Genomic DNA, 288,358 nt, shown 5'->3' on the forward strand with positions numbered 1-288,358 from the left:
AATTTAACATCTGGTTGATGGAGTCAGGAGTGATGTAAAAAAGTATGCTCCCAGATGGAGACTTAACAACCCTCTGACTTGGCTCATAGTTTGCAGCACACAGGTGAATAATCTCAGGAAAAATATTGACAGAGGGGAGGAAATAATGTGGCAAATTGGACTCCCATATGCCATACATGTCAGAGTTGTTTATAAAGTTGTTTCTTAGCTGGCAGTAGGTATGCAAATGATTCATGTTCCCAACTGGGTCTTGAATAAGATAATCTGTGTCAGCCAAGGCCATTGACTCAAGCTCTTTTCTTGCTGGATTCATGGGAGTGATGCTCAGATTTGATGGAGTGGCCATTATGGAACTTTTCACTGTTTGAGCTTGGAAGGAAGGTCAATGTAGTAGCTGGCAAACAGACTTGTTTGTAAGGAGTAGCAGAGGAACCTAGGATTGAACTCAAATGTAACAATAGCTTGACTGCTTGGCACTTATGCTATGAGAGAGACAAACTTTGCAACGTTTATGGGCCAACTTCCCTTCTCTTAGTGAATTCTCTGGAGTTAAAGATTGCGAGGAGACATGCAGAAGGGGAAGAAGTTACTATGACTTCAATGGACTGATTTATACCGTGGAATGAGGTGAAATTGGGCAATGATGAGCTCTTACAAGGTTTTGTCTGGAGGCCAAGCTTTAAATGGAGTTTTTTTACGGTGAAATTGTAAACGGGTGCGGGTTTACAAGGTTTCTTTTGAAATAAGGGCTTACCAGTGGGTTTTAGTGAAGTCTCAGGCGTAGCAGAGTTGCCAATTGAGGAATTTTACAGGCTTGCAGCATGTACAATGGAGAAACATGGAAGAATAGGAGCAAAAAGGGTAGAAATTGGCAAATACCTGGTTAAACCGGCGCTGAGGGAGGACAAGATGGTGCAATGGCAAGCTATGGAGTTGTATTGCAGGCCGCAGCAGCTTGGTTGGTCGATTTCAAGCTTTGGGAATGAAAAAACGGTAAAAACAGTGAACCAGAGTTTTGCAAATGGACCAATAGAAGTGAAATAAAATGGTCGTTTGCGCGCTTTTTATGCAGAAAATGAAATTTTGGCGCTTTTGGCACTTTTTCAGATGACATCAGCGTGACGTCATCGGCGGGTCCCGGGTACGGATAAGTAACGTGGCAGCTGACGGGGCGGTGACGTGGCAATGACACGGTGGCAGGGCGCGGGCACGAAAGGGATGAGGTGGCGGCAATCACGGCAGAGCAGCGGAGGCGTGGAGGTGACGTCATGGGGGAGACGTGGCACCAATGTCACATAGGGGAGGGCAGTTTGTGGTTTCATATCACATCGCTTTTGCGCAGAAGTGGTTTCGGGGGAAGGGGCTCTGCCATAGCTGGGAAGGCGACGTGTGGCAGGAGTACGACGGGAAAACCGCCCATCTCCCGAACACTAACCCTCGGCATGTCGGGGCACAAAAAGACCCGCCCACCGTAGATCTTGGGCGCGCCAAATCTGACGGCCAACGGGACGGTTAACACAGCGGAAGGTTAGGGACGGGGCCTACAGCGTTTTATTTGTTTATTCATATGGCGGGGGGTGGAACTTTAATAAAAACGGGTTTTATTGATTATATACAAGCAGGGTTAAATATTTACAAGGGTGGAAAATGAGTTTTATAGGGTTAGGATTTAAAGGGAAAAGGTTATTAGTGTGACTAGATGTCAGACTAACTCCAGGTTAGGACAGAAGGGTTAGTAGGAGTCCCAAATGGACTACTATTTCCCGGACTAAAAAACATATGGCTATAGTGCCAAGGGGGGGGGGTTATTTAATATTTTTTGGGGATTTCATATAATTTTAGTAGTAAATGGGGATGGGGAAATAGCTAGGGAGATACATAGTACAATTAGAAGTTAATATGGCTTGGTGGAGTGTAAATGGAAAGGGAACAATGATAAGTCTATGAAGTGATGATATACATAGGAATTGCATAGAAAGTGGAAAAATGACTTTTGTACAAGAAATGTGGCTTCTTTTCATGGAGAAAGCCAAAACTTTGACTTAATGTTTCACAAAAATGAAATGAAATTAGGACTTGTTGGGCAGATCCCAAGGTCCTTTAGGGGGATATTAGTAAGAGACTTTTAGGGGGGGTGAAGGGAAGTTAAACATGCTTCCAGAATTCTGTCATCAAAACACTGCTTTGGTACCTCTGCCACTGATGAGATGAGCTTTCTTTGCCAAGGCCAAAATTGAAGATAATCTTGCTTCTGCAACCCCAGGCTACCTACCTAGCTTAATACACCTAGCATTTTTTGTTGCTTCAGGAAAGGTGCACTTAGACTTGCAAACCCTGATTGCTTTTTTCTTTTTAACTGCCCTCCTATCTAAATGTACCCTTATCTCTTCTAAGGGCCCAGATTAAGCAGTTGGGATCCTTCACTTCTCTACCTAGCTACTGATCTACCAAGCTTAAGCTGTTTGGACAGATATTTATTCTCGATTTCTAAAACAAGAAATTTAAACCTAGGGAAGCCAAGATTAAGCTGTTTGGCCTTCCTTTAATCGAGGAATCTTTCAAAAATGGAACTTTTGCGGTATGGAAAAGATGAACATTTTTGGCACTTCAACTGTCAATCATGAAATATGAAACTTGTTGCAACATGAGGCTAACACCTTCAAATCCTCTGATTATTCTTCTAGTTGCATTAATAGGACCTATATCATCTGCAAGGTAACTCCTATAGAAAACAAGCATGGAATGCAAAACAGACATGATTTCTGCTTCAGTGAAATTGTCTATATTCCATGAGTATGTATCATTTGCATACCAATCCTTATGATATTCAGACTTCATAAGGTCTCTGCGATCAGGAGCAGGATTCCAGGTTGTATCCCATCTGGATAGGGAGGAAGTACCATTGACCTGATTTTCTTCTCCATTTGTTTCAATGCCAAATTCTTCTTTGTCTTCAAGGGAGAAATTATTGATGCAAGCTTCAAGTTCCTCTAATTCAGGTTCAACATCTAATTTATGTATGCTCGTGCTAAAATCTTCTTCTTCTTCACTTTTCGAAGATGAATCTCCAAACATGAGACTTGAAAAATTTTCTTCTTTTACTGCTTTACCAGTTTCCTTTTTTTCAACAACAGGAGTAGGACTGAAAAAACTGGGATTTGCAAAAAGAGAATAGGGATGAGTTGAGTTTGGAGGTGGAAAGGTTATGGAGCTAGGAGCTTTGATAAGACTTTCCACAGATGGAGTGATAGTGTATGGAACAGAAGCCTTGGGTTCAAAAAATAGGGTTGCAAACTTGTAAGTTTCTACCCGAGGTTTCTTTTTCAAAGATTCTATTCCTTGAGATACTTACCAAACTTGTTTTTTGATGATATCGAGGGAAGTTCTTATTTTAAAAATCTCTCGTCCATGAGCTGAGGCTGCTTCATGGATCTTCTTTTCTGTGTTCAAAGACAGTTTGTCAAGGTTCTGAGCAAGAGTCTTGTCATTATCTGCCAAAGTAGACACACTGCTATTCAAACAAACTATATTATAATCTTGTTTTTGCAAGATTCTTTCAAGCATTAGTTTCATCTTTGAATTAGTAGTTTCTTGATGCTCAAATCTAGATCTGACAAATTTTTCAAGACTGGACAAAGCCAAATTGGTCCAGTTTGTGGCAGCAATAGAATCTTTTGCTACCAGAGATGGATCATCAGAATGTGATGGAAGTAGTTTATACAATTTTCCATCTTGTCCTCTTATAACAAAATTCTTCCAAGGGGGAAATTCTGTATCTGTCTCCATGATAGAACCATCAAGGAGTTCCCACTTGTGTTTATTTGGAGTCCCTGTTCTCATCATATTTACATTGAGTTGAGAACAAATATTTTTCAGTAGATTTTCTCCTTCTGTTCTAACAGCAATCAAAATCCTTGGGACATTAGGTTTTGCTATCATTTTTTGAATTTTTGAATCAAAATTTGGAGCTTTTAGAGGTGGAGGGATCACTACTGGATATTCTTGTAATTTTTCTTCTACAAATTTTTCTTGATCTTTGATTCTCTTTTTTTTAGCTTGAGTCTTAAATTGCTTCATCAAAGACTGCTCTATTATATTTGCAGAAGGATAACACCATTCATAGAATGATATCCATTGGTTTTCTGCCTTCATCCAATTTTCAACATTTTGTCTGTTGAAGGTAGGACGATCCTCTTTTGGAAGAAGCTTTTCTTCCTGAACATACAAATGTTCCTTTTCATGGGTGAACATGTCCCAATTGAACATTTTCTTTTTCCATGGATCCTCAGCATCATAAGGACCAATTCCTTTGAAAATCTTTAGGAATGCAATTATCTCTGAATCAGAAGGAATTTCTACATGCTTTGGTATCTTATCAATTAGGTTCCTTCTATATGCTGGAATGGAAAATTCACTGGTGTAACCAAGACCATATGAGGAAGAACTAGAAACAATATGTACAAGCAATTCTTCCTGAGGGTTAAAAAATGAAACACGCTTATAACTTTCATCAGATAAGTCAGAAGGAGGGACAAATCTAATCATGTTTATTCTCTGTTTTTCTGATGAATCTCCATGTGGAGTAGGAGGGTCAGAAGAGAATTGACAGAAAGTCTTTGAGCAGTGCAGATGGTCACAGACAGAACTGAAAGGTTGGGAAAGACTTGGTTGTGGCTGTGAAAATAGTCTTTTTATGGAGTCATACACTATTTGGTCGATTACAAACTGTGGAGGAGCAGAAGCTTGGAAAGGAGGTAATTAACTGATTGTAGTTGGGACATTTGAGACAGAGGGTCCACCACGCTGTACTGTGTTTACTCTGGGAAATCTAGTGGTTACCTTGCCATCTATTTCTGTGATAATTGATTGGGCAGCAGCAACAATTTTCTTGGCAAGTTTGCCCCAATTTGTTACCCAATCATCAGGAGGACACAAATCTCATCCTCAATAAAGTTGAATCTTACGTGATCCCTTCAAATATATTTTCTTATATTCATTTATTCAATGGCCTAATCCCCTTCCATATTTAAATCATTACTAGCCATCAACCTTATTCCAAAATGGTAGTAGAGGTTAGTTTGACGTTAAGTTTAAAGAGTTTTTTCTAATAATTTGAAAAGTGTAGATGGGATCCTTAGAAATAAAGATTCTTCTATCACATCCCATAATGACAACAACACCTACCTTGACTTGAGACCAATTACCAACTATATAGGTTACGAAGGATGCAATCATTGGGAAACAAAACATGAGGGATTTCCATTGATTTTATCCATTCTAGGTATTTTTCCTCTCCTTCCTAATCTAGTCAAACACTGTTACATGGGCAATGTACTTTTGAATCAAAATCCTCCTGTAGACTTTAGTAATCATGCTTCGCAAAGACTTAGTAGTATGCGAATGACTAAATAGATGAACATCATTCAATGCCCAACCTTCATGGAGGATGTAGAAATTATGGTGTAGATTTGCAACTGCTCATGAAGTTTTAATCAAAATCACAAGAGACAAACAAACTCTTGTGCTTTGTCGAAGTTAATTCACAATTTAGAACAAAAATCTCAGACATGCAATAAGAAAAACACACATGCACACCATATTTTCCTCGGGAAAGCAATCTGCTAAAAACCCTAATGTCTTCTTGCATCGATTTGATGAATAGAGATGTATTACAATTTCTTTGCTCAACTCAGAAAAACCTGCAAGTGAATAACATATCTCTTTGCTCACTCAAAAGCTCTCGCCGAGACTTAGTCAATTTTTTCCCCTGCTTGAGCCCTTATTTTCTTGCGCAATTCCTTGAGAAATTATGCCCCTATTATTCAAGAATTTATCCAAAATGGATTTTGCAATTCCCAAGGTTAATCATCTGACTACATGCAACACGTATACACTCAATACTAGTCTACAATTAATGTTACACTACCTTGGAATCTCCACCCCAATTGAGGAACTCAAATTCTCTACATGCACTAGCTATTTTGGGTTGATTGATCAATTATCTAGATGATCACTGAGTTTGACTAAAGTCCCTCTCCACAACTCACCTTCCACTAGTTCCTCCAACAATTGGAACTAGTTTAACTGTAAACAACTTGAGATAACTGACTTTGATTGCTACAAATTAGCAATCACACATGCTTAACTAAACTCTAACTGCTCCAACTCGAATTTACTGAGTAAATTGGGTGACACAAGCCATGTCACAGAAGTTAACTACATCAAAGTTGTTTGCTGATGTGGAAATCCAAATTTTCTCAATTTAATCAAGGCAAAATCAATTTGAGAGTTCTTTCTACATTTTTCGACACGGGAATAAAAGATGCAATTTTTCCCAATTTACCCTAGGGATCCCTTCGAATTCACTACTTTCCGGCTATAGAAAAATGAAACATAATTTCTTGAAATCCACCAAAATACCTTTTGGGATATGAACTAATGTATGTCAATAAAAACATGAATAACCCTTAGAATTGACTTGAATAATACTAATCAACCTCCTCTTAAAAACCACCTATTGCACCATATTGTGATACATTTTTCCACCTTTCTTGTGAGCCACATCTAGTCAACCCTCACATAGTTGTTTGATTTCAAATGGAAACCTAGAAATTTAAAGCCTATATTTATCTCAAAGGATTGAAAAGGAAGGTATATTTCAACATTTGATCCAAGTTCAATAGTGAGATTATAAACACAAAGTGCATATTTGGTATCATTAAATTTCATCCCTATAGTTTCCTTACAAATAAGAAGAATATTGGTGAATGTATTGAGTTTAAGTTCATATTTGAAACAAAAGAGCAAGATATCATCCTGAAATAGTAGATGTGTGAGAATTTCCAATCTACCAACCTTTATACCAATCATTATTTTCTTCCACTCAACAAATCATCTAGCGCTTTACTAAGGCCTTCTGCCAAAAAGAGAAATACGAAAGGGGAGAGAGAGAAACCTTGTCTCAACTGCCTACAGGCCTTGAAACAAGTTGAAGTTACCCCATTAATTGACACAACAAATGATATAGAAGTAGCACATGTCATGATCCATTTTACTCTCGGAGGAGATAAACCAATATTTAATAATAATAGTTACAGATAAAGCTAGGATACCCTTTCAAATGCCTTCAACAAATCAACCTCAATTACAATTGCATGATTTTTGGAGAGTTTGATAGAATGCATACCTTATTGGGAAAACATATGGCTTCATAAACCCGCCTTCCCGTAATAAATCCAAATTACTCCATTAAGATAAAGTTTGAGAGTGGACGCTTTGTCCTAGTAGGCAAAGTGTTTGCAACGATTTTGTAGAGGCACTTGTAACGAGAAATAAGTTAAAACCCTTTGAATGACTTAGGAAAATCCACCTTGAGAATAATAGTTATAAAAGTTGCATTGATATTGTTGGGAGCCTTCCTTGACATCTAGCCTTCTCCACCATGTGAAGAAAAGCCTCACAAAAGAACTCAAAGAAAGATTGAAAGAGTTCAACAACCTACTCATCTAGATTCAAATTCTTATTATTCTTAAAATAAGTCAAAACCTATAATAATTCTTCTTTGCAAAGATGATTTGATAGAATTACAAATTTTTCATTTTATTTATTCACACTTTTCCTATTACAAATTTCTAAACTTTTCATTATAATGCTTTAGCCATTGTCGTGAGTTTCCTTCGATGTATATGAAAAAGGACAAACTATACCTAGTGTACCCATCTAAATTAAAAGACTAGTAAATATCCATTGGAATCAAAAAACTTACCTCATGATACATCTAACATTGCCAAGATTAAAAAAAATTGCTTAATAATAGCACATGCCCCAAAAAAAACTCATATTTATATGACTTTTATATATATATATATATATATATAAATTTAATTAAAAAGAAAAAACTTACCTAATTTTAAAATATATTTCAATCTCTAATTTGTGATTGTTATTAAAAATATTCTAAAATATTATATAAAAGTTAAATTCCTAAATTCCGGATTAAAACTATAAAAACTCTTCCAAAAAATCAAACTTATCAATATAACTATAACTCACCTAAATATAAAATGTCTTATGAAATTAATTCTTCTTTTTATCTTTTTGATAAGAAAAGTGACCAAATATACCATACACAAAATATCTTTTGAAAAAATAATTATAATGATTAAAGGGATTTGATGAGCCACGTAGGAAACTACTCCGTCATTTATCAAATCGCTACAACGACATCTTGTTTTAATGGAGTTGAAAATCCTTGTTTGTTAATGGGGCTTTTATACATTTCTTAATCTCCCTGTTCATTCCATGCGTCTTGTACTTTATTCCAGTGAGACGACCACAATGGACCGTGAATGATTTACCATAAACGCAAAACCAATAAGTTGATGAGTGAACATCTATTTACAAATTCTTTTTAGGACACTGCGCATATATTAAAATATAATTTTATTTTAGGTTTCTTTACTTTTTATAAATATATGTATTTTATTATATATATATATATATATATATATTTCTTTTATTTTTATAAAATTAACTTTTTATTAAATAATATATATTTTATAAAATTAATTTTTATATTGTAAAAAAAATTATCATAATTTAGTTGTTAAATTAGCAATACTAGCAATTATTATTAGTTTTTTACATTATTTTAAGAAAAATACACTACCTAAAATTACCTTTAAGAAGATAAGCTTTCACAACTTCATGTGTGCTTAAAATAAACTATTCTTTCATCTTTTCATAAAGTTAATCTATTATAATAATAATAAATGTTTTTTTAAGCTTGATAGGAACTACATCTTCATCATGTTCAATTTTTCACAATAAGACTTCATTTCCATAATCATTGCCAACTAAACTAGCCAAACAAACAATAAATATTTTTTATTAAATCTTAATAAAATAAAATAAAAATTATTCTAAACCAAACAAATAATAAATATTTTTTATTAAATCTTAATAAAATAAAATAAAAATTATTGTAAATTTTATCTTATAATTAGAATAAAAAATACTAACTCATAAAAAAATTCTAACATATTATTGTTATCTCATTTAGATTAATAAATAAAATTTCAAAGATGAACTATTTTACCTTTCTAAATTTATATTACGATTTTAGAAATTACCTTAAATTAAAATAATATTAATACATAAATTTATAAAATAAATAATTACATAACCCAAAAATTAACCCATACAATTTCAAATTCATCCACATTGATGGGATGACACCCTCTGCCAGTTTCTTGCCTTGCTCTTCGTATGCGCCTCCGCCATTATTCTCTATCGAGATGTCATTGTACCCGCCTCCTCCATTACGAAGACAATGATATTTAACCATTAACGTCAAGGATAGAATTCTGGATGCTTCAATAAATTTTTTATATATATATATATGCACTTTTTGTTTCAAAATGGATTTCAGTGTGAGATTCTAAGTAAAGACTATGTGTGGAACCAGAAACTCGATTAGATGTCGATTTTACTTTGAGACAGAAAAATTGCCCAAAAGCTTCGAGAAAAATTTTGCTAGAAAAAATCACCATAGATCTACATGGTGGCAAGGAGCACAAAAGGAACACTACAATGTCATCAAAGAAGAATACTCTCGAAAAAACTTTGAATACAAGAAATTGGGCAAGAAATAAACAACTCTCAACACAAGAAATCCCGGACAACAAAAGAGTGAACTCGACAACCCCTCAACTTATGATTGCACAAAATAAAAAGCACATCTCATAGACCAAACTTCTTCTCGGACTATATTCAAAAGGACGAGCACAATAGATTGCGAAGCTAAGACACCAATGTCCCAAGAATCAGAAGAGGTGAAGCATATGCAAGATAAAGAAAGTTGGAAGATTGTAGAGAAAAAAAGATGACAAGGAGCGAGACAATTAGAAACTAAGAAAGAAAATTATAGGTGCTATAGACTAATTTGGTATGAGTATACATTAACCACCACCACCATCATCATCATATATATATAACCATTGAAATATCATTAAATTCAATAACCATTGAAATATCATTAAATTCAAAATAGAATGCTAGTGGTCCAGTGAAGCTAAAAGATATATATATATATATACCAACCATTAAAGTCAAAGGTGGAACGCTGAATGGTTCGGTGAACAAAACCTAAACTGAGAAATGTAAATAATGATCAGAGATGAAACAAAGAAAGAAGAATAAAGTTGATCCGAAAAGATTACAACACATCTGGAATTACAATTAATACAATTACGGTAACATTGAAGGCCTCGAAATTTACTAAAAGAAATTTCAATTTAGTTTTAGATGGAAGAATAAGATGACGTAGTCATTGCCACGATTCCAAAATCATCTCATGGAATAATTATAATAATTTGACGGATATATATTTAATATGGAAAGCCCATAATATGAATTGAGAGTTACAAAGAAGCGATACAATTCACACATGATTGAATAAAGAGATGTAAAGGAAATTACACACATATTCCTCCTTTTCATGTGTGTCAAATATTTTTTGTTAGCTTGTATTGTATCTGTTGTGATTATATTTTTCTTTTCTTTTCAAACTTATTTCATTAATGGTGAACTATTTTTTTTTATTTTTTAGTAGTACTTGTTATAGTAGAGATATAGAAATCTCTTTTCATTGATGTTTGTTTTGATAAAATATATTGCCGTGTTTTTAAATATTTTTTATTATATATATATATATATATATATATTTAATTTAAAAATATTTTTCAAGGAAAAAATTGACACTTAGTAATATGGGATTTGATTTTTTCTTTATATGGAGAAAAAACTAAGAGTTGCCCAATAGTCTTTTCAATATGGTTAAAAATAAATGTAAAGATATCATGTCATAAATAAATGATAGAACATGGGAGAGCATCCATCAGCGAGCGGCCTATTGCTCAGTGAACCACCTTGCAGATACAACCACCAGGTGTTAGAGCCACCTTGCAGATACAACCAACGAGGTTTAGCGCCACCTTTTCCTGCATGACCACCATAATAGTTTTCAGGACATGCTTTTAGTTTTTGGCATGTAGGATGGACGTGTCCTCCCCCTGCATGCACGCTGACACCTCGTAAGAAATCCTTTGGTTTGTAACTTCATTCTGTCATCCTTTAAGAGAAGTCATCTCCGAGCGGAGTTAGGTTTCTCTTTCGGCTTCCCGGCCGAGGTACTGGGTACTCTCCGGGTCTGGGTCTCTTATGGACAGTTTCCTGGTGTGGGTGATCTAGGTAACGTAGCTTTTAATTTTTTCTCTGAAAGTTGAAGCTCCGTGCCCTCTGAGACTGGGCTTCATTTCGCTTTCCGGTCGGGTTTTTTTCGGGGTTTTTTCAGTTTCGTCCCGGTTTTCGATCTCTATTGCTTCGGCGCTCAGTTATGGTTTCTTTCGTCGTGCTCTCCCGATGTTCCTGACGCTGCTTCCATAAAGGAAAAAAGATCCTCTCGCTGACAGACTTCGAAAGGAATTTCTAAATAGGAACTTAGTGGATATCATGCCTGATAAAATGATGCCTACTTGGGATAACAGTAGGATGGGGCAAGCCTACATTGTAAAGAGGATCGATCGTTTTATCATTCATGCTAGCATCATTGCGAATTGGGAATGCCGTTTTCTCTTATTGGGAATGATTTCACCTCTGATCATAGGCCTATTTTCCTTGAATGGCGTGAAAAGGATTATAGGCTTGGTTACTCCTTCAAATTCAAAAGGATCTTTTTAGAAGACCAATCCTTCAATGAAACTATATTAAAAAAATGGAAGGAACTATAGGAATCTGAAATGGCCCTTCTCGTGACTTTTCGAGAAAAGATCCAAAGTCTGAGGGCCGTAGCAAAGGACTGGCAAATCCGAAAGAAAAACAAGGATAAAGAGGAGCTGAAAGTCATCCAAAATGAATTGGAAATTTTTATCAACTCAGCAATCCCAAACTGCCTGACTTTTGAGCAAAAAAGTCATATTAGAAAACTGGAAAAAGAGAAACAAATGTTGCTGCTAAAGGAAGAGGCCTCATGGAGGCTCAAGAGTAGAGCCATATGGCTCAAGGAAGGGGACCGGAATTCGAAGTATTTTCATAATTTTGCAAATGCCAGAAGAAGGAAAAACTCTATCTGGAAGATCGAAGATGGCAATGGAGGTTTCCTCTACTCTCAGCGAGAAACTCTGCAGAAGCAACAAGTTTCTTTCAGAATCAATATAGAAGGCAACAGGGTAACATTAATGATATCTTCTGTGCTGTGGACTTGATTCTAGAGATGTTTGACGAGGCAGCAAATGAAAACATTTTTAAATCGGTAACGGAAGAGGAGCTCCAAGTTGCTATCAAAGCTTTCAAAAGGGATAAAAGTCCCAGGCCAGATGGGTGGCCAATCGAATTCTTCTCACACTTCTATGACATGTTTAAAGCAGATTGTTGGCGATGGTGGAGGCCTCCCGTATGTCAGGTAGTATTCATAGTGCTTTTTCTTCCACGCTGATTGCTCTTATTCCGAAAAAGGATCGATCAGACTCTTTTCACGACTACAAACCTATTACTTTATGTAATATTTTGTTTAAAATCATTTCAAAAATTATAGCTGAAAGGATGAAGCCAGTTCTTAACTCCTTTATAACAAGGGATCAACACGCTTTTTTAAAAGACCGGAACATATTGGATGCTGTGCCCATGACTCAGGAATGTTTGTTCTCAATGTTGTCAAACAATATCGATGCGGCTATCCTAAAGATTGATTTGACAAAAGCCTATGATTGTGTCGACTGGGGCTTCTTAAGAATCTTGCTGGCAAAAACTTGGTTGAGATCACAAGGCATCAACTCGATAATGGCGTGTGTGGAAAATGTCAGATATTCAGTCATTATAAATGGAATTCCATCATCTTTTTTCCAAGGAGAGAGGGGACTTTGTCAGGGTTGTCCCCTCTCCCCTCTACTATTCATCTTGGGTATGAACTCTCTCAGCCTACAGATCAAAAAAGCTATTTCAGAACGAAGATGTCAGCCGATCAGGATCTGCAAGGACACTTTCCTATCACACAATCTCTTTGTTGACGATGTCCTCATTTTTGCCATGCTCTACAGGGCAACCTGGTATTGCCTAAACGAAATCCTTGATAAGTTTCAGATAGCATTTGGATTAGTTATCAACAGGAACAAATCTTCGTTGTATCACAATGAGTCAAATATGGATACTGTTCAATGGATAGCTGCACTGATCGGCATCAACCTGGTTTCGATCAAGGAAGGGTTCAAATATTTGGGTTTCAACCTGAAGGAAAAAGGTAATTCCAAACAGGATTGGCAATGGTTAATTGACCGCTTCTACAAAAAAAATTCTGGATGGGAGTCAAGATTTCTTTCTTTAGCTCGCAGATTTATTTTAGTGCAGGCAGTTCTATCTCAATTGGCGGTTTACTGGGCCCACCTCTATTTCCTTCTCGCTTCTATTATTAACAAAATGAGTTCATTGGCTGCCAATTTTCTATGGGGAGGTAAAGCTTTTCAGAATAAGATTCATTTAATTAAGATGGATTCTATTTATAAGTTGAAGAAGGCGAGGGGCTAGGGTCTTTTAGATATGAGGACTTTCGGGAAAGCCCTTCTTTTTAAGTCCCTTCATAGAGGTATCTTTGGTAAGGGTCCGTGGAGCAAAGTTATTAATATGAAATATTTAAAAGGCAGGAGTTTGGAGTCCTGGTACAGAAGGAAATCTTTGGGCATTAAAAAAGGGTCTGCTATCTGGTTAAGCTTCAGGAAAATTCAGCCTTTTTTCATGGAAAATTTACGATGGAAAATATTCTCGGGCTCAAGCATTCTCATTGGTTTCGACTCCATAGTTAATGGTTTGGATTCCTCTTTCTCTCCTCGCTTGGTTTCCTTCCTTCATTCAAAGGTTATTTTCACGTGGGACAAGCTGATTAAAACTTGGTCTCACTCATCTCCTGTATGGAAGGAAGGGGAGGACTTACTTTTGCCTCTCTCCATGCGTCCCATTTGGCACTTTGTTTTACAGAGCCTAAATGGCTTGGGGATTCATCGTTCGGGCTCCAGGGATGCTCTGGTCTCGGCTCTTCCGCGATCTTCTCAGCCTATTCGAGTAAAGGATTTATATGCTTCAATGTCTTCAGGCCTCTCGTGTAATTCCGACCTGCTCTTTCCTCCTCAATTATGGAAGGCGGCATGCCCACTTAAAATGATTTTATTCTCGTGGCTGGTCTTCAGGAACAGGAACCTTACTTGGGAGGTCCTTCAAAAGAAAGGTTGGCATGGTCTGGGCAAATACGCCATGTGCCAGAATGCGGCTGAGACAAATTTTCATATGTTCTTCCAATGTGCTTCATCTCTCCATATCTGGTATGAACTTTCTTTGTCTTTTGGTTTTCCTTACCTCGTCTTTTCCTCTGTTTAGGATGGCTTTAAATGGTGGAGCGAGCAGAGTTTATCCCGGCGAACTTTGTTTATCCTTGTCTGCTGGTTCTTGTGGAAATGGAGGAATGCTAATATTTTTCAAGATTCAAGGGCGCCTCTGAACTCTATTCTGTTGCGAATTTTGGCAAGTCACGACCTAAATGGCTGATTTTGGACCTTGATTCTCAATTATGTGTATCTTATCAGTGATTGTTGATATGATTTGTTTTTGAAAGCGTTTCAATCGTGTAAACCTTTTCAGTTTGGCCTGTTAATATGTGCCGATCACTCTAAGACAATTCTGAAAGTTTTTGGACTGATATGATATTATATTTTTGGTATCTCGTAATTAGTTATTTGGAATACCTGATACTCTTCAGTATATTTGGAAAATCTGTTTCCAACATATCTATGTATTCAAATCATTATATTCTCTTAATATAAGCTACGATGGTTTTTTCTCTCTGAAAAAAATAAATAAATGATATAATAGTATAAGTTTATAATTGTAGTGTTTTTAAATATTTTTTTATTAAATTGTTTTTTCTTTTAATTTAAAAATATTTTTTAGGAAAAAATTGACACTTAGTAATATGGAATTTGATTTTTTCTTTATATGGAGAAGAAACTAAGAGTTGCCCAATGGTCTTTTCAATATGGCTAAAAATAAATGTAAAAATATCATGTCATAAATACAATGATATAATAGTATAAGTTTATTGTAAAGAAATATGGGTCTATTGTACTAAATTTAAATTCAGCTAGATTTTTTTGTCACCCCCAAAATTGACAACCAAATCAATGGTGTTCATTAAAGAATATAGGTGGCAAGTGAGGAAAACTCAATGCAAGTTGTGATACATATACCCATTATAAATTTTGGTCATTCTTACATTTGTTTAGGACCTTTTCTTCTCTCATATTTTTTTATCATCTTCAATTTCGAATCTAATCTATATTGACATTTTGGCTATAATTAAATGAGTAGTAGATTGGATTTTGTTTGTGGGTTGTATTGTTTTTTTTCTTTTTTAATTTGAGGTTTTTGGGTCTCAGATTTAAGGAAATGGGTTGAAATTCTATGCCCTGATTTGGATTTCATGTGGAGGTTATGGATTGGATTTGAAAAACATAACAAAGAAACATAGGAGGAGGGCATTTGGGTTAAAGGATGCTAGAAAATTTTCCTTATAGAGGAGATTAAAAAGAAAAATTAACTCGTGACTATCAAATACATTAAGTGGGGTAAAAATTTCTTTCAAAATAATTTATAAACAATTTAAAACACTTTAGAATGTTTTAAAAACAATTTTAAATTCTTTTAAAACGCTTTAGCAACAATTTAAAAAGCTTTAAAGTACTTTAAAATGCTTTCAAAACAGTTTAAAATGCTTTAAAAACCATTTACAATGCTTTAAAAACTGTTTAAAATACATCAAAAATAATTTAAATTGCTTTAAGAACAATTTTAAATGATTTTAAAATGCTTTAAAAATAGTTTACAATGCTTTAGAAACAATATAAAATACTTTAAAAATAATTTAAATTGATTTAAGAACAATTTTAAATGATTTTAAAATGTTTCAAAAATAAGTTTAAGTGCTTTAACAACAATTGAAAATGCTTTAAAACCGTTTTAAAATGTTTTAAAAACAATTTAAAAAGCTTTAAAGTACTTTAAAATGTTTTTAAAACAATTTTAAACGCTTTAAAAACAATTTAAAATGCTTCAAAAACAATTTAAAATGTTTTTGAAACAATTTAGAACATTTAAAAAAAAAATAGTTCAAAATAATTTAAAAACACTTTAAAATGTTTTAAAAACAATTTTAAATTCTTTCAAAATGCTTTAACAACAATTTAAAAAGCTTTAAATTACTTTAAAATGTTTTTAAAATTCTTTCAAAACAATTTAAAATGCTTTAAAAACAGTTTACGATGCTTTAAAAACTATTTAAAATACTTCAAAAATAATTTAAATTGCTTTAAGAACAATTTTAAATGATTTTGAAATGCTTTAAGAATAGTTTACAATGCTTTTAAAAAAAATTAAAATACTTTAAAAATAATTTAAATTGATTTAATAACAATTTTAAATGATTTTAAAATGTTTCAAAAACATTTTAAAATGTTTCAAAAACATTTTAAAATGTTTTTAAAATAAGTTTAAGTGCTTTAACAACAATTGAAAATGCTTTAAAACCATTTTAAAATGATTTAAAAACAATTTAAAACACTGTAAAACATTTTAAAAACAATTATAAATTCTTTTAAAATGTTTTAACAACAATTTAAGAAGCTTTAAAGTACTCTAAAATGTTTTTAAAATGCTTTCAAAACAATTTAAAATGATTTTAAAATTCTTTAAAAATAGATTGCAATGCTTTAAAAACAATTTAAAATACTTTAAAAATAATTTAAATTGATTTAAGAACAAATTTAAATGGTTTTAAAATGTTTTAAAATATTTCAAAAACATGCACCTAGAAAGGCTGTTGGACAAGGCTGAAAAAGACCATGCATTGCTGAGACACATGGCTTTCCACTACATGGCGCGAAACAAAGTGTGTAAGGCTCGAATCAGGAATTTGAAGGTGAAATTGAGGAAGGCAATCAAGAAGCAAAAGAGGCAAAGGGAGCTCGATCATCTTCAGATATTGGCCGAGGCCTCTTTAGCCCAGCATAACACTTGATAAGGAAGCTCCAGCTCAAATTTCAAGAAATTTGGGGCATTTTTGTTATTTTTGGAAATTTTTGTGCAAAAAACAGGGTTTTTCTCCCTAGCGCGCTTATGATTGGAAGCTCCAAATGAAAAAAACTTTATAGTTTTGGATTTGTCATGAAAATCATGACTGTTGGTGCATGGCCAAGAATTTTGGGTAAGTTTTGAGTCCTTAGGAGGTCAAAAACACCCTAAAAATGACATCTCTGCTCCTAATTTCACACATAGGAAGCAATCTTGGGAGATTGAGGTTTTGGAGGGGCAAATGGGCACCAAATTCAGAAATTCCACTTGGATTGGAAAGTAGACAGGTAGTGCTTTCCAAAAAGCTTGGGCTCAATTTAGACTTCAGCAAGGGCCTAAAAACAAGCTCCAAAGTGGCGTGACGCATACAAAAATTGGCACAGCGCACAGAGGTTTTTTGACCAATTTTTCACCTTCGAGCTCAGAAATTCGACCAGTTTGACTAGTTTTGCTTTGTGATGTTATTTTTGACCTATCTTGATGTAATTGAATGAACATGATGTAATTTTGACACTAAGTTACTTATTCTAGAGGATTCATTCACCAATGAGTGAAAATTTAATGAATGAATCAGTTTCCTACCTTATAGAGGCAAGTTGTTTTGATTGCCTAGATTTTAGTGCTTTGTTTAGAATTGGTTGAAACAACTCCTAGAATGATGAGCTCGATCCCTAGAGGCAATGGAATGGGTTGGGCTAGTCTATATTATGTATTTTCTAAGTCATTATCAGGGTTGGACTCTTGGGAAAATTTTGGCACTCTATTGTACATTCACTTTTGCATTTTTGGCTAAGGAAAGACCAGGGTTTTGCAGCACTGTTTGGGATCCATGTGGATTTATGTTTTGATGGTGTGCTTCTTTGAGTAATTTCAAGTTTATCTAGTGTTATGTGTATCATTTTCATGCTTCTTCTTCTGAATTTGAAACAAATGAGTGATTAAGGTGGAATCCCTAACTGTTATGCTCTGCCTTTGAATTTGTTTAAACTTTCATGTTTTCTTTAGTTTAAGGAGAATTCTTGAGACTCTCTTGCTCTCCTTAGCTCCTCACCTATCTTATCTATCCATATCACTTGCTTTAAAGCATCAAAATGATTGCCTTCCTTGCCCCAATCAGACCTCTGCAGAAACCGTGCCTCATCCCCGAGCCCAAATTTGTCTTTCCCATTTTTTCAACAAAACCCTCAAAAAACCAAATCAAATCCCTGTACTTAATACCTAGCCTAAGATTAGCTTTTATTACAGTCATCTCGAGCCTCATTGATTATCTTTTTCCGAGATCGACCCAGAGAGAGCTGTCTCCTGTCCTCGTAGGGCTAGCTACGAGGCTGAGCGTGGTTTGATGTGGACCTAGAACCTTGTCTTTTCAACCTGAGACAAATCTAGGCTCTAACATAGTAGCGACCATACTAGGAAAGAAAATGGTTTGCTTGTTGATGTCATTTGTTTTATAAGCTACAGATGGAGCCTAAAGTTATGCCAGGTAGCCTTCGAAACGTTTTTGCTTTGCATTAGCAGAAGTAGATAAATGATGCTTCAGTCAATCTCCGGTCTAGCTTGTAAACATGACATCTAACTTGTTAATTACCCCAGTACATGTATCAAGTTCAGATATGATTGTTGATGGTGGACAACGATCAGGCATAAGAAGGCTGAAATCATTCACCTGGCAACTTCATTCACTGAAAAATCCAGAGATCAATGCTTCATGGTGACTCCACTGCAGGAAGATTAGTAGCTTTGAGCTTTTCAAGATGGATTGGGTTGCAAGAAGATACGCTCCCATGAGCCGAGATCACATTCCAGGATTTCCAAATAAGATTCTGAAGATAGATTGGTCAAGGAATTTTCCTACATTTAAAGATGATGGTAGGAAGGATGCTGCTTTACATCTAGTTAGATTTCACATGCATATTCGCAAATTGAAAGTCGATTTTCCTAAAGATTGCTTGATGAAAATATTCCTAGCCACTCTGGAAAGTGAAGCCCAATCTTGGTATGAAAGTTTCCCCCTGCTTGTATTTACTGTTTGAAAGATTTTCATACCATGTTTTTGAAAGGTATAAAGAATCTTATCCATCATTAAATTTAGTTCAAGATTGTTGCAAGCATGCTTATGGTTTTATTGAAATCCTTGAGAAATATTATGAAGATGATAATTTCATGGATGATGTGATCATGGAAGCCTTGTATGAAAATCCGTTTCAGCAGCACACAAAACTCTTAGAGGAAACTTTGCAGCAGAATCAAAATCAGCAGGTTGAAGATTTCCATATGGCTGAAAATGATGAAAGAAGAAGTTTTATTTCAGATCTGGTTGAAATAAAAGAGGATACGCAGGAAAATGATGTTCCAATCTCAAAAAATGATGATGATAAATCATATCAAGAGACAAATTGTGATGAGGAAAAACATGTTGTTCCGGATCTCATAGAAGAGAATTGCATTGTTGGAGCCTCCTCAAATGAAGAAGACAGAGTTACAGACCTAATTTCCCTCATCTCATCAGAACACAGGCTTCATACCGAGGTAATCCAGTCAGTTCATGAAAAACAAGATGAAATCTTTGTTCAAGTAAGTGAAAAAGTTTCTTTGGATGCATCGTTGGTAGATGATATAAATGATAGTCTTGGGTTTCACGAAACATCTGAAGTTTCTTTTCTTATGATTGATGAATGTAATAAGAATCCAGTTGTCATATCATATGAAGATGATCTACAATATATTCAGACTGCCGAAGATTAGATCATTCAGGATTCCATTTTAAATTCTTCTTCATATGTCTCATGTTTTGAAATGTTCTTTCAAGAGGAGATCTTCTCATCTACTTGTTCAGAATTTTTTGAGGACCAGGAACATACTTTTACTAAAGTACATGATGAAGGAAGATCATAATCAAGAGAAAAAGATACCTTGTTTCTCCAGCAGGAGGTAAATCTTCATGTTTTTTAAGATCCTCTGGAAAATTTGTTGCAGTCAGCAATGAAGGTGATTATTGCAGTGTTCAGTGATGAAGGAGATCATGGTCAATTATGTTTTTGGATGCCTAGTTACAAGTATCTATTTGTTGACCAGAATATCTGATCAGGAGAATCAATCAAGAAGGCATCTGTTGGATTGCTTACATTGTAAAGCTCATTACACATGATTCTACATATTTCATTAGTATGCAGGTGGTTGTCATCATGATTTGAAATCTTGATGGACTGCTACCCTTCAATAAGCTTTGTAAGTTCTTGTTTTAGTTAAGTCAGTCACGAGTCATTTGTGAGTCAGTTTTCAGTCATGTTGGTTTCATAATTGAGTTGGTTTGAATCAAGTTTCAGTCAAATAAATTGAGTCAGAATCTTGTATTGTTTGTCGAAATAATGATTCCATAGCCCAATGGACGAAGGCACTGTCTAGCTCTTCCAGAGATCTGCCGTTCTTGGCACCTCCAAGGAGCTACCATCCCCATTGGAGCCAATGTTAGAGTCGGTCTGGTCATCCCTCCGTCAGAGATCAAAACTCTTTTTTCATTTCATGTTTAGGTGTCCCATCTCTCTCGATCAGTTGCATTTCGTTAGGAGCATGCCATAAATCTGACGGAAGGGCTTTTGACATTCATTCCCCTCATGCTTTGCACTGCTGGCTCAGGTCTGTCCATCAAAATCAAATCTTAAAAGTTATTTGCAGTCTTGTTGCAGTTTCTAGGTCATTACAGTCATTTTAGTCATTTGGTCTAGGGTTAGTCAAGCTGTGTCTTCGACAAGGTCTAATAAAGCCAGCAGGCCATAGGGAGGTTCTTGATAAGTTGTTATTTCAAAGATTTTTATCGTCATATAGATGGATTATGACTTTTCTTCAAAACTCTGTTTTGAGGACAAGTCGACATTTCGTTTTTTGTAATAATTTTCCAAAATTTTCAGTTCTTGAATTCTTCAGGCACAACCCTGGTCTCCTTTGCCAAATCCCATGTCAGCTATCCCTATAAAAAATTGTCAAGAAATTCATCATTTCAACCAAAAATAAAGGAGGAAACAAAAAGTTAGAGTTCTACTAATTGTGAAAAGTGTCAATTGCAAAACTTTACAAAATAGGTTTTGAAGAAGTAAAAATCAAAACCATCTATTTTCAAGATATTTCTCAAAGCTATTTATCCCTTTGCAACAAGTGTCTTTCAGAATCCAAGGGAGAAATCGTGTTTTGAAAGTGTAAGAGAAAAACAGTGTTTGAAACAGGCCGACTGTGTGAGTTTAAGGTAGCGCGGCGCATATAACAGGTGGCGCGGCGCACATAGAGCACGCGGTGCGCCGGGGATTTCCGCCCAGTGTTAATTTCAATGGGCGCGACGCACATAGAGAGCAGAGCACACTGGGTTCTTGGCGTGGTGCACACAGTTTAGAGCCCGAAATTGTGTCAAATCTCTTCAAATTGTTGATCCCTTGCGTGGAGTTGTCAGGCAGGGCCTTCTATTTTGACATTGCATCAACTTTTATGATAAGAGATGGTGTTGTAGGGGTGATAAAGGTTGAAACAACAATTCAAACCCAACACAAACAAATTTGCTGCCAGGGTTTCATAATTCACAGTTTTGCCACCAAAATCTTTTCTCCTTCCCCTTGTTCCCTTATCTTCACCAATACCTAATTCCCTATCACTTAAATTCATTACTCCCTTCTCCTACATACTCTATCCCCAAATCCTCCAACCTCACACCTCAAAACCTATACAATAATCCTAACCCTAAAACCCTATTCCCATACATCAATCCCCTCCTCTCCCTAATTAGATTTATTTCAAATATTCCCTAATCCCCTATTGTTTTCCCCTTCCTAACATTCCCTCGTTACATTTGTTTTTCCCCTTGGTGGCAGAATCAAAACACAACAGTTTTTTACACCAAAAAGAGCAGTCCAAGGAAAATTTATATACACCAGTAGTCTTGTCTTCAAGGTATTTTTTCTAGCAGTCATGGCATCTGAGCATTCATCGGACTATGAGGTAGAAACTCAAAATGACTCTCCCTTGGAAGAACAGGCACCCCGGAGGCCTCATAAAAGTGGCAGACATGTTAGGGAAGAACCGACCACCCTTACAGAACTGCAGGCCTGCCCTCTTGCTATGCAATGTTTTCAGCAGCAGTCATGCTACGAGGTTTGTCAAAAGGTGGCTAGTGTCCAATTTCATCATGAGTTGGCTCGTCTTTTTGTGTTGCACTTCCATGGAGATCAAGCTATCTTGGCTGGTGTCACCTTCACACTTACACCAAAATCTGTCTCATTAGCAACCGGTATACCTAACATTGGTGAACCATGGCACAAGAAACAAAAGATTGACCGGCAGCATTATGAGCCATACATCAAAACCAGTTCCTTGAGGTAGCTTAAGAGGGTGTTCCTGTTTCAATATCTAAAAGATGAATATGCTCCACTCATGAGATTGATTATGAAATATTTCAGCTATGAGGGACGGTTCTCTCGTCTTTATGATTATCACATCAGGTTGCTCATGCATTTCACCAGTGTGCGGATGATGAACATTCCGTATTTCATTTTCCAGAACATAGAGAGGATGACCACCTTTATACAGCGTAAAACCCCTCAGCAGCAACTTAACAGTGTCTATCATTTTTCTCTTATTAAGATTTTGCTGGTTCATTAGCTTGGATTGTAGGGCATCACTTGGGATGATTTCATCTCTTGTGACTTCTTCAGAGCTTCACGGGGATTATCAAAGGTTAAGAATGAGCATGAGCCTTCTCATCAGTATGAGCGCCATGAGACTGCTAGTGTGCCGATTTTCATCACATATCAGAGAGGCACGAGACATTTTTTTGCAGCGGCAAAGCGAGTGTTATCTCCACCCGAGGTGGAAGGGGCCTCGCTTCCTCCATCGGCATCACAGGTACAGGACAAAGGCAAGGGGCCAATGCAGGATGAGGGGCCTTCAGGTGAGCCATCAGGTGAACGAGAGACTGAGTTCATTCTCCTTCATGATGATGATACAGATACGGGTCCACAAAGCGCCAAACTTAGAGAGATCATCCAAGAGAAGCAATCAGAGATCGAAGCCTTATCCCTTGACTTGGAGAAGGCTAAGTGGACCATGAAGTTCTTGGAGCAGAGGAACAAACAACTTGAGGATCAGCAAGCGATCATGGAGCTACAAAACATTCGTGAGCATTGCCAAGCTGCACAAAGGAGAAGAGTTGAGCTCACATCATTGGAGAAAGAAATTAATGAGGATCGGTAGGCCAATCTCAAGAGAGTTAAAATGCACCTAGAAAGGCTATTAGACAAGGCTGACAAAGACCATGCATTGCTGAGACACATAGCTTTCCACTACATGGCGCGAAACAAAGTGTGCAAGGCCCAAATCAGGAATTTGAAGGCGAAATTGAGGAAGGCAATCAAGAAGCAAAAGAGGGAAAGGGAGCTCGATCATATTCAGATATTGGCCGAGGCCTCTTTAGCCCAGCATAACACTTGTTAAGGAAGCTCCAACCAAAATTTCAAGAAATTTGGGGCATTTTTGGTATTTTTGGAAATTTTTGTGCAAAAATCAGGGTTTTTCTCCCTGTGCGCCGTGCCATGTGGCGCGCGCTTATGATTGGAAGCTCCAAATGAAAAAAAATTATAATTTTGGATTTTTTCATGAAAAATCATGACTGTTGGTGCATGGTCAAGAAGTTTGGGCAAGTTTTGAGTCCTCGGGAGGTCAAAAACACCCTAAAAATGACCTCTCTGCCCCTAATTTCACACACAGGAAGCAGTCTTGGGAGATTGAGGTTTTGGAGGGGCAAATGGGCACCAATTTTAGAAATTCCACTTAGGTTGGAACGTCGACAGGCAGGTCTCTCCAACAAGCACACTTGGGCTCAATTTGGACTTCAGGGAGTGCCTCAAAATCAGCTCCAAAATGGCGCGATGCATACAGAAATTGGTGTGGCGCACAGAGGTTTTTTGACCAATTTTGCACCTTCCAACTCAGAAATTTGGCCAGTTTGACTAGTTTTGCTTTGTGGTGTTATTTTTGACCTATCTTGATGTAATTAAATGAACAAAATTTAATTTTGACTCTTAGTTACTTGTTCTAGAGGATTCATTCACCAAAGAGTGAAAATTTAATGAATGAATCAGTTTCGTACCTTATAGAGGCAAGTTGTTTTGATTGCCTAGATTTTAGTGCTTTGTTTAGAATTGGTTGAAACAGCTCCTAGAATGATGAGCTCGACCCATAGAGGTAAGGGAATGGGTTGCGCTATTTTATATTATGTATTTTCTAAGTCATTGTCAGGGTTGGACTCTTGGGAAAAGTTTGGCACTCTGTTGTACATTCACTTCTGCATTTTTGGCTAAGGAAAGACCAGGGTTTTGTAGCACTGTTTGGGATCCATGTGGATTTATGTTTTTATGGTGTGCTTCTCTGAGTAATTTTAAGTTTATCTAGTGTTATGTGTATCATTTTCATGCTTCTTCTTCTGAATTTGAAACAAATGAGTGATTAAGGTGGAATCCGTAACTGTTATGCTCTTCCTTTGAATTTGTTTAAATTTTCATGTTTTCTTTAGTTTAAGGAGAATTCTTGAGCATCTCTTGCTCTCCTTAGCTCCTCACGTATCTGATCTATCCATCTCACTTGCTTTAAAGCATCAAAACGATTACCTTCCTTGCCCCAATCAGACCTCTGCAGAAACTGTGCCTCATCCCCGAGCCCAAATTTGTCTTTCCCATTTTTTCAACAAAACCCTCAAAAAACCAAATCAAATCCCTATACTTAATACCTAGCCTAATATTAGCTTTTATTACAGTCATCTTGAGCCTCATCGATTATCTTTTGCCGAGATCGACCCAGAGAGAGCCCTCTCCTGTCCTCGTAGGGCTAGCTACGAGGCTGAGCATGGTTTGATGTGGACCTAGAACTTTGTCTTTTCAGCCCGAGACAAGTCTAGGCTCTAACAGGGTGCAAAAGTTCCATGGTTCCTGAAAGTGGAGCAGAAAATCTAGTGGTCTATGGAGAAAATACCATGTTGTGGCATCAAAGGCTTGGACATATTGGAAAGAAGGGCCTTCGAATACTTCATGGTAAAGGTATGGTAGAAGGTATGAGTAATAACTCTCTAGATTTTGATTTCTATGAAAATTGTGTATATGGGAAGTAGAATCGGGTGAGTTTCCCCTTTGGTGGTAAGAGGATGAAACATATATTAGAGGTTGTGCACAATGATGTGTTTGGACCTGTGAAGGTTCCAACACTGGGTAAGTTTGTGTACTATGTATTATTTATAGACAACTTCTCAATGAATACATGGATATATTTCCTTAAGAAGAAATATGAAGTCTTTGATAGGTTTAAAGAATTTAAGGCCCTAGTGGAAAACTAGATAGAGAAGAAGATAAAGGTGTTGAGGACAGATAATGGTGGAGAGTTTTGCAGTAAGTAATTTGAAGAATTCTGCAAGAAGTATGGTATAGCATGGCAGAAGAATACTCCATATATACCTCAGCAAAATGGAGTTGCAGAAAGAATGAACAAGATGTTAATGGAAAGGGCAAGAAGCATGCTCAGTGGTGCCGAGCTAGGACAGGAATTTTGGGTAGAGGTGGTGGATACTGCATGTTACCTAGTCAATAGGTCACCTTCATCAACGTTGGAGCATAAAACTCCACAAGAGGTATGGACTGGTAAGAAACCCTTTCTTTCACATCTAAGGGTATTTGGATGTGATGCATATGTACATGTTCCAAAGGAGAAAAGAACAAAGTTGGATAGTAAATTTGAAAAGTGCATCTTTATTGGGTATAAGGATGGTTTAAGGGGTTATAAGATTTGGAACCTAGTAACAAGGAAGCTTATGTACAACTGAGATGTGGTGCTAAGAGAGGTGAAAGATGTTATTAAACATGAAGTTCAACTAAAGGAACCTGAGAAGATAGAGTTTTAGCTAAAGGAGGAAGAATCAGACTCTACAGCAAAGGAGGAATCAGAAGATGAAGAGCCACAAACTCCAACTGTGAGAAGATCAGTTCGAGAAAGAAGGCAGCCAGAAAGGTATAGTCCATCTGCTTTCTGTTCAAATTTTGCTTTGTCTGTTACTGATGATGATCCCAGAACTGTGAAGGAAGCAGTGGATTCAGAGGATGGAAAACTATGGAAAGAGGCCATGGTTGATGAAATGGCATCTTTGCACAAAATGAGGCTTGGGATCTAGTGGAGTTGCAGGCTAGAAGGAAACCCATTGGCAGCAAATGGGTGTTCAAAAAGAAGACAAATGCAGAAGGAAAAGTCGAGAAATACAAAGCTCGGTTGGTAGCAAAAAATCAATTCCCAGCACAAAAATTATTCCCAGGTGCTGGGAATTGATTTTGGTGATATTTTTTCTCCTGTTGCCAAGGTAACTTATATTAGATTACTTTTATCTGTTGCTACTGCTTTTGATTTTGAGGTAGAACAGATGGATGTGAAGACAACATTTATTCATGGGGATCTGGAAGAGGAGATATACATGAAGCAACCTGAAGGCTTTGTAGTGAAGGGTAAGAAAGAATTGATATGTAAGTTAAAGAAGTCTCTATATGGGTTAAAACAGTCACCAAGGATGTGGTATCAGAAATTTGATACATTTATATGGGGACTTGGTTTCACCAGAAGCAAAGCAGATCACTTTGTGTAGTTTAAATTAATTGGTGACCGTGTTATTTATCTGTTCTTGTATGTGGATGATATGTTGTTGGTTGGAAATGACAAAGAAGTTATCTAGGATTTGAAGACCCAATTGTCCTCCAAATTCGACATGAAAGATCTTGGTGCTGCAAACTATATTTTGGGCATGGAAATTAAAGGAGATCAGGAAAAGAGGAAGCTCTGGTTAAACTAGAAGAAGTATGTCGAGACAATATTGTAGAGGTTTAATATGCAGGATAGTAAACCGGTGAAGGTTCTTATTCATGTAGGTGTGAGGTTATCCACTGAACAGTGTCCCAAGACACAAGAAGAGGAAGAGGACATGTCCCGTGTTCCATATGCAAGTGCAGTCGGTAGCTTGATGTATGCAATGGTCTGTACTAGACCAGACATTGCACATGCAGTGGGAGTATTGAGCAGTTTTATGTCAAAACTAGGGAAGGAGCACTAGACAGCAGTGAAGCGGGTTTTCGGGTATTTGCATGCCACTAGTGATTATTGTTTGTGCTACCAAGGAAGACCATGATTGGACAGAGTGTTGGATATTCATGGCTTTGTTGATGTAGACTGGGCTAGAGATCTGGATCAGAGAATATCTACAAGTGGGTATGTGTTTAACCTATTTGGAGGTGCAGTCAGTTGGATGAGTAAGAAACAATCTGTAGTGGTGCTGTCAACTATAGAGGCAAAATACATGGCAGCCACTCATGCAAGCAAGGAAGCAGTTTGGTTGCAGAGATTGTGTTCAAGTATGGGGTTAGTACAGGAAGCTATAAGGATAGACTATGATAGTCAAAGTACAATTTTCTTGGCAAAGAACCCTGCATATTATTCAAAGACAAAGCACATTTATGTTCAGTATCACTTTGTGAGGGATATGATAGAAGACAAAAAGGTGTTGCTGGTAAAGGTGGATACTTTGAAGAATAATGCAGATGCATTGACAAAATCTGTGAGCTCTGAGAAGTTCTCTTGGTGTAGAGAGACAATGGGCATTTCAGGGCTAGAAAAATGACTAAGCTCTCTTATGGCCCCCTGTGGAAAGAAAACAACAAATGGGAGAATGTTGGGTTGTGTTATATTCTTTCCACGTAGTTAACAAGGGGTTTGAGGGGCACCCATAACCCCACTTTATGGGGTCTGGGGCAACCCCCTGGAAAATTTTGGTTTTGGACCCTACGTTATGTTGGGCGGACCCACCTATGGTTTTGTGCATGATTTTTGCACATGTTTTTTGGACGCGATGCTTTTCGGTCCATGGTATTGGATGCTTCGGCATGTATAAATATGTATTATAACATTGAAAGGAACATAATGAAAAATCAAGCTGGTAGTCCTAGTTTTGGGATCCAGAGGAAAATCTCTATATATATGTGTTTTATATGTTTTTCTCTCGCATTATTTATTTTCTGTGTTTTAGAATTTGTATGCAAGTAATTTCTGTACGGGGTTAAAACCTACAGAGGTTTCCAACTCCAACTCCTGGTCACCGATGACAAATATCTCCCGATTAATTTCCCAAAGACTAATTAGGTACCGAAGCAACTCGAGCTCGGCCCGCATCCCTGGTGTGAGAAAAAATTTGAGGAGCCGCAAGCCCTCAAATCTTCCAGGCAATTTGGGTCATTCATTACCTAGATGTTAAGATCCTCATGTTCCCATTCTTTCCAGTCCACCATTTTCAGCGATACTTTCCTGTAAAAGCCATTAATTTGAGTCAACAATCATGCTTGGCCCATAAAATTTGAGTTTTAATGGTGGTTTTTTGAGGAAATAGCATTTTTCCATATTCAAGGCACCAGCATGCCTGTTTTAAAAATAGTTGCGCTGATGGCGTGACTAGCTTTGCTAATCACCCTCGGCTGGCACGATTCCATGCCCAAAAGTTGTGTCGACTTACGACAACTTTTTTTTACAAAACCCCCTCAAAAAAGTAAAAAAAATGGTTAAAAACAAAAATAAAGGACATGAAAATGGAGCTCAGGGCTTTGGCTTTTACTTGGAACTGGCAGCTCAACGATTGACCTCCCAGATCTTCTGTAATGTTTGTTGGGAATAATACTAAGAGGAGGGGGGGTGAATCAGTATTATCAGGTCAATTATTTTTCATTTAACGATCATATTTGTATAGGCTACTTTAGTTAGTAAATACCACGTATGTACGCAACTTCAGTTAAGGAAACAAGTGTATATAAGCAAACTTGTAATTTAAATTATTCTTCAGATGTTGATCATTAATCTGTGCATCAAACCGTATGAACAGTAACCAGGAGCAATAAAATAGAACAGGAAATCACCCATAAGAACACAAGATATAAGGTGGAAACCCAATGTGGGTGAAAACCACCTGCTGCAATTCGTCTCTATCTTCTTTCAATTAGAAACTTTTTTTACAATGTTTCTGTACTAGTGCAATCTTATACCAGTACACAGGCTGCTATCTGCAAAAGGCTACAACCTTCTCTCGTTCTCCAGCTTCTCCTGGAAGGGAGCTACAATCCCCTTAGCTCTTGTACTAGCTGAGGTACTAGTACATAGGTGCTGACCTACAGAAGACTACAACCTTCTCTTTTCTTCCAGGGACCACGTTTCATAAATTTTCAGACCGGATCCATGAATATCAATCAAACATCAAGTATATCTGCATTAACCAACCTCCTTTGTACAAAAAAATTCTGAATCAACCAATAAATTCTCAGAATGCTATAACTAGAAAATAGTACCAGTAACCAAACACCAATTCCGAACCCAGAACACTGCAGCAATAAACAGAAGCAGCTAAAAAATATTTCATGAGATATATGCTACTTCAATATGTGGAACCTGCATGCATACGCTTTTGTATCAAGGGCATCCTACTTATACGTTGTTTTAAGTTAGTGAAACATCGTGTATACGCACCTCCGCTGCGCTGAACCTGCGTACATATCTATAAAAGATAATTTATCTATTTTACTTATTCAGACATTAGTTATACCCAGATTATCATATTTATAGATCACGTCATGTGCCAAATATAATAGATCAAAAATTACCCAAAGATACTTCTCTTCAAAACACCTTAAGATTTTGACCCATCAATAGAACTTATCCTTCTCCTTGCGCTTAGGTTCCTCCTTGATTCAGATCTAGTTATGCACCATAACCCAATGACAGTGTTCTAGATCTTGCTCTTCATAAGATATTCAATATTACAGTTGATCCTTGCCAAATGATCTCCTTCCCTTTTTATAGACTTAGGCATTACTCAAACCATGGTCCAAAAGCATAGAGATCCAATACTAGGGACTCAGTACCTCAGTTCAACACTTTGGATGCAATACCAAGGACCAAAACCATAGGTTCAAATATGTCGAACTAAATACCATGGACCCATCATAAGTTTTCCCACATGTACGCGCTTTTCTTTGCATGAAAGTGCATGCATACGTATACGCGCCTTTTGATCAGTACACCTGCGTGTATACACGATTTTGTTCAGAGGAACTTAGGTATACCTCATTTTCTTTCATTCTGAGAGCCTGAACTGTGATCTGCCCTATGAGTGAGTTTCCATCAAGGACAACACATGTTCCATAGTGCCAAACCTGAGTCACAATGCCAAAAATCTCCCCCTTTAGACTTGATGGCAACCCCAAGTCACTCAAAATCATTCTCCCCCTTCGAAATCAAGGGCAAAGGGTTATGCTCCCCCTGAATACATGCTGAAATCTTTGTTTTGCTGTGCTATCCAAGTTTCCCCTGACTATAGGCAAGGTCTGCAAGAAGATGTTTTACAAAAGAAAACATGACTTTATACATTATAAATGACCTTCCTATCACCAAAGACTCATACATACATCCATCTCCAAACCAAGTGGGGATTGACTCATCTACCCAACCAAGTGGGGATACACCAAGAATTTTCACATGATAACAACAAGAACATTACTTCATCCATCCCAGGCATAGTTGGGAAACCAAGATAGGCCGTTACATGGCCTTGATAAGAAAATAAATACTTGACATAGAGATGAAATATCTACAGCAAGACTAGCATCTGTCAATCATCAATCATCATAACCATCAATAATCATTCAGACCAGCAACTATGCTCTTCCTCATGCACCTGTTCCACCTGAAATTAAAAAAACTTTGAATGTAAACCAATATCTTATAAGATAATGCCAACAATGCATTATTAGAAGAGTATATGCTCCCCCTGAGCCTATGCCAGATGGTCTCTGCCAGACCTATATCAGACTCTTTTCATCCTGAAGCTAGCCCACTGTTTTTCTTTAAACCAACATATACGCAATTGTATCTTCATAAACCTGCGTATGTACGCAGATCCTTTTCATGAAACTCACGTACAACCACTTTTATCGAAAAAAGACAAGATTCAACAGCAAGATGATGCATCAACTACCCCCAGCTTCTGCCTAAAGTATTCAAATGTCTCCTTGGGCAGTGGCTTGGTGAGTATGTCAGCAACTTGTTCCTTAGAGGGAACATACTCCAATTTAACCTTTTGTTCAAGCACTTGTTCTTGGAGAAAATTATACTTGATAGGTATGTGCTTAGTCTTTGAATGCATGATAGGATTCTTTGAAATACTGATTGCACTTGTATTATCAAAAAAAATGGAGATAGGTGGAGCACAAGTGATTTGTAGGTCTTGCAATGTTTGCATCATCCAAAGGAGTTGTGTGCAGCAAGATGCAGCAACTACATATTCTGCTTTAGCTGTAGATAATTCAATTGAACTTTGTTTCTTGCTAAACCAAGATACTAATCTAGGACCCATAAAGAATGCACCACCACTAGTGCTTTTTCTATCATCCACGCTTCCTGCCCAATTTGCATCTATATATGCATGAAGTGTGAGATCTGTATCTCTAGGATACCATAAGCCATAGATTTGAGTTCCTTGAAGATACTTGAAAATTCTCTTAACTGCCTGAAGATGAGTTTCCTTTGGATTTGCCTGAAACCTTCCAACTATTCCCACTACATGCATAATGTCTGGCTGGGTACTTGTTAGATAGAGCAGACTACCAAACATGGATCTATAGGTTGGTTGATGTACTACTGTTGATTCATCATTTGCGCTGAGGCTGCATCTTTTTACCATAGGGGTACACACTGGTTTCGAATCCTCCATCCCATATTTCTTCAAGATCTGCTTGGGATACTTGGTTTGTGATAGAAAAATGTCGTCTTTGTTTTTTTGGACTTGTAAACCAAGAAAATATGTGAGCTCACCAAGCATGGAAATTTCAAACTCTTTTTGCATCACCAAAGCAAAATTTTGACTCATGTTTTCTTCATTGCTACCAAAGATGATATCATCAACATACACAACAAGTATTAGCAACTTATCATTGTTAATTTATATATATATATATATATATATATATATATATTATATCTATCTGTTGATCCTTTTATAAAACCTTGTTAATGGAGGTACTTATCTAACTGATAATACCAAGCCCTTGGAGCCTATTTAAGGCCATAGAGAGCCTTTTTGAGTCGGCATACAAGTTTTAGATCATTTCTAAGAATAAACCCATTTGGTTGTTCAATATATACTTCTTCATCCAAGTATCCATTCAGGAAGGCAGACTTCACGTCCATTTGAAATACTTTGAACTTCTGAAAGCTAGAAAGAGCAAGGAACATTCTTATGGCCTCAAGTCTAGCAATTGGTCCAAAAGTTTCTTCAAAGTCTATGCCTTCTTTTTTATCATACCCTTTACAAACAAGTCTGGCCTTGTTTCTAATCAAATCTCCATTTTCATTCAACTTATTTTTGAATATCCATTTTGTTCCTATGACATTCTTATCTTTTTGTCTAGGAACCAACTCCCAAGTGTTATTCTTTTCAATATGCTCAAGTTCTTCCTCCATGGCCTTTACCTAACATTCATCCTTGCATGCCTCTCTTACATTTCATGGTTCAGTGGAGGAGAGTAATGCTAGATAAATTGAAGCTTATGAAATGGTTCTTCTTGTTTGTACACCTGCCTCCTTTTGCCCCAAAATTTGGGTTTCTGGATGATTCTTCTGAACGTACCTAGATGGAGTCTTTTATTCAATTCTTATCTGCTCTTCTGGTGCCTCATGGGTTTCTTCTTCATCATGAATCTGATTTGATGTTGAAGGATAGTATTCATCATCTTCGAAATCTTCAGATTTTACTTGCCTAGAGTGTTCCCTTCTTCATCAACCACTACATCAATACTTTCAACAAATTTTCCAAGTCTTTTATTGTAACACTTATATGCTTTGCTGTGAGGAGAGTAACCAAGGAGAATGCCTTCATCTGCTCTAGGTTTAAACTTGCCAAGGTTTTCATCAGTCCTTTTGATGTAGCATTTGCTTCAAAATTTTTTGAAGTATTTAACTATGGGAGTCTTAGCATACAAAAGTTCATGAGGAGTCTGAGTGCTGTTTACCCGAATGTTTGTCTTATTGAGAATAGTAATTGCAGCAAATGCGGCTTCACCCCAGAAGGTTGCAGGAGTTCCAGACTCATCAAGCATAGCATGAGCCATTTGTTGAACCGTTCTGTTCATCCTTTATACTACTCCATTTTGGTGAGGGGTCCTTGCAGTAGAGAATTCCCTTCTTATTCCATGTTCTTCACAAAAATCGAAGAATTCATCTGAGGTAAATTCCCCTCCTCGATCAGACCTGAGGCATTTGATTCTGCAATCTGGTTCATTTTCAACCAAGGCTTTGAATGCTTTGAAATTTTCGAAGGTTTCATCTTTATGCTTCATAAGCCCTAACCAACACATCTTGGAAAAGTCGTCAATGAACAATATAAGGTATTCTTCTCCTCTAGGAGACCATTTCCTAGATGGACCACATACATCAGTATGGACAAGTTCAAGTGGTCTGCTAGCTGATCCTTCCTTCTCAGGGAAATTAGTTCTGGTTTTCTTGCCAAACTGACATGATTTGAATATTGTATTGTCTGGAATTCTAATGTCAGGGAGATTGCAAACCATCTGATATTTGCATGCTTTCCTTATCTGAGAGAAGCTTAGATGCCCCAATCTTCTGTGCCATAGCCAGTGTTCATCATTCTTGCTTAGATAGCATTGTTGTTGTCCTCCCTTGAGTATGTATAAATTATTTGGAGTTCTTATGCCTTTCATCATTGTTTCTCCTATATCAAGCTCACAAACAATGCATCTATTTGATTGAAATATTACTTCATTTCCTTGATCACACATTTGACTGACACTCAATAGATTATGCTTTAAGCCATCAACATACATAACATTTCCAACCTTGACCTTTTCTTTCAAAAACACAAAACCTTTACCTTTTATGAGTCTAGGGGTGTCATTTCCAAATGAGGCCTTCTTTTCCTTTTCTAAGGCACTATATGGCTGAAGTTTTTCTTTATCATCTGTCATATGTTTCGAGCATCCACTGTCGATGTACCACTAATTTTCCTATCCTTCCGCATATAAGGCTATCCCACATCTTTCTGGTTGCGATTCTTTCTTTCTCCATGTTTTAGAATTCAATGAAACTTGCTCCTTCTGAGTTGTTTGCTGAAACCTACTCCTGCATTCAGAATCTTCATGACCGAAGTTGTTACAAATAGAACATTCTACTTCATTCTTAAGAGCAAAAAAGTTATTATAGGTCCTTTTCATGATCCCAGTCATACTCCTTTGTTTTTGAGATTCTCTAGTCATGATGGTCTTGTAGGCAGCACATTGAGCAACTTTGTAACCAAAGTTATGACACACGAAACATTGGCCATTGAAGAAATTTTTGCGATTATCAAAACTACCAACCAAATGATTATAGTTTCTATTGACATCCATTCTTGAGGAAAATTGAGAAAGATTTACCTGTGGTTGGTTGAAGTTTCTGTTCATCCTTGAAGTAGATTGCCCTCGATTTACTTGGTAATATTTGTTCATTCTTGAAGCAAATCGTCCTTGATTTACTTGGGGATCTGCATTGTGCTTTTGCTATTGATTGTCAATCTGTTCACTTTTTCTTGCTGCATCAAGATAAATTTTGGAGGTGGATGGCATTTGTGCTTCCTTCTGTGCTTGAGACGCTTCTTCAATATATCCAAGACCTGTCTTGATTAGAGGAGAATGCTGCACTTTGATAATCTCATCTAAAGTTTTATATCCCTTAGAAAATCTAAGATTAAGAGCTTTTGATTTCTCAATATCTTTTCTAAGTCCCACAATTTCACATTCTAATTTTTCATTGTGTTTTTTTCTTTTAGCAAGTTGGAATGTCAGAGTATCTTTAATCATATTATTTTCCTCTAAACAAATGTTAAGTTTAGAAATTTCTTCATAGAGACCTTCTTCATCTATAGCATCCAAGAAATCATCATCTTCAAAAGCCATCAAAAGTCTATAATCATTACGTTGTTCATCTTCATCACTATTTGAATATCCATTGCTGTCTTCATGTGTATAATAGCTCTTCTTACTTACATTCTGTTTTCTATTCCATCTAACTGGTTCCTTACCTTTGTCAAGTTTATCTTTATGAGGACACTTGGTAGCATAATGACCAACTCTTCCACAAGCAAAGCATTTGAAAGGCAGCTTACCTCTGAATCTTCCAGTTCCCCATTGAAGGTTCTTGACAAAATTTGATTCTTCCTCTTCTTTTGACATATGTCCTGACTCATTGTAATCTCCTTTTCCTGAGGCTTTGAATGTAGCTTCTCTCCTGTCTGATGGTCCCCCTTTTCTCATTTTGTAAGCAGCTAGAATTTCGCGCAGCTGTGACGTGGTAATGCTCTGTAGATTTTGTTTTTCTTCTATGGCAGAAACTTTTGAATCAAACTTAGGAGACAAATATTTTAGAACCTTTTCAACCAAAACAACTTCTTTTATTTCTTCACCCAAGTTTTTCAGACAATTAACAGTCTCATCTATATGTAGGAAGTAGTTAGCCACACTTTCATCATTGTGCATTATGAGATTTTCATATTGAATTCTGAGAGTTTGTAGTTTTGCTTGTTTTACCTGTTCATCTCCTTCATAGTTCAAAACAATCTTGTCCCATATTTCTTTTGCAGTTTTAAGCTGCATAACCTTGACGAATTCTGATTGAGATAGGATCGCTAATAGAGTATTGACAACCTTTGCATTTGTTTCATACTGCTTCTTACCAACTGTATCTGTAGGAGTTGCTGATGGAAAAGTGTATCCTGTTTCCACAATATCCCAAAATTTTGTACTAAGAGATTGAAGATAGGCATTGATTCTTACCTTCCAATAGACTAAGTTGCTCCCATCAAAAATTGGTGGCCTGATTGATGCCTCTTTTTCGTAGTTGCTCATGATGACAAATCTTCCTTCAAGCGATCAAGCTTCTTCTGAAGGACGTGCAATGATACCAATTGTTGGGAATAATACTAGGGGGGGTTAATCAGTATTATTAGGTCAATTATTTTTCATTTCACAATCATATTTGTATACTCTACTTCAGTTAGTAAATACCACGTATGTACGCAACTTCAGTTAAGGAAACAAGCGTATATAAGCAGACTTGTAATTTAAATTATTCTTCAGATGTTTATCATTAATATATGCATCAAACCATATGAACAGTAACCAGGAACAGTAAAACAGAACAAGCAATCACCCATAAGAACACAAGATATAAGGTGGAAACCCAATGTGGGTGAAAACCACCTGCTACAATTCGTCTCTATCTTCTTTTAATTCGAAACTTATTTTTACAATGTTTCTATACTGGTGCAGTCTTATACCAGTACACAGGCTGCTACCTGCAAAAGGCTACAACCTTCTCTAGTTCTCTAGCTTCTCCTGGAAGGGAGCTACAACCCCCTTAGCTCTTGTACTAGCTGAGGTACTAGTACATAGGTGCTGACCTACAGAAGGCTACAACCTTCTCTTTTCTTCCAGGGACCACGTTTCATAAATTTTCAGACTGGATCCATGAATATCAATCAAGCATCAAGTATATCTGCATTAACCAGCCTCCTTTGTACAAACAAATACTGAATCAACCAATGACTTCTCAGAATGCTGTAACCAACTGTACCAGTAACCAAACACCAATTCTGAACCCATAACACTTAGCAATAAACAAAAGCAGCTAAAACATATTTCATGAGATATACGCTACTTCAATATGTGGAACCTGTGTGCATATGCTTTTGTATCAAGGGCATCCTACGTATACGTTGTTTTAAGTTAGTGAAACAACGTGTATATGCACCTCTGCTGCGCTGAACCTGCATACAAATTTATAAAAGATAATTTATCCATTTTACTTATTCAGACACTAGTTATACCCAGATTATCATATTTATAGATCACATCATGTGCCAAATATAACAGGTCAAAAATTACCCAAAGATACTTCTCTTCAAAACGCCTTAAGATCTTGACCCATCAATAGAACTTATCCTTCTCCTTGCGCTCAGGTTCCTCCTTGATTTAGATCTAGTTATGCACCATAACCCAATGAGAGTATTCTAGATCTTACTCTTCATAAGATATTCAATATTACAGTTGATCCTTGCTAAATGATCTCCTTCCCTTTTTATAGACTTAGGCCTTACTCAAACCATGGTCCAAAACCATAGAGATCCAATACTAGGGACTCAATACCTGGGTTCAACACTTTGGATGCAATACCAAGGACCAAAACCATAGGTTCAAATATGTCGAACTAAATACCATGTACCCATCATACGTTTTCCCACATGTACGCACTTTTCTTTGCATGAATGTGCGTGCATACGTATATACGCCTTTTGATTGGTACACCCGCATGTATATGCGATTTTGTTCAGAGGAACTTGTGTATACCTCATTTTCTTTCATTCTGAGAGCCTGAACTGTGAGTGAGTTGCCATAAAGGACAACACCTGTACCATTGTGCCAAACCTGAGTCAAAATGCCAACAATCTTATCCAGATCAATTAGGGGAGAAGTGAGTAAAACATTTTCACAGCAAGGTAAAATGGTAAATGGTAAAAATATATTTACTTTTCTCCCTTTTATTCATTTTTCATGAAAATATGAGGTTTTTGTAAATAACTAGATAACACACTTTACCTTTTTGCGTAGCGATAGGCGATGGATGTTCCATGATGATGACGAGTCATGTTCAAGCTCTTTTCTCGACTCGTTAAACTCATATGAAAAGATTGCTGAGTGTTTTTCCCTTTTGACTCGTATAAGAAAATAAAGTGGGGGGTCCACTTTCAAGCTCTTTTCCGACCCTTTAAAAGTGAAAATATGGCCAAGCCCTTGTCATTTCGAACTTGTTAACGGATGAAAAATGTTGTGCACCCAGTATCAGTTTACCCCTTTTTCGGGCTGGGAGGCACTATTTACAAAAAGGGAACTCCTTGACTAAAATGGTCAAGCGGTTCTCACAAGTATAATTTTCTACCTTTTCGTGCTCGAGAGACACAAACGTATGAAAAGGGACTACGTGGAGTTTTCTTTTGTGTGTCTTTTTCAAATTCTCGAAACATGAAAAATATACTGAGTTACACCTTTGTTGGACTCATTCAACTATTAAATGACATCGGATTCCTCACCATGACGAACATGAGCTTCTCCTTCCTGGGGCTCGTTAAACTTACTAGGTTGGATTTGTATGAAGGATGAACTTATAGTGCAAGCATATGCTATCCCCTTCAATCTTGTGATTAAAAAGTAATTGGGGTACCTGCCAGAAATGGTGGGGGGAAATTTGGGGGAAATTTGGAAATCTATTAGTAGCTCGCTCTTGAACATGGCACTTTCTGCTTCGTGTTGGATTGGGATATCCTCCTTTGTATCATTGACCTTCTCGGGTTGGTCCATTCATTTTTTCCTTCCATTTGATCTCTGCCACGTCATCATGACCACCAATCCCATGGATCCAAAAGCTGCCAAACTTCTAGGTGTGTCGTTGATATGTTCAAGAGTTGTGCTTCTACAGTTACATTTACCTCTGATTCTCTATATCATCCAAAATCATTTTGCATCATTTTTTCTTGCGTCGATAATGTGGGATACATTATGGCCCTCCTTTGACACGGTCACTTCCTGTCGACTTCAACTCATTATCCAGGAAGTTGACCGAGAGACTCCATTCCAATACCTTAGAGCTTGCATGCCCTAATGGCAAGTTCTTCGCACTCGACGACAAGTTCACTTCATTGGCTTTCGATCGATCGATTCCACGGGCGTTCGAATTTAGTTCCTCTATTCACATTCCATGGATTGTGCTGCTAGTACCATGATGACCATTGTCATTGTTGGTGGTTTCTCTCGCGCTTGTTAACAATTTACATCATTGACTGGTAATAAAGCGACTTTCTAGCATGTTCGATTTCAACACATCTATTCACATGTTAGAATTTGTACTTTTATCGGGTCGTGTTGGAGTGCAAGACCTTGGACTCAATCACCAAATTCCAGGCTATGAAGTGATGTGACATGGTTATGTTGATATGCATGTGTCTTTTAGAGGGGTTGTTGTGACCATACCATGAGTTATAATATGTGATCCTTCTCATTATTGGGTGGTTGCGACCATACCTTTGTTTCATTATGATCCTCTTTGACGGATGGCTGCACCCACACCTGGATCCATTCACATGATCATTCTCTAGATGGTTGCATCCATGCCATGATTCATGTATCATTTGAAAAAGTTCTCAGTTATGTGTATATATATGTACTTGCTTGCAGGTTCTCTAACAACAAACTAAGTTCCCTACACTTATTCATAAAGCATCTCATCCATCACTCTAGTTCAGCCTTCATGCTTTAGGGGGCACCTGTTACACAACATTTTGTCACTACCCCTGTACTCCCCGTTTCTTGATCTTGGAGGACCTCTATAGTGAACCCTACATGCTTTTCCTTCATGAAGAAACTCCCATTATGTCCTTCTTCATGAGCAGATCAATTTCCTTTTGCACCATTTCCCCTGAAACTTATGTTTTTCCTAGTTTACAAGACTAGCACTAATGACCCTTGTCTTCCCCATGCTGATGTGCAGATATTAGCACTTTCCCTAGCACTGACCGAAGCGAATGAGTTTTGTTCCAGTCGCGCCAGTCTTGTTATGGAAATTTTTTTAAATTAAGAGCTGAAGCTTCCAAATCTAGAAGCTTCGTAATGGAAGTCTAGTAAATGGTTTGGCCGGATGGGGTAGAGGATGTCAATTTGGGCTCCTTTCCCCTATAATGATGGAACTAACTCAAGGGATAAGACCTTCTCCCATGAGGAGTGGATCCATCTCCCATCCATTTTTCCTATATAAGCCTCCCTTCTTCCCAAGCACAAGCTAGTGTTGATGTTGGTGTGCTAGTGCTATTTTGGTTTGGAGTAAACAACAAGCTATTCATATTTGTAGCTATCTAGTTGTGTGAGGGCGAAGTGTGATTTGGTTTGGAGTGAAGCTTAAAGGGTAGAGCGTTAAAACTATTGTTGATTGAGGCCATCATGGAATGCTAGTAGAAGTGTGTGGGAATCTAGTCTTGTCAGAGGAGAATCATAACGTCAAGACAATGGTTATAGTCTCTCTTTAATATCAATATATATGCAACTATTGATTGATTTCCTACATGTTTTGTCATATTACATATTTATGGCTTAATATTTCTTGACTTGTTAAGTAGGTTGAATTACAATTTGTGTATTATCATGGTTGTTGTTTGCTATTGTTTACTTGTTTTAGGTGCTTGAAGAAGGAAGCGAGAGATAGCTGGAGCGAGAAAGAAAGGACATCATCAAATGAGATAAGCGTACTAAAAGTTAGTACCTCTTAATTGGTTCTAACCTAAGAAAATATTCCATAGAATGTATCTGTTGTGGCTAGACCCATTATTGGGTTAGAGGAATTTGTTTGTGTCTGCACTTATAATTTTACTTTACCACAGAGATCCACCACACTCAACTTCGAATCCAATCTGACCATCCCACACACGCCACATGAGAGAAACCATCTCATTAAAGATATTAGGAAATGGTAAGGCTAGGTTAAAAATACTATCACACCTGGAAAAGCCCATGCCATCGTAGAAAGGAAAGACATGCAATCCCATGCATGGCAAATCTAGCAAAGGAAAATACACATGCAAGTTTATACCTGCAATGAAGCCTGTTGTAGCTGCTTGATCCTGACTTTCCCTACTTGATCTTTGCTTCCTCTTGCCTTCTTTTGCTTTCTTGCTTCAATGCCAAAGTGCTACAAGAAGCTCTAAGTGTCCAAGAGTATGAGAGAGAGAGAGAGAGAATAATGAGAGAGCTCCAAAGCTAAACTGACAAAAGGTTACACTAAACAATCTTACCCACTGTTCCTTATAAGCCTATTTATCAATGAGGCCTCTATTTTCTTCATTTTCCATTATTTTCATTCAATTTCCTCCTCACATGAAACCTGTGACCTTTCACTTTCCTTTTCTCCTAGTTTCCATTATTTTCATAAATAAATGTTTCAAAATACATTTTTTCCTCTTTAATGCCTTAGCCATTTCCTTTGCCAATTTCCTTAGCCATGAAAAAAAAAATGAACACACACTAGTATGTCTTGCTCAACATTCATCTTGGAATATGTGTCCCATCATACATGGTATTTATATATTTTTACATGGAATTTTCACTAGGGATGTTACACCAAACCTATATCACTACAATACTCGGACTTTGAAACTTTGAGGATATCATTGAATTTTACCCAGAATTTCCTTGAAGCCTAATGTTTCTCAGAACACTAATATCCATGTGAATGGAACCCTCATTCCAATGTTAACATTCCTAACATTATACATGGCCATAATACCATGATGGATTTATCTTCAAGCATCAAAACAAGATAAACCATAACTAAAAATGCCCTATAATTCTAATACAACACTGTCACCATACTAAATCACATAATGGACCCCATATAATAGTACCAGAACTGTTGATATATCGTACATTATATCATTCACAGTCCATTACCAGGAAATATATTCAACAACCTTTAAGCATAGAGATCCATGATATACATATCATATAAAACAATGAAATCCACACACACTTTCACAATTTGAGCATATCAAGCATTCATACAAGACCATGCAAATAATCCTACAACTCAAGAACATATGAGAAAACTCAGGCTTAGTAAGCCCTTCAAAACCATAAGAACAATCATATCAATATTTCTTTGTAGACAGCTAGGAATATCACATTCCTCGATTTACATTGTTGATACATTCATTTTCATAACACATAACAACACCATTCACCATTCATAGTGCAACATGTATCCAAGTGAATATACTTATCTGATTAATCTAAATGACTAGAAATTGAGGGGGAGACTTCAACTATCCACCCAACCATAGGCCAACTACACTGTGATATTTCTTGCAACTAACCACCCCCAATCCAGATTCAAAGTTTGAGAAGTTAATTTCTTGAGGGAAGTCACGTCAATAAAAGTCAACCAAATCATAAAGGAAACCAAAGCACACATTGTCTACACCTGAAAACTAGGAGTCTAAAGCACATAATGTCTCCACTTGCTAAACAAATTAGGGATCCAAAACACATAGGGTTATACCCACAAAATCTTTTAAGGATCTAGAACACACATTGTCTCCACAAATTAACCACTAAAAGGATCTAGAGTCCACAATGTCTCCATTTGATTCACACCATACGAGTCCAGAGTCCTTAGTTTCTCTACTCCTTGTCCCACAGGAATTCAAAGCACACCATGGCTCTACCTGTTAGGCTCCATGGGAATCTAGAGTCCACACTTAGGGTCACTACATATTAAAAACCACAAGAAGTCCCATATTATTCAACATTTCAAACTTCCAAGAAGGTATCTAGAGTCCACCATGAATCTACCTTCTCAACACATCAATTATCTCTTTACACCACACTCCTCATCATGATTCCATCCCTGTGCATACACTAGGTTTCTTTCCCCTTTTCATCAGTGATTCCTCTTGTTCTGATATCATGTTGTGTGTCTATAATTTTGAGTGTATCCACTCTCTTTGTATTTTTTTTCACACCACCATAGTATTTATTAATTCACATGTTTTCAATTGTCAACTATGTCTTCTCTGTTGGCTGTGGAGCCTAATTATCTTCCTGATTGTTCAAAGGTTTTTCTTTCAGTCACGTTGGACCATTGTTCCTAACGGGGCGGCAACGCCTCCCATTTAATTGCCTTCAAGAGGGTCCAGTGGGGGTGACAAAGACTTTTATGAGCCCCCCCATGGTAGGGGCTTAGGGGAAGCACCCTTGAACTTGAAAATAGATGAAAAATTACCTTGTAAAATTTTGTAATTTTGTAGTTAATCAGGGCCATCCATTACGATGGTCATCAGACGATAAAAGTTATGTTAATTTAGGTTTTTTCCCTAGAAGGCACACCCTCAATTTATATGAGGGAATTGTATTATGACTGTGGATTATTATTCTGAGTGAGAGAGAGGGAGGAGACCATGTGAGAGAAAATAGGAAATTACAGCTAAGGAAAATTTTAAGGATGGAAAATTTTCTCCAAGTTTAAAAACATTGACGAATCCCACTAATCCTTAATATGCAAACTATAAAATGTTTATTGATATATTTTAAAATTATTTAAATTTATAATGATTTTATATATAGTCTCTATAAAATGTTGGCGATTGTTAAGTTAAAATAATTTTATATTCTAAAATTTGCGCGAATCATATTTTATAAAAATTGGAAATTAGCGAATCTTTTTCTGGAAGAATCATGGAAAATTAGCCCACTCAGCGAACATTAGCCCATAAATTTTTCCATGATTACAACAAATATGTTGTAGGTTGTATCTCTTCATTTTGCTAGATACTATAAAAGGAAGGGTTGGTTATTTCTCTGTGGATGTAGCCCAAATTGGGTCAACCACGTATATCTATGTCTCTCTTGTTTTATGTATTTTTCTATTTTTTGTTTCCGCAATATTTTGTGTATTTCATTGCTCTGTTTATTAATTTATAATAATGTGTACCAGAGCCGAAGATCTATTTGGATGATAAAATCATAGGAGCGAAGGGTTCCTGGTTCAAGTGGGAGAAATGGTGGAAGATGGTAGGTTTAGTGTTGATAATTTTAATGGAAAAAACTACTAGCTATGGAAAAGGCAGATGGAAGATTATCTATATCAGAAAGATATGTACCTACCATCGAGCGAAAAATCAAAGAAGCCAAAGAGTATGACAGATGCAAAATGAGAGATTCTCGACAAAAAGGCACTAGGAACAATACAACTATGTTTGGAAACGTCAGTCGAATTTGAAATTTCAAAGGAAATGAAAACAAAAGGTTTAATGATGGAATTGGTCAAACTATATGAAAAACCCTCAGCCTCGAATAAGTGAGGAATTGCGACGAAAAATCTCCGGCGAGACATCATGTAATGCTTTGACTGCAGAGACCAGGGGAAGAAAAATGGAAAGAGGATGGAGCCTAGGAAATCAAAAGAATTAAAGAAAAGGAAGATTGAAATCTAGATCAGGGATAGTGTGCTAGAAATTTGGGATGAAAGGACACCTGAAGAAAGACTGCGAATCTCGAAAAGGAAAAGAAGGAGATGGACAACAAGAGAAAAAAACATGGAGCAAATGTGACAAGTGATATGTTGTAATATTATTTGATTCTTTCATTAGAATATATTATTGATGCCCAGGTGAGTAATTCAGGGGCTTCATTCCATCCTACACTTGATACGAAACATTTTCATGACTATGTTCAAGGAGATTTTGAACATGTTGATTTGGGTGATGATTAACCCTATAAAATCATTGGAATGGGTAAGGTTTTTATAAAGAAAAAAAATGTAAACCAATGTCTATTGAAGGAGGTAAGGCGTGTTCCAAATCTCAAGAAAATTCTAATTTCAATAGGGCAGTTAGGTGGTGAAGGTTGTGTAGTTACATTCACAGACAAAACCTAGAAGGTCACTAAAGGAGCCGTAGAAATAGAAAAAGGAGAAAAGGTTAGTACATTGTATTTATGCAATGGTATTTCTTATTTTGTTAATGCTTTGACCTCCACATGACCAAATCTGACATTGTGGCATCATAGGCTCAGACACATGAGTGAGAAAGGGATGCAAATTCTTCACTCAAGAAATTTGTTTCCAGGTTTGAATGATGTTGATTTAGATTTTTGTGAAAATTGTGTTTACGAAAAATAGGAGAGTAAGATTTATTAGATTTGGGAAGGAATAGAAGAGCAAAAAATTAGAGCTTGTGAATACAAATGTATGGGGACCTGCTCAAATAACATCTCTTAGTGTCTCTCACTATTATGTTACTTTTATTGATGATGGAACTAGAAAAACATGGATTTATTGTATTAAGAATAAATCTGATGCATTTGATACTTTCAAGAAATGGAAAGATTTGGTTGAGAATGAGACATGAAATAAGTTGAAGTGTCTCGTATCAAACAATGGAGGTGAATACTGCAACAAAGGTTTTGATAACTACTATTCAAAGCATGGTATTTGTATAAAGAATATAGTTCTAGGAACACCATAGGAAAATGGTGTGTCAGAAAGGATGAACAGGACAATCACGGAGCATGTAAGGTGCATGAGATTGCATGGATGATTTACCTTACAATTTTGGGCAGATTCTGTAGATAATGTTGTTTATCTAATAACCAAAGGGCCTTCAATTTCCTTGGATGGGGGTATTCTAGAGGAGGCATGGACATGTAAAAAGGTAAACTACTCATTTTTAGTGACTTTCTGTTGTGAAGCCTTTGTTCACATTAATAAAGAAAATAGAACAAATCTTGAGGAAAAATCAAAGAAATGTACCTTTATTGGATATGGTGTTAATGATCTTAGTTATCGCTTATATTATTATGAAAATCACAAAAAATTAGGAGGAGAGGTGTCATAGTCAATGAAAAGGCCTTGTATAAGGATCAGACGTAGGGAAAGAAGCATGAAAAAGAAAACAAAGAATACAAAGTGTTTGATGAGACCACATAAAAATTAAGGTTCTTGGAAATCATAATGATCAATGGCCACAACAACAACAACAACCACAACAACAACATGCACCTAAAACACATGAAAGTGGTGTTAGAAGATTTACCAAGATAAGCATACCCACTGAAAGATACTCTCCTTCGTTTTATTATGTGTTGTCGACTAATTCTGGTGAACGAGAAAGATATGAAGAAGAAATGCAGGTATAAACTGAAAAGAAGTGGGAGAAAGCCATCAAAGAAGAGATGGACTCCTTGATGCATAACCAGACTTGGGACTTAGTAAAGTTGCCTATAGGTAAGAAACATTGCAGAATAAATGGGTTTACATGTTAAAGGAAGAAGATGGTATAAGGCTAGACTTGTGGTGAAGGGGTTTGCACAAAATAAAGGTATAGAATTTGATGACTTTTTTTCTCCTGTTGTTAAACTGACTTCAATGAGAACTATTTTAAGTTTAGTGGTAGCATAAGATTTTCATATTGAGAAATTAGATGTAAATACAACATTTCTCCATGGGGATTTGGAGGAAGAAATATATATGTAGCATCCACAAGGGCGTTGAGCGATAAAGTTGTCTTTTTAACTCCTAATTGTCTTCACATTAATTGTCAACCCAGGGACGATTTTTTATTTCAATAGTGTACTCAGTCTGAGCGGCTATTTACTCAAGAGTAAAGTTTTGCAGTATAGTGCTTAAAATGCAAAAGTAAATGGATGATTTAAATAAAACTCACTTGCAATTAAAGGAAACTCAATGATCCAAAACTAAACCATTTATTTGACAAAGTAATAGCAATTATCAGTCAAGGATACAGTAGCAATAACTCATTCCTTGTTTAACTGATATAAATTAAATCAAGCATAAATAAGATCCCTAATCTGAGAACTTAAACACTGATAGTCAGTGTTATTTATAGTTGTTGACCTCACACACAACACTAAATAACCAATTGGAAATTGCAAAGAACTAAATCAATCGTGATACTGCAACTTAATCAAAATGAGACAATTGTGCTAACTAGAAGAATGTTGAAAGGAAATCTTAAATAATTGCAGAAAGTAAATGAACAACAGTGCTAAGTATTAGAAATGAACAACCAAACTTATATAGATATAAAGAATAGAAAACTATTAAATTACTAGAATGAATAGTGAAGCTCTGTAGATGAAATGAACAACACAACAATATGCTTGCGAAAAGCAGTGATCTCTGTTAAGAAGGAAATGAATAGAACCTCAATTTAAGTATAGTATATAAAAAAAATCAATTCATTCAGTCTGGAAATACCAAGTAGTAAAGTAATATGATTACGATAAATAGAAATAAAATCAAACCATCACACGGCAGAAATCGTAAAGATATAATACAGAGCAGCAGATTAATCCACCAGAGGATAGACCCTTAGCCACCAGCAAATGCTGCTAGGCTACGTGAGATAAGGTAAATGAACAACAACCCTTTTACTCATTAATCATCAAACTGTGAAATTATTACAACAGCAAAATCATGGAGAATTACAATGGTAATGCAACAATCCCTCCTTCCTCCTATCCTATTCTATTGCATCATGAATCATGAATCCTTAATTCTGAATCTTTCCTTCTGAATCCCCTTCTCTGATCTCTATTTTCATTTAAATAGAGAGAGAGCAGAGAGCAGTTATAACATAGATGATTACAATATTATTTTCATTACAAAATTGGATTGTTCTCAACAAATTGATAAGCAAGATCATATCTGAGATATCCCTCCATCAATCATTCAACAAGAACAGGTCGAATTTGGCATTGCAACTGGGATAATTTGGAAAACGGCCACACAGCGAATCTGAGAAAAACGTCTTCAGAGAACCTTCCGTTTCTCTCAATACAGACTGAATTTGGGAAAACTGCTCATTGTAAAACTAATTTGGTCCGTTCTGGACAAAACCCATGTTTCGAATTTTCCATATTCTTCTCCATTTGCCCAAAACGTTCAATACAAAATCGTCACTTCTTATTCCAACGAATTTCTGAGTTGGCACATTTAATGATCAAATCTTCAATCTGGAAATTATCTTGGAGGCTAAAAATGGTGAGTAATGTTACAACCAATTTATTAATAAACCATCATTGATAAAATCATGCATAATCATCAATTTATTAAAAATAAAGGAGAATAAATAATATTTTTCCATAAGAGCATAAATCATTATAAGATGGAATTATATGATAAACCATGATAAATGACATGATAAAGAAGAGTAGAAATGGTGGAATAGACGTTCAAAAGTGATAATAATAATGACATATTAACAGCTCAACACACCGCCACACTGAATATATTGTGTGTCGTCATGCAACAAAAAACTGAATATATTGCATGTCCTCATGCAACTCAAAGACACAACCCATGTGTTAACCAAGCAATAAAAAATTTGTTCATCCCAGCTCATGAAATGGATAGAACAAATGAATTCTTCCTTAATTAATGAATATTCAATTTTAGCAATCTTAATGAAGGCATAACAATTTTTACACTGACGTTCAAGTTATGTGCATATGAAGTTGCAGCAAAATATGATATTTAGTAACAATAAACTTCATTAACCATTTTCTCAAAAACTATAAACCAGCTTTTGCTGAAATTTGACAAGTAGATTTCTACTTTATAATGCTTCTATGATCCAAAAATCAGATCGTTTTGATGCATGGATTATGAGATATAAGAAAAATGGCTGTAGGTGAGAGTGCATGATTTTCAAAATTTTACAAACTAATTTAACTTGAAATTATCTGGGTTTGTGTATTTTAATAATACATCTGTGTTTTCCAGAAATCACAAGAATTGAGTTCATAGTTTTTAAAAATATGGGAAAATCAATTTCTGCACTGTATAAAAATGAAATTGTATGCCTTAAATGAGAAAGAAAGTAGAAAACGTCCATCATGTGTAGCAATTCCTCCCCCTCTCTGAAGAATTAGCATGCCCTCATGCACTGCTAAAAAACAAATTGAGGTGGTTGCTACCATCTATTGAATTCTATGTTTGGTATAAAACAACATGGAATAAGGGAGGTGTTGAGAATGAATAAGAACAACAAGGGATGATAAAGAATATTAAGGATATGGTCATAAGAAAGATATGAATGAAAGCAACACTTCCCTAAACTGAAATATGATATGCCGCTGAAAAATGGGAAGTGGTAAAGATGTGGAATAAATGATGATAAATAATGCTCAATGGACTTTCATGAAATTCTCCTAAATTCGTAACAAATCAGAAAATTATGGTATTTTACCTCAAGTTTTACCTCCAAAAGAAAAATGTGGAATGACATATATGGACTGGCATTTGTTGAAGTTGATGTAGGCAGAGTTGGCATGAAAGTGATGCAAAAGGTGAAATCTAGGCAAGCACATCTTGTCTGAAGAATTGTTCACGTTCGCGAGTTGCTCGAGCCTCTTCTGTTAGTTGCAATAGTTTGTTCATACTACGAATAGAGTTTCCCTCCCATACTTGTTGTTCTCATGTAAACAAATCACTATTTTGCATACAATGTTCTTGAATCCACAGTGTTAGTTTTGAATAGCAACAGATAAAATGCATACAAAAATTTCAATTAGAAAATTTTTGTATACATGCAATACTAATATTTTGTCAAATCAACAAGTTATGGCAGAGTGAAGTAATTATATCACATGCTATCCCATAATTCATACATTTCCCCCCTCCAATTGAAAAACGGATTCCATGACCATAAAGCATATGAAAGGTGTTGTGCTAACAACAAGGCAAGAGAATGAACAATACAACAGTAGATGAAGCAGAGTACACATATCAATGATAGGATGGCGAGAGTTATGATTATAATGAAAGAAGAGTGTGTAAAGATGGTTATGAATAAGAGATAAGATGCTTTGGATTGATGATAAGTTATGCGGAAAAGAAAAAGGACAACAATATGCTAAAAAGATGCTTTGCTGACAGTATTCTAGCTGAAAAATGATGTGATTGATCAGAAAATAATTTATCATGTGTAAAGGTTCAAAATAGGGAAAAAAGGTAAGGAAACAGCTTCTCTGATAAAAAGAAAGAATAAGGAAAGGGTATTATAGTAATAATTGATGATAAGATATAATTTCAATACCATAAGCAGAGCCTCTACTACCAGCAGGCGTCCATAGCCTCGACAGAGTTGCCTTTTAACCTGTATCAGCCAAGATCCTCAATTTAGAAATGGAAAGTTCTAGTGCTGTTTTGCAGAAGAGATCAATGTGCTGGCGTGGTAACCAAATAACCACACTGCCATTCACTGGGATGTAGCAAAAGTGATCAGGCCAGCTCGTGATGAGATCTCCTGTTCCAAGGACAATTTGGCTATCTAATGGATCATAACCCTAGTGTGGTGGCCATAATGGGAATGTCACTTTGTTACAGCCTTATGAACATGGTAGGCTAGCTTGTAATGAGACCCCCTATCCTCTATCTGCAAACAAAATTTTATTGTTATTACACATTTTTATGGTAAAAAGAGGGAGGCTCAGTACTCCTTAAGAGCAGGGATGGTGGAAGAAGTTGAACATGTCAATAGAAAAAAAATATACCCATAATTTCATTTATTATAGACAGAGAAGATTATAACCAGGAAGGGTAGAACTAGCATGGTATTAAGATGATCAATCAATATCATGTACAATAAAAAATAATGTAGTAAAGTAGTATATAAATAATTACGTCCCTTTTGAAAATAATCTATCATCAAGGAGTTGTCCTATTAAAGATCATAACTTGAATGATATTAACTCGCTTCAATAGAATCCATAATTCTTGTTCTCATAAAAGTATTTTACTTCATGCCATGAAAGGGAATCAGTAAAATGTGGTTGAGTTGAACTAGGAATAATCCCACAAGGAAGGAAGGGTTGTTCTCGAAAATACACCCAAATTGTTTCTCCTTTAAAGGAACAACAACAACGCTCGAAAAAGTGTTGTTCTGTATAGGGAACAACAAAGGAAATGCACACTAAAAAGCAAAAATACACATGAAAAGGTGTTGTTCCCTGTAGGGAACAACAAAAAAATACACTCAAAAAAAGTGTTGTTCCTTAAAAGGGGCAATTAAAAAAAATGCATGCGAAAAAGTGTTGTTCCTTAAGAGGAACAACAAAAAATGCAAAAATTCTGTTCCTTCAGAAAGGAACAACAAAAATGCGAAAATATTGTTCCTTTGGAAAGGAACAGCAAAAATGCAGAAGTGTTGTTCCTTCGGAAAGGAATAACAAAAATGTAGAAGTGCAGAAGTGTTGTTTCTTCAGAAAGGAACAACAAAAATGTGAAAGTGCAGAAGTGTTATTCCTTCATAAAATAACAACCAAAATGTTAAAGTGCAGAAGTGCAGAAGTGTTGTTCCTTTGGAAAGGAACAACAAAAATGTGAAAGTGCAAAAGTGTTATTCCTTCGGAAAGGAACAACAAAAATGCAGAAGTGCAGAAGTGTTGTTCCTTCGGAAATGAATAACAGAAATGCAAAAGTCCAAAAGTGTTGTTCCTTCGGAAAGGAACAACAAGAATGTGAAAGTGTAGAAGTGTTGTTCCTTTGGAAAGGAACAACAAAAATGTAGAAGTGCAGAAGCGCTGTTCCTTCGGAAAGGAACAAAAAAAATGTGAAAGTGTAGAAGTGTTATTCCTTCGGAAAGGAACAACAAAAATGTGAAAGTGCAAAAGTGTTGTTCCTTCAAAAAGGAACAACAAAAATGTGAAAGTGTTGTTCCTTCGGAAAGGAAGAGAAAAAGTGCGAAAGTGTTGTTCCTTCAGAAAGGAACAACACTTCCGCATTTTTACTGTTCCTTTTCAAAGGAACAACACTTTCACACTTTTGTAAATTTTGCAGTTCAACACTGTAAGCATGTTGTACTGGTTTATTATGGTGAGGGTGTGGAATATGTTGAGCATGAAATTGTGTACGGAATGGAGCATTTTGATGATGTAGATGATTGGGTTGAGTGGATGATTTTGATATGCAAGCCTGATGTTGCGGAGGAGTTGGTGAAGAATATGGAGGATGTGTTTGTGCTACAAAATGAGGAAGAGTAGTCATGCAATAATAAGGTGAACATGCTAAACTTGTAGACAAGTTTGGTGGTGGTTATATTGACATGGCTGCCCTAACACATTAGTATTCCCTAATGGATTATGCAAGTAATAAAATGGAGAGGAAGTGTTTTGAACCATACATGTAGGCCATGATTTCCATTGTTTTGACCTTGTTGCAGCATCCTCATCTCTTTGATATGCTACTTCCATCCTAGATAAGGAAGAGTGAGTATCCATGAGATGCTCCTTTCGGTAATGAGGGCAAAACACTTCATCAAATTCTTGATTTTTCTGAACCTGCAAAACATCCAATTTTGAATTTAGAGAGCTAATAGAATCAACTTTAAAATTTTCAAATAAAACATTGATTTCAGCTCTTATGTCTCCTGTTCTTGTAGAAGATTTGTAAAAGAAAGAGCAAACATCTCTAGAATTCTTAAAAGCCTTGGAGATCCCTCTTGAATACCTTATGCACAATTCACAAACATCATCATATAATAATTGAAAACCATCACCTTTTCCCATTAAATTTAGGAGTTCTAAAAATTCATATTTGATTTCTTTAAGAATGAGTGTTTTTAAGATTTCTTTTTCCAAATACTTATGCTTTGATTTTTGAAGGTTGTAATGAAATCACTCTACATAGTCCTCCAAGCTTTCATATTCCGCTTGTATCATATTGAAAATATCTTCATTGGTCTTGCAATAGTCTTGGTATTTTTTCAAGAATATGTTCTTCATGTCCTCCCATGTTTGGATGCAGTTACCACCTAGGCTCATGAACCATCGGAGAGCTGCTCCTTTTAGAGTAAGAGGAAACACTTTCAACCTTTGATCATTAGTACAATAATCATATCCTTTACAAAGTATTTCAAACTCAAATAAGAACGTATCTGGATTTTTATTTGTCAAACCATGAAAATTTGGTAGAGAAGATGGGAGAATTATGTGCATTTGTATCAATCCTCCTAGATCTTTGATAAGAAATTCAAAAGTAGAAATGTGAGCCATTTCTTACCATAATAGAAGATGTTCTTCATGTATTTATTTGAGGCTCCTTTTTCAAATTTTCCTGTCAATTGATTAGTGAAATGGGTGGTGCTTACATCACCACTTGAGTGAAATCATGAGATTTGTTTTTCAAAATTTCTAACTTTTTTTTAGTCATTTATACAGAATTCAAACATTTATTTCTACCCTAAGTTATTTAACAATTCTATTGGAAAGCGAGCGGGGGAGCAGGGCTTTTATATGTTCCATACGCAGGTTCTTACCTTCCGTTTTTAATACCCAATTCTTTCCTAACAGGCACTCATCAGATGCACACTACTCTTTAGAAATGGCTACATTGTCCCCGGCAACGACGCCAAAATGTTGAACGATAAAAGGTGTCTTTTCAACTCCTAATTATCTTCACATTAATTATCAACCCAGGGACGATTTTTTATTTCAAGAGTGTACTCAGTCCGAGTGGCTATTTACTCAAGAGTAACGTTTTGCAATATAGTGCTTAAAATGCAAAAGTAAATGGATGATTTAAATAAAACTCATTTGCAATTAAAGGAAAATCAATGCTCCGAAACTAAACCATTTATTTGACAAAGTAACAACAATTATCAGTCAAGGATACAGTAGCAATAACTCATTCCTTGTTTAATTGATATAAATTAAATCAAGCATAAATAAGATCTCCAATCTGAGAACTTAAACACCGATAGTTAGTGTTATTTATAGTTGTTGATCTCACACACAACGCTAAATGACCAATTCGAAATTGCAAAGAACTAAATCAATCGTGATACTGCAACTTAATCGAAATGAGACAATTGTGCTAACTAGAAGAATGTTGAAAGGCAAGCTTAAATAATTGCAGAAAGTAAATGAACAACAGTGCTAAGTATTAGAAATGAACAACCAAACTTATATAGCTATAAAGAATAGAAAATTGTTAAACTACTGGAATGAACAGCGAAGCTCTGTAGATGAAATGAACAACACAACAATATGCTTATGAAAAGTAGTGATCTCTGCTAAGAAGGAAATGAATACCAACACAATTTAAGTACAGTATATAAAAGATATCAATTCATTCAGTCTGGAAATACCAAGCAGTAAAGTAATATGATTACGATAAATAGAAATAAAATCAAACCATCACATGGCAGAAATGTAAAGATATAATACAAAGTAGCATCTTAATCCACCAAAGGCTGGGCCCTTCGCCGCCAGCGGATGCTGTTGGGCTACTTCAGATAAGGTGAATGAACAACAAGCCTTTTACTGATTAATCATCAAACTGTGAAATTATTACAACAAAAAAAGCTTTGAGAATTACAATGGTAATGAAACAATCCCTCATTCCTCCTATCCTATCTTATTCCATCATGAATCATGAATCCTTAATTCTGAATCTTTCCTTCTGAATCCCCTTCTTTGATCTATGTTTTCATTTAAATAGAGAGAGAGCAGAGAGCAGTTACACCAGAGATGATTGCAATATGATTTTCATTACAAAATTAGATTGTTCTCAAAAAATTGATAAGCAAGATCATATCTGAGATATCCTTTCATCAATCATTCAACAAAAACATGTCGAATTTGGCATTGCAACTAGGATAATTTGGAAAATGGCCACACAACGAATCCGAGAAAAACGTCTTTAGAGAACCTTTCATTTCTCTGAATACAGACCAAATATGAGAAACATTCTCAACATGAAACTAATTTGGTCCATTCTAGACAAAACCCATGTTTCGGATTTTCTAGATTCTTCTCCATTTGCCCAAACTGTTCAATACAAAATCGTCACTTCTTATTCTAGCGAATTCTTGAGTTGGCACATTTAATGATCAAATATTCAATTTGGAAATTATCTTGGAGGCTAAAAATGGTGAGTAATGTTATAACCAATTTATTAATAAACCATGATTGATAAAATCATGCATAATCATCAATTTATTAAAAATAAAGAAGAATAAATAATATTTTTCCATAAGAACATAAATCATTATAAGATAGAATTATATGATAAACCATGATAAATGACATGATAAAGAAGAGTAGAAATGGGTGGAATAGGTGTTCAAAAGTGATAATAATAATGACATATTAACAGTTCAACAAAGGGTATGAGGCCAAAGGGAATGAGAAGTTAGTGTGCATGTTGAATAAGAGCTTGAATCGCCTAAAATAGACTCCAAGGCAATGGTATGTACATTTTCATAGGTTTACATCTGAACAAGGTTATACTAGATGTCATTTTGATCACATAGTTTATCTTAAGAATAAACATGATGACAACTATATTATATTGTTATTGTATGTAGATGACATGCTTGTTGCAGGGTCTAACATGCACTAAATAAATGTTCTCAAAGGAAAATTGCAAAATTCAGTTTCAATGAAGGAATTAGGTGTTGCAAAACAAATCCATGGTGTGAGAATAACTAGAGATAGTAAAAATCACAAATTAACATTGTCTCAGAGTGAGTACATAGAAAAGGGGTTGGAAAATTTTAATATACAGAATGAAAAACTAGTTAGTACACATTTGGCTATCCATTTCAAAATAAGTAAGGAGATGTGTCTCAAGGCTCATGAAGAGATAAATCATATGTGTAGAGTTCCATATGCATCAATAATTGGAAGCTTAATGTATATAATTCTATGCACAAGCCCTGCTATTTCACATGCAAAGGGAGTTGTAAGAAGGTATATGAACAATCTAGAAAAAAAGCATTGGATGGCAGTGAAGTGGATTCTCAGGTATTGTATAGGTACCACAAATCAAGTATTATGCTTTGGTGGTTCAAACATTTCTCAATAGAGATATGTTGATGTAGATATGGCAAGTGATAAAGATAATAGGAGGAGCACGATATGGTATGTGTTTACTATAGGTAGAACAACTATCAGTTGGGTTTCAAAGTTGTAAAACATTTCTTTATTTTCAATAATGGAAGTAGAGTATGATGCATCTACAGAGGCTAGTAAAGAAATTATTTGGCTACAAAGGTTTACGGATGAGTTGGAAAAGAAGCAGGAGATGGGTAGGTTATAAAATGACAACAAGAGTTCCATTCATATTGAAAAGAACTCAACATTTCATTCAAGGACTAAACATATAGAACTTGAGTTCCATTTCATATGGTTAGTGTTGGAAGATGGATAGTTGAAGCTAGAAAAGATACACACTAGCCCGAATCCTATAGACATGTTAATAAAAGTTGTAACCAGGGATAAATTGAGATCCTACTCAGTTTCAATTGGCCTTCATGTATGATGATGAATATGCAAAAAAACTATGTCTAAAGTGGAAGCATTTTCCATCAAGTGAAGCAGTGGTGGAGTTGCTATAATCAGTCTCCAAGTGGGAGATTGTTGGGTGTGGAGCATGATTATCTTCCTGATTATTCAAAGTTTTTTATTTCAGTCGTGTTGTATCCATGTTCCTAATGGGGTGACAACACCCCCCATTTAATACTTGTCAGGGGGGTTCAAGGGGCTGGGAAGACGATGACTTTTATGAGCCCCCTCCCTGGCAAGGGTTTGGGGGCAATGCCCCCGAAGCTAAAACTAGATGAAAAATTCCCTTGTATAATATTGTAATTTCATTGTCAATCTGGGTTGTCAATTAAGAATATGATTTGATGACATAACTTATGTTAATTTAGGGTTTTTTTTCCCTAGAAGGCACCCCCTCGGCTTATATGAGGGAATTGTATTGTGACTGTGGATTATTATCCTGCGAGAGAGAGAGAGAGAGAGAGAGAGAGAGAGAGAGAGATTGTGTGAGATGAAGGAGGAAATTACAATGCATCTATTGTAGATTGTATGTCTTCATTTTGTTGGATAGTATAAAAGGAAGGACCGATTGTTTCTCCGTGGATGCAACCCAAATTGGGTGAACCACGTATATCTATGTCTCTCTTGTTTTATGCATTTCTGTATTTGTGTTTCCATAATATTTTGTGTATTTAATTGCTTCATTAATTAATTTATAATATTATCTCACGTACTCCCTTTGCCTTTTCCTCCCATTTATCCCTTGCGTGTTGACTTCGACAACATGTCCCTAGGGACAAGGACTGTATGGAATTTTCATCCTTTATTGTAGGAAACCCATATATTTCTTCAATGTTTGCACCCGGAAATCCATTGATTTATCAAGGATATAGGCGTAGCATAAATACAATTGCTTGGATTTACAAGAAAATCATCCTTAGAATTTTGAATCTGTGTCCTCTCCTCCAACCCAGTTATCGTTTACATTTCCACAATATTTAAATGAATCACAATTCATAGTGACATTTACAAGAGGGGTAGGATAAAGGTCTGTCACAGGCCCCACTCCCTAAGAGGAACGTTGTCCTCAATGTTCTATATATGAACACAAAATTCAACAATGAGATTTATATACACGAACCTTTTTACATTTATTTATTTAGTAAACAAAAATGGGTATTGATACCATCATCTGATTAGCCATTTTCAAGGTGCCTTCATATGGTCCAAAGTGCCTCCACTGGACCTTGACCTACTTGATTACTCAATTCAGGGGCAACATTTTCCTTTGATCTAGAATGGATTATTGTTTTTGTCAAAATTCTCCCCTAATTCCATCTATATCATAGATCAACCAACAACATGATTAGAATCATTCACATACTTTTTAAGCAAAAAAATATGGAAAACATCATGTAATTTCATCATGGGTGGCAAATCCAATCTACATGCCAGCAGCCCCACTCTTTTCAATATCTGAAATGGTGCACATAATCTTGGTGCTATCTTAGCACAAGATCCAATTCTCAGTGAACTCTTCCTTGGTCTGATGCAAAGGTAAACATGATCCCCCCACTTCGAACTCCATGTGCATTCTTTTTTATCTACATAGCTCTTTTTCCTATCGTAATCTATTTTCATTTTTTTCCCAGTTGCAACTATCTCCTATTCCATTTCCTTTAGCATATATGGTCCAAGAGGCACCCTCTTCACTGGATCATTCCAACTGATGAGTGTACTAAATTTATTTCCATATACAGCCTCAAATGGACTCACCTTCAATGATTCCTAGTACCCCATATTATCCCTCCTAGATATATAACATTCCACCCCCCTAAGCATGTTTCTTCCCTGAAACATGGGAAGAACACAAATAATAAGATCTACTCAAAAGAGTAGTCCACTGGTACCATGCACGTGCATCTAGCCATCCAAGACAAAGGTGAACCCTCGATCTCGCTGGTGCCTCGCATGTTTCGATATGTTGAAGTTTTAACCCACGGTGTCTTTTTCTTTAATTCACTCTGATGTGGTGCCTGTTGTGGTGTCTTCTTTTCCAATATGACTTCAACCACTGGGCCCTCCTCTGATGTATCAGCACCTGTAACCTTTTCTGCTTCCGCCTCTGTTTGTGTTTGATTTTCTATCATCACTGGCTCATTATCTAATATGTCAGACCCTGGAACATCTTCTGCTTTAGCCTCCTTGCACTCTACCTGTTTATTAATGGAAATATCCTGTAATGTAATTTTCTTCTTTTTATACCAAAGCTTCAGGAATTTCTTCTGTACATTAATATTGATTGTACCCTCAGATTCCATCCAAGGATATCCCAAAACAACATCCATATTATCCATATCTGAAGCATAAAAATCACCATGAAACACATACTTATCCATAGAAAGCTTCAAATCCTTATAAATTTGAACATCCTCATCATCAACCTATGTATTTTCAATTTGTTTTGCTGGAACTTGCAATTTTTTTGCCAAGTTGACATTTATGAGATTTTTCTTGCAACTCGGATTTATAGACACAATGATTTTCTCCTTCTGAATCAATCCATGAACCTACAATACAGAGATACCAGCAAAAAATAACCTTTTTGGTTCCTTGGTTTCCTTCTTTCCTGTAAGAATAAATTCTTTGCTAGGATGTGTGTCTGTCTGTGTGAGCTTATCCACAAGATTAGATTTACGGTCAAAGCGCTCTATAAGAGCTTTTTTGAAGGCATCCCAAGTCAAAAACCTTCCATTGGAACGTTGATGCTCTTGCCACCATTGTCGTCTTTCATTGTCCAAGTACATTTGTCCCATTCTCAGCCGAGCCTCATCATCCATGATGTAATACAAACTAAAACATTTCTCCATTTTTGCTAGCCATTTGGCTGGATGAGAGCCATCAAATTTATACAAGTCCCCCAAACTCCAATCTTGGCCCGCCATCACAAAAAAAAATTGGCGAAAATTTTAAATGGTCACAATTCTGTCAATATTGCTCAGAATCCCTATTATGACCTGTTTTTGGAAATGAAACAACCATTCTGCATCTACCCATGTGATAGAAATCTTGATCCAGGCACTGGAATTTCAGATTTGTGCTGCAACTCTCCCGCCGTCACCAAAATTTCTGCAAAAAGGAGCTGATTTTAAATCAGCGATATCTCCCTCATCCGGACTCCGATTCGACTGATTTTTTTTTTTAAATTGGGTAATTTTTCTCAAAAAATATATATCTACAATTAGAATTTTCAAATCTTCCACCAGGACATCCAGATCTGCGCCGCAAAATCGCTGCCTTGAAAAATTGTCTGCAACCCCACTGATTTTAAATCAGCGATATCTCCTTCATCCGAACTCCGATTCAATCGATTTTTTTTGAAATCGGGTATTTTTTCAAATAGAATCCAAATATGCAATTAGAATTTACAGATCTTGCACCAAAACTTACAGATCTGATCTGCAAACTCGCCGCCCCCGAAACCTTGCAAAAAATTAAAAAAAATTTCTCCACGGTTTGCCCAAGAAAGTGCTCTGATACCACTTGTTGTAGATCTAACCCAAAGATATTATGATAATAGAAATAACCCAAGAATAACAAGATATAAATATATATAAATGCTTCTTTATTGATCAAAACCCTTAAGGTAGGGTAACACCATATATTCACTCCTTAAGGAAGGAGAACACTCCACAAGCCATATGCCTGTTCATACAATAATCCTTCACTATATTTCCATGTGGAGTCTCTAGCCTCTATATAGGCCTCGTACATACAATACCATGGGTCATTACCATGGTTCCCTCATACCATCAAACTAATACCATGGGTCCATTACATTATTATTAACTACTTGTGGTCCCTTACATGATATGGGTTAACCACCTTATTTATTACTATGACCCATCCCATTATTACATTATTACCTTGGGTACCTCCCTTGGTACCCCATATTATCCCCTCTAGATATATAACAAACACGCCCGCCCATATCTGATCCTCGGTTGCCCCCGCCAAAAAGGACGGCGCGGACAGATATCGGAGCGCCAAGATGCAAGGTATTTAAGTCACGATGAAGGTTGGTAAGGCAACCCCCCTTGCAAGGATAATTTTAGGGGCGAATGTTCGCCCTTTGGCGAAATTAAGGGGTTTTAAATTTTTAGTGGGTGAATATTTTGTATCATAGTACATTTTTACAAATCACCTCAAATAGCCCACCTTATTTTAAGGGAGAGGGTAAAAAAGGTAAATTTAGCCCTTGAAATTAGGACTTACAACCTTCCATTCGCCCATTTTCAAGAATAGGTTTTATTTAAGTGAATCCATTCGCCCATTTTCAAGAATAGGTTTTATTTAAGTGAATCCTATGGGCCAAATACCATATTTATAAAACAAGTATGGTAAATTAATAAAAATATAAATAAATGAGAGGTATGGTAAATAAATAAAACATTTTTTATATTTACTCCATAAGTCACCTTATATACATGTAAGGGTGTAAACAAATAAAAATATAAGTAAAGTGGAGGTATGGTAAATAAATAAAACGTCTTTTTATACTTACTCAAAAGGTATGGTAAATATATAAAAATATAAATAAACTAGACGTATCGTAAATAAATAAAACCTCTTTTTATATTTAGTCCATAAACCTTGTTCTATTTAGAAGGCTCAAGAAAGAGGTTTTATTTAAGTAAATCCTATGGGCCAAATACCATATTTGTAAAAGAGGTATGGTAAATTAATAAAAATAAATAAAACCTCTTTTTTTATATTTAGTCCATAAACCTCGTTCTATTTAGAAGGCTCAAAAAAGAGGTTTTATTTAAGTAAATCCTATGGGCCAAATACCATATTTGTAAAAGAGGTATGGTAAATTAATAAAAATATAAATAAACGAGAGGTATGGTAAACAAATAAAACATTTTTTTATATTTACTCCATAAGTCACCTTATATTTACGAACACTCAAAAAATGGGTTATATTTAGGTGAAACCTATGGCCAAAATACTATGGGACAAATACCATGGACTAGATTGTTATTAATACCATGCAAAAAACCATTATTAACCCTAATATTAGAATTAATAAAAATAAAAATGGCACATGGTATTGACCCATGGTATTCACCAAAATGGCGCATGGTATTGACCCATGGTATTCACCAAAATGGCACATGGTATTGACCCATGGTATTCACCTGGAATGTAGCCTATTTAAATGGGGGAATTAAGCCAGCATGTAGCCTATGCTAAGATTCACTAAGACTTTACAAAGTTTTATTATTTAGCGAAAGACTCGCCAAGATGTTACAAGATTTATTTAAATGGGGGAATTAAGCCAGCATGTAGCCTATGCTAAGATTCACTAGGACTTTACAAAGTTTTATTATTTACCGAAAGACTCGCCAAGATGTTACAAGATTTTATAATTGAGTAAAATATTCGCCATGCCTGGTGAGAGATTCGCCAAAAAATTATATATACATATTATAATATTGATAAAATCTCCTTCCATTTTTCCTATATACCATGGAGATTCGCCCATTTATTATATTTATAAATTTAGGGGGGGTTCTTAAAATTTTCGCTGCCCCCTTGACACGTGTTGAGAGCTGAGTGGAATCGCTCTCAACGGGCCAAAACCACTTACCGTTTGTGAGCCTAGTGATCAAAAGAAAACCACTTAACACCCAGTTTTTCGAACCACAAGTAATGTGCCATGGAATATCCTTTGGGGGATCGCTCTAGCCTTTCAAACTGCTGACCCTTATAACGGAGCTCACCACCAAGGCATTCTGAAACTGTAAATGTAACCTTGAGTCGCCAAACTCGACACGAAGGAGATAAGTTCCCTTACCCCAAAGGAAGTTATCACCAAGCAAAGAAAGCCCTGTATCAAAGAACCTACCATCGAAAAGAGAAAGAACGGTCATAAGAGAGCTTTAAACATGGCCTGCCTCTCGTGCCCAAAAGTCAAAAATTTCCTTGTCCTCTGCGCCTTGAGCATCACAGAGAGATTTTAGCCTACTTGGAGGCATATCATGCCAATTCATTTCGATCTTGCAGTCTGGATTAATCACTCCCAGGTTGGCCAGTAGATCTGCAAGTTTGTTGGCCTTCCGCCAAACATGATTGAAGCTGACTATTCAAAGACTCTGGAGATGTTTTTGGATTCTCTGGTACACTTGTATAAGTCTCCAATGTTTTGAGACCCTTTCAGGCACTATTCCAAAGCTGATTTTCTTAACTGCATTTATAGAAATATCGAAGTCTGCTTCGATGAGAACATTTGAGTTGTGATTGAGTTTAAGAAGCTCCAGAAATTGTTCCAGAGCCATTAATTCAGCCATGTTGTTGGTAGCTTTGCCTAAGTGACAGTGGAAAATGAAAATTATTTTTGCTTCTTCATCTCTTAACACCCCTCCATAACGTGCAATCCCCAGGTTGCTTTTTGAAGCCCCATCAATGTTGCATTTCAGAAAACCTTTTGGTGGAGGATGTCATTACTCCTTTTCACTTTCCAACGCTCTTTCTTTTTTACTAAGACCCTTGAGGATGATCTCATGCATACCTAACTGCTTGAGAGTTCTCAATTCTAACGTAGTAGGAGGATTCGAGGGTTAGCTGTACATTGTGGTGGAGACGGTTTCCTTAATTTTCCTTAAGATCAAATCCATCAGGCCAAGAGGAGTAGTTTTTCCATCCTTGAAAATTCTTTTATTCCTTTCCTTCCAAGAATTCCAGATAATATGGTGTCAAGGTCCAGGCTAAATTAAGGATCTCATGCTCTGAAAAGTTTTTTCTCCACTTGTTCAGGGTGTTAATGATGCTTCCTTTGTCTTTGTTTGTCTGTTGAAAAATGATGTTGAAAGAATCCCATAACCAGGTGGTATAGGTGCAACTATTGAGAATATTCTCAATTGTCTCCTCCTGAGCCTCACATAATTGACATCTAGAAGGCCCGATCACCACCCTCTTCTGAATGTTCTCCCAAGTTAATATTTTCTTGTGAAGAACTAACCACATAAATAGTTTGATCTTCATCCATCCTTGGTGGCTCCAAAGTTTATGCCATGACTTAGCCAAAACGCAGGGTTCTAGGTTAAGGGTAATTCTTTCCACTTCTTTGATATTAAAGATGCCTTCATTGTTTTGGCCCCATCTTAACTGATCCTGCCCCTCTGTAGCCAAGATCTTCCTCTGTTCTAATAGTTTCATGAGTTCTTATATTTTTGTTTTTATGGGGTCATCCCCTCTGCATTCTATTTTTTTCCAGCTTCTCCATTTCTCAGTGTCATGGGGGAGATTCCATAAATCCCTAACTTTTATTAAACCATGGAAATCAGTTTCCTCCTTGATGCTCATAAAGTCTTCCCTTAACAATATTGGTTCTTGTTGCCATTTATCTTCCCAGATGAGAGCTTGTTCTCTGTTATAGAAATTTTTGTGCCTTACAGCATTGAGCATGAAATGTCCATAATCTAAGGGATCCAAAGTCCCTAAACATGTTGTTCCTACCCCTAGAGGAACAAGGCTAACAAACCACAACAATTCACAGAAGTTCTCCACCAGAAACTGCTCAAAAACAAGTCAATTCAAGATCAATTCAGTGGCTCCACTAACTGTCTGCGTTGAATGTCAAAGCCAACACTGGCTACCTGCGATGAATGTCAAAGCCAACACTGGCTACCTGCGTTGAGCGAGAATTGCCAAATGGCAAGTTCATTACAAGAGGTGTCAAGACCTAGGAAGCTTCCAGAATCTTCCTCAATGACACTTGCCTCAGTGAATTCGATTGGTGATGAGTAAGAGGTTCCAAATCTCCAAGTGGAAGCAAGAACCTCCAAGTGGAATCAAGAACTGAAAGAGAGAGAGGACACTAGTCATATCTCAAGCTGACTCATCCTCTCTCCAAACATCTATATATGGATCTCTCCTCCATGAGATCTAGAGGCTGGAATTTTGTTATTGCAAAGAATTGTTGTTGGTTTGAGATTGGGATCATTGGGTGCTTAATGCTTTGAAGGGGGTGAAGATAGGAATTCCATTTGCTGGGAAGGAGATGCTAGATTGGAGCCCTCTGGGTTGTATCTCTTCCTGAACCTTGTTATTCATCAATAAAGCTATCTTGGTTTCTCCTATATACTGATGTATTTTTGATGTATGATTGCATTAGTATGTTTAGTTTATTTCTAATCCTGAACTAGTTATGAATATGAATCCATGTCTTGTGTAGTGTTCTCTTCTTGTGATCTTGCAGAAACCTCTTGAAGCTGGGCGAGCGAGAAGGCAAGTAGCTGGGAACTCTCTAAGAGAAGAGAAACCGAATCGAGGGACAAACGGAAGACACCGGTTAGTCCATCCATCTATCTTCATTCTTAATTCATAAAGGAAGAATATCAGAATAGCTGTCTCTGTTTGTTGCTAAGGCACTATCACACATTAGGTGGATAGGATCGTCCTGCATAGGAATTTTTCCCCACAACAAATTGGCGACTCCGCTGGGGAGATCTGTTTAGTCATTTTATTTGTGTTTCTATCATTGTTTGTTTCATAGACTCGACAGCAACAATCGAACTGCATCTGCTATTCCCGGATGCAAAGTAGACAGTTGCTGCTTTGATCCAATCACTGGACTTGTCTATGATCTGAACAATGGACTCACAAATGATTTGATGATCCTTTGTGATAGATCTTAGTACCCCTCAAAGCATCCCTTTGATTGTACCTTTCTTGTTGCTTTTATTTGGCCTGAAACAGTAGATTAAATAGCAATCTGTGACCCAGAACCAGAGAGAAACTCTCGTTTCTCCTTCAGCGTGACCCCTGTGAAGAGGTTATGCATTTCAACGCAGGTCCCGTGAAGGCTACTTGCGCTGAATGTCAAAACCCCTGTGTTGAGGTTGCGCTGAACCAGTTTGGCCTTGTGCAGCTGGGGTTCTCTGCTCTGTTTTGCCTTGTTTTGATCTCTGATTTTTGCAGCCTGTAACCAGCATAGGTACCAGTCTGATAACTCCTTTTCTCTGCTTAAATTCTGCCTCCTTTTGTACAAAAAGACTGTGAGTGTTTTTATGTGTTTGTGGCGTCATTTACAGTTTTCCTTTGCATGAGTGAAATAATCATCCTGTAGCCCTTGATTCAGATCTGTTGATTGTGATCTTAGGAGAGAGTTCATTGGCTGTTTACAGTTGATTATACATTTAATCTTGCTTATTGGTTTGAGTTTGTCTCTTTTAAGTGTCGAAACAAGTATTCATTTCGAAAATCGTTAAGTGTTGTAATCTCTTCTACCCTCTCTGATTTCGAAAAAGTAAACTTGTTTGTATTTGTCATTTAAAAGCAAATTCAAAGTTGTACAAAAAGCTTTCTGTGTAGGCATCAATACTAAGAAAGCGGAAAACAAACACCTGCATTGTGCATTTGCATTTTGATAGTTTGCATGTCTGATTTAGGAAAAGTGCATTAGAGTGTGCTGATTGCTCTTTGAGAAAAGATGGTGTCTTTCTTTTCCCTTAGTAGCTAGGATTTTCAAAGTTGAAAAGATATAAAGCTTGCTTATCATCTTTAGACTGCATTTAGGAATTGTATCATAAATCTCGTGGTGAACTTCAAAAGGAAAACTTCTAAAAAGATCAACCTAAAATAAATTGAATGAACTTAACAACGCTTTGCAACATAACGCACAACATAGAGGTCTAGGCTAGAGACGTGTTCCGGCGTCGTAAAGCCTGGTGACTGTCGATCTCGTTGATGGTGGGTGATTCCTCCTGAGAGACGATAGCGCCAGTACGGATTGGGCTCCCACGTACCGTCGCGTATATATTGGGAGACCCCTATAGGCATAAAACCTTTATCCTTAGGAAGTCGTGTCGGCCGCTCTACTGATCGCAATGCACTGAACACAGCATTCAGGAAGATCGACCGCCCGTACCCTAAAAAGTATTCTGCGGTTTTGCGAAAAGTTTGGCACACCCTCTGCCTAGAACTCCAAAGCAGTTCCTTTTGGCCTTTTTCAGACTCTATGACGGAAAAAGTCCATCTGAGCATTTGTCACTTCGGGCTCGTTAAAACATCGAAGGAGACTAGAGTCATCTTTAGCTTTTTCTCGACTCTTTAAAATTGAAAAAGCAAGTTGTGTCTAAGTGTCGTTAAAAATTTATTTTAAACGGAACAATCACCCCTATTCCTACGTTGATCTTTAGGTTGAAAAAATGGAGCACACCAACCAAGGAATTCCCATTGGTGGAAATCCTAGTCCCTTCTCCTCTTGGGGAGATGTTGGTGCGCCCCATATGGCCACATTGTCGCTTCCAGGACTGACAATTGGCCTGCCGGTCTGGCTCTTTTCAACCAATGTCGTTCAGAACACCACTATTCCTGAACAGTCGAGTCAACAGTTAGACCAGATCAGAGTTGCCAACCAGCCTTCTACTTCATCTAACTCTTCCTCTCCTCCTTCCTCTTCGCTTGACGGAACTGGTAAAACAAAAAACCAAGTTCCTAAGGAGAAGAAGGAAAAGAAGAAGAAAGAGAAGAAGAAGAAGGAGCCAAAAGCGACTGGGGGCAAACAAGTGTCGTCTGACAAAAATCCACACACAGCACTGACTAGGCCTAAATCGCCATGTGTCATATGCAAGGGAGACCACTTCCACAGAGATTGTCCCCGCATCCCTCGGATACTAAGGGACTGGTCTCCCCGTTTGCACAATTCGGTAGCATCAACCTCTGATAGCCATGTTGACTGCTCACCGTCAACTAGTGAAAGTGAAGCCATAGGACAGAGAGGGAAAGCTAGATTTCCCTGCAAACTGTGTGAAGGCGACCATGCCATCCACCGTTGTCCCTTCTTAGACGAGGCTAAAAGAGTTTTGGAAGATCGCCCGGTTTTACCAGTGCAACTTCCTCCTGGATATCAAAAACTCCTGCCAAGTCCTTCACTAGTTGAGAACCCGGCTGGCCCACCCAAGTGGTCAGCCGAAGCACCTATCATTGAAGATGAACCGTCTAGATCCATACCTGACGAAAGTCAAAAGGTTGAGGCGGCAGTTGACCCGGTTTTGCCTTCAGAGGCTCTATCTTCGAATGATACCATCATAGAGGAGAATAAAGATGACACCGTCCAAATTCTCTTCATCAACACAGACTCCGACGAACAAGGGGGCAATTTGCCCATTCCTTTATCGCAGGAAGGAACTTTGTCAGAGTCATATCCGGCCGTCTACTCGGTCCCACCACCAAGCAACCTAGTTGTCTCCTTCGACTGGAACCAACTAGGCAGACCCCGGTTGCTAGCAAGCATACCATTCAGAATTATCATTCAAATATACAGAATGGTAATGGCTGGCACTATCATTGATGAGGGGGCATCTGTGAGTATCCTTTCCTCTATTGCTTGGAAAGCGCTTGGTTCGCCGGTTTTGCCTGAAATGAGAAATCTATTAGGCTTTGATAAAGGAACCAGTCGACCTTTAGGGATCCTCCCCAATGTGCCCATAACATTGAAATGGAAGACCGTTCAAATGAACGTGATGGTCGTTCAAGTACCCTTGGATTATAACCTACTCCTTGGACGAGACTATATATATTGCATGGGAGCCATCGTCTCCTCACTCTTTAGAGTAATGTGTTTTCCGCATGAAGGAAGAGTGGTCAAGCTCGTGGACCAAATTTCATTTCCCGGATCACGCATCGCAAATAGTCATATACCATCCCTAAATGGTCTATTCACGCAAGAAGTGTCTTAACCCACGGTCCGTCCTCCTGATGAGCGCGAGTAATCCGGGAGGATATGACTGGAACCCAGGGGGCATGCGTCCTGGTCTGCTTTGGCAGGAAAACTTTGGGTATAGGGTAGGTTTCCGCGGGAGAATATGACTAGTCTGTACCCCGCCCATGCTGGAAGAGGGTTATTCTAGAATAATATTCTTTTGTCAAAGTTATGTGAGTTGGCGGGCATCGTCGCTCACCTTTGTCTATTTCGGTAGACATTGCCGAGGAAGTGTTTTGTTTGAAAGATTAATGAGACAATCTTTGGGTAACTTGAAAGAGGTAAGCCTCTCTCGTTAAACAATTGTTTTGACGGAAAAGAAGTAGAGGTAACCTTGAAATCGTACTTTATACCTGGGGGCATGCAAACCTTTTGGAATGCAAGCAAAGAGCGGTTATTTATCTGTTTTTTGGGTTAGCCGTTTCCTAACTTGCATAAAGAAAGGATGCGAGGCATAGCTTTGTGAGATGAAGCTCCATAAAAAATAGAATCTCAATGAGACACTCTTATCATATGACTGGGTTAATCGAGCAGTTTTAGCACACAGTTCATGCTCGTTAAAAAATAAACACAAGATCCGAGCAGTTTTAGCGCATAGTTCATGCTCGTTAAAAAATAAACATAAGATCGAGCAAATTTTTCCACCCGTGTTTAAGCTCGTTAAAAAATGAACTATCCTGGTAAATAACCACTATGAATGTAATATCATCAGCCATTAAAGCCTTGGTCGTGTTTGCACTGTCACCTCCACTTTTCCATTGGCCGATCGTTCACCTCCATATGTTTGTTTACCCATTTTGAGGAACAACTGCGAAGAGTGATTTCACTAGCCATCCTTGTGACACTGCCGTGATTGGAAAATTCCAACCTGTACCTGGAATCAGCTGCTAACCCGTTTTATCACTCGTTCCTCAAAAGACGAGTCTTCTTTAAGCTCTTTTCATCTGACTCGTAAAATATGAAAAGATTGCCGAGTCCTTGGCCTTCCAGCTCGTTAAAGGGACAGGAAGTGCTATCCCTCCTCTAGATTTTAATCTTTTTGGACCTGAGGGATTATTGCACAAAAAGATCGAGCGCTTGTTTTATTCGGTTCGTTAAAACTATCGAAAACTCATCCCTTCTGTATTGTTTTATACTTTTTCGGACCTAAGGGATTAGATGACGAAAAGGGACTTTTGGAGTTAACTTTATGTACCTTTTCAGACTCTCTAAAAATGAAAAGGACCGAGTTATCCTTGTCGTTAGACTCGTTAAAATCATTAAATAGCGACAAACTTGTCTTTAGACGAGAACGAGTTTCACTATCGCTAGGCTCGTTAAAACATAGCGATGGGCTTGCCCGAAGGGCAGGTTATAGAACAAGCATATGTTATCCTCCTCAAGCTTGACAAAAATAAAGAGGTACTGGTCAGCAATGACAGGGGAAAAATTGGGAGAAACTCAAGAAAACTTTGATGGTAGCAAGTCGCTCTTGAACATGACACTTTTCCTCCGTACCACAATCGGGTTGGGTTGTTTCATTCACCGGTCACATCCATGGTCTCACCATACCATCCAGATTTGGGGTAATGCTACCGATCCATCGCATCAGTGTCGCCATATGTTCAAGAGAAGTCATTCAGAAAAGTCAACCGTGTCCCATCCACTGCCGTACATTATCCTTCATCCTTTCATGACCGCCACCCTGAATCATATGTCACAGATCGTTTTCACCTCCATCAAAATCATTAGCTCCGTTCCGTGTCACTGATGTGGGATTCATTAAGGCCCTCCTTTGACGGATCGCTTCTTGTCGACATCAGCTCATTATCCAAGAAGTTGATCTAGGAACAACCCCTTCAGTACTTTGAAGTTTGCATGCCTCAATGGCAAGTTTCTCACTTCCGGCGATAGGTATACATCAATGACCTTCGAACGAAAGATTTTGCGTGGTGTTCGACGCCAAGTCCTTTATTCACACCACGTGAATTGTACTACAGTACCTTGAGGGTCATTATTATTATCGGTGATTCCTCTCGCGCTTGTTAACAGTTTACATCATTGACCGGTAATAAAGCGATGTCTTTCCATGTTCGACTTCAGAACATTTCTCACATGGATCAACTTGTACTTAGAGTGAAGATCGAACGAGTTTGAAGACCCCGGATCTAGTTTCATCCATCCGGGCTGCGATATATATTCGGGAAAGATAAAGACATTGACATGTACATCATTGCAGCAGATAATCATCCTACTCAAAGGATGATAATTTCATCAAAATTATCAGTCTACCATCAGACGATTGTCTGTTCTATGTACAGAAAAATGAATTTATAAAGCTGAGCATGGGAATGCCCGCCTCAGCTAGATCATGAAAGAAGTATGAAAAATAATGTATTGTATTGTATGTTATTACAGGTCTCCTCCCAGCATTGGATGAACTTCAGATCCCCCTGATAAAGCATTTCACCCGATAAACGGCCTCATACTTTAGGGGGCAACTGTTATAGACATTTTTGTGCCTTACAGCATTGAGCATGAAATGTCCATAATCTAAGGGATCCAAAGTCCCTAAACATGTTGTTCCTACCCCTAGAGGAACAAGGCTAAAAAACCACAACAATTCATAGAAGTTCTCCACCAGAAAATGCTCAAAAACAAGTCAATTCAGGATCAATTCAGTGGCTCCACTAGCTGTCTGCGCTAAATGTCAAAGCCAACACTAGCTACCTGCGTTGAGCGAGAATTTCCAAATGGAAAGTTCATTCCAAGAGGTGTCAAGACCCAGGAAGCTTCCAGAATCTTCCTCAATGACACTTGCCTCAGTGAATTCGACTGGTGATGAGTAAGAGGTTCCAAATCTCCAAGTGGAAGCAAGAACCTCCAAGTGGAATCAAGAACTGACAGAGAGAGAGGACACTAGTCATATCTCAAGCTGACTCATCCTCTCTCCAAACATCTATATATGGATCTCTCCTCCATGAGATCTAGAGGTTGGAATTTTGTTATTGCAAAGAATTGTTGTTGGTTTGAGATTGGGATCATTGGGTGCTTAATGCTTTGAAGGGGGTGAAGATAGGAATTCCATTTGCTGGGAAGGAGATGCTGGATTGGATCCCTCTGGGTTGTATCTCTTCCTGAACCTTGTTATTCATCAATAAAGCTATCTTGGTTTCTCCTATATACTGATGTATTTTTGATGTATGATTGCATTAGTATGTTTAGTTTATTTCTAATCTTGAACTAGTTATGAATATGAATCCATGTCTTGTGTAGTGTTCTCTTCTTGTGATCTTGCAGAAACCTCTTGAAGCTGGGCGAGCGAGAAGGCAAGTAGCTGGGAACTCTCCAAGAGAAGAGAAACCGGATCGAGGGACAAACGGAAGACACCGGTTAGTCCATCCATCTCTCTTCATTCTTAATTCATAAAGGAAGAATATCATAATAGTTGTCTCTATTTGTTGCTAAGGCACTATCACACCTTAGGTTGATAGGATCGTCCTGCATAGGCATTTTTCCCCACAACATTCTCCTGCTCTGATTTCCCAGAAGCTATTGTTTTGTACTAGGCTCCTATTATCCCCAACTTTATTCCAAATGTGAGAGCCTCTTATGTTTCCTAACATTCTGATAAGATCACTCGTTTGCCAAGAGCTTGCATATTTTCTTTCTAGGTTTTTCCCCAATGCATCCCTAGTTCTTTAACCCATCTCCACCAAAGTTTGGTTCCTAAAACATTACTTAGAATCTCCTGATCATCTAAGCCTAGGCCTCCATGAATTTTGGGTTTACAGATTTTATCCCAAGAAACCAAGGCCCATTTCTTTCTGGTTTCCTCCTTGCCCCAGAGAAAGTCTCTCTGAATGTTCCTAAATTGCTATAAGACCCCTTTGGGAGCTGGTAGGGCTGATCAAAAGAAAATGGGGGTAGATTGAAGACCAACCTTCATCAAAATCAGTCTACTAGCAAGGTTCAATGCTCTAAAGGTCCATCTTTTGATCTTGTCTTGCATCTTGTTGAGCACCGGTTCCCAGATACTTTTGTGCATTGGTTTATCCGTAAGGGGGTTTCCTAAATACTTAGAATGGAGGAACTCCCTTTGGAAGCCCAGAATTCTGGAGATGTTCCTTTGAATAGCAATGTAAGTGTTAAAGAAAAAAAAATTTGGTTTGGAGAGATTGACTTCCATACCTGAAGCCGAGGCAAAGTCATTTAAGATTTTTTTGTATGTTGTAGCTTCCTTGACTGTGGGGATACCCTACAGCATGGTGTCATCCACAAATTGTTGATGTCTCAAGGTTTGACCATTCTCCGTTAGTTGAAGGCCCTTGATCTTTCCTGAGACTCTAGCATTTTTAATGGTTCGGCCCAATCCTTCCATCATGAGTATAAACAGAAAGGGAGAGAGTGGGTCTCCCTGCCTGAGGCCTCTGGAAGGAGTGAAGATCTCCAAGGGTGAGCCATTCACCAGAATTGAAAAGCTGGTAGAAGTAACCAAATCCATAAAACATCTGATCCAGTCATGGTCAAACCCAAAAGCCGAAAGGACCTTTTTGATATAGATCTAGCTCAGCTTGTCATACACTTTTGCAATGTCTAATTGCATGATCATGCCGACCTGCTTTTTGCTAGTGAGAGAGTGAACAACCTCATGGGCCTGAATAATATTATCCAGGATTTTCCTCCCTTCCACATAACCAGACTATTCCCCAGAAATCAGAGAAGGAAGAAGAGGTTTGAGTCTGTTGGCCAAGATCTTAGAAATAATTTTGTAAACAACATTGCATAAAGCAATGGGTCTGAACTTATCAGGAGTTAGGGCTAAGTCCTATTTGGGGATCAAGGAGATGAAGGAGGTGTTGATGGCTTTTAGAATGGATCTGCTTCTTCTGGAGTCCTCTACCACCTCCAAAATGTCCTGTTTGACAACATTCCAGGAGGCTTTGAAAAAGTCCACATTAAAACAATCTGGACCAGGAGCTTTTCCATTCTTCATGTCTTTGATCATCGTGTTCACCTCTGCTTCAGTTATTGGTTTGTTCAGGTTAAATTTGTCTTCTCTAGACACCATCCTGGGAATATTCTTTATAACCTCCTTAATGTGTTGGTCTCTATCTAGATTATTTTCATTTGTGATGTCTCTGAAATGTTGAACCATCACAACTTCAATACTCTTGTGAGCGGTCTGAAGCTCCCCATCTTCATTCAATAATGAGGATATTCTATTATGTGTCCTATTGGCTATGGTGGAATGGTGGAAAAAATGAGTGTTTCGTTCACCTTCTTTGAGCCATTGAACTCTAGACTTTTGTCACCAAAAGATTTCCTCCTGTTTGCATAAATTCTCCAAATCAAGGTTGTATCTTTCAGCTTGCTCACTTTTTGTTTTATCAAAACCGTCTGTGATCATTGCTTGATTGAGTTCCTGCATTTTGATCTCTATTGATTTTTTGCTTACAAAAATGTTACCAAAATCCTTCTTGTTCCATTCTTTGAGCTTGATTTTTATGTGCTTTAGTCTCTTGTGGAGGAGGAACATTTTGGAGCCCTGAACCTGTAGATCTTCGGACCACAATTTTTCAATGTTGCTGATGAAATCTAGGTGGGAGAGCTAGATATTCTCAAATCTGAAGGGTCTGTTCCTGGGAGCATCAATTCCATTGATTTCTAATTGTGTCGGCCAGTGGTCAGAGCCTCCAAAAGGGAGAACACTAGCAGATATTTCTGTGTTTGTGAGCATCAACTTCTTAGAGATTAAAAATCGATCTAACTTGGAGGCAGCCTGAGAATTACCTCCTCTTTTTTGTTCCAAGTGAAAAGACCGTTATGCATTTCAGAGTCCACCATTTCATGTCTTCAATGAAAGAATGGAATTATACTCAATCTCTACTAAGGATTCTGGTGCCTCCTTTTTTTTTTCTGAAAGAGATTTAATCATGTTAAAGTCTCCTCCAATAACCCATGGGATTTCTTTGTGTCTGCTTCTGAGATCTTCCAGAGAGTTTAGAAATCTAATATTCTCATCTATTCTCTGAGGACCATAGACATTTGTAACCAGGAAGGACTCAAACATTCCTATTGGTTGAATGATAGCTGATAAGTAATTTCTCATTGCCTCCGCATCTACAATGGTAACTTTTTGGGGGTTCCAAAGGGTAAGAATGCCTCCTGCTGTGTTCTCTGCTTTGACTTCTAGAAACTCAAATTTATTGAGCCATTTGTTATGGATTTGTTTTATTTTCTGAATGGAGCATTTTGTTTCTTGAATGAATATTATGTCTGGCATTGCTAGTTTCATTCTGTTACTTAGCAATCTTTGTTTTCTTTACTACCTAGACCTCTGATATTCGAGGATATAAACTTCATAATTAAAGATTTGTAAATGAGTAAATGGATAGATCTTTCATCTTACCCGAATCTAGCATTAGCTTTCCACACTCCATCAGGAGCTCATTTTTCTTTTTTCTGCCTCTCTTCTTTCCTAGACTTCTGGTGGCTAATCCTGCAGTTAGTTTCATTGTTTTCACTCCTTTGTGCTCCTGTTTGTGGATACTTTTACCTTTCTCCATTCCTCGTTCCTGCGTTTTCCATAAACAACTGTTGTATTCTGTTGCACTCTTCTTGAGGTAGAGAATCTATTCCTCCTTTGGTTCCTTACATCAGAAATCCTTCCAGATCCAAGTTTTCCTTATCAAGTATTTCTTGTATTTTGTGGTCTTCCAGATCCTTTTTGCTTTGGATCATTTCATGGTTCATTTCCATTTCTGTTTCACTTCTCATGGCTTCTTTTTGGGAGTCAATGTCCGAGGAAAACTCTATGTCCTCTTTTTTTCTTTTTCTTTAGGATTTACCTCCTAATCTTGACTCTCTCTTGTGATTTCTTCCTGCTCTTCTAGAACTTGAAACTTGTTCTGACTACTCTTTTGCCCCTCAGTATGTTGTTGCTTTGATCCCTTTTTTCCTCCCTTTCCCCTGCTAGCCACTTTTTGAAAGCTTTCTGTATCCTTCGTAGTATTAAGTTTTTCTTTGTTATTTTCTTTGCTAAGAGGGCAGTCTCTTCACAGATGCCCATGTTCGTGGCACCTTCGGCATCTGAAGGGGATATGTTCATAGTCTACCGTCTACACCCACTCCTCATCAAACACTTCCAGGATGATTTCATTTGGAAGTGCTCCTGATAGATCCATTTCCACACAGATCCTAGCAAAGGAGGTATATTTTCCCCTTCTTGTGGCTTCAGAAGCTTTGACATAGTGTCCTAGTTTATTGACAATAGTGGCTAATGATTGAGTTTGCCAATAATCAAGAGGTAGAGAGTAGAGCCTTACCCACACAGGAACTGAAGAGAAGGTCTCCCTCTCGGGGACAAAGTTCATTCTCCAAGGACTCATATAGAGACCAACAGTAGCAAAAAAATAAGGTCGTCCTTCAAATATTCTGTCTTTATCTTCGATGTTAGAGAACACTACTGTGAAGAATCCTTTTGACCCAAGATGTAGGTCAATGCTTCCTTTAGGCTTCCAATGATACTTGATCCATGTCTGTAAAGCCCTTTCAGTGGGCCACAGTCCCATGAATTTACAGATAATGGCGTAGCTTCCCATATGTTCCCTGTGTTCCTGAAAAGCAGGATCATTTAATATTACTCGAGGAGTGATATCTGCTTTTGGTTTGCAAGGTCCTTTTTGTTTTTTGTCTCTTGACCCCAGACTTTTGTCTTCTTCCTCTTTGTCCTTTGTGTTGTTGTTCTATTTTTTTTCTGGTCCCATCTGTTTCCTTTTCATTGTCCCTGTTTCTGTAGCTCATACCATCTTTACTATTTCTAGTTGGTGATTTACTTCTGCTGGACACTGCATCTTTGTAGGAGGGAGCCTAGCTCCCTCCCCTGCCACTCTCCATTAGGATCAAACTTTGCTCACTGTGGAAACCCTAGCCACTGCGTTTCTCTTGTCGTCACTCCTCCTTTTGCACTGTTTTCCACTTAGCCACACACCTTCATTACTAGCCGAGTAACTATTTTCTTTAAGGTGACAAACAGAAAATTTGTTAGAATACGACATAGACTAAATGGATATTGCAGAGCCATATATTTAGGCCAATAATCCAAAAGGTAGAAGGTTGACAACATAATTGAGAAGGAGAGGAAATATACAATGAATTTTGAGCCATTATATGCATGTACAGTTCATAAAAAGGAAAATGGTATATGAGGTGACAATGGGTGTATAGTGTAATGAGTGAAAAATAGACAATTCATCAATGAATACTCAAAATACAAACTAACTACACTAATAACCATAATAAATATAAACTTACTTGAGTCTGTCACTTCTAAAATTGATTCAAAACCTCTTAAAAATAGTCTAGTAGTCATGCAACAACTTTAACTGAATATTTTTACCATTTACATTCAAAATTTAAAGTCACCACTATGAAAGAAGTTGGATGAGAGAGTGAGTTTATAGTAGAAAATGAAGGGGATTTCAAAAAGAAAGCTCTAGAACTTATGTTTGAACTACACAGTTTACCATGCAAAAACCCATAATTATACTCACTAATAATTTAAAAACATCAATTTTTTATCTCATAACCCTAACCAACAATAACCATTGATCAACACAAGATACGTCCACATTGTATGCTGCATTAAAACTCACCACTTTCACTACCAGCCATACCATGAGATTTGAGATTGAGAGTGATGTCTAGGTGATATCACTCACACCATGTACAAGAATAGACAATAAATTCAATCACAACATAATATTTTTTCTCCATTCATGGGTGACTCACCATGCGAGTCATCCCTAATTCACGTGAAATTAACATATCACACCATTAAACTATCATATGCACCATGACATTTGACCATATGGATAAAATGTAGGAACAAAGAATGAACCATCCATTAATCCATAGATTGAAAGAGTCAAAGAAAAGCCATGTACCATTACAATTTATTCAAATTCCAAAAATATCATTACCAACTAATCTTTCCATATACCAAATTTAAACCAAATAGTATGTATAGCCAAATACGCTAACATATGCAACCATTACTATATATGTTTCAACAAACATGTCACCATTTATGTTTCAACCTTCGAATAATACAACATATTTCTATATAACAATTGGCTAACCTCGTATTCGCAAATGATGATGAATGTAAATATAATAAAAATATATATCATGCGCTTTAATTCATGCAAAAATATTTCAATGATTTTATCCTTAGGACATTTTGCCATAATTTTGCTTGCACATATCATTCAATTCATGTATTTTGAGGTAACATAACATGCATGTATACGCGAGCAATCAATTCACATTTTCATTTTCAATATATTTTGAGCATAGTATGCATATAATTTAGCATGCACTTCATAAAATAACAAGTAGTCTTATATGGTTTCCTCCCTCCTTTGGTCATCAAATAGGCCAAAAAAATAATAATATAAATCGGGGTCATTTTAGGCATGGCATTGCAACAATGGAGGGTGATTTCGCAATTTAATAAAAAATTAAATATGAATGAAAAATGGTGTGAAAAAATGGTGACTTCGCACAGAGATATAGGTGATTGTATTTAACTCGAGATTTTTGGTTTCATAGTATACGAAGCAAAGTATACACAACCAAACCAGAACAACGGTCACAAAAATGGAATATTCTCTCACATATGCATTCGAAATCATCATAAAGTAGATATATTGAGGAACATGTTTTCCAAAAGAAATATAGAATTCATCACTTTTTTTATTTTTTTTAAATACGTCGCTGAGGTAAATAGGTTAACATGATGTCCAAAAGTCATTATTAACCATTGATACTTAGTTGTAGTAACCTTTGTCCTTATCTTTTGTGTTAACTACATCTACGCCAATTTTACTTCGTTTTATATATAGATAGATATATACGAAATTCCAAAATAAACTCAAAAAGGATTATATAAACAACAAATAGGAAATAACATCAAGAAAACTCAAAATAAGAAAATAAAAACAACCAAAAATAATATAGTAAAATAACAAAGAAAAGAAAAGTGGAAGAATGATGAAGACTAGATTGATCTTGAAGCATCATCAATGTGATGTTTTATGTCAGCTCGATTAGTGGGGTATGATAGAAGCCTATCATCATCATCCTTCAATAGGTATGAGTTATTCTCTATTATAGTTTCTATTTTGTGAGGACCAATATGATAGTTTTTTTCTTTTATCTACATTTGCAGAATCATGCAATAATAATCTTTGGCCTACTTAAAATGTATTAGCTTTAGCCTTTTTGTAAAACTATTTCTTGACAATAATTTGTCTCTTTTCAATCTGATTTACAACTAAAAGTTCTTTGTTCTTCTAAGGCAAACAAAGCATGATATTTATTTTTCAATTTAGATTCTTGAAATTCCTCGCGAAAGGAAGCTAATTTCATCTCTATGGGCATGGTGGCTTCCTAACCATACATTAATTGAAAGGGAGTTACCCTAGTGTTGAACTTAGTTGTGGTTTTGTACACCCATAAAGCAGAGGGAAGTAAAGTGTGCCATAGTATTGGATTGTCATTTATGATTTTCTTAAGAATTTTGATTAAATTTTTATTTATAGACTCAAAAAGACCATTTCCATGTGGTTAATATGATGAACATTAGGAAAGTTGATACCAAATTGTTGTAGAAAAGAGAAAATGTATTTGAAATGAATGTAGGGCCATTATATGTTTCCTATGTTTCCTATCTATCTATCTATATATATATATATATATATATATATATATATATATATATATAGATAGATAGATATATATATATATATAAACTCAAAAAGGACTATACATACAACAAACATGAAAACGGAAAATAAGAAGAAGGAGGAATTATTTATTAAGACTAGACTAATCCTGAAGCAATATCAATGTAATGTTTTATGTGAGCTCCATCAGTGGGGTATGATAGAAGTTTTTCATCATCATCCTTCAATAAGTATGAGTTATTCCCTATTATAGTTGCTATTTTTTAAGGACTAATCTATAGTTTTTGGAACTTTGCATTGTTTCCTTTATATGCATTTGAAAAATTCCACAATAATACTTTTTGGCCTACTTAAAATGTATTAGATTTAGCCTTTTCATCAAAAAATTTCTTGAAAATATTTTCCTCTTTTAAATTTGATTTAAAGCTGAAGTTCTTTGTTCCTCCAAGGCCAACAAAGAATTATTTCTACTAATGAAGTGATATTCTTGAAATTCCCCAGTTTGAAATACTAAGCAAAAGTAAGCTAATTCACCTCTATGGGCATGATGGCTTCTTGGATTTACACTAACTAAAAGGGAGTTACCTTAGTGTTGACCTTTGTTGTGGTTTTGTTTGCCCATAAGGCATAGGTAAGTAAAGTGTGTCCTTGTCTTGGATTGTCATTTATAATTTTCTTTGATTAAATTTTTATTTGTAGACTCAACAAGAGTGTTTCCTTGGGGGTAATATGATGAAGAGTATGAATTTTTAATACCAAATTTTCCATAGAAATTGAGAATATGTTTGAAATGAATGTAGGTCCATTATCTAGATAATGTAGACAGGGGTTCCAAATCTAGGAAGGAGGGTTTCTTCAAAATTTTAATTACTTAGTCCTTTTTCTCTTTTAAGAGGGACTACTTCTGACCACTTTGTAAAGTAATCTATGGCCTATATATATATATATATATGAAATTTCAAAATCAACTCAAAAAGGACTACATAAATAACAAATGGGAAATAACAAGAAGAAAACTCAAAATAAGAAAATAAAAACAACCAACAACAATAAACTACTAAAAGAAAAGCAGAGGATGATCAATATAAGATTGATCCTGAACCAAGACCAATGTAATGCTTGATGTGAGCTCGATTAGTGGGGTATGAAAGAAGCCTATCATCATCATCATCCTTCAAGAGGTATGAGCTATTCCCTATTACAACTATTATTTTGTAACACCAATCCATAGTTTTTGAAACTCTGTATGATTTCCTTTATCTGCATTTGTAGAATCCCACAACAATACTGTTTGGCCTACTTTAAATGTATTTTATTTAGCATTTCTATCAAAATGTTTCTTGACAATTTTCATCTTTTCAATTTGATTTAAGGTTGAAGTTAGTTGTTCCTCTAAGGCCAACAAAGCATGATATCTATTAATCAAGTCATATTCTTGAAATTCCTCAGTTTGAAATGATAAGTGGAAGGAAGATAAGTTCATCTATATGGGCATGATGGTTTTGTGATCGTACACTAACTAAAGGGGATTTACCCTAGTGCTAACCTTAGTTGTGGTTTTGTCTTCCCATAAGGCATTGGGAAGTGAAGTGTGTCATTTTCTTGGATTGTCATTTTTTATTTTCTCAAGAATTTTGATTAATTTTTATTTACATGCTCATCAAGCCCATTTCCTTGTGGGTAATATGATAAAGAGTAGGAATTTTTAATACCAAATTTGTTGTAGAAAAGAGAAAATATGTTTGAAATGAATAGAAGTCCATTATTGGAGATAATATGGATAGGGGTTCCAAATCTAGGAAGGAGGGTTTCTTTAAAAAGTTAATTACTTAGTCCTCAGTGCCTCTTTATAGAGGGACTACTTCTGACCACTTAATAAAATAATATGTTGCAGTCAAGATAAAAATATGTCAATATGAGGATGGTGGATTAATGGGTCCAATGAAATCTAATCCCCATTTAACAAAAGGAAAAGTTGAGATTATAGGTTTTATAGGCATGGCTAAATATTGCAATCCTCTTACTCGTCGCTCACATTCATCATAAGATTTTACAAATCTAGAACTACCATGAAAAATATAAGACCAATAATAATTGCTTCTTAAAATATTTTAAGCAATAAATTTTATAACAAAATGAAAAATGATCACCTACATAGTCATATTGTTTAATAGAACCAAGTAATTATATAAGATTTTAATTTTTGTATTTATCATTGGCATACCTCAATAATGTACCCTCTAAATAAGTTCTGAATAAAATATTTCCTATGAATACATACTTCGAAGCATCTAGTCCTAATATTCTCCTTTGTCTCTTATATAAGTTTTAGGCAATATTTGGTTAATCAAATAATAATTAATATTATAATACCAAGGGTTTTCATGTAACTCTCACTCTTCACCTTGAATGTAAAATAATTGAGAAAAAAAAACATTTTTCTGAGATTTAACCTCTTCATTGTTTTCTAAACTTTTGGCTAAATGCAATGCCATATCTTACCCTTTGATTGTATGCATGGTAGTAGCCATTAAGTAACATTCTCATATTTTAGTTAACCAATGGGTTAGTTTTCCAAAAAAGACGTTTCGAGATGGGAGAAATTATCTATTAGAAAACGAGTATTGACTTTTGTCTGTTCACCAAGAATTATATTCCTAATTTTTTCTATGACTCATAAATTTTATAAGATGTTCAATCCCTTATTGATTTTTCTAATAAAATAATAAGATGGCTTCTTCAGTAGCATTAGTGTGTATAATAAAATCTTTGGTAAAATCAAGAGAGGCCAAAGCAAGACTTGAAGAGTTAACATCATTAATCCGTCTAAAATCCTTTTCAGTAGACAAATCCCAATGAAATTCTTCATCACTCTTTAGCACATGATGTATAGGTTTGAATATTCTTGCAAATTGAGGTAGAAATCTCCTTAGAAAGTTAATCTCTCCCATGAAAGATTAAATATATATTTTTAGATTTAGGGGGAAGTAAGGCGTGAATGGCCTTTACACTTACAAGATATGTTAATTTAACCATTATAAATTATATGTTCAAGAAAATTTCTAGATATAGCTCTAAAAATAGATTTTGAAGGGTTCAAAGATATTCCATATTTTCGATAGAGAATAAATACCCTTCATAAGCGATCAAAATGATTGTTTCATTTCTTAGAATATATAGTGATATCACCTTAAGTATAAATGAATAATGACTCCAATAATATTATCAAATGTAATATTCATGCCCCCTGAAATGTGGCCCCGACATTAATAAGACCAAATGACATTTGGTCAAAAGCATAAATTCCCCACTTGGTGGTGAATGTAGTTTTTTCCTATGATTTTTCTTAAGATAAATCTATTTGTAGCCTAAGAATTTGTCTATAAGTTACATCATATGAGAACCAACTACCTGTTGTCAAATTAGTTCCATGTTTGGGAGTGGAAATTTGTGAAAGTAGTTTTTTCCTATGATTTTTCTTAAGATAAATCTATCTGTAGCCTAAGAATTTGTCTATAAGTTACATCATATGAGAACCAACTACCTGTTGTCAAATCAGTTCCATGTTTGGGAGTGGAAATTTGTCTTTCACATTGACTTTGTTAATGGCACAAAATACTACACATAAGCGAATTTCACCATTATTTTTCCTTGCTAGAAATAGATTAGCTACCCACTTAGAATACTTGATTGGAAAAATAATGTAGGAGGAGAGAAGCTTATCTAATTCAGCCCTTATAGTTTCCTCCTAGGCATGGCGTATAGGCCTTTGTTTTTGTCTTATAGGGAATATTTCTTTATTTATGGGAATTGGATGATTCATAATTTTCGGATACAAAACTTTTAGGTCCACCCAAATACATCTCAAAAATCATGGAAAAGATTTAAAAAAAAATTGTTTCTATAGTAGAACATGTTTTTGACACGTATAATATTTTAGGTTTATTCTTCGTACCTATATTAACTTGAACAATTTCATCAATGTTTTTGCTGAAAATTTTATTTATGATATCAACTATGGAAAATTTTAGGGGATAATATTCGTAGATGAGATAATTTTCCATGCTTTTTCCAAAAAATAGATTCTCCAATTTCCAATTTTCTAGATTTGAGTTCGCCCAAATTTTATAGTATTCAATTATTTTACCTTAAAAATCACCAATATTATATATTGTCTAATATAAAATAATTATAAATCTAAACATTTTTTCAAAATTATCATCAAACATTTTAAAATTTTGATATTAGGGACTAGTAAGATTTGTCAAGGTTGCTAAACTTTAAGATAAACTTCCATCCTTAAAAGTTTCCCGGATTTCAACCTTAGTTGCATCACTAGGTGAGAAAGCATTTTCCAAAGGAACTAGGCCCTTGGGATATTTATTCAGTTCTAGATTTATGACTTAGGAGGGTTCTTGAAAGCCATTAATGAGAAAATCATGAAGAGTATCATCATCTCCAAATATTTTACATGAATCTTCATTATCAAGTAGGTGAGACCTATATAAAGATACTACAAGATAATCTGGCTTATTGGACATATCAAATCTATTAGGTTTTTGAGCATATGTAGGTAGGGCATTTGCATTGGTATTCATTCTTCAATTTATATGAGTAATATTGAAACTATTAAATTTGTTGTAATTTGTGAATCTAAACTAGTATATCGTCTCATAATATTATTGGAAGGAACATAAGTCCTTTTAATAAAGTTTACAATTGACTCCAAATCTCAAAAAAAAAAAAACAGTATCCAAGCTTAAGAGCATTATTCAAACCAAGAAATAGAGATTCAAACTCTATTATGATGTTTGTGCATGGAAAAATTAATCTATAATAAAATGTGTGCATTTTACCAAGATGGTTTTGCAAAACAATTCCAACACCATTTCCTTCTTGGGATGATTCCCCATCGAAAAATATTATGAACTTGATGTGAATCTTGAGGGGAATTAGAATTATTTCCTCTTTCAACTTATTCTTCACTAAAAATGGAGTAGATTCCAAGATAATATTCTACATATTTGACTGAGGGTTGAGGAATATTTTCAATATAAGGGACTATTCTTTCTTCTTTGCAGACTATTATATTTTTATTTTTTTTGGGTATGATGATATGAGTACCATCCATGGAGTAATATCCACTAATTAGAGATTGACAATCCCTTCCTAGGGTAATGGAATATTTACTATGAACCATATCTATAACTTGTATGTTGGAGGTGGTACATATCTTAGGGTGAGAACACATAACCAATGTGACACATATAAATTCCCCTATGGTTGGTTGATTTTTTTATTGAAGGCGAACATGTTCTTGGACACTTTGTTTGTACAAGATAGTCCTAATTCCTCCATTATGATCTTGGATATAACATGGGGGCATGATCTCCCACAAATAAGACAACAAAGAAAAATCTTATTGAATATTTTCATAGATAAATAAAAATATGGATTCTTGGGTTGCTTAAAATTAGTCATGGTTACAATCACTTATTTTGAAGAAGTTTATAATTCATATTCAATCTCAGTAATGGATCAAGAGGACACCTTAGGTTTGTCTTCCTTTTCTAGGATTTTTTTTCTCATTTTCAATCTGAGGAGTTTTAGCTAAGTCTAATAACATAGTGTTAGATTTGGTTTTACCCAAATCATCAATTATCTTATATATTTTTGGTAACTTTAGAGTGAGTTGGAATAAATTGAACTCTTGGATTAGAATTAGCTCCATCTTTACGTGGATTTTCAAGGGAGGATTGTTTAGGGGTAGAATTAGCATTATTATGATTATTAAAAAAAAAATTGTTCTGATTTTATCCATGAGTATTCACAATGTGAACATCTTATTCTAACCAATATAAACTATTTATAGAATCATTAATTATATGAGGTATTGGTTTAGTTCCAAAAATCCTCTCTTTACTTACTTTCATGACTTCACATGTTTTCTCATTATGATAATCCTCACAAAAAATACACCATGGTTGGTTAAAAAAAAAAAGTACCGAGAGAGGGTATCATGGTAGTAGGATGGAATATTGAGGGAAGAGTCGAGTTAATAGGTAATGGTGAAAATTTCTTCTCAAAATATATCATTCTATTATTCATGCCCTGCATCATTTGTAGGACAACAAACATTTCCACACTTTTATTGGATTCACTCAAGGGAAGTCCAATTCTTAGATTATGGTCTTCAAATTCCAAACAAGTTTGTAGAGATGATGCAATATTATCAAGACCTTTTTCTTCAATCCTATTCGTATATGTAGTCAATATATTCTTGTAATAGTAATTAAGACAACTTGACTATGAGGCTTGATAACATCATGAATTTGATTATATAATTTGGTAAATCTTAAATTAAAAGCTCTAATCAGTTTACTAGGGAGAAATACCATATTATTATATTCCTTCAACTAATCAACATGATTTTGTTTCTTCCCATGTGTAGATTTAAACCAATAACATAGTTCAACCCAAGTAGTAAAAGACCTACTTGGAACTTCAAAGAAATGAACTGTGACTTTCCCTTGCAATGTATTTATGAAAAACCTCCTAACATCATTAGTGTTGGATCCTATATTATTATATGAATTTGAAAAGTAATTCAAATGATCTTCAACATGACAAGTAGCATTGCCAGAAAACTTGATTAAGTAATCTTTAAACTTTGATACAGGAGAAGTGGCTAGAGGTAATTTTAATGGAGAGGACACATGCCAAGGAGTGGTATTCAAGTCTTCTTCAAATTCAAATAAGTCATACTTTTTAATGACTTTATTAGGATTGGTAGTTAAGAAAATGAGTCTATATTTTCTATAAATGCTTCCAAGAGGCAATGCAACTATCTTGACTCATGATATGTTAAATATAATAATTTGTTGCATAAGATTGAAAATAGACTCAAAAAGTGACCTTTTGAGGCTTCTTTTAAGTTGTTTAAAATATTCCCTTTGGCTTTAAATTGTTAATAAGGAATGAAATTTAGGGGATTTTCCTCTAAGACTATGTGACTACTAAGGAGTAAATTTTTTTTGATGAGAAGAAGTATGTGATTGGAGAGGATGATTATGCTTTGAATTAATACAATAATGATTTAATTGGCATACATCTTTTCTAATCTCTCTCTAAATTGAGAATCAACAATTTATATGTCTCTATATATTGTAGCCCAAGACCTCTCAATTTATTCTTTAATTTCAGCTATATCTAACAAAAAAAACTAGGTTGAATGAGAAAAGGTAATGTCATTTTGAAATATCATTACGCAAACTTGAGAATTCAATCAAATTTCTCCAAAGGGAAAGAATCAAGATAGGAGTTGACGGAGTATGGCGGGGTTACTAACCATAGCTACCTAACAAAGGTAAAGGTAGCTATGGTTAGTAACCCCGCCATACTCCGTCAACTCCATAGCTACCTAACCATAGCTACCTTTACCTTTGTTTGTGCCTACTTTTTTCTATCTACTACAATGATTTCCCTATTAACATTGCTTCGAATTCATGATTTTCATTTATGGTGGTGTGCTGAGTTTTGAATGGTGTTGTGGCTCACACTTTTGTGCCATCGTTTGTGGTTTTATGTTAGAAGGGTTGATGGGGAGGTAAGCTAGGTGGCCCCATGATGCTTGGCTCATGGATTGGAGCCTATTTCCTCCAAAATGTTTCTCCTTTTTGCATGTGTTGCTAGGGATTTTCTTGGTTTGGCTGCTAACATTAGATTGTTAGTGCCTCTTTGTGTCATTTTGGGTCATCGTTAAGTGTTCCATGAAACCTACTTCTTACACTGGGGTCTCTTCTATTATTTTTGGTGTCTTATCTTGGGATTTCCTATGGTTTTCATTATCGCATGCTCCTAACATCATCATATTTTTCCCTTTCTACAGTGTTAGTTCATTGGTTCCTTGATTATGCTTGGGGTTTCTATTGGGCTTCATTGCTTGCTAGTTTGTCTTCCACCACTGGTTTAGGCTCGTTGTGTCATATTCTTGGCTCTATGGAATGGGTTTTTATTTTTTCACTTGGTTGGGGTGGGAAATCCTATCTCTTCTAGATGCAACCCAATCATCAAGTTTTTATACTAAGGTTTTATACTTGATTTATAGGTATTGATGCCCATTTTGGGATTTGTTTCATGGCCTGTTGGGTCCCTATAATACTAGTGATTACCCCATTACTATTTTAGTTGTACCCCTTATTAATATTGTTGTGCCCCTATTGTCCCCATATTGTTATTACTGTGCCCCATAGAATCCATCTATTGTTATTTTTGTGGCTTTATATTATTATTGTTAGGTCGGCTGGGTTATATTGTGACTCCTTAGACTATTATATATAGAAAGGAGGTTTTGTCATTTGAATCATCCAAGAATTGTTCATTTATGTAATGTAAAGGAGGTTTCCCCCTCGAAGAGGATGAATTTTAAGGCGTTGATCTATCTTTTCTATCTTTTTCTTGAGCTGGTTTCATAACATTTGGTATTAGAGCTTTGGATTCTAGGGCTTCGCTACTCCAAACAGGTCATCGTGGCATTTTCTCTATAACTTTTTTCTGTGATGTTTCATAAGCTAAAAAAAAAACCCATTTGAGAAGACATCGCACTGAAGCTTCGGTCCGAATTTCAGAGTTTTTCATGCTATATTTGTAGAGATATGATCTGAGGAAGTTAGTCTTTTTGTAGACTCTTGAATTACATTCCAAACAGGTGACCTGGGGAAAATCATCATAACTTTGTCTCTGAGCATCAGATTGAAATTTTGTAAGAAGGTACAGAAATAGGACGGACCGTAGTTTCTTATATATATTTTTCAAAGCCAAAGGTAAAAACAGGGACACGTGGAACATCGTACAAGTTCTCCCTACTGAATTAGTCTATAATTAGGTCACTGTGGGAGATTTGGCATAACTCTTCATTGGAGAATCCAATTGGGGTCAGACTGGTGGCATTGGAAATAGGACACAGAGGGCTACCACAGATCACAATTTCAGAATTGGACGATCCAAAATTACAAAGATACATCAGAGGCAATATCGAGCTCCTACAAAGTGAAAAAAGGTGTGTAGATTTTTTAAATTTTTGCTTAAGCTTGGTTTGAAAAATTATTTTGAAGGAATTCAAAGGGCATAGTAGAGCATTAGTATCAGTAACTGATGCCTTGAGGAAAGAAAATGCAAACACCTAGTAAGCAATCTGAAAGCTCTAGCATGACTCATGAAGAAGAGGAAGAAATGCTACATGATATATCAAAATTAAAAGACCAAGTGCAAAAAATTTCACTCTCACAAAAGCTAATAGAAGCTAAGATAAATGGAGTGGAATCTAAGATAAAGGGCATGGAAGCCAAGATTGATGATTTGAAGATAGATTTGAAGGCAGATTTGACAAATTTTCTACAAGAAATACTTACTAATGGTGAAAGGGGAGGAAAGGAAACTCATGATGCAAACAAAGGAAATGTTAATCATGATTTCATAGACTCTAATGTTGGATCGAGGATGCACCATATTCCAAAAATCGATATGAGGAAGTTTGATGGCAAAGATCCCGCAACATGGATATTACAGATGGAGCAAATTTTCGATCTCAATAATGTGCAAAACACACAAAAGGTACGTATTGCAACTTTATATTTGGAACCAAATCAGTTTGTATGGTATCAATGGCTTTGCTCTCGTAAACAATTTATCACTTGGGCAATTTTTACAGAAGAATTGATAGCACATTATGAGGATACAAAAGGCAACACTTTTTTTAGCCAATTGATAAGTCTCAAACAAAAGGGTTCAATAATGGAGCACATTGAGGAGTTCCAAAAATTGAACATAAGGGTAAAAAATATTCCAGAGGAGCACAAGATTGATGTGTTCATAGGGTCTTTAAAGGATAATATCCAACATGATGTTCACCTTTGGGAACCTGATTCATTAGAGAAGGAATTCAGGTTAGCAAGAAAAATGGAAAGCAAAATTATGGCAACCAGGAAGCATACCACTCACAACTATAAAGACAGAAGTGTTGTTGCCGCTAATCTTCCACAACCTATAAGGCTGAAACCACAACAATTGGAAGAAAAAAGAGCAAAAGGGCTTTGTTACAGTTGTGATAGCAAATACACTAAAGGTCATAAGTGTGCTGAGAATAAATTATTCTACATAGACTGTGAAGAGGAAGAAGAAAAGGAGCAAGAAAGGTCAAAAGAAGAGGATATACTCCAGGAACAAAGCCTAGATGAAGAACAAATGAATCCAACCATATCTTTTAATGCATTGGTGGGAATTACCACTCCTCAAACCATCAAGATAGAAGGACAAATCAAGAAGAAAAAGGTAATAGTGTTGATTGATTCAGGAAGTACCCACAATTTTATTCATTGTAAGGTAGCAAAAGAATTGAATTGCTTCTTATATCTAGCACAAGAGTGTCAAGTGATGGTTGCAAATGGAGGAACAATAAATTGCTCTGGAAAGTGCCATAATATCAAGCTATCCATGGGAGAATATGTATTGACTAGCCCAATGCTTTCCATTCCAATGGGAGGTGCTGATGTTGTATTAGGAGTCCAATGGCTACAACCCTTGGGTACAATAGCTTTTAATTTTCAAGAACTTTTCATGAAATTTTCTATGGAAGGAAAGGAAGTTGAATTAAGGGGTATTATAGGGAAACCGGGAAATATAATTAGCTCTAACGGTATGACAAAGCTTCTAAAAAAGGAAAGAAAAGGTGTAATTGCACAATTATGTTCACTAGATGTTTCCACATTGGAATCATCTATTTCTCAAGATCTCCAAAAAGTCTTGGACAATCATTCCAAGGTATTTGAGACTCCCAAAGGTCTCCCACCTATTTGTGATCATGATCATGCTATTCATCTGATTCCAGGATGTGTTCCTCCAAACATCAGGCCGTACAGATATCACTATGCCCAAAAGAATGAAATTGAACGTATGGTTGCAGAAATGATAGAGGCTGGTATAATTCAACTGAGTCAAAGTTCTTTCTCTGCTCCAGTAGTATTGGTGCACAAGAAGGATGGATCATGGCACATGTGTCCAGATTATAGGGAGCTCAAAAAGCTCATTATTAAAGATAAGTTTCCCATTCCTGTCATTGATGAATTACTGGATGAATTTCATGGATCAATTTACTTCACCAAGTTGGATCTTCATTCAGGATATCATCAAATCAGAATGAAGACTGAAGACATTCCGAAAACAACATTTAGAACTCATGAGGGTCATTATGAATTTTTGGTCATGCGTTTTGGCCTTACCAATGCACCCTCAACATTTCAAGGTTTGGTGAATTCAATTTTCAAACCATTCCTTAGAAAATTTGTGTTAGTATTTTTGATGATATACTAATCTCCAACAAGTCTTGGAAGGATCATGTTGAACATGTTGACAGGGTGCTACAGCTATTAGAGGAGAAACAATTATATGCAAAAAGATCCAAATGTTTCTTTGGAGTACAAGAGGTGGAATATCTGGGTCATATTGTATCTCATGAAGGAGTTAAGGTAGACCCTAGCAAAATTAAAGCCATTAAGGAATGGAAAATCCCCACATCCATAAAGCATCTGCGAGGATTTCTCAGGTTGACAGGGTATTATTACAAGTTTGTTAAGAATTATGGGAGAATAGCAACATGTCTAACAACACTATTGAAGAAAGATGAATTTTCATGGACTCCAGAAGCAACAAAGACCTTCGAACATCTTAAAGAGGCAATGTGCAAAGCACCTGTCTTAGCTACACCGGACTTCAAAAAAACCTTTATTGTGGAATGTGATGCTTCAAGAAATGGAATTGGTGTTGTTTTAATGCAAGATGAAAGACCCATTGCTTTTGAAAGTCATCCAATCAAGGGAAAGTTTTTACACAAAGCTATTTATGAGAAGGAAATGTTGGCAATAGTCCATGCACTTAAGAACTGGTGACCCTACCTAATGGGAAGACACTTCAAGGTAAAAACGGATCATGATAGCCTTAAATAACTTTTAGAACAAAGATTATCCTCTGAAGAGCAACAAAAGTGGGTCACAAAGATGTTGGGTTATGACTTTGAAATCATCTACAAAAAAGGGAAGCAAAATGTGGTACCAGATGCACTCTCAAGAAAGGATGAGGATGTGGAAGCATTGTTGTGCGCCATTTCTATTATCCAACCAGATTGGATAAACGAAGCAAGGGAGGAATGGAAGAATGACGAAGAAGTGTGGGCACTCATTCAAAAGTTACAACAAGATTCCAGTACGTTGGATACATTTAGCTGGAAAAATGATTCGTTATGGTACAAAGATCGCTTATACCTTTGTAAGAATTCCCAGCTAAAAAAAAAGATTCTTATGGAATTGTACACTTCTCCCTTAGGAGGGCACTCGGGATTTTTAAAAACTTACCACAGGGTTAAGAAGGAATTTTTTTGGGATGGCCTTAAATCAGATATTCAAAAGTTTGTGGCGGAATGTTTGGTTTGCCAACAAAATAAAGTTGAAACAATTAAGACACAAGGTCTATTACAACCTTTATCCATTCCAAGCCAACATTGGGAGGAGGTTTCAATGGATTTTATCACAAGTTTACCCAAGTTTGAGGGAAAGAGTGTCATCATGGTGGTAGTTGACAGACTTACCAAGTATGCAAACTTTTGTGCATTATCACATCCATTTAAAGCCAATACAATTTCTACTGCATTTATGGAAACAATTCAAAAGCTACATGGAAACCCAAAGATTATTGTAAGTGATAGAGATCCCATTTTCACTGGAAATTTGTGGACAGAATTATTTTCTTATCTTGGTACTCAGTTAGCTCATAGCTCATCTTATCATCCTCAATCTGATGGGAAAACTGAGATAGTAAACAAATGTTTGGAAGAATATCTTCATTGCTTTGTATCTGATAACCAGACACAATGGGTCAAATGGTTGCCTCTGGCTGAATGGTGGTATAAAACTTCCTTCCATATAGCAACAAAAATTACCCCATTTATGGCACTTTATGGGTATCAGCCACCATCCATCACATCATATTTAAGAGACAATTCTAAGGTTCAAGCAGTGGAACATCACATCAAACATCAACAACAAGTCCTCCAACTCTTAAAGGATAACCTCGTGTTGGCACAGAATAGAATGAAACAATAGGCAGATCAACATCACAATGAAAGAAGTTTTGATGTAGGTGATTGGGTATTCCTATGGCTACAACCATATAAGCAATTGTCCTTCAAGCATGATAAGAAGGATAATAAATTATCACCAAAGTATTATGGTTCGTACAAGGTGTTGCAAAAGATTGGTACTATGGCATAGAAATTGGAGCTTCCTGCAGCTTCTCGATTGCACCCAGTTTTCCATGTTTCATGTTTAAATAAGGTTATAGGTGATAAGCTCCCAGTTCAAACAATATTGCCAAAACTTGACGAGGAAGGAAAAATTATATTGGAACCAGAAGCAGTCACAGAAACAAGAACTCGACAGCTACGAAATTGAACAATTTCAGAGTATTTTATCAAGTGGAAGAACTTATCTGCTGAAGATTCCACTGGGAGGATGAGAATTTTATACAGAAGCATCCAGAACTACTCAAGCATTGAGGACAACACTTTTTTGAAGGATAGGAGCATGTTGGGTCCCTATAATACTAGTGATTACCCCATTACTATTGTAGTTGTACCCCTTATTAATATTGTTGTGCCCCTATTGTCCCCATATTGTTATTACTGTGCCCCATAGAATCCCTCTATTGTTATTTTTGTGGCTTTATATTATTATTGTTAGGTCGGCTGGGTTATATTATGACTCCTCGGACTCCTATATATAGAAAGGGCATTTTGTCATTTGAATCATCCAAGAATTGTTCATTTATGTAATGTAAAGGAGGTTGCCCCCTCGAAGAGGATGAATTTTAAGGTGTTAATCTATCTTTTCTATCTTTTTCTTGAGCTGGTTTCATAACATGGCCCCTTTGGGGTATTTTCTTTTATGGGCCTGCATGCCCTTTTATTTTTTTTTATTTTTTTTGGCCTATGCTTTTCATACCTTAGGGTTTACAACACTTATTCCACATGCAGGATCTGGGAAGATCCAATTCATGAATGTCTTATAGGTGTATATGAAAAACATATTTTTATTATGGAAGTGTGAATGGAAATACGATATTTATCCCAAGAAAACAATCCACTTGGTCTAAATTAGGTAAGCTATCATAAAACTATATATCAAGTAAGAAAGAAAAAACAACTAATTGATCTTTGTTAAAGCTTTTCCTTACAATCCTTTTAGCAATCATGAGTAATGATGTAGTGATATATTCTTGATCAATATTTAGTTCAAATAGAGCAACTATAGTCATAACCTCCAAGTAAACCAAAAGAAGATAAGAAAAATGTAAATAAAAAGAAAAAATAGAAAATAAAATAAAAACCAACAAAATCCAAAGAAAAGAAAAAGAAAAGAAATGAGATCAAGAACAAAAAAAGTGTAAGTAAAAGAAAACATAATGATTTCTTTACGTTCCCTAGTATGGTCACTAAAGATTTGTTGATGTCTAAAGATAGAAACACTATATGTCCAAAAAATTTCAAATCCTTGGTGGGCTAGACCAAGAAAGATGGGAACATAGCCCAAAATTTATATCCTTCTTTATATATATATATATATATATATATATAACAACTTCAAATTAACTACTTAATGTATGAATACAAATAGCATTACTATAGTTTTCACATTAACATGCACGCACTAGCCATATATATTCCCATAAATCACAAAATAAAAGGAAACAAAATGTCCACTTTCACACATATTCACAATCATAAAAGAAAGAATATATATAGTAGTTTTTTATGGACAATAATTATAATCATATGAAAATAGATTTAACAATATTTATTGTTGCTTGTATTTAAGAAAAAATTATTAACAAGAGATACATCATGACCAAAACAAAAGATATCTCAATTCAAAATGTAAAGAAAAGAAGTAGTAAAAATAAAACAGAAGATGACAAGATAAGAAAAACATCATTCATTGAGTATTATGTTAGAAGTTAATTAACGGAGAAATGAAACACTTAGAATATTGCGGAAACACAAACACAAAAACGCATAAAACAAGAGAGACACAGATATATGTGGTTCACCCAATTTGGGCTATTCCCATGGAGAAACAGATAGTCCTTCCTTTTATATTATCCAACAAAATGAAGAGATACAACATACAATAGATCTGTTGTAATTTCCTCTTCACTCTCACACAATTTCTCTTTCTCGCTCAGAATAATAATCCACATCCGTAATACAATTCCATCATATAAACTAAGGGGTTTCCTTCTAGGGAAAAAAACCCTGAACTAAACATAACTTCTACCATCATGTCATCTACCTAACAAATGACCCAGATTGAATACAAAACTAGAATACTTTACAAGGCAATTTTTCATCTATTTTTATCTTCGGGGGCGCTTCCCCCCTCACCCCTAGACCCCCCAGGCCGTAATAGTGGGGATAAACCCCCCCACACACCCCCTCCCCCTCATTGTGGATTGGGATCCAAACGTGGCTGAAACAATACCTATGAATCAGGAAGATAATCAAGCTCCACATCCAACAATATCCCACTTGGAGACCGATTATATCAACTCCATCGATGCTTCACTTGTTGGACAATACTTCCACTTTGGACATAGTCGTTTCTTATCTTTATCGTCATTCTTGAAGGTCAATTGAAATTGAGCAACAACTCAATTTCTCGCAATTCACAACCTGTGTCAACATATCTACAGGATTTTAGCTAGTGTGTATCATTTCCAACTTCTATTGTACATCATCAAAAACTAAACATATCAAATCATACCTGAGATGTATATGTTTAGTCTTAGAATGAAAGGTTGAATTCTTTGCAAGATGAATGACACTCTGGCTGTCACTATATAACATTCTCATCTCCTTCTTCTTGCCCACCTCATTCATAAACCTTTGTAACTAAACCATTTATTTACTAGCCTCTATAGAAACAACATACTTTGCTTCAATTTTTTAAAGTGCAACGATGTATTTCAATTTTGAAACCCAACTTATAGTTGTTCCACCTACAGTAAAAACATACCCTATTGTGATCCTCTTCTTATCTCTGTCGCCTACCATATCTGCATCAAGATATCTCTGACAAGAAATGTTTGAACCTCCAAAACATAATGCTTGATTTGTGATACCTCTCAAATACCAGAGAATCCAATTCACTCCCATCCAATGCTCTTTTCTTGGATTGTTCATACGCTTTCTTACAAATTCCACTACATGTGCAATGTCAAGTCTTGTGCAGACCATTGCGTACATTAAGATTCCAAAAGCTTATGCATATGGAACTTTACATATATAATCCATCTTTTCTTGGGTCTTGGGACACATCTCCTTACTTAGTTTGAAATGGATAGCCAAATGTGTAGTGACTGGTTTTGCATTCTAGATCTTAAATATTTCCAACACCTTTTCTATGTAATCACTCCGAGAAAATGTTAGTTTGTGATTTTTCCTATCTCTAGTTATTCTCATACCGAGGATTTGTTTTGCAGCACCCAAATCCTTCATTGCCAATGAATTTTCCAATTTTCATTTGAACACAATTATTTCTTGCATGTTAGACCCTGCAACATGCATGTCATCTACATACAATAGAAACATAATATAGATGTTATCATTTTTTCCTCTTAAAATAAACATAATGGTCAGGGTGACATGATCTAGTATAAGATTTTTCATAAAACCTATAAAATTTTAGATATCACTGCCTTGGAGCCTATTTTAAGCCATACACGCTCTTATTTAATTTGCACACTAATTTATCCTTCCCTTTGACCTCATATCCTTTTGGATGTTGCACATATATTTCTTCCTCCAAATGCCCATGGAGAAAGGTTCTCTTTAAATCTAACCACTAAAGATGCAAGTTTTATGTTGCTACTAGACTTAAAATAGTTATGATTGAATTCATTTTAACAATAGGAGAAAAAAATGTATCAACGTATATACCTTTCTTTCATGAAAATCCCTTCACTAGAAGTCTAGCCTTATACCTCTATTTACCTCCATCTTCTTCCTTCAACTTGTAAACCCATTTACTCTGTAATGTACTTTTACCAGTAGAAACTTGACTAAGTCTCAATTTTGGTTTTGCATTAATGTCTCTATCTCTTCTTCCATGGCTTTCGCTCACTTCTTCCTAGTTTCTACCTACATTTCTTCCTCATATCTTTCTGGTTCACCAGAATCAATCAACAATATATAATATAATGAAGGAGAGTATCGTTCAGGGGCTCTACTTATCCTGGTAGATCTTCTAACACTAGATTCAGGTGTTTGAGGTGTCTATTGTTGTTGTGGTTGTTGTTGTTATTGTGGCTATTGATCATTCTAAATTTCAGGCACCTTTACTTTTTCTGTGATCTCACCAAGCACTATGTATTCTTTGTTTTCATGTTCATGTTTATTTCCCAACATTTGATCCTTATACAAGACCTTTTCATTGAATATGACGTCTTTTCTCCTAATGATTTTTTTATTTCCATAATCATATAACAAATAACCAATATAATTTACAACACATCCAACAAAGGTACATTTATTTGCTTTGTCCTCAATATTTTTTCCATTTTCTCTATTGATGTTGAAAAACGATACACAACCAAAAGTCTTTAAAAATGAGTAGTTTACATTTTTACTTGTCCATACCTTGTCTGAAATACCACCATCCAATGAACTTAAAGGCCCTCTGTTTATTAGATAAATAATAATATCTACAAAATTTGCCCAAAACTGTAAGGGAAATCATGCATGTAATCTCATTCACCTTTCGCACTCTATGATTGTCCTATTCATCCTTTCTAACACACAATTTTCTTGTGGTGTTCTTAGAACTGTCTTCTCTCTATGAATTCCATGTTCTGAATAGTAGTTATCAAACTCTTTACTGTAGTTCACCTCCATTTTTGAATCTGAAACACTTCAACTTCTTTGCTATCTCATTCTCAACCAATGATTCCTATTTCTTCAAATATCAAATACATTAGATTTATTTTGAATACAATAAATCCAGGTTTTCCTAGTTGCATCATCAATAAAAGTAACATAATAGTGAGCCACTGAGAGATGATACCTGAGTAGGTCACCATACATTTGTATGCATAAGCTCTAATTTTTCTCTCTTATTTTCCTTCCCAACCATGATAAATCTGGCTCTATTTTGTTTTCGATAAACAAAATTTTCACAAAAATCCAAATCAACATACTTCAGACCTGGTGTTGAACCTCAGAATTACCTTCCCCTTGACATTTGTTCTCACCTTTTTTTCTTGATTTCTCACAAGACTACATATTGAATTAATGATAAATGCTAGATTTTGTCTTAGGAAAGCATTAAAATGATCACCATATTATATTTTCATGTTCTTGTTATTTTAATAGATTTTTGCAAATTAGCTACAAAACGCAGCCTATTCTGCAGCTAACAATGGGTTCCATAGCTACTCTCACGGTGTGGCAGATTAAAGGTGTCAAATGAAGAACTGGGCCATATGGGAATCTCCAGAATCATCTCCACATGGATTCTATCCTACTCACTTGGTCGAGAATGGCAGAAAATCATGCCTAAAGTCATGGTCAAAGAGGGAGTCAAATATGTTATCTAGTAGCAGTAGGACTCTTGAGTTTCTCTTTCGTAGTTACTCAAGAGTCTAATAGTTCTGTTGAAGAGTTAATGCAGATAAAGCCACTTGTAGCTAATCAGAAGTTGAGGAGTTAATGCAGATTAGGACACCTGTAGCTGATCATAAGTTGAGGAGTTAATGTAGATGAGGCCACCTATAGCTGATCAGAAGTTTAACAATATCATTACAATTCAAATTAAGCCACTTGTATCATGTCTAATTATAAATAGTCATGATAGATTCAGATCAAGCCACCTGTAACAAGATTTTCTCTATAAATATTGGTTGAGTGAGACCGAGAAGTAGTTAGAAGCTAGAAGGAATTACAAGCTTTTGTTAAATACTTTGTTCATACTTCGTTTTGTTGATAATAAAAACTCTGTTTTGTCAATGGTGGTTTAAAAGTGAATATATAATTAGCTTTCATCCAACCACATCAGTTGCAGAGGGCCCCTACATTGAAGGATGTTTTTAACTTTTTGTTTTCATTTTAATTTCTATTACTTTGTTTTCTACAAGTCTGTTTTCTCTAGTTTTGTTTCATTTCAGTTTGTAACCAATAGTGTAAGGATAAAAATCACAATTGTGGAAGTCTTATTATTCTAAGATATTGTATGAGAAATCATTGAATGAAAAATGAAGTAATGAGAATACATAGTTGCTTAGCTTCTTACCGTTTTGATTACTCATTTTCTTAGCATAGAACTGTCAATTAGTTGTATTAATATATATTCTCAAAACCATTTCAAAATGATGGCAATTCTAACTTGATTGGTTGAATAGCTAATTCATGCAATGATTGAGCTTACTCAATACATTGTTAGTTTTACAAAATATCATCTTTACTTTTCTGTTTTCAGGTCATTACTTAGTTGCATCACTTGACATTCCAAAAAATCATTTCAAGGAGATTGATTCTATCATGTTCCAAAACTGAATGGTTGAATGGTTAAATGAATGCAATTATTGAATTACCTTCTGCATCAGTATTACTTTTAGTTTTAAGAATTATATCCATGGATTAGGAATAAATGTTAGATAAGATAGATGCTATGTTTCTCTTATTAGGTCCTAACTAGTTAAAAATGGTTCTTGGTCCATTTTTAGGAGATTAGACTAACTTAGGAATCTATCCTTCCTTTAAAATTCATTAGATCCATGTAAATCTCTCATAGATTGTATATTCTTAGACATCAAAGAACAAAAACCGCCAAAACAAACATAAAAATACAAAACAACAAAGTAAGAGAAAAGTTAACTAAGCACATACAATGCATCACACTTCATTAGTCTACAAACCTTGGTAGATAATTCATGCAAGAAATTTAGGACACTAAATTGACTAAACATTTTAGCATCATTTCCAGGGAAGTGTAATTAGGTAACCTTATCTCTTACATTAAAAAAAATAAAATAAAAAATAAAATGATATGCGTAGAGAAAGAGACTCTAGGGGTAGATTCATAGCTAGAGGCAGGAGTTCAATTCCTACAACACCATCTACTCCACCAAGACTAATAAGAGATGCACCTCCATACCAAGCTCATATTCCTAGCCATAGACCTCCTGAAGTTCTAAGGCCAGAAATTCAATCAAGAGGATCTCCTACTTCATCTATTGAGGCAGTCCTAGAGGAGGAAAATCTTGGATCTCCATCAGAAGAAGTAGCCTTTTTCACCTCTACAGGGGAACATATTTTAGATGAAGAATTAAGAATACCTAGTGGAGAAGAAGAAGTAGAACCTCTCTTCCACATACCATTAATAGAGGAACCAGAGGAAGAGCAATTAACCTTGCAGGTTGAATCTTATATTAACTCTGAAGAAACTATAATGGTAGAAGAAGGAGAGGATGGAGAATTCTCACTGTTTAGAGGAGGGGGAGGCAGAGGAAGAGGTAGAGGAAATAATGGAGAAGGGAGAGGAAATAATGGAAGAGGTAGATAAAATATGGAAGTTGATAATTATTTCGGATTCCCTATAGTTAATGAATAAACATATGCCACAATGAAAAATATCTCACCTTCTGTTCTCGCAAATTTTCATGGATTAAAAAATGAAGAGCCTGAAACCTTCTTATTTGAATTTGAAGTCTTGTGCAGAACTTATGATTATTTACAAGACTCTCAAAAACTCAAATTTTTCCCTTTACCATTGAAAGGAGCTGCTTTAAAATGGTTCATAGGATTGGTCACTCAGTCCATTAGAACATGGAATGACATGAAGAAAGTGTTTTTGGACAGGTATTTAGATTATTGCATGCCTATCAATCACAAGGATGAAGTGTTCAAAATGATACAAAGAGAGGATGAAAATTTAGAGGATTTAATTGAGAGGTTCAACTATAACTTAAAAAGAGCAAAAATGGATAGCTTAGATCAAGATACTTTAAAAGCTCTTTTATTAAAATCCATTAGAGATGAATAGATAGATATCCTTAACATGATGGGGAAGGGAGATATCTCTCAACTCGCATTAAGTGATATAGGAGAATTATGTCTTCATCTCTTAAGAGGAAACTCCAAAACTAGGAAAGGTCCAAGAGATCCTTCTCTTGCTAGGGTGAGTAAATCTGCAACTGGATGAGTGAGTAGGGCAGAAATTGGGAACATGCTTGATGAATTTAAAAAAGATATTCTAGGGAGCCTTAGTGAACAGATAGAAACCCTTAAGTTACAAAACAAGCAGAAAACCAAGATTGATGCTCTGGCTATTTTCTGTCCCAAATGTAGAAAGAAGCACACTTTAAGAGAATGCCCTTTAGATGCAAAAGTCATAGAGACTTGTGTGATTTTTTTCAGAAAACCATGAGACCAAAAGTTTTCCTTCAATCCCTAGTCTTAAGGATTTTTTTCAAGAGGAAAAAATTTTGAATCCAAAAGAGTCTCTTTGCTTTTTTTCTAGAAGACCTTGGCAAAGGCAACAAAATTAGGGTTTTAACAACCAAATGTATATGTAGCTCCCTCCAAATTGGAATTCTTGGCAACAAACTTGGCCTCAATCTCAATCTAAAACTCAACCTTGGGCTCAAGGAATGCATAATCCTTATGGAAGATTCTTTCCATACTATCAATATCCTCCATCATATCCAAACTATCCTCCCCAACAAATTCCTCAACAAAATCAATAGCCACAACTTCAAAACCAAAACCCTCAACTTTCATTGCCATTTCCACAAAGACCAAATTAGTTACTTGCCAAACCATTACCTAACCCCAACAATAAAAATCATTAGAATACCTATATGGTGGAAGGAAAACAATTTCCAACTTACATTATCACTCCATTAGATCTCAATGACGTCTAATTGAGATCTGGTAGGATATTAGAAAAGAAAAAACCTTCTGTGGTTATTCAAGAACAAGACAATTCCGATGAAGATTGTCTACAAAAAAACAAAAGTTTTGAAGGAACATCTCCTCAAAACTAGAATAGTAAAAATGAAAAACAAAAAGAACCAATAAACTCAACTCCAATCATAGAGCAACAACTAGTATCCACTTCTACACCTCCTTTTCCATAAAGATTACAAGTTGATAGAGGGGTAGAAAATCATATTATGTTGCCTAATTATGATTTTCTAGATGAATTGAAAAATGTCTATATCAAAATCCCTTTGTTACAAGCCGTTAAGGATATTCCAATTCTAGCTAAAACAATAAAAGAGTTGAGCATGAATAAACTAGGAAGAAAAACAAAAGAAGTAAAAAGAATTCAGCTAGCATGAAAAATAACAGACATAATGATGGGAAAAATTGCCATACAAAAATATGTAGATCTAGGAAGTCTAGCTATAAAAACACATATCAATGGAGTTGAAATCCCAAATACACTGATTGACTTAGGAGCAACAATAAACATCATGCGCAAACAAACCATGGAACAACTCAAACTTCCCAATATTCTTTATACGCCTACATTACTACAATTAGTAGATAGATCTATAATTAAACCCGATGGTGTGTTCGAAGATATTTTAGTGTCCTTAGACTCTTGGGAGTACCCTATTGATTTTATGATCCTAACCGTAAAGAGCAATCTAGGAGGACATCCACTTATATTAGGAAGACCTTGGCTGGCTACAACTGATGCTTTCAACAGCTGTAGATTTGGTGATATGTATATCTCTCATGGTAATTGAACTAAGAAATTCACTTTATATCCTCTAGAAAGAAAAATCACAGATATAGATGACAAATAATGGATTGATGACGAAAATGATATTCAACCTCTCTTTACTATTTCAAGCATTAGTGAAGATAGTCAAATCTTAAATACAATGGAAAATTTTGAATCATCTCCAGAATATGAACATGATCAGTTTCAAGAAAAATATAATATTGAATATTTTTCATCTAGGCAGATGTCTCTTTATCCTATGAAATAATTTGGTAGCTCTACAGTTGAAATCTTTCCAGGGAAAACATTGAACATAAACAATAACTTGGAAAAATTACAACAGGAAAAGCTAATCAAAACTTTACTGCAACGTTCTTCTGCATATGCATGGGAATACACTGACATGAAAGGAATTAGTCCTAATACTTGTATACATCACACCTACATTGATTGTAAACCTATTAGACAACCTCAAAGAAGGATGAATCCAAATCTTAGGGAAATTGTGAAAGAAGAGATGCAAAAATTGCTGAATGTAAATTTTATTTACCCAATTTTAGATAGCGAGTGGGTTTCACCTCTAGTGATCGTGCCTAAAAGGAATGGTAAATGGAGGGTATGTATTGATTTGAGAATTGAATAAAGCTACCTTGAAAGATCATTTTCCTTTGCCCTTTATAGATCAAGTGTTAGATACATTAGCAGGTAAGAAGTACTTCTCATTCTTGGATGGTTTTAGTGGTTACAATCAGATTCAAGTAGCACCTAAAGATCAAGATAAAACCAAATTTACCTACCCATGGGGAACTTATGCCTACCAAGTACTCCCTTTTGGATTATGCAATGCACCTGCAACATTCCAAAGAGCAGTACTAGGAATTTTTTCTGATCTGTTACATGATTGTGTAGAGGTATATATGGATGAATTTACAGTTTAAGGGAATACATTTGAGGAAGCATTAGAAAAATTGGAAAAATTTCTTAAACTATGTAGGGAAGCAAACCTTTCACTAAGCCATGAAAAATGTTTTACGATGTTTACAGAAGGGATTGTTTTAGGACATCACATTTCAGAAGATGGAATGAAGGTTGATAAATCTAAAGTTGAAGTCATCTCTAAATTATCAATTCCAAGTTGTCAAAAGGATGTTAGAAGTTTTCTAGGATTCACAGGATATTATAGAAGGTTTATAGAAAATTTCACTAAACTAGCATCACCACTCTTCAAATTGCTCACCAAAGATTGTGAATTCAATTGGAATCCTGATTTTCAGTTGGAATTTGAGACTTTGAAAGCAAACTTTGTTGAGGCACCCATGTTAAGAGGTCCAAATTGGAAACTACCTTTCGATATTTCAACATATGCTTCAGATACAACTCTGGGAGTTGTATTAAGACAAAAAGATTTGATCCCTTATGTCATCTACTACACAAGCAAGAATTTGAATCCCATTGAGTTAAATTACATTGAACTGAAAAGGAATTCTTAGTTGTTGTTCATGCTATCAACAAGTTCAGACATTATATAACAAGATATGAAACCTTTGTTCATACAGATCACTTTTCAATTAGATACTTAATGAATAAATCGATTACTAATGGCAGAGTTATAAGATGGTTATTACTCCTGCAAGAGTTCAACATCACTGTTTTAGATAGACCTGGAAAACAAAATACAGATGTTGATTTCTTATCTAGAATTCAAAATATCAACGATAACAGTCTAGTTGAAGATAAAATTCCCGATGAATATCTTTTTGCAGTAACTAATCAAGCCCGTTGGTTTGTACATATTGCTAATTAATTAGTCACAGGAAAATTACTTTCACATCTGTTTCCTAAGGAGAAAAGAAGAATCATTAAAAAAAGTGCAAATTACTCATGGATTACTAATGAGTTGTATAAAACAAGTCCAAATTTCATGATTAGAAGATGTGTTCGAGAAGATGAAATGCCTGAAATTCTTAAGGCATGCCACGATGAACCTTGTGCTGGACACTTTACTGACAAGAGGATAGCCTATAAAATCCTTAATTTAGGATATTATTGGCCCTCCATCTTCAGAGATGCCAAAGAGTATGTCAAAAGGTGTGACATCTGTCAAAGGGTAGAGAAACCTGCTCCTTCAGATGAAATGCCACTACAAACTCAGATACTCATTGAACCTTTTGAAAAATGGGCCTTGGATTTTGTTGGACCAATTAATCCTCCATCTAAAAAAAATAAGTATATTTTGGTATGCACTAATTATGTCACCAAATGGGTAGAAGCTAAAGCATTACCTTTTGCTAATGAGAAATCTATAGTTAATTTTCTTTTTGAGGACATCTTCACTCGTTTCAGTGTTCCAAGAGAAGTAGTGACAGATCAAGGATCTCAATTTACATCTAAAATGGTGGAAAAACTTGTAGAAGAATACAAGATAAAACATAGGAAGTCTACTCCTTACCATCCACAAGAAATGGTCAAGTTGAATCTACCAATAAGGTGATTGAAGGAATTCTCACTAAGACTCAACATCTACACAGAAGAGATTGGGCAGAAAGGCTTCCTAGAGCTTTATGGGCCTACAGAACTACATGGAGGAACAAAACAAGACATACTCCCTATGAGCTTGTTTATGGGAAGCAAGTCCTGCTCCCTATAGAGTTTCAAATCAGAACCGTCAAGATGGCAGTTCAATTGGGACTGCATTCATCAGAAGCATAAAAACATAGATTGGAGCAACTCAATGAGCTTGATGAAATCAAGCAAGATGTAGTTCAAAGAACCAGTTTAGTCCAACAACAAAGCGCTAAATGGCATGATAAGTATGTCAAGGAGAAGAAGTTTCAAGGGGGAGATTGGGCACTTTTGTTTGATTCAAAATTCAAAGATTTTCAAAGGAAGTTTCAGACTCATTGGCTTGGGCCATATGAGATTGAATAAGTATTTAATAATGGAGTAGTGAGAATAAGGACAATAGATGAGAGAAAGGTACCTCTTCTTGTAAATGGTCATTGGTTAAGGATATATCATAAGCCAATTTCAAGGGAGGATTTTTTCAGAATTTTCCAAGATAACACTAAGACGAGGTTGGTTAAGAAGAATTCTTCTTCTCCACTAACTTAGTTTTCCTACACACACACACACACACACACACACACACAGTTTGAAAAAAATGGTTCATTGGCTTACTTATATAGGAAATATAGGGTGAAAATCAGAGATTTCTGACATCCTATATTTCCGATTCTATTTCTGTAATAAGTAGTGACATAAAGCTACATTCATTTGTAGTGTCTAATCTACAAATTCATTTCATTTCATTTCATCTCACTTCACCTTCATTCCCTTTCACTGCTATATTCCATTTTCCTTTCATTACCCTCCATTTTCATTTTATTTCACATCCATGTTCCATAGCCATATTTCATCTTTATCATGTTCTACAGCTAATTCCATTCCACAGCCAATTTGATTCTACAACCATATCTTGTTCCGCAGCTCTGTTCCAAATAAATGTTCATTGCAAGGAATTGAAGAATCTTTTTTAAAAAAAACTGATATGCTAAGAAGCGTATCTGCGGATCAACATCAAAGAAACAAAACAAACAAAAAGGTTAAGTTCCAAGAGGTAAAAGTACAAAAAACTATTTTAAAATAGCAAGGTTAGAACATAGAGTATGTATAATATGGGCATTCATATGTTTCCATGACAAATCATCATTTGATTTGATTACAATCTCTATCATACTGCATATCTGCCACACCATCCATCTTCCGTTACATAATGGTCCATAATTAACTACCTCATTCTCTTTAACGGTCATGACTACGATGTGACATACTTGTCCACGTTCCTCCGAAACCCTTACCATCTACTTATTTCATGTAAACCCACAATTATTTTCACCATACTCGCAGTCAATCCATTTCATAAACCATGAAGGGTAATTCTAAAGGTTAAGGAATTTTGCGAAGCAGAAGGCATGGGACTCATTGTCATGTCAGAACTGGTAGGACCAAAGTATATGGAAGGATACCCACAGCTCAAGAAAATGTTGCAGAAGGCTGGATGGCTCAAATTCATCGAAAAATTTGATGGTTTTCATAAAGAGATCACAAAATCATTTGCTAGATATTTTGATGGTACAGAGGTAGAAATTAGAGATATTAAGTTTGCAGTAACAAAGTTGTTCATAACAGAGGCTATAGAACTTCCAAGACATGGTGAAAGATGGTTCAAAAACAAGGAATTCCACAGTGAATCATGGAAAGTAATACTTAGGAACCCAGGTATGGATGTCTCTATTTTTAGAAAAGGAATTCCCATTTCAGCTCTTAAAAGTAAATGGAGGAGCATGCTTTTGATATTACAGAAATTTATCACCTGTGAGGGGAGATTCGGGTGCATGTATGTCTACCATATACGTTTACTGATGAATTTCCTAGAAAATGGAGAAATCAATCTTCCTTTCTTCCTGCTAAATAGTTTAAGAAGGATGGCCTCAAATGTGCAAAAGAAAATAGAGTTCATAGACACAACCATGTACCATCATGGGTTGATAAAGATATTGATTGAGTTTCATTTAAAAGGCATAGGAGATACCTGGGAGGATTTCCTCATTAGTAATCATTTTCAAGAAGCATTAGAGTCACCCAAATAAGATAATGTTAGAAAAACAGAAGAAAGAAGACTGGTATAACCATTAAAGACAGACCTGAGTCTTCATCATAGAAAGATGATGAAAAAATAATATATGAAGAATTGACAGAGATCAGGAAACAAATCAGAGCAAGAGGAAAGATAAGAAAAGAGAAAAAGGTCATAGGGAAAGAGAATGTAAGCCATCCAAAACCTAGATGAAGCTCTAGAATCCGAGGGTTGGCAAAGAAAACATTGTCAAAAGTGATAGAGTTCATAAAATTAGAAGAGAAAACCCCAGAAACTTCTCTTGTTAACATCTCTTCCACACACAGTCCTAAAAATTCCCCTGACCATCATTTCGAAGGTAGCCCAAGCAAAAGATGTCCGGGAATAAACCCAGCACAACAACAAATATATAATTATATAGAATCAATGTAGAAGAAAAGTCTCTCAATGAATCTAGAACCCTCTGTCAATCCACAAGAACCTCTAATTAACTCTCTCAAATAGGAAATTTATAAATTAGGGATATTGAACAGACATATCAAAAAGGAGAATGAAACCTTAAAGGAACAAAGTAAATTGGACAAGGATATTCATGATAATACCATTCTGCATCTAGGAATGTGGTATAAGAAAAATAGGAAGTTGAAAAGAAAGAATAGAAGTCTAAGAAGAACAGTCATCAACCTCAAATATAGGCTTCTTATGACGAAACCCATAATGACAGTCACTTCAAAGAAGAGAAAAAGAAGAAAATTGGATGTACTAGCAGAAGTGTGTGAGAAAATGCATTAGAGAATAAGAACTCACATTTTTGGCAAATTGCATGAGGACATGCAATGATTTTGCAGTGGCGGTATGTTGAACCTCAGAATTACCTTCCCCTTGAGATTTGTTCTCACTTTTTTTTCTTGATTTCTCACAAGACTATAGATCCAATCAATGATAAATAATAGATTCTATCTTAGGAAAGCATTAAAATTATCACCATATTATATTTTCATTTTCTTGCTATTTTAATATATTTTTGCAAATTAGCTATAGAACATAGCCTATTCTTCAGCTAACTGTGGGTTCTGTAGCTACTCTCATGGTTTAGCAGGTTATAGGTGTTAAATGAAGAACTCAGCCACATGGGCATCTCCACAATCATCTCCACATGGATTCTATCCTACTCACTCGGTCAAGATCGACAGAAAATCATGCCTAAAGTCATGGTCAAAGATCGAGCCAAATACGTTATCTAGTAGCAGTAGAAATCTTGATTTTCTCTTTCGTAACTTATCAAGAGTCTAATAGTTCTATTTAAGAGTTAACCCAAATTAAGCCACTTGTAGCTGATCAGAAGTTGAGGAGTTAATGCAAATCAGGCCACCTATAGCTGATCAAAAGTTGAGGAGTTAATGTAGATCAGGCCACTTGTAGCTGATTAGAAGTTTAACAGTCTCATTACAATTTGAATTAATCCACTTGTAGCATGTCTTCTTATAAATAGTCATGATAGATTCGGATCAAGCCACCCGCAACAAGATTTTATCTTAGACAATTATGTTGCTTTTCTATAAATATCAGTCGAATGATACCGAGGAGTAGTTAGAAGCTAGAAGGAATTATAGGTTTTTGTTAAATACTATGTTCAGACTTCGTTTTGTTGATAATACAAACTTTGTTTTGTCAATGGTCGTTTAAAAGTGCATCTTTAATTAGCTGTCATCCAACCACATTAGTTACAGAGGGCCCCTGCACTGAAGGAGGTTTTTCACTTGTTGTTTTCATTTTAATTTATATTGCTCTATTTTCTACAAGTCTGTTTTCTCTATTTGTGTTTCATTTTAGTTTGTAACCAATAGTGTAAGGATAAAAATCACAACTATGCAAGTCTTATTCTTCTGAGATACCGTATGAGAAATGACTGAATGAAAAATTAAGTAATGAGAATACACAGTTGCTTAGCTTCTTACTGTTTTGATTACTCATTTTCTTAGCATAGAACTATCAATTAGCTGTATTAATAGATGTTCTCAAAACCATTTCGAAATGATGACAATTCTAACTTGATTGGTTGAATATCTAATTCATGCAGTGATTGAGCTTACTCGGTACATTGTTAGTTTTACAAATTGTCATCTTTTCTTTTCTATTTTTAAGTCATTACTTAGTTGCATCACTTGACATTCCAAAAAACCATTTCAAGGAGATTGATTCTATCATGTTCCAAAATTGAATGGTTAAATGGCTAAATGAATGCAATTATTGAATTACCTTCTTCATCAGTATTACTTTTGGCTTTAAGAATTAGATCCATGGATTAGGACTAAATGGTAGATAAGATAGATGCTATGTTTCTCTTATTAGGTCCTAACTAGTTAAAAATAATTCTTGGTCCATTTTTAGGAGATTATACTAACTTAGGAACCTATCCTTTTTTTAAAACTCATTAGATCCATGTAAATCTCTCATAGATTGTATATTCTTAGAAATCAAAGAACAAAAACCCTGAAAATAAACATAAAAATACAAAACAACAAAGTAAGAGAAAAGTTGACTAAGCACATATAGTGCATCACACTTCATGAGTCTACAAACCTCGGTTGATAATTCATGCAAGAAATTTAGGACACTAAATTGACTAAACACCCGGCAACAAATTTCTTTAGTGAATAATATGCATCCCGTTCTCACTTATGTGCCCAAGCCTTTAATGTCACAATGTTGTATCTTCTCCTGTGGAGGTTAAAGCGTTAACAAAATTAGGAATACCATTGCATAAATACAACCTACCAACCTTTTCTCCTTTTTATATTATGAAGGCTCCTTTAGTGACCTTCCAGGTGTTTCCTATAAATTTGTTACACAACCTTCACCTCCCAACTTCCCTATTGAAATTAGATTTTTCTTCAAATCTGAAACATGCCTTACCTCCTTCAATAGCGATTGGTTTCCATTATGTTTCTTTATAAAAGAATTACCAATTCCAACAATTTTGCAGGGTTTATTATCACCCAGATGACCATGTCTAAAATCTCCTTAAACATAGTCATGGAAATGCTTCATATCAGGTTTAGCATGGAATGATGCCCTTGAATCTGCCACCCATGCATCAATAATATTCTCTAATGAAATAATCAAAACATCTTGCAGTCGATCACCTATCACATTTTCTTCATGGTTGTTCTCTTGTTGTCCATCTCCTTCTTTTCCTTTCTGATATTTTCATCCTTTATTTAGGTGTCCTTTCTTCCTTTATTTCCAGCACACTATCCCTAATTTAGATTTGGTTCTACCGTTTCTTAACTTACTTCGATTTCCTGGGCTCATTTCTCTTTCCATTTTTTTCTCCTAGTATATGTAGTCAAATCATGACCTGATGTCTCACAAGATATTTTCCATCACATTTCCTCGCTAAGGATAGCACCAAAAACAACATCAAACTTTAAATTACTAGATTCAGAGATAGAGTTACTAATGGTCATAACCAAACCATTCCAAATTTCTCGCAATGAGAATAGAAACAATAGAGCCCTAACTTCATCATCAAAATTTACCCCTACATAACTTAACTAACTAGTAACCATATTAAACTCATTAAATGATTAGTAACAGATCCACCTTCTAACATCTTCATATTAAAAACACACTTCATAAGAAATACCTTATTAGAGGCTGAGGATTTTTCATATAGTTTTGCCATTGTCGTCATCAAATCTTTTATATTTTTTTCCTTTAAAATGTTGAATAATGTCAACGTTTCCAGACACAAACATATTGTTCCTAGTTCCTTTTTATTGAGAGTCTCCCATTTTGCATCCATTATACTTATCTACTTCTTTGATTTTCCACTCAATGTTAGGTATAGATATTTATGATATAGATAATATTCCATCTACAGCTTCCATAACTCGTAGTTTTTGTCATTAAATATCTTGACCCTAAACCTACCATATTCCCTCATTGCTCCCACTTGAACTAGGAAGCCTTCTCTCTTGTGAGTTTATTGGCCAAATAGACCTTCGGTTCTAATACCAGTTATTAGAAATTAATTAATGGAGAAATGAAACACATGCAATATTGCAGAAACACAAACACAAAAATGCATAAAACAAGAGAGACATAGATATGTGTGGCTCACCCAATTTGGGTTATATCCATGGAAAAACAACCAGTCATTCCTTTTATATTATCCAACAAAATGAAGAGATACAAGCTAAAACAAATCCACTATAATTTCCTCTTTGTTGTCACACAATCTCCTCTCACTTTCTCGCTCAGAATAATAATCCACACCCATAATACAATTCCATCATATAAACTAAGGGGTTTCCTTCTAGGGAAAAAATGACAAATTAAACATAAATTCTACTATCATATCATCCGCCTAATGAACGACCCAAAGTGACTACGAAATCACAATATTTTAGAAGGAAAATTTTCATCTATTTTTAGCTTCATGGGTAGTCCCCCCACAAGACCCCATAGGAAACCATATTGAGGGGTAAAACCCCCCACACCCTGTCGTTGGGGATTGGGATCCAAACGCATCTGAAACAAGACCTCTGAATCAAGAAGATAATCAAGCTCCACATCCAACATATTATTGAATCTTTGTTCAAAGATAATGAGCCCAAATGATGCAATAATATTCCACATGACAACAATATTTAGGAGGTCTTTCCATATTTACTAAACAGAGTGGGTTCTCTTAATTTAATTTGACTCAAATTTCTGTAATTAAATGATAGGAATTAACTTTATTCATGAAATAGGGATTTTATTTTCTAGTCTAAACAGAAGATTTATTTAATGAATGAGGAGAGAATTTCCTCCTCGACATGTATAAATTGTTTCAAGATTTTTTTTAGGATTTATAGAAAACTAATGTAGATATTCTCCACATAGTTGACTCATGTAACATGTAGCAAGAATCAAGGAGTTGTTGGAAATCTTAGGAGGATTTTTGGGATCTAAAGAGATTGTAGGAGTTAGTTTAGGATCTGAAACCAATTTTGGTTCATATCTATTTTTATAAATGTATGTAAGCCTATGAGGCATGTTATAGTGTGTGTGAGAGTGATTAGGGCATAGAATGCCCGTATTGTGATTCTGGCCAATTTGTACATAAATATTTTGTGTTAATGGAGATTGTGTGAATTGTGAGTGCAATTACTCCATTTGTGTGTGAGTTTTATTCTGATGTGGTTGTTTTTTGTGTGTTAAAGATAAGGAAAGGAATAATTGAATTCCCTATTGTGCATGATTGTATGTCATCGACATCACCAAATTTGACAGATTATGTGTAATATGTGACCAAAATCTTCTTTACAAATGACAACGTTTATAATTGTATGATTCAAACGAAAATAGAAGAGGACAAAATATAACCTCGGACTTGTTGTAGCTATCTCAGATAAGACCTTTTGGACTTGGTATTAATACTACAAAAAATGCCAATTATCAGTAATGACAAATAAATAGTAGTGATAAGTATCATAAATGAACAAAGTGAAAGTATACCTTAATCAACAAGAAAAAAAATACAAACCTCCATTTGTTGCTACTTTTTAAAAGAAGTCATGTAACAAAAGTTTCATGAGACTCAAATATCTAAAACAGCTCAACCAATTATCCTAAATTTGAAGAAAATCACACTCATTCATACCATACTTTGTGTGAATATGCCACCCAATTTGTAGGTTTTAACCTTTTACATAAGTTACCTGCAAACAAATTCTTAAAAAATAGAAAATATATAACGGAGAGAACTTAAAATATATACAGAGACATTTTCTCCTAGAACCCAAAATCGGGAAAAAACCAAATTGATTTTTCATTATATTATTTTCAATGTTACAATACATTATATACATGTTTAAGCATTCATAAACCCTAATCCATTAACCAATGATTAGAAAATAATTTCAGTTCCCTTGACAGATCTACAAAACACCACAAGAAAAAGCCATCATGCCCAAAACCATCCACAAAACACCATGGGTAGGTCTTCCCACCATCCTTGGGTTCACCCAACCATTATTGGGTCCATATATTATATATATATATATATATATATATATATCACACACATACACATATATATCTATTCTTAGGGAACTACCTTGGACAAGTTGTTGTCCCCATACAACCACTTGTTGCACCTGACACAACATAACAATGCTTGTCGTATGAGTGCACAGTCATTGGTCTTGAGTTGCAATGTCCATTGTTTATCTACATCAAGAAAAATTCTCAGTGCTCAAATACTTTTCTAATGCATCTAGAATATTCTTCAAATTTTCCACCTTTACTAGCGACACTTTTTTATCTTCAACCATATCCCTCACAAAGTGATATTGAACATTAATATGCTTTGTCTTCGAATCATAATAAAGGTTCTTTGCTAAGAAAATTGTAGTTTGGTTGTCACAGTATATCTTTATAGCTCATTGTGCCAACCCCATACTTGAACACAAACTCGCAAACCAAACTGATTCCCCTCTTGCATGAGTGGCTACCATGTATTCAACTTTCGTAGTTGAAAGTGTCACTAAAGACTATGTTGGGTCTCCAAAATGTCATCTAATTTTACCCACACTTCCATAATTTCAATCTCATTCTACAACTCTATAACCCCATAACATTACATTAAGTAACCATTTTCATCATTACATGGGTTTATCATCATTATTTTCCAAGTCATTGACATTAAGTATTTTAAGTGAATTTGTGATTAAATGTTAGGAAAGTAACATATTTTCATACATATCTGAAAATGTTATGAGTTTTGTGATATTGTAGGCCTACTTGGAGATTCTATAAGGGTCCTAGGCCACCCAACCACAAATACGAATTTCAAATTCCAACTTAAGAATTTTTGTAGAATAATTGTAGAAGATGTGGATCATTAACTATGCACATTCAAAGGAGATGAATCATGGATGAGAGGATTTGTATCTTACATTTTCAAGAGATTGGTTGTAACCACAAGAGATAAATGTGGATTTAGGAGATATCTAAGGATATATATTTATTGTATAGTTATCCTTAATTTCTTGTATGAATAGGAGTGCACCCTTCATACAAAGGGTTCTTAATTATGAGTTGTAGATAGTGGTTAGAAGTTAGAGGTAGCTAGTTGTTAGTTGCTATTTGGAGGTTTCAAGTTCCATCTAAGAGATTTGTAAAGTAAGCAGGGAGAATTCTTGTAATATCTTGTAACTTCATCTTTATGAAATACATATTGCTACATTGATATCCAAGATGTGATAGTTGTTCGGTGTGCTTGATGAGGAATGGAGAGCACCCATCAACCATAGTTTGCACATATTTGCACATATTGGTAACCTAGTGTAGTTATTTTATTTCATTTCTTTTCATCAAGTGTGTTTTAATTTTATGCAATTGTGCTTTTCCTTTCAGCAAGTGTGATTTCATTTCAATAGGTGTGAGTGTGAGTTTCAATTATGCAAGTGTGGTGTGATTTTAATACTACAAGTGTGATTTAAATTATGAAAGTGTGGTGTGATTTCATTTTCAAGCAAATGTGATTTCCTTTATGCAAGTTTGATTTCAATTTCTTTATGTTTGGTTTGGTTTGGATTGGATTGATTTAATTAACTTTATAGTTAGTTTTAATTGCATTAGATTAATATGTACTAATAAATAACCTCATAGTACATATAGTACAGATATACCTCGTCAGTTCTACGAACCTCGAGTTGAAAATTAATGACAAGGATTTAACTTATAATTAAATCACCCAACAGAATGTCTCTTGGTCATCCAACTAACTACTCCTCTGAATAGGATAAATACATTCTCTGATCTACATCTCCAACCTTGTTTGCATAAAAAAATCCATGTATGTCCAACACTATGTCCAATCCTTGTCTTCCTTGTTAGCACAAGCCAGAATCACTAGTGCCATGCAAATACCTGAAAACCCGCTTCATTGTTATCCAATGCTCCTTACGTGGTTTTGACATAAAATTCTCAATACTCCTATTACATGTGCAATGTCTAGCCTTGTATATACAATTAGATACATCAAGGTACCAACTACACTTTAATATGGAACATAGGACATGCCCTCTTCCTCTTTGTGTGTCTTGGGACATTGTTCAGCAGATAACGTTTCACCTACAATAATAGGAACCTTCATTGGCTTACTATCCTACATATTAAACCTCTATAGTATTGCCTCGACATACTTCCTTTGGTTTAACCAGAGCTTCATATTTTCCCGATATTGTTTAATTTCCATGCCCAAAGTATATTTTACAACACCAAGGTCCTTCATGTTGAATTTAGAGGAAAATTGAGTCTTCAAATCTTGGATAATTTCTTTTTCATTTCCAATCAAAATATCATCCACATACAAGACCAAATAAATAACATAGTCACCAATTAATTTAAAATAAAATAGTGATCTTCTTTTCTCCTTGTGAATCCAGTTCCCCATATATATGTATCAAATTTTTTATACCACATCCTTAGTGACTGCTTTAACCCATACAAAGACTCTTTTAACATGCACACTAGTTCTTTCTTACCCTTAATTGCAAAGCCTTATGTTTTCTTCATGTAGATCTCTTCTTCCAGATCCCTGTGAAGAAATCTTGTATTGACATCCATCTATTCTACCTCAAAATCAAAAGAAACAACAATAGATAAAAGTAATCTAATAGAAGCTAACCTAGCAATAGGAGAAAAAAGATCACTTAAATAAATTCCTAACACCTAGGAATAACCTTATGCTACCAACTGAGCTTTTTATTTCTCCACCTTGCCATCAAGATTCATCTTCTTCTTAAACACCCATTTTCTACCAATGGGTTTCATTCCATCTAATAACTCCCCTAGATTTGAAGGTTCATTTTTGTCCAAGGATTCCATTTCTTCAACCATGGTCCTCTTCCAGAGTTTTCCAATTTGTGAATCTAGTAGCTCCCTAAAATTTAGTAGATCATGATCATTAATAGATAAAGAAAAATTTGAACAGAAATTAGATGGACTATACCTCTCTACCTACCTTCTCTCTCTAACTAATCTTCTGAAAACTGAACTGTGTGGTTCTTCCTCTTTTTATTCCTGTCCATCCATAGATTTTGTTTCTTCTTCCTTTAGCTTAAACTCTATCAAATTATTTGGTTCCTTTTCCTTTGGTAGGAATTCATGTTTAATAACATCTTTCACCTCTCTAAACACCAAATCTTGGATGTAAGAAACCTTCCTTGTTTCTAGGTTTCGAAGCGTATGACCTTTTAAACCATCCTTATACCCAATAAAGATTCACTTTTTGGATTTACTATCCAACTTGGTTCTTTTCTCCTTTGGAACATGTACATATGCATCACATCCAAATACCCTGAGATGTGAGAAAGTGGGTTTCTTACCAGTCCATACCTCATGTGGAGTCTTATCCTCCAACACTAATGAAGGTGATTTGTTAAATATGTAACATGTAGTATCCATTTCCTCTTCCCAAACTTCCCGCCATAATCCAATGCCACTAAGCATGCTTCTTTCCTTTTCCATCAACGTCTTATTCATTCTTTATGCAACTCCATTTTTTTTATGTGTGTATGGAGTAGTCTTTTGTCACACTATACCACACCTCTTAAGAATTCTTTGAATTCCTTCTTGCAGAACTCGCCACCATTATTTTTCCTCAACACCTTAATTTTCTTCTCTGTATGATTTTCCACCAAAGCCTTAAATTCTTTAAACATTTCAAAGACTTGAAATTTATCCCTAAGGGAATGTATCCATGTATTGATCGATAAATCATCTATAAATGAGACATAGTACGCAAATTTACCCAATGATGGAACTGACACAAGTCCAAACACATCATTTTTCACAACCTCTAATATCCCTTCTGCCCTCTTTGCACCAAATGAGAAACTCACCCGATTATGCTTCCAATAGACACAATGTTCATAGAATTCAAATTCCATAGAAGACATACCTTGTACCATACCCTTACTATGTAGTATTTGAAGGCCCTTCTCTCCAATATGTCCAAGTATTTTATGCCACAACATAGTCTTTTCACCAGCGACTACAAGATTTTTTGCTCCACTTTTAGGAACCACTGAACTATTGCATGCATTAATAATAGTGATGCACAGAAAATTGTATAGAGTTCTAACCCAAACACCCCTCATCAATACTAGTGCTCCTGGATCCATCTTGCGGGTATCTTTCTCGAACACTATTTTTACACCTACATCATCCATATTACTTAAAAAAATTATATTTTTGGCCAATGAAGGAAAGTGTAGAACACCAGGAAGTGTTCTAATCTTTCCACCTTATAGTTTCAACTTGAATTTTCCATGTCCTATTATTTTGGTCTTCTTGTCATCACCTAGGAAGGCATTACATCCATCATATTTCTCATACTCGTAGAAACACTCCCTATGGAGAGTCATGTGAAAGGATTCACTTAAGGTTGTCAACCATGCCTCATGATCTACATGTGTGATTAAAGAATAAGCCAAATACACATTGCCACCTTTATCTGAGGTTGCTTTTTCCTCTACAGAAGGAGCATCATCACATACCTTTTGTTTCTCAAGAGTTTTAGATCTACAATCCTATTTGTGGTTCCCTTCCTTTCCACATTTCTAACATATCTTCATATATTTCCCTAGAGATTTAGATCTCCCGCTAGATTTATCTCTCCCACTTGAGGACTTAGTTCTATTTTCTTTTTGGGATTTTCTTCTTACAGACAAGGCATCTTCATTCTAGATCTCCATATTTTTCTGTATCATATCCTTCGACAACAAGGATGATAATATTTCATCAAACTTCAAGGTAGTTGTATTTCTACCTATATCAACAACCGGACTGCCCAATGAGTCTGGTAGAGAACACAACATACTGATGCACTTACCTTCCTATAGAATTTTCATGACAACAGATAACAACTAAATTACCATAGTATTGAATGCATTTAGATGCTTTTTCCCTGAGTCTCCATCCTTCATCCTCAGGTTATACAACTTTTTCCACAAGAATAGTTTGTTCACTAAAGACTTACATTGATTGAAAGTCCCTAACATTTCCCATAAATCCTTTGTCGTACCATCCCCTAATACATTTAATAATACTAAATCTGAGAGACATAATCATATTGTGATCTTCACTTTTCGATCTAACTATGTCCAATATTCTATTGACATTCTTGTTGGTTCCATACCTAGATTTACAAAAATCCATTGATCTTTGTCCACCAATAGATCTTCCATCTTGATCTTCCACAACTCAAGAATATATACATTAAATTCCTCGATCTCTATGTTTCCCATCTCCTTTCGCCCCAAGAATCGATCCGTCAGATCTCCCACAATAACAGGGTCTACCACAGGCTCGAGAAGAAAAACCCCTCAACTGCAAAGGAGTCCCCTTGAATGTAAAACAAATTTGTTTTGAAATGTAGATTTTAACCCTATAAAAAAACTACCTGCAAACAAATTCTTGAAAAACGGAAAATATACAATGACTAGAACTTAAACAATATACACATATATTTTCTCCTGGAACCGAAAACCAGAAAAACGATATTGATTTTTCATTATATTATTTTCAATGTTACAATACATTATATACATACCGAAGCATTTATAAACCCCAATCCATTAACCCATGATTAGAACATAATTGTATTCCCCTTGAACAAATCTGTAATATACCATGGGAAAAACCACCATGGCCAAAATCATGTGCAAAAACTAGGCACAAAATATAATGGGTAGGTATTCCCACCATTGTTGGGTTCTACCCCCATCCTTAGGTCTACCCAACCATTATTACATCCACATAAAAAATAAAAAATAAAATCTCAGGGCACTGCCCTAGACCCCATGCATGGGGGCTACTACACCCTACAAATACCCTGGTAGGGAAGGGATTTATGCCCCTATTGTTCCTCGCACAATGTAACATTTCCTGACACTAGTCATGGAAAGAATATAACACATACAAAATACAATTTCCTTCTTCAAGTAGATATTTGTAATTGATCCTTACTTCAGATAGTTATGTAATCGTTTCATGGTTTTACTTTTACTGAAGTTTATCAATGAAACTAACTTAGGGATTGGTAAGAAGGAAAATAACTAGAATGATGGACTCTTAAGAAATAGGTGGCATACATGACTCAAGAGGGAGGGAGGACCCACTTCCATAATAACAACATCACATTTTATAAAAGTTTTCAGAATATAAACATCATACATTATAACATCTTCTATCTCCCACATACTCATGAATTGCATTATGATCAATCATCAAGTGATTGACTTTCATTCAAAGATTCCACACACACACACACACACATATATACATATATATGTGTGTGTGTGGAATCTTTGAATGAAATTCAATCACTTGATGGTTGATCAGAATGCAATGCATGAGTATGTGGGAGATACAAGATGTTATAATGTATGATGTTTATATTTTGAAAACTTTTATAAAATGTGATGTTGTTATTATGGAAGTGGGTCCTCCCTCCCTCTTGAGTCATTTATGCCACCTATTTATTAAGAGTATATATATATATATATATATATATATATATATATAGAGAGAGAGAGAGAGAGAGAGAGAGAGAGAGAGAGAGATATAATACTTCCATCAAGACAATTGCAACTGAAACTTAATAAAATTCCAAAACTTAATTAGGAATTTTGTAATTCAATTTTTTTTTTATGAAAAATAAGATGAGTTATATGCTTCTTTAGGAAAAGCATCATCAATTGTAATCATTAGTCGACATGTAGATGATTTTGCAAGAATTCCATTAGGTATAAACTATAACTTCTTTTCCTTTCTCACCAACTTTAAAAGGTACAATTATAGAAAAATGATCTAAATTTTAGTGTTCATGATAAGAGGTGGAATTTTCGACTTCAGGTTGGGAATAATTAAATTTCAAATGATCAGGACTAGCTTAGTTAGAAGATTTGGAACCTAGGTGAATGACAGGATAATCAATAGAAGTAGCAACAACATTAGTAGGACTAAGATCTACAATTTGAGTTACAGTATGCACAACATTTTTAGGGTTTGATGTTTTTGATGGGGAGGATTGAGCATGACTTGTTGAGGAGTGAGGGTGATTAGAGATATGGCATGCAAGGCTTGTAAAAATCTTTCCCCAACCTTTGACTCCCATGTGAGAAGGATTCTACAATGGATTTCAATGATCATTTAAATCATTATCCAAAGTATTAATGAATGGGTTTTGCATAGGAAAAAACATGAACATTGGGATAAAGTCATAGATGGGTGGAGAAACGTTTTGGGAAAGTTGGAGTTTGGAAGTCTATGTTAGGGGATCCAGAAACAAGTGCCCAGTGGTTTCTAATTGATAAAATTCTTCCCAGTCTTCATTAAAAAGAATTGAAAAATGAATTTTCTTGTTACTATCACTTTCCCACACACTACGAGGCCTATTTCCTCTACCTCAACCCATTTTTTATGAGTGACAAGAATGGAGATCATATATGCAAAGATGAGCTATAAATAACATTAAAAACATATAAGTAAAACAACAAGTTGATATTTTAATCTTTAGCACATTTCCATTTGTAATTGCTACAATAACTTGCATTATAATGCTGAACAAAAAACTATGTTATAGGGAAAATGAAGGTTTATCGAATCATGGGAAGGAACAACAAGAAAGGGCTATAGATTAAAGTGGAGAATCCCTCATAAAAATTCTTCAAATATGCATGTTTTTTTTATTTTGTCACAAACAAATGTCACTGTAATGTTTCCTTCGAATTTTTGTTTTGTTTTCATTTTAGATTTAGGTTTTGTTACTTTTCATGCTTCATATGATGTTTTATTTGAGTTGCATGCAATTCTTCAAGATTTACAATTGAGACAACACAAAACAAATGAGTATAGAAAAATAAGCAATTATCATGACTATGGTTTTACAAGGCTTCAAGGCGAGGGCTTAAGCTTATGAACTAAGACAATGGAAAAATACAATGGAAATATAAGAAATGAATGAATTTATTGTTGAGCATAAGGTTCCAAGGATGAATTGAACCTGAAATTTCTTGGTAGTTTTTTTAAATATTATAATCAAACTGAAAATATTTGAGAATTGAAAGATCATTTCCTAAGAAAATTTCTTAAAACCCTGGGTCAAAATTAGGATTTTTTAGCCAATAGAGCTCAACAACCATTTTCTATAAGGTGACCAATATATATTTTTCTTAGAATATGTTGTACATATTGAATTTATTTTGTAGATCGAGATATTGAAGATGATAATCCCAAAGGTATAAAGTTGACAACGTAATTGAGAAGAAGAGGAAATATATATTGAATGTTGAGCCATTATATGCATGGAAAATTAATAGAATGAAAAATGGTAGCTAAGGTGATCATGGGTGTAAAGAGTAATGAGTGAAAAATAGATAATTCATCAACCAATAATTAAGATACAATTTAACTTCAAAAGTAACAATATTAAACATTGACTTACTTGAGTCTAGCACTCCAAAAAGTTGACGCATGACCGTTTAAAAATAGTCCTACAATCGTCCAACATCTCTAATTGGATACTTTTACTATTTAAAATCAGATTTATAGTCACCGTTGTGAAAAATGTTAAATTATGGAACAAGTTTACAACAGACAAATGAAGGGGTTTTCAGAAGAAAATCTTTGGAACTTTCTTTTCAAATGAACAATTTACCATGCAAAAACCCATAACTATACCCATTAGTACCTAAGAAAATATCAACCATTGATCTCATAACACTAACCAAAAATAACCACCGATTAAGACAAGTTACAACCACATTGACTATTACATTAAAACTCACCACCTTCCCTACATGCCATACCATCACATTTAAGATTTAGGGTGATGGCCAAGCCATATCACTCACACCATGTAAAATAATGGAAGGTAAATTTAATTTCCACATAATAATCACACTCCATTAACAACTGACTCACCATCTGAGTCATCCCAAATTCACACAAAATTAACATATCAAAGGGTTAAACTATCATATGCACCGTGTCAGTTCATTGCAGAGAAAATTTTAGGGGCGAATGTTCGCCTTTTGGCGAAATTAAGGGGTTTTAAATTTTTAGTGGGCGAATATTTTGTATCATAGTACATTTTTACAAATCACCTCAAATAGCCCACCTTATTTTAAGGGAGAGGGTAAAAAAGGTAAATTTAGCCCTTGAAATTAGGAGCTACAACCTTCCATTCGCCCATTTTCAAGAATAGGTTTTATTTAAGTGAATCCATTCGCCAATTTTCAAGAATAGGTTTTATTTAAGTGAATCCTATGGGCCAAATACCATATTTATAAAAGAGGTATGGTAAATTAATAAAAATATAAATAAATGAGAAGTATGGTAAATAAAACATTTTTTTTATATTTACTCCATAAGTCACCTTATAAAATGCGTTATATTTAGGTGAAACCTATGGGCAAAATACTATGGGACAAATACCATGGACTATATTGTTATTAATACCATGCAAAAAAAATTATTAACCCTAATATTAGTATTAATAAAAATAAAAATGGCACATGGTATTGACCCATGGTATTCACCAAAATGGCACATGGTATTGACCCATGGTATTCACCTGGAATGTAGCCTATTTAAATGGGGAATTAAACCAACATAGATCCATCTTTACTCTGGATCTACTAACCCCCGAGAGGTATCAAATATTGTGATATGCAAACTAGCATAGAGTGAAAAATATTTGATCTCTCTGAGGGGATCAAGAGTAAAAATGGATGTTGTAATTTAATGTATGTTAAACATTTTAGCTTGGTTAAAATAAAAAATAAAATAAAAATCAACTATTAATCTAAATTAATTTTTATAAATTACTAATAGTAATTTTAAGCTCCAGGTTTATGATAACCCATGGTAATACCAAGATCTTACAAGATTTTATAATTGAGTAAAATATTCACCATGCCTGGTGAGAGATTCGCCAAAAAATTATATATACATATTATATTATTGATAAAATCGCCTTCCATTTTTCCTATATACCATGGAGATTCGTCCATTTATTATACTTATAAATTTAGGGGGTTCTTAAAATTTTCCCTAGTTCATTGTGAGGATGAAATGCACAAGCAGGGATTGAAATAACCATTAACTCATACATTGCATGGCTCAATGACAAGGCATGTACCATCACAATTTATTCGTATTACACAAATATCATTGCCGACCAATCTTGGCATATATCAACTTTAAACCAAATTGTATGTATAGCGAAATTGGACCAACATATGCAACCATTACCATATATGTTTCAATAGACTTGTCATCATATATGTTTCAACCTTTGAATAAAAATATATTGTTATATAATACTTGGCTAACCTCATATTCACAATGATGGTGAAAGTAAATATAATAAAAATATATACCATTCCCTTTAACTCATGTATAAATATTTCAATGGGTTTATCTTTATGCCAAATTTTCATATGTTTGACTTGCACATACCATGCCAGTCATGTATTTTGACGTAATATAATATGCATAATTATGCTAGTGAACAATTCACATTTGCATTTTCATATTTCTGATATAGTATGCATATCATGTAGCACTCACTTCATAAAATAACTAGTAGCCTTATGTGGTGTTCTCCCTCCTTTGGACATGAAATAGGAAAAAACAAAAAAATTGTGTCATTTTGAGCATGAAAATGCAACAATGCACGGTGATTTTGTTGCTTAATATAAAATTGAAAATTGATGAAAATTGGTTTCAACTAGTTACTTTCTTTCCTTCATCAACAAGACACTCTATCAATTTATTATAGAAATCAATTTAGCTCTTGTGGCCTCCTTAAATGAACCCAATGCTAGTAGGTTCAACTCTATGGATGTGGGTATGACTTCACCACATTTTCAACTCACCTCTTAGTACACATGGCCAACTAAAATAACCATGACCTATAATGTGCTATCTTTTGCAATGCACACTTATTTCCAATTTGTTAGCTTACATAACTAAAATTAGAACCTGGGTCAATCAAAATTTAAATAGGTTGATTACTAACCACACCTTCCAACTCTATTATTGAGGATTGATCATCGAACCATGTGTTTTCCAATGCAACAGAAATTCGTGGCACATTTTAAGCTATGTCCTTTACTATCTCTACTTAGTACACATTGTATATCCTTAGATTGATCCGTTGTCTCTATGGATAGTATTTTTTCCTATAGTTTTCTCCACAAGTCCAACACTTTATAGGTTCTCTTTTGAATCCCTTGTCTTCCTCCCCTATAGTCTTAGAGGACCGACCTTTATCAGTAGTAGTGGATTCCTATTGAGAAACTCTCCCTTTACATGAGTGGTAAACTTCACATTCCTTCCTCCTAGATGATTTCATATAGATTTGTACCCTCTCCCTCTAAAGTCGGACTTTCCTTTTTCTTTCTAATCAATTCGAGATTCTATCTTATGCCTCGACTATTAACAGTAGTAACTAATTTTTGAAATTGTGTCCTCCAATGATTTCATATCATAAAATTCTATTCTTTTCCTGGATAATTGTTGTAAATCACTAAGATACCTTTGCTTTTTCACCTTATCATGCTTGATATAAGGCATGTACCTCAGCAACTCCAAGAATCCACTGGCGTATTCATCAAATGTCAATTTCCCTAATTTTTTCTCATAAAACTTCTTGAATTTTTTTCATAGAACGTTTCCGATAGGTACTTGTCTCGAAAAAATATCTCAAATCTCCTATAGGACAATTCCTTCTCTTTAGTATTCCTGCCACTTTACAAGTCCTCCTACCATATATCAACTTTTCCCTTCAAGATGAAAATGGCTACTCTTTCCTTCATATTCTTATAGTAATCACACATTCTGAGGTACTTCTTCATTCCTAGTGGGACATGCCTTTGCTTCCTTAGCCTTATTCACCTCTCCATCAAATTTAGGAGGCTTTTCCTTTAAAAATTATTCTAGCATCAAATATTTCTCTTTTTGTTTCTACTGATAATGCCTCTTGGTTGGAGCACTAGAAAATTTATCGTGACTACCCATTGTCCACTCTAGAGTAATTATTGGAGTTCAACCTTTCATTTTATCCTCCCTTGATTTCATATGTTGTTTCTTAAATATGTTATGTTTTCCACCATCGGTCCTTAATTCATGATTTCCATGTCCTAATGGGTTGTTCTTGAACTTATATTTTCCTAAGTAAATGGTACCTAGCTCATGTTGTGTCTAGCGTTGCAAGTATAATAGGCTCTATGATATAACTACATTCACTTCTACCAACTTCTCCTAAGATCTAATAATATTTTCATTATTAGCCTTCAAATTTCTTAGCTCAACCCTTAAAATTATAAGTTTGATTCAAGGGAGTATTCCTCTCTCCCCATTCCCACTGACTCTTTCTCATGACCATGCTAGGATCTATTAGTGTTGTACTACACCATTATGCTACTCATCCCTATACTCTCTTGTTTTTCCTTAGTGTCCTCTTTATGTAATGTTACACACACACAATCGTTAGCTAAATCAAAACACTAATGAACATATTTACCCATCACCTTGGCTTATCTAAAATAACCATGTTGATGTGAGGCTATCTGAAATGGCAAGTATCAAGTTAGCATTCATGTTAGAAAATAAATTAATATATCATAATATTCCATGCCTATCATTTCAAAATTATAATATGAACACATGCATACAAAACATAATCACTAGTCAAATTTTATAATTATCACACATTTGCACACAATAAAAAATCACTATAAATTACCACACTTTGTAACAGAGTGCCAATTTCATTCTCCTAGGTCCATTCAGTATGAGTGTTGAACCTGGGTGCTCTGATACCACACTGTAATAGTCTCCACCCCCTTGGAATTCCCAGGCTTATGGGAGGTGTTACTTACAACTAACTTGACCTCCATTGTCTCATTATGGAAAGGGGTTACAACACTTCTTATTTACAAAAAAAATCATAATTAACTTTGGAAAACACCATTGCATTCAACTCATCAAGAGATTTCTGGTGATATAAATTTTATGTTGATCTAACTCCTAGGTTAAAAGTTATGCGCTTTGAAATATTAACCAATTATCATTTTCTACATCAACAAGATATTACCATGTGACAACCACATGCATCACATGTGGCCCTTCCATGTCATATGTGACCCCTACATGGCATCCACATGGCCTCAAAAGAGAATTCAGGGCACTTTCCACCTCAACCAAGTTTGTGGGTCCCATTGGCTCCAACTTCTTCATGCAAATCATAGACCTCCTACGTATTTGATTGTAAGGTTTATCTATGCAAACACATAATTTTCATTATGACACATTTCCCAGATTCCAAACTCGTAGATTCCCACAACTCACAAATATATATGAATATGGATCACATTTGTCCCCGGTGGTATCCTTACTTGGCCCACAACGTAGGCTTTATACATTTATGCCTTTTTCTCACCCGAGATGTCCCAGACTCCTAGATACATGTGACATTCATGGAGAACTTCAACCTCTTACCCAATACTGTTAACGGGAAAAGTGTCTACTCAGAACGCCCCTATCCCACTAAGGTGTGACAGTACCTTAGAAACAAACAAAGAAAACTATTTTCGTATTCTTCTTTATGAACTATAAACGAAGAGGAATAGGATGAACCAACCTGTGTCTTGCGCTAGTCCTTTGATCCAATCTCTCTCCTCTTTGACAGCTTCCAGCTACCTGCTCCCTTACTTGCGCAGCTTCACCAAGTTCCTGCAAGATCACAGAAGAAGAAAACTACACAAAGACATGGATTTATATTCATAAATAGCTTAGGATCAGATTTAAGCTAAACATGCAAATATAACAAAACATCATTGATACACAAGCATGTAGGAGAAACTCAAATAGTTTTATTGATATAACAAGAAGGTCCAGGAGGAGTTACAACCGATGATTCCTGATCCAGCATCAACCCCCCAGCAAAGGAATCCCCTCTTCACCTCCAACAAAGCATAAATCACCCAATACACTGATCTCTATCTCAAAACCAACAGCAATTCTCTGCAATGAAATTCTAGCCTCTGGATCTCTGGGATGAGGGATCCATATATAGATGTATGCAAAGAGGATGAGTCAGCTTATGATTTGACTAGTGGCTTCTCTTTGTCAGTTCCTGCTTCCACTTGGAGACTGAGAGCCTCTTACTCATCCTTGGTCGAACTCAGTGAGGCAAGTGTCATTGGGGAAGATTCTGGAAGCTTCCATTGTCTGTCCACCTCGCGGAATGACACTGCCATTTGTCATTTCCCGCTCAGCGCACCCTGGTAGTGCATTTAGGTGCATTGCAATGCACCTAGCTAGTGTACTTGGGTGCTATGCAACGCAGCTAGCTAGTGGAGCAGTTGAAATGATCCTGATTTGACTGATTCTGAGCAGTTTCTGGTGGAGAACTTCTGGGAGAAGTTGTAATTGGTTGACCTTGTTCCTCTAGGGGTAGTGATGAGCCCCAAAAATGGATGATTATTTGGGCTCATTCAACCACCTAATTCGACTTAATCCACCATTCTCATTAGTTTATTGCATGTTTTTGATTATATTTATGCTAATAGAGTGAAATGGGTTAGTCATTATGCCAACAAGTCTAATGCGTGCTTTGTGTAGCCTTTTTGGTCAATTTGGAGACAAAGTCAATGGTTGAAATGAGCACTTGGCAGCCAAATTCATGGAGAGTATTTTTAGGAAGGTGTTCCCTTCATTTATGGGCCCTTTCCTCGAATTCTCCACCATCAGCTTGGAGTTCAAGGGCCACCAAATCAATCAGCACAAGGGCAGCCAAGCAAGTCAAGTAGGACTGCTGTTAACTACAAGTCTTGGGCAGCCGAGTCCCTAAAGTTTAGGAGGACTGTTGGGGTCCTCAAATTGTATAAATAAGAAGGCTTAGGGCCTCATTTTGGTTAGCTAGTAGTTAGCTAGTGGTTAGTCATTTTGTAGCTAGTAGTTAGCCAATGGTTAGTCATTTTATAGGCAGAAGTTAGCTAGTTTGTATTTCGATTTTTAGGCAATAAATTAGTTTTGCTGTCAGCTCATTTTCAAGTTCTCCTTGTGGACAATTTTGATGTAACTCTTCTTTTCTTGCTCAATAAAGATGAATCCAGCTTTGCACCAACTGTAAATCTCTCTTAGGAGGCTATAGCTCTTGGGGTTGGGCCCATCTCAAGCGCCCAATACCTCATTTGATTATCTTTATGTGTTTTTGCTGCATTCTTAGAATAAAATCTACTAGTTAGATCTAAATCTTGTTTTGTTATTTAGTTTGTTTTTTGATGAGTAAAATAGCTTTTCATGCTCAGATTTAGTTGATAGGTTGTTAACAGAAAAAGCTTCAAGAAAAGGGCCAACAAACATCTGTGGTTTCACCTCTCCCTCAGTGGGATCAGGAGTTGTGACTAGGATGACGTTGCTGCCCACAAAAACACTGACTTTGCTTTGCCATGCAATCATTAGTGTTTGGTTTTCATTTGCAGGAGTTGGTTACATGTTTATATCTTTGAATGCTTCATTGCATAGTTAATATACATGGTTTCCTTGCAAATAAAGCTGTTGTCCATTCTTGTTACTGTTAGCTAGATCATATTAGGGTAGCATAACTAGATCTTTGTTTTCTTGCATGTCCTTGTTGGTTCAGTTGGAAACACAAATTGCAGAGCACTTGTACCACTTATCTGTCTACCCAGACTCCCTCAAACCCATCTTCTCCATCTCCTAACTTTGTTTCTTGCCTCAGGTTTCCATACTGCCCGCATAACCCTACCTTCTGTGCAGCATTACTTCAGTCTTCTTGGAACAAGTCCAGCCATCTACACCTTCTCCTCAACTCTATCCATCAGTCCTTGGGTCATTTCAGGCCCCTACCCTACCTCCCTATCCATTCATGCACCTTACCTCACTCACCCATCCTCCAAAATCCAATTTTTAAACATCCTGTAGAAAAATCACAGAACATCTTGTAGAAATCCTAAACATCCTATAGAACCCCTGCAGACTTCCTGTAGAAGCTCACGAATGAGGTTTCTTGATAGCCAAACTTTGTGAAACTCTATGGAAGGGTGTTGGGGACTCCTTAGACCCTCTCTAAACCTTCCCGACCTATTCCAAGCATTCCTCCTCCTTGATCCACCTCTGCACAGTGAAAAGCCAGTTAAAAGCACATGCATGATAATTCTAATAACTTAGTAAAAAATACAAAAAGATGTTTTCTTCAAATAGAGGTAGTCTAGACACATGTATTTTACCTTCATAGAAGTAATGGCATCTCTTTCAGTAGTTTGCATGCTCTCCTTTGCGTCAGTAGGACTAGCTGGTAGAATTAGGGTTTGCTAGGGTTTGCGTTTCTTTTTGGCTTTCAGTTTCTTTTTGCAATTAGATTAGCTTCCTTCGAGTTAGCTTTCATCCATCAATTAAAAAGCTTCTTCTAAGAGCTCATAGAAGTTGGCTTAAGCTCCTAGTGGACTTGTGCCAGCTGACCAAGTGACAGCTGCGGCGAGAGCTAGTACTTGTGCATACAGCACCGTCACTTCCAAGTTTGTTACGAACTACCGGGTTGATAAAATTAAAGAAGGGAGTTCCAGGAGTTGTAGCATTATTGCTACAATACTGGAGCCCACCATCTTTTTGGCGCCGTTGCTGGGGAAGCGTCAGAGTATTGGTGATTGCTGCTATTCTTCTATTTTCTATTACAATCTTCTGCTAAGTAATTTATTTCATTTCCATTATGAAATTTCGTTTCTTCAAAAGTAGATTCGCATTTCGCGCTTTCATAGATTAGCATTTCAATTCCGCAATTTCATTTCGGCAAGCGTAGAGTAGCATTTGAATTCCGCAAGCGTAGCCTAGCATTTCATTCCTGCAATTTCATTTGAGCAAAATAGATCAGTCATTTCCTGCTTTCATTTCAATTCCGCATTTTCATTTCAGCAAGATAGTTAGTTGCAGTTCAATCTATTATAGTTTTTGCAAGTACAAGCAGAAAAAAGAAAAAAACAACCAAAAAGATTTCCTTTCATGCCTTGTAGGAGTAGAGATAATTTAGAAAAATATTTGCACAACACCCCCACTGCTTCACACAGCCAACCTTCTCTCTTCTTAGATGGCTGTGATTAAGAAGAAGCCCTAGGTGGACATCAAGGCTTCCTTAAAGAACCTCTAGGGGAGAAGAAGAAGAAAACATTCCTTTGGAGCAAATGGCTACAAGCAGAAATGTTGGGAGCAGTACCTTATCCAAAAATGAATTTTCAAATCAGATCGAAGATTTCAAGAGTGATATGAGGCAGTTTCTTGCCATGCAACTGGATACCTTGCGGATCCAAAAGAATCAAGAAGAAGCCAAGAGGGCTTTGGCCATTTTTTGTCCTAGGTGCACTAGAAAGCATCCTAGGAACGAATGTCCATTGTACTCCATAGAAGTGTGTTTTGTCTGTGAAGAATACCATCCTACAGATCAGTGCCCTTCCTTACCCAGAATCAAAGCTGCATATCAGAGAGCCAAAGGAGCCACTGAATCACTCTATTATATGAACCAAAGGAGGCCACATGAACCTAGATCTTATCAACAGGAACTACAAGGGACATCCGAGACCTATTATGACCCCTATCAAGCCCCTTTCATGCCTTCTTGGGGTCCCCCTGCTCATCCTTCCTGGTTCACACCTCCTCCTTGTTCCTTCACAGATCCATATTATGCCCAACCAGTTGCTCATTCGTTTCACTCTTATGCTCAGCCACAACCTCAGTGGAATGCACCTCATCAGGGGTGGAGGCCCCAATACAACACTCCTCCCGCTTATTTTCCTCCACCACCTGCTCCACCAAGGAAACCCCAAATGCCTGCCCAACCAAAATGCCATCCACCTCCATCTCAATTACACACCTCCACTCAACTACCCATACCACCATTTCCAAAACCATACAATGGAGCAGCTCAACCCAATTGCAAAGCTGAGGCATAAAATATCCAAATGACTCCTCTTGAGCTCATTGATCTTCACCATAGCTCAGGAAAAGCATTGCAAAAAAGAGATCATCTTGAAAGCATTGAAGGATCACATCCAGCAAAAGAAGATTCAAAAGAGGAGATCAAAGAACCATGGGCTGCACTTGATGAAGAGAAGAGATCAGAATTAGAGATCGAGAAAGCTTCCTCATGGTTACCATCAAATCTTCCATGTATTCAAGAGAAAGATCAGCAAAAAGAGGAAGATGAGAAAGTCATGTTAGAAGGTGACATGAAACATGATCCAGATCAGCAAAAGAACCAAGGATATCAGAGCTATATTGAGATATGGTTTCAGATGGTCACTAAGTTGCAGCGGTACTCTCTTCCTCAGCTATGTTTGATCCCTTCAAAGTCATATCATTTGGTCTCTAAAATCCGGATAGCTATCCAAGCATGCATTTCGAGCCTCCACGTCATTTTGTCTCTAATCTCGATGTGCACATGGATCCATTGGAAGTATTCTTATACTTGAGAACAATTTTATTTTTCAAGTAGGGTAGGGTAGAAAAAAAAAAGAGAAAAAAAAATGAAAATAAGAGAAAAATAAAAATCTAAGGTGAAAACCTCCTAGGAGGCGCCTTAGATTGGCTCATTGATTGAAAACCTCCATGAGGCGGTCAATGGGTTGGAAAAAAGAGAAAAGAGAATAAGATCTCTGGGTGAAAACCTCCCTTGGAGGCGCCCAGGGCAGGCAATTAGGGTGAAAACCTCCATGAGGCGCCCTAGTTGTTTTTCAAAAAAAAAGAGAAAAAGAAAAAGAAAAAGAAATCTAATTTCCATTGAATAATTTCAGGTTGCAGCAATGACATTGTAGGTCAGGAGGATCACTCAAAACAAAGACAAAGGAGTTTTGTGCCTTCTAGAGGAAGTTCTATATTTCTACAGGAAACATCCTGTAGAACCTTCAAGCGAGCCAGATTCGATTTTGGAAGGAGGTCTAAAGCTTGGAATCCATTGGTTATGCCTGCAAGCATCCATGTTCCCATTCCTCACCCTTTTCCATCATCTTTTCCACCTCATTGTGCTTCTTCATTGTGCTTCTACACGAAGTTCGTGTAGAAATTTTAGGAAGCTAGGAATGGATTTCAAAAAGGTGGTTTGGCGAAAATGGTAGCTTCCTCAAGGGTTCAGAAGTCCTCCTGCATTTTTCAAAATCCTCCTCCATCATCTCCATACCTGCATCACAACCCAAGCTCAGTTTTTCTTTCCATGCAAAAACTTGCAAAATGCTTTGAAGAGAAAATACATAGAACAAAATTTGTTTTTGCCGTAACTTGAAAACCATGCATCCATTTGAAAAACCGTTTTATAGGGAATTGTATAGGGATGATGGCAACATGCTTGAGCAGTTTTAGGCCATTCCGGTGCACGGTTTCCAAGAAATCAGCCTCCATCACCATCAGCCATTTTTGCATTTTCTCCATATCCGTGCATCTGTTTCAAAACCTGTTTCATGGGGAGATGCACATGGGTGATAGTAGCCTACCCAAGCCGTTTCAGCCAATTCTGATGCACGGTTTCCGAGAAACTGATCTCTGAAATATTCAGCCATTTTCAATTTTTCTCGAAATATGTGCATCCATTGATCGCGATTTTGCTATGGGGGGTGCATCATGATGATAGGAACATGCTCAGAAATTTTCAGATCGATCCGGTTTTCCGTTTGGGAGCAACGGCGAAAACAAGTTCTGGTCCTGTGAAAATTCAGCAGCAACAACTTGAAGGTGCAGATCTGAACGTGGAAATGAACTCCTGCAGTATGCATCCGGCCAAAGGACACCTACACAAGGAAAACAACCAAAAATCATCAGCCAAGCCCTCATGCAACCAAAGAAACCAGTGCATGCAGCAATGACTAGCCACAACACCTCACAACAACCATTTGACTTCAGGTACGTGACTGCAACTCATTCTTCTATTGCACAAATCTAATTTAAAAACTGCATGAATGAATGGAATGGTGGAATTGAGCCACGAATGTAGAAAGATTAAGCCGATAGTTCCTTGTCCAATTCTCCATTAATCAGCCAGGAATAATGCAGCGTATGTGTTAGACAACTCATGTGAAAAAAGAAGAAAAACAGGGAGTGTTAGCCATTTGAACTCCACTGCAACTGATCAAGAAGAAAACATACAGTTAATAAGTAGAACATGCAGTTCATGATAGCACTACAGTTTGCATGGGCTAGTGCATGTCTCTGCCACCTCACCACAAATCACGCAGTAATTTAAGGGACGCTCGGCTGAAACTCTCACCACTCTTTGTTTAACTGCGGTCACAACTAAAGAACATGTCCACCACTTCCAGATCAGTTAACCAGTGGTCCTCTGCAAGCTTCCTGCCTTTTTTTCTCGAGATTTCTATCGTTTCTTAAAAAATTCCCGCCTGTCGCACTCTACAGGCGTTTATACAGGAAGTCTTCTACAGGAAACGCAGAAAACAACCATGCAGAAAGAAAATATGGGATTTTCATCGAAATTCAAGCTCCAAACGAGGTAGGATCGGGGAAACTTATTTGTGCATGATTTTTTGGTGCAAAATGGTGAATTGAACACGGCATTAAATTGAAAAATGAGGGTAAAAAGACTGCCTGTGCATTGAGAATAGTGGAAGTCTGCCTGCATGATTCAATGAGTTTACCCATTCTTTTCTTCTGCTTCTGAAATCTCCTCATCCATTTTAAAAAGAAAAAGAAGAAAGTAAAAAATTCCCTTGCAGGGAAGACATGCAGCAGATTAACCTGTGTGTGGAAAAAAAACCTAATTTACATATCTATGAGTGTGTGAGAAAACCAGTGTCCTTATGCTCTGATCTGTGAAAATTTTCTTTCATAATCAAACAGACCAATTCGAGGTGACAGTGGTTTTAACACAAGGGAATTACTGCCATTTGATGTTGTAGAGAGCACACAAAAAATTCCTCCCTGGGTTCAGAAAAAAAAGACTGAATTCAGTTGTCCTCTATTACAGTGATTGACTGTGTTTTTTCCACTTGAGCATTTTCTTTTTTTTTGAAAACGCCAACTCAACACCATGCCAACTGAAGAAATTGAGAAGAACATTGATGAGGGAGCACAAGACATTCAAATAGAGGGCAAAAAAGAGGAAGTACAAAAGGAAAAATGGGAATTTGACATGACCACTAAAGCATGAGACAGAGAAGGAGACAACAGAAAAAGCAGAGAGGGCGAAAAAGGAAAAAAAGGCTAGAAAAAAGGCCAAGAAAGCCCAAATGGGAGTTGTCACAACCAAGGCAACCACACCACAATTAAAAGGCAAGACACCCTCAACCAAGCAGTCCAAAACAGTGAAGACTGTTTCTACAGGAAGACAGAAAATAGCCACTTCAGGACTTTCTACCGGAAGTTCTGTATTTTTACCAGAAACATCCCGTAGAAACCTTTGGGCAGGCCAGAATCAATTATGGAGAGGGATTTGAAGCTTGAAGTCTGTTGAGGAGGCATGCAACCACTCTTTTCTTCCATCCTCCACTGGTTTCATCTCCTTTCACCACCATTGCCACCATCAGATTGAATATACTTGCACAATCATACCAAAGTTGAGAATTCTCTAGGAAAAGGAGCAAGTAGTGGGAAGAAGCAAAGAGAAAAGCATCGTTTCATGACTAAGAAGAGGGCATCACTTTAGAAGCTTGGCATGACAGGGAGGCCACCGGGGCCATCAAAGATGAGGAGATAGATTGGTTGCTTAGAGGATGAGCAACACTTTCAGTAGGGGGTGATGATGAGCCCCAAAAATGGATGATTATTTGGGCTCATTCAACCACCTAATTCGACTTAATCCACCATTCTCATTAGTTTATTGCATTTTTTTTATTATATTTATGCTAATAGAGTGAATTGGGTTAGTCATTATGCCAACAAGTCTAATGTGTGCTTTGTGTAGCCTTTTTGGTCAATTTGGAGACAAAGTCAATGGTTGAAATGAGCACTTGGCAGCCAAATTCGTGGAGAGTATTTTTAGGAAGGTGTTCCCTTCATTTATGGGCCCTTACCTCGAATTCTCCACCATTAGCTTGGAGTTCAAGGGCCACCAAATCAATCAGCACAAGGGCAGCCAAGCAAGTCAAGTAGGACTGCTGTTAACTACAAGTCTTGGGCAGCCGAGTCCCTAAAGTTTAGGAGGACTGTTGGGGTCCTCAGATTGTTAAAATAAGAAGGCTTAGGGCCTCATTTTGGTTAGCTAGTAGTTAGCTAGTGGTTATTCATTTTGTAGCTAGTAGTTAGCCAATGGTTAGTCATTTTATAGGCAGAAGTTAGCTAGTTTGTATTTCAATTTTTAGGCAATAGATTAGTTTTGCTGTCAACTCATTTTCAAGTTCTCCTTGTGGACAATTTTGATGCAACTCTTCTTTTCTTGCTCAATAAAGATGAATCCAGCTTTGCACCAACTCTAAATCTCTCTTAGGAGGCTATAGCTCTTGGGGTTGGGCCCATCTCAAGCGCCCAATACCTCCTTTGATTATCTTTATGTGTTTTTGCTGCATTCTTAGAATAAAATCTACTAGTTAGATCTAAATCTTGTTTTGTTATTTAGTTTGTTTTTTGATGAGTAAAATAGCTTTTCATGCTCAGATTTAGTTGATAGGTTGTTAACAGAAAAAGCTTCAAGAAAAGGGCCAACAAACATCTGTGGTTTCACCTCTCCCTCAGTGGGATCAGGAGCTGTGACTAGGATGACGTTGCTGCCCACAAAAACACTGACTTTGCTTTGCCATGCAATCATTAGTGTTTGGTTTTCATTTGCAGGAGTTGGTTACATGTTTATATCTTTGAATGCTTCATTTCATAGTTAATATACATGGTTTCCTTGCAAATAAAGCTGTTGTCCATTCTTGTTACTGTTAGCTAGATCATATTAGGGTAGCATAACTAGATCTTTGTTTTCTTGCATGTCCTTGTTGGTTCAGTTGGAAACACAAATTGCAGAGCACTTGTACCACTTATCTGTCTACCCAGACTCCCTAAAACCCATCTTCTCCATCTCCTAACTTGGTTTCTTGCCTCATGTTGCCATACTACCCGCATAACCCTACCTTCTGTGCAGCATTACTTCAGTCTTCTTGGAACAAGTCCAGCCATCTACACCTTCTCCTCAACTCTATCCATCAGTCCTTGGGTCATTTCAGGCCCCTACCCTCCCTCCCTATCCATTCATGCACCTTACCTCACTCACCCATCCTCCAAAATCCAATTTTTAAACATCCTGTAGAAAAATCATAGAACATCTTGTAGAAATCCTAAACATCCTGTAGAACCCCTGCAGACTTCCTGTAGAAGCTCACGAATGAGGTTTCTTGATAGCCAAACTTTGTGAAACTCTCTGGAAGGGTGTTGGGGACTCCTTAGACCCTCTCTGAACCTTCTCGACCTATTCCAAGCATTCCTCCTCCTTGATCCACCTCTGCACAGTGAAAAGCCAGTTAAAAGCACATGCATGATAATTCTAATAACTTAGTCAAAAATACAAAAAGATGTTTTCTTCAAATAGAGGTAGTCTAGACACATGTATTTTACCTTCATAGAAGTAATGGCATCTCTTTCAGTAGTTTGCATGCTCTCCTTTGCGTCAGTAGGACTAGCTGGTAGAATTAGGGTTTGCTAGGGTTTGCGTTTCTTTTTGGCTTTCAGTTTCTTTTTGCAATTAGATTAGCTTCCTTCGAGTTAGCTTTCATCCATCAATTAAAAAGCTTCTTCTAAGAGCTCATAGAAGTTGGATTAAGCTCCTAGTGGACTTGTGCCAGCTGACCAAGTGACAGCTGCGGCGAGAGCTAGTACTTGTGCATACATCATCGTCGCTTCCAAGTTTGTTACGAACTACCGGGTTGATAAAATTAAAGAAGGGAGTTCCAGGAGTTGTAACATTATTGCTACAATACTGGAGCCCACCAGGTAGGAACAACACTTTTAGGGACTTAGGATCCCTTGGTTTATGGACATTTCATGCTTAGAGTTGTAAGGCACAAAAATGTCTATAACAGTTGCCCCCTAAAGTATGAGGCCGTTTATCGGGTGAAATGCTTTATTAGGAGGATCCGAAGTTCTTTCAATGCTGGGAGGATACCTGTAATAAGATACAATACAATACATTATCTTCATACTGTTTTCATGATCTAGCTGAGGCGGGCATTCCCATGCTCAGCTTTATAAATTCATTTTTACATACACAGGACAGACAATCGTCTAATGGTAGACTGATGATTCTGATGAAGTCATCATCCTTTTGGTAGGATGATTATCTGTGCTGCAATGCTGTACATGTCAATGTATTTATTTTTCCTGAATATATATCGCAACTCGGATGGATGAAACTAGATCCGAGGTCTTCAATCTCGTCCGATCTTCACCCGAAGTAGAAGTCGATCCATGTGAGAAATGTTTTGAAGTCGAACATGGAAAGACATCGCTTGATTACCAATCGATGATGTAAACTGTTAACAAGCACGAGAGGAATCACCGATAATGTTGATGACCCTCAAGGTACTGCAGTACAATTCACGTGGTGTGAATAAAGGACTTGGCATCGAACACCACGCAAAATCTTTCGGTCGAAGGTCATTGATGTATACCTGTCGCCGGAAGTGAGAAACTTGCCATTGAGGCATGCAAGCTCCAAAGTACTGAATGGGGTGTTCCTAGATCAACTTCTTGGATAATGAGCTGATGTCGACAAGAAGTGATCCATCAAAGGAGGGCCTTGATGAATCCCACATCAATGACACGGAACGGAGCAAATGATTTTGATGGAGGTGAAAACGATCTGATGATATATGGTTCAGGATGGCGGTCATGAAAGAATGAAGTGTAATGTATGGTAGTGGACGGGACATGGGTGACTTTTCTGGATGACTTCTCTTGAACATGTCGGCAACACTTATGTGATGGATTGGTAGCATTTACCCCAATTTTGGATGGTATGGCGTGACCATGGTGATGTGACCGGTGAATGAAACAACCCAACCCGACTCAGGCACGGAGTGGAAGTGTCATGTTCAAGAGCGATTTGCTACCAATAAAGATTCTTTGAGTTTCTTCCCAATTTTTCCCCAGTCATTGCTGACCAGTACCTCTTTATTTTTGTCAAGCTTGAGGAGGATAACATATGCTTGTTCTATAATTTTCCCTTCGGGCAAACCCATCGCTATGTTTTAACGAGCCTAGCGATAGTGAAACTCGTTCTCGTCTAAAGACAAGTTTGTCGCTATTAATCTTTTAACGAGTTTAACGAAAAAGATAACTCGGTCCTTTTCATTTTTAGAGAGTCTGAAAAGGTACGTAAAGTTAACTCCAAAAATTCCTTTTTCGTCATCTAATCCCTTGAGTCCGAAAAAGTGTAAAACAATACAGAAGGGATGAATTTTCGATAGTTTTAACGAGCCGAACAAAACAAGCGCTCGATCTTTTTGTGCAATAATCCCTCAGGTCCAAAAAGATTAAAATCTAGAGGAGGGATAGCACTTCCGGTCGCTTTAACGAGCTGGAAGGCCAAAACTCGACAATCTTTTCATATTTTATGATTCAGTTGAAAAGAGCTTAAAGAAGACTCGTCTTTTGAGGAACGAGTGATAAAATGGGTAGCAGCTGATTCCAGGTAAGGGTTGGAATTTTCCAATCACGGCAGTGTCACAAGGATGGCTAGTGAAAACACTCTTCGCAGCTGTTCCTCAAAATGGGTAAACAATCAAATGGAGGTGAATGATCGGCCAATGGAAAAGTGGAGGTGACGGTGCAAACACGACCAAGGCTTTAATGGCTGAAATGCTTCATTCACGGTGGTTATTTACCGGGGAATAGTTCATTTTTTAACGAGCTTAAACACAGGTGGAAACATTTGCTCATGTCTTATGTTTATTTTTTAACGAGCTTGAACTATGTGCTAAAACTACTCGATTAATCCAGTCATATGATAAGAATGCCTCATATAAAACGACAACTTTTAGATTTTTTCTCCACATCCTTTCTTTATGCAAGTTAGGTGACGACTAATCCTACGAGTTTAAAGGGTTAGAGGTCCTAAAAATTTAAAAAATAAATAGCCGCCACTCGCTTGCACTCCAAAAGGTTTGCATGCCCCCAGGTATAAAGTATGGTTTCAAGGTTAGCCCTTCTTCAGTCCAATAAAACATTTGTTTTACCGGGAGAGGCCTACCTCTTACAGGTTACCCAAAGATTGCTCGATTCACGGTGCAAACAAAATGCTTCTTCGGCGATGTCTACCGAGATAAACAAAGGCGAGTGACTTTGTTCTATCAACTCACATAACTTTGACAAGAGAATCTTGTTCTAGAATAACCTCTCTTCCAATCACGGACGGGGTACAGACTAGTCATATTCTCCCGCGGAAATCTACCCTATACCTGAAGTTTTCCTGCCGAAGCAGACCAGGACGCATGCCCCCTGGGTTTCAGTCATATCCCTCCGAATTACTCGCGATCATCGGGAGGACGGACTGGGGATTGATACATTTCTTGCGTTAATAGACCATTTAGGGATGGTATATGACTATTTTCTATGCGTGATCCGGGAAATGAAAGCTGGTCCACGAGCTTGACCACTCTTCCTTCGTGCGGAAAACATATTACTCTAAAGAGTGAGGAGACGATGGCTCCCATGCAATAAATATAGTCTCGTCCAAGGAGTAGGTTATAATCCAAGGGTCCTTGAACTACCATTACGTTCATTTGAACTGTCTTCCCTCTCAATGTTATGGGCACATTGGGAAGGATCCCTAAAGGTCGACTGGTTCCTTTATCAAAGCCTGTCAGATTTCTCAGCTCAGGCAACAACGATGGCAAACCAAGCACTTTCCAAGCAATAGAGTAAAGGATACTCATAGAAGCCCCCTCATCTATGATGGTACCAGCCATGACCATTCTATATATTTGAATGATAATTCAGAATGGTATGCTTGCTGGTAAACGGGGTCTGCCTAGTTGATTCCAATCGAAGGAGACAACTAGGTTGCTTAGAGGTGGGACCGAGTAGACGGCCGGGTATGGCTCTAACGAACTTCCCTCCTGTGGTAAGGGAATGGGTAGATTGCCCCCATGCTCGTCAGAGTCTGTGTTGATGAAGAGAATTTAGACGGTGTCATCCTTGTTCTCTTCAGTGACTGTATCATCCGAAGATAAAACCTTTGAAGGCAAGACCGGGTCAACTGTCGCCTCGACCTTTTGAATTTCGTCTGGTATGGATTTAGATGGTTTATCTTCGATGATAGGCGCTTCAGCCGACCACTTGAGCGGGCCAGCTGGATTCTCAACTAGCGACGGACTCGGCAAGAGTTTTTTATATCCAGGAGGAAGTCGTAACGGTGAAATCGGACGATCATCCAAAACTCTTTTCGCTTCGTCTAAGAAGGGACAACGGTGGACGGCATGATTGCCTTCGCACAGTTTACAGGGAAATCTAGCTTTCCCTTTTTGTCCTGGGGCTTCACTTTCGCTAGTTGACGGTGTGCTTTCAACATGATCATCAGAGGTTGATGACACCGGATTGTGCAAACGAGGAGACCAATCCCTTAGTATCCGAGGGATGCAAGGACAATCTCTGTGAAAGTGGTCTCCTTTGCAAATGACACATGGCGATTTAGGCCTGGTCGGTGCAGTGTGTGGATTTTCGTTAGACAACACTCGTTTTCCCCCATTCGCCTTTGGCTCCTTCTTCTTCTTCTCTTTCTTCTTCTTCTCCTTCTTCTCCTTAGGAACTTGACTTTTGGCTTTGCCAGCCCCATCAAGCGAAGAGGAAGGAGGAGAGGAAGAATTAGAGGAAGTAGAAGGTTGGTGGGCAACTCTGGACTCATCTAATTTCTGATTCGATTGTTCAGGAATAGTGGTGTTCTGAACGACATTGGTTGAGAAGAGCCATACTGGCAAGCCAATTGTCAGTCCTGGAAGCGACAATGTGGCCATATGGGGTGCACCAACATCTCCCCAAGAGGAGAAGGGACTAGGATTTCCACCAAGGGGAATTCCTTGGTTGGTAGACTCCATTTTCTCAAACTAAGATCAACGTAGGAAAAGGGGTGAATATTCCGTTTAAAATAAATTTTAAGACGCTTTGACACAACTTGTTTTTTCAGTTTTAAAGAGTCGAGAAAAAACAAAAGATGACTCTAGTCTCCTTCGATTTTTAATGAGCCTGAAGTGACAAGTGCTTAGATGGACCTTTTCTGTTACGGAGTCTGAAAAGGAACGAAAGGGACTGCTCTGGAGATCTAGGTAGAGGGAGTACCAAACCAATCGCAAAACTGTAGAATACTTTTTACGATACGGCAGTCAATCTTCCCGAATGCTGTGTTCGGTGCATTGCGATCAGTAGGGCGGCGACACGGCTTCCTATGGATAAAAGGTTTTAAGCCTATAGGGGTCTCCCAATATATACTCGACGGTACGTGGGAGCACAAGTCCGTACTCGCACTTATCGTCTCAAAGTGGAGGAATCACCCAACCATCAGTGAGGACAATAGTTACCAGGCTTTACGACGCCGGAATACGTCTCTAGCCTAGACCTCTAAATGTTGTGCGTTAAGTTCCAAAGCGTTGTTAGATTCATTCAATTTATTTTAAGTTGATCTTTCTTAGAAGTTTTCCTTTTGGGATCACCACGAGATGTAGATGTAATTCCTAAAATGCAATCTAAAGATGATAAGCAAGCTTTTATCTCTTTTCAGCAATGAAAATCCTAGCTACAAGGGGAAAAGAAAGACACAATCTTTTCTCAAAGAGCAAAGAGCACACTGTAAATGCACTTTTCCTAAATCAAGCCAAAAAGACTATCAATATGCAAATGCACATATGCATGTATTTGTTTTCACATTCTTAATATTGATGCCTAAAAAGAAAGTTGATGTACAAATCTGAATTTTCTTTCAAGCAACAAACACAAACAAGATTCTTTTCGAAATCAAAAGGTAGAGAAGATTACGACACTTTATGATTTTGAAATAAACACTCGTTTCGACACTAGAAAGTGACAAATTCAAACCAAAGGCAAAATTAAAAGCATAATCGACTGTCAAAAGCAAATAAACTTTCTCCTAAGATCAAAATCGACACTTGCGACAGATCTAAATCCAAGGACGATAGTATGACTATTCTACTCTTTCAATGGAAAACTGTAAATGATGTAACAAACAAACAAAGAACATCTACAGTCTTTTTGTACAAAGGAGGTGGAATTAAGGCAAAGAAAAGGGGTTTTTAAACAGACACACACTCATCACAGGCTGCAAAAATCAGAGACAAAACTGAAAAAATGAAGCAAAGAACCTCAGCTGCACAGGGCTAGGCTGATCAGCGCACCTGTTACACAGAGAAACTGGATTGCCGCGCAGGTAGCCCTCTCGGGAACTGCGTTGAAATGTAGAATCTCTTCACAGAGCCTGCGCTAGGGCAGAAACGAGAATTCCTTCCGAGTTCTAGGTCACGGTTTGCAGTTTAATCTATGGTTTTTGGCCGAGTAAAAGCAATCAGTAATGCACAATCAGAGGGTGTATTTAAAGGAGGTCTAAGAGCTATCACAAAGGGTAATCAGATCATTTGTGAATCAGTTGTTCAAATCATAAACAAATCCAGTGAACGGATTGAAGTAGCAAGTGTCTACTTTGCATTTGATAATGGAAAATGCAGTTCGATTGCTACTTCTGTGTTTATGAAACAAACACCAATAGAAACACAAACGAACTAACTAGACACGATCCCCAGCGGAGTCGCCATTTTGTTAACGGGAAAAGTGTCTACTTAGAATGCCCCTATCCCACTAAGGTGTGACAGTACCTTAGAAACAAACAAAGAAAACTATTTTCGTATTCTTCTTTATGAACTATAAACGAAGAGGAATAGGATGAACCAACTTGTGTCTTGCGCTAGTCCTTTGATCCAATCTCTCTCCTCTTTGACAGCTTCCAGCTACCTGCTCCCTTACTTGCCCAGCTTCACCAAGTTCCTACAAGATCATAGAAGAAGAAAACTACACAAAGACATGGATTTATATTCATAAATAGCTTAGGATCAGATTTAAGCTAAACATGCAAATATAACAAAACATCATTGATACACAAGCATGTAGGAGAAACTCAAATAGTTTTATTGATATAACAAGAAGGTCCAGGAGGAGTTACAACCGATGATTCCTGATCCAACATCAACCCCCCATCAAAGGAATCCCCTCTTCACCTCCAGCAAAGCATAAATCACCCAATACACTGATCTCTATCTCAAAAACAATAGCAATTCTCTGCAATGTACAAAATTCCAGCCTCTGGATCTTTGGGATGAGGGATCCATATATAGATGTATGCAAAGAGGATGAGTCAGCTTATGATTTGACTAGTGGCTTCTCTCTGTCAGTTCTTGCTTCCACTTGGAGACTGAGAGCCTCTTACTCATCCTTGGTCGAACTCAGTGAGGCAAGTGTCATTGGGGAAGATTCTGGAAGCTTCCATTGTCTGTCCACCTCACGGAATGACACTGCCATTTGTCATTTCCCGCTCAGCGCACCCTGGTAGTGCATTTAGGTGCGTTGCAACGCACCTAGCTACTGTACTTGGGTGCTATGCAATGCAGCTAGCTAGTGGAGCAGTTGAAATGATCTTGATTTGACTGATTCTGAGCAGTTTTTGGTGGAGAACTTCTGGGAGAAGCTGTAATTGGCTGACCTTGTTCCTCTAGGGGTAGGAACAACACTTTTAGGGACTTAGGATCCCTTGGTTTATGGACATTTCATGCTTAGAGCTGTAAGGCACAAAAATGTCTATAACAAATACCCTCCAAACAGGCCCCACTCTAAATTTCATATGGAAATCATATTGCATGTAGTTATGAATCCCAAGCCTTTGAGCACCCAAACAAGCCCCACCCTGGATATAACCATTTCAATTGCTTCCACCCAAGGTTATCTGAGTTATTCTAAATTTGGTGCTTTCATGAAAATGCATAGTTGCAAACGAATTGGGTGCTTGGACTTCTAGATACATTCACCAAGATTGGAGCACATCTAGCCTAGATACATATTTTTTCTAATAACTTAACCAATTGAGATACAATCTTGTATCACTACAATAATCATAATTAGAAACTACGAGGATTTCAAGGGCTTTTACCCAGTATTTCCTTAAAGCTTGGTGTTTCTTAGAACACTAATATCCACAGGAATGAAACCGTAATTTCAATGTTAACACTCCTAACATTATACATGGCCATAATACCATAATGTCTTTATCAATATGCCTATCATCACACATCGAAACTAGCTAAATCATAGATAAAAGTACATTATAATTCTAATACAACAACACTTGATTAAACCATAGAATGGACCCCACACATTAGTACCATAACTACTTATATATCATACATTATATCATTCAAAATCATTTACGAGGAAATATATTCAGCAACCTTTAAGCACAAAGTTCCATGACATACCTAGCATATCAAACAGTGGAATCCATGGACATTGTCATACTTAGTTGAGCATATCAAGCATTCATATAATACCATGAAAATAACTCTACATGTGAGGAACATATTAGCAAATGCATGCTCTATAAGCCCTTCAAAAACATGAAAACAATCATATCAATATTCTTTATAGACAACTAAGAATATCACATTCCTCCATTTATAGTGTTGATGCATTAATTATCATAACACATAATAACATCATTCACCATTCATAGTGAAACATGTGTATAGGTGAATATACTTATTTGGTTAACTTAAATTACTAACAACTAAGGGAGAGACTTCAACTCTCCACCCAACGATAATCTAGCTACACTTTTATATTTCTTGCAACAAACCAACCCTAAGCCAAATTCAAAGTTTGAGGAGTTAAGTGCTTAAGGGTATTCACACCAATACAAGTCAACCAGATCACACATGATTCTAGAGCACATAGTGTCTCCACCTAACAACCAAGATTTTAGAGCACACATAGTCTCTACCTGCTAAACAAACCAAGGATGTAGAGCACACATGGTTCCACCTACAAAACCTTGTAGGGATCTAGAACACATAGACTCTCCACCAATTAAACATTACAAGGATCCAAATCCAATGGTGTCTCCACCTTATTCACACTACAAAAATCTAGAGTCCATATTGCCTCCACCTGTTGTCCCACAAGCACCTAGAGCACACCATGTCTCCACTTGCTAGGCTTCCCGAGAAGCCAAAGTCCAAACTCAGGGCCTCCGCCTATTAAACACCACAAGAAGTTCTAGAGAACACAACATCTCCACCTTCCAAGTAGGAATCTAGAGTCCATCATGACTCCACAATCTCAACACATCAGTTGTCTCTTTAGACCATGCTCCTCAATGTTCTTCAACACTTAGGAATACACTAATATTCTTTCATGTTTTCATTAGCGAGTCCTCTCATCTTGATACTGCTTTATCTATCTGTGCTTCTGTGAGTGTCCATTATCTATGTATGTTTCTTCACACCATAACTATTTTTATGCCTTTGCATACCATCGAATGCCATATCTATCTTCTCTTGCATACTTGCATTTCCTTCTCCTGTCATATTCCCCTCACATGTTTATTTCCACAACACGTCTCCCAAGGAAAGGGACCGTATGGGGTTTTTTACTTTACATCTAGCTTCCCATACATTTCTTCAATGCTTGCACTAAATTAGCCATTAATTCATCAAGGAGATAGGTGCTAACATAAATACACTAGCTTTAGTTTACAAGCAACTCTTCCTCCTCAAAATTTTGAATTTGTGTCCACTACTCTAGGCCAGTCATCGTTTACATTTCCATAATATTTACATGAATTAAAATTCGTAGTGACATTTAAATGAGGGGTAGAAAAAAGGGTTTTCACACCAAATATGCATTGTGTTTATAATCTCAAAGATGAACTTGAATCAATTACTAAAGGTACTTCCTTTTTCAATCCTTTAACATAAATATAGACTTTAAATACCTAGGTCTCCATTTGAAACCAAACACTTATGTGAAGATTAATTAGATGCGGTTGATAGGAAACATGGAAAAGAGAATCAAAAAGTTAGTTAGTGTTGTCAAAATTAGTTCTAGGATCTATCCTTGTTTATTTGCATACGTTAGCTCATATCCCAAATGGTATTCTAGAGAAGTTAAGAAAATTGTGTTTTAATTTTTTGTGATAGGAAAATAGTGAATTCAAAGGCATTCATTAGGTAATATGGAAAAAAATTGCAACACTTATGGCTCTGGGAGGTTGGGATTTAAAGGATGTTCATTTATTTAGTCATTATTCTATTGCTAATTCGAAGGAAGATTTTTATTTAAAAATACATTACATGTACCACAATATTGAAATGTGTTAGGAAGGAGAGGAAAAAAACCATAATGTGTCAAATGAATGAAGATCTGTTACACTAGATTTCCAATTATTAGATCGTTCCTAGTCTGTAATGTTGGAAATTGGTTTCTATTGGCTTATATGGACCTGACCCAGGTTCAGAAGAATCACTTAGCCAAACAATCCCACAGCTATCGGCCATTTTGGCAATAGCCCATAGAGCGTGGGCTGAGGTCTCACCCGGGTAGCAGGGGAGGGTGTTGGAACCAGGTTTCCGCACCCTTGGGATATCTAGATGTGGTTTGGAAGTTTTGCACCCCATTCCACACCTTCACTTTGCTCTGTTCCGCGTAGATCTGACCCCAGAATAATCCTTACTAATTATTATTGTGTTGTTTAGGTATTCAATCTACCTATTGTGGTCTTTAAGCAAACATTTATCAGAGTTTACCGGTTCGCACACTTAGAATAGATACAAATTCAGGTATTTATAAACAAGTGCGCATAGATAAAAATGTTACAGTAAACATTCAAAAGCCAGATCCACAATAATTTAGATTTAACACAGAAGTTCAAAAACAAATTATCTTTATCCAACTTCTTCACTAATACATCCAGATCCGCTATGCGCACTCAGCTGCAGGGGTCCGCGTACACAGCTGTGGACTCTTCCAGGCCTCTGCGCACACAACTACAGAGCCTCTATCCACTACCAAAACCCTTGACTCAGACTTACAGGCGCTTCAAAACCTTCCTTCTCAACAACCCATTACATATCAGATCCAAGATTACATACCAAAAACTAAACTACCTCTACCCATAATTCCTTTCTCTATTTACAACTTTCCATGGACCGCAATCCATGGGCAGACTGACTCAACTTATATTTCTTTACAATACTTTTGGGTGGACTACCCTTTGACTCAACTTATTATCTATCGTGCTTCGTGCATCCTGCGGGGTCTTTACCCAAAATTTCGGGCTTTATGCCCCATGACCATTGCGCGGGGCTTCTATTACCCAATAGTCCCCCAACACAATCATCTTGACTCATCCTGATTCACTCAGCTGGTGTGGGAATCTTCTCACAAGGGTTGATCAACGACTTCTGCATATCGCCCGTCCCTACAAAAAATTCGGCTGCGAGCCTCTATACACCTTTGTATGCATCCCTATCACTTGCAGTTGCTTGCTCGGCCTCACACACTGCCTACATATGCATTACCTTGCCTTCAATAGTTGTAGATACGCTATACGCTTCATCCAGCCAGAGCTGGATACGTTTATTGAGTACTGATTCCTGTTGCGCACCACGTCAACTTGGGCCTTATGCACCTATGCCTCCTTCATTTTAGCCAACTGTTGCATGATAGCAACCATCTGTGCAGCCCTGCGAGTGGTGTCATAGGCCTGCTGTAACTCACTCACCTCAGTTTCCACTTTCTGTATGGTTGGGTCCTCCTAGAGGGATGTGAGTATCTTAAGAGACTGACCTATTAGTCCTGAGCATTCGTGAACAACACTCCTCACTATTTCCAATCCAGCTATAATTTCGCCACAGTGGCGTTCCCGTTCGACCAGGGGTGTTGGTGGCTGGGCCTTGAGACAGAGCTCTACAACTTGTAATGTTAGTTCTTCCTAGGCTCTTGCAGCCTCTGCTTGGGCCGTGCGAAAGCCGGTTGCCATGTGTTGAATCTTGGTAGTTGGTGGGAGGTCCCTGGGGATGGCTAACTATAGTATCATGCCACACGCTTCCATCATAGCTTGTTCTACTTCCCGATATTGTGCAGCCAAGTCATCATGCTCGAGAGTGACCTATTCTAACTTTTCCTTCTGCTCTATCAAGATGTGGAAAGCGCGACCTTCCCTAGCTCGAAACTTCTAAGTTACTCCCTCTTGCAGTAGGTATAGTACTTCTCTAGATAGGGCAGTTAGATTTAATTCCCAGCTACATTCTTTGCCCACGGTTGTGGCTATAACAACACCTGCTGGCAATGATAGGATGTGTGGCATGTGTGTGCTAACCATCTGCTTGTATCTTCTGCTAGTTGTCGGGTGACCCAGCTCGGGGGTCGCTCCTATAATGCCTGCAACTACGCTCTGATACCCCCCAAAACAATTGTCTGTTCGGTGATTAGTTCGGGCAACACACTGGTGGGAACATTGCTTGCTGGCTAGCTACCATCCATGAATTATTTTTCTAGGGCCTTTGTTGTTTTGGACTTTTTTTGGGTGGCCAGTATTCCTTGGCATGTGACCGCTTGAGGTGGTCTTGCATCTCCGTTTCTTGTTGCAGGTCATGTTCCAAGTCCATTCCCTGATCTACCTGGTTCCCTTCTGTTGACAGGCTTGTGGTAGCCTCCTGCTGCGAAGCGGCTTGTTGTTCCTGATGTCTCTTTTCTACCAGTTGAGTGAGTCACTGTTGGCGTTCCTTCTTCTGCTGTTGTGCTGCCAGCTTGTTGAGAATGACCTTGTCTGGGGTGTGGCATTCTAGAGGCCCTGCTGCTAATACCGCGTAAATGGCATCATCTGTTGCAATGAATGGAAATGTGACCCATGATCGCTTTGGATCCTTTCGTGCGCAGATATACAAGTGATGCATGTCTGCTTTCAACTCATCCGTGCTTTGAAAATTATTGTAGATCATGGGGGACATGTGCAGTCTGTGATCAATCCCTGTACGTATCTTTCCTTCCATGTAGGTGCAAAACACTCAGATAATGAAAACCCATTCTGCATCCCCTGTAGCGTAGAGTGAATATACCGCACAACTTTAGGTAGGTTATCCTCAAGGTTGGGAAACTGGCTCTCCTGTAGCAATTCGCCTATAATCAGAAGGATTGATAAAAGAAACCATGCGTAATGAAATGTCTTACCTTTGTCCTGTGCTTCTTGACAATTGGTCAGAAATTCGTCGCATAAAAATTGTGCCCAATTGAAGTGAACCCCTTTGGCGCACTGCCCTACCAATGCAATGACAGGGGCTGGCATCTCATCTATGAGAAATTTTCTCATGAGTTTAGTGGCTAGTAGCTGAGTGGAAAATTAAATTGCGGGGTCATTGATGCTTTCTATGACATACCCCCGCTTTCCTCTATCCAGATGGTATTTTTCCTTCATTGTTTTGATGAGGCCTCCCTCGCTACTAGTTCTTGCTATGTTTGTGGAGTTATTCCCTTTAAGTGGTAGGTGCATAATCTGGTGGATTAGGTCGACTGTGATCGGGATTGGCTCTTGCAACCATAGATATCCATCATGTATGAGACATAGCAGCTGTCGGATCACAAATATGGTAATGGTCATGCGGTGATAGTGAGGTATCCTCCTGAGATTTAGTAGTCCCATCTTCTCCACACCTAGTAACCACTTCTGTGGCAATAACTTGTCTTCATCCAGTTCAGGGAACTTGTCGCTGTCTGCAAGGTCCCAATCTTCGAATTTGATGCTTGGAACGCACCCCATCAACAACCCTTCGAACCTTATGTCATCGGGAAGAAGCGGGCTTTGGAGCGTAGTCTTTGTGGCATCCATGTCTTTCAATATCTTGGTCATCCTGGTCCACGGAGAAAGATATGGGGGTAATGATAGAATTTGGAACACAACTTCTTCTTCCTTCGCCTGTGCATCAATATGATCAATCAGGGCTTACAGATTGTCATCCTCCTCCACGGGTTCTGTGGTGACTAATTTGCCTTTGTTAACTGTCAAGCATTTGCTGAATCTTGGTGAGGCCCGAACACTTCCTACCAGCTACTTGCTCTTCCTAGGTTACGGGATACGTGGAGACTTAGGAACTTTAGGAACCTGAGTCATGTCCTCGAGCTCTTCCTGATTCAGTTGTATTTCCTATGCGACTAATGCTCGAGTTCTTACCATGGTACTAATGGGGTGCTTGGTAGCCACATACTCACTACTTTTTGTTGGTTCAAAGCACCAAGAGTCTAGTGCCGGCCACAAAATATGAGATTTGAAAAAATCCCTTCCCTCCGGTTTCAATTTATTAGTGGCATTGAGTCAGCAGATCTTTGCGTATCTCGTCCGGGACTTTCATCTTAATGTCCCGCTGCCTACTCCTCTTTGATGTAATCTGACCCCTGTCAGGACCAATGTTGCTAACATTCATATTTTGACCTTTCCCTGCAGTAGTGCCATCCTTGGGGCGTAGCTACAATCTTGTGGACTGCCTGACTTGGTAAAGAATCCTTTTTCCGCACTGATTTTCCACAGACTGGTTTATAGTCCCACTCCTTCTTTCAACTGCTCAAGGTGCTGGGACTGTAGTTTCTACTGCTAGCTAGGTGCTCATACCTTTGGTACGAGTTCAGAACTTCCCTGCTAGCTCGGGCTGCGAGCACCTCTCAAGCATCTGGGTAGCCAATAGGGGGGCTATGTTCCTCTATGAGTGTGGGGGCAACCATGATAACAGGGTCGCAACTTGTTCCTAGGCTACTCTGCTGGATCTATCCCTTTGTAGTGCACTTTGCTTCCTTGTCCGTAACCACAGTTTATTGATGTTGCGAGGCCTGCAGCTACTCTATCTTTTCTGAGCTTCCTTCTGTCATCTATTACAGGCTTGGCAAACTCGTGGTATCCGCAACTTCCCTAAGCCCTTGCTAACATTGGCGCTGGCCACTGGTGCACCGGTCTATTGGGGTGGCTTTAGATTACTAATTCTAAGCTGGTTGGATGTTCGCACCTCAAACACTTGTAGCCTATGCTAGCGAGGAATGCTTACCTCATTTCACTCTTCTGGCCATGCACCCACCTGCCTTCAACATCTATGCCCTTTCCTCTGCATCTTCAGAGCTGCACCCTTTCCTAAAGTAGCGGTTGCACGGGATGCTTTCGTCGATACCTTTGGTTGTTCCTTTGCCCCTATTTTCACCATCCTATTACAATTAAGTGTGGTTACTTCATGCAGTTGGTTCTGCCATCATTCAATCTCTTCATCTGAGTCTGACATGCAAGAACTATCACAGTCCCATGAGAGTCTACCATTCGCTGTTGGATTTACCCTGTCCTGATCTTGCGCTGTAATCTGGTAGATACAGTCCAACTCACCATCGTTATCTTCGTCATGCACATGCTCGGTATATCGCACCCCTTCCACTAGATCCAACGGGACCACTACACGGAGAGATTTCTTTTCGAATATCATTTTTCATTTCTTGAGGTTGATGACTCCATCCATATCCATTTTCCAATCTATCTCTAATAGTGCAGGATATGGGCTACTATCATCCACAATTTCTATGACTGCGAAATAAGTTTGGGTGCTGGTGCCATCGATGTCTATGGTAACACCATGCAGTCTTCCCATGGGTAGAATATTTTGTTGGCTAGCCATCTGTAATTGAATCGGTGACCATTGTAGTGGAGGCCTTCCCATGCGTTCCCAAGTCTGCTTTGGTAGGACATTCGCGTCAGACCCCAAATATAAAACGACCTGATCCATCTCATAGTCTTGATCTAGAAAATCAATTTCATTTCCCTCCCAGTGCATGGCGTTTGCCTAATTTTCAGATCATTCACGGTTCATCTACTCCCGCACATCGAGTTATCAATTCTTGCAGCCCCTTTACTACTTTAGCATCCTTAAGTAAGTTGATGCAAGTTTCAAAGAAGGTGGTTCGCATAGAAGTATCCTTCTCTAATCTGAATTGATCCTTACATTCCAATGTAGAAGCTTCCGTAAATTTCTTTTTGGTTTCCATAAAGGTTTCCTTCACACGCTCTAAGTCAAAGTCTGGTTGTTTTGGGGGGGCCTTATGGACCCATGCATCTACCTTTGCCTACTTCCCCTTATCTTCTCCAGTGGTGACGCCACTTCAGAGCATCATATTTACGTTAGGATCCTCCACGTGGGATTCAGCCTTCATCATTTGGACATTCTAAGTGGGGTTAGCCAGAAGCACCCCATTTTCCCACATATGAGCAATCGGTGTGGGGCAGTCGACTACTTCATGTTCAAATTGGTAACAGTAGGGACAACAGGCTTTGGTCGGGTTCGTGTAATCCTGCGTGTAATGCCTCGACCCTCCACAATTGTAGCAAATTAATTGTCCTCGTCCCCGTCAAGGTCCCATTCCCCTGTGGCCCCATTTGCGTCCTTGGTACCCTCCCTGTGGGAGCAATGCAGTGGGATCCTACCCATGCTCCTCCATTTGCATCCTATAAGCAGTTGTTCGATCCATCAACATCTTGTAACTACGACAATTCCATTAATCGTGGCCCACCGTTCTGCAGAAGTTACAAAATAACTGTTGAGGAGGGGGTTGTCTTAAGTTTGGCAATAGGTGACAATTTTCCATGGCATGATTTCCTCCCACCTGACAGATTGCACACCAGAGTGCGGGTGCCATGCTTGGCCCAGCTTGTACCTTTGGTCACAATGCTATTGGTCCCCCTCCTGCCACATAGTTCACGAAGATCAGACAGTGGTCCTTATCGTGGCCGTGTCCCTTACATTTGATACAACACACTTCTTACCATAGCTCTGTCCAAGGTGCTTATCCTTCTTTCAAGTTTCGCATTTCTAGACATAAGTTTTGTTTTTGCACTTGGATTTGTTGTACTCCCAACCCTGGATCCTGTATTGTGGTTTCGTGCAGCTGCATTGCTGCCTCCAATGCTTCAACTTGGGTTGATATTTTTTGTTGCGAAAGAGCCAATCTCATATATGGAGTTAATGATGCAACAAACCAAGCATAGTGCTGCACATCCGACAGTGTCATGTTGGCCTCACGGATGGTGCTTTTCAACCTCTGATCCAAATCCCACGGAGTTTCACCAGGCAACATTACAATTTCCTTGAACCCAATAACCGACTGTCCTTCTTACTTTTACTGCCCAAATTCCTTGTTTAGCGCCTCATAGATTGCTGCTATCCATTCATTTGGATGATCACTTGAATATTTCATGTACCGAGGCAAGGCATGGTCCTTCAGCGTGCTAACTAAGGTAGCCTTCTTGGTGTTATCATATGTGATGCCCTGAGCATCCCATACAGATTTTATCACAAACTAGAACCGGCTCGATTCCTCATTTCCTACACCCTTAAATGTTGGCATCTGGACTACGCTCGCCATCGTGAATTTTGGTGTTGGAGTGGACGGATTTGATATAGGTGAAGTGGTTTGTGGCATGGATGGAGGTGATATCAGTGGGAAGTTCTCCCTGATCAACCAGACTGCACTTCTTGGTGAGGACCTCGTGAACTCCTCATCGCTTTCCCGTGAAATAGAAGTGAAAAGACTATTTCCTACCCTTGTGTTCCACGGTAACCTCTTCCTCTTCGCATTACTCCAAACATCAATAAACGGGCATAATCGGTTTTTCAGACAATAGCGTTTTAATCCAAGTATTCAATGATTTGATATACCTACCCTGAGGTCCTTGAAGAAATTGCCTTTTTGCTTTACTATAGGTCACAGTTGTATCTATCGCGAACTCAGTGATAAATCCTCCTATTACTCGATCCAGCCAATGGTCTACTGTGTGTGCGATTTTATCTTTGATGGCTTCTAGCTTGCACAACAGTTCTGGAGTCCACAAAATAGGCTTGTCCAATCTGCACCTTCCCACACTATCAGCTAACCTTGTGATCCACTCGTACAGCTCCAACGGAAATGCCGTGAAGAAGACCTTGTGAATATATGTGTATATATAGCGATCTAGCCAATCTTCCTCCGATATTCGCAAGTTTATGTTTTCCTGAGTTGTAAACTCGTGGAGTTTCAGATCCCAGCACTCTTCAATCTCTTTCTTTGTATGGTTCCAGTGTCCCAACATCAGACACCCCTTTGGTAGATCCCGGTCTTGGCAACGGAACCATTTGTTGGCTTATATGGGCCTGACCTAGGTTAAGAAGAATTACTTAGCCAAACAAATCCCACAGCTACCGGCCCTTTCGGCAATAGCCCACGGAGTGCGGGCTGGGGTCTCACCCAATGTAGCAGGGGAGGGTCCTAAAACTAGGTTTCCACACCCTTGGGATGTCTAGATGCGGTTTGGAGGCTTTGCGCCTCATTCCGCAGCTTCGCTTTGCTCTATTCCGCGCAGATTTGACCCCAAAATAATCCTTACTAATTATTATTGTGTTGTTTAGGTATTCAATCTACTTATTGTGGTCTTTAAGCAAACATTTATCAGAGTTAACTGGTTCATGCACTTAGAATAGACATAGATTCAGGTATTTATAAGAAAATGCACATAGATCAAAAAATTACAGTAAACATTCAAAAGCCAGATCCGCGATAATTCAGATTTAACACAGAAGTTCAAAAACAAATTATCTTTATTCAACTTCTTCTCCAATACATCCAGATCCACCTTGCGCACTTAGCTGCAAGGGTCCGCGCACACAGCTGCGGACTCTTGCAGGCCACTGCGCACACAGCTGCAGAGCCTCTATCCACTACCCAAACCCTTCACTCGGAATTACAGACGCTTCAAAGCATTCCTTCTCAACAACCCATTACATATCAGATCCAAGATTACATAGCAAAAACTAAACTACCTCTACCCATAGAGCCTTTCTCTATTTATACCTTTCCATGGACCGCGATCCATGGGCAGGCCGACTCAACTTATATTTCCTTACATTACTTTTGGGCGGACTACCCTTAGACTCAACTTATTATCTATCGCACTCCACATATCCCGCGGGGTCTTTACCCTATCTTTACCAAAACTTTCGGGCTTTGTTCCCCATGACCATTGTGTGGGGCTTCTGCTACCCAATAGTTTCAAGTCAAGGTAAGTGTTGATGACATTATTAGATATGATGGAAGAATATTTATTTATGAGGATCCCATCTACTATTTTCAAATTACTAGGAAAAAGACTTTAAACTTAATGTCAAATCCATCCTCTACTACCATTTTGGAACAAGGTCGACTTACCATTAATGATTTAAAATCGGAAAGAATTGGGTCATTTAATAATCCAATTTCACACAATCTCTTCAAAGGGATCATGTAAGACTCAAGACTGGTGAGAATGAGCTTGTTTAGCAGAGAAATGTGGTTGGAGGAAATTATTTATCCAAGTTGGGTTATAAAGTTCTCATTAGTCCAAGGGAAACTGATGAGGTTTGTTGGTGGAAGAAACTTTAGAGGTCAAAAATCCTATAAATTCCACTTTTTTTTATGTGAATTTATGTTAATAATAAGGTTCTTACTTCATAAATGTAGGAAAAGGAACCAAGATGGTCTTGGAATTTGTCTTCTTCACCATCTTAGTGAAGAAACATACACTCCCCTTTTTATTACATATCCTTACTCTCATCAAATTTGGTGGGAGTTTGAAGTTCAAAATTGTGGCTCTCAAACTTATGGTATAGGGATCCGATTGTGGATTTTTTTTTTTTGGTTTTTTCACTAACAAGGATATGACACATTTTGTAGATCTTCCCTTTTTACATCTTTTGGGCATTTGTGTCCTTCAAAAATATATTTCATTTGTAGACAAGTTAGAACTATGATTCCAAATATTAGCCCATTGTTTGAGCTTACTCTAATTTTACAGGAGTGGTTCAAAGAATAAGCAGCCCCAATCTATAAGTGAGATTCATGTGGACAAGTCTAGCCCATGTTGTTTTTTGATGGTGCTTATAGGAATTATTTCTATCATTGTTGTTTTTATTATTTATTTATTCAATCTTACAAATTTTCATTTCAAAGATAATGTAGGGAGAGGAAGAAACAATTATAGTGTGTTTATGGCTATTTTCCCACTCTTAAAGTTTGCTTGGCATCAAGGTTAGTCTCACTACAAATATTTGGTGACTTTTCTCTTGTCATTACCAGCTTAGACCATTGGTGGATTAGATTGAGGAAATCCATAGTTTATTTTCTTAGGTTAATACACTCACACTACAAAGAACAAAACCATGTGAAGGATAAACTGAGTCAAAGAAAGCTTTGTTTTATTAGAAAAAAAATGTATTTTACAAGAATTTGAAGAAGGGTGATTATATATGCCAAATACCTCTTGATTCATAATCTCTAAATTGTTTGACCTTTGATTAGGCTCTTTTTGTCATAGTCTCTGTTTGGTATGAATATAAAGAACTTTAATTATATTTTATTTGATGAAATTTTAAGATTGATGATTGACATATAATGATGATCAATATCCCATGAAAGAAATTTTATTTTCCATACATAACTATTTAACAATTATCTTTATTCTATCTTCACATATAATTAGTTTTTTCTTAAAAATAAATAAAACAAGTGAAATAGTTGCAAAGCAGCTACTACCTTCCTTAAAATTGTGTTTATGTTTTCTGGTCATGATGGTAATATATTGCCATAGATAACCTAATCAAATAAATTTATTTTCAACCACTAATCTATGAGATGATGCCAATTTTTTATGCAAATTAACACTGTGTAGAAGTCAAAATCATGTTTCCATAGAGTGATGTAAATTTTAAAAGAGACCATCTTAATTTTTTATTTTTTTAATTGACATGAGTTCATTATTTTAATTTGTTGGAATGATCATAGTCTATTAAATTATGAATTATCATAGTTCCATTGACTAAAATTAATAAAATTATCATATTTTATCTTATGTGAATGATTGGCACAATTACTAAATTGGGTGAACACTATCACTAGTTGATATTCATACTCAAAATGATTAAGACAAAACTAGAATTGAATTAAATAATGCCATAGCTATGAAACAACCATATATTCTTACTATCAATAGTTAAAAAATATTTTAACATATATCAATTATATTAATTCTAAAAAACTTAATAAATAGAAAAAACTATGCTACCAAACATATAAGAAGTGTGTAGACAAGGGAATGTGTGAGGAGGTGTGAAAGTGGGGACATGTGCAGAATAGGAACATGCAAAAGGGAAAGTGTTGTGTGGGAGAAGCATGTGCAGAGGGAAGTGTGTGAAAAGACATTCATAAGATATGTTTAGTGTAATGTAAATAGTAGATCTTTTAAAAATATGAAGATTGGATTGTTTGTGGATATAAGGCCAAAATTACATGTTATGCCCCAAGGGTTAGCTCAGTTGGTCGAGTTCTTGTTTCTAAGTACCTCGCTAGTTGGGAGGTCACCAGGTCAAATCTCCTCGACGCCCTTAGGTTTAGGCCTTGCTTGTTTGGCCAATGGGTAGATCCCTTCAGGTTGATCTATCTGGATTTTCCCGTGGATGTAGTGGCCACCCAGTGTCCATGAACCACCATTAAAAAAAGTTAAGAATTACATATTTATTGATCTATATCATTTTGGATTAGATAATTTTTAATTCTTTATTTAAAACTAAATAAACAATATTAATATATTGTAATAAGCAATCACTTATGAAAAATTGGGTGTTGCATTTAGTTTAGTTTTTTATGATTAATTTTGAGTATAAAATGTTTCAATCTATATTAATGACTTGAATGAATGTTAGATGAAATTGGTGTTTATAAATAGAATAATTATATTTAAGTAATAGGTTCATGTCTTTACATTGCAAGTTATTGTTATATGTGAATAAGTTTTCCATTCAGGGTAATTCGTGATGAATAGTTGTGAATATTAAAATGTTCAATGTGTTATCCTCCATAATGTCCTGGGCTTAGAGGAATCAATGGAGGTAACCATAGACTAAGCTTTCAGTTTGATAGCTAGCCCTACCAAACCAGAGAGGGCTCTCTCTATGAGATCACAACCAAAGAATTGATTGGAATATAAAAAGATTTTAGGCTAGATTTGCTAGGCTCATATAGGTTTTGAAAATTTAAGGTTTTGATGTTGGATAAGGGATGAAAATTAGGTAACTAGGTCAAAGGATCAAACGGGTAACAACAAAAAAGATATAATGGAGAAGGTAGCAATAGTTTTGTGATGGCTTAGGGTTTGTAATTGTAGTGTAGTGTTTAGAAGAAACAAGAGGTCTTAATGCGCATGTACATCATGAATTCATTAAGAAAGAAAGAAAATAACACATAATGATATTCCCATCAAAACAAAGCTTTGCGCAAATAATTATGCTTATAAACTTTAAGGAAAACGACTGAAGAACTGATGAATGGAAAGAGAGGATGATTATCTTTAATATAAAGCTATAACAGTGAAAATGCAACATCACAAACTCACTGCACATGAATTCGTAGATAACATCTACAACTTCTCCTTTGATTTCCTGAAATTGCTCAAGCGCAAGCTACAAGACTTCTCTCCTTAGAAGTCCAACCTTTCTCTCTAACTAAGAAAATGATACATATAGACCAGAATAAACAGTTTCCCCAACCTCAGGGGTCAAATCCATGAGTGGTGGAACAGTTCCCAAGAATATCTCAACCAAAAACTGAGATTGAGAGGTTGAATACAAACTCTTCATTTAGACTTTAATTTGAGTTTTTCCTCAGTAATGAGGCCTAAGTTAACATAAAAACAACTTACTAAGCTAATTTACCCATAATTACATCATTGTGACATTGAAATAATAAAACTACATAATTAAGTCGAAATCTGTTGAAGAAATGTTGAATAAAAGCTCTCATAGAGATATGCGCAATGCCATCAAGGATATGCGTAGCGCCTTTAGACATATGCGTAGTGCGCGGCTTGCAGGAGGATTTTGGAGGCCTTCCCGTGCTCCACATTAAGAGCTTGATAGCGCATTGGAAAGCTATGGATCTCTAGTTGTCATTTGATTCTTCATGAAAGTGATTTGGACACTCCAACAGGGAGAAAAATTGATTTTCCTAGGACTACTCCAATATGTGCAACACCTTCTTCAGAACATTGGCTTAAAGTGTCTTTTTGACCCCTCTTTTAACATTTTCTATCAATATGTCTACTGGAAAGTTTGAAAAAGTGGATAGTTGAGATTATTAGGCCATTATCTATCCAATGGTGGTGATTTTTTGGAAAAAGAAGCGCTGAGGAAAAACCACAACACCTAGGCGTTGCGCATATAGTTGTTTTTGAGTTTCAAAACAGGCTAAAGGTCACCAAAAAATTCTGAGTTTTCTACAAAAATAAGGATCAAAGATGGAGAGATGTATATCTACCCAAAAGGATTTTGGAAACCTGAGAGAGGTTTCTGTTCTCTGGTATCTTAGGAAGACAAATATGCTCTGGTGTTAAAAAATAGTTTCCCATTTGTTCATAATGAAGTTTTAAGTTGGTCAATTAAAATTGGAAAAGTGTGGCGCTATGAGGGATATGTGTAGCGCCTAGATTTGAGAGGACTTTTGAGGGCCTTCCCCTAGTCCAAATTCAGATCTTTATATCTCATTGGAAATATGTGGATGTCTAGTTATCATTTGAATCATCAATAAAGTCATTTGGATGATCCATGATAGAGATAAATACATTTTCCCAAGATTACTCTGAGAAGTGGAGAAACTCTCGTGTAGGAATTATATTTTGAGAGTTTATCCCAAATCATAACACCTGTGTATAAACTGAAGGAGGTTTGTGTTACTTGGTCTATTTTTGGCAAACACCTCATTCTCTTTTGTAAAATTCATCTTCATTTGGTTAGAAACATACTTTGAAGCAAAACTATCCCTATGTGCAACAAATGATTTGTCTCTTGGAATGATTTCTTGAGAAATGGTGAAGACATTATCTCTTGTGTTGAAGTTGGCTCATATCTACTGATCTAACCTCATTTGTGCCTCTTTTGTTCATATGATTTAGACTCGATGGAAAAACCTAGTTCTATTGGAGAGAAATTGGGGTTTTAGTTGTAGGGAAAAAGAGAGGATTTGGGAGAGTCTTGTATATGGAGGGGAATGAAGGGGTTAAGGGTTGTCTAAATTTTGGGGAAATTTTGGATGGTATGGATAGGATGTGAAATTTCTTGAAAATAATGAGTGAAATGTGTGAAAAAGTCCAAAACACACTCCTAGCCTAGAAATTTGCAAAAACGGGGCATTGAGCAAGGGTTTTGGGAAAATGAGGGGAAATGAAGGGAATGGGTATGGTAAATGATTGAGAGGGGTATGTAAGGTATGTTTGGGGGTTTTGGAACACAAAAACTAGGTTTTTTCTCACTGAAATGAAGCAAAATCATTTGGAGACCAAAAGCACAGTGGAACCTAGGAGAGGGATTTTCAGTGAGTTCTTAAAAATGAAGGATGCATAAGAGGTGCCAATGTTTACTTACTTTTGAAGGAGATTTTTAAACCTGTGAATGCTAAAATGAAACCCTTTTGATGCTTTGGATGGTCGTTTGTAGCTTGAGATTTTTTTTTCTTTAGTAGTTGCATGACATCATATGTCCCTTCGAGAAATGATGAGACGAGGTAGTGTACTACAACATTGTCTTATTTGAAATAAAACATTAACTTTACATTTATTTTTCTTTCCCTAAGTTGCTAACTCCCTTTACCCACTGGCTCACATGATGGACATGTTTTTGTTTTGACATATGGTATCATGATGACACATGGAGTGAAACCCTAGACCATGACCTAAAATGAGGAATTTAACCATTTCATGACCTAAGAAACTTAAATGAAGATGCAATGCCTCAAAAAAGACAATGACCATGATGAGTAATGAAGACCATGAGTAAGTGAAGGGAGGAGCAGTGACCTAGACAGAACATTCAGTGCCCAAATTTTATTTCGAAACCTAATGAAATGATAAAATTTGACCTCGAGACCCTAACAAACCTTGTAAGAGCATATTTGATCATTGGTGCGTGACATGACTAGCAGGCACTAACACAATGTATATTAATCATGTGAATGAATGTTATATATAAATGGTATTATCATTTGCATTACCATTTCCATTAATGACATACTGAGCATCAAAATGCCAATGGCACTGAAACACATAAATTTGTTTCCACACATGTATGATTGCTTCTATTTTTAGAATAGTTACTAAATATATTAGACAACTCATGCCTTATATTATCTGCCTTGGATCTATTTTTTTGGAGAAATTGAAATTGTAAGTAAAGCTACTAGCAACAAAATGGTAACACAATTTTTTAGTTTGGAATTTGGAATTTTTATTTTTAAAATCTTAGTTAGGAATTTGGAATTTTTTTTTAAAATCTTGGTTTGGAATTTTTAATTTTGATTTTGTAAATCTTGATTTAGAATTTGTAATTTTCATTTTTTAAAATATTTAAAATCTTTGTTCAAAATTAAGGAGATTTTTTCCATGCATTGCATTAAAAAGAGTTTATATGCGTGCAAAAAGGTATTGTGTGGAAGTATGTGTTCCTCCTCTTCACACATCCCCATTTTTGCAACTCCCACACATTCCCCCTCCCTAAATTTCTTCCACACATCTCTATCCCACACAAAATATTCATATGTTTTGTTGCTTTGCTCATCTAACTTGTCCCATCTCATATAATATATGGAAGTGTTACTCCCTACCTTAGATTTTTTAATTTTTAATTTTTAATTTGAATTTATTATATGCTTAATAATTACGAATAATACACCTAAGCTAATATGCATTATTAAAATTAATTTTGAAACTGAAATGTTAATGAATTTTTTTTTATTTTTGTAAGCTTGGTAGGACTACATCTTCATCATGTCCAATTTATCACCTGGATTAGGGCAGGGAATTGAACCGGTGAGTTCACATCAAGGAGTGCCTTCACACAACACCTCATCACTGTCTATCCAAGACCCTGTGGACAAATGTTAATGAATTTTGAAATGGTTATCCTAAGATAGTTTTGAAACTATAGTGTTGATGAATTTAGAAATAGTTTTCCTATATATAGAAAACGATAAATTTTAAATAATAAATTTAAAAAATGATAAACTTATAAATTTAAAAGTAAGATGAAATTAATGTTCATAATCTCATTTATTTATTGATATAGAAAAAATAATAAATGGTTCAAATATTCAATTCAATAATATTACAAATAATCAACTTAATAATTTTATAAATAGTAAATATAAAAAATATAAACTCATATATTTATTAATATGGAAAATGTGATAAATGGTTGAAATAATTAACTCAAGATTTTTATAAATAATAATAAAAAAGAAATATAGAATTATAGATTTAGAAGTGCTAATGAGTGAATGTTCAAAATATCACATATTAATGCAAGAGTTAATGTTCAGATTCTCATTTATTCGGATGAGAAGCCCATACATTAATTGTTGAGAGAGTATAGACTAAGCTAGGTAGGTTGTAACATGGGACATGAAATTAGTGGGATAGGTTACGTGGAGGGGTTCAACAACACAAGGAATCTTAGACACTCTTGTTTGCATATAAATCTCCTAGGGTCAATCCCTTGGTTGTAATCAAGAAAATACATGGCTTCCGAAATAATAACGTAATTCTAATGCCAAATATATAAGGTATGTGGGTTGGTGTTTGCAGTTATGGAAAATAGTTGTCCATTTTAATATTTAGTCTCACCCTCCTCGACGGTTGAAGCTAGGTCTTTAGTTTTAGAGAAATGTGTGGATAATTCTCAAGTGACATTCACATCCTTTGGGGTTGTTCCTTCCACCCTCTCGATGACAGATTATTTTATGCCTTATGTCCCTGTTTATGGCGTTAAGGGCACCACCTCTCCTCGAGGACAGATGGGACTCCATTAAACTTTTACTCAGTCCTTTAGAGATAGTGTAAAATATTTTGTTTCTATTCCTTCATCTAGTATCAAAGTGTTTCTTTTCAGTGAAGCCCCCTTGGTTGAGGTCTCCTTATGGGTTGAGGCCTTAAGCAAAGCAAAGTTTTCTTTTGAGGCTAGTCGGATTTATAGGTTTAAATCGCGTGTGTCCTAAGCTTTTCTTGCCTCCATTTTTGGATTTCTTGGCATTGGAAGCCTCTCATCTCCTTGGATTTGAACATTTACGCTCTAGAAAGAGGCTTTTTTATTTCTACTTTTTATAAGGCTGAAGACCATGAGAACTTTTTTTATAAGGCTGAAGACCATGAGAACTTTTTTTATTCTATTGCATGGTTATGGGGTAGTGCAAAGCTCTCGATACAACCATGGTTCCCATCTTTTGATCCTTTATCATCATCAATTTTGATTGTCCCATGCTGGGTAAGGCTCAATAATCTCCTTTTGCATATGTGGAATCTTATTAATTTGATTTCAATTGGTAATACTTAAGGCAGTTTCTACTATCCTAGTGATGATACCAAGTATTATCTGAAGCCCACATATGCTCACATATGCATTAAAATAGAATCTGTCTTGCGAATTCTTGCTAAAATAAAGCTTGCTGATCCCAGCTATTCATGGTGCAAACCCTAGATTATGAAAATGTCTCTTTCCAATATAGCTCTTGTTATGAGACTCGACACTCTTTCAAATCATGTCCTAAAGTAAAGAAATAAAAGTCAAATAACTCTAAAAAACCTAGATGGTGGGATGGAGAAAACTATGCTCATTATTCGTGAACCAGTGAAATGGAGGTACCCATCACAATAAAAATTGAAACTAATTTTCTTGTCTCTTAAAATTCCCCTCATGGAAAAACGACATCCATGATTGATCCCCCAATTCTGCATAAGGGAAAATTCGTAGCATCATCTTCAAGGAGCGTGTCTTAAATAGTCACCATCAAGAATGCTTTATCTTTGGTAGATCAAGTGGAATTATCCCATCCCTCCTTGGATCAAAATAATCTTCCTGATACTATAATTTCCCCAAAAATGGGTGATTTTTCAAAACCAATGGGAAATTTGGGTTGGACCCAAGTTAAAAAAAAATAAGACTAAACGTAATTATCGAGGAAAGACAAAAAGTTATTCAAAGAAATAAATATAAGAAAGGAACGGAATGCAAATATAACTGGATTTTAAGGGTTCTTTGCAAAGTATTTAATTGGAATGGAAACAAAATCTCAATAGAAAGGTGAATTGATGTAAGGTTTTGGGTTGATCTTGCATGCTCTAACCCAAAACTTCAAGGAATTTTGGTTATATATGTTTATAGAAGTAATGTTTCAGTTTTAGCCCGATTCCTTTTTTTATTAATATAAATTACTGCTCGTATATATATATATATATATATATATAAGTTCTATGCATCTTCCAATGTAGAGAGCAATGGTTGAATTGGCTAAGATATTTCACGTTAAATGACATTTGTGGATCATGACCTTCGTGACACCTTGATTATTTTTTGGTGGTGCCAAGAACCCTTCATATGTATGTCAATTGCTGGAAAGTAGTGGTAATTTCCTAGCCTCATGCCTTTGTTTGAATGAGTTGAGCTAATTATTTTGTGGTCATAGGAGTTTCACATCCTAGCCTTCGTACCTTGGCTCAAAAGGTTATCCCTCGAATGTGAATGAGTTGTGAATATAGGTTGAATGGTCGATGTGAGGTCTCGTCTTCATTGCATAATAAAACTTTTTAACATTGTGTGATGTGTTTTCATCCTTTTGGCATATTAAACTATCAACCCCGACTACATCCTCTCCTGAGGGTGGACCAAAGAATAATGCACTCGACTCTTCATAGCACATAGATGGTATCATACTAAGAGTAACTCGTTCATTTTCCATTGTCTCACTATTTAATTTTAGTGATTGCATGAGTGCCTCGCATTTTCATTGATGCATATAGATAATTACCATTTATATCATTCTTGATTATCACTGTGAGTATGCTTGCAAAAATTTAATTTTTATAAAAAATATTTTCATGCTAAATCAAAGGTATGTTTTTTTTTTTAAATTTTAGATTTGATGGTAAATCAAAAACATATGTTTATGCATAATTGGTTTATAGGAGTGTCAAATCTAATCCTGTTATACGCTATAAACATTTTCATAAATAACGAACCAAGATGACCCTACGAGACATGACATACATACATACATACATACATGTATACATATGTCGACATCATCATAATTATGGTCATAACATAATTACCAAATAGCATAAGGTCATGTTGGGTGTGGAGCCTGATTATCTTCTATATTGAAAGGTATCACCACATAGGACCCCAGTTCGAAATCGTTGCCGCCCGTAAAATATTCGCTGTAGGGGGGGTCCAGGGAGGGGCGGCTGCGACCTTTGGGAGCCCCCCCTGGCGGGGGGTTTCGGGGGCAGCGCCCCCGAAGCTAAAAACAACTGTAAAAATTGCCTTGTAAAAGTATAGTAATTTCTAGTCAATCTGGGCCGTTCATTAGGCGGATGATCTCACGGTAGAACTTATGTTTAGTTTAGGGTTTTTTTTCCCTAGAAGGCAACCCCTCTCTTTGTATGAGGGTATTGTATTTGAGGCTGTGAGATAGATGTGTATTCTGTGAGCGAGAAACAGAGAGGTGAGACTGTGAGAGAAAACAAAGGATATTACATCGGATTTGCTGTAGGTTGTGTCTTTTCATTTTGCTGGATAATAGAAAGGGACTGGTTGTTCGGGGTGGACGTAGCCCAAACTAGGTGAACCACGTATATCTGTGTCTCTCTTGTTTTGTGCGTTTTCTGTGTTTATATTTCTGCAATATTTTATGTGTTCCATTGCTCCGTAATATATAATTTTCTAACTACTGGTATCAGAGCCGAAGGTCTATTTGGCTGATAAACTCGCAGGAAAGAAGGGTTCCTGGTTCGAGTGGGAGCAATGGCGGAAGATGGTAAGCTTAGGGTCGAGAAATTTAACGGCCAAAACTTCTCGCTGTGGAAGATGCAGATGGAAGATTATCTGTATCAGAAAGATCTATACCTACCATTGGGCGGAAAAACAAAGATGCCGACGGGTATGAAAGACGAAGAATGGAACCTTCTCGATAGAAAGGCACTCGGAACAATACGGTTGTGCCTTGCTGCGTCAGTCGCATTCAATATTTCGAAGGAAACGACGACAGAGGGTTTGATGCAGACGTTGTTGAAACTATATGAAAAGCCCTCGGCCTCAAACAAGGTATTTCTTATGAAACGGTTATTTAATATGAATATGTCGGAAGGTGGATCTGTTGCAAACCATTTAAATGATTTTAATACAGTTACAAGTCAGTTAAGTTCTGTAGGGGTAAACTTTGACGATGAAGTTAGAGCTCTGTTATTCTTGTGCTCATTACCAGAAAGTTGGAATGGTTTGGTAATGGCCATTAGTAACTCCGTTTATGGATCTAGTACTTTAAAGTTTGATGATGTTGTCGGTGCTATCCTTAGCGAGGAAATGCGACGGAAAAGCTCCGGTGAGACATCGGGAAATGCTTTGAGTGCAGAGTCTAGAGGAAGAAAAATGGAAAGAGGAAAGAGCTCAGGATATCGCAGTAAATCAAGGAAAGGCAGATCCAAGTCCAGATCGGGGATAGTGTGCTGGAAATGTGGAAAGAAAGGACACCTAAAGAAAGACTGTAGATCTCGGAAGGGAAAAGAAGGAGATGCACAACAAGAAAACAATCATGAAGCAAATGTGACAGGTGAGGTGTTACAAGATGCTTTGATTCTTTCTTTTGAAAATATTACTGATTCCTGGGTGGTAGATTCAGGGGCTTCATTCCATGCCACACCTGATAAGAAATACTTTCATGACTATGTTCAAGGAGATTTTGGACAAGTTCGTCTCGGTGACGATAAACCCTGTAAAATCATTGGAATGGGTAAGGTTCTTGTAAAACAGTAGAATGGAAACCAATGGCTATTAAAGGAGGTAAGGCATGTTCCAGATCTAAAGAAAAATCTGATTTCAACAGGGCAGTTAGGCAGTGAAGGTTGTGTGACAACTTTCACAGATAAAGCTTGGAAGGTCACCAAAGGAGCCCTGGTAATAGCAAAAGGCGAAAAGGTTGGTACATTGTATTTATGCAATGGTATTTCTAACTCTGTTAATGCTTTAACTTCTAAAGGAGCAGATGCAGCATTATGGCATCATAAGCTCGGACACATGAGTGAAAAGGGGATGAAGATTCTTCACTCAAGGAATTTGTTGCCGGGTTTGAAGAATGTTGGTTTGGACTTCTGTGAGAAGTGCATTTATGGAAAACAGAAGAGAGTCAGATTTCTTAGAGTTGGGAAAGAAAAGAAGAATGAAAAATTATAGCTTGTGCATACAGATGTATGGGGACCTGCTCAGGTATCATCTCTTGGTGGCTCTCGTTATTATGTTACTTTTATTGATGATGCAACTAGAAAAACTTGGATTTATTGTATTAAGAATAAATCTGATGTATTTTATACTTTCAAGAAATGGAAAGCTTTGGTTGAGATTGAGACAGGAAAGAAATTGAAGTGTCTTAGATCAGACAATGGAGGTGAATATTGCAGCAAAGAGTTTGATAGGTATTGTTCAGAGCATGGAATTCGCAGAGAGAAGACAGTTCCAAGAACACCACAAGAAAATGGTGTGTCAGAAAGGATGAACAGAACAATCATGGAGTGTGCAAGGTGCATGAGATTGCATGTAGGATTGCCTTTACAGTTTTGGGCAGATGCTGTAGATATTGCTGTTTATCTAATAAACAGAGGGCCTTCAAGTTCCTTGGATGGTGGTGTTCCAGAGGAAGCATGGACAGGTAAAAAGGTAAACTATTCTATTTTAAAGCCTTTTGGTTGTGAGGCCTTTGTCCATATTGATAAAGAAAATAGAACAAAGCTTGAGGCAAAGTCAAAGAAATGTACCTTTATTGGATATGGTGTTAATGATTTTGGTTATCGCTTATATGATTACGAAAATCACAAAATCATTAGGAGCAGAGATGTAATATTCAATGAAAAGGTCTTGTATAAGAATCAGTTGCAGGAAAAGAAATAGGAAAAGGAAAACAAGGAATACGCAGTTCTTGATGAAATCACTAAAAAAGTAAAGGTGCCTGAAAATAATAATAATCAACAACCACAACAACAGCAACCACCAAGTGTGTGATAAAAAATAATTGGGGCACTCGCTAGAAATAGTGGGGAAAATGAAAGTGAAACATCCTTTGTATAAGGATCATGCTGCTCTTGAACATGAAACTCTTTTGCTTCTCGTATTAGGTTTGGGATATCCTCACTCAGTCACTTGTCCTCCCAGGTTTGGGTGTTACATTTTTCCTCTCATCTCACTATTACATTTTATCATGGTCCTTAGCCTTATGTTGAGTCAAATGTTGCCACACTATGGAATCGTGTCGTTGATATTCAAGAAAATTCCTATCTGCAATCTATTACCTATTCATTGTTCGACCCTTTGTTATAGTCTTACACCTTATTCATTTCATTCCATGTTATTCCTTGTTTCATCTCAATGATGGGGGACTCATCATGGCCCTCTTTCGACAGGTCACTTCCTGTCAATTTCTTCTCATTATCCAGGAATATGACTTAGAGGCTCCCTTTCAGTATCTTAGATCTTGCATGCCTTAATCGCAAGATATTCACATTTGATGACAGATTTTCATCATTGGCCTTCCATTGGATGATTCCACGAGTGTTCTACTTCAGCTTCATTTTCACATTCATGAATTGTATTGTCATACCTTGAGAGCCATTGTCATTATTGGTGGTCTCTCTCATGCCTGTTAATGGTCCACATCATTGGACAGTAATTAGGTGGTTTTCTAGCATGTTCGACTTCAACACATTCATTCGCATGTTAGAATTCGTACTTTGATCGGGTTGGGATGGAGCGCAAGACCCTGAGTTTTATCTGATATGACTCAGGTTGCGTGGATTTATGTAATGTTCATGATTTATACATGTTTCTTCTATACGGATGGTTGTGAGCATACAGTGGGACTTTACATTTATGTTGATCCTTCTATATCGAGTGGCTGCGTCCATACCTTTGATCTTAGAATTACAGATGATCCTTCTCATTTGGATGGTTATGCCCATGCTGTGGATATTTTTCACAATCCTTACTATTCAGATGGCTGCGTCCATACCGTGGATTTATGTTTTGATATCAAATATGTATATGTATATGTGTCCTTGATTTGTAGGTCTCCTAACATTGTTTTTTCTCATCCTTACAAAATCTCGTAAAACATCTCAACCATCACTCCCTATTCTGCCTCCATGCTTTAGGGGGCATCTGTTACACAATATTTTGTCACACCTCCTGAACTTCCCTGTGACATACCTTGAAGTTACCAAAACATGACCATCATGCAATGTACTCATCTAGATATGCAACTTAGATTCTCCCTAAAAAGCTGATGGAAAAATGCCTTGAGCTTCCCCTAAAGGAAAGGGCTATAAAACCATAATTTGAGGATCACTGCTCCCCTAACACTGAAAACCATGATAGTCGCTAGTTACACTATACTAACCCCATGATTCCAGCATGCCTTTGGCTTGGATACCAACGATCATCCATAAAAGGAAATTTTTCCAAAGAGGACAAGAAGCTTCATGATCTAGAGGCTTCTAGAACGATGAGATGGAGGTTCTCTGGCATGGATGAGGTCGAGTTATCTCAACTTGGCCCTTTGGTCTTATCCATATGAGCTACCTCCTTGAGATGAGGGCCTTCTCTGATATTTTGAGAGATCCTAACTCCCTTTCCTTGCCTATATATTCATCCTCTCCCTTTCCCAAATGGTTGGTCTTTGGCTATTTGCACCCTTATGTTGAGATTGTGCCTAAATGCTATTCATTTGGCTTGGAGGAGTGCTTGAAGAGGTTGTGATTGGACTTGGACATTCAATCAAGGAGAGCTTATTGACATCAAGGCTTGGTTATGTGCTTCCTCTATTCTATTAATATACACAACTACTGGTTGATTTTCCATAAACGTGTATGTTAATGCATCATTTATCTTAATGCTCCTTGATCTGTTAACTAGGTTACTTTCAATTATCCTATTTGTACTTGTATGCTTTGTTGTGTCTTGATATCTTATGCATGCATTAAAATGTTGTGAGTAGTAGAACTGAGCTTGTGACACAAGTGATTCGAGGTATTCAACAAATGAGGACTTTATAGCATCAGAACAAGGTAGGCCATCTTCCTCTTCTCCTCTTTCAATTGTAACTTAGGAAAGTGTCTAGCAGATTGTCATGTAGGTTGTTAGTCCCACTCATTAGCCTAGAGGGATTGTCTCTAGTTACAGAGAGGATTTCCTAGACAACATTTGGTGATGGTGTATGGGCCATATCAGAAGAAGCAAAGCTTGCGGTGGGTCTGAGTGAGGCGCTCCTTCTGCAAATGTAGCCAAAATTTGTCACCCACCTCAAACTTGTGTGGCACCCAATGTTGATCATGTCACTCCTAGTGAGCTCCAATATTGCATCAATAATGCTACAACTCATGTAGCTTCCTTCTTTACTTTTATCAACCCGGTAGTTCGTAATAAACTTGGAAGCGATGGTGCTGTATGCACAAGTACTAGCTCTTACTGCAGGTTGTCACTTGATCAGTTGGCGCAAGTTTGCTAGGAGCATTAGCCAACTTCTATGAGTTCTCAGAAGAAGCTTTTAACTATTATGAAAGAATGTTGACTCTACAGAGGCTATTCTAATTGCAGAAAGAGAATTAAAACTAACAAAAACGCAAACCCTAGCAAACCATAGCAAACCTTAGTTTACCCACTAACACTAATTTTGCAAGAAAAGAGATGGAAACTACTAAAATGGGTGCCATTGACTACTAAAAAGGTAAAATGCATTTATTGAAGTTTCTTCTGAAGAGAAATTATAAGAAATCATCTTTTTGTACATTTGAGCATTTTTATGTGGAATTATTATGCTTGTGTTTTGACTAGTTGTGACTGTGCAGAGGTTTGGTGGCGAAGGGAGATGGAGTTGGATTTTGTAGAAGGTGAGGAAGGTGTGGAGAGGTCCTAAGAAGCCCCTAATAACCTTCTAAATACTTTCATTGTGATCAAACTTTGAAAAATCACTCACAGGAAATTCTATAGGAGGCTGCAGGGGATCTACAGGAGGATATACAGGAGGAGGCCAAAAGTGGTTTTTGGAGTTTTGAAGGTGAAAAAAATGATGGGAAAAGGGAAATAAGGCTAGATGAAGATGTTGAGGGGTCTAGAACTTCATCAACGAATATCAGGAAAGAAGGAGATGGTTGGATTTGTTCAGAGGGCAAGAAAGCGACTTTGTGGAAAAACGCATAAATTAGGGCAGATTGGAAAAGTGTGGCGAATGAGTGGGGAAATCTTGAGAGATGAACTGGTACAGGTTGTGTTATGAAGGAATTATAAGCTGGAATGTTATACAAGAGAGCTACACACTTACTTCTCAAAACTGACCAAAGTAAGAACTGAAAAACAGAGTTTTGTCTATTTTAACCTAATTTCTAACTTAAAACGAGAGAAAAACTGAACAAAACATTATGAACAGAGGATTATGAGAGAAAACCATTATAAACGAACATGAAATGATCTAATCAAGTGAATCCAAACTAATATCAGCTTCTCCAACTTGAAATATCACACTAGCAATTGCATTACAAAAGCAAAAACAATGTTTTCGGTGGCAGTAATAGCGCCTTGATCTCAAATCATGGTCCCAAGGAGGGAAAAAGGAGATCAAGACCTGCTAGTATCCTTTTTGGATCTTTTTCTATCACTGCAGCAACTTACTCAAACAACTTGAAGAAAAGATAACTATTCTAAGCATCAAAAGAGACCTAATCTAATGAAGTAATATTAACCTAAACAACATAAATTATCTCACTAATGCTAGAAAAAGAATATAAATACACAAAGGAGGTGCTGGGAAGCTTGGGTTGGGCCCTAATCTAAGATCTTTAGCCCTCTAAAAAGTATCAGTGCTGGTTCAAAACTTGGTTTATCTTCCTTTATCAAAAAATAGTAGTTACATCACAAAACAGTCTTCAAAAAGAGCTCGAAAATGAGCTTAGTACAAAGCTGTGAAAAAGTGTGAAAATATACTATGAAATGGATAACCTACTGAGGCTTGAAGCATTATTATTTATACAAGTGGGGACTCCCAACAGTCCTCCTAAACTTAAGGAACTCAGCTGTCCAGAACTGAAGGTAACAACAACCCTACTTGACTTGCTCCATTGCCCCTTGGAGTCATCAATGTGGGCCTTTATACTCTAAGATATTGATGGAGAACTTGAGGAAGGGGTCATTAATGAAGGATACACCCCTCCTAGAAGTCCTCATCTCTGTTTCCTCATGTTTGGCTACCATTTTGATCATAAATTCCTAGTTCTTGTCCAAAAAATCTGCAATAAACACTCATTAAACTACATGGCAAAGTGACTATCCCCATTCAGTCTATTGACATAAATATATTCAAAAACATGCACAAAACTATTGATAATTTTGGATTAAATGAAAATAATATGCAGAACGAGCCCATATAGTTACCCAATTCTGGGGCTCATCATCACCCCCTGCTGAATGGGTTACTCATCCTTTAAGCAACTAATCCAGTTCTTCATCTTTAATAGCTTTAACAACTTCCTTGACATCCCAAGCCTCTGATGTGATGTCTTCCTCTCTTTCATGGAAACCCGCTTTCCTATCCACTTCCTCCCATTGCTTTTATTCTTCATCCTCCTTAACCCCTTCCAACAATCCTAGCAGTAGTGGAGGACAGAATTTAAGACCAATCTAGTTGGCTTTCAAGTTTTGCATTGATTGTTTACATAGGGGAACTCTCATCATAGTTTACCTCATTCTGATTGGGGAGTGATACTGCCTAATATTTAGGCTATGTGATAACGTATTCCACCTTCTCATACAGGCATGAAGGCAGTCATCATCAAACAATCTCTCCATATCTTCAAAGTGAGCAATAGATTGTGCTTGCCTGTCAACATAGTCAGGGGAAACTTGAGGATTTGCTGTAAGGTGCTGGTGGGCATAGATGAGATCCAATGGTTCCACTGGTTCTGCCCTGATCATCGGGGGCTCACTTAGCTCCATTGCCATGATTTTCTGAATTTCCGCTGTCCTCTTTTTTTCATGGTTCAACCAAGAAACCATAGCCATGAGCTATAGTTCTCCTAATGCAACATTTGGATCCCATAAATTCATGTCGGGAAGTGCCATGTTGTGTAGGTAAAATTTTTCTAGCTTGGCTTTATCCTCAATTGAACTACTATCACATAAATGCATAAACTGATCATAATTTTGGAATGGGATTGTGCCCCCCTGGGCCAATGTTTTAATCTGGAATTGGAGCCATTGGTCTTTGAGATAAAGTGCATAGGATCTAGCTCGATTTCTGCACTACAAGGCCTCCATTACCTAGCTGGCCATGCAGGCCATCTAGGCTTTCTTTTCCTGCAATTTCTTTTTCAAAATCAGCGCTTCAGTTGTTGCCTGAGATTCCTTTTCTTGTTGTTGTTTCATCAACATTTCAACATGGGTATGTGGTTCTTCTTCTTGTTTTTGTTTCTCTACTACTTCATTATCTGTTAGGGGTCCTTCTTGTTGTTGCTACCCTCCAAGATTAGCAACTTGTCTCTCCCTTGAGGTTCCAGTTCCTGTAATTTCATTTTTAACAGTTCATTTTCTTCCTATAGTTGGGCCCTTCTAATGATCTTTGTCTGCCTTACCATGCCCAAATCCCTGCTCAACTCTCTTAACATGTTTTCCATGCGCCCTATATCTTCAACTCCTTTAGATTTAGTAATCTGCATCCAGGTGTGGGTCCTGACCCTTTCTTTTTCTAATTCGAAGAAAGAGGCACAACGAATTTTTGTGGGATGGCCTTCCCAGTTTCTAGAATATTGTAATAGGAGCCTAAATTAGGCTGAGGGCTTGGCTCAGGTATTTATTTTTCCTTACCTTCCTCTTGTGACTGTTCTGCTATCTTGTTCTCCAATTTTTCAGTTTCTTTAAGCTTGGCAAGTGTCTCCTGTAGAGAGCTTTATGCCTCCTATAGGACTGCTTTGGAGTCCATCAATTTGGTTCTTTCCTTCCAGGTGGAGGTTTTGGGACTCCCTCTCTTGTAGGTGATAGATATTTTGGAGGGAGGCTCCTCCCTTGTCACAACAGGTGTATCCTCAATGGTAATGGGTTCTTTTGATGGTGGCTGGGGCTTTCCCACCTTAATCCTGGTGCTCCTTCGGGCTTTGAAATACATGGATGTCTATCTTTCTCTTTTTCCCTTTTGCTTAGCTAGAGTGCTCAACACAGCAAGCACAACTGCTGTTTCCCTTGCCAGTGTCTTAGGGGACACTTCTCTTTGTTGTTGTTCTTCTTCATCCTCTGCAGTTTTTCATGTATTTGTTGTTTCTGTTTTTGTCTCTACTATCTTTGGTGGTGTTTTCTCCTTTTCATGTTGAGTCTATACCCTTCCCGTGGCAGTCTTTTTCTGAGCTTTCTTGGGCTTCTTCTTCTTAGCTTTTGTCATCTTCCTCTTCTTTGCTTTTGATGTTGTTTTCTTGTCTGCCTTAGGTTCAACTGTGGTTTTGTCAAGTTTCTCCTCTTCTTTCTGTTTCTCCTTCTGTTCGAATATCTTGTGCCTCCTCATGAATTTCCTTCTCAAGTTCCTCTGTTTGCTCCTCCTCTTCACTGCTAGATGGGCTAAGATCATCAGTAAGATTTTTGATGTCATCTTATATGGACATGTTCCTAAAAATTTCCCATGCTATAAGGATGGTTTATGTGTGTAGGGCATCTTCTACCAACAATTTAATGAGCCCATGGTGGGCTAGTTGGTCTGGAACACCTGCATTTAACTTGGTGCCACATTCTATCAAAGATTGGAGGAGGAAATATGGGAGAGTGAGCTTCCTGGCTGCAGGTAGGTCCATCCCATATCTCAATTCATGCAATAACCTGAAGTGATAACCATAAAATATACTGAATCTTCCTTCACAAGTGATATATTTCATAATCTGGTAGTTGACCTCACTCCATGGAGGAGATAAGCTTGTCCTCCTGACCCCGTTTTTATCCTCTACAGGATTCTCATCAGGGTGAAAAAATGTCTTTTTAGCAACATGTCCCAATGGTTTTTCTTCTTTTCTACAAGGGAGCCCAAGTGGAAGATATGTGATTCTGTTAATAAAATCTGGTGTGAGCTCTAGGGTCAAACCCCCGAAACTGACTGTAGCATGTGTTTTGGAATGGGTTCTTAAGGACAGTAAAAATTCTTCAGTCACCTCTTCGTCATAACCATGAATTCTCTCAAAGAAAGACATCCAGTTTTCCCTAGTGAAGAGGGCCACCACGTCGGGGTTCTCATGCAATTTGTTGGAGTTCAAAGGCTCTTTTCTCATTAAACCTCCTGGCATGGTGTTTAGTGGTTTCTGAAAATTCTCAAGTGAGGAAGAAGGCAAAAAATTCCAAAACCCAGAAACAGAGGGATAGCTGAGTTTTGTTTTTTATTTTTTTTGTGAAACTAGAGAGGGGATTTCCTGTGTTCTTCTTTTTTTCACAACATCAATTCGCAATTTTTCCCTTTCTTCAAACTGTTTTTAACCTGAATTTGCTTCTCGGTTTTGGGAAAAAAAAAATCAAGACTTTGATAGAACATAGAATATATAACACAATGTTTTTTAGAGTAGACAAACTTGGAAAATTCGTGTTTTCATAGGCTTGGTTTCTATGATTCATCCCTTTTTATAGAAGAATGTGAGGAAGAAAAAGACAGTTTCTAAATGTTGGGTGTGGAGCCTGATTATCTTCTATATTCAAAGGTATCGCCACATAGGACCCCAGTTCGAAATGGGGGCGGCAACGCCGCCTGTAAAATATTCGCTGCAGTGGGGGTCCAGGGGGGGCGGCTGTGACCTTTAGGAGCCCCCCCCCTGGCAGGGGATTTCGGGGGCAGCACCCCCGAAGCTAAAAACAGTTGTAAAAATTGCCTTGTAAAAGTATAGTAATTTCTAGTCAATCTGGGCCGTTCATTAGGCGGATGATCTGATGGTGGAACTTATCTTTAGTTTAGGGTTTTTTTGCCCTAGAAGGCAACCCCTCTCTTTGTATGAGGGTATTGTATTTGAGGCTGTGAGATAGATGTGTATTCTGTGAGCGAGAAACAGAGAGGTGAGACTGTGAGAGAAAACAAAGGATATTACAGTGGATTTGCTGTAGGTTGTGTCTCTTCATTTTGCTAGATAATAGAAAGGAAGGACTGGCTGTTCGGGGTGGACGTAGCCCAAACTGGGTGAACCACGTATATCTCTGTCTCTCTTGTTTTGTGCGTTTTCTGTGTTTATATTTCTGCAATATTTTATGTGTTCCATTGCTCCGTAATATATAATTTTCTAACAACTGGTATCAGAGCCGAAGGTCAATTTGGCTGATAAACTGGCAGGAAAGAAGGGTTCCTGGTTCGAGTGGGAGCAATGGCGGAAGATGGTAAGTTTAGGGTCGAGAAATTTAACGGCCAAAACTTCTCGCTGTGGAAGATGCAGATGGAAGATTATCTGTATCAGAAAGATCTATACCTACCATTGGGCGGAAAAACAAAGATGCCGACGGGTATGAAAGACAAAGAATGGAACCTTCTCGATAGAAAGGCACTTGGAACAATACGGTTGTGCCTTGATGCATCAGTCGCCTTCAATATTTCGAAGGAAACCACGACAGAGGGTTTGATGCAGACGTTGTCGAAACTATATGAAAAACCCTCGGCCTCAAACAAGGTATTTCTTATGAAACGGTTATTTAATATGAATATGTCGGAAGGTGGATCTGTTGCAAACCATTTAAATGATTTTAATACAGTTACAAGTCAGTTAAGTTCTGTAGGGGTAAAATTTGATGATGAAGTTAGAGCTCTGTTATTCTTGTGCTCATTACCAGAAAGTTGGAATGGTTTGGTAATGGCCATTAGTAACTCCGTTTCTGGATCTAGTACTTTAAAGTTTGATGATGTTGTCGGTGCTATCCTTAGCGAGGAAATGCGACGGAAAAGCTCCGGTGAGACATCGGGAAATGCTTTGAGTGCAGAGTCTAGAGGAAGAAAAATGGAAAGAGGAAAGAGCTCAGGATATCACAGTAAATCAAGGAAAGGCAGATCCAAGTCCAGATCGGGGATAGTGTGCTGGAAATGTGGAAAGAAAGGACACCTAAAGAAAGACTGTAGATCTCGGAAGGGAAAAGAAGGAGATGCACAGCAAGAAAACAATCATGAAGCAAATGTGACAGGTGAGGTGTTACAAGATGCTTTGATTCTTTCTTTTGAAAATATTACTGATTCCTGGGTGGTAGATTCAGGGGCTTCATTCCATGCCACACCTGATAAGAAATACTTTCATGACTATGTTCAAGGAGATTTTGGACAAGTTCATCTCGGTGATGATAAACCCTGTAAAATCATTGGAATGGGTAAGGTTCTTGTAAAATAGCAGAATGGAAACCAATGGCTATTAAAGGAGGTAAGGCATGTTCCAGATCTAAAGAAAAATCTGATTTCAACAGGGTAGTTAGGCGGTGAAGGTTGTGTGAAAAATTTCACAGATAAAACTTGGAAGGTCACCAAAGGAGCCCTGGTAATAGCAAAAGGCGAAAAGGTTGGTACATTGTATTTATGCAATGGTATTTCTAACTCTGTTAATGCTTTAACTTCTAAAGGAGCAGATGCAGCATTATGGCATCATAGGCTCGGACACATGAGTGAAAAGGGGATGAAGATTCTTCACTCAAGGAATTTGTTGCCAGGTTTGAAGAATGTTGATTTGGACTTCTGTGAGAATTGCATTTATGGAAAACAGAAGAGAGTCAGATTTCTCAGAGTTGGGAAAGAAAAGAAGAATGAAAAATTAGAGCTTGTGCATACAGATGTATGGGGACCTGCTCAGGTATCATCTCTTGGTGGCTCTCGTTATTATGTTACTTTTATTGATGATGCAACTAGAAAAACTTGGATTTATTGTATTAATAATAAATCTAATGTATTTGATACTTTCAAGAAATGGAAAGCTTTGGTTGAGATTGAGACAGGAAAGAAATTGAAGTGTCTTAGATCGAACAATGGAGGTGAATATTGCAGCAAAGAGTTTGATAGGTACTGTTCAGAGCATTGAATTCACAGAGAGAAGACAGTTCCAAGAACACCACAAGAAAATGGTGTGTCAGAAAGGATGAACAGAACAATCATGGAGCGTGCAAGGTGCATGAGATTGCATGCAGGATTGCCTTTACAGTTTTGGGCAGATGCTGTAGATACTGCTGTTTATCTAATAAACAGAGGGCCTTCAAGTTCCTTGGATGGTGGTGTTCCAGAGGAAGCATGGACAGGTAAAAAGGTAAACTATTCTGTTATCACTGACAAAATTTCAAAGCCAAATGTTTGCAAATAAGCACATTAATTTTTTTTTAGCAGTTTCGCAGCGCTACAAGTTTAGGTGGTTTCGTAGTGCGCTACGAAATTGGGGATTTCTTCAAATCCATAGCCATTCTTCCACCGCTGTCATATCCATCAAAATCCATCAATAGTTGTCAGCCTATACACTCCATCTATCAGATCCGACCGCTTATCCTCCCGAGGCAGATACTACTAGTCAAATTGGTCCATCAACAAATGAAGAGGAGAACAGGACACTATCAGCAGTTTCATCTGCACCTGACAGATTGTGTGCAGGTTCCAATCTAGGTGATGAAACTCGGAAGAACACATCATTTGCTCCATACAAGGCAAGATTAGGACCACTTCAAACACATGATAACATCAACTTGCAGGAAACAAGCATTTAATCATCAAGTCTCAAGCTATTTGGCCAAATGGTTTCAGTTCAAACTAATGAGTCAGGCCTAGATGTTAATGTTAAAGAAGCTTTCCAAGAGTTTGCATCTCATAAGAATGAAAGTCACTCATTAGATGGTCAAATTCATGAGAATTCAAAGTTGGAAAAGATGAAAGGATCGTTGCATAATGTTGGTGTGAAGGCTAAAATGAAAATAGTTAAATCTGAGAATGTCCCCGGGGTAACATTCAATATTCCACCATCAGACTCAGAGACTAGTACGCTCAAAGGTAGTGGTGAATCAAATGTAAATCTGCCCTGCAGGGAAATCCATACAGCACAGCAGGATTCGGATGAGTCGCTATCTGAACTGGGTAACAACATGAATTCCCTTCTAGAGAGCATCAAACCTCTGTTCCTATATCTATTTATTCGAGACATATTCCCGTGCAAAATGTTGAAGGATCAGAAAGGCTTCTATCTATGGGAAATTACCTGACTGGGATCTCTGCTCTATTATAAATGTACCATTAAATTAATGTCACGGGAGTTTCCTTTGCAGCTTCCAATTGTTTGATGACAAATTGATGCACTGGAGAGGATTCATTGTATTTGGGATTTATTCATCTCAAGACTGGCCGCAAAAAACTGTTGACTCTTGGAACTGTTGACTCTTGGAACTCGTAAGCTGTATTGTGTTGAGAGGATTTGTTGACACATACATCCACCGCCTCCACCGTCATCATAATAGACCCCAGCATTTCATTTACCTGAAAATGGAGCTCAAAGAAGTCGAAGGTTCGAATCCCCTCCGGAGGCGCAATTGCTTTTTCTTCAGAGGTCCTGTCTGGCCGCTGCCAAGAGATCCGACGTTGATTTAAAAATCCAAGGATAAGGATGGGGCTTTGATGGCTTTTCAAGTAGCTTTTGATCTGTGTGAGAACGAGTATCAGGCTTTCCTTCTGAAAGTTAGAGATCAACTACCAGAGTCCAAAGCTCGGTCATCAAATAACCCAAGTTATAATATTTGGCTCTGGCATAGCTGCCTTCTGTCTGAACTTTTCGATCTTCTATGTTATTCGCTCGACAACCACCGTTACTTTCAATGTTGCAGGGAATATGAAGGTGGCAGTTGCAAATTATGGGTGCGAAAATGTTATTTCAAAAAGTTTGAAGCGTAGTGGCATGTTTTGATTGACAATTCCTTTGGTCTTCTGGAGAATGCAAGCTCAGCTTTGTGGCAGAGTCTAAGGATGTTTTTGATCAGAAGGCAAGTAATAAATATTGAATTGATGTGCAACTTCAGTGGGAAGACTATGATTCTCATGATCGTGAACGGTATACGAGAGCCAAATTCTTAGACTATACAACAAATAATATGTCAATTTATCCATCACCCACTGGTGTTATGATTGCAATCGATCTTACTTACAATTTACATTCTGCATTTGGTAATTGGTTTCCTGGTTCAAAGCCTCTTTTGTCCCAAGCTATGAATAAAATAATGAAGTCAAATCCTGCCTTGTATGTGTTAAGGGAGCGCATAAGAAAGGGCCTGCAACTTTATTCTTCGGAGCCAACAAAACCGTATTTGTCAACTCAAAACTATGGAGAGATTTTTAGCAACCAAATTATATGGTTTGTGGATGATACAAATGTGTATCGTGTCACAATCCATGAAAATTTTGAAGGAAATCTTACAACGAAGCCTATCAATGGAGTAATTTTCATATTCAACCCGAAGACAGGCTTCTGATAGCAGTCACTCGAGCAATTTTGTGGTAGATCCTTTTCTCTATATTCAGGGAGATGTTCTGTACCTGTTCTTTGAGACAAAGAATGCTTTAACAATGCAAGGAGACATTGGTGTGGCAAAAAGTATTGATCAAGGAGTCACCTGGCAACATTTAGGCATTGCTTTAGACGAAGAGTTTCATCTTTCTTATCCTTATGTTTTTTACTATGATGGGCAGATATACATGATGCCCGAGAGCAGTCAGAAAGGGAATCTTCGTCTTTACCGGGCATTGAATTTTCCTCTGGAGTGGAGACTCGAAAAGGTGCTTCTTAAGAAGCCACTTGTAGACACTTTCTTGATCCACTATAATAAAAATTACTGGCTTTTTGGATCAGATGTCAGTCGGTTTGGTGCAAATAAAAATGGAGAGCTGGAAATCTGGTATGCTAATTCACCTCTTGGCCCATCGAAACAACATAAGGGCAATCCTGTGCATAATTTTGATAAAAGCTTAGGTGCAAGGAATGCTGGAAGGCCTTTTGTGTATGATGAACATCTCTATCGCAGGGGTCAAGATTGTGGTGACACTTATGGGCATCGTATACGAGCATTTAAAGTAGAAGTGATCACCAAGGAAAAGTACAGAGAAGTAGAAGTTCCCCTTGGAATTGTTGAGTCTAGGAAAGGGATGAAATGATTTGTCTCTACAAGAGTCTGTGGAGTAATGCTGAAGCAGCAGTGGAATCCATGTTGTTTGAGATGAAACTGATCAAAATTGAGTTTGAAAAGGAGAAAGCTGGTTTGCTAAAGTAAAAATGGTGGTTGTTAAACATCCTGGATCAAAAGCTTTCGATTTGAATAGTAGATCACTTCCAGATATTGAGCCTAGATCAAACAGAGACATAATTGCAGTTGCTCTGGCAAATCTAAAGAGGCAAGCTGTTTAAGTAAAAACAACAGTTTCGTAGCGCGCTACGAAACTGCTGTAGGTGCTGTTTTATAAGGAAGATGAGCAGTTTAATGATGAGGTCAGCAAGTTTTTGAAGGAAAAGCCTCAAGGACATAAGGGAAACTATAAGAGACTCTCTTAGCTATTCAGAGAATGACAGATGTGCATGTTGAAAAAGGTGAAATATTTTGTTTCTAACAAAGTCTCGTTAAAGGTACTTTATGACCGAATTATTAGGGTTCCTATTAAGGTTATCGGAGATTGTTGTGTGCACACTTGTTCAGCTCATAAAGCTTCCAGCTCATTAGAGAGTATGGTGTTATGCATTGTTATTAAGGAATTAAAGAGCTTGGAGCGGGGTCTTTAAGTAGTAAAGAATAATGGAAGACAGGGACCATGAAAACAGGGCACTCATCTTTACTAATTAATGAGCCATCTACACAGCTAGTATCCAAGGCCAGCTCATTCAGTGAATGCTCCTTCAACATATCTCGGCCACAACAGAAAATGTACAGGTGTCAAAGCTCAAGAAAGGCATCATGCATACGAGGAGATAGAGTTAGAATTTCAATGTGATTAGGACTCTATGTATTTACAGCACAATACCTTATGTATTTAATAAGTTTGTTTAAAAATAGATAAGGTTAGTTAATGATGGATCATCGAGCTCCCCTCATGCTGGAGGAGGAGACTCGAGGTAGTTTTAGTTTGGTTTTCCTATATATAGAAAAAACTCTGATGTAAGTAGGGTTGGAGATTTATGAAAAAACAGAGTTTTTATATTGGCTAATGTAAAAAGACTTTTGACAGTAATAGAAAGATTACTTTTTCTTCCCAAGATTCATCTTGTGTTCAAAGGCTCAGAATATATATGGTTTTGTCTTTATCCTTTTTGTTTTACATCTCAATAGACATGCAATCACTCTGAATTCACCTAGTGCTCAGACTTCCTGTGTATGTTTATGAGTTGAGGTTCTTTTTGAGAAATGTTTCTGAGTGTTTAAACATTATATGCCTTGGCTTCCATGATTGAGTAGTTAATAGTTTACTGCAGAGGTGTTTGACTCCATGAACCCAATGGAAGAGGTGTTATTTTGTTGTTCCAACCAGCTTACTTTTATGTACTGTTTGAAGAGTTAGCCATCTTTTCTTGTCATTGATCCATATCAAAAATCTGTGAGAGAGCCCTCTCTGACTAAGGAGGCTAAGCCTTAGTCTAAAGCCTGGTTTGAAATAGTTGCATGAGATCTTGCTAAGTAGCAGCCCTTAGTACACGATTTTGTGATAACATATTCTATTTTAAAGCCTTTTGGTTGTGAGGCCTTTGTCCATATTGATAAAGAAAATAGAACAAAGCTTGAGGCAAAGTCAAAGAAATGTACCTTTATTGGATATGGTGTTAATGATTTTGGTTATCGCTTATATGATTATGAAAATCACAAAATCATTAGGAGCAGAGATGTAATATTCAATGAAAAGGTCTTGTATAAGAATCAGTTGCAGGAAAAGAAACAGGAAAAGGAAAACAAGGAATACGCAGTTCTTGATGAAATCACTGAAAAAGTAAAGGTGCCTGAAAATAATAATAATCAACAACCACAACAACAACAACCACCACAACAGCAACAGGCACCCCAAACACCTGAAAGTGGTGTTAGAAGATCTACCAGGATAGGTAGACCCCCTGAACGATACTCTCCTTCTTTATATTATTTATTGTTGACTGATTCCGATGAACCCGAATGTTATGAAGAAGCAATGCAGGTTGAAAGCAGGAAGAAGTGGGAGGTAGCCATGGAAGAAGAGATGGACTCCTTAATGCATAACCAGACTTGGGATTTAGTCAGGTTGCCTGTAGGAAAAACTACATTGAAGAATAAATGGGTTTACAGGCTTGTTGTAGGGAAAAGTATCCGATTCGGATGACCCTATCCCACTCTAAGGGTGATAGTACCTCAGCAACAACTGTAAACAAAACTACTTAAGGTTTACTTCTTTATGAAAGCAAGAGAGAATGAAGAAATGCACTAACCGTTGCCTTGCGCTTAATATTTGCTCCAATCTCTTCTCTTTGCTGCTTGCTCCTAGCTCTTTGCTCTTTTGCTGGCCCAGCTATAATGAGATCCTGCAAAATAACAAAGAAGGAAACTACAAGAAGCATGCATTCATAACTGATTCAAGGATTAGCATAAATCAAATATACAATCATCACAATACATCATTGAAACAAATGCATATAGAAGAACCTCAATAGCTTTTATTAATGGAAGAAGTAAAGTTCTGAGAAGGTTACAACCATTGAAGGCCCCAATCCAGCAACACCTCCCAGCAGAAAGAATTTCTCCTCTTCACCTCCAAGCAATCACCCAATAGTTCTATAGTGAAACCAACAGCATATCATTACTTTGCACAAAATTCCAGCCTCCTGAGCTCATAGGAGAGAGCTCAATATATAGATGAATTGAGAAAGGATGAGTCAGCTTGCAACTGATGTGTAGCTGCCTTGTGTCCTCTCTCTCTTCAGTTGATCTTCAGTTCTTGAGTCCACTTGGAGAACCTTGCTTCCACTTGGAGAAACAGAGCCTCTGACTCATCACAAGGCGAAATCCCTGATCCAAGTGTCATTTTTGGAAGATTCCAGAGCAATGACTCAGTGTGCCACTTGTCCCATCTCGCTCAGCGCAGGTGGCCTTTGTTCCACTTGCTTTGCAACGCAGGTACACCATGGAGGAGTTGAGTTTCAGCGCAGAAGCCTAGTGGAGCACCTGCTTTGATTTCAGGATTGCTTGTTTTTTGAGTGTTTTCAGGTGGAGAACTGATCTGAGAGCTGTTGGTTTGCTGACCTTGTTCCTCTAGGGGTAGGAACATCATGTTTAGGGACTTTGGATCCCTTGGATTATTGACAATTCATGCTTGTTGCTGTAAGGCACAAAATTGTCTATAACAGATGCCCCCTAAAGTATGAGGTCGTTTATCGGGTGAAATGCTTTATTAGGAGGATCCGAAGTTCATTCAATCTGCTGAGAAGTGTCCTGTAATAAGATACAATACAATACATTATTTTTCATACTTTTTCATGATCTAGCTGAGGCAGGCATTCCCATGCTCAGCTTTATAAATACATTTTGGTACATAGAACAGACGATCGTCTGATGATAGACTGATAATTCTCTGCTGAAATTATCATCCTTTGAGAAGGATGATCATCTGCTGCAATGATGTACATATCAAATGTCTTTATATCCTGAATATATATCGCAGCCCGGATGGATGAAACTAGATCCGGGGTCTTCAATCTCTTCCGATCTTCACTCGATGTACAAGTCAATCCATGTGAGAATTTCTTGAAGTCGAACACGGAAAGACATCGCTTGATTACCGGTCAATGATGTAAACTGTTAACAAGCGCGAGAGGAATCACCGATAAGGATGATGACCCTCAAGGTACGGCAGTACAATTCACATAGTGGGAATAAAGGACTTGGCGTTGACCACCATGCAAAATCTTCTGGTCGAAGGTCATTGATGTATACCTGTCGCCGGAAGTGAGAAACTTGCCTTTGAGGCATGCAAGCTTCAAAGTACTGAAGGGGTTGTTCCTAGATCAACTCCTTGGATAATGAGCTGATGTCGACAAGGAGCGATCCGTCAAAGGAGGGCCTTAATGAATCCCACATCAGTGACACGGAACAGAGCTAGTGATTGTGATGAGGTGAAAACAAACTGTGATGTATGATTCAGGGTGGCGGTCATGAAATGGATGAAGGACAATGTATGGCAGTGGATGGGACACGGTTGACTCTTTGCAGAACAACATCTCTTGAACATATAATGACACTGATGTGATGGATTGGTAGCATTACCCCAAATGTGGATGGTGTGGCGAGGACCATGGTGATGAGACCGGTGAATGAAACAACCCAACCCGATGTGATACGGAGGACAAAGTGTCATGTTCAAGAGTGACTTGCTACCATTAAAGCTGTGAGGTTCTCCCAATTTTTCCCCAGTCATTGCTGACCAGTACCTCTTTATTTTTATCAAGCTTGAGGAGGATAACATATGCTTGTTCTATAACCTGCCCTTCGGGCAAGCCCATCGCTATGTTTTAACGAGCCTAGCGATAGGGAAACTCGTTCTCGTCTAAAGACAAGTTTGTCGCTATTTAATGAATTTAATGAGTCTAACGACAAGGATATCTCGGTCCTTTTCATTTTTAGAGAGTCTGAAAAGGTACATAAAGTCAACTCCAAAATTCCTTTTTCGTCATCTAATCCCTTAAGTCCGAAAAAGTATAAAACAATACAGAAGGGATGAATTTTCGATTGCTTTAACGAGCCGAACAAAACAAGCGCTCGATCTTTTTGTGCAATAATCCCTCAGGCCCAAAAAGATTAAAATCTAGAGGAGGGATAGCTTTCCGGTCACTTTAACGAGCTGGAAGGCCAAAACTCGGCAAACTTTTCATATTTTACGAGTCAGTGAAAAGAGCTCGAAGAAGACTCGTCTTTTGAGGAACGAGTGATGAACAGGGCAGCAGCAGATTCCAGGTACAGGTTGGAATTTTCCAATCACGGCAGTGTCACAAGGATGGCTAAGTGAAATCACTCTTCGCAGCTGTTCCTCAAAATGGGTAAACAAACATATGGAGATGAACGATTGGCCAAATGAACGGATGGAGGTGATGGCATATAAACACGACCAATGGCTTTTAATATGGCAGTCAAAGGTTACATTTACCAAGGTTATTTACCGGTTCATTTTTTCTGGGTGAGCTTGAACTCTAGGGGAAGATTGCTCACAACTTATGTTTATTTTTTAACGAGCATGAACTATGTACTAAAACTGCTCAAATCTTGCGTTTATTTTTTAACGAGCATGAACATTGCTAAAACTGCTCGAATATACCAGTCATAATACAAGGAACGCCTCAGGTGAGGTATTCTTATTTAAGGAGCTATACCTCACTAGCTACTCCAATTTGGCAAGTTTTAACTTTTGCCCCACATCCTTTCTTTATGCAAGCTGGAAACGGCTAATCCTATGAGTTTAACGGGTTAGACCTACAGGTTTAAAGGGAGGACCTAAAAATTTAAAAAAATAAATAGTCGTCCCGTGCTTGCATTCCAAAAGGTTCGCATGCCCCCAGGTATAAAGTATAATTTCTAGGTTCGTCCTTCCTCTGTCCCACTTCTGTTTTTCTACTTGTCGTCTTGCTATATTTTTAACGATACTTGTCTTCTCGTTATTTTTCGGTGCTGACGGTACTTGTCTTCCCATCAGTTCACTTTTTGATTTTTGCAAGATCACAACAGATAAAACATTGGCGTTACGGACGGAGGTTTGCCTCTTACTTATTATCCGAAAAATGGTTTTATTTGCTGCCGCAAACTAAACTCTTTTTCCGGCGATGTCTATTACTAGGTTGCTAAGGATGGTGACTACTTGTTGCAGCAATTTCATCTCTTTCTTTGGAGGCTGCCCCTACTTATCCTTTAAAACATATGTTTTAATGGGTGAGGCTTGAACTCTAAAGATGGTGGCTACTTGCCGCCACAAATGGATCTCCTTCCTCAGGAGAGCCTAATTTCTAGACAAAGGGAGCCGATTATTTCGCTCACATAACTTTGACAAAAGAATTTTATCCTAGAACAACCCTCTTTTCCTTCCTTCAGACGGGGTACGGACTAGTCATATTCTTCTGCGGAAATTAACTTTATACCCAAGGTTTCCTCTGCCCAAGGCAGGCCAGGGTGCATGCCCCCTGGGTCCCAGTTCTTTCTTCCGAATCACTCGCATTCATCGGGAAGTAGAACCGGGGGTGGAGGCATTCCTTGAGTGAATAAACCGTTAAGGGATGGTATTTGACTATTTGCGATGCGTGATCCTGGAAATGAAAGTTGGTCTACGAGCTTGACCATTCTTCCTTCGTGCGGAAAACACATAACTCTAAAGAGTGAGGACACTATCGCCTCCATGCAATATATATAGTCTCGTCCAAGGAGTAAGTTATAAACCAAGGGTCCCTGGACGACCATGATGTTCATATGAACTGTCTTCCCTTTCAATGTAACTGGAACATTGGGGAGAATCCCTAACGGGTGACTGGTTCCTTTATCAAAACCTGATAGATTTCTCATCTCAGGTAAAAGCGCCGGGGAACCCAGTGCTTTCCAAGCAATAGAGGAAAGGATACTCACAGATGCCCCTTCATCAATGATAGTTCCAGCCATCACCATTCTGTAGATTTGGACGATGATTCTGAATGGGATACTGGCTGGTAACCGGGGTCTGCCTAGTTGATTCCAATCAAAGGACACAACCAGGTTGCTTGGTGGTGGGACCGAATACACGGCCGGATACGACCCTGACGATGTTCCTTCCTGCGATAAAGGAATGGGCGCATTGCCCTGATGCTCATCAGAGTCTGTGTTGATGAAAAGAATATGGACGGTGTCATCCTTATCCTCTTCAGTGAGGGTGTCATTTGAAGATGGGTCTTCAATGGCGGAGTCATTTGAGGATGAAACCTCTGAAGGAAGAGCCGGGTCAACTGCCGTTTCGACCTTTAGACTTTCGTCTGGTCTGGATTCAGCAAGTTCATTCTCAATGACTGACACTTCAGCTGACCACTTGAGCGGGCCAGCTGGATTTTCAACTATCGAGGGATTAGGCACGAGTTTTTGGTATCCAGGAGGAAGTCGTAACGGTGATACCGGACGATCTTCCAAAACTCTCTTCGCCTCATCTAAGAATGGACATCGGTGGATGGCGTGATCGCCTTCACACAACATACAGGGTGATCTTGGTCTCCCTTTTCGTCCTTCACTCTCGCTAGTTGACAAACTGCAATCAACATGACTACCAGAGGTTGATGCTACCAGATTGTGCAACCTGGGGGACCAGTCCCTTAGTATCCGGGGAATACAAGGACAATCACGATGGAAGTGGGTCCCTTTGCAAATGACACATGGCGATTTAGGCCCGGTCGGTGCAGTGTGTGGATTTTTGTCAGATGTCTTTTGCTTGCCCCCAGTCGCCTTCGCCATAGGCCCCTTCTGCTTCTTTTCTCTCTTCTTCTTTTCCTTTTTCTCCATGGGAGGCTGACTTTTGCCGGCTCTACCTTGTGAAGATGAAAGATCAGAGGAAGAATTGTAAGAAGTGGAAGGCTGGCGGGTAGCTCTAGACTGGTCTGACTGTTGATTCGACTGCTCAGGATTAGTGGTGATCTGAACTACATTAGTTGAAAAGAGCCATACAGGTAGGCCAATTGTCAATCCTGGAAGTGACAATGTGGCCATATGAGGCGCACCAACATCTCCCCAAGAGGAGAAGGGATTGGGACTTCCGCCAAGGTGACTCCTTTGGTTGGTGGGCTCCATACTTTTCAACTGAAAGATCAACGCGGGAATAACGGGTGATTATGTTCCGATTAAAATAAATTTTATTAACGATGCTTTAGACACAACTTTGCTTTTTCATGTTTGAAGAGTCGAGAAAAAGCTAAAGATGACTCTAGTCTCCTTCGATGTTTTAACGAGCCCGAAGTGACAAATGCTCGGATGGACTTTTTCAGTTATAGAGTTTGAAAAAGGCCAAAAGAAACTGCTCTGGAGTTCTAGGCAGAGGGTGTGCCAAACTTTTCGCGAAACCACAGAATACGTTTTACGGTACGGGTGGTCGATCTTCGTGAATGCTGTGTTCACTGCATCGCGATCAGTAGGGCGGCCGACACGGCTTCCTATGGATAAAGGCTTTGTTCCTATAGGGGTCTCCCAATATATACGCGACGGTACGTGGGAGCACAAGTCCATATTAATGCCACCGACTCTCAGGAGGAATCACCCACCTTCGTAGAGATCGACAGTCACTACGTTTAATGACGCCGGAACACGTCTCTACCTAGACCTCTATGTGTTTGCGTTATGTTACAAAGCGTTGTTATGTAAATTGAATTTATTTTAATGTTGATCTTGCTTAGCAGTTTGCCTTTAAGGATCACCACGAGATGTATGTAACAAATTCCTGAATGCAGTCTAAGATGAGAAGCAAACTTTTCAATCTTTCAACTTTGAAAATCTTAACTACTGAGGAGAAGAAAGGCAAATCTTTTCACACAGATCATAGAGCACACACTAATGCAAAATTTCCTAAATCGTCATGCAAACAGTCAAATGCAAAATGCACAATGCATGTATTTTCTTTTCCCTTTCTTAATGTTGATGTATTACAAAAAGAAAGTTGTTATATAACTTTGATTTTGATTTAAAGCGAAAGTAAACAAGCTTGTCCAAAATCAAAAGACACCTTAAGATTTACTTGTTTTAATCACTGGAAATACATGAAATCAAACCATAATGACGAAAGTAAAAAGACTAATCAGCTATGGACAACAAACAAGCTAACTCTTTAGACCAGCAAAATGCCTAACACAGGTTCAGATCTAAGAGGCCAAAGCAAGACTAGTTTACTTTCGTTATGGGAAATTGTAAATGATGTAAGAAATACAAAAGAACAAGTACAATTTCGTTATATAACAGAGGCGGAATGACGGCAAGTAAGGTTGGTTTCAGAACAGGTACAAGAAAGACAACTTGCTGCAAAAAACTATAGTGAAAATAGGCAAGAAAAAGGGAGGAAACCCCAACTGCACTAGGAAAAATTGGGCCAACGCAGGTGCTGCTCAGCCAGTCTGGCTCTCAGCGCAGGTAGCCCCTTCGGGATCTGCGTTGCAAAGCAGGTAGCCTGTGTACTACCTGCTTTGGAAAACGAAAGTTGCGTTTTCTCAGTTTCCGGGTCACAATTTTCTCAAAAATTCACAGTTTTTGCTCAAATCAGAAGCAGTCAGTCAAGCACACACAAAGGGATGACAAGGAAGGTGAAAAGCTATCACTAAGAGCTTACAAGGATCCTTGTAGATCAGCTCTTAAAATCATGAACATGCTCAGAAATGAGCTAGAGTAGCTGCCCTCTACTTCGCTTTTGATATAGTCAAAAGCTTTTCGATTTGGTACTCTTTTGTTCAGGAAATGAATGGCAAAATACTACAAACAATCAAACAGATACGATCCCCAGTGGAGTCGCCAGTTTGTTGTAGGGAAAAGTATCCGATTCGGATGACCCTATCCCACTCTAAGGGTGATAGTACCTCAGCAACAACTGTAAACAAAACTACTTAAGGTTTACTTCTTTATGAAAGCAAGAGAGAATGAAGAAATGCACTAACCGTTGCCTTGCGCTTAATATTTGCTCCAATCTCTTCTCTTTGCTGCTTGCTCCTAGCTCTTTGCTCTTTTGCTGGCCCAGCTATAATGAGATCCTGCAAAATAACAAAGAAGGAAACTACAAGAAGCATGCATTCATAACTGATTCAAGGATTAGCATAAATCAAATATACAATCATCACAATACATCATTGAAACAAATGCATATAGAAGAACCTCAATAGCTTTTATTAATGGAAGAAGTAAAGTTCTGAGAAGGTTACAACCATTGAAGGCCCCAATCCAGCAACACCTCCCAGCAGAAAGAATTTCTCCTCTTCACCTCCTTCAAGCAATCACCCAATAGTTCTATAGTGAAACCAACAGCATATCATTACTTTGCACAAAATTCCAGCCTCCTGAGCTCATAGGAGAGAGCTCAATATATAGATGAATTGAGAAAGGATGAGTCAGCTTGCAACTGATGTGTAGCTGCCTTGTGTCCTCTCTCTCTTCAGTTGATCTTCAGTTCTTGAGTCCACTTGGAGAACCTTGCTTCCACTTGGAGAAACAGAGCCTCTGACTCATCACAAGGCGAAATCCCTGATCCAAGTGTCATTTTTGGAAGATTCCAGAGCAATGACTCAGTGTGCCACTTGTCCCATCTCGCTCAGCGCAGGTGGCCTTTGTTCCACTTGCTTTGCAACGCAGGTACACCATGGAGGAGTTGAGTTTCAGCACAGAAGCCTAGTGGAGCACCTGCTTTGATTTCAGGATTGCTTGTTTTTTGAGTGTTTTCAGGTGGAGAACTGATCTGAGAGTTGTTGGTTTGCTGACCTTGTTCCTCTAGGGGTAGGAACATCATGTTTAGGGACTTTGGATCCCTTGGATTATTGACAATTCATGCCTGTTGCTGTAAGGCACAAAATTGTCTATAACAAGGCTGAAGGAAGAAGATGGAGGAAAACAGAGGTATAAAGCTAGACTTGTGGTGAAGGGGTTTGCACAGAAGAAAGGTATTGATTTTGATGAAATATTTTCTCCTGTTGTTAAAATGACTTCAATCAGAACTATTTTAAGTCTTGTAGCAGCTGAAGATTTGCATCTTGAGCAGTTAGATGTAAAGACAACCTTTCTCCATGGGGATTTGGAGGAAGAGATATATATGCAGCAGCCACAAGGATATGACGTGAAAGGGAAGGAGAAACTAGTGTGCAGGTTGAAGAAGAGCTTGTATGGCTTAAAACAGGCTCCAAGGCAGTGTTATCTAAAATTTGACAAGTTTATGTCTGAACAAGGTTATACTAGATGTCACTCTGATCATTGTGTTTATTTGAAAAAGCAAAATGATGGCAGCTATATTATATTGTTATTGTATGTAGATGACATGCTTGTTGCAGGATCTAACATGCAGGAAATAAATGTGCTCAAAAGAAAACTGGCAAATTCATTTGCAATGAAGGATTTGGGAGCTGCAAAACAAATCCTTGGTATGAGAATAACTAGAGACAGGAAAAATCGTAAATTAACATTGTCTCAGAATGAGTACATACAAAAGGTGTTGAAAAGATTTAACATGCACAATGCAAAACCAGTTAGTACACCTTTTTCTAGCCATTTCAAACTTAGCAAGGAAATGTGCCCAAAGACCCAAGAAGACATGGATTATATGTCTAAAGTTCCATATGCATCAGTAGTTGGAAGCTTAATGTATGCAATGGTCTGCACGAGGCCTGATATTGCACATGTAGTGGGAGTTGTAAGCAGGTACATGAACAATCCAGGAAAGGAACATTGGATGGCAGTGAAATGGATTCTCAGATATTTGAGAGGTACCACAAATCAAGCATTATGCTTTGGTGGTTCAAACATCTCCCTACAAGGATATGTTGATGCAGATATGGCAGGTGACAGAGATAACAGGAGGAGCACTACAGGATATGTATTTACTGTTGGAGGAACAACTGTCAGTTGGGTTTCAAAAATCCAAAGTGTTGTTGCACTTTCAACAACAGAAGCAGAGTATGTTGCTACTACAAAGGCTAGTAAAGAAATGATTTGGTTACAAAGGTTTATGGGTGAATTGGGTAAGGCGCATGACATGGGCACGTTATACAGTGATAGCCAAAGTGCCATTCATCTTGCAAAGAACTCAACATTTCGTTCCAGGACTAAACACATACATCTCAAGTACCATTTCATATGATCAGTGTTGGAAGATGGAGAGTTGAAGCTGGAAAAGATACACACTAGCCAGAATCCTGCAGATATGCTAACAAAAGTTGTAACCAGGGAGAAGCTGAGAATATGCTCAGTTTCAGTTGGTCTTCAAGGATGACAATGAAGATGAGAAACAACCAAGTCCAAAGAGGAGTCATTGTCCAGCAAATGGAGCAGCAGTGGAGTTGCTACAATCAGTCTCCAAGTGGGAGATTGTTGGGTGTGGAGCCTGATTATCTTCTATATTCAAAGGTATCGCCACATAGGACCCCAGTTCGAAATCGTTGCCGCCTATAAAATATTCGCTGCAGGGGGGGTCCACGGGGGGGGGGGCGGCTGCGACCTTTGGGAGCCCCCCCTGGCGGGGGGGTTTCAGGGGCAGCGCCCCCGAAGCTAAAAACAGCTGTAAAAATTGCCTTGTAAAAGTATAGTAATTTCTAGTCAATCTGGGCCGTTCATTAGGCGAATGATCTGACGGTAGAACTTATGTTTAGTTTAGGGTTTTTTTGCCCTAGAAGGCAACCCCTCTCTTTGTATGAGGGTATTGTATTTGAGGCTGTGAGATAGATGTGTATTCTGTGAGCGAGAAACAGAGAGGTGAGACTGTGAGAGAAAACAAAGGATATTACAACGGATTTGCTGTAGGTTGTGTCTCTTCATTTTGCTGGATAATAGAAAGGAAGGACTGGTTGTTCGGGGTGGACGTAGCCCAAACTGGGTGAACCACATATATCTGTGTCTCTCTTGTTTTGTGCATTTTCTGTGTTTATATTTCTGCAATATTTTATGTGTTCCATTGCTCCGTAATATATAATTTTCTAACACTAAATGCAGATAAGAAAATGGAGATACTGTGTAGAATTCAGAAAAACACACGTAGACTTTTGAGCTTCGCTATCCTTTCTTTTTTCAACCCAATACTTTACTTTTAACCCATCACCTTTTATATATATATCGTATATAGAGTGGGTTTCTGAGCCTACCTCAATTCAAGCTCGAATTTTGAAAAAAATTCCAAATTTTTCTTCTATAGAGCTGCTCTCTGGCCTCCCTGTAGAAAACCTCCTGTAGACGGTGTTCCTGCTGTTGTAGAATTTAGTAGTGCTCCTGTAGAGCCCGATAGGCAGGAGGGTTTTGAAAAACTAGCATAAAATGACTGGTTCACTATTCTGAAGCTGGTAGGTGAGTACTGTAGTCGGGAGCTTTTCGATGCAAATGAAACAAAAGGTGGTCGAGGGTTATACCACACTGTACTTATGCTGATGGTGTAATCTGCAATGACGAGGTGAGGTGGCCGGATGGGTAGGTTATCCCCATCTGGACTGTTGGTCCTACGCCAATGTCATTATGGTTTTTCATGTCACCTAACCACCATCACCTCCACTCTTCCCGTTATACGCCGCCACCACTACCGGTTATGAGCTTTTCTCCCACGAGTTGATATGCCACACGTGATGAATGTGTATCTGAACTGCGGTTTGAATTGCATGAGGCTCACTTGAACTCCATGAGGGTGGTTTGAACTGAACGAGGGTGGCCAGTTAGATGGCCCCCGATTTCATTAATCGTGACCATTCCAATAGTTCGTGTAGTTCCTAAATAATATTCATGAAATTGAGGAATAGGTTTAGCCACTTACCTGTTAGTCTCTGTTGTACTCTGCATGCTAGACTTTGGCACTTCACTTTCTCATTGCTACTGCCACTGGTGCTCCACATGCTCGAACTTTGGCTTATGCTAGTGATGTTTTGATCAGGTTTTGCTCTTTGCATGATGCATACATCTTGGTTGCGTTGACCCTGTCTCTGGAGTTTGTTTTTCAAACGAATTAGCTGCTACAGGAATTCTGTAGGATTTCCTATAGCTACTTCTCCTTCTGAAATTTTAGGCTGATGCTTGAATAGGGGCTAAAAATACGGTTGAAGAATGTTTTGAATTAAATGAATAATAGCTAGAAGGCATTAGGTAAGAATAAGTAAAGAAAATTGTTGCTTTATTTACCATCATTTTTTGCGCTTAAAGAATGAAAGAAACAATTTTTTTGTATTTGTCTATGCAGGGAAAGAAAAGCGAGTGAAAATGTGGGTGTGCAGGGAAGGAATGGAGAAGTAAGAGGATGGATGGTGGCAGGGAGGCCCACAAGCCTTCTGAACAAATTTCTAGCCCTCGAATTCTCTTCTAAACTTCGATTTTGATCTCTCTATGATTTCTACAAGAGCCTCCTGTAGAATGCACAGAGTTTCTTGTAGGACAAGAAATCTTCAGGACTAGTGAGACCAAGGTCTGAGAAAAGATAATGGTGATGGAGGAATGGATTATGAAGGGTATATGTAGCCTGGTCATGTCCTTTTTCCTTTTGTGACCCACCTGCAATCTTCAAATGTATTAAAAAAAAGTTAGTTTTTTTTTTTTTTTTTTTTTTTTTTGAGATAGCTGGGGCACCTCCAGGATGTTTTCACCCTCACTACCTACCCTGGGCACCTCCAAGAGGTTTTCACCCAAGGATCTTTTATTCTTTTTCTATTTTTTTTTTTTAAACTCAAGGTGTGGATGGAGTGGAGGCAAAGACCTGCTCCACTACCAACACTGTTTTCCTCAGACTCTCAATGAATTCTTGCTTGGAAAGGGGCTTCTTGTATATCTTCAACTTGTACAAATTGATGATGAGTATGGCCTCTTCATCGATGGTCCGGATCAGGAATGAACCATTTTCATTGAATTTTTCTACTATGTATGGTCCCAGCCATCTTGTCCTTAGTTTTCCCTTGAAATATTTATATCTTGAATCATACAGCAGCACCCAATCTCCTTGTTGGAATTGTTTTTCTTTGAGGTGTCTGTCATGCCATATTTTTCCTTGAAGTTGGACTACCTTTGAGTGGAGAAGGACCTGTAATCTCTATTCATCCAATCCATTTAGCTGAAGCAGTCTTTCCTTTTGTGCATGGTTGAGATCTAGGTCTAGTTGAACTGCCATCCTTAAGGTGTTATATTCAAATTCTATTGACAGTAGAGCCTTCTTCCCATAGACCAACTCATAGGGTGTGAACCCTGTGGTGGTCTTCCAGGTGGTCTTATAGGCCCGGGTGGCCTCAACCACTCGATCTGTCCAATATTTTCTACTGCTGCTCACTACCTTAGTCAAAATCCCTTCCAAAGCTCTGTTAGTGACTTCCACCTGTCCATTTTCTTGAGGATGATAAAGGGTGGAAGTTTTGTGCTTAATCTTATGATGTGTGAGCAGGTCTTCAATCAGATTAGAGGTAAACCGACTCCCTTGATCTGTGACTAATTCTCTTAGATAACCAAACTTATAGAAGATATTGTCCCTCAAACTCAGCTACTTTTTCTTCTGTTGCTGCCTTGATCGACTTTGTTTCTGCCCATTTTCTTAGATAATCAGTACAGACAATGATGTAAGATTTCTATGTTGAAGGAGGGTTGATAGGACCCACAAAGTCCAGGCCCCACTTCTCAAATGGCTCGAAAGTCACTTGAGGCTGCAGGGGCATCTCATCCCTTGGAGTAGGTTTCCCCATCCTTTGACATTGGTGACATTGGTTGATATATCTCTTGACATCTTTATGAAGAGTGGGCCAATAGTAACCTGCTTACAGAATTTTGAAGGTAGTCCTTTTTGCTTCAAAGTGGCCCATACAGAGCCCATCATGAGAGGTTAGGAGGATGTCAAAAACTTCCTCCTCCCTAACACATTGCCTCAAAATCTGATCTGGGCCAAGTTTAAAAAGATTGCACCCAATCCAGGTGAATGGGGCACTTTTCCTCACGATCTTGCTCTTCTTTTTGAGGACAGGCGTGGCAGAAATTGTGCTGAAACCAAATCGTTTGCTATATTAGAAAACCATGGAGAGAGTACTGAATAGCAAATAGGTGTTCATCTGGAATTTGATCATCCACCATTCCTTCTTCACCTGTAGGTAGATCTAGTCCAGACAAAAAATCAGCAACAACATTTTCCTTACTTGGCTTATCAACAATGGTCAAATCAAATTGCTGCAATAAAAGTAACCATCTAATGATATGAGCATTTACATCTGGTTTATTCATCAAATACCTAATCGCAGCATGATCAGTGTGTATGAATGTTTGATAGTCGGTGATGTAGTGTCTGAAGTTATTTAGGGAATGGACTATAGCTAGGAGCTCCTTTTCGGTTACAGTGTAGTTTAGTTCTACCTTGGACAAATTTTTACTTACAAAGTATATAGCATAAGGTAGCTTCTCATCAACTTGCCCTAAGGCTTCTCCTATCACTTTGTTCGAAGCATCTGTGTGAGTGTGGAAAGGTAGGGCCCAGTTTGGGCCTTTCAAAATTGGGGCAGTTACCAGTTTACCTTTCAAGGCATCTAGAGCCTCTTGACAATTGTCAATCCATATGAACTCAGCATCTTTTCCCAAAAGACCAAACAATGGAGAGGCTAGCTTACTAAAATTCTTAATGAATCTTCGATAATACCCTGCTAAGCCTAGAAAACTCTGAACATCTCTTACTTTTTGAGAAGGTGGGACCCTTGGGATTGATAGCAATCTTGTTGGGATCCACCTATAATCCTTGCTGAGAAATTGTATGACCTAGCAGGGTCCCTTCAGTCATCAGGAATTCGCATTTTTCAGGACTGAGGGATAGGTTCATTTCAATACACTTGGATAAAACTTTTCCCAGGTTAGTCAAAGCTTCCTAGAAGTTAGAACCATAAGGGGTAAAGTCATCCATATAGATTTCCACTGAATCATGAACCAGTTTAGCAAATATGCTCAGTACTGCTCTCTGGAAAGTGGCGGGAGCATTACAACCCAAACGAAGGACCTGGTAGGCAAAAGTACCCCAAGGACAAGTGAAAGTGGTCTTATCTTGGTCTTCCGGGCTGATTTGGATCTAGTTGTACCCGCTAAACCCATCTAGGAAGGAGAACTTCTTCCCTGCTAGGCCATCTAACACTTGATCTATGAAAGGAAAAGGGAAATGGTCCTTCTTGGTGGCCTTGTTTAGTTCCCGATAATATATGCAGATTCTCCACTTCCCGTTTTTCTTTGGCACCAACACCAAAGGAGAAACCCATTCGTTGTCAAAGATGGGGTAGACGAATCCTACATCCAGCAACTTTTGCAGTTCTTCTTTGACAATGTCTTTAAGGGCTGGATTCATCCTCCTTTAAGGTTGCCTGACTGGTTTACAATCTTCTTTAATGTAAATGTGATGAGTACAAACTGAAGGGTGGAATCCCTTCATCTCCTTATAGCTCCAAGCAAAAGCATCCAAGTGGTTTTTCAATAAGCTACACAGTTCTTTCCCCTGAGAGGGGGATAGGGATGAGTTCATCTTCAACATTCCTTTTAGGCCGAATTCCACATTCTTATCTTGGAGAGGGGTCAAATCAACCACAAAGAGATCAACTAAAGCATTTGCTTGGGTTTCCTCCACCAACACTTCTAATGGCAACATATTGAGGGGTGGATTCTGAATCAAGTTGATCATCCTCGGTTTGTGGACCCCCTAGGGTAGCCTCTACTGTACACAATGGTGTGGAATATACTTCATCCTCATCTTCCTCCTCCAACTAGAGAGGTAAATCATGTTCTCATAGAGGTTGGGCAGGAGGATATAGGACTAGTTGTTTGGACATATGCCCATTCTTTATGGTCATGCTCCCAGCTCAACAACTGATGTAGGCATCTACAGTAGCCAACCAAGGTCTTCGCAGGATGAGAGGATACCCAGTGAGCTTTTCCTTTGGCTGAATAACTAGGAAGTCATCAGGGTACTCCCAAGAGTCAATATAGACCATTACATCTTCCACAATCCCCTTAGGGGTCACAGTGGAGCAATCTGCTAACTGCAATATTGTTGTGGTCTTCCTCAGGGAACCTTGAAGGTTGAGTTTGAGCATAGTGTCCCTAGTCATCACATTAATGGCAGCCCCTAGATCAATCAAGGTATGGGGGATTATGGTGCCATTGATGTGGACATCGACTATAGGACTCCCAGGGTCTAGATATTTTGGACATATCACCTGCCCCATCATTAGGTCGGACAGTTGTCCTATGACATTGATAGTTGGAGCATCTCTCTTATGCCTACCTGGGTGCCTGAAGCACTTGTCCTTGATCAACTTGTTGTAGATTGGTACATATTTTATGGCCTGGAGAAGTGGTATTTTTACACATAACTATTTTAGTTCTCCTAGAAGTTCAGTTTCTTCTGGGGTCAGTTGTGTGGTTCCAGTTAGTCTCTCAAGAAAGGGTGGAATGGTTTTTGTTTCACTTTCCTGTTTTTCTTCCTCATCCTCCTTAGGAGGAGGTTGGATATTTAGGAGAACCTTCCCAGATCATAGGTTAATCTCGTGAATCTCCACAGCATAGGTTGGGAAAGATATTTCTTGAGTATATACCTGTTGGGCTTGTCTGTTATTGGGGTTCGGGTTTAGTTGAGTAGGTATTTGGGGTTGTCTTGGAGGAGCAAGAGGCAATGGTTGTGGTTGAGCAGGTCATGGAGGTAAAAGAGTGGGAGGAGAGTTGTACTGGGGCCTCCACCCCTGATGAGGTGCATTCCACTGAGGTTGTGGCTGAGCATAAGAGTGAAATGAATGGGCAAGTAGTTGAGTATGATATTTAGATGGATACGATGAAGGAGGGGGTGTGGACCAGGAAGGATGAGCAAGGGGAGACCAAGAAGGCATGGAAGTGGCTTGATTGGGGTTGTAATAAGTTTGGGATGTCCCTTGCATTCACTGCTGGTAAGGTCTGGGTCCATGTGGCCTCGTTTGCTTCATGAAATAAAGTGGTTTAGTGGCTTCTTCAACCCCTTGATATGTAGCTTTAATTCCAGATAAGGAAGGGCACTGAATCGTAGGATGGTCTTCTTCACGGAAAAACACACTTCTATGGAGTGCAATGGAAATTCATTCCTAGGATGCTTTCTAGTGCACCTAGGAAAAAAGATGGCCAAAGTCCTCTCGATTTCCTCTTGCCTCCTTTGGATCCACAAGGTATCCATTTGCATGGCAAGAGTCTGCCTCATCTCATACTTGAAATCTTCTAGCTGATTCTCAAGTTCATTTTTAAGGGATGAATTGGATAAGGGTGTATTGGCTAAAGGCTGACTTCCCCTACCTCTCTTTTTGGCTACCCTAGAATGGTTTCTAAACATATTCTTTATCTCATCATAAGGTATTTGGTAGATGTCTCCCCCATCCAGAAAATGGAGGGTATTTAGAAGTTCTTTAGGGACTCCTCTAAGCAAAACCAACTTCAGAGATTCAGGATGAAGTGTGCACTTGGCCCTTTTATAACTAGGTTGAAACCTCTCTTCATAGTCTTCTAAAGATTCATCACTTCCAATGGTGATTCGGAAGATTTCTTCCTTGGTATCCTTTGACCTATAGTAGTCTCAATATTTGTTGTTAAAGGCTTGCTGCATTTGAGCCCAAGTCGCGATATTGTTTCCATGTAACCCCATGAACCAGCGTAATGATACATCCTTGAGTGCAGAGGGATATAGATTCAACTTTTGCTCGTCTTCTGCATAGTCATAGGTTCGATAGAGAACAAAAAACTCAAACAAGAAGGTATTAGGGTCTTCGGTAGTCAATCAATGAAATTGAGGTAAGGCTGAGGGACTTATGTTTTTCATCTTTGTGTCCCCATTGGTCTCTCAGATAGGAAAGGCACCTTCTATTCTTTCCCCATTTCCTCTAACGTTTATGTTTTCAGCCATGGTCTCAGGAGGAATGGTTTCTTGCTCTTCTTCTGTTATTGAATCTTCGTATATCTTTGGAGGTTCAGCTATAGGTTCTTCTGGATCAGTACCACCAAAGAAGAGAGAAGAGTGACTTAGTGATGTGGTAGGGGTCTTGGGTAGGAATTTTCCTAAATTATCTCTGTTCCCATCATGCATGAAAGGAAATCTCTTTTTTGGGTGATTTTATTTATTTATTTATTTTTTCTGCTTGTACCTGCAAAACTGAAATTGATTGAACAAAAAATTGCAACTAGCTAAAATGAACTTGCTGAAATGAAATTGCAGAATTGAAATGAAAGCAAGGAAATGTCTAATATACTTTGGTGGAAGGGAAATTGCAGAATTGAAATAAAAGCAAGAAATGCCTAATCTACGTTTGCTGAAATGAAATTGTAGAATTGTAATGAAAGTAGGAAATGTCTAATCTACTTTTTGCTGAAATGAAATTGTAGAATTGAAATGAAATTAGGAAATGTCTAATCTAATTTTTGCAAAAAAGGAAACTGCAGAATTGAAATGAAATAACTACTCTACTCTTGCTGAAATAAACTACTTAGTAGAATGTTGCAGTAGAAAATAGAAGAAAAGCAGTAATCAAAAAATACTTTGAGGCTTCCCTGGAAACTACGCCAAAAAGAGTGGTGAGCTCCAGTATTGTAGCAATAATTTTGAAATTTCTGGGGCTTCCTTCTTTACTTTTATCAACCCGGTAGTTTTTAACAAAATTGGAAGCAACGATGCTGTGTGCATAAGTACTAGCTCTTACTGCAGGCTGTCACTCGATCAAATAGCACAAGTTCTCTAGGAGCTTTATCCAAATTCTATGAGTTCTCAGAAGAAGCTTTTAATTGTGATGAAAAAAGGCTAACTTTATAGAGGCTATTCTACTTGCAGAAAGAGAAGGAAAACTGATAGAAACGCAAACCCTAGTAAACTCTAACAAAACCTAGTTTACCCATTAACCCTACTTTTGTAATAAAAGAGATGGAAACTACTAAAATGGGTGCCATTTACTAATTAAAAGGTAAAATTCATTTATTCAAGATACTTCTGAAGAGAAATGAGAAGAAATAATCTTTTTGCACTTTTTAGCATTTTTATGTGGAATTATTATGTTTGTGTTTTGACTAGTTGTGACTGTGCAGAGGTTTGGTGGCGAAGGGAGATGGAGTTGGCTTTGGAAGAATGTGAGGAAGGTTTGAATAGGTCCTAAGAAGCCCCTAATACCCTTCTGAATACTTTCATTGTGATCAAACTTCAAAAAATTACTCACAGGAAATTCTACAGGAGGCTGTAGGGGATCTACAAGAGGTTCTACAGGAGGATCTACAAGAGAAGGCCAAAAGTGGTTTTTGGAGGTTTGAAGGTGAAAAAAATGATGAGAAAAGGGAAATTAAGACTAGATGAAGGTGTTGAGGGGTCTAGAACTTCGTCAATGAAGATCAGGAATGAAGGAGATGGTTGGATTTGTTCAAAGGGCAAGAAAGCGACTTTATGGAAAAACGGAGAAATTAGGGCAGATTGGTGAAGTGTGGCGAATGAGTGAAGAAATATTGAGAGATGAAATGTTATAGGCTATGTTATAGAGGAATGATAAGCTAGAATGTTCTACAAGAGAGTTGCACACTTACTTCTCAAAACTGACCAAAGTAAGAACCGAAAAACAGAGTTTTGTCTATTTTAACCTAATTTCTGACCTAAAACTAGAGAAATGTTGAACAGAACGTTATGAACAGAATATTATGAGAGAAAAACGTGGTAAATGAACATGAAATTATCTAAGCATGTGAATCCAATCTAATATCAGCTTCTCCAACTCGAATTATCACACTAGCAATTGCATTGGAAAAGCAAAAATAGTGTTTTTGGTGGCAGCAATAGTGCCTTGATCTCAAATCATGGTCCCAAGGAGGGAGAAAGGAGATCAAACCTGCTGGTAGCCTTTTTGGATCTTTTTCTATCACTACAACAACTTACTCAAACAAATTGAAGAAAAAATAACTATTCTAACCATCGAAAGCAACCTAATCTAATGAAGTAAGATTAACCTAAACAATAGAAATTATCTCATAAATGCAAGAAAAGACATATAAATACACAAAGGAGGTGCTAGGCAGCTTGGGTTGGGCCCTAACCCAAGAGCTTCAGCCCTCTAGAAAATATCATTGCTGGTTCAAAACTTGGTTCATCTTCCTTTATAAAAAAATAGCAGTTATATCACAAAACTGTCTTAAAAAAGAGCTCGAAAATGAGCTAAGTACAAAGCTACACAAAAGTGCAAAAATATACTATGAAATAGCTAACATACTAAGGCTTGAAGCCTTCTTATTTATACAAGTGGGGACTCCCAACAATCCTCCTAGACTTAAGGAACTCAGCTGTCCAACATTGAAGATAACAACAGCCCTACTTGACTTGCTCGACTGCCCCTTGGAGTCATCAATGTGGGCCTTTGTACTCCGAGCTACTGATGGAGAACTTGAGGAAGGGGTCATTAAAGGAGACACCCCTCCTAGAATTCCTCATCCCTATTTCCTCGTGTTTGGCTGCTATTTTGCTCATGAATTCCTGGTTCTTGTCCAAAATTGTCCAAAAAATATGCAATAAACACTCATTAGACTACATGGCAAAGTGATTATCCCCATTCACTCTATTGACATAAATATATATTCAAAAAAATGCACCAAACTATTGAGAATGGTGGATTAAATGAAAATAATAAGCATAATGAGCCCATATAGTTACCCATTTCTGGGGCTCATCAACTCCTTGTACTTAGCATTGGCTCTATCCAATATGTCGTGGACCTATTGACGGATGTGTTGAATATGATCAATGAAGTTTTTTGCCTTGTCAACTTCGGACTGGACATGAGCCAAATATTACTGGGTAGCTACAAATGGTATGGCTACATCAATGGGACATAGTGGCTGGAATCCCAAGCCCACCTGAAAAGGGTAGTGGCTAGTTGAGCTATGGAGAGCCAAGTTATAGTTATGCTGGAAATAGGGGAGGCTCTCATCCCATGTAAATGGATGATTTGAGTTTTACATGCGTAGAATGTGTACGATCATCCTGTTGATGACCTTTGTCTTGCCATCAGTTTGGGGATCAAAAGTTGTGGAATTAGTGAGCTTGGTGTCCGACATTGAATAGAGACTGGACAAAAATGTACTGAGGAACCTGTTGTCCCGATCTGAGATGATAGATTGTGGGATCCAAAAGTGTACCCACATTCGTTCGAAGAATATTTTAATAGTGGCTTCTAATGTCATATTCTTCTTGCAAGCCACCATAATGGCCATCTTCGAGAATCTGTCGAAGACCACAAAAACATAGTCATTTCCATTCTTAGTAGAAGGAAGGCCTGACATTTTATCCATGGAGATGGATTCTGAAGGTCGACTAGGGGTAGGCAGTGAAGTATAGAGGCCTTGCTTCTCGATGGTAATTTTGGAAATGGTGCAGTTAGTGTAGGACTTGACGTACTTCCTAACATCTTGTCAAATATTAAGAGAATAGAAATAATTTTGCAGTACTTGTTTAGTCAATTTAGTGTCCTAAATTTCTTTGCATGAATTATCAACCGAGGCTCATAAGCTGATGAAGTGTAGTGCACTGTATGTGCTAGTTAACCCTTCTTACTTTGTTATTTTGTATTTTATATTGTTTTGGCGGTTTTTTTCTTTGATTCCTAATGATGTACAATTTGAACTATGAGAAATTAAATCTAAATTTCCTAAAGGTGAACGAAGAGCTTAAAACTAGTCAAAATCTAAGTTAAAAGAAGGAAAAACAGAGCATATGTCCTATCTTCTAATCTAATCCTAATTCATGAATAATTCTTAAAAATAAAAGATTAAGTTGTAAGTCATGTTGGAATAAATACAAAGAATGAAATTAGTTGATGTACTTCTAGTTACTCTAACCTTCAATTTTGAAAGATAACCTCCTTGAGATGGAATTCAAGAAACTTTTGTACTTCATGATCTAGTAAAAACTAAATAAAAACATGCACAAGCTAACTGATTGGTTTGAACCCTTATGTAAAGTGAATGCTCAACCATTTAGTTTAGAATGGATATCAGCTTGAAATGGTGACCAAAAACATTCATTAATATAGTGCATTGACAACCTGAACTAAAAAATAAATAACAAAAAACAGTGAGTAAGCTAATCAATAGTGCATCCTCATTACTTTCAATCCTACTATGTTTAGAAACAAAGTCGTTTCCTTTATGAAGTGGATTGGGGAAAAATGACTACACAATTGAATTCTAACATTATGCTACTCATTAAAACTAAAAGAAATCAAACTACAAGAAATCAACCTAAGTTATAAACACTGATAAAAGTAAATGAGGAATTTAAAACTGAACAAAAAGAAGAAAATAAATTATAGAGTTCAGGCTTCTGTGATCCATATGAAGTTTGTGAGAGATTTTTCAGGGAAAATCACATGGAATACCATTTGTCGACGCGTTTCGAACCAACTAGTGTGGTTCATCGTCAGGACAAGAAAATAAATGAAAAGAAAACCTCCTTCAATTTAGGGGCCCTCTGCAAATGACTAGGTTGAGCTTCTAACTTAATTCAAAATTCTCCTTCAAATGATCATCAGTCAACACACGACTTTGTAATATAAAACAAGAACAAAAGTCCAAAATTACAGAGCTGATAAGTTTAAACTTAATACATCAAAAACTTCAAACTCTCTCTTGTTTTGTTCAACAGATATTTAAAAGAAAATATTCATAACTATATTTTGAGGAAAATTAGCTATAGGTGGTCTACACGTATTACAACCAGTCTGCTTAAATGTCTGATCAGCTACAGGTGACTTGAATTCGAACAAGGTGGTTGCACAGAACTGTTGACACAGGTGGTTGATCCAAGTTAATGCTTCAATAGATCTGTTGGATTTATTAATTAACCATGAAAGGGTAGACAAAGAGTCCTATTTCTTATGGGTTTCATACATTTGACTCCACCTTTTATTGTGGTCTTGAGGTGGCTTTTTTATCGATCTGGGCTAGGTGACTAGGATAGGGTCCATGTTAAGACAATTCCAGAGATGCCCATGTGGCTAGTTTCTTCGTTTGACACCTGTAACCTGTTCAAACATGGAAATAGCTACGGAACACACAGTTATCTGACAATTCCAGAGATGCCCATGTGGCCAGTTTCTTCATTTGACACCTATAACCCGTTCAACCATGGAAATAGCTACGGAACACACAGTTAGCTGCAAAATAGGCTGTGTTCCATAGCTAATTTGCAAAAACTTATTTCAAATGGAAAAAACATAAAATTATAACATGTCAATCATTTAATGTCCTCCTTGAGACAAAATGTATCATTTATTAGTGATGGGGATTTGTCTTTTATGAAAAACAAGATAAATAAGTGAGAAAAGTTGTTAAGGAGAGAGTAATTCTGAGGTTGAACATACTCCCACTGCAAAATCATTGCATGTCCCAATGAATTTTTTGCAGAAACGTGAACTCTTCTTTCCTATTGCATCTGCTCAGATACCTCTGCTAGTACATCTAACTTTCTTCTCTTGCTCCTCCTTGAAGTGACTGCCATCCTGGGTTTTTTCATGAGAAGTCTGTATTTAAGGTTGATGACTGTTTTGTTCAAGTTTCTATTCTTCCTCTTCAACTTCCTATTCTTCTTGTACCATAGCCCTAGGTGCAATATTGTGTTATCATAAATGGCTTTATCCAATTTTCTTTGTTCCTTCAGGGTTTCATTTTCTTTCTTGATATGCCTATTCAATATCTCTAACTCATAGATTTCCTATTTGAGAGAGTCAGTCAGAGGTTCTTGTGGATTGACAGGTTGTTCTAGATTGGTTGAGGATCCTGGATCCATTGAGGCACCTTTCTTTTCCAGTGATTCTATGAAATCATAAATTTGTTGCTGCACTGGGTCTATGCCTGGGGATCCTCTGCTGGGGCTACCTTGAAAATATTCTTTAGGAGAGTTTTGAGGAATGTATGTAAATGGAACATTATTAGGAGATGGTACTGGAGTTTCTTCTTCTAGATTTATGAACTTTCCCTTTGATAATACCTTCTTTACCATACCTCGGAGTCTAGAGCTCCTTCTAAGTTGTAGGGGGTTTATGTTCTCCTCCTTTATACACTTTTTCTCCTTTCCTATCTTTTCCTTCCTCTTGATTTGTTTCCTAATATCTGTCAATTTTTCAGAGATTATTTGTTCATCATCTTGTTGTAATGAAGATTCAGGCTCCTTTTGAATGGTCATACTGGTCTTTTTACTGTTACTCCTTCTAACATTACCCTATTCAGGTGACTCTGATGCTTCTTGGAAATATTTTCTTATCAAGAAGTTTTCCCAAGTATCTCCTATTCTTTTGAGATGAAACTCAACCAATATTTTTACCAACCCTTGATGGTACATGGTTGTGTCTATGAATTTTATTTTCTTCTATACATTTGAAGCCATCCTCCTTAGACTGTTTAGAAGGAAGAAAGGGAGGTTGATGTTTCCATTTTCTAGAAAGTTCATCAATAAATGTATATGATAAAAATACATGCATCTCAATGTTCCCTCACAGGTAATAAATTTTTGTAATATCGAAAGAATGCTTCTCCATTTCTTTTTAAGTCTTGAAATAGGAATTCCTTTTCTAAACACAGTGACATCCATACCTGGGTTCTTGAGGGTTACCTTCCATGATTCAATATGAAATTATTTGTTTCTGAACCATTTCTCACCAAGTCTTCGTAGTTCTGTAGCCTCTGCTATGTAAGATTCTATTACTGTAAACTTAATGTCTCCAATATCTACTTCTGTACTGTTGTTGGGAAAAGTATCTATTCAGAACGCCCCTATCCCACTCTAAGGTGTGATAGTGCCTTAGCAACAAACAAGGAAAACTAATTGAGTATTCTTCTTTATGAAATGTAAATGAGGAGGAAGGATGTAACTAACCTATGTCTTCCGCTAGTTTGTTGATCCAATTGCTCCTCTCTTCAATAGCTCCCAACTCCCTGCTCTCTTACCAGCCCAGCTTCACCGAAGTCCTACAAGATCACAAGAGAGAGAAACTACACGAAGATATAGATATACATTCATACAAAGCTCAAGATCAGATTAAGCTAAACATGCAAATATAACAAAACATCATTGATACACAGCATGTAGGAGAAACTCAAATAATTTATTGATAGAATAAGAAAGTCCAAGAGGAGATACAACCAAGTGAGTTCCGATCCAGCATCTACCTCCCAGCAAAGGAATCCCTTCCTCTCCTCCAACAAAGCATAAATCACCCAATGTACTAATCTCAATCTCAAACCAACAGCAATTCTCTGCAAAGTACAAAATTCCAGCCTCTGGATCTCTGGGATGAGGGATCCATATATAGATGTAACCAGAGAAGATGAGTCAGCTTATGTTTTGACTTGTGGCTTCTCTCTGTCAGTTCTTGCTTCCACTTAGAGACTGAGAGCCTCTTACTCATCACTTGGTCGAATTCAGTGAGGCAAGTGTCATTGGAGAAGATTCTGGAAGCTTCCATGGTCTTTCCACCTCGTTGAATGACTCTGCCACTTGTCCTTTCCCGCTCAACGCACCTGGGTAGTGCATTCAAGTGCATTGCAATGCACCTAGACAGTGTATTGGGGTGCTTTGCAACGCGGGCAGCTAGTGGAGCACTTGAATTGATCCTGAATTGACTGTTTCTGAGTGGTTTTTGGTGGAGAACTTCTGGGAGACGCTGTCATTGGTTGACCTTGTTCCTTTAGGAGCTGTAACAACATCTTTAGGGACTTTGGATCCCTTGAATTATGGACATTTCATGCTTATAGCTGTAAGGCACAAAAATTTCTATAACAGTTGCCCCCTAAAGTATGAGGCCGTTTATCGGGTGAAATGATTTATTAGGAGGGTCCGAAGTTCATTCAATGCTGGGAGGAGACCTGTAATAAGATACAATACAATACATTATTTTTCATACTGTTTTCATGATCTAGCTGAGGCGGGCATTCCCATGCTCAACTTTATAAGTTCATTTTTATGTACATAGGACAGACAATCGTCTGATGGTAGACTGATGATTCTGATGAAATCAACATCCTTTTGGTAGGATGATCATCTGCTCTGCAATGCTGTACATGTCAATGTATTTATTTTTCCTGAATATATATCGCAGCCCAGATGGATGAAACTAGATCCGGGGTCTTCAATCTCGTCCGATCTTCACTCTAAGTACAAGTCGATCCATGTGAGAAATGTTTTGAAGTCGAACATGGAAAGACATCGCTTGATTACCAGTCAATGATGTAAACTGTTAACAAGCGGGAGAGGAATCACCGATAATGATAATGACCCTCAAGGTACTGCAGTACAATTCACGTGGTGTGAATAAAGGGCTTGGCGTCGAACACCACGCAAAATCTTTCAGTCGAAGGTCATTGATGTATACCTATCGCCGGAAGTGAGAAACTTGCCATTGAGGCATGCAAGCTTCAAAGTACTGAAGGGGGTGTTCCTAGATCAACTTCTTGGATAATGAGTTGATGTCGACAAGAAGCGATTCGTCAAAGGAGGGCCTTGATGTATCCCACATCAGTGACACGGAACGGAGCAAATGATTTTGATGGAGGTGAAAATGATCTGAGGATATATGGTTCAGGGTGGCGGTCATGAAAGAATGAAGTATAATGTATGGTAGTGGATGGGACACGGTTGACTTCTCTGGATGACTTCTCTTGAACATATCGGCGAAACTTGTGTGATGGATTGGTAGCATTTACCCCAAAAGTGGATGGTATGGTGAGACCATGGTGATGTGACCGGTGAATGAAACAACCCAACCCGACTCAGGCATGGAGTGGAAGTGTCATGTTCAAGAGCGACTTGCTACCAATAAAGGTTCTTTGAGTTTCTTCCCAATTTTTCCCCAGTCATTGTTGACCAGTACCTCTTTATTTTTGTCAAGCTTGAGGAGGATAACATATGCTTGTTCTATAATTTTCCCTGCGGGCAAACCCATTGCTATGTTTTAACGAGCCTAGCGATAGTGAAACTCGTTCTCGTCTAAAGACAAGTTTGTCGCTATTAATGTTTTTAACGAGTCTAACAACAAAGATAACTCGGTCCTTTTCATTTTTAGAGAGTCTGAAAAGGTACGTAAAGTTAACTCCGAAAGTCCTTTTTCGTCATCTAATCCCTTAGGTCCGAAAAAGTATAAAACAATACAGAAGGGATGAATTTTCGATAGTTTTAACGAGCCGAACAAAACAAGCGCTCGATCATTTTGTGCAATAATCCCTCAGGTCCAAAAAGATTAAAATCTAGAGGAGGGATAGCTCTTCCAGTCGCTTTAATGAGCTGGAAGGCCAAAACTCGGCAATCTTTTCATATTTTACGAGTGAGATGAAAAGAGCTTAAAGAAGACTCGTCTTTTGAGGAACGAGTGATAAAATGGGTAGCAGCTGATTCCAGGTAAGGGTTGGAATTTTCCAAGCACGACAGTGTCACATGGATGGCTAGTGAAATCACTCTTCGCAGCTGTTCCTCAAAATGGGTTAACAATCAAATGGAGGTGAATGATCGGCCAATGGGAAAGTGGAGGTGACGGTGCAAACACGACCAAGGCTTTAATGGCTGATAATGTTACATTCACGGTGGTTATTTACCAGAGGATAGTTCATTTTTTAACGAGCTTAAACGCAGGTTGAAACACTTGCTCAATCTTATGTTTATTTTTTAACGAGCATGAACTATGCGCTAAAACTGCTCGATTATCCAGTCATATGATAAGAATGTCTCATGTAAGATGCCATTTTTTATGGAGCTTGCACCTTACAAAGCTATGCCCCGCATCCTTTCGTTATGCAAGTTCGAAAACGACTAATCCTACGAGTTTAAAGGGTTATACCTACAGGTTTAAAGGGAGGACCTAAAAATTTAAAAAATAAATAGCCACCCCTTGCTTGCACTCAAAAAGTTTTGCATGCCCCCAGGTATAAAGTACGATTTCAAGGTTACCCCTCAATTTGCAGATAAAACGTTTGTTCTACCAAGAAAGGCCTACCTCTTTCAGGTTACCCAAAGATTGTTCTATTAATCTTTCAAACAAAACACTTCTTCGGCGATGTCTACCGAGATAGACTAAGGTGAGTGACAACGAGCGCCAAACACATAACTTTGACAAAAGAATCTTATTCTAGAATAACCCCTCTTCCAAGAAGAACGGGGTACAGACTAGTCATATTCTCCCATGGAAACCTACCTTATACCCAAAGTTTTCCTGCCGAAGCAGACCAGGACACATGCCCCCTGGGTTCCAGTCATATCCCTCTGAATTACTTGCGCTCATCGGGAGGACGGACCATGGGTTGAGACATTTCTTGCGTGAAGAGACCATTTAGGGATGGTATATGACTATTTGCGATGCGTGATCCGGGAAATGAAAGCTGGTCCACGAGCTTGACCACTCTTCCTTCGTGCGGAAAACACATTACTCTAAAGAGTGAGGAGACGATGGCTCCCATGCAATATATATAGTCTCGTCCAAGTAGTAGGTTATAATCCAAGGGTCCTTGAACGACCATCACGTTCATTTGAATGGTCTTCCCTTTCAATGTTATGGGCACATTGGGGAGGATCCCTAAAGGTCGACTGGTTCCTTTATCAAAGCCCGTCAGATTTCTCATTTCAGGCAAAAGCGATGGCGAGCCAAGGGCTTTCCAAGCAATAGAGGAAAGGATACTCACAGATGCCCCCTCATCAATGATGGTGCCAGCCATAACCATTCTGTATATTTGGACGATAATTCTGAATGGTATGCTTGCTGGCAAACGGGGTCTGCCTAGTTGGTTCCAGTCGAAGGATACAACTAGGTTGCTTGGTGGTGGGACCGAGTAAACGGCCGGGTATCGCTCTGACGAACTTCCTTCCTGTGATAAAGGAATGGGTGGATTTCCCCCGTGCTCGTCGGAGTCTGTGTTGATGAATAGAATTTGGATGGTGTCATCTTTATCCTCTTCAGTGACTGTGTCATTCGAAGATAAATCCTTTGAAGGCAAGACCGGGTCAACTGCCGCCTCGACCTTTTGACTTTCGTCGGGTATGGATTCAGCTGGTTCATCTTCAATGACTGGCGCTTCAGCTGACCACTTGAGCGGGCCAGCTGGATTTTCAACTAACGAAGGACTCGGCAAGATTTTTTTATATCCAGGAGGAAGTCGTAATGGTGAAACCGGACGATCATCCAAAACTCTTTTCGCTTCGTCTAAGAAGGGACAACGGTGGATGGCATGGTTGCCTTCGCACAGTTTATAGGGAGATCTAGCTCTCCCTTTTTGTCCTGGGACTTCACTTTCGCTAGTTGATGGTGTGCTTTCAACATGGCTATCAGAGGTTGACGCCACCAAATTGTGCAAACGGGGAGACCAGTCCCTTAGTATCCAAGGGATGCAGGGAAAATCTCTGTGAAAGTGGTCTCCCTTGCATATGACACATGGCGATTTAGGCCTGGTCAGTGCGGTGTGTGGATTTTCGTTAGACGACACTCGTTTGCCCCCAGTCGCTTTTCGCTCCTTCTTCTTCTTCTCTTTCTTCTTCTTTTCCTTCTTCTCCTTAGGAACTTGGTTTTTTGTTTTACCAGTTCCGTCAAGCGAAGAGGAAGGGAGAGAGGAAGAATTAGAGGAAGTAGAAGGCTGGTGGGTAACTCTGGACTGGTCTAACTGCTGATTCGACTGTTCAGGAATAGTGGTGTTCTGAACGACATTGGTTGAGAAGAGCCAGACTGGCAAGCCAATTGTCAGTCCTGGAAGCGACAATGTGGCCATATGGGGTGCACCAACATCTCCCCAAGAGGAGAAGGGACTAGGATTTCCACCAAGGGGAATTCCTTGGTTGGTAGGCTCCATTTTCTCAACCTAAAGATCAACGCAGGAAAAAGGGTATGAATATTCCGTTTAAAATAAATTTTAATGACGCTTGGACACAACTTGCTTTTTCAATTTTAAAGAGTCGAGAAAAAGCAAAAGATGACTCTAGTCTCCTTCGATTTTTAATGAGCCTGAAGTGACAAGTGCTCAGATGGACCTTTTCCGTTAAGGAGTGTTATAGACATTTTTGTGCCTTATAGCATTGAGCATGAAATGTCCATAATTCAAGGGATCCAAAGTTCCTAAAGATGTTGTTACAGCTCCTAAAGGAACAAGGTCAACCAATGACAGCATCTCCCAGAAGTTCTCCACCAAAAACCACTCAGAAACAGTCAATTCAGGATCAATTCAGAGGCTCCACTAGCTGTCTACGCTGAAATGCAGAGATTACACTGGCTAGGTGCACTGCAACGCAGGTAGAAGCACTACCAGGGTGCGCTGAGCGGGAAATGACAAATGGCAAGTTCATTCAACGAGGTGGAAAGACCCTGGAAGCTTCCAGAATCTTCTCCAATGACACTTGCCTCAATGAATTCGACTAGTGATGAGTAAGAGGTTCTCAACCTCCAAGTGGAAGCAAGAACTGACAGAGAGAAGCCACAGGTCAAAACATAAGCTGACTCATCCTCTTTGCTTACATCTATATATGGATCTCTCACCCAGAGGTTCAAGAGGTTGGAATTTTGTACTTTGCAGAGAATTTCTGTTGGTTTGAGATTGAGATTAGCACATTGGGTGATTTATGCTTTGTTGGAGGAGAGGAAGGGATTCCTTTGCTGGGAGGTAGATGATGGATCAGAACTCACTTGGTTGTATCTCCTCTTGGACTTTCTTATTTCATCAATAAACTATTTGAGTTTCTCCTACATGTTGTGTACCAATGATGTTTTGTTATGCTTACATGTTTATCTTAATCTGATCTTGAGCTTTTTATGAATGTATATCTGTATCTTTGTGTAGTTTCTCTCTCTTGTGATCTTGCAGGAATTCGGTGAAGTTGGGCCAGTGAAGGAGCAAGAAGCTGGGAGCTACTGAAGAGAGGAGTGATTTGGATCGACAAACTAGTGGAAGATACAGGTTAGTTAGATCCTTCTTCCTCACTTACATTTCATAAAGAAGAATACTCGAATAAGTTTACCTATTTGTTGCTAAGGCACTATCACCTCTTAGAGTCGGATAGGGGCATTCCGAATTGGATACGTTTCCCAACAACAAACTGGCGACTCCACTGGGGAGAGTATCTTGTTAGTTTATTTGTGTTTCTGTTGTTGTTCTTCTCATAAACTCAGGAGTGCCGAATCGAAATGCATTTGCCATTTTCAAATGCAAAGTAGAGATCTGCCACTCTAGCCCACTCACTGGGCTTGTTTTTATGATCTGAACAAACTGATGAACAAGTGCTCTAACAGCCCTTTGTGATAGATCTTAGTCCTCCTTTAAATCATCCTCCTAATTGTACCTAATTGATAGCTTTGATCTGGCCAAAAACTGTAGATTTGACTGCAAACCGTAACCCAGAACCGAGAAACAACTCTCGTTTCTGCTTCAGCGCAGACTTTGTGAAGAGGTTCTGCATTTCAATGCAGGTCCCGTGAAGGCTACCTACGCTGAATGTCAAATCCTCTGTGTTGGGAGTGCGCTGATCAGTCTTTGCCTTGTGCAGCTGTGGTTCCCTGCTTCCTTTTGCTCAGTTTCATCTCTGTTTTTTGCAGCCTGTTATCAGTCAGTGTACCTATTTGAAACCCCTTTTCTTTGCCTCAATTCTGCCTCAGTTGTATAAAGAAACTGTATTTGTTCTTTGTGTATTTGTTACAACATTTGCAGTTTCCCATTACAAAAGTAAACTAGTCATACTGTCGCCCTTAGATCTAGACCTGTCGTAAGTGTTGTTTTGATCTTAGGAGTGAGTTTGTTTGCTGTTCACAGTTGATTAAGCTTTTACTTTTGTCGTTTGGTTTGAATTTATGCATTTCTAGTGTCGAAACAAGTAAATCATAAAGTGTCGTAATCGTCTTTTTGATTTTGAAAAAGGAACTTGTTTATGTTTTCACTTGAAATCGAATTCAAATTTGTACAACAGCTTTCTTTTTAGGCATCAATATTAAGGAAGCGAAAACAAATACATGCATTTGTGCATTTGCATTTTGATAGTTTGCATGGTTTGATTTAGGGAAAAGTGCATTACAGTGTGCTCTATGCTCTTTGAGAAAAGTTTGTGTCTTCCTTTTCCCTTTGTAGTTAGGATTTTCATTGTTGAAAAGATATAAAAGCTTGCTTATCATCTTTAGACTGCATTTAGGAATTGTATCATACATCTCGTGGTGATCCAAAAATGCAAACTTCTAAGAAAGATCAACCTAAAATAAATTGAATGAACTTAACAATGCTTCGTAACTTAACGCACAACATAGAGGTCTAGGCTAGAGACGTGTTCCGGTGTCGTAAAACCTGGTGACTGTCGATCTTGCTGATGGTTGGGTGATTCCTCCTGAGGGACGATAGCGCCAGTACGGATTGTGCTCCCACGTACCGTCGAGTATATATTGGGAGACCCCTATAGGAATAAAACCTTTATCCTTAGGAAGCCGTGTCGGCTGCCCTACTGATCGCAATGCACTGAACACAGCATTCGGGAAGATTGACCGCCCGTACCTTAAAAAGTATTCTGTGGTTTTGCGAAAAGTTTGGCACACCCTCTACCTAGAACTCCAGAGCAGTTCCTTTTGGCCTTTTTCAGACTCTATAACGGAAAACGTCCATCCGAGCATTTGTCACTTCGGGCTCGTTAAAACATCGAAGGAGACTAGAGTCATCTTTAGCTTTTTCTCGACTCTTTAAAATTGAAAAAGAAAGTTGTGTCTAAAGCGTCTAAAAATTCATTTAATTCGGAAACACACTTTCCCCTTTTTGTATTTTGGTTGATCGATTAATCCGCAATTGTGGAAGAAAATCAATTGAAATCCCATCATTCGCGGAGGCTTACGAGTCAACCGTCTTTGTCTCCGGAATCGAAAACAGTATGGACAAAGCGAACTCGTTTAACCGGTTCAAAATCTCCTATCAAAGTTAGAACAAGTGTTCCAACAACATCTGAGATTCCGGTTACTCCAAACATTTCTGGAAACGCTGCCTCTACAGAAGAAGTTCAACAGCCATAGAGGGACAGTGATACTGATCCTAATCTGAGAGCAAACACTTGTGTTACTGAACCAGTTCCATCTGTAACCGTTTCAGAGAGTCTTGTTCCTCAAACATCTGTCGCGGTTGATTCAACCCCTTCTTCGACACCAGAAATATTTTACGGACCTGACGGTCTTCCCCTTCCACCTGGTTTGATTGCGATAGAGGAAATTGTAGAAGATCCACAAGCATGTACTCCAACACATTTTGGAGTCGGGGTCACTCTATTTCCTTCGACATCAAAATTTAGTCTACCACTAGTGGAAGTTCCTGTAGAATCGCTAGGTAATATTTTGGATAGACTCAAAATGTCTGAACAACCGTCAACATCTAGGACTGCGTCGAATGACACAACGACAACAGAACTCCCTGTCGTCACTCCTACAATGTTTGCCGGCATACCATCTGTCCCGACTAGCTCACAACCACTAGAAGGAGTCCAACCAGGGACTATTTCGACAGTGTGGTCCGTTCCTGTTTGTTCCTCCGGAATAATATCTGGAAACTCTTATGTTGAGACTTGCCAAATTGATCCATTTGGAGGTCAATTTGGGCAATCCAGTCCCCAAGGACAGACAATCCCCTTAAGTTCCGGATTGCAACCGTATGGGGGGCAGTATGCCCTTTCATTACCCCCGCTGGGAGGATATCCATACGGGAGTTCACAACAGTATTCAGGTTATACTGGAGTTACATCAAGTGGTTGGGTACCTATGCTACCTCAACAACCAAGGGTTGTGTATTCTATGCAACAATGTGTACCTATGTCGAACATCCCGACTACACCAGCTATTGTGACCGTGTCGCAGGTTCAAACGTTGCCTGTTGTATGTCAACCTCAGATCTCTCAGGTTGTGATGCAACAACCCCTTGACCCTGTGACTCAACCACAATCGCTAACTGGTGGGGCGACACAGGTCCAAATGGGTACAATTACCCCACACCTTGGTCCAACGGTTAGTATAGCGCAACAGAACATGGCTTCGCAACCGTGGCTGCTGCAATATCAACAACCACAATTTCAACAAGTATACCAAGGTTCTGAGCAGCAGATCTTTGCGAACAGTGGACAACCGTACATTCAAAACGGTCAAAATCAACCACTTTACGGTGGTCATGTCTACCAACCGTATCAGTCATACCAGCATCAATTACATTATGTTGGTATGCAAAGGCCAACTGCTCAGGCAATTCCATCGTATCCTGGGTATGCTTCACCTAATCTGAATCAACAGTTACCATTCGTGGCAACTTTAGAGTTACCCGATTTACACCGGTTAACAAACGATCCAATTGCTTACGCCCCTTGGTGGCCAGCGATTCCTCACAAACTTCCTTCAGATATTCCTAAATTTAATGGAAATCCAGGTGAAGACCCATCGACTCATGTGATGACATTTCATCTATGGTGTTCATCAAACACCCTAAACGATGATTCGATAAGGTTTCGCCCTTTTCAGAGGACGTTAACGTGTCCAGCGGCAAAATGGTATATTGAATTGCCTAGAGCTTCGTTCGACAATTTCAGCACCTTAGCCACGACTTTTTTAACCCATTTTCAATTACCGATAAGGTATGAAACGGGAACGGAAATCTTAACCAACTTCAAACAGACAACGGCCACTCACATATCTGATCATATACATGAGTGGCGACGTCGTCGTAGGATGGTAAAAATGTACGTTCTCGATCAGCTATTAGCTGAACGGTTTATCAAGTCGTTACTTCCTGCTATAACGGAAGATGTGGCAAAGGGGGGAGTCGTAACGGAAGAGCAAGTTATCGCTCGTGCGCAATATCTAGACTTAGTCTATACTCAGTCTGGCACGCTCTACGACAAAATACCTGATGCCCCTAGACCGGAATTCTCAATTCCTCCTCCTCCTAAATCAAACAATGACTCTCATGCCGGTAATGGCGTGATTGGCACGACAAACGCGAAATCGACAAAGGCCAAGAAGGCCCGTAAGATTTTGGATCAAAATGCAAAAGAAGAAATTCTTGCTTCGGAAGTAAATGCCGTATCAGCAGATAAAGGCAAAGAAACCAAACAACCAGGAAGCAAGAAAAAACAAAACAAAGGGAAGAAGAAGAAACAGGGTGAGTCATCTCCTGAAAAAACTTCTTCAAACCCTCCTGGAAATAGGAAACTAAAATATCCATGTCAAATATGTGATGAGGATCATCGGACAGGAGATTGTCCGTACAAAGCTGAGCTTAAAAGGTTCTTTAAGAGTTCGCAAACCTCAGCTGTGTTAACTGATCCGTTTCCAAATCCAGGACAAAATCTGGTTGATAGTGGAAATGCTTCCCCGTCGCAAGTGCTTATGTTGTCGATTTCCAAGCAACAAAATGATGCTTTGATTTCAACAAGGAACAAAGATTACGGGAATCCGCAGCTGTCGAACGGCAAGGAAAAAGATCAACCAAGCAGTTCGACAACAACTTCGACAGAAGTTGTACCACCCATCATTCCTGAATTAACAATAAAACCGCCAAAGGGAGTAGTACACAAGTCGACATTTAATCCTCGCGCCAGAGCAGCGCAGCATTATAACATAGTGGAAGATTTGGCCCAATCGCCATCTGCTATGTCGACTCTTGAAGTACTACAAAATTGCCCATCCCAAAGGCAGGCTTTGTTATCAGCCATTGGTGGGGTTGATCCTAAGGATTCCAATCTTGTATCCTTTGACCACAAAGGATACGATCCTTAGTTACCAGCTCAACTAGCTTTCCTTATCCAAGTGAAAGCCCTCAACAAAAATGTTCACCGAACAATTATTGATGACGGGGCATCTACATGTATTATGTCGATGAGTTGCTGGAAAACTTTAGGATCTCCAACCTTGTCGCGATCCTCGAGAACATTAAAAGCATTCGACGGAAGGACATATACCCCATATGGTATCCTAAATAACTTGAAGGTTGAACTAGGGGGAAAAACAGTAGAAATAGATGTTGAAGTCATCGATGGGAATCTTGATTACAACATCCTACTAGGAAGACCGTGGATCTATGCCATGGCAGCCGTTGTGTCGACCTATTTTAGAAAGATCGCATTCCCTTTTCAAGGGGGGATTATGATTTTCGACCAACAAAACTTCCTCCCTAATGGTTCACAAGTTACAGGAAGCATTCCCATGATTCATGGAAGCCCCCATTCGCTTCAGAATATCAGAGTAGGCCTACTAAAAGATCCTATACTAATGGGAAATTTCGCTCTTCCACCACCAATCGACTTGGCGGAAGTAGCGTCGATAGGTACCTGCAATATGATATCTTTCGCGAAGATCTCAGAAAACGATATCAACATGGATCATGCAATGGTTTTGCCCCCAAGCCCAATAGAAATATTGTAGCAATCAATGTTTCTGGCATGGGAGGCGAACCCAAATCAACGCTCATCAAGCGTTTGGGTAGATAGGTCTAGGGAATATGGTACCCCTTTAGATCCTTGGTCGAGAGTGCATGGAACCGACGAAGGAATTCTACAATCAATGTTGATTGAAGGGGCCCCATGGAATGATCACCACCATCGTTCCCTTCTTCCTAATTATGAAGAAGATACTCACGATGACCTTTATCACCCTACAGTTTTTGAATTCCTATCAAATACTGTAAACATGGTGGATTCCGAGCAAAACTTATCCAATATTGAAGAGACTATAGCCATAAATATCTCGACTAAAACAAATGTTGTAGAGAATATTTATGTCGGCAAAGGTTGTTCTCCTTCAGAACTGGAAATATATAACGCTCTTTTTAGCGAATTCAGAGATGTCTTTGCTTGGTCATATGATGAAATGCCAGGCATTGACTCGAGTATCGTTGAACACAAAATTAAGATGTATCCAGATGTCAAACCAGTACGATAACGACTCAGGCAAGTGCACCCCAAGAAAGCCGCTGCCATTAAGGCAGAAGTTGAAAAACTTATCCATGCTGGTTTCATCTACCCGGTTCCTCTAACCGATTGGGTATCGAATATTGTCCCTGTTATGAAGAAACAAGGGACAATTAGAGTGTGTGTCGATTATAGAGATGTAAACCAAGATTTTCGAAAAGACAACTACCCTACACCCTTCATCGACCAGATAATTGATGAATGCGCCGGATGTGAAATCTTTTCATTCATGCATGGATTTTTCAGGTATAATCAAATAAATATATGCCCAAAGGACCAGTCAAAGACTGCATTCATTTGTCCGTGGGGCACATTCGCATATCGAAAATTGCCCTTTGGTTTAAAGAACGCAGGGGCGACGTTTCAGAAGGCAATGAATTATGCCTTCCATGACATCAAGAACATCGTTCAACCATACCTCGACGAACTTCCGGCTCATTCGCGAAAGCGGACTGATCATCCGCAGCATTTAAGAGCGATATTTCTACGTTGCCGACACTACAAGATACGACTCAATCCACACAAATGTGTATTTTGCGTCAGTTCTGGTCGTTTACTTGGCTTTGTAGTCTCAAAGGATGGGATTCGTCTCGACCCTTGCAAGGTCCAGGAAATCATCAATTTGCCTCCACCTTCAAATTTGCTTCAGATTCAGAAACTCCAAGGGAAAGCAAACTTTCTAAGGAGGTTCATTCCAAATTACGCCGAACTTGCTAAAGGTTATACACGTCTTTTGAAAAAGGAGGTACCCTTCATCTGGGATCAGGTTGCGTAAGCTTCCTTTGATGCTTTAAAGGATTCCTTAATAAAAGCATCATTAATGTACGCACCCGATTATCAAAGAGACTTTAACCTGTATCTGGCTGCAGTAGATACGACCATCACAATGGTTTTAGTTCAAGAAGTCGATGGAATCGAACACCCTATATATTATTTAAGTAAAAACTTAAATGATACAGAAAGTAAATATTCTTATGTTGAAAAACTAGTGCTTGCGGCTGTTCAAGCGATACAAAGGTTTCGACACTATGTCCTCTTTCGGAAAACTACCATTTTGTCTGATTGCAACCCCATGACTTATATATTGTCGCGACAGTTCCTGGGGGGCAAATATTCAAAATGGATAGCAATCCTTCAATATTTTGATCTGGAATTTGTCAAATCCAAGTCAAAGAAAGCTCTAGTTTTCGCAGAATTATTGTGCGATCTCCCATCGTCGTCCAACGATGAAACATCCGAAGAATCAATCGTGGACGAGAATTTTTTTCTGATATCTACAAGCAATGAGTGGTATGGAGATATAATAATTTATCTCCAAACCCAAAAGTTCAGGCCTAACACCTCTCACTCAGAACAGAAACGTATACGATACCAAGCAAAAGACTACAAGATCGTCGGTGATACGCTTTACCGTCGTGGTATCGATACAGTTCTGAGAAGGTGCCTCACCCATGAGGAGGCCGAAAAAGCCCTGAATGAGTGTCATTCAGGTGCGTGTGGGGGGCATCAATCTGGATATGCTACAACACAAAAAATCTTACGAGCAGGATACTTCTGGCCAACCATGTTCAAAGATTGCATAACCGCAGTCAGAAGTTGCCATGCTTGTCAAATTTTTGATAGCAAAACCAGAAGACCACCCGCACCTTTACAGCCAATAGTTGTTTTTGGGCCTTTCGCCAAATGGGGCATCGATTTCATGACATGTAACCCCACCTCGACTGGGGGGCATGGGTATATTATAGTCGCCGTTGACTATTTTACCAAATGGGCCGAGGTGATGCCTACATTAGATAACACTGGTGAAATAACTGCCCTTTTCTTTTTCAATCATGTAGTCGCCAGATTCGGCGTACCACAGGCTATAGTTACGGATCATGGATCGCATTTTCGCAATCACATGATGGTTGAATTAGCTGCCAAGCTAGGGCTATCTCACGACAGCTCTACCCCGTATTATCCACAAGCCAACGGACAAGTTGAAGCGATCAACAAGGTCCTGAAGCGTATGTTGCAAAGGATGATCGGGGTTCACAAAAGAAGGTGGCACCTAATCCTGTACTCAGCCTTGTGGGCCTACTGAACATCGGTAAGGAATGCGACCGGGTTCACACCTTTCCAACTGGTATATGGCCTGGAAGCAGTCTTACCAGTCCAGTGTGAAATCTCGTCTCTTAAACTCGCAATTGATCTCCTCCCCGGAACTTCAGAAGAAGAGGCCCGTTTCTTGGAATTAATCCAATTGGATGAAACCCGTTGTGATACCACGTTGGCTAACGAAGCCCATAAGAAACGAGTCAAGGCGCAGTTCAACAAAAATGTCAAACCCCGTGTCTTCTCAGAAGGTGACTTGGTCTTGCTTTACGACCAAGAATCCGATAAATTGGGAGCAGGTAAATTTAATTCTTTATGGATGGGCCCCTATATTGTTAAACGAGTGTTAGCAAAAGGAGCCTACGAGTTAATGGATTATGACGGAATTCCACTGGCGCAACCCCGTAACGGGTTGTACCTCAAGCGTTACTATGCTTAAATAGTAATCAGTATGCTTTTGTTGTATTTTGTTTTTGCTGAAGTGTTTGTTTTGGTCGAGTAATCCACCTTTTTACATTTATTGCAGATGTCAAACCTTTTGGAGACATGTGTTGGATATGCTGACGAAGCGAGTCGTAGTTCGCGGAAACTGTCCTCCGCAGCCTGGGCCATTTTTGATCCAAGCGGCGAGTTAGTAAGTTTTAGAGGTGTATGTATTGGGCAATCAACGAATAACATCGCTGAGTATAGTGCGTTGATAGAACTGCTCTCTGATGCCATCACCCATGGTATACGCCGACTAATTGTCAGGCTAGACTCACAACTCGTAATACTACAACTCAATGGTATATACTCCGTCCGAAATCCAGCCATTTATCGCATGTTTCTAAGGGTTAAGATTTTGGAAAGACAGTTTGATTTAATTCAATACCAGCATATTTCCAGAAACTTAAACACATTAACCGACTCATTAGCAAACTATGTGTTAGATAGACATTCGCGACATTTATAAAAAGAAACACATCATCAATGTTGTACATATGGATCATATAACTCAACCAGAATAAAACCCCGAAAATCAATATATATATATCTATATATATATATATATATATATATATATATATATATATATATAGCTGTTTATGGTTTACATATAATGTTCTGTAACTGAGACAAAATCGGTCGCATGACCCAGAAACTCAAAAATGCTAGGGGGCACCGTAGTCTAGTGATGCTCATGATAGCACGTCACGGCCTGTGCGATCATGCGTAAGAGACAAGTCCATCGTCTAGGCACACTAGTAGTATGCCGCTGCAACTGTAAAGGTAACTCGTTGATCCTCACATCTGGAATGCCGAGAGTAAGGCTCTCAACCTACTCCTGCACAGCTGTGAGGGTCTCGGCCACATCAAGGTCACGAAGAATGACCCTCCCGGCAGCCTCTCCTGCTGGGGCAGCGGCTGGCGCTCTCGGGCAAACTGCTGGACGAACAGGACCAACATCTACATGCACACATGAGTTTGATTAAAGTCTTGATAGAATAAAGCACAAGGGCATTATGAATAAAAACAGTAAACAGTGATATGGTCGAAGATTTTACCAATAGCGCCCCACTGCTCGCCGTCCGGCAGTACTAAATCCGGATCACCCCGGAAGTCCATGCCAACGTATGGATACTTGGAATAGACCATCTCCTGACGCTCGAACCACCTGAAGAAGGTATCAGAGAAAGAAATCTGAGATTGACCGGCATGCCTAGACATGTGATCAACCCATCTCTGCATGCGTGGTTCAGTAGGAGAAGGCAAGTCGAGTGCAATGTACTGTGGCTGCATCAGTGGTATCTTCTCCAAAGCAAAGGCGGTCAAAATAGAACCAAACCCAAAGTTCTTCAACTTCCCGTCCTTTACCTTGGTTAACTGACTTTTCATCTGAAGAAGTACTGCATCACACCAGTTGAATATTTTCGGTTGGAGGCACTCCAAGGCATGCTGCACATAGGATCTGTTGGCTACGTGAAGAGACGCGCTACCGGCCATCCTACCAATAGTATACAAGATAGACCTGAGGGACCTGTCAGCAACCTCACGGATAACGATCTTGCCGTCTTTACTCAGCTGAGATCCTTCCCTGCAATACTGGCGGACATAATCTCTCACAGAGTCACTCCCTTGGGCCGAACCTGACAAAGAAATGGGGGCACCCCGCCTCGACAAGCCAGTCAAGAAGTAAATGTCTACTGCGGTCAAGGGGATAGATTTGCCCCTAATCTGAAATACTTGGTTGATAGGATCCCAAGCGTCGATCAAATACTGCAGTAGGGAGATCTGCTGTCTCATGCTAGAGATACGGAAGAACTTCAGCAGGCCACAGTTCCGCAGCGTGTTCACCATGACAGGATCATGTAGGGCAATCATGTCCTCTTCTTCATGTTCTTGTTCTCACCATGTAAGGGTCATTTTGCTCCAATATCTCTGAAAAAAAAACATGAGATGAGTTAGATCCTGGTTTTGATGAGAAACAGGCAAAAATTTTCATCAAAAACTGTGCAATAAAATCCTTTTCTACGCTCAACGCACTTACACAGTGTTCCACCTGCGTTGAAGGTCAAACTGCCTTCATGCCACTTGACATTCAGTGCAGATTTCGAGTGCACAAGGTGCGCTGATGGCAGAGCGACCCCATAAAAACCCAGGGGCTCAGAAAATAGGAAATCAAGCACAGAATGCAGAAAGGAAACCATGAAATGAAAGAGCTCAAATTTAGCTCCTACCTGGTCCAGACGGCACCGAGAATCGTCCGCAGAATCTCCTGAAATTAGCTGATGAAAATCAAGGGGGAAGAGGCACCTCCAAAGCTCCAACAAACCAAGTTCAAATGAAATGGTAAAATGAGAGGTAAAAACACTTTTAATTGCTTTTTACGTAGTTCGAAGCAAAATATTAGGGTTTTAATCTCATTTTCAAGCAAATGTTATTCATTTCTAACTAGTTTGATGCAGCAATTGAAGGTACAGTACTATCTTTGAAAAGGGCGAAGCTAGTTATGGTAAAAAATCAAAATTAGACCATGTTATCGAGCAGTTTTAGCACATAGTTCATGCTCGTTAAAAAATAAACATAAGATTGAGCAGTTTTAGCACATAGTTCATGCTCGTTAAAAAATAAACATAAGACTGAGCAGTGTTTTTCCGCGTTTAAACTCATTAAAAAATGAACTATCTTCCGTAAATAACCACCGTGAATGTAACATTATCAACCATTAAAGCCTTGGTCGTGTTTGCACTGTCACCTCCACTTTTCCATTGGCCGATCGTTCACCCCCATATGATTGTTTACCCATTTTGAGGAATAGCCGCGAAGAGTGATTTCACTAGCCATCCTTGTGACACTGCTGTGCTTGGAAAATTCCAACCCTTACCTGGAATCAGCTGCTAACCCGTTTCATCACTCGTTCCTCAAAAGACGAGTCTTCTTTAAGCTCTTTTCATCTGACTTGTAAAATATGAAAAGATTGTTGAGTTTTGGCCTTCTAGCTCGTTAAAGCGACCGGAAATGCTATCCCTCCTCTAGATTTTAATCTTTTTGGACCTGAGGGATTATTGCACAAAACGATCGAGCGCTTGTTTTGTTCGGCTCGTAAAAACTATCGAAAATTCATCCCTTCTGTATTGTTTTATACTTTTTCGGACTTAAGGGATTAGATGACGAAAAATGACTTTCGGAGTTGACTTTACGTACCTTTTTAGACTCTCTAAAAATGAAAAGGACCGAGTTATCTTTGTCGTTAGACTCGTTAAAAGCATTAAATAGCGACAAACTTTTCTTTAGGCGAGAACGAGTTTCACTATCGCTAGGCTCGTTAAAACATAGCGATGGGTTTGCCCGAAGGGAAAATTATAGAACAAGCATATGTTATCCTCCTCAAGCTTGACAAAAATAAAGAGGTACTGGTCAGCAATGACTGGGGAAAAATTGGGAAGAAACTCAAAGAACTTTATTGGTAGCAAGTCGCTCTTGAACACGACACTTCCACTCCGTGCCTGAGTCGGATTGGGTTGTTTCATTCACCGGTCACATCACCATGGTCTCGCCATACCATCCACCTTTGGGGTAAATGCTACCAATCCATCACACAAGTGTCGCCGATATGTTCAAGAGAAGTCATCCAGAGAAGTCAACCGTGTCCCATCCACTACCATACATTATCCTTCATTCTTTCATGACCGCCACCCTGAACCATATATCATCAGATTGTTTTCACCTCCATCAGAATCATTTGCTCCGTTTCGTGTCACTGATGTGGGATACATTAAGGCCCTCCTTTGACGGATCGCTTCTTGTCGACATCAGCTCATTATCCAAGAAGTTGATCTAGGAACAACCCCTTCAGTACTTTGAAGCTTGCATGCCTCAATGGCAAGTTTCTCACTTCCGGCGACAGGTATACATCAATGACCTTCGACCGAAAGATTTTGCGTGGTGTTCGACGCCAAGTCCTTTATTCACACCACGTGAATTGTACTGCAGTACCTTGAGGGTCATTATCATTATTGGTGATTCCTCTCGCGCTTGTTAACGGTTTACCTCATTGACCCGTAATCAAGCGATGTCTTTTCATGTTCGACTTCAGAACATCTCTCACATGGATCGACTTGTACTTAGAGTGAAGATCGAACGAGATTGAAGACCCCGGATCTAGTTTCATCCATCCGGGTTGCGATATATATTCAGGAAAGATAAAGACATTGGCATGTACATCATTGTAGCAGATAATCATCCTACCAAAAGGATGATGATTTCATCAAAATTATCAGTCTACCATCAGACGATTGTCTGTTCTATGTACATAAAAATGAATTTATAAAGCTGAGCATGGGAATGCCCACCTCAGCTAGATCATGAAAGCAGTATGAAAAATAATGTATTGTATTGTATCTTATTACAAATCTCCTCCCAACATTGGAAGAACTTCGAATCCTCCTAATAAATCATTTCACCCGATAAACAACCTCATACTTTAGGGGGCAACTGTTATAGACATTTTTGTGCCTTATAACATTGAGCATGAAATGTCCATAATTCAAGGGATCCAAAGTCCCTAAAGATGTTGTTACAGCTCCTAAAGGAACAAGGTCAACCAATGACAGCTTCTCCCAGAAGTTCTCCACCAAAACCCACTCAGAAACAATCAATTCAGGATCAATTCAGAGGCTCCACTAGCTGTCTGCGCTGAAATGCAGAGATTACACTGGCTAGGTGCACTGCAATGCAGGTAGAAGCACTACCAGGGTGCGCTGAGCGGGAAATGACAAATGGAAAGTTCATTCAACGAGGTGGAAAGACCCTGAAAGCTTCCAGAATCTTCTCCAATGACACTTGCCTCAATGAATTCGACTAGTGATGAGTAAGAGGTTCTCAACCTCCAAGTGGAAGCAAGAATTGACAGAGAGAAGCCACAGGTCAAAACACAAGCTGACTCATCCTCTCTGCTTACATCTATATATGGATCTCTCACCCAGAGGTTCAAGAGGCTGGAATTTTGTACTTTGCAGAGAATTACTGTTGGTTTGAGATTGAGATTAGCACATTGGGTGATTTATGCTTTATTGGAGGAGAGGAAGGGATTCCTTTGCTGGGAGGTAGATGCTGGATCGGAACTCACTTGGTTGTATCTCCTCTTGGACTTTCTTATTTCATCAATAAACTATTTGAGTTTCTCCTACATGTTGTGTAACAATGATGTTTTGTTATGCTTACATGTTTAGCTTAATCTAATCTTGAGCTTTTTATGAATGTATATCTGTATCTTTGTGTAGTTTCTCTCTCTTGTGATCTTGCAGGAATTCGGTGAAGCTGGGCCGGTGAAGGATCAAGAAGCTGGGAGCTACTGAAGAGAGGAGTGATTTGGATCGACAAACTAGCGGAAGATACAGGTTAGTTAGATCCTTCTTCCTCACTTACATTTCATAAAGAAGAATACTCGAATAAGTTTACCTGTTTGTTGCTAAGGCACTATCACCTCTTAGAGTGGGATAGGGGCATTCCAAATTGGATACTTTTCCCAACAACAAGGAGTCTGAAAAGGAATGAAAGGGACTGCTATGGAGTTCTAGGTATAGGGTGTGCCAAACTTTTCGCAAAACCGCAGAATACTTTTTAAGGTACGGGCGGTCAATCTTCCCGAATGCTGTGTTCAGTGCATTGCGATCAGTAGGGCGGCCGACATGGCTTCCTATGGATAAATGTTTTGTGCCTATAGGGGTCTCCAAATATATACTCGACGGTACGTGGGAGAACAATCCGTACTGGTGCTTATCGTCTCTCAGGAGGAATCACCCAACCATCAGCGAGATCGACAGTCACCAGGTTTTACGACGCCGGAACACGTCTCTAACCTAGACCTCTATGTTGTGCGTTAAGTTACAACGCATTGTTAAGTTCATTCAATTTATTTTAGGTTGATCTTTCTTAGAAGCTTGCCTTTTTGGATCACCACGAGATGTATATACAATTCCTAAATGCATCCTAGAGATGATAAGCAAGTATTTATCTCTTTTCAACAATGAAAATCCTAGCTACAAGGGGAAAAGAAAGACACAAACTTTTCTCAAAGAGCATAGAGCACACTGTAGATGCACTTTTCCTAAATCAAACCATACAAACTATCAATATGTAAATGCACAAATGCATGTATTTGTTTCACTTTCTTAATATTGATGCCTAAAAAGAAAGCTGTTGTACAAATTTGAATTCGATTTCAAGTGAAAACACAAACAAGTTTCTTTTTGAAATCAAAAAGACGATTACGACACTTTATGATTTTGAAGTAAACACTTGTTTCGACACTAGAAATCCATAAATTCAAACCAAAAGACAAAAGTAAAACCACAATCAACTGTCAACAACAAACAAACTTACTCCTAAGATCAAAACGACACTTACGACAGGTCTAGATCTAAGGGTGAGAGTATGACTAGTTTACTTTTGTAATGGGAAACTGCAAATGATGTAAGAAATACACAAAAACAAATACAATTTCTTTTATACAACTGAGGCGGAATTAAGGCAGAGAAAAGGGGTTTTCAGATAGGTACACAAACTGATAACAGGCTGCAAAAACATAGATAAAACTGAACACAAGGATGCAAAGAACCACAGCTGCATAGGGTAAAGGCTGATCAGCGCACCTGCAGCACAGAGAAACTGAATTGCAGCGCAGGTAGCCCTCTCGGGACCTGCGTTGAAATGTAGAGTCTCTTCACAGAGCCTGCGCTGAAGCAGAAACGAGAATTGTTTCTGGGTTCTGGGTCACGGTTTGCAGTTTGATCTATGGATTTTGGCCGGATAAAAGCTATCAATAAGGTACAATTAGAAGGATGATTTAAAGGAGGACTAAGAGCTATCACAAAGGGCAGTTAGAGCATTTGTGGATCAGCTTGTTCAGATCATAAACAGGCCCAGTGAGTGGACTAGAGTGGCAGATCTCTACTTTGCATTTGTAAATGGCAAATGCAGTTCGATTCTCCACTCCTAAGTTTATGAGAAGAACAACAATAGAAACACAAATAGACTAACTAGATACGATCCCTAGCGAAGTCGCCAATTTGTTGTTGGGAAAAGTATCTATTCAGAATGCCCCTATCCCACTCTAAGGTGTGATAGTGCCTTAGCAACAAACAAGGAAAACTAATTGAGTATTCTTCTTTATGAAATGTAAATGAGGAGGAAGGATGTAACTAACCTATGTCTTTCGCTAGTTTGTTGATCCAATTGCTCCTCTCTTCAATAGCTCCCAGCTCCCTGCTCTCTTACCATCCCAGCTTCACCGAATTCCTGCAAGATCACAAGAGAGAGAAACTACACAAAGATATAGATATACATTCATACAAAGCTCAAGATCAGATTAAACTAAACATGCAAATATAACAAAACATCATTGATACACAGCATGTAGGAGAAACTCAAATAGTTTATTGATAGAATAAGAAAGTCCAAGAGGAGATACAACCAAGTGAGTTTCGATCCAGCATCTACCTCCCAGCAAAGGAATCCCTTCCTCTCCTCCAACAAAGCATAAATCACCCAATGTACTAATCTCAATCTCAAACCAATAGCAATTCTCTGCAATGTACAAAATTCCAGCCTCTGGATCTCTGGGATGAGGGATCCATATATAGATGTAAGCAGAGAAGATGAGTCAGCTTATGTTTTGACTTGTGGCTTCTCTCTGTCAGTTCTTGCTTCCACTTGGAGACTGAGAACCTCTTACTCATCACTTGGTCGAATTCAGTGAGGCAAGTGTCATTGGAGAAGATTTTGGAAGCTTCCATGGTCTTTCCACCTCGTTGAATGACTCTGCCACTTGTCCTTTCCCGCTCAACGCACCTGGGTAGTGCATTCAAGTGCGTTGCAATGCACCTAGACAGTGTATTGGGGTGCTTTGCAACGCAGGCAGCTAGTGGAGCACTTGAATTGATCCTGAATTGACTGTTTCTGAGTGGTTTTTTGTTGGAGAACTTCTGGGAGAAGCTGTCATTGGTTGGCCTTGTTCCTTTAGGAGTTGTAACAACATCTTTAGGGACTTTGGATCCCTTGAATTATGGACATTTCATGTTGTTAGGCCCCTATACTACTAGTGTAACCCGTTATTGTTATTAGTATAACCCACTTATTATATTGATGTACCCATGTAGTGCCCATATTGTTACTATTGTGCCCCATAGAAGCCCACTATTCTTATTATTGTGCCCTTACATTATTATTGTTATGTCGGCTCTGATTATGTTATAACCCCTTAGACTCCTATATATAGAAAGGAGGCCTTTTCATTTGTATCATCCAAGAATTGTTCATTTATGTAATGTAAAGGAGGTTTCCCCCTCGAAGAGGCTGAATTCTAAGGCATTGATCTTTCTTTTCTATCTTTTCTTGAGCTGGTTTCATAACATTTGGTATCAGAGCTTTGGATTCTAGGGTTTCGCTGCTCCAAACAGGTAATCGTGGAATTTGCGCTATAACTTTTTTTCTGTGATGTTTGAGAAGTAGCAAAACAAACCCATTTGAGAACAAATCGCACTTAACCGTGGGTCCAAATTGCAGAGCTTTTCACCTGATATTTGCGGAGATATGATCTGCGGAAGTTGGTCTTGTTGCAGACTCCTGAATTACATTCAAAACAGGTGACCTGGGGAAAATCGTCATAACATTCTCTCTGGGGATCGGATTGAAATTTCGTAAGAAGCTACAGAAAGAGGACGGATTGTGGTTTCTTGTATGCATTTTTCAGATCCATAGATTGAAACAGTGACACGTGGCACTTCATACAATTTCGCTCTTTTGGAAAGGTCTATAATCAGGTCATCTTGGGAGATTGTGCATAACGCTTTCTTAGAGAATCCAATTTGGATCAGACTGGTGGCATTGGAAAGAGGACACAGAGGGCTACTATAGTTTACAATTTCAGAACTTAAAGATCTGAAAGTACAGAGTTACAGTCGTTTCAAGGTCGAGCTCCTAAAATCAAGAAAAAGCAAGATGAGGAAGTTTGATGGCAAGGATCCAATAAATTGGATACTTCAGATGGAGCAATATTTTGATCTACATGGTGTACAGCTATTACAAAAGGTATGTATTTCATCTTCATATTTAGAACCAGATCAATTTTTATGGTATGAAGGGCTTTGTTCTCGTAAAAAACTTGTTACGTGGTCAATTTTCACGGAGGAAATGATAGCACATTATGAGGATACAAAGAGCAACACCTTCTTTAGAGAAAAACCACAACAATTGGAAAGAGTAAAAGGGCTTTGTGACATAATGGAAAGCAAAATTATGGAAACCAGGAAGCATACTCCTCACAACTATAAAGATGGAAGTGTTGTTTCTCCTAGCCTTCTACAACCTACAAGGGTTACACCACAACAATTGGAAGAAAAAAGAGAAAAAGGGCTTTGTTACAATTGTGATAGCAAATGCACTAAAGGTCATAGGTGTGCTGAGAAGAAATTATTTTACATAGAATATGAAGAGGGGGAAGAAAAGGATCAAGAAACATCAAAAGAAGAGGATATACGCCAGGACACCACCCCAGAGAAAGAAGAATTGAATCAGACCATATCTTGTAAAGCATTGGCAAGAATTACCACTCCTCAAACTGTCAAGATAGAAGGACATATCAAGAAGAAAAAGGTGCAAGAAGTGAAAGATCACATCGAGAAAGAAGAAATGAATCCAACCATATCTTGTAATTCAATGGACGAAATTACCACTCCTCAAACTATCAAGATAGAAGGACACATCAAGAAGAAAAATGTTCAAGAAGTGAAAGATCACATCGAGCATCAAGAAATGAATCTGACCATATATTGTAAAGGACTGGAAGAAATTACCACTCCTCAAAAGATAGAAGGACATATCAAGAAGAAAAAGGTTCAAGCAGAGAAAGATCACATCGAGCATCAACAGCAAGTTCTCCAACTTTTAAAGGATAACGCCACTTCGGTGCAAAATCAAACGAAACAACAGGTAGATCAACATCGTAGTGAAAAAGGTTTTGATGTAGGTGATTGGGTATTTTTACTGCTACATCTCAAGCAAGCTATTTATGAGAAGGAAATGTTGGCAATACTACATGCACTTAAAAAATGGCGACCTTACCGAATGGGAAGGCTCTTCAAGGATGAGGATGTGGAAGCATTGTTTTGTGCTATTTATATTATCCAACCAGATTAGATAAACGAAGCAAGGGATGAATGGAAGAAGGATGAAGAAGTATGGCCACTTATTCAAAAGTTGCAAAAGATCCCAATTCAAGCAATATTTCCAGAAATTGAAGAGGAAGGAAAAATCATATTGGAACCTGGAGCAGTCACAGAAACAAGAACTCGACAGCTACGAAATCGATCAATTTTAGAGTATCTCATCAAGTGGAAGAACTTACCCACTGAATATTCCACATGGGAGGACAAGAATTTTATACAGAAGCATCAAGAACCACTCAAGCATTGAGGACAATGCTTTTTGAAGGAGAGGGGCATGTTAGGCCCCTATACTACTAGTGTAACCCCTTATTGTTATTAGTATAACCCACTTATTATATTGATGTACCCATGTAGTGCCCATATTGTTACTATTGTGCCCCATAGAAGCCCACTATTGTTATTATTTTTCCCTTACATTATTATTGTTATGTCGGCTCTGATTATGTTATAACCCCTTAGACTCCTATATATAGAAAGGAGGTCTTTTCATTTGTATCATCCAAGAATTTTTCATTTATGTAATGTAAAGGAGGTTTCCCCCTCGAAGAGGTTGAATTCTAAGGCATTGATCTTTCTTTTCTATCTTTTCTTGAGTTGGTTTCATAACACATGCTTATAGCTGTAAGGCACAAAAATGTCTATAAGATGTACCATCAAATGATCTAGCAAAAGATTTTTTGATCTCCTTGTGATATCCATCAAATGTTTCAATGAAATTGAGCCATCCAACCTTCTGCAGCGTCTCTTTGAGTTGTGGGTACCGTTCCATAAACTTTTCCCCTATGGGCTCTACCTTGACAATGAGTCCCATGGTCTATGTTTCGTAGAATTTTCTAACCTTCATAATTACTCTCCTAGTCTATGAAATGGACTCACTACAGGTATGGTGAAAAATAAGTATGGGTTTGCATGGAATAAGTAGACAGTGAGGGTTTGGAGAGACGTGAATACGCTGGTCACATCGTAGTTTTGACTGTTAACAGATGGAGTTATTAGAGACCATTTAAGTACAAAGTATGGAGAACGTAGTGGAGGTGTGGTATGATTAAATCATTATAGACCATTTGCTATCGAATGTGGAAGATGTGGCGGAGATGTGGTATCATGAATTGGTAGTCAAATCAAATGATGACTTGTTATGGAGACATATGATCCTTTATATTATACATGACTTATGTTTGTAACTTGTTGTTTGAAATAAATTTTTCATTTTACCTTTAGAACTTAACCTTTTTCTTGATAATTCTTTTGCTATTGATTCATAGGTACTTTGAGCATGGTTGATCTCCAAAACTTGATTCTTCAATTTTCCTGCATTCATGATTTATTTGTGAGATGTACAATTGTGCTAGAGCTGATAAGTAAGTTTTAGTTGTAGAATCAGGTTAGGTGCGGAATGGAATCAGCTGCAGAATGTGAAAAGGATGAAAAGTGAAATATGGCTTGTGGAATATGAATGTAAAAATAAAATGGATATGAGTTATGACAGTGAGATGGAATGAGATGTAAGATAAAATGGAAAAGAGGGTGAAATGGGATAAAACTGTAAAAAGATAAAATGTAAATGAAATATGACAGTGAGATGAAGTGGAACTGTAAAAAAATGAAGACAAAATGAGATGGAATGAGATGATGAATTTGCAGACTCTAAACTGTAAATGAATGTAGTTTTTTGTCACTACTTATTACAGAAAGAAAATGGAAAATATAGGATGTCAGAAATATTTTATTTTCACCCTGTATTTTCTATATAAGTATGCCGATCAATGATTGGTTTTCAACCTCATACAATTTTTTTTTATCAGTCATTTCTTAGGAAAAATAAAGACTAAGTTAGTGGAGAAGATGAATTCTTCTTCACTAGCTTCATTTCAGAGTTATTCTAGAAAATCATAATGAACTCCTCTCTTGAAATTGGTTTTTGATATATCTTCAACCGATGACCATTTACAAGAAGAGGTATTTTGCTTCCCTCTATCATCATTATCTTAACTACTTCGTTATTAAAGACTTCTTCAATCTCATATGGCCGAAGCCAATGAGTTTGAAACTTCCCTTGAAAATATTTGAACTTTGAATCGAACAACAGTGTCCAATCTCTTGCTTGAAACTTCTTCTCCTTAATATATTTATCATGCCATTTAGCTCTCTACTGTTGGACTATACTGGTTCTTTGGATTGTATCTTGCCTGATTTCACCAAGTTCATTGAGTTGCTCCAATCAATGTTTCTGTGGCTCTGATAAATCCAGTCCCAATTGGACTTCTATGTTGAAGGTTTTGATTTGAAACTCTACAGGGAACAGGGCTTGTTTCCCATAAACAAGTTCATAGGGTGTATTTCCCATTGTGTTCCTCCATGTAGTTCTGTAGGCCCATAAGGCTTTAGGAAGCCTTTCTGCCCAATATCTTCTATGTAGGTGCACAGTCTTAGTGAGAGTTCCTTCAATCATCTTATTTGTAGATTCAACTTGACCATTTGCTTGTGGATGATAGGGAGTAGATTTCCTATGTTTGATCTTGTAATCTTCCATAAGACCTTTCAACATTTTAGATGTAAATTGAGATCCCTGATCTGTCACAATTTATCTTGGAACACCAAAACGAGTAACTATGTCCTCAAAAAGAAAATTAACTACAGATTTTTCATTAACAAATGGTAATGCTTTGGCCTCTAGCCATTTAGTGACATAATCAGTGCATGCCAATATATACTTCTTTTTCTTAGATGAAGGATTAATTTGTCCAACAAAATCTAAGGCCCATTTTTCAAATGGTTCAATGAGTACCTAAATTTGTAGTGGCATTTCATTTGAAGGAGTAGGTTTCCCTACCCTCTGGAAGATTTCACACCTCCTGACATATTCTTTGGCATCTTTGAAGATGGATGGCCAATAATATCCTAAAGAAAGGATCTTATTGTTGTGGGGAAAAGTATCCAACACGGAATGACCCTATCCCACTCTAAGGGTGATAGTTCCTTAGCAACAGTCAAAGAAAAGCTATCTAAGGTTACTTCTTTATGACATGCAAAAGAGGAAAGGAAGAGATCCACTTACCGATGTCTTGCGCAAATGGTCGATCCAATCTTCTCTCTTTGCTGCTTGCTCCCAGCTCCTTGTCTTCTCACGGGCCCAGCTACACAAGATCCTGCAAACAAGACGGGAAAAGGAAACTACAAGAAGCATGCATTCATAATTGATTCAAGGATTAGCATAAATCAAATACGCAAGTAAGACAATACATCATTGAAACACATGCGAATAGAAGAACCTCAAATGCTTTATTAATGGAAGAAAGTAAGGTTCAGGCGGTGATACAACCATAAGAGGCCCAATCCAGCATCACCTTCCCGACGGAAAGAAATCTCCTCTTCACCTCCCTCAAGCAATCACCCAATACTCTCAACTGTAAACCAACAACAATTCTTTGCACAAAATTCCGGCCTCCAGATCCCATGGGATGAGATCCTTATATAGAGTTTTGGAGTGAAGATAAGTCAGCTTGATGTGTGACTTGTTGTCCTCTTCAACTCCAGTTGTTCTTCAGTCCTTGAGTCCACTCGGAGTTTCTACCTTCCACTTGGAGTTTTAGAACCTCTTTACTCATCATTAGGTGAATCTTCTGATCCAAGTGTCATTTTGGAAGCTTCCTGGGCACTGGCACATTGAGAAAAGATTCCTCCACATGTCAAAGTACGCCCAGCGCAGGTAGCCTTTGTTGCACTTGCTATGCAGCGCAGGTACACCATAGAGCTTTTGACATTCAGCGCAGATGCTTAGTGGAGCAGCTGCTTTGATCCAAAATTGACCTGTTTTTGAGTGTTTTTCAGTGGAGAACTGATCTGTAGTGCTGTGGTTTGCTGACCTTGTTCCTCTAGGGGTAGGAACAACATGTTTAGGGACTTTGGATCCCTCAGATTATTGACATTTCATGCTCCATGCTGTAAGGCACAAAAAGGTCTATAACAGTTGCCCCCTAAAGTATGAGGTCGTTTATTGGGTGAAATGCTTTATTAGGAGGATCCGAAGTTCATTCAATCGTCGGGAGGTGACCTGTAAAAAAATACAATACAATACATTATCTTTTCATACTTTCTTTTCATGATCTAGCTGATGCGGGCATTTCCCATGCTCAGCTTTATAAATACATTTGCTGTACATAAACAGACGATCGTCTGATAATAGACTGATAATTCTCTGCTTTTAATTATCATCCTTTTAGTAGGATGATCATCTGCTGCACATGTCTACGCTTTTATCTCCTGAATATATATCGCAGCTCGGATGGATGAAACTAGATCCGGGGTCTTCAAGCTTGTCCGATCTTCACTCTAGTACAAGTCGATCCATGTGAGAATTTCTTGAAGTCGAACATGGAAAGACATCGCTTGATTACCAGTCAATAATGTAAACTGTTAACAAGCGCGAGAGGAATCACCGACAATGATGATGACCATCAAGGTACTGCAGCACAATTCACGTGGCGTGAATATAGGATCTGATGTCGAACACCACGCAAAGTCTCCCGGTCGAAGGTCATTAATGTATACCTATCGCCAGAAGTGAGAAACTTGCCATTGAGGCATGCAAGCTTCAATGTACTGAGGGGGTGTTCCTAGATCAACTTCTTGGATAGTGAGCTGATGTCGACAAGAAGTGGTCCGTCAAAGGAGGGCCTTAATGAATCCCACATCAGTGACACGGAACGGAGCTAGTGATGATGGTGAAAACGATCTGTGAAATATGATTCAGGGTGGCGGTCATGGAAGGATGAAAGATGATGTATGGTAGTGGATGGGACCCGGTTGACACTTTCTGAATGACATCTCTTGAACATATAACGACACTGATGTGATGGATCGGTAGCATTACCCCATGTATGGATGGTATGGCGAGACCATGGTGAAGGGACCGGTGAATGATAATAACCCAACCCGATATTTACGGAGGCAAAAGTGTCATGTTCAAGAGCGACTTGCTACCATTAAGCTTTGAGGTTCTTCCCAATTTTTCCCCAGTCATTTCTGACCAGTACCTCTTTATTTTTGTCAAGCTTGAGGAGGATAACATATGCTTGTTCTATAACCTGCCCTTCGGGCAAGCCCATCACTATGTTTTAACGAGCTTAACGATAGGGAAACTCGTTCTCGTCTAAAGACAAGTTTGGCGCTATCTAATATTTTTAACGAGCCCAGCGACAAAGACAACTCGGTCCTTTTCATCTTTAGAGAGTCTGAAAAGGGTACATAAAGTGGACTCCAGGGGTCCTTTTTCGTCATCTAATCCCTTAAGTCCGAAAAAGTATAAAACAATACAGAAGGGATGAATGTTCGATATCTTTATCGAGCCGAACTAGACAAGCGCTCGATCTTTTTGTGCAATAATCCCTCAGGTCCAAAAAGATTAAAATCTAGAGGAGGGATAGCTCTTCCGGTCCTTTTAACGAGCTGGAAGGCCAAAACTCGGCAAACTTTTCATATTTTACGAGTCAGTGAAAAGAGCTCAAAGAAGACTCGTATTTTGAGGAACGAGTGATAAACAAGGATAGCAGCAGATTCCATGTACAGGTTGGAATTTTCCAATCACGGCAGTGTCACAAGGAAGGCTAGGTGAAATCACTCTTCGCAGCTGTTCCTCAAAATAGGTAAACAATCAAGTGGATGTGAATGATCGGCCAAATGAAAAGTGGAGGTGATGGTGCACAAACACGACCAAGGCTTTTATGGCTGATGAATTTACGGTCTCAAATGGTTATTTACCGGTTCATTTTTCTTGATGAGCTTGAACTCTGGGGGAAGCTTGCTCACATGTGCATTTATTTTTTAATGAGCATGAACTCTTGCTAAAACTGCTCGGTTTTGCGTTTATTTTTTAACAAGCATGAACTTTGCCAAAACTGCTCATTTGATAAGGTCAAGTTCATATTTTACCATGACTAGTTTTTCTTTTCCAGAGATAGTATTGTTTCATCAATTGCTGCAACAAACTTGTTAGAAACGGATAACATGAAGTAAAAATATTAATATTTCTCTTTGAATTACGTAAAAAAGCAATCAAAAGATGTTTTTACCTCTCATTTTACCATTTCATGTGCATTTGGTTTGTTGGAGCTTTGGAGGTGCCTCTTCCTCTCGATTTTTCACCAGCTGATTTCGGGAGATTCTGTGGACGATTTTCAGCGCCGTTTCCACCAGGTAGGAGCTAAACCCTAGCTCTATCTTTTCATGGTCTTATTTCTCAATTTTATGCTTGTTTTCCTGCCCCCATGAGCCCCTGGGGTTTCACTAGGGCGCTCTGCCATCAGCGCAGGTGCCCCATTCGAAACCTGCGTTGGGGTTCTCTTTTTTCAAAGGCAGTTTGTCCCCCAACGCAGGTGAGACCCTTCTCTACCTGCGTTGGGTGCAGAAAACTTCTTGGTTGCACTCTTTTTCATGAGAATTTTGCCATTTTCTTTACCGAGTCAGGGATCTTACTCCTCCTCTTGTTTGTTTTGCAGAGTTTATTGGAGCAGAATGACTCTTACGTGGCGAGAACGAGAGCATGAAGAGGAGGACATGATTGCCCTCCATGATCCTGTTACCGTGAGCGCGTTGCGGAACTGTGGCTTGCTAAAATTCTTCCGCATATCTAGCATGAGGGCACAGATACGTTTACTGCAGTACCTGCTTGATACTTGGGATCCTGTTAACCAAGTGTTCCAGATTAGGGGCAAGTCCATCCCTTTGACCATAGTGGACATTTACTTCTTGACTGGGTTGTCAAGGCGGGGTGCCCCCATTTCCTTGTCCGGTTCGGCCCGAGGGAGCGATTCCGTGAAAGATTATATCCGTCAGTATTGTAGGGAGGGGTCCCAGCCGAGCAGAGATGGCAAGGTTACTATCCGTGAGATCACTGACAGGTCTCTCAGGTCTATTCTGTACACGATTTGTAGGATGGCCGGTAGTGCATCCCCTCATGTTGCCAACAGGTCTTATGTGCAGCATGCCCTGGAGTGTCTTCAGCCGAAAGTTTTTAACTGGTGTGATGCAGTATTGGTTCAGATGAAAAGCCAGTTGACCAAAGTAAAGGACGGGAAACTGAAGAATTTTGGCTTCGGTTCAGTTTTGACTGCCTTCGCTTTGGAGAAGATACCCCTGATGCAACCTCAGTATATTGTTCTCGACTTGCCATCTCCTACTGAGCCACGCATGCAGAGGTGGGTTGACCACATGTCCAGACACGCAGGTCAATCCCAGATTACTTTTACTGATGCCTTCTTTAGGTGGTTCGAGCAGCAGGATATGGCTTTTTCCGAGTATCCATATATTGGCATGGATTTCCGAGGCGATCCGGATTTGGTGCTACCGGATGACGAGCAGTGGGGTGATCTTGGTAAATATTTTGACCTTATCACTGTTTACTATCTTTTATTTATAATGTCCTTGTGCTTTACTCTTTCAAGACTCTAATCAAACTCATGTGTGCATGTAGATGTGGGCCCCGTCCGTCCAGCAGTCCGTCCGAGAGTTCCGGCCGCTGCCCCAGCAGGGGAGGCTCCTGGGAGAGCTATTCTCCATGACCTTGACTTGGCCGAGACTCTTGCAGCTGTGCAGGAACAGGTCGAGGGTCTTACCCTTGGGATTCCGGATGTACGGATCGATGAGTTGCCTCTACGATTGCAGCGACATACTGCTGGTGTTCCTAGACGATGGTCTCGTCTTCTGCGCATGATCGCACAGGCCGTGGCATGTTATCATGAGCATCACTAGGCTAGGGTGCCCCCCAGCCATTTTTGAGTTTTGGGGTCGTATGACCGATTTTGTCTTGATTACAGAACATTATATGTATAAACCGTAAACAGTTATATATATTTTTGATTTTCGGGGTTTATTCCAGTTTTTATGTGATCCATGTATGAAACATCGATGATGCTTCTCTTTTTATCAATTTTGCAAATGTCTATCTAACACATAGTTTGCTAATGAGTCGGTTAATGTGTTTAAGTTTCTGGAAATGTGTTGATATTGGATAAAATCGAACTGTCTTTCCAAGATTTTAACTCTTAGGAACTTGCGATAAATAGCTGGATTTCGGACAGAGTAGGTACCATTGAGGTGTAGTACCACGAGCTGTGAGTCTAGCCTGACGACTAGCTGGCGTATGCCATGGGTGATGGCATCAGAGAGGAGCTCTATCAACGCGCTATACTCAGCGATATTATTTGTTGATTGACCAATACATACCCCCCTGAAACTCACTAACTCGCCGCTTGGGTCAAAAATGGCCCATGCTGCAGAGGATAGGTTCCTCGAACTACGACTCGCTCCGTCGGCATATCCAACCCACGGTTCCAATGGATTTGACATCTGCAATAAGTGCAAAAAGGCGGATTACTTAAACCGAAACAAACGCTCTAGCGAAAACAAAAATGTAACAAAAGCATACAGGTTACTATTAGGCATAGTAACGCTTAAGGTACAACCCGTTGCGGGGTTGCGCCAGTGGAATCCCGTCATAATCTACCAACTCGTAGGCTCCTTTTGCTAACACACTTTTAACAATATAAGGGCCCATCCATAAGGACTTGAATTTCCCAGCTCCCAATTTATCGGATTCTTGGTCATAAAGCAAGACCAAATCACCTTCCGAGAAGACACGGGGTTTGACATTTTTGTCGAACTGCGCTTTGACTCGTTTCTTGTGGGCTTCATTGGCCAAGGCGGCATCATGATGGGTTTCATCCAACTGGATTAATTCCAAGAAACGAGCTTCTTCTTCCGAGGTTCCGGGGAGGAGATCAATTGCGAGTTTAAGGGACGAAATTTCACACTGGATTGGTAGGATCGCCTCTAGGCCATACACCAGTTGAAACAGTGTGAACCCAGTGGCATTCCTTACCGATGTTCGGTAGGCCCACAAAGCCGAGTACAGGATCAAATGCCATCTTCTTTTGTGAACCCCCACCATCCTTTGCAGCATGCGCTTCAGGACTTTGTTGATTGCTTCAACCTGTCTGTTAGCTTGCGGATAGTACGGAGTAGAGCTGTCGTGAGACAATCCTAGTTTGGCAGTTAATTCAACCATCATGTGATTGCGAAAATGCGATCCATGATCTATTACTATGGCCTGTGGTATGCCGAATCTGGCGACTACATGATTAAAAAAGAATAGGGCTACTGTTTCACCAGTGTTATCCAATGTAGGCATCGCCTCGGCCCATTTGGTAAAATAGTCAACTGCGACTATAATATACCCATGCCCCCCGGTCGAGGTGGGGTTACATTGCATGAAATCGATGCCCCATTTGGCGAAAGGCCCCATAGCTATTATTGGCTGTAAAGGAGCGGGGGGTCTTCTGGTTTTGCTATCAAAAATCTGACATGCATGGCAACTTCTAACTGCGGTTATGCAATCTTTGAACATGGTTGGCCAGAAGTATCCTGCTCGTAAGATTCTTTGTGCTGTAGCATATCCAGATTGATGCCCCGCACAGGTGCCTGAATGACATTCATTCAGGGCTTTTTCGGCCTCCTCATGGGTTAGACACCTTCTTAGGACCGTATCGACACCACGACAGTAAAGCGTATCACCGACGATCATGTAGTCTTTTGCTTGGTATCGAATGCGTTTTTGTTCTGAGTGAGAGGTGTCTGGCCGAAACTTTTGGGTTTGGAGATAAACTATTATATCTCCATACCACTCGTCACTTGCCGATATCAGAAACAAACTTTCGTCCACGATCGATTCTTTAGACGTTTCATCGTTGGACGATGACGGGTGATCGCATAATAATTCTGCGAAAACTAAAGCTTTCTTTGATTTGGATTTCACAAATTCCAGATCAAACTCTTGAAGGATAGCTATCCACTTTGAATATTTGCCCCCAAGCAACTGTCGCGACAGTATATAAGTCATGGGGTTGCAATCTGACAATACGGTGGTCTTCCTGAAGAGGACTTAATGCCGAAATCTTTGTATCGCTTGAACAGCAGCAAGTGCTAGCTTTTCAACATGAGAATATTTACTTTCTGTATCATTTAAGTTTTTACTTAAATAATATATAGGGTGTTCAATTCCATCGGCTACTTGAACTAAAACCATTGCTATGGTCGTATCTGCTGCAGCCAGATATAGGTTAAAGTCCCTTAGATAGTCTGGGGCGTACATTAATGATGCTTTGACTAGCGCTTCTTTCAAAGCATCGAAGGAAGCTTGTGCAACCTGGTCCCAGACGAAAGGTACATCCTTTTTCAGGAGACGGGTATAACCTTTAGCAAGTTCTGCGTAATTTGGAATGAACCTCCTCAGAAAGTTTGCTTTCCCTTGGAGTTTCTGAATCTGAAGCAAGTTCAAAGGTGGAGGCAAATTAATGATTGCCTGCACCTTGCAAGGGTCGAGACGAATTCCATCCTTGGAGACTATAAAGCCGAGTAAACGACCAGAACCGACGCAAAACACACATTTGTGCGGATTGAGTCTTATCTTGTAGTGTCGGCAACGTAGAAATATTGCTCTTAAATGCTGCGGATGATCAGTCCGCTTTTTCGAATGAGCCGGAAGATCGTCGAGATAAGGTTGAATGATGTTCTTGATGTCATGGAAAGCATAATTCATTGCTCTCTGAAACGTCGCCCCTGCGTTCTTTAAACCAAAGGGTAATCTTCGATAAGCGAATGTGCCCCACGGACAAATAAATGCAGTCTTTGACTGGTCCTGTGGGCGGATATTAATTTGATTATACCCGGAAAATCCGTCCATAAACGAAAAGATTTCACATCCGGCGCATTCATCAATTATCTGGTCGATGAAGGGTGTAGGGTAGTTGTCCTTTGGACAGGCTTGATTTACATCCCTATAATCAACGCACACTCGTATTGTTCCTTGTTTTTTTATAACAGGGACAATATTCGATACCCAATCGGTTAGAGGAACCGGGTAGATGAAACCAGCATGGAGAAGTTTCTCAACTTCCGCTTTAATGGCAGCGGCCTTCTTGGGGTGTACCTGCCGAAGCCGCTGTCTTACTGGTTTGACATCAGGATACATCTTAATTTCATGTTCAACGATACTCGAGTCAATGCCTGGCATTTCATCATATGACCAGGCAAAGACATCTCTAAATTCGCGGAAAAGAGCTTTATATATTTCTTGTTCTGAAGGGGAACAACCTTTGCCGACATAAATATTCTCTACAATGTATGTTTTGGTCGAGATATTTATGGCTATAGTTTCTTCTATATTGGATAGGTTTCTCTCGGAGTCCACCGTATTTACAGTATTCGTTAGGAATTCAAATACTGAGGGGTGATACAGGTCGCCTTGAGTATCTTCCTTAGGAAGGGAACGATGGTGGTTATCATCCCATGGTGCCCCCTCCATCCACATTGATTGCAGGATTCCTTCGTCACTTGCATGCACTCGTGACCAAGGATCCAAAGGGGTACCACATTCTCCTGACCTATCTACCCAAACGCTTGACGAGCATTGATTTGGGCTCGCCTCCCATGCCTGAAACATTGGTTGCTACAATATTTCGATTGGGCTCGGGTGCAAGACCATTGCCCGATCCATGATGACTTTGTCTTTTGCGACCTTCGTGGAAGATATCATGTTGCAGGTAGCCACCAATGGTACATTTCCTATGTACATATGATTTGGTAGCGAGAAAGTCCCCATCATCGTGGGGTCTTTCAACAGGCCTACTCCTATATCTTGAATTGAATGGTCGCTTTCATGGATCATGGGAATGCTTCCCGTAACTTGTGAACCATTAAGGAGGAAGTTCTGTTGGTCGACGACCGTAATCCCTCCTTCAAACGGGAATGCGATCTTCCTAAAATAAGTCGACGCGACAGCTGCCATGGCATAAATCCATGGTCTTCCCAGTAGGATGTTGTAATCCAGATTTCCATCTATGACTTCAACATCAATCTCTACTGTTTTTCCACCTAGTTCAACCTTCAAGTTACTTAGAATACCGTAAGGGGTATATGTCCTACCGTCGAAAGCCTTTAGTGTTGTCGAAGATCTCGACAAGGTTGGTGACCCTAGTGTTTTTCAGCAGCTCATCGACATAATACATGTAGATGCCCCTTCGTCAATAATTGTTCTGTGAACAGTTTTGTTGAGGGCCTTCACTTGAATAAGGAAAGCTAGTTGAGCTGGTAACTGAGGGTCATACCCTTTGTGATCAAAGGACACAAGATTGGAATCCTTAGGATCAACCCCCCCTATTGCCGATAACAATGCTTGCCTTTGGGATGGACAATTTTGTAGTACTTCTAGAGTCGACATAGCGGATGGCGATTGAGCCAAATCTTCTACTATGTTATAATGCTGCGCCGCTCTGGCACGAGGATTAAAAGTCGACTTGTGTACTACACCCTTAGGTGGTTTTATCATTAATTCTGGCATTATGGGTGGGACAACTTCTGTCGAAGTTGTTGTCGAACTACTAGGTTGATCTTTACCTTTTTCGTTTGACAGTTGCGGATTCCCGTAATATTTGTTCCTTGTCGAAATCAAAGCATCATTCTGCTGCTTGGAGATCGATAACATCAGCACTTGCGACGGGGAAGCATTTCCACTATCAACCATATTTTGACCTGGATTGGGAAATGGATCTGTCAACACAGCTGGGTTCTTTGGACTTTTAAAGAATCTCTTGAGCTCAGCTTTGTATGGACAATCTGTTGCCTTGTGATCTTCGTCACATATCATACAAGGCCATTTCTTTTTCCCTTTCTCAGGAGGGTTTGAAGAAGTTTTTTCAGGTGACGGATCATCCTGTTGCTTCTTCTTCCCTTTGTTTTGCTTCTTCTTGCTTCCTGGTTGATTGGTTTCTTTGCCTTTATCTGCTGATATGGCATTTACTTCCGAAGCAAGAATCTCTTCATGGGCATTTCGATCTGAAGTCTTACGGGCTTTCTGAGGTGAAGCCTTTTTCGACTTCGCGCTTGCAGTGCCAATCACGCCATCTCCGGCATGAGAGTCAATATTCAATTTAGGAGGGGGAGGAATTGAAAATTCAGGTCTGGGGGCATCAGGTATTTTGTCGTAGAGCGTGCCAGACTGAGTATATACCAAGTCTAAATATTGAGCACGAGCAATCACTTGCTCCTCTGTTACGACCCCCCCCTTCGCCACATCTTCCGTTATAGCCGGAAGTAATGACTTTATAAACCATTCGGCTAATAGCTGATCAGGAACGTATGTTTTCACCATCCTACGACGGCGACGCCACTCATGTATGTGATCAGATATGTGAGTAGCTGTCGTCTGTTTGAAGTTGGTCAGTATCTCGGTTCCTGTTTCATACCTGATAGGTAATTGAAAATGGGTTAGGAAAGTCGTGGCTAAGGAGCTGAAATTGTCGAAAGAGGTTCTTGGCAATTCTATATACCATTTAGCCGCCGGACCTGTCAATGTCCTCTGGAAGAGGCGAAGTCTTATCGAATCATCGTTCAGAGTGTTCGATGAACACCATAGATGAAAGGTCATGACGTGATTCGACGGGTCTTCACCTGGATTTCCATTGAATTTAGGAATGTCGGAGGGAAGTTTGTGAGGAATTGCTGGCCACCAAGGGGCATAAGCAATCGGATCGTTCGTCAATCGATGTAAATCGGGTAACTCTAGAGTTGCCACGAATGGCAGCTGTTGACTCAGATTAGGCGAAGCGTACCCAGGATACGAAGGGATCGCCTGAGCAGTTGGTCTTTGCATATCGGCATAATGTATTTGATGCTCGTATGATTGATACGGTTGGTGGACTACCCCACTGTAAAGTGGTTGGTTTTGACCGTATTGTAGGTACGGTTGTCCATTGTTCGCAAAAATCTGCTGCTCGGTACCTTGGTACACTTGCTGGAACTATGGTTGTTGATACTGCACCAACCATGGTTGTGATACCATTGGTTGTTGTGCGATGCTTACCACTGGGCCAAGATGAGGGGTAAGGGTACCCGTTTGTGCTTGTGTCACCCCGCCAGTCGGCGATTGTGGTTGGGTTGCAGGGTCAAAGGGCTGCTGCATTACAACCTGAGAAAACTGAGGTTGACATGCAACAGGTATTGTTTGAACTTGCGACACAGTCACAATTGCTGGTGTCGTCGGGATGTTCGTCACAGGCACCTGTTGTTGCATAGAATACACAACTCTTGGTTGCTGGGGTAGCATAGGCATCCAACCACTTGTAGTTATTCCAGTATAACCTGAGTATGGTTGTGAGCTCCCGTATGGGTAACCTCCCGGAGGGGGTAATGAAAAAGCATACTTCCCCCCATACGGTGGTGGTCCGGAACCGAGAGGATTTATTACACCTCGAGGACCGGATTGCCCAAACTGATTTCCGAAAGGATCAATTTGTTGAGTTCCAACATAGGAGTTACCGGGTACTGTCGTCATGGCCCCCGAAGGGACCCCCTCCAGCTGTTGAGAGTTAGGGACAGATGGTATGCCGGCGAACATTGTCGGAATGACTGCAGGGAGTTCTGCTGTCGCTGTGTCATTTGGCACAGTCCTAGATGTTGACGGTTGTTCAGACATTTTGAGTCTATCCAGTAGATTTCCTAGTGATTCTTCAGGAACTTCTCTGGGTGATAGGCTAGCTTCTGATGCAGTAGGAAGTAGAGTGATCCCTGCTCCAAAATGTGTTGGAGTAGTTGCTTGCGGATCTTCTACAATTTCTTCTATTGCGATCAGACCGGGTGGAAGAGGAAGACCGTCAGGTCCGTAGAATATTTCTGGTGCCGAAGAAGGGGTTGTTTCGACAGCGAGAGTTGTTTGAGGAGCAAGACTCTCTGAACCGATCACTGATGGAACTGATTCAGTAACACAAGTATTTGCTCTCAGACTAGGATCAGTGTTACTGTCCTTCTGGGGCTGTTGAACTTCTTCAATAGGGGCAGGGTTTCCAGAAATGTTTGGAGTAACCGGAACCTCAGATGTCGTCAGAACACTTGTTCTAACTTTGACAGGAGATTTGGAACCAGTTGAACGAGATCGCTTTGCCCGGGTTGTTTTCGATTCCGGAGACAAAGACGGTTGACTCGTACGCCTCCGCGAACGACGGTTCATCGATTGACTTTCTTCCACGGTTGCGGATTACTTGATCAACCAACAATGCACAGGGTAAAAATGTGTTTTCGAATTGGATTAATTTTAGACGCTTTTTAAGACACAACTTGCTTTTTCATGTTTTAAGAGTCGAGAAAAAGCTAAAGATGACTCTAGTCTCCTTCGATGTATTAACGAGCCCGAAGTGACAAATGCTCGGATGGACTTTTTCAGTTATAGAGTTTGAAAAAGGCCAAACGAAACTACTCTGGAGTTCTAGGCAGAGGGTGTGCCAAACCTTTCGCGAAACCACAGAATACGTTTTACGGTACGAGTGGTCGATCTTCGTGAATGCTGTGTTCACTGCATCGCGATCAGTAGGGCGGCCGACACGGCTTCCTATGGATAAAGGCTTTGTTCCTATAGGGGTCCCCCAATATACGCGACGGTACGCGGGGGCACAAGTCCGTATTAGTGCTATCGTCCCTCAGGAGGAATCACCCACCTTCGTAGAGATCGACGGTCACTATGTTTAACGACGCCGGAACACATCCCTACCTAGACCTCTACTGTGTTTCGTTATGTTTCAAAGCGTTGTTAGATAAATTCAGTTCTTTTTAGGTTGATCTTGCTTAGCAGTTTGCCTTTATGGATCACCACGTGATGTATGATACAACTCCTAAATGCAGTCTAAGAATGATAAGCAAGCTTTTTCAATTCTTTCAACTTATGAAAATCTTAACTACTGAGGGAAAAGAAAGACATCATCTTTTCAAACAGATCATAGAGCACACACTGATGCACTTTTCCTAAATCGACATGCAAACTGTCAAAATGCACATGCACAATGCAAGTATTTCTTTTCTTCTTCCTTAATGTTGATGTATTACAAAAAGAAAGTTGTTGTACAATTTCGAATTCAATTTCAAGTGAAAGAAAACAAGTTTTTGTCCAATAATCAAAAGAACACCTTAAGATTCACTCGTTTCAACACAAGAAATACTAAAATTCAAACCATATAACGAAAGCAAATGTTCAAGCAGCTATGAATAGTAATAAACTAGCTCTTAGAATCACAACGACACTTTCTTACAGGCCTAGATCCAAGAGGTCACAGCAAGACTAGTTTACTTTCGCTACGGGAAACTGTGAATGAAAGCAAGAAATACAATAAGAACAATCACGGTTTCTTCATACAACTGAGGCGGAATGAAGGCAAAGAAAGGTAGTTTCAGCTGGGTATACAGGTTGACAACAAGCTGCAAAAACAATATTGAAAACTGGGCAACAGACAGTAGGGAACCCCAGTTGCACAAGGCAAAACTGGATCAGCGCAGGTACTGCACTGTCAATCTGACATGCAGCGCAGGTAGCCCCTTCGGGACCTGCATTGCAGCGCAGGTAGCCTTTGTTGCAGCTGCACTGAAGAGACAACTCTCATCTCTCTCAGATTCCGGGTCACAGTTTGCTCAAAAATCAATGGTTTTTGGCCGAATTAGAGGCTATCAGCCAAGTATACACTAGAGGATGATTAAGGAAGATGAACACTATCACAAAGAGCTAAAAAGAGTCCTTGTGGATCAGCTCTTCAAATCATAAACATGCCCAACACTGAGCTAGAGTAGCTGCCCTCTACTTTTCATTCGAAGGATTCGAATGCAGTTCGATTCGGTACTCCCTTTGTTTAGGAAATGAATAGCAAGAAACACAAGCTACCAACAAGACACGATCCCCAGCAGAGTCGCCAGTCTGTTGTGGGGAAAAGTATCCAACACGGAATGACCCTATCCCACTCTAAGGGTGATAGTTCCTTAGCAACAGTCAAAGCAAAGCTATCTAAGGTTACTTCTTTATGACATGCAAAAGAGGAAAGGAAGAGATCCACTTACCGATGTCTTGCGCAAATGGTCGATCCAATCTTCTCTCTTTGCTGCTTGCTCCCAGCTCCTTGTCTTCTCACGGGCCCAGCTACACAATATCCTGCAAACAAGACGGGAAAAGGAAACTACAAGAAGCATGCATTCATAATTGATTCAAGGATTAGCATAAATCAAATACGCAAGTAAGACAATACATCATTGAAACACATGCGAATAGAAGAACCTCAAATGCTTTATTAATGGAAGAAAGTAAGGTTCAGGCGGTGATACAACCATAAGAGGCCCAATCCAGCATCACCTTCCCGACAGAAAGAAATCTCCTCTTCACCTCCCTCAAGCAATCACCCAATACTCTCAACTGTAAACCAACAGCAATTCTTTGCACAAAATTCCGCTCCAGATCCCATGGGATGAGATCCTTATATAGAGTTTTGGAGTGAAGATAAGTCAGCTTGATGTGTGACTTGTTGTCCTCTTCAACTCCAGTTGTTCTTCAGTCCTTGAGTCCACTCGGAGTTTCTACCTTCCACTTGGAGTTTTAGAACCTCTTTACTCATCATTAGGTGAATCTTCTGATCCAAGTGTCATTTTGGAAGCTTCCTGGGCACTGGCACATTGAGAAAAGATTCCTCCACATGTCAAAGTACGCCCAGCGCAGGTAGCCTTTGTTGCACTTGTTATGCAGCGCAGGTACACCATAGAGCTTTTGACATTCAGCGCAGATGCTTAGTGGAGCAGCTGCTTTGATCCAAAATTGACCTGTTTTTGAGTGTTTTTCAGTGGAGAACTGATCTGTAGTGCTGTGGTTTGCTGACCTTGTTCCTCTAGGGGTAGGAACAACATGTTTAGGGACTTTGGATCCCTCAAATTATTGACATTTCATGCTCCATGCTGTAAGGCACAAAAATGTCTATAACACTTATAGTCTATTCTCTTGTCAGCAAAGTGTCCACCACACAGCTCATCAAGACATGCCTTAAGAATCTCAGCCATTTCATATTCCCTAAGACATCTTCTGATCATAATATCTAGGCCAGTTTTATACAATTCATTAGTGATCCATGAGTATCTTGCACTTATCTGAATGATTTTTCTTTTTTCTCTATGAAAAAAATGTGAAGGCAATTTCCCTGTGACTAAGTAATTATCAATATCTAAAAACCAAGGAGTTTGAGTAGTCACTGCAAAAGGATATTCATTGGGAAACTTATCTTCAATCGGAGTGTCATCTTTGATATTTTGAATTCTGGACAAGAAATCAACAACTGTGTTTTGTTTTCTAGGTCTATCTAGCACAATGATATTGAATTCTTGTAAGAGTAAAAGCCATCTTGTAACTCTGCCATTAGTAATAGGTTTATCCATTAAGTGTCTAATTGTAGAGTGATCTGTATGAACAAAGTTTTCATAGCTTGTTATATAATGTCTAAAATTGTTGATTGCATGAACAACACCTAAAAATTCCTTTTCAGTCACAGTATAATTCAATTCAGTGGGAGTTAAATTATTACTTATATAATAGATGGCATAAGGATTCAAGTATTTTGTCCTAATACAGCTCCCAGAGTTGTATCTGAAGCATTTGTTGAAATGTGAAAAGATAGTTTTCAATTTGGACCTCTCAAGATGGGCGCTTCAGAATTTTTTTTTTAAGGTCTCAAATGCTAACTGGCACTCAGGATTCCAATTGAATTCATAATCCTTCATGAGTAATTTGAAGAGTTGGGATGCTATTTTAGTGAAATTTTCTATAAATTGTCTATAGCATCCTATAAATCCTAGAAAATTTTGAACGTCCTTTTGGAAATTTGGAATTGATAATTTAGAGATGGCTTCAACTTTAGATTTATCAACTTTAATCCCATCTCCTGAAATGTGATGCCCTAAAACAATACCTTATATAAACATCATAAAACATTTTTCATGGCTTAGTGAAAGGTTTGCTTCCTTACAACTTTTAAGAACTTTTTCCAAATTTTCCAAAGCTTCTTCAAATGTATTCCCATATACTGTAAAGTCATCCATATATACCTCTACACAATCATGTATTAGATCAGAAAAAATTCCTAGTATTACTCTTTGGAATGTTGCAGGTGCATTACATAACCCAAAATGAAGTACTCGGCAGGCATAGGTTCCCCATGGACAAGTAAATGTGGTTTTATCTTGATCTTCAGGTGCCATCTAAATCTGATTATAACAACTAAAACCATCCAAGAATGAGAAATACTTCTTACCAACTAATGTATCTAACACTTGATCTATAAAGGGCAAAGGAAAATGATATTTAAGGGTAGATTTATTCAATTCTCGGTAATCAATGCACACCCTCCATTTACCATTCTTTTTAGGCACAATCACTAAAGGGGAAACCCATTGGCTGTCTGAAATTGGGTAAATGAAGTTTATTTTTTTTTTTGTTTTTTGCTAAAGCAAGTGTCGATCCTTCTATTTAAATAAGCAAAAACTTGTGTACACTTTTTACAAATGTATACTCGACACCAAGGACAAAGAAAAGAAAGAAAGCCCTAGACATCAAGGGCTAAACCTTCAAACCTTACAACAAAAGACTCAAACGCAAGGAATAACCCGCGAACTTCTCACTACCCCAAACTAAGAAAGGTCTGGGCTATGTGGGCCATCCAAAAGAAGTAAGCAGATCAATGGCTGAGGGGAAATCACTTAACTCAAAAAGCCCTGGAGATAAGCGACACTGCCCCACCAAGATGCACGGTCAAATCCAACCGTTGAAGGTTGTCAACCAAAATCTACGGGTGAGAGTGATATCGCACTAGCCAATTGGAACAGGTGTTAATGTGTGATAAGGGGCAGTTTTTGGTACACTCCCACTACCACGTGTTGAAGCTTGACTGGAATCGCTGCAAAATCTCTGAAACCGATCTCCACATAAAAGCAGTATGATCAACATAAAACCCCCTGGGAGATCGTTTCCTGTACTGGGCCCTCAAGTTCATAACAAACCGACTGGCAGATAAAACAGGGTTCTTCTTTTGCCTCATAATCTCCCTCTCCTGAACCTAGAACCTCAGAAAGTTTAAAGGTGATCCCTCGAACTTGAGTTTGATACCGAGTTTAATTAGGAAATAAAGTCGCCAGGGGGCCACCAAAAACCAGGGAGGCCTGGTTGAGAAGCTCCAGGAGGAGATGAGAACAAACATGATTATCTGCTTTTCAGTTTCTATCTGTTGGACTAAGAAGGAACCCCCCATTATCTTCCTATCATAGGATTCCACTCGGCTCAATATCGGGCGACCTCCCTGTCCTCCTTAGCTTGTTCTTCCCAGATAGCTTTTACATGACTTGGAGGAATTTCTTGCCACTTCTTGGCCATTTCACCTTCTGCACTGTTCACACCTTGATTGGCCAATAAGTCGGCCAGTTTATTAGCATCACGTCAAACATGGTTGAAACTGATGGTTCAAAGGCCCCTTAGATGCATTTGTATTCTTTGATAAACCTGTATAAGTTTCCAATGATTCGAGACTATATTTTTGGCTTGGAACCACCACTGATTCTTTTAGCTGTGTTGATGGTGATCTCAGAGTCTGCTTCCACAATTACATTTGAATGATGATTCTATGATAGAGACTCTAAACCCTGCTCCAATGCCAGCACTTCCGCCATGTTATTAGTAGCTCTACCTAAATGGTAGTGGAAGATAAATAAAATCTTGCCCTCATCATCCCTTAAAACTCCTCCATAGCCCGCATTTCCCGGATTGCCTTTAGAGGCACCATCAATGTTGTATTTTAGAAAGCCTTTCAGAGGGGGTTGCTAGTATTCCTTCTCCGTAACCATGGCTTTATCCTTTTTGTTTCTACCTTGAGGAGTTATCTCTAGCATTCCCAGTTGCTTGAGAATTCTCTGCTTTTCTTCCGTGGGGGGGTTCGAGGGGATATTTCTTACAATAGATTTGATTGTTTCTCTGATTTTTTTAAAGATAAGATCAAGAAGGACTTGTGCTGAGGACTTACCATGCTTGAAAATTATTTTATTTCTTTCTTTCCAAACGTTCCAGATAATAAATCTAGGTGTGAAGGCCCAGGCCAAATTGAGGGCTTCGTTCTCCTTGAAAATTTTCCTCTAGTGATTTAGGGTATTTGTGATACTTCCTCTATCTCTATCAGACTGATGAAAAATTGATGAGAACGACTCCCACTGCCAAGAAGAATAAGAGCAGCTATTGATAATATGTTCCATCATCTCCTCTTGATCCTCACAGAGCTGACATCTAGAGGGCCCCATAATTCCCCTTTTTCTAATATTTTCCCAAGTCAATATTTTCTTGTGATGAACCAGCCACATAAAAATCTTGATCTTCATCCATCCTTACTGCTTCCAAAGATGCTTCCAAGCCTTGTCTGGAACACTATAATTCAGTCCTAGTAGATAACTCTTAGCTTACTTGAGATTAAAGGCTCCTCACTTGTTGTTACCCCATCTTAATTGATCCTGCCCTTCCATTTTTAAGATCATCCTTTGCTTGAGAAAGTCCCTAAAAGCCACTGCTTTTATTTTTAGGGGGTTATCATCTCCATAATCAATGTTTCTCTAGCTTCTCCATTTTTAAGATGTATGCGTGAGATCCCAAAAATCCTTAACTCTGATTAATCCTTGGGCATCTGTTTCCTGCTTGAGGCATACAAAAATCTTTGTTAACAAAGTTGGTTCTTATTGCCATTTGTCCTCCCATAAAAGAGCAAGACTCCTGCTCTAATTTCCCAGAAACTATTATTTTGAACATGACATCTATTCTCCTAGGCTCTGTTCCATATGTAGGAACCTTTTATAGTTCCAAACATTCTTATGAGGTCATTATTGTGCGACAAGTTGGCATATTTCTCTTTCCATATCCTGGTCCACTATGCTTTTGGCGCTTGTGCCCATCTCCACCAGAGTTTGGCTCCTAGAGCTTTACAAAGAATCTCTTGATTATCCATGCCAAGGCCCCCCTAACTTTTGGGCTTGCATACCTTATCCTAGGAAACCAGGGCCCATTTCTTTCTAGTTTCCTCCTTTGCCCACAAGAAGTCTCTCTGAATGTCTCCGATTTGATCTAAGACACCTTTTGGGATTGGGAGAGCTGATAACATATAAACTGGGATGGATTGGAGGACAACCTTAGTTAGAACGAACCTTCCCGCTAGGTTCAAAGCCCGGAAGGTCCAATTTTTTACTGTATCTTGCATCTTATTAAGGATCGGTTCCTAAATACTCTTATGCATGGGTCTGGCGGTAAGAGGAATTCCTAAATATTTAGAGGGGAGGGTATCACGTTGGAATCCAAGAATTCTTGTGATATTTATTTGGATGGCGATGTTAGTGCTAAAGAAGAAGATTTTTTATTTAGAGAGGTTGATTTCCATACCTTACGCTAGGGCAAAATCTTTAAGAATTTGTTTGTAGGCCAAAGCTTCTTTGACTGTTGGAATGCCTTGCAGTAAGGTATCATCCACAAATTGTTGATGAGTCATCACAGAACCGTTCTCGGAAATTTGAAGACCCCTAATTTTACCTATATCTTTGGCTTGCTTAATGGATAGATCGAGGCCTTCCATTATAAGAATAAAGGGGAAGGGAGAAAGAGGGTCTCCCTACCTAAGGCCTCTACAGGGACTGAAGATTTCTGAGGGGGATCCATTGACCTGAATGGAAAAGCTGGAGGAGGAAACCAGCACCATAACCCATCTAACCCAGTTGTGGTCGAACCCAAAGGCGTGGAGAACCTTCTTGATAATTCCAATTCACCTTGTCATACGCTTTGGCAATGTCCAGTTGCATTAACATTCCTACCTGTTTTTTTCTTGTATGTGTGTGCACCACCACATGTGCTTGAATGGTGTTGTCTAGAATTTGTCTTCCCTCCACATATCCTGACTGTTCCTCAGACACTAGCGAGGGTAGGAGAGGTTTGAGTCTATTTTCCACTACATTGGATATTATCTTGTAGACCACATTACATAAGACAATAGGTCTATACTTATCTGCAGCTTGAGCTCTATCCTGTTTGGGAATAAGGGAAAGAAAGGAGGTGTTGAGAACTTTCAAGATAGTCTTACTTCTCCTGGAATCCTCAACAACATTCACAATGTCCTCTTTAACAATATGCCAACACGCTTTAAAAAAATCAACATTGAAACCATCCGGACATGGTGGTTTTCCAGTCTACATTTCTTTGAGAACCTCACTGCCCTCCTCCTCCTCAAATGGTTTATTGTGGTTAAAATTGTCCTCTCTGGACCCTAGTTTGGGGATATGCCCTGTGATTCCCCTTATGGGTTGATCCAAATCTGAAGTGTTTTCCTTAGTGATGTTCCTGAAATATTGGACCAGCATGGCTTAAATATCTTTGTGAGTGGTTCTCTCATTTTTAATCATGAATATTTTGTTGTGAGCTCTGTTGGCCATAGTGGATCTGTGAAAAAATCTGGTGTTCCGTTCTCCTTCCTTAAGCCATTGAATTCTGGATTTCTGTCTCCAAAATATTTCCTCTTGTTTGCATAAATTTTCCCAAACTATATGGTATTTATCAGCCTGCTGAATTTTGGTTTTGTCAAATCCATCATTAATCATAGCCTTGTTGAGTTCTTGGATTTTAATTTCCACTAGTTTCTTTTCCTCAAAAATGTTACCAAAATCCTTCTGGTTCCATTCCTTTAGTCTAAACTTAATGTGCCTTAATATTTTATGAATAATGTACATCCTAGATCCTTGTATTTGCAAGTCTTCCACCCACCATTTTTCAATGTTGTTGATGAATTCCATGTGGGAGAGCCAGATGTTTACAAATCTGAAGGGTCTATTCCTGGAAGCATCAACACCCTTGATTTCCAACTAGACCAGCCAATGGTCTGAACCTCCAACAGGAAGTACTCTGGCTGTGAGTTCATTATTTAGAAACATTAAATCCTCTGATATCATGAACCTGTCTAACTTAGACGCTACTAGCGTTTCTCCCCCTATTTTATTGTTCCATGTGAAATGGCCTTTGCTTGAATCTGATTCCACCAAATTCATATTGTCTAAAAATGATTGAAACACTAAGGAGTCTTTATTAAGCACTCTGGTACCTCCTTTTTCTTCTGAGAGAGATTTGATCATGTTAAAATCTCCACCCAAGATCCAAGGCATTCCATTCTATCTACTTCTGAGATCACTAAGGGCTTCTAATAATTTTAGTTTATCTTCTAATTTTTGAGGACCATAAACATTTGTTACCAGAAAGGTTTCCAAAACCTCGACAGGTTGAATGACCACTGGTAGATAATTTCTTGATGCATTTTCATCCATGACGCTAATCCTTTGGGGATTCCAAAGAGTAAGAATACTTCCCGCTGTGTTCTCCGCTTTCACCTCTAGAAAATCGTATCTCATGAGCCATTTACTGTGAATGAGTCTTATTTTCTGAATGGAACATTTCATTTCCTGTATGAAAATCGTGTCTGGCATTTATTGTTTCATTCTATGACTAACCATTCTTTGTTTTCTTCTACTTCCTAGACCTCTGATGTTCCAAGATTTAAATTTCATTATTAAATACTTGTAAAGGAGTAAATAGTTAGGTCTTTCATCTTACCCGAATCTATCATTAGCTTTCCGCACTCCATCATCAATTCCTTCTGCTTTTTCCGGCCTCTCTTCTTACCTGTATTTCTAGGAGGTATTCCTAGGGATGGTTTCATTGTTTTCACTCCCTTTTTTTCCAATTTGTCAGTGGTTGTTCCTATTTCTAACTCTCCTTCTTGAGTCTTCCATAAAAACAACTACTATATTCTGTTGCAGTCCTCTTGGGGTAGTGAATCCAACCCTCCCATGGTTCCATGCATCAAGAACCCTTCCAGAACTAGATGTTCCGTTTCTAGAATTTATTGTAATTCATGCTCTTCCAGATCTGTTTCACTTTGGGTCATTTCCATATCCATTTCTGCTTCAGCCTCACTATTCATGGTTTCTTTCCTGTTTCTAGTCTCTTGTGATATATTGTAGTTTTCCTCCATCTCTTTTTCCTTAGGTTCATCCTCCATTGCTTGGTCTTCACTTGTTGTTTCTTCCTTTTCTTCCAGTATTTGAAACATGCTCGTGTTGTCCTTTTGCCCATCATTGTGTTGTTTCCTTGATCCTTTTCTGCCCCCTTTTCCTTTATTAACCACTCTTTGAAAGCTTTCAGTATCCTTCACAGTTCTAGGTTCTCCTTTATTGTCTTCTTTACTAAGAGAGAAATCTCTAATAAGATGTCCATGTTCGTGGCATCTACAACATTTGAATGGGATGTGCTCATAATCCACCATTTGGACCCATTCCTCATCATAAACTTCCAGGATTAATTCATCCGGGAGAGCGCCTAATAGATTCATTTCTACACAAATCCTAGCATAGGAAGTATATTTTCCCCTTCTAGTGGCTTCTGAAGCTTTCACAAAGCGCCCTAACTTATTGCCAATGGCAGCAAGCGACCCATGTTGCCAATAATCAGAGGTAGGGAATAGAGCCTTACCCATATAGGAACCGAGGTGAATGTCTCCCTTTCTAGAATGAAGTTCATTTTCCATAGCCTCATATAGAGGCCTACTGCTGCAAACAAGTAGGGTCCTCCTTCGAATATTCTATCTTTGTCTTCAATGTTAGTAAATACCACAGTAAAAAACCCCTTCGACCCTAGATGGAGTTCAATACTGCCTTTGGGTTTCTAGCGGTATTTGATCCATGTCTGTAATGCCTTTTCAGAGGGCCAAATTCCCATGAATTTGCAGATTATGGCGTACGCCCCCACATGGTCCCTGTGCTCCTACAGAGCAGGATCATTCATCACAACTCTTGGAATAGTCTCCGTTTTAGGTCTGCACTATCCCTTTTGGTTTTTGTCCCTTGTTCCTTGGCTTTTATCTTTTTCCTCTTGGTCCTTTGTGCTACTATTTTCCTTAGACCTAGCTCCATCTAACTCCTTCTCATTATTGTTTTCCCCTTCTTCTCTAGAGCCTCTGACTTTACCCACTGATGCCTTGCCTCTATCGATAGTTGCTTCCTTATAGGAGGGAGTGGAGCTCCCTCCTCTGTTGCGCTCCATCTGGAGCGACCTTTTCGTTCCTCTATTTACCTGTTTTGTGCTCACAATATCGCTCTCGCCGCTCCCCCTCTTGCACTAGATCCCTGGTATCCAGGTAAATGAAGTTTACATTCAGCAGTTTTTGCAGCTCTTCTTTCACAATTTACCTAAGATTTGGATTCATCCTTCTCTCAGGTTGTCTGATAGGTCTACAATTTTCCTCAATGTAGATGTGATGTATACAATTCTTAAGACTAATTCCTTTCATGACAGTATATTCCCATGCATATGAAGCAAAATGTTGTTGTAATGTCTTGATTATCTTTTCCTGTCATGATTTCTCCAAGTTATTGTTTATGTTCAATGTTCTCCCTGGAAAGATTTCAATTGTAGAGCTACCAAATTCTTCCATAGAATAAAGATACATCTTCCTAGATGACAAATATTCAATACTGGATTTTCTTGAAATTGATCATGTTCATATTCTGGAGATGATTCAAAATTTTCCATTGTATTTAAGATTTGACTATCTTCACTAATATCTAAAATAGTAAAGAGAGGCTGAATGTCATTTTCATCATCAATCCATTCTTTGTCATCTATTTCTGTGATTGTTCTTGCTGGAGGATATAGAGTGAATTTATTTGTTGAATTCCCATCAGAAATATACATATCAGTAGATCTATAGCTAATGATAGCATTAGCTATGGGCAACCAAGGTCTGCCTAATATGAGTGGATGTCCTCCTAGATTGTTCTTGGGGGTCAATATCATAAAATCAACACGATATTCCGAAGAATCTAAAGGTACTAAAATATCTTCTAACACTCCATCTGGATTGATTATAGATCTGTCTGCTAATTGCAGTAATGTAGGTGTGTAAAGAAGATTAGGAAGCTTAAGCTATTCCATGGTTTGTTTTCTCATGATGTTTATTGATGCCCCTAAATCAATCAATGTATTTGGAATTTCAACTCCATTGGTATGTTTTTTCACGATTAGACTTCCTGGATCTACATATTTTTGTATGGCAATTTTTCCCATCATTATATATGATATTTTTCCTACCAGGTGAATCCTTTTTGTTTCTTTTTCTTTTCTTCCTGGTTTCTTTATGCTCAACTCCTTTATTGTTTTAGCTAGGATTTGAATCTCCTTAATGGCTTGTAACAAAGGAGTTTTGATACATACATTTTTTAATTCACCTAGAAAATCATAATTAGGCAACATGATCTACTTTTCTACCCCTCTATAAACTTGTAATCTTTCAGGAAAAGGAGGTGTAGAAGTAGTACTGGTTGCTCAATGATAGGAGTTGAGTTCACTAGTTCTTTCTGTTTTTCATTTTCAGTATTTTGGTTTTGGAGACATGTTCCCTCAAAACTTTTATTGGGATGTAGAGAATCTTCTTCAGAATTGTCTTGTTCTTAAATAACTACAGAAGGCCTTTCCTTTTCTAATACCCTACCAAATCTTAGTTGAACATCATTGAGATCTAGAGGAGTGATCATATAAGTTGGAAATTATTGTCCTTCCACCATGTAAGTATTCTGAGGATTTTTATTGTTGGGGTTTGGTAATGGTTGGGTAGGTAGCTGATTTGGTCTTTGCTGAAATGGCAGTAAGAGTTGAGAATTTTGGTTTTGTTGTGGATTTTTTTGTGGAAATGGTAATGAAAGTTAAGGGTTTTGATTTTGAAGTTGTGGATGTTGATTTTGTTGTGGAATGTGTGAGGGAGGATAATTCTAATATGATGGAGGATATTGGTAATATTGAGAAAATCTCCCATAAGGATTTTGTACTCCTTGTGTCCAAGGTTGAGATTGAGATTGAGGCTGAGGACAAGGTTGCTTCCAAGAATTCCAATTTAGTGGGGGTTGAAGATACATTAGATTGTTAAATCCCTGATTTTGTGGCCCCTGCCAAGGTTTTCTAGAGAAAAGTAAAGAGGTTCTATTGAATTTGGAACTATTTCTGCTTGAGAAATAGCCTTAAGACCAAGAATCAAAGGACAACCTTTGGTCTCATGATTCTCTGAGAAAATCATACAAGTCTCTATAATTTTTGCATCCAAAGGGCATTCTCTTAAAGCATGTTTTTTTTTGCATTTTGGAAAAAAAAAAAGTTAAAGCATCAACCTCGGTTTTCTGCTTTTTTTGCAACTTAAGGGTGTCTATTTTCTCACTAAGACTCCCTAGGATATCTGTTTGGAATTCATCAAGCATATTACCAATTTTTTCCCTACTCACTGATACAATTGCAGATTTATTTACTCTAACAAGAGAAGGATCTGTTGGACCTTTCCGAGTTTTGGATTTCCTCTTGAGAGATGAACACATAATTCTCCTATGTCATTTAATGGGAGTTGAGAGATATTTCCATCCCCCATCATGTTAAGGATATGTATCCACTCATCTCTAATGGCTTTTAATAAAAGATCTTTTAAGGTATATTCATCTAAATTGTCCATCTTTTCTCTTTTCAAATTATAGTTGAATCTCTCAATGAAATCCTCTAAAATTTCATCCTCTCTTTGCATCATTTTGAACACTTCATCTTTGTGATTGGTAGGCATGCAATAATCCAAATACCTATCCAAAAACACTTTTTTCATGTCATTCCACGTTCTAATGGACTGAGTTACTAACCGCATCAACCACTTCAAAGAAGCTCCTTTCAATGTTGGAGGGAAAGACTTATGTTTTTGAGAGTCTTCTAGATAATCATAGGTTCTGCGCAAGACTTAAAACTCAAATAAAAATGTTTTAGGATCCACACTTTTTAACCAATGGAAATTTGGGAGGACAGAAGGTGAGATATTTTTCATTGTGGCATTTGTTTCTTCATCCGCTATAGGGAATCCAAAAGAATTATCTATTTCCCTATTTCCTCTACCTCCTCCATTATTTCTTTCGACTCCTCCATTATTTCCTCTACCTCTTCGTCTACCCCCTACTCCAAACAATTTTAATTCTCCATCCTCTCCTTCATCTGCCATTATAGTTTCTTCAGAATGAGTATAAGGTTCAACCTCCAATCTTACTTTGTCTTCCTTTGGTTCTTCTATTAATGGGATATGGGAGAGAGGTTCTACTTCTTCTTCCTCACCAGGTATTCCTAATTCTTCAACTAAAATGTGCTCCCCTATGGAGGTGAAAAAGGCTACTCCTGTTGTTGGAGACCAAAGAATTTTCTCCTCTAGGACTAGCTTGGTAGATGAAGTAGGAGATTCTTTTGATTGGATTTCCACCCCTGGAATTTCAGGAGTTCTATGGCTGTGAGTATGAGCTAGAGGTGGAGGTGTATCTCTTCTTGTTCTTGGTGGAGTAGGTGTTGTTGTATGAATTGAACTTCTGCCTCTAGTTATAAATCTACCCCTACAGCCTCTTTCTCTATGCATGTCAATTTTTTTTTAATGTAAGAGATAAGGTTACCTAGTTACACTTCCCTAGCAACGACGCCAAAATGTTTAGTCAATTTAGTGTCGTAAATCGCTTTGCATAAATTATCAACCGACGTTTGTAATCTGATTAAGTGTAGTGCATTGTATGTGCTAGTTAACCCTTCTTACTTCATTGTTTTGTATTTTCTTTTGGGGGGTTTCTGTTCTTTGATTCCTAATGATGTACAATTTGACCTATTAGAAATTAAATCTAAATTTCCTACAGGTGAACCAAGAGCTTAAAACTAGTCAAAATCTAAGTTAAAAGAAGGAAAAACAGAGCATCTATCCTATATTCTCATCTAATCCTAATTCATGAATAATTATTAAAACTAGAAGGTAAAGTTGTAAGTCATGTTGGAATAAATACAGAGAATGAAATTAACTGAAGTAATTCTAGTTACTCTAACCTTCAATTTTAAAAGATAACCTCCTTGAGATGGAATTCAAACAACTTTTTTGATTCATGATCTAGTAAAAATTAAATAAAAACATGCAGAAGGTGATTGATTGGTTTGAACCCTTATGTAAAGGGAATGCTCAACCATTTAGTTTAGGATGGATATCAACTTGAAATGGTAACAAAAAACATTCATTAATACAATGCATTGACAACCTGAACTATCAAATAAATAACAAAAACAGTGAGTAAGCTAATCAACAGTGCAGCCTCATTACTTTCAATCATACTCTGTTTAGAAACAAAGTCATTTCCTTTATGAAATGGATTGGGGAAACAAGACTGCACAATAGAATTCTAACATTATGCTAATGATTAAAACTTAAAGAACTCAAACTACAAGAAATCAACCTAAGTTATAAACACTGCTAAAAGTAAATAAGGAATTTAAAACTGAACAAAAAGATGAAAATAAATGAAAAGAAAACCTCCTTCAATGTAAGGGCCCTCTGCAACTGACTAGGTTGAGCTTCTAACATAATTAAAAAAGCTCCTTCAAATGATCACCAGTCAACACACGACTTTGTATTATAAAACAAGAACAAAAGTCCAAAATTACAGAGCTGATAAGTTTAAACATAATACATCAAAAACTTCAAACTCTCTCTGGTTTTGTTCAATTGGTATTTAAAAGAAAATATCCATAACTATCTTTTGAGGAAAATTAGCTATAGGTGGTCTACACGTATTACAACCAATTTGCGTAAATGTTTGATCACCTACAGGTGAATTGAATTTGAACAAGGTAGTTGCACATAACTATTAACACAGGTGGTTGATCCAAGTTAATGATTCAACAGATCTGTTGGATTTATTAATTAACCACGAAAGGGTAGAAAAAGAGTCTTATTGCTTCCAGGTTCCATACGTTTGACTCCACCTTTGACTGTGGCCTTGAGCTGGCTTTTTTATCTATCTAGGCAAGGTGACTAGGATAGGATCCATGTCGAGACAATTCCAGAGATGCCCATGTGGTCGGTTTCTTCATTTGACACATGTAACCTATCCAACCATGGAAATAGCTATGGAACACACAGTTAGCTATAGAATAGGCTATGTTCCGTAGCTAATTTGTAGAAACATATTTAAAATCGAAAAAACATAAAAGTATAACATGTCATTCATTTAATGTCCTCCTTGAGACAAAATATATCATTTATCAGTGATGGGGATTTGTCTTTTCTGGAAAACAAGAGAAAGAAATGAGAAAATTTGTCAAGGAGAGAGTAATTATGAGGTCCAACATACTGCCACTATTTTCTCAACCCCAAAATTCCCAACGATCTGACTATAGTGCGCTTCCTAAATCATCTTGGTAGGTTCGCTTGAAGGAACACTAAGGTGTCCTAGGTGGCATAACAATGCATCCTGGAGGTGAAAATCTGGAACTTGCTAACACTCCAAGAGCATATGGTATGTGTGACCAAATTCTTGTTCGCTTTTGTAGAGAAGTGGCCAATCAAAAGTCCTGTGCCCATAAGAGTTGAGCATGGTGGTTAATTCCATGATTAGTGGTCGGTTGCAGTAGTATACAACATTATTAGTGTTTCCTTCATGTACGTGATTTTAAAATAAAATTTTTGCAAGTATTTGGACCACTTCTGATGGCGATCATTTTGCAACTCCCCTTGTGTCTATATGAAATACAGGGGTTGGTGGTCTATGTGGATGACCATTTCCTTCCCCAAAATGTAATACATCCATTTTTAGCAAGCTTGCACAATGGAATACATCTCTTTTTCATAAATGGCATACTTATGCACTGTGTCTTAAAGTGTCTCATTGTGATATGCCACTGGTTGCTCCTGTTGAGTAAGGACTGCCCTAATAGCATAGTTGGAGGCATCTATCTCAATCTCAAATGATTTTTGCAAGTTTCGTAATGTGAGCACCGATGCAGAGCAAAGGTGATGTTTCAACTCTGCGAATGCCTTCTACTAAGATTCAAACCAAAAGAATTTTTCTTTTGCTCCTCCCTTGGTGACTTGAATCAAGGGCCAAGTGATATGAGAGAACCCCAACACTAACCTGTGATAGAAATTGGCAAGACCCAAAAGGTTGTGGAGCCCTATCAGAGTGATTGGGGCTGACGAATCCTAAATGACTTGGATCTTGGCTGGATCCACATGCACTCCCCTTACATCAATAATTTATCCCAGATATTGAACCTGGGTCATGCCAAAAGTGCATTTCTCCAAATTGGAACACAGCTTGTGTTTCCGCAGTGTTTGGACAACCCGTCGATTGTGGTGGAAGTGCTCTTCCTAGCTCTGGCTGAAGATCAATATGTCTTCTAATTAACCACTATAAATGAGTTGGTGAATGACTGTAAGATGTCATACATCAGCCCATGAAGGTTGCAGGAGAATTTGTTAACCCAAAAGGAATAAAAAACCATTTGAAAATGCCCTCATAGGCTTTGAAGGTAGTATTCCACACATCAGAGGGTTCGATTGGTACTTGGTGATATCCAGACTTCAATTCGATCTTGTTGAAATAATTTTCTCTGATACCACTAATACAAATTTAAACAGGAACACAAAAAATTATAAATATAACCATAAATATAAAGATGCAGTAGAAATATCACTTCATTTCATTAATATCAGATACTAAAATATGCTGACAAACAGAATGGAAATAAGACTAGCTTGGGCCATGGTAGCTTATCTTTGAGAAGCGATGTGGCAGCTACATGCTTATGAACTATGTTACAATGAGACATGAATTCCTATTTATCATTGACATGGATTCATATTTGGGAGGAGGAGCTACATGGGAATGGCTTGGGGAAGTATCCAAGCTTTAAATGCTCTAGTTAACCCTTACCGACATCCTTGTTTCATTGTAAAATAATTTACACTAGGTATGTACGTCTCAGAGAGAAAAGGATGATCGAGTCTTATGGGACAACAAATGTTGTTCAACACAAAAAGGAAATTAGGGAAGGAATTGGGGATAAGAGAGGGACACTATCGCAAAAGGATATTTGGTTATTCATGTAATATTCACATAGATGAGAAGAGTAAGGATAGACTAGTGAAGAAGCACAAAAGAATACCAGGGCGTAATGGTGACTACATGGTAACAAAAAGAACTGTGTGGTAGCAGTGTGTGTAAACATTGGATGAGACTTAACCTATTTTCAAGCTTAGGAGCTAGCTAGGAGACATTGCAAAAAGGCAAAACTATGGTTTTAAGAAGGTAGAGTGGCAGTGGGCTCTAGATTCTTGCATGGTAGATGGAGACATTGGTTACTTTGCAACTTCTCTTGGTTTTCATAAGTGGAGACCTTGAGGGTGGACTTTGGATTCATGTGAAAGCTATTAGGTGGAGACATGGTGTGCTTTGGATTCTTGTTGGATTAGAAGTGGAGGGACTATGAGCTCTAGATTCTTGTAGTGTAATCAAGTCTCAACACTGAGATCTAGATTCCTATAAGTGATTGTTAGGTGGAGACATTGCATACTTTATATTATTTCCAAATTGCGTGTGGAGGCACTGTGGACTCTAGATTATCAAAAGTGATTGTTTGGGTGGAGGAATTGTGTTCTTAGTATTCCATCATAACGGGTGGAGACACTAGTTACTCTAGGACTTTTTTTGGTTTTCACAGCTGGAGACCCTAAGGGCGGAATCTAGATTCATGTGAAAACTATCAAGTGGAGGTATGGTGTGCTCTTGATTCATGTCAGATTGTGGGTGGATGCACTATCGGCTCTATATTCCTATATTGTAATCAAGTGGAGACATCAAGCACTAGATTCTTGTAAATGATTTTTGGTGGAGAAATTATGTACTCTAGATTCTTGTTGGATTGTAGGTGGAGGCACTATGGACTCTGGATTCTTGGAAGTGATTGTTTGGGTGGAGGCACTGTGTGATCTAGATTCCTATTAGATTGCAGGTGGAGGCATTGTGTGCTCTAGATTCCCATGTGTTATGAATGACTAGTATGAATTTCCCTTGAGCACCTTACTCCTCAGGCTTTAAATATGACTTAGGGGTGCTTAACTACAAGAAATGATTGTAGTGTAGTTGGCTTACGGTTAGGAGGAGAGTTGAATTCCCTCTCTTAGTTAGCAATCTCTAGTTTCTAAGATAAGTTGTTTACTTTGAACTATGTATGTTTATGCAATATGAATGATGATTGTTGTTATTATGTCGTAATGAGTATATCAACACTATTAATGACGAGACATACATTATTGTGTGGCACAATGTGATGGTTTGTGAATGATTATTATGGTTGTAAGGGACTTGAAGATCCCCATAATGTTGATATTCTCTTGAATGGAAAGTTATTTGTATATGATCATGTTAATTATTGGTTTAAATAGTTGACTGTGGCTATGTATGATTTCCATTATACACATCATATGGATAATGGTAAATGAATCTCATTGAAATGAGTGGTGTGCTTAAATCCATGGGTTGCATGTTATGATGGAGAGTGAGATCTCCATTCCCTAGAGTTGATGAGCTCTTTGGATCGATGTTTCTTATGTTCTATTTAGGACCATGTGGGGATTTTTCCTGTAAGTTTGACGTGATCTATAGAAATGGCTACGTAATGTCATTGAAATCCTTAAGACTTTGATTTTGGGTTAGCTTCAAGCAGTCTTGTATCCAAGTTAAGTGATATTTGACAAGCTTCTAAAGAAAAAGTCATGATCTACAAAGGCATTGAGTTAATGGAGTGTAGGATAGGAAAATTCCCATTAGTTGTCGTAAAATATTTATGCTGGGTCATGCTAGGTGACCCAGGATATTGTTTGTGGTAGGAGTCATGGTTAACAAAGCCTATGGTATGGGAAACTTCCCATCACCAATCACCAATATTATCATCACATTGTAGGAGGTTTGATGAGTGATTCTTTTGTGTGGGGAACGTTAGTATTGTTAATAGAGGGTGTGATAGAGATACCTCTCTATTTATATATGCGAAATAACCACTTAGCATGAAGGCCTCAAACCCTATTTGGACCCAAGGCCTAAGTTGAAGTGACACCTTTGGGGAATGCCACATGACTAGATGATGCCACCATGGTGTCAATATGATGTTAGTAATAAGCATTAGGAGTGGGTAACATGGATGTTAGCTAACATATTAATAATAGGAAACATGGTTGTGTATTGTGGTGACACTTGGCATGGGAATTCCAATACAACAATGGCATGCTGGCTCAAGTGGAAAAATACCACATGATAGCAGACTGCAGGACCATGGGACTGTAGAGGAGAATTAGTCATGACATTTTGTAGTGTGCCACAGAGACAACAAGACCCATAGAGTTAATAGGAGGTGCATAATGGAGATTCTCTCTATTAACTAATAAAATTATTAATGGTGTGCCACAGAGGTTAGATCTATGCATTCTGAACTCGTAAAGTCGTAGACTTATGGAAGCCATAAGATGGGGAATGTCCCCATCACTTGGTGTGAATATTGATGTTTCACCATAAAGGTCTAGTATAGATCATGCCTAAAAGGTAAAACACAACTGTGCAAAGGCACTATGGTGTGTTAACATGTTGGGATACACATTGGCCATGGGATATGGAAGGCCTATGTAGGCTCTTAGTTTCCATGTGGCGGAACTTGCTAACAGGGCAAGGGTTAAGGGGTTTGAACTTAAAATTAGAATAATCTTCGATCCAAGTGTCAGATAGGGAGGAAATTTATATTTTCGGAAAGCTCTCAACAAGATAAACACAATGGTGTTACCCAAAATCAATTTTTTTAACTTTAGGGAAGGAGGAAATTTTGTAACTCCATCCTCATAATGAAGACCATGGAGGCCAGGTTAGTTAAAAGTAACACTTCCCATTCAACTAGAATTTGTCCAAAGGGGTGGGAGGGAGCATTACAGAATGCTATTAGAGCATAGTCTATTGGACCTAGATAGGCTCTAATGTAATAATATATAGTGATTGATTATTGTGTTCAATGTGTGTTTCTTGTATCATTTTGATTATGAATTGAATACTAACTTGAAACTTAGTGTTGCAAAAAGCTTCATAGCCACAAGATTTCATCATATTTTCCAAGGTGATGTTGTACATGTTTTATTTGTACTATGGGTTGGCTAATAGTTATGTGTGTATGAAAACACATAAGAAGACACCTAGAATGAGTAGAAAAATGGTGTGTCATAGTCCTGATAAATTCCACCAATGTTAGGAAGAAGATTTAGTTGGAAAGAGACTTCCCTGACTAGATGGACACCATTAGAAGAATAAGAGATGAGTTGAGACGCTACAAAGCTAGTAATGAGAGGCTTGTAGTCACTCAAGATAAGAAACCAGAAGTAAATTCCATCATATTCCAGAGAATTTTATATATGATGATGATGATGATGATGGTTAACGTCCACTGAGACCAAATTGGTCTATCGGACCTACAATTTTCTTAATTTTTACTTGTCTGGCTTCTCGTCTTTCTTGGCGAGATTGGTGTTGTAGCTTTCTTTCTTTTCTCTACGGTCTTCCAACTTCCTTTGTCTTGCAACTCCTTCATCTCTTCTGGTTCTTGGGACATTGGTGTCTTAGCTTCGCGATCTATAGTCGGAGAAGTTTGGTTTAGGAGATCTTCTTTGCTGTTAAATGAAGATTTATTTTCTGCGGTATTCAAATCCTCATAAATGTTGATTTGTTAGGGCGGGCTTTCTCCTTGCTTGCTTTGAGAGTTGTTTCCTTCTTCCTTGATTTCTTGTGACTCAGAGTTTTCTCTAGAATATTCTTCTTTGATGATAGTGTAGTGTTCTTTTTGTGCTCCTTCCCACCATGTAGATCTGTGGTGGTTTTTTCTAGCAAAATTTTTCTCAGAGGCTTTTGGGCAATTTTTGGCTAGATGCCCCGTCTCAAAGCATGATCGACATCTGAAGAGGACACTTTCATAATCAAGCTTCTGGTTCCACACATAGTCTTTACTTGTTAGGTTTATTTCAGCTGGGAATCCGGCGCTGAAATCCATTTCCACACAGATGCGTGCATAGGTGGTTCTGGCATATTCCTCTGTTTCTGGGCACCTGCAGTAAAATTTCCCAATTGCATTTCCGATGGCTTTTAGCGAGGAGAGATTCCAGAGATGCAAGGGTAGGCTTGGCAATCTCACCCAAACTGGTGCTGAGCTTATCACTGCTGTAGAGGGATCGAATGATGGGTTCCATGGCTTCATGAATAGGCCTGATTTTTCCCAAAACCAAGGGCCGGAATCTAGAATACATTGTCTGCTTTCAAGATTTTCAAAATCTACTATAAAGAAACCTCTAGCACAGGGGTAGATATTAATTTCATCAGAAATGATAGGCTTCCATACCTCCGAGATCCAATTGTGGAGTGCTATCAGCTGCGGCCAAAAACCATTGAACCGGCAAATTAGGGCACTTTCAGAGAACTTCAAAGCTTCATCGAGTGAGTCCTGGACCACTTGGATAGTGGGAGCTGGGGCTTCACTCACGATATGAGCAGGAGATTTCCCTCCAGAGGCGGATGAGCCACCAGTTATTTTTGCGAAGCTCGGAGCCATATTTTACGCAGATCTGCACCAGATCGAAAGCCAAACCGCAGATCTGAAGAGATACAAACGTCCCACTCAACCGCAGATACTGAAGAGATACGAGCCGCAGCTCAAACCGCAGATCTGAAGAGATACACAGCTCAAGCGGCAGATCTGAAGAGATGAAGAGATACGCAGCTCAAGCCGCAGATCTGAAGAGATGTGACCCAATAAAGTTTTCGAGTGCCGCAGATCGGAAGAATGCCAAGATCTTTTCGAGTGCCGCAGATCGGAAGAGTGCCGCAGAACCTCTATACGCACTATAATTTCATTACTCTCTAGTCAAGCTCGCTATAATAGTAATGAGTGATAAAGATCAGAAGAATGCGCAGATCGGAAGAATGCGAAGATCTTTTCGAGTGCCGCAGATCGGAAGAGTGCCGCAGAGATGCCATGATCTAGGTGCCAACCACCTAGGAAAGGATAAAGGAAGATGAAATCCATCAGAACATGGAAATAATGTATTAAGGCTTGATGGTGTAGAAGGAAACATATCTATGAAGAGAAATAGGAAATAAATTGAGTATTGTTACATATGGAACTCCACTAAGTAGTTGAGAAAATAGTTCAACTAGTTAGGAGTAGTTTTCTAGTGCTACAACTAAAAGATATAACCCGCTGAGAAGGAAAGGAAGAGACTTCGTGATAGAAGAATTTAAGAAGGGAAAACCCCCTACATTTGATAAATATGTGAAGAAGGACAAAGAGGCATAGACTTTGTTGTTAGGGATGAAGAAGTATTTTATGGTACATGATTACTTTGAGAACATGAAGGTGAGAGTAGCCATCATCAGCCTGAAGGGAAAAGCATATATCTGGCGAGAAGATTTGAGGAATGTAAAATATATCAAAGAAAAGGAATTATCTTGGAGGATATTTGAAAATTCATTTATGGAAAAGTATTTGTTTAAAGGATACTATGACAAAAAGGTCAAGGTCGAGGAATTCTATGAGCACAAACTTAAGAAGTTGTTAGTTGATGAACATAAAACCATATTTTTGGAGCTACTGAGATATGAATCTTACATTAAGGATAAGAAGTCAAAGATTCAGATGTATCTTAGTGGACTACCTTATGCATTCGAGGATATAAGAAAATTCAATGAGCCCAAAACATTGGAGGATTCCAAGTAATCAATGCACAAACTTGAGTTCATATTTGATTGAAAATGAGGGGGAAACCTAATTTTAAAAGGAAAGGACTGAATTCGGTGAAAGGAAATGTGAAGTTTTCCACTTTTGCAGAGTACAAATGTCAATAGAAGAATATCATTATTGATAAGGACTAATTCACTAAGTCCTCCTAAGCTAAAGTTGAGAAGTTCAAAGAATGACCTATGTCTTGCTAGACATGTGGAGAGAACCACCAATAGAGGGATTGTCCTTAGTAACAATGGAATGGTCCAAGGATGTAAAATGTGAAAAAAGTGGAGGCCATGAAAGATGTGGCTCACTGTGCCACAGATTTATGCTATGTTGAAAAATAGGTAGGTCAATCACCAAGCACATGTGATCGAGATAGAGGGTATGATTCATAACCAACCAGTTTTAATTATGATAGACCTAAGTCCTAATTTCAATCACATTATCCCCAATATTTCAAAGATGCGTGAATTATAGATTACTTCTCATGATATGTCATGGTTAGTCTAATTGGCCATAGGGACTAAGAAATGGGTTGAAAATGCAATGAATCATGCCCAATCATGATATGTGGCATGCCCACAACTAAAACATATAAACTATTACCAATGGGTTCATAATATGTATTAGTAGGTATGTATTGACTGGAAAGCCATATAAATAAGGTTGATTTCTTGAGAAAATCAATTGAATGTATTAACAAAAAACGGGAAACAATGACACTACAAGGAAAAATGAAGCCAAAGACAGTTTGGCAAATCACTACACTACAATTGAAGAGATGCGGTAGGAAGAGATGTGATTTTCTTATTTTCCAGGTGACCACTGACTCTGAAGGTAGAAATAACAATTGGCAAGAGTATCTTATCTTGAAACAATTCACAGTTGTGTTTCCTAAGAAAATCCCAATACTGCCAAGGAGGAGAGAAATTGACTTCTCAATTTAACTATTGTGAGGATCAGTTCTAGTATTGAAAGCCCCATATCAACTAAGCATGCAAGAACTGGTAGAGCTAAAGTAATAGCTAAAATAAATCCTAGACAAATGATATATTAGACCTAGTGTATCACCCTTGATAGTGCTTTTATTATTCATGAAGAAGAGGGAGGAAACATTAAGGATGTGTATTAATTGCAATAGCTCAACAAACCAAAAATCGAGAATAGATATCCTTTCCTAAGGATTGATGACATGTTTGATCAAGTGAGGGGAGTTACAGTCTTATCAATGATTTATTTGAGGTCTAGGTACCATCAAGTATGCGTAAAAAATTATGAAATTCTAAAATGACATTTAGGACAAGGTATAAACATTATGAATTTGTAGTTGTGCCATTTGGGCTCACAAATTCCCCAAGAACATTTATGTGTTTGATGAACAATTTTTTAAGTCTATATTTGTAAATGTTTGTGCTAGTTTTCATGGATGACATACTGGTTTATTAAAATACCAGGGAGGAGCATGAAAAACATTTAGCAACAATATTGCAATTAGTAGGAGAGAATAAGCTCTACACCAAACTCAACAAGTGTGAATTCTTCAAGTCCCAAGTTTAATATTTGGGACACATTTTCTCAAAGGAAGGAATAGCAATAGATCCAGAAAATATAAAGCCACTATGGAATGATTTGTAACTCCTCGAAACATGACAAAAGTAAGATCCTTCATGGGAATGGGAAGTTTCTATCAAAGATTCATCTGCAACTTCTCAAATATTGGACATCCAATCACAATGCTACAAAGTAAAGGAGTAAAATTTTAGTGGACACCGAAATGTGAAGCCAACTTTGGGCAATTGAAATATTTTCTCACACTTGCACCAATACCAAGGATAGTAGATCTGAGGAAGGAATTTTTTATGTGCACAGATGCCTACAAGGAAGGGCTTAGAGGATTTCTCACATAATAAGAATAAGTGGTCTTCCATGAGTCTAGGAATTTGAATGAGCATGAGCAGAAAATATGTTACACGTGACTTAGAATTGGTGAAAATAGTTCAAGCACTAAATATGTGGAGGAGTTATCTCTTAGAAGAAAATTTTCATTTATGTCAAAACATGGAGGATTGAGGTATTTGTTTTATCAACCCAAGATGAATGACAGACAACTAAGGTGGTTAGCCCTGATTAGTGAGTTCGATTTTGAGATCAAGTATATCAAGGGAAAAGAGAACAAAGTAGCTAATGCACTCAACAAAATATTACCAACAGCTCACATGGAAACAATAATTTCTTGTGAGGTTGACATTTAATACAAGATTAAGTAGGTCATACAACAAGATGAACAGTATCAACAAATCAAAGGATGTTTATAGCAAAATCTTGAAGAGGCATTGAGAAATGACTAATCCCTTACAGAAGATGGAACATTGGATTTCAAAGGGAGATGGTATAGACCCTGTATTGGTGACATAAAGAAGCTCATTTTTGATGAGTTTAATAAAATACCATATCGTAGTCATCTAGGTTATACCAAAATGATAATAGTTGCAAAAAATATTTGCTATTGGCCATGCATGAAAAAGGATGCTGCAGAGTACATTAGCAAGTTCCTTGAGTGCCAACAAGTAAAGGTAGAATAAAGACACCCAATGAGATTGCTACAGCCAATCCCTATTCCTGAATGGAAGTGGGAAATCATTTCCATCGTTTTCCTTATAGGTTTTCCAAAGCCACCCAGACAACATGATTGTAACATACCCATTACTATCCCTAGCCTTCTCTAAGGATGTAGAAGGAGGTAGTTACTATGATGAACTAAACTCCAATGTCCCACTATGGAAACGGGGTCTAATTTTTTTTACCTTTCTAAAACTCCTCAAAACCAAAGGTATAGATCACCATCATGTTCATATCATCAAGAAATTTTGGATGATGTAAACTTCACCTTGATATGACTCACATATCAGAAGACATGACAATTTAAGGTTATACCATTTAACAAACGTTGTTGCATCATCACTGGCTCCCACATGGCACACTTGTGGTACACCACGTCACACCCATGTGGTCACCCTTCCATCGTAGACAAGTACATGTGGAAGGTGGTCATTTCTTGGTCGTGGTGTCATGTAGTAGGCTTTGATGGTGAACCAACAAGGTGTGGTACCTTCTAGAGCCCAACCTCTGGACCTACCGACTCATCCTGGTTAACATCACTCAATGATCGACCCTGCCAACTAATCTTGGTCAACTTCACTTCGAAACTAACCCTACTAACTCATCCTCATTTACTTCAATCGCTAACTGATCCTGCTGACTCATCCTAATCAGCTTCGCTTGAAGATTGATCCTGCTAATTCATTCTGGGTGACTTCATTTAAGGACCTACCCTCCCGACCCACCCTGGTCAAATTCACTCGATGACCAACCTTGCCAAATCATCCTAGTCAACTTACATCGACTAGAAATACCAATAGAATGACCCAAAATAGTCAACTTAGGTTGACTATCAAGATCAGTCAAATCATCCAAACCAGTCGAATGACCCAAACTAGTTGACTTCCCTCAACTAATACCAATTTAATTACCCAAACCAGTCGACTTAGCTTGACTATGAGGACTAATTGAATGACCCAAACCATTTGACATACCTAGACTAACTAGTTGAATGACCCAAACTAGTCGACTACCTTGACTACATAGTGCTTGATAACTAATTCATTTCAATAGGGACAATCGATTAAATCAATATGGAGGGTCTATCTATCCATGCTCAATCCTTTTAAACCATTATGTAGGCTCAATATGATTTACATGTGTAGTCCCATCCCTTAGGAATAATTCATAGAACCATAAACACATATTTATACAAAGAATCATATCCATGTTGGTGTTATGGGAGATATAACAACGCAATAACCATCATGCACTATTCAATTCAAGGAAGAATATGTAAACATGAATATATCAACCCTTATAGGAATAATCATTCCTCCATAATTACACAAAATTTAACATGATTCATTCATATAGGAATCAACATTCCTCATCAACAACATGGGAAATAAATCAATACATTTAACATATGCATGAAATTGAAAATTATAGGGGTTTAAGTAAACACTTATATTATGAAATAAGTCTGGCAACTATGGTTGGGACTCTAACTCTCCACCAAACTATAGATAAGTTGCAACCAAGAATTTCTTGCAACTTCCATCTCGGAGCCAGTTTACAAAGATCAAGGAAGAGTGCTCAATGAAGTGAAAAAAATGCTTCTAGCTGAAATAGGACCTCCCTAGGTAAGCCACCTTACCCACCATTCAATCAACTAATCAAATGCATATTGGCATACTTCCCTCAATTTTTCTCATCATTTTTCCGCAGTTTCATATCAACAAGCCTTTATCGGTCAACTTCAACATAGGGGTATTTTGTAAGCATAGAAAAATCACATACCTAGTCCAGGAGGAAAGGTTCATTATAATATAGGAATGTTTAACAACTAGAAAAATTATTGTTAAGTTTGTAGGTTCTTTAGTCCAAAAGCTTATAGTGGTTTCTTAAATCCACAAAACAATCCACTCTTAGTGACAGGAGGAGAGTTTGTATGTAACTATAGGAAGGTTCTTCAGCTGGAAAAACTATTGTTAATTCAGTTGGTTGTTCAGTCCATAAGTTCCCTAGTGGTTACCCAGAGCAAACCACACTCTGTGGTTTCCTCAACCCTAAGGAAAACCACAGGAAGAGGACAACTCAATATTGGAAGGTTCCTCAACTAGATAAACTACCATGGAAGTATATAGATAACCCTTTTTAGGTATTTCTTCAGAGAATGAAAGCACTAGTGTTCCCAACTAAGGGCCACACCTAGTGCTTCCTCAAACCTAAGTGTCTCTGTCTCTTAGACAATAGCTTCATCAATCCACAAAATTCTCATTGGGTTCTTCAATCCCAAGGAAAACCATTCTTGGTGGCTTCACTAGTCCTTGGTAAGCCACTTCTCCCTATCCTCCACCAACAAACCCGCTTGGGATTCTTCAGTTGGTCTATTTTTTTCCTTTCAATTCCCCCCCTATAGAATTTCATTTTCATGTTTCCTTCCTCTTCATAAGGAAATATCTTCCTATTCCCTCTTTCTAATACTTTCCCTTTGTGAATGATTAACTATCTCCAGGAGACTCTTGTCCTCTTCTTTCTTCTATTGTAAATGACCAACCTTCTACTTACCCTCATGGTCTATGTAGACCAATTCATGGATAGTGCAACTATTCTAGATATCCACACTACTTATCCAATGTTGTGCTTCTTCCAGTTTGTGCAGAACCTTCCTGGTCTATGGGGTTGTTCCACATCACTGCCATGGTATCCTTCTTTCTTTTATTTTAATTGTAATCCAGCAACCCACTCTTCACTTAGGGGCACTGAGATTAACTACTCAACAACACTGTTATCCCCATTTAACTTTTGTGTCCTCTCTTTCTTGCATTTTTCTCTAAGGAAGCATGGCCCTTCTTCTCTTGTTCAAATCCCTATTGATGGCATAATCTAACCCATGACTAATATTTAAGATAACCAAATCCTCAAGTAATCTCCCTCCTCACGCTATGGAATCTGTGTCCCTCTCTCCTAGCCATTTTTTTAATTTATGGTTACATAATTACAAGGAAACATTTATAAGGAGAATTAACCCACATCTATGACAAATCCAAACCCCCTTGAAGGAACACCATCCTCGATGTTTTGATTCCAAAAAACAATATTAAACATGCTTAATTTAAATTAAAGTGAGCTTTATAATTACATCTCATTTACATTCAATTTTCACATATACAGTTCCCTTCTCATCGACTCAATGGATACAAAACCCATCAAATCAGTTGTCTTTCAATGGCTCATTTGCATCCTTCTTGGTGATTTTGTTGTGCAATCAAATGTCTTCAAGTTTTTCTTTTTCCTATTTCCAGTCAACTTAATTCACCTAAACTAGGAAGTCCAAAGTCCTACCTACATCATTTCTTACAACATCTCATGATATTTCTCATAAAGAAAATTGCAATGAAATTAAACATACCCTCATGAGTATATCTCTCCACTAAGCCAATCCCTGCAATATGACTAAGTGTGATCAATCATTATTTCATAAGAATGATTATTGATAGTGATATTTCAATCATATTGGCATTTCATATTTCTATTTATACATCAACACGTTTCATAAACTATTTAGTTATGTCAATAAGGTCAAGGGTGAGAGGACCTCCTGTATCCATGTAAGGCATGCATGACGTTGAGGTTATTTGTTCCAAATTTAGACAGGAAATTTATTAGCCAATCCATTTTTATGCCATTTCCATGGATGTTCTATCATTTTATATTCATTTTTATGGACTCAACCAACCCACTTGGTTGTCATACTACTCCTTCCTACTTTCAAATTCCCTTTACTCATACACTGGTATTCATTTGGGTCTACATTCCTCATTGGATTCCAATCATATCTTCCTTAAAGTTTCATTACATTACTTCCACTCTGAACAAGCTTCCAAGGACCTAAAACATAGAAGGAAAAAACAAGAAAATAAAAATTTCACAATAGTTTATGAGAATGATACAAAATCATGAACAAGGTAGCATGGACATGAACAAATCAATAGTAAAATAGTGAAACAAACATAGAATAAATCGTGAAACAAAAAATACATAAACATTCCAGAGTCACAAGAAATTGATCCCCATAACATTCAATATTTTTCAACGTTTCATGAGTGAAGGCTTAATCGAAGCTCTCTCTTGATTTCATTCAGTCCCTTAATTAGAAACAAACCACAATGATTAAATTCAACCTCTCTACAATCCATTTACAATTTAATTACATTTCTTCAAACAACCAAAAAATAGATATGTTTCCACATCTAAATGGCCACTTCCACAATCGATGCCCAGTGACCATATTTTCTAGTTTCCATGTCTGCTTAAGTTGTGGGCATGTTTAGAGCCACATCCCTAACTAGCAAAACTTCCTCGATGTTGTATATATTTGACCCATTATTATTAAATTGTGGGAAATCATTTCTTAATTCCATCACTTGTAGGATCCTCTTCCATAGCCTTTCTCCTCTTCTCCTTCATCATGAGCAAGTCAGCCTTCATTTTCCTTATCAAACTGCTATTGAGTCTCATCTCTATTGGTGGTGAGACTTTTCTCCTTTTCCCCAGGCCACTACCCCAAATTTTGTGGTTTCTTACTCTAAATTTTAAGCCACCTTTTGACTTTAAATCAACCTTAAGCTATGGCATATGCCTAGATTTCTCGTAGCAATGCTTTAGCTTTTCTACTGCATCCTCTAGGGTTTGTGGCTCATCAAATTCAAATATGTCTTAGAAGGACTATGGTAACCCACTAGTAAATATTTGAATTATTTCCTTTTCAACCTTAAGGTAAGGCACATACCAAAGAATCTTAATGAACTTAGTAACATACTCTTCATAAGACATTTGTCCCATTTTGAACTCATAGAATGCCTTGTCCTTGCTATCAAAATATCTTTCAATTAGGTATTTGTGCCCGAAGTATTCTTCAAATTATTTCCATGAAAACTCCTCTTCTCTTGTGCCCTTATACATTCTTCAAATCCTCCCACCAGTTATCAGCCTTGCCTTTCTGGTAAAATCTACCCACCTTTTCTTTCATATTCTCAAAGTAGTTATGAACTCTAAACAATAATTTCATCCCTAGTAGCCATGCTTCAACATCTTCTACTTCCTTTACCTCATTGAAAAAATGTAGGAGGCTTATATTTCATAAATTCCTCTGGTGCATATTCTCTTTCCCTCCTTTCCTCATGGTGATGATGATGACATGGATGATGCAGACTTTTGTGAGTGTCTTTAACTTGTTTCTCATGGGTGCTTTCCTTATTTTCCAGAGTATTCAAGAGAGTGCCTCTTTTCACAATTTATTCACTTGAAAACTTGTGCCTCTTTCTAGGTATGCTCTCATGTTCTACATTAGTTCTTTCTTGTTGTTCCCTAATACCTTTTATATATCTCTGAACAGCTCCCTACTCTTGTTGTCATGACCTTTGCAAGTCTGAAAGGCTCTTGAATATGATATCATTCACTTATGCTTGTCTTTACTATGTTATGGCAAGCCTTTCTTGTGCCTCCACAAGCATCTCATTATTAGCCTTACAACTCCTTATTTCATCTCTCAAGCTCCTCAACGTATACATCCAATAAGGAGAGCTTTCCTATCCTCGCTTCTGAACTCATATGTTCTCTTCATATGCATGTTATGACTTGTTAGTGTTATATTCATTAGAGAAATTTTGAGGTCTAAAATGGGTCTCAAAACAAAAATGTAAAACCAAAATAAACTTTATAAGAACCAATAGGATTCAAGATGATGAGGTCAACCATGAGGGATAATTCTCCATTTTTGGAGTAAAAAAGTAAAAGATTAAAAAATACAAAAAATCTATTTTTTCAACTCGTATTTTCAACTTATCTCCCTACAATTTCACACAAATTTTGAGTGGTAGAACTTGTTGGAGAGAAATTTATTTCTTCATCCAAGGAGTACCCATGTTGCATAATTTCAATCTACCCTACCACAAGAAAAATGAGAAATACATGAAAAACGTGATTGCAATAACATTTTATCATGTATTTCTCACTTTTTGTATAACAGGGTCCATCGAAAGTATGTAACATGGGTACTTCTTGGACATGGATAATTTTAAGGATAAATATTTGTCTTAAAGTTCAGAAATATTGGAAAATCTCACTAGTCAACCATATGCGAATTATAAAATGTTTTCCGATTTTATAATGTTTTTATATACAATATCTATATAATTTTGGTGAATTTTAATATAAAATTATTTTATACTATAAAACTTGGGCGAATCATTTTTAGAAAAAATCAAAATTGGTGAATCTCTTTTTTGGAAAAATAATAAAAAATTAGCCCACCTACGAATATTAGCCCTTAAAATTTTCCATGTTCTTGGATGAAGAATTAAATTTCACATGCAACTAGTGCTCTGACTTGAAATTTGAGTAAAACAGTAGGGAAATAAATTGAAAATAGAAGTTGAAAAAGTAGTTTTTTTCTTTTTTCCCTCTAAAATTTGAAGTTGTAATCTAATCTTAATTTATTATTTACACTATTATTTTATAATATTCCTTAGGAGGCCCATTTTAGACCTCAAAATTTCTCTAATGGTACACTTCCTATCCTCATTTCCTTTTTCCCTTTAGTGTCTTCTTAAGTGTTTACACACACACACATAATTGTTAAATTAACTGTACATAAGTACGTTATGTAGATCATCACCTTGGTATGTTATTGAAAGTCTACTGATGTAAGGCTAGATGAAACATTACATCCCAAAATTAGTACATCAATATTAATAAAATCATATCAAATCATTAATAGCATGCTACTTTCACACACATAATCAGGTTCATCAGCAACATACGTAATCGATCTTCATGATAACTAGGGTCCAATACTTATTACTATTCTTCAAAGTCTTACCTAATATCCAAAGGTCTAATGTTGAACCTTTTCTCTGATACCACTCTATAACATACCCACTACGATCCCTGGCTCTCTCCAAGGATGTAGAAGGAGATAATTACTGTGATGAACCAAACTCCAATGTCCAATTATGGAAATGGGGTCTAAAATTTTAAAACATTTTCAAAATCCTCAAAACCCAAGGTATACATTGCCACCATGTTCATCTCATATATACATTTTTAGTGATGTAAACTTCACCCTGATCTGAATCATGGATTAGTATACATGGCTATTTAAGGCTAAACCATTTAACAACCCTTGCCTCATCATGAGTGGCTCCCACATGGTGCCTTCACGGTACAACACATGGTCACCCTTCCATCGTGAACGAGTCCATGTGGAAGGTAGTCATTACTTGGTCATGTGGTTGAATAGTCAGATTTGATGGAAAACCAACAAGGTGTCGTGGCTTCCAGAGCCTAGCCTCTAGCCCTGTTGAATCATCCTAGTCAACTTCAATTGACAAATAACCTACTGATTCATCCTAGTTGACTTCACTCAGGGACCGACCCTGTTGACTCATCTTGGTCAACTCACTCATCAATTAACCATGTCGATTCATCTTTATTTACTTTAATTGATGACCGATCCTGTAAATTCATCTTGGTCAACTTCACTCAATGACCTACCCTTCTGACTCACCTTGGTCGAATTCACTTGAAGACTATCTGTACTGACTCATCTTGGCCTACTTACTGTGGTGTAGGTAAAATTCTAAGTGCGGACACAAACAATTCCTCTAGCCTGAGAGAAGGTCTAACCACAAACAAGACAGTCTATGGAATATTTCCTTAGGTTAGAACCAATTAAGAGGGCCTACCTCTTAGTACTCTATCCATTTGATGACGAACTTTCTTCCTTGCTCCATCTATTTTTTGTTCCTTCTTTCAAACACCTAAAACAAGTAGACAACAGCAGACAACAACGTGATAATATACAAATTGTATTCAACTAAGGATCCTTCTCTTGATTCCCTCTCCCGTAATCTCATTGAGAGCAACCCCCTTACCCCTAGAATCTACAGCCTTCTAAAGATTCATAAACTTGGTGCCCCCTTAAGACCCATCATTAATACCATAAGTAGACCAACTTATCCACTTGCTAAATTCGTAGCCCAAAAGCTCAAGCCTTTTGTTGGTTGCACTAATTCTTTTGTGAAATAATTTGCCTCCCTTATTCAAGAATGGAAGGACATCAAGTTATATCCGGATGATTTAATTGTGAGCTTTGATTTCATCTCCTTATACACCAAAATCCCCATCCAAGAAGCCATTGATATCATTAATCATATCACTAATAAAGACACCGCCAAGTTGGTTGGCCTTTTCCTCACCTCTACTTTCTTTAGTTTCTAAGGTGAGTTCTATGAACAACTTGTGGTGTCGCAATGGGCTCCCCTCTATCCCCCATTATCATGAACTTGTTTATGGATTATTTTGAGACCAAAGCCCTTGATTCTGTTGAATTCCATCCTAAAATATGGAAAAGGTTTGTCGATGAAACTTGTGCCATTTAGTCTCATTGGCGTGAGAAAATTGATTTGTTTCTCAAGCACCTGGATTCTCAGTTAGACTCCATCAAGTTCACCATGGAGGTCGAGGAGGATGGTCTCCTTCCCTTTCTTGAAACCCTCCTCTCTAGGAGGGAGGATTGTTCCATCTGTCACCAAGTTTTCGAAGGAAGACTCACATGGAACAATACCTCCATGCCAATTCTGACCATTTCCCTACTCAAAAATTTGGGGTTCTTAGCACTCTCACTACCCATGCTCTAAGAATCTCTGATGATGACCACTTTGATAAGGAGAAATCTCATCTTCTTAAGGTTTTTGAAAATAATGGGTATAGCACGTCCCATAGTCTTAAGGCCTTTCGCAAGGTGAGCAAAGAGCCTAGCGTTAAACTTGCCCTTTTTTATCCTATCTCTACGGTTCATCTCCCGTATATCCAAGGAACCACGGATAGTATTGCCCATATTCTTAAGAAAACTAATGTCTCTTCTTCATTCAAGCCTCTTAATACCATTAGAAATTCTCTTAGATCGGTTAAGGACCCTGTTGACCCAAAGGACTCAAAAGGTGTATACCTCATTCCCTGTTCCTGTGGTATCCATTACATTGGAGAAATAAGAAGGTCTATTAAGCAAAGGATCAGGGAATATGCTACTGACATCAAACATAATTACTCTCGCACTTCAGCCCTTGTAGAACATGCTGAGAAATCCAATCACCATGTCTGTATTGAAGACTCTAAGGTCATTGCTAAGATCAGTCATTTCCACCATAGGAAACTGAGGGAAGCAATTGAAATCAAAAGGCATACCAAAAACCTTAATAGGGACAATGGTTGGAAATTAAGCAAAAGATGGACTCCAGCTCTCACTTCTTAACCCCTTTGCCCCCTCCTCCCCCTTATCCTTTTTGGCTTTAGAAGGTCCCCTTCTTGGTTTTTTCTCCTCTCCCCCTACGGTTGGTTTTTCCTTCCTTGGATTTCCTCCTTTCAATGAAGTGGACTATCCTTCAGCTTATTGTCTCTTTTATTATTTATTTCCTTTAAAATTTTAAATAAAATTTAAAAATGATTCTATGATACTTAATTATATATATATTCCCTTAAAATTGAATGTTGACCATACTCTCTTTCAAAATCTCCCCTATAATTCTAGACAATTATTTTATGTCATAATTTTTTAACCCTTGTTGCCTTTCTCAACCTTAGATTTTTATAGTTTAACTAATTTTACAATTCTTGGTCCTGTACCTAATATTACAAATTGGTTTCTAGTATTATGTGATTTGTTTAATATAATAATTTTGTTTTAATATCTAACTAATTATGTTCTAATATCATTACCAACTAATATTATTACATATATTTTAACAGCTAGTTTCCTCCCATTTGGTCAAACCTTACCAATATTCACTAACAATATTACCATTATTATGTACTTTATCATTTGAATAAAATTATTATATATAGCTCTTACTCATAATTATGGCTAGTTCCTTCCATTTGGTCAACCCTTACTATTTTTAACATTATTAGCATTATTATGTATTTTATCAAAATAATGGCTAATTTTCCTCCTATTTCACATTGACTAGGTTAACCCTAGCCAATAATAAAATATTATTTTCCTTAGATTATAATATTTTTATATTAATATACTTTTACATTCGCGATAATTAATAATTATTTATTACATAACAGCTAATCCCTAAGTCTTCCTCACCAATGGCTAACATTGGACAATGATGCATCCATGCTATTTATATTCTCTCAGATCATATGACTTCTCACCTTATCCTAAGGATGAACCACATTAGTCGGTTAGAAACATCGACCTAATCCTTATGATGTGATTATTTCAAAAGACTTCTTTCTATATCGGAAGGTTCGTTGATGTGAAGTGCATTTAGAGAAATAGCTACACAGTTGGCGTCTCCTTTATCTGACTTCTTCTACTTCGTCTTCTTCGTCTTCTTCTTAGCCTCTAGGTTACTATATTTTAAGCTTTCGCCACACGAAGTAGAAGAGGAGGGTGAAGAAATGGAGGAATAAGGCGAGGGGTTGACCTTATAATCATCGTGATGTGATTCAAATGAAGGAGACATTTGGATAGGAGTCAGAATGCTTGAAACCACCAAGTTCGAAAACAACCAGAAATGTTAACCAATGGCTAACCCAGGAAGGGACAATGTCACCATATAAGGAGTACTAGCATTTCCAAAAGAAGGAAAAGGACCAGGATTCCCATCTGAGGGGAATACTTGACTAGTATACTCTGGACATGTTGCCATTGGAATCGACCTTTAAAGAAATGCTAAGGAAGATGACTTTAACTAGGAATATTTTGTGGGAAGTTAATTTTAAACACTAAAACAAAACTTTTCCTTTTCATGTTTTAAGAGTCGAGAAAGGGACAAAAGATGACTCTTGTCACTTTCAGAGTTAACGAGATCAAAAGGACAAGTGCTTGATGATATTTTAAATTTAAAGAGTCAAAAATACCAAAATGCCTACTCAGGATAACCTAGGAAAAAGGATTACCAGGTAATCATGAACTGTAGAATACCTCCCGCCGAACCAAGAACTGCGGGTAGGAAATCTCCCTGAACGTTGTGTTCAGTGTATTACGTTTACAAGGTGGAAGAATCAGTTTCCTATGAATAAAGGATTGCAGACCTAGTGGGGTATCCCTTTATATACACGATGGTATGGTTAGTACAAGTCTGTACTAGCGTTGTTTGGTGCCAAAGTGAATGACAACTGCTAGGTTTTAAGACACTGGAACTTGTCTTTAGCCTATACCTCTAAATGTAAGCGTTAAGCTTCAATGCTTCCTTAGGTTAATTGGATAAATTTTAACGCTTGATCTTGAATTAGGTTTCAAATATAAGGCCCTACCGTTGTCATCTAAGAAAACTCCTACATGCAGCTATATGAGAAAAGAGATCTTTGTCCTCGATGAAAGTTAACACTAATTGAGAGATAGGGAACACAAAATCAATGCAACAATCAAAGAATGAAATCTTTCTCTAATAAATCTCCTAAATGCACTAAATCTTCCTATAACAACAAAAGAAGTTTCATTTCATTTCCAATGCTTATGATGATGCAATTCTAGCTTCTTAATGACACTACTAATGCAATATTTTCTCTTAGGTAAGCTAGAATGATGTTGTTCTTTTCATAAAATGCAAAATGAATCTTCTACGTAAAGCACTTGAATGAAAGTTTTCACAATTCTGAACAAACAAGCATCAATCAAATCCAAAGCATGATAAATGAAACTAAAAGCAACTTCTTCCCTGAATCAAACAAACCAAATACATAAATGCTTCAATCAACAAACCAAGCAATGTAATATATGCTTGTAATGAGAAAAAAGACACTCTAAATAAGAGAAAAAACGAGACTCTTTCACTCATTCAATTGAAAATGAAGCAATGAAGATGTTGCAACTGAAAGATGGATTAAATGAAACAGAAAATCGGAAACTTGACATAATGAGTAAACAAAGAAGTGAATGATAATTTACCTAGACACCCTAGGGTCATATAAACGATCCAAAAAATTCAAAAAATCAAGCAATGAAACTTTAAGCCAATCAATCAATCAAAACCAGCAAGCAAAGCATCCTAGTTACTTCTGGGTGGAAGAAGAGAGTTTGAGGGTTAAGCCACACTGGCACTGGAATGGGAGAAATTCTAATTTTTCCTTAACTCAAAGACCAGCACGACTACCTAACTAACAACTAGCACCGATCGGCACGACCAACATGACTAGCCAGACTACAGCTAGCGTTGATGGGCTAATCAGTGCGATTGGCCAGGCTACAAGTAGTGTTGATTGAGGGATTCAATGAAAAAATAAAAAATAACTTCACACAGGGCTAGACATATAACATTAGAGTGTGGGCTAAACCAAAGCACACAAACCAAGCTAATGAGGCTTTCTAATTAGGTAGAACACAGGAAAAATGAGCTAAGAGGTAGAAATTAAGAGGGAAAGACACACTGGTTATGATCTAGGGGAAACCGGGAGCTTCACTTACAGGAATTGGTGTGATTTCCTAATTGACAACACGTGCCAAAAGGGGGTCGGTGCAACTATTTTTGAGAAACTCGCGTCGATTGGCGTGGCTGTCAGAAAAATAAATGCGCTAACTCAGGATTCATGGGAAAAAAAAAATTCAAAGGCTAGGACCAGACTTCCCACTATAAATTTCAAGCTCAGAGCATTAATCTAGGCAAAGAAGAGAACACTAAAGGGAAATGGTGATATTATAAAAGTTCACACAAAACCATAAAATGACAATCAACCAAAAAGAAGGATTGGTTCCCCAGTGGAGTCGCCAATTTGTGGTGTAGGTAAAATTCTAAGTGCGGAAACAAACAATTCCTCTAGCCCGAAAGCAAGTCTAGCCATAGACAAGACATTCTACAGAAGATTTCCTTAGGTTAGAACTAATTAAGAGGGCCTACCTCTTAGTACGCTATCTGTTTCATGACGACCTTGCTTCCTGGCTCTAGCTATCATCTGTTCCTTCTTGTGAATACCTGAAACAAGTAGACAACAACAGACAAAAACCGTGATAATATACAAATTTTATTCAATGTACTTAACAAGTCAAGAAACATTAATCCATAAACATGTGAAATGAAATCTTATGTAGGAAATCAATCGATAGTTGCATCTTTGTTAAATCAAGAAGAGCTCACAACTAGTGTCTTGATGTTGCTATTCTCCTCTGACAAATCTAGGTTCCCACACACTTCTACTAACATTCCATGGATGGCCCCAGAAATTATAGTTTGAAGGCTCTTCCCTTTAGGCTTCACACCAAACCAACTCACAATTCTCCCTTAAACACAAACTAGAGAGCTAGAAAGTATGGATAACTTGCTTATTACTCCAAACAAAACTTAATTAGCACTAGCACACAGACACTAGCTTGTGCTTGAGAAAAGTGGAGGTTTATATAGCTTGAATGGATGGGAGATGGTTCCTCTTCTCATGGGAGAAGGTCTTATCTCTTGAGGTAGTTCCATCCTAATATAGGAAAGGAGCTTAATCTGACCTCCTCAGCTCCATTCAGCCTAACCATTTACCAGACTTCCGTTACGAAGCTTTTAGAGCTGGAAGCTTCGACTCCAAATTAAAAAAAATAAGTCCAAAAGAGGATCGGTGTGACTAGGAAAAGGCTTAGTCACTCCGGTTGGCATGAGGGATAGTTGTAATCCCCACATATCGGCGCGGCGAGGACAGAGGTCATTAGCATTGGTCTTGTAAACTGGGAAAAACAAAAGATTTTGGGAAAATGATGCGAAGGGGAATTCTTTGATCATGAAGAGGGACACAATGGGAGTTTCTTCATGATGGGAATGCATGAAGGGTTCACTATAGAGGGCCTCCAGGATCAAGGAACCAGGAGTACAGGGACAGTGACAAAATTATGTGTAATACTTACCTCAAATAAAAACACCATTTGAATAACCCAAACCATTAGATATTTCTCAACTATAAATACCATTCGAATGCCCCAAACCAGTCGACATACCTCGACTAACAAGACCAATTCAATGACCCAAATGAGTCAACTCACCTCGAGTAACAAAACCAGTTGAATGAATTCAAGCTAGTCAACATACCTTGACTAACAAGTAGAATAACCCAATCCATTCGACTACCTCAACTAGACAATGTATAATAACTAACTCATTTCAATACAAACAATCTATAAAATCAACAAATAGGTTCTATCTATGCATGCTTAGGACATTTAAATCATTATTTAGGCTTGTGATGATTTACATTCATATTCCCATACCTTAGAAATAATTCAGGGAACCATGAACACACATTTATATAAATAATCATATGCATTTTGGTGTTATGGGAAATATAGAAACATAATAACAATCATGCATCATTCAATTAAAGGATTCATATACAAACATGAATATATCATCCCTTCTAGGAATAACCATTCCTCAACAATTAAATAGCATTTAACATCATCCATTCATACAGGAATCAAAATTCCTCATCAAGAACATGGGAAATAAACTATCACATTTAACGCAAGCATGGCATTCAAAAGTATGATGGTTCAAGTAAACACTTATATTATGAAATAAGTCTAGTAAATGAGGTTGGGACTCTAACTCTTGCCCCAACCATAGACAAGCTACAACCAAGTCTTTCATGCAAACATCACCCCCAATCCATATTTCAAAGCTTGAGGAAGAGTTCTCAATGAAGTAAAAACAATGCTTCCAGCTAAAATAGGGCCTCCCGAGGTAAGCCACCTTACCCAACAACTAATCAAGTAATAAAATGCATATAGTATACATCCCTCAATTTTTCTCAACATTTTCCCCACTTTCATATCACCAGGTCTTTACTTAGTCAAATTCAACGTAGGGGTCTTTTGTAAGCATAGAGAAATCACATCTCTAGTCTAGGAGGATAGTTTCATCATAACATGGGAAGTTTCAGCAGCTAGAAAAAACTATTTTAAGTTAGTAGGTTCTTCTATCCACAAGATTCCAATGGTTTATTCAATCCAAAAGACAAGCCACTCTTAGTGATAGGAGGAGAGTTTGTATGTAACAATGGGAAGGTTCTCCAGCTAGACAAACTACTATTAAGTTAGCAGGATTTTTAGTCCATAACTTTCCTAGTGGATTCCTAGAGAAAACCACAATTGGTGGATTCCTTTGCCTTAGGAAAACCACAAGAGGAGGAGAAATCAATATGGGAAGGTCCCTCAACTAGATAAACTACCATGGATGCATGAAGATCACCCTTTTTAGTTAGTTCTTTTGAGACTACAAGGACCAATGTTCCCATCCTAGGGCCACACCTAGTGTTCCCTCAACACCCAAGTACCTGTGTCTATGTATCCTATCTAGTAGCTTCATCAATCCAAAAACTTCCTAGTGGTTTTTTGACCCCAA

Source organism: Pinus tabuliformis, chromosome 8 (assembly GCF_031772625.1).
Source record: "Pinus tabuliformis cultivar Carrire ecotype Pingquan chromosome 8, CPIR1, whole genome shotgun sequence".
In the NCBI taxonomy this organism is placed as follows: Eukaryota; Viridiplantae; Streptophyta; class Pinopsida; order Pinales; family Pinaceae; genus Pinus; species Pinus tabuliformis.